General features: G+C 35.8%; 8 protein-coding genes, 1 long non-coding RNA gene and 1 other non-coding gene across 13 annotated transcripts; 3 read left to right on the forward strand and 7 right to left on the reverse strand.

The window, feature by feature from the left end:
- Positions 1–16091: 16091 nt before the first annotated feature.
- On the reverse strand, positions 16092–18969 carry LOC121414886 (pancreatic lipase-related protein 2-like; the record flags this gene model as incomplete). Its single annotated transcript, XM_041607935.1, has 4 exons — positions 16092–16523; positions 17027–17157; positions 17426–17675; positions 18682–18969. Coding segments are annotated over 4 exons (966 nt in total), but the record flags the coding sequence as incomplete, so codon positions are not given.
- Positions 18970–41638: 22669 nt separating this feature from the next.
- LOC121414887 (cholinesterase 1-like) lies at positions 41639–48536 on the reverse strand. Its single transcript, XM_041607937.1, has 8 exons — positions 48162–48536; positions 47312–47474; positions 46372–46449; positions 45269–45387; positions 44510–44671; positions 42779–43389; positions 42131–42300; positions 41639–41766 (listed from the first exon to the last, which is right to left on the reverse strand). The coding sequence occupies exons 1-8, from the start codon at positions 48534–48536 to the stop codon at positions 41639–41641; spliced, it is 1806 nt and encodes a 601-aa protein (XP_041463871.1).
- A 5730-nt stretch (positions 48537–54266) lies between these two features.
- LOC121415371 (degenerin deg-1-like) lies at positions 54267–68690 on the reverse strand. The gene is made up of 10 exons (XM_041608556.1): positions 68331–68690; positions 66818–67924; positions 65436–65545; positions 63791–63954; positions 61944–62142; positions 61426–61498; positions 59042–59099; positions 58139–58206; positions 55156–55231; positions 54267–54678 (listed from the first exon to the last, which is right to left on the reverse strand). Exons 1-10 carry the CDS (start codon positions 68336–68338, stop codon positions 54514–54516), a joined length of 2028 nt encoding a protein of 675 aa, XP_041464490.1. The 5' UTR covers positions 68339–68690; the 3' UTR covers positions 54267–54513.
- A 2321-nt stretch (positions 68691–71011) lies between these two features.
- On the reverse strand, positions 71012–102089 carry LOC121415369 (sodium channel protein 1 brain-like). Of its 4 annotated transcripts, none has more exons than XM_041608552.1 (29): positions 101766–102089; positions 100879–101435; positions 95742–95869; positions 94520–94606; positions 93367–93390; positions 92867–92995; positions 91725–92038; positions 91301–91358; positions 90794–90805; positions 90037–90181; positions 87800–87934; positions 87169–87438; positions 85525–85560; positions 83653–83839; positions 83134–83405; positions 82673–82843; positions 82175–82531; positions 81447–81803; positions 80813–80947; positions 79861–80385; positions 79309–79482; positions 78865–78987; positions 78173–78436; positions 77713–77775; positions 76978–77115; positions 76526–76639; positions 75766–75771; positions 74270–74540; positions 71012–73881 (listed from the first exon to the last, which is right to left on the reverse strand). In XM_041608552.1, the coding sequence occupies exons 2-29, from the start codon at positions 101194–101196 to the stop codon at positions 72605–72607; spliced, it is 6090 nt and encodes a 2029-aa protein (XP_041464486.1). In that variant the 5' UTR covers positions 101197–101435; positions 101766–102089; the 3' UTR covers positions 71012–72604. The 4 variants fall into 4 exon arrangements, with proteins under 4 accessions (XP_041464486.1, XP_041464487.1, XP_041464488.1 ...); XM_041608553.1 differs by having other exon boundaries at positions 80813–80946; positions 81449–81803; positions 100879–101615; positions 101766–102088; XM_041608554.1 differs by lacking the exon at positions 75766–75771 and having other exon boundaries at positions 100879–101615.
- A 14874-nt stretch (positions 102090–116963) lies between these two features.
- Positions 116964–121737, reverse strand: LOC121415372. The gene is made up of 3 exons (XM_041608557.1): positions 121192–121737; positions 119624–119903; positions 116964–119162 (listed from the first exon to the last, which is right to left on the reverse strand). The coding sequence occupies exons 2-3, from the start codon at positions 119726–119728 to the stop codon at positions 117765–117767; spliced, it is 1503 nt and encodes a 500-aa protein (XP_041464491.1). The 5' UTR covers positions 119729–119903; positions 121192–121737; the 3' UTR covers positions 116964–117764.
- A 770-nt stretch (positions 121738–122507) lies between these two features.
- Positions 122508–137301, forward strand: LOC121415373 (bifunctional peptidase and arginyl-hydroxylase JMJD5-like). Its single transcript, XM_041608559.1, has 9 exons — positions 122508–122556; positions 127628–127870; positions 128416–128568; positions 129348–129496; positions 129856–130028; positions 132812–132966; positions 134383–134550; positions 135138–135243; positions 137075–137301. Exons 2-9 carry the CDS (start codon positions 127671–127673, stop codon positions 137291–137293), a joined length of 1323 nt encoding a protein of 440 aa, XP_041464493.1. The 5' UTR covers positions 122508–122556; positions 127628–127670; the 3' UTR covers positions 137294–137301.
- Positions 131328–131426, forward strand: LOC121416396. The gene has a single exon (XR_005970165.1). It is a non-coding gene; the product is annotated as a Z30 small nucleolar RNA (small nucleolar RNA).
- An 11266-nt stretch (positions 137302–148567) lies between the features above and the next one.
- On the reverse strand, positions 148568–184084 carry LOC121415374 (mucosa-associated lymphoid tissue lymphoma translocation protein 1-like). Its single transcript, XM_041608560.1, has 16 exons — positions 183893–184084; positions 181421–181711; positions 180215–180387; positions 178068–178164; positions 175730–175944; positions 175181–175404; positions 174177–174438; positions 173179–173325; positions 171761–171964; positions 169628–169805; positions 167305–167379; positions 154837–154958; positions 153107–153256; positions 152135–152338; positions 150580–150657; positions 148568–148849 (listed from the first exon to the last, which is right to left on the reverse strand). The coding sequence occupies exons 2-14, from the start codon at positions 181567–181569 to the stop codon at positions 152199–152201; spliced, it is 2136 nt and encodes a 711-aa protein (XP_041464494.1). The 5' UTR covers positions 181570–181711; positions 183893–184084; the 3' UTR covers positions 148568–148849; positions 150580–150657; positions 152135–152198.
- A 17040-nt stretch (positions 184085–201124) lies between these two features.
- Positions 201125–212342, reverse strand: LOC121415375 (probable peptidyl-tRNA hydrolase 2). Its single transcript, XM_041608561.1, has 6 exons — positions 212292–212342; positions 206182–206319; positions 205332–205433; positions 204415–204578; positions 203223–203337; positions 201125–201573 (listed from the first exon to the last, which is right to left on the reverse strand). Exons 2-6 carry the CDS (start codon positions 206296–206298, stop codon positions 201487–201489), a joined length of 585 nt encoding a protein of 194 aa, XP_041464495.1. The 5' UTR covers positions 206299–206319; positions 212292–212342; the 3' UTR covers positions 201125–201486.
- A 251-nt stretch (positions 212343–212593) lies between these two features.
- Positions 212594–215821, forward strand: LOC121414770. The gene is made up of 3 exons (XR_005969910.1): positions 212594–212770; positions 213968–214183; positions 215206–215821. It is a non-coding gene; the product is annotated as an uncharacterized LOC121414770 (long non-coding RNA).
- The last annotated feature ends 4735 nt before the right edge of the window (positions 215822–220556 follow it).

The raw sequence follows: 220556 nt of genomic DNA on the forward strand, positions 1-220556 counted from the left end.
TTGTTGGTGTTTTAGCTTGCACTCCAGTTTATCATAGCCTAAGTTTCAAGGAAAGTAATTTATTTGTTTTGAGTATTATACCCTAAGTAATAAACGAAAGAATCCCCACTTTAAAACGAAGGTGAGAATGTCCTTCTCTGTTATCATTAGTAAACCAATCATTATCTGTCGAAGTGACAGCCGGTGTTCTTTTTTTTATTATTTTCTTTTCCATTGGGGGAAGAGTTTGATGGGGATGAAATTGCATTATTGTCAGACCGTCACATTAATGCGAATTTTCACTTAGGATTTGATCGATTTGTGCGCGTCTGGGTGTATGTAGCTCATAACAGGCATAATAGGAGCTGTGTAATTAATTTTGTTACACTGTTCCCGTAAATCAATATGAAAGCCTTTATTCTGGGTTGAAGGCATTATGGACCACCCTTTATGGAGATAACCAGGTGCTACATAAGTTTTGATAATTTAGATCGGCGTGTTTCGCTAGAGATGATTTGATATTTCGAGAATTGAATTAATTGATTGCTGTTAAGCGATTCAGATCAATGTTGTTGACGAACATGTCGAAAATAAGTATCTTTCATTATGGGCGTCATCGGCTTCTGAAAAGTGTGAAAGGGGGTAGCAGAATGGGTTCAGAAGGGGGTCGGAAGGGGTTGCCGTCTATCATGATAGGTCTTGTTTTATTTTGCCATCGAAAATAAGCCTGGTGCTTAAATGCACTGTGAAAAAAAATCAAGTCAAGTGTAATATGTTTTGAAAACTTATGTAGTTGATTTATTATGATAACGAAGAGCAAGGCTTCGATACCCTCAAAGAGTGTGTGTTTGTCGGGGGAGGGGGCAAATAATTTGATGTCCCCACTCTTAAAAGTGAAGGGATACCCCCACCCCATTATCATTATCCACTGCCTGACGATACCCTTGTTATTGATGAGCGCATGCATATCATCATCATTAGATGTTTTGTAAGCTCATGAAGTAGGCCTATACAGATGCGTCAAACTGAAATTGAAATGATGAGACATTGATTCAAATATTATTTTTGCTTAAAAACGCAGTTGAAATATTTCGTAACTTGGATAATTGATGAATATAATAATTAATGTTTATTCTATTTCTGTCAATATCTGTGTGATTGATATTATGGCTGTTTTAATAATAATATTAATATTAGCTTTATCATTATCATCACTAGCATCATCATCATCATCAACATCTTCGTTACTACAGTTATATAACGTAATCAGCAATCTACACTTTAGATCCTCAAATGCATCCAAACGTTTTTACCATGCGTTCCCTTTATATTTAAAAAAGGTACCTGAAACTCTGATACAAAAGGTCTTAATGGGTCTAATTGCCATTGGACAATAGTGTTTATCTAAGTGGTTACTTGTTTCATTGTCTGGGCGCATAGTTAAAAACGATGTTTAGGAAAGAAATAGTATACAGTAATAACTCAACAAACATCGCCGAAAGGAAAAGCTAACAAGAGGGTAGATAGAAACGAAAATAGATAGTACAAGTATTGGTTCAACAGTTATTCGAGGATAAGAGATCCCGACTTCAAAACAAAGTTCACTCCGCAACGTGTACTATTCAAAGAGGCGGAGTCTTTAGAGAGAGAGTAATGCTTTACTAAACAAGTTTTTAAAGAGCGGTAATGACAAGCACTAAGTTTCATCCTAAACAAATTTGTTTTAAGTGTGAATATCGCCTTTGGCGGCATAAGCGTATCAAAAGAGATGCGACCTTTGGCTGATCTTCTGTCTTCTGCTTTTAACCCTCCCCCTCAGCATTATAGGGAAGATGCTATGTTTGTGGAATTGATCAAGAAAAATGTTTTTCTCACACCGTCAGTATGTTTTGGTGGAAAGGCAGTAAGTCAGCAAATATCTAAGGGTTATTTACTAAGTCGACTGATTATTAGCGAAGGGAAGATGAAAAACACGACGTCTCCTTTTTTTTATTATCTCAAGATTTTACCTCGTTTTCGGCGAGGTTCCTAAAAGCATACAAATGACAGAAGGTGATTATTTACATTTGCAAAGGCTTTGTTACTCTTTATTTTTACATTTTATTTACTTTTTACAAGGAAATTACAAGTCTTTCTTTTTTTACATAAAACAATTAAAAATCTTATTTTAAAACGTGTGGCCATGGTCGGTTCAAACTTCATTTGGAATTGAAGCCCCCTTTTCCATATTATTTGCTAAGAAGAAGTGTTTTTGGGGGGGGGCGAAATTTCGCTTTACCCCCCTAATATAAAGAAGAGGATGGGATTATAACTTGTAGGGGAGGTTCCTGGTCTTATTTTGCAATTTTCTGTTTTGTTTTGTTCTACTTAGTAGAGGTGTATTTGGAATTGAGAAAACGGGGTTGTAAATGGGCTTGGAATTGGAAAGATATGTGTTCTTAAAAGGCCAATTTGTATAATTTGGGGGCAAAACAGAGATGAATATGACTGAAAATGAACTGGGAATATCGCTAATCCTGGGTAAATTTTCTGTTGCGGGAAATATCATGGAACAAAGTGACAACAACAAAGCTTGATGGTCCTCAACTGAGTCAATCATTGAAATGAGCAACAAGTGCACCAAAGTTCAATATTCTCCTAATTTCCAAAGTATTTGAAAAACAAAACATTTTTATTCACCCAAAAATGCATAAATACAGCACTCATTACTGATTGTGTAACCAAGAATCGGATGGAGAGTTGAATAACATATATATTATATTGCCAAAGTTTTGGTCGACAAATTTGTTTAGCACTTTGCCAACGAATTGCTAAGAAATAAATAAAGAAAGGAGAGTATAAAGAAGAGAGGGGAGAGAATGATGGAGAGTGAGAAAGAGAAAGGGAGAGGGGGAAGAGGAGGTGTAGTGAAAAATAATGGAGAAAATAATACAGGATGGCTTGAAAAACGACGCAGCAGAATATACACACAAGAGGAAATATTCTTCTCTTTTTACATCAAGCTGAAGGAAATAAGCAAAATCCATTTATTATTTCATTATTATTTCATAATTTTTTAATACAATTAAGATAATCATCGGGAGGGGTGACCCCGGGGTGACAGGGGATTGGATGTTGAGCCTTTGTTGAAGGAAGTTTTAAAAAATGAACCATAACAACGATTGTTTCTCAAGTCATGCAAGTGTTGAAGGAGGTCCAATTAGCAAACAATTAGGAGTTTTCTTGAGTGTAAAATAAATAGTCTGTCTAGTAGCCGCGGGTGAGAAAACTTAAAGATCCGGCTTTGTTTAGGGGGTCTTCCAAGCAAATGTTTTGGTAGAAATACTAGGGTCTTGAATCAACATAACATGATATATAAGGAAGCGAAGATCTGTTTTTTAATTGATTGGTGTTTGTTTTTCACACAGACAGGCACTTCTGGTTTCTATCGTTAAACTGAGCATTGATGACTAATTATTAGAGTAAATATTAAATAAGGAAATAATCATAATGATTAAAAATAAGTATAATGATTAAGAATAATAAGTGTAATGATTAAGAATAAGTATTTCGTGTTTTAATTTAAAAAAAGGAAACGAAAATATATCCGACGAACCTAAAGATGCATGGGCTGCTCTCGGTTACCCTACTATCGCGATGACGAATGAAATGAAACAAAAAAGTGTATAGATGAAAATGAAAAAAAAATTATATATATACTGAAAGTACTGAAATCATAATAATTTTTATCAAAAGCGTTTGTAACACTTATTCAGAGGAAAGGCTTTGATCCAATGAACATGACGAAGGGTTTTAAGTATTCTTTTTTGAAATCCAATCGTATTTAATCCAAAGGTCATTAGCGCCTTTTCCTTTTGGTTACAAAGCGCTGCGCGCACACTAACCCATGTTTAGGCCACTAAAACAATCATTTAACACTTTTATACCAGCCATAAACCAGCAATGAAAGGTAAAAAACAATAATAATTCATTGCATTTGTCATTCAGTCCCCTATCTCTTTCTCAGTCAAAGAAATAGTCTGGTAAGTGATTATGGTTATATATGCCCCGATCGGATATGCCCTCTCTACACTGTAAAAAATATTGGGTAAAATTTTAACCAGAACGAGGGCAATTATGTGCCCAACCAATTTGGGGCAGTATTTTACCCAATGCGGAAAGCATATTATCCAGTAAGGTTAAAGAATAAACAGCAGTTGCTTTAGAATGAGCAAAGTTTTCATCACACTGGATAAATAAAAATGCCCCAAAGAAATGTCAAATGTTGGTTGGATGCATAATTACCCCAATGGAGCATTTTTACCCAATATTTTTTAGAGTGTATATTAAAATGGATAAAACTACCTAAAATAAATTACAACTGAGATTAATATAATTTTCGAAATAATGGCCCAAACGACGAAGAAAATTGTTCCAAACCCTTTTCTAAACGGTTCGTCATCCTAGGGGGAGGGGGGGGGTCCCTAAAAAATGTGCTGCTCATGCCATGATTTTATGCACAAAGCTAATAAAAGGATTATTATTGTAAAAGTTTGATATTCTTTTTTTTTACATTATCTGTTTTTTTTTATATCTTTGTAATTTTCAAAATTTGATGAAAATTTGTCATGCTTTTTATGAAAGAATAATATTGATGAAAACTAATCTTGAAATTGAAAAAAAATGATGACTTATAAATTTTCTGAAAGTCGTTATATGACACAGTATTGTATAACTAAAACTATTAACCAATTATTACATACTGCTTCTATATATATCAATTAATAATTACATATACTTCCGTGATCGTGATATAAAATATATTTGAGTGCAATATAACCTTTATTTGCCACCAACGATGTATTTGTCTATGTTGCTTATCGTGTAAAAGTGTAACACGCATCACCCGGGCAATCAAAATACTACGTTTGATAATTCGAAACTGCTATCATGAAGAGATAACAGTTTAACACACATACGTGTGGTTGTTATTGCACTTTACCGGATTCTAAATTGAAATAAATCCATTCTAGTTTTTGCGCTTGTTGTGCGAGCTTAACTGTCAATTAATGGATGCTTCAAAAGAAATGTTTTTCTATCTCATAGGCGCTCGTTTACTGTGAAATACGACAGACCTTGTAAATCACCTAACATGTTTCTTGTGAAAGACATACTCAAATCCTCTCATCATGATAAATGATTGTTCTCTGCCTTTTGCATTTCTGCAGCTTCTGTTTTTGAGAGAACACCTTTGACAAAACAACCAATTAAGTAAACTGGATTCCTAAAACGCGCGGTTTCAAACCGAAGCCCCAGTGCTTCGAATTTGCCCATTGCAATTTTCCGCTTGGTTTTCCTTCATATAGAAAGTATTCTTCTTAAAGTTATCATCAAAATAATAATGAGGTGTTTTTTAGGTATTACACATCGATGATGAGGGGATTTGGCTTCTCTCTGTGAAAAGATAAAATGAATACAGTGAAAAATATATGCTCAAAGGTGTAAAACAAAATATTGACGTCATATGTTCTTTGTCCTGAGAAAGAAAATACAAATCAACAGAGGAAACCCAACATTTTGTTATTGTTATTAAGTTGAATCACAAAATGTCATTAAGTGTTTTGCATATTGCCAATACAAACTAAGTTTTGTTCTGCCCCTTCGTAAAATGATAGAATACAATATCACTATAAATCATTTGTTCATTGTACGTTGCTTTATTTCGTTTTTTATTGACTTTTCTATATTTTAATGTACTGTGTACGAAACTTGAAAAAGAAGATTGTTCTGCTATAGCAAGAAAACAGTTTGAGTTTCTTTTGACAAAAAGTGATACTTTGAAATAAATATTTGATTAAATTTCAGAAACATGTGAGAAGGAAAATTTAAGTAAATTGATCATTTAACAATTCAACAAACGTCATAAGCAAAATGCCTAATATCATAGCCCAAAGAAAAACACATGTGCGTTTACATAGATCATAGAAAAAAATTGATGTAATAGAAAATGATGATAAGCATGCAATGATTGTGGTTGTTGTTGTTGTGGTGGTGTGCTGGTGGTGGTGGTGGTGGTGGTGGTAGTGGTAGTGGTGGTGGTAATTTTGACAGTGATTACCAATATGAGGATTGATTTATTTTATTTCTGCATTCACATCGGAGATATACAATATAACATACACAGAGGTAATAAATATAACAAATCGACAATACTGTGTCTTAACATAAGCAATGAAAAACATATCATTCGTTTAACAAAATGATAAATAAGAGGGATGCAGGAGACCGCCATCGTAAGCGATTAAACTTGATAATAATGGCGGCCCCGTAATGATGACAATGGTGGTGGCGATGGTGATGATGATGATGATGATGGTGATGATGGTGATGATGGTGATGATGATGATGATGATGTTGATGATGGTGATGATGATGGTGATGATGGTGATGATGATAATGATGATGATGATGATTGTGATGATGATGATGATGATGATGGTGATGATGATGGTGATGATGGTGATGATGATGATGATTATCATGATATTGATGATGGTGCTGATGATGATGGGGATGATGGCGGTGATGATGATGATGATGGTGATGATGGTGATGATAATGATTATGATGATGATGATGATGATGGTGATGTTGATGATGGTGATTATGATGATGGGGATGATGGCGGTGATGATGATGATGATGATGATGGTGATGATGGTGATGATAATGATTATGATGATGGTGATGATGGTGATGATGATGATGGTGATGATGATGGGGATGATGATGATGATGATGATGATAATGATGATAATAATGATGTAAGTTATGATGATAGGAATGATGATGATATGGTCATCATCACCTCGCTATTATTATACTGTAAAGTAAGTTCCTATCGAAAAAAATGTAGTGTATAAGTAACATTTAATCCTATACATAAAATATCATTTTGTATTTGTTATACTTTACTATTTATCATGCTGAATTGTTAAGCGGCTTGAGCATGTTTTAATGAAATGTGAATATTAGAAATGTAGTTATGACATTCTAATGCAGTTATTATGGTATAAAAATAATCGATATACTAGCGTGCATGACATTTTCATCTTGTATATTTCAGTTAAATTTATAAAGTTAATATCTTGAGAAAACCTTTAATGTTGCAGAACGGTGATTAACATTCATTCTTTTATTTTTTATGATCCTACACACATATTTTCTGTTTAACAGATGGGAATTATACATACAAATTCTTCGCATGGTTTATTTCTCATTGCGTTACTGTTAGTCTTACAAAACCACGGCGGTTTTTTTTTGTATTCTGGTCGTTTTTTTTATAGATACTTAATATGTTTTCATGACAAAGATTAATCTCAAAATGAGGATAAATTGGTATCTGCAAGGGAGGTTAGTGCAAAAGGTATTTGCTCTCCTGTAAAAACACCAAACCCTTGGGGGTTAAGGTTAAATGGGGTATACAGTGAATGTAGGTATAACAACAAGTATAACAATGTTCGTCTTCCATGTTGTACTAATATTGAGGCTTACTTCATTCAGTTGAGATCGAGGTAAAATGAGTTTGGTAAGAACTAAAGAAGAAAGGACACGTTGTCACGATTAAAGATGAAGGTATTCCCATTTGACATCACTAAAATCGTTTTTCTTGACACCCCTATAAAAGAACAACTGACCTCGATGTGTGATGAGCCGAAATAAGTAGAAGCTTTATATCCTCCCTAGAGATTGCTATACTTTCATCTTTTCTTCTTTCTTCTTTTTCCCTTGTGAAAGGGTGCTCATTCTCTATTTTTTATAAACATATTTACAGAGCAACACATTAGCGAAAGTCTATCTGATACTGAATAAATGGATATAGGATACATTAGGAGAAACCATAAAACATGTATGAAGTCGATCGTTCGTAATCGTCGAAGAAATGCAATAAATAACAAAGCTTGAAAGTCCGTATAGAAATAATAATAAAAAAAAAGAATGCACGCGAAGCATTATCTCAATCATATAAATAAAATCAAGCGGGTATTGTCTCAGTGATAAATAAAATCAAGTGTGACTGTTTGAAATGATTTAGATAAAAAAAATGAGGGAGCTTTCTATAAAGGCACTTCTAGTCGACGGATACATAATCCTTGATGCATTCGTTTAAAAAAGACATACGTTATAATAAGTTAGAAAGCCTTGTCTTTCGTGCGAGTTAAGAGGGATAAAGAACTCGCGATTGAAAAGCTGAATTAATACGATGCGTTGTAATAGATTTCTTAAGATAGGCGGGAGAAGGACAGTTGATAATGTACTGAGCTACCTACATGAATATCAAGTGGCTGTAACTTTGGTATATATATAGAGTCGATCAATATTTTGGAAAGAGAGATTCATGTAGGTGGTAATAATCCATTTTCAAGTGGTGTCTCGTGCCTTTTTTTTCAAATCCCATGAATGCCCTCGTCGGCTCTGCCTTTGAGTAACAAAATGATTGTTGTTTTATCAATATACGTCATGTCTTCTTTAACTTTTATCTGTACCTTTGAGTCGTCTATCCTTGAGGGGTCAGATGCAATCGGCTTTTCTGATAATATGTGTTGTCCTTTTTCGCAAATTTATAAAGTTTTACTCATTGTACTATAATCTAAGAAGAACTTTCCCCGTTTCAACATTATGGATTGGAAAAGAATGGAATAGACCAAAAGCCATAGTAAAAAGACACTGTAAAAACATTGGTGTTAAAACTGACACCAATTGGTTTTAATAGAGGACCACACCCCGAGGTGTTAAAATAACACCCTAGAGATTGAACATAACACCAAAGAGTGTAAATGTAACAACCATAGGTGTTGTAATAACACCTAAAGGTGTAAAACTAGCACCACCAATTTAACACCGGTGTAAAATAACTGGTGTGGTCCTCTATGTACACCGGTTAACACCACAGATTTTGCTGTGTATCGTGTCCGAGAAGCGGTGGGGCAGAGTGCCCCTTACAGTATTTTTCTCTCACACTTTCTCTTTGTTTTCATTTTGCTTTTTAAAAATCATTTAATCCCAGATTAAAAAAATAAAGAAAAGTACTTCCGAAAATGACGTTGACATTTCTAAATTTTCAATTATTGTCAGAAATGTTAGCCTCTCCCGAAGAGGAATTCTAGACTCTTTACTGATACGGCCTATTATTGGGGGAACAAAATTTAAGTTTAGTCTAATCGTTGTTCGGGCTGGAAAAATACATGAATATTAAAATCACATATGATTTGAATTTGGTATGTGGAATATTATATGCCTATATTTTAAAGTGTTAATATCTCTAATCAGTAAGCATTTTTGATACATAGAAGTCTGCATTATCCCTGCATGGCTAAATGATATTGGAATATTTTACTTAAATACTTTAATCCATGGAAGGTTTTTATTATTATTCTTTTGTCAAACTCTTCCATTTCTGAAAAGAAAAATGCTATATAGCCCCTCACTAAAAAGATCATGGGACATAAATGGATGGTATACAGTCCCTCACTAAAAACATTATGATATATGTAATATAAATGGATGATATACATATCATGTTACCACGGGAGCCTGGCTTAAACAATTTTTCTGATGATTTTAAGAGCTAAACAACATTTCAAAAATTCTGAGAACATGGTATCTTATATCTTGTAGATTTGAGAACTGCTCGCATGTGACGTAATAAAATTATTTCTTTTTAATTAACCAAATTGACGTCCTGTTTAGCATCGATCCTCTTTAATTAAGAAAAATGAAACGAATACTTTGAAATCGCAAAATAACGATAATGTAAGATAGACCATACAAGATAGTAAAATGCCATCTTTCATAACCTGTTATTCAGAATCAAACGACACCGAAATACTTTTAACAAAAACAAAAGTAGATATTTTGAAATGGTAACGTCCTTTAACGTCCTTTTAAAATCGAGTCAACATTTATTTTCTCATCGATCCTGGGTGCGTAACTCGCGATCTTTTTAACTCCCATTTTCAGTGGACTGTCATAATGTTCCCCTCGTCACCGACTTCTTGGATACTATTTAATCGCATTGATTGAGTCACTGCCCAAATAGAGAGTCAGGTAAATCAATACAGGTGCGATGGAGGTGTTAAAAGTCTCGAACCTCTCTTGTTCGTCGCCGCTATTAGCGCTCCTGAAAGCGGACTGTTTTCTATCAATACTTTCTATTTCTCTTCGCACCTCTCTGTTGCGCGAATACGTCATCGGTAATACCAACTGTGTATTAATGGCGTTACTTCTTCGCCATTCGACGAGGCCCGTTTTGTTTGTGTAGTCATTTCCGTTCAAATCTTTCACTTTATTTGTACACATAGTCCTCCCATCCATCCTTTGCATTGTTCACATTTTAGACCCCTTTTCTTCTGTCTTTTAAGTCTTCAGAAGTGGTGAGTGGGGATTATGAATAAATAACTGTTTCATTAAGAGAGTGTTTATTTGTAGTGAACACAGTTAGAGTCGGCATTGTTGAAGGCGCAGAGGGAGCAATTGCTCAAGGGGGAAACAAAAGTGAGAGGTTATGAATTATTAGCGAGCAATGTTTGTGTGTGTTTGTGTTCACATTCATCTCGACCTATTTTGGGCTAGAACACATTTGGTTAAATGAAGTTATAATAGGCGAGGACATGCTTTGTTCTACGTAATTTAAGGAAATCAATATTTTAAAAGCATTTAGCATAACCAACTAAAGTGGATTAGGTTGGTCTGAGATTAGGGGGAAGCTTGTAGGTCCACTGAATAGCTAAATAGGGAGGTGAATGGAAGCTTAAAAGTGCCACCGAGATGTTGAGATAATTATCTCGGGAAGTCGACATCTTGATAGCAAAAGATAAGATGACGAGATCCCAGATCTCATCATGTCGACATCTTTTAGAAGAGATGATGAGATGACAAGATCCCGAATCTCATCATGTCAACATCTTTAAGAAGAGATGATGAGATGACAAGATCCTGGATCTCATCATGTCAACATCTTTAAGAAGAGATGATGAGATGACAAGATCCCGGATCTCACCATGTTGACATCTTGTAGAAGAGATGATGAGATGACAAGATCCCGGATCTCATCATGTTGACATCTTGTAGAAGAGATGATGAGATGACAAGATCCCGGATCTCATCATGTTGACATCTTTTCGAAGAGATGATGAGATGACAAGATCCCGGATCTCATCATGTCAACATCTTTTAGAAGAGATGATGAGATGACAAGATCCCGGAACTTATCATGTCACCATCTTTTAGAAGAGATGATGAGATGACAAGATCTCGGATCTCATCATGTTGACATCTTGTAGAAGAGATGATCAGATGTCATGATCATGGATCGAAGATCTTGTCATCTGACCATTTCTTCTAAAAGATGTCGACATGACGAGATCCGGGATCTTGTCATCTGATCATCTCTTCTAAAAGATGTCGACATGATGAGATCCTGGATCTTGTCATCTCATCATCTATTCTACAAGATGTTGACAAGATGAGATCCGGGATCTTGTCATCTCATCATCTCTTCTAAAAGATGACGACATGACGAGATCCGGGATCTTGTCATCTCATCATCTCTTCTAAAAGATGTCAACATGATGAGATCCGGGATCTTGTCATCTCATCATCTCTTCTAAAAGATGTTGACATGATGAGATCCGGGATCTTGTCATTTCAACATCTCTTCTAAAAGATGTCAACATGATGAGATCCGGGATCTTGTCATCTCATCATCTCTTCTAAAAGATGTTGACATGATGAGATCTGGGATCTCGTCATCTTATCTTATGCTATCAAGATGTCGACTTCCCGAGATAATTATCTCAACATCTCGGTGGCACTTTTAAGCTTCCATAGAGATGGGAGAGGAGAGATAGTGAAATATTGGAATGATGACATACTGGGAAAATGTGGTTTACGAGAATATAAGAATAACAGCGAAAAATGTATCATGGCACGACCATCCAGGTGATTGATGCACATGCGTGTAACTGTGATAATATACTGTTTCACGGATCCAGCTTTAGTTCATTACATCAAGGCATTTTATTTTCAAAATGACTCAGTTGGAAGAGTGCACTTTGCAAGTTAGTAGGTCCATGATTCGAGTTACTGTCAAGTGATTGTCCATGTCACCTCTGGTCTTTAAAGGACAAGTCCATCCCCCCGAAAAGTTGATTTGAATAATAAGAGAAAAATCCAACAAGCATAACACTGAACATTTCATCAAAATTGGATATTAATTAAGAAAGTAATGACATTTAAAAGTTTCGCTTAATTTCACAAAACATTTATATGCACATCCTGGCTGGTATGCAAATGAGACTATGACGTCATCAACTCACTATTTATTTTGCATTTCATAATATGAAATATTCTAATTTTCTCCTCATTGTCAGGTGATACAACGATTAATTCCTCCCTGAACATGTGGAATTAGCATTGTTTAATACTATATGGTTCAGTCAAGTTGATCCTTATTGTCAAATCTATAAAAAATGAAATATTGTATAATTCAAACAATAAAAAGCAAAAGAAATAGTGAGAGGTGGACATCATCGACTGACTCACCTATTTATGCATATCATTGTTTTGTGAAAAATAAGCGAAACTTTAAAATGTCATAACCTTCTTATTTTACATCCAATTTTGATGTAATTTTTAAGCACTATGCTACTTTTCACTTTTTATTAAAGTCAGCATTTTCTTGGGGTGGACTTGACCTTTAAAAAATTGCTGGAGATACCAAACCACCACTTCAATGAAGTCGACTCCACACGGACCAAATTTATAACTTCTTTTTTTTTCATTTCGGACGTTTAGGCCGTCTTTTTTCGGCGAGAATGTAGCCTCCTTGCACACTGCCGTGATGGCTGATAGTTGTTAGTTAAAATGTCCAAAAAAAAACACAACAAAAGAAACAAAACACGGCCTGGCGAGTGCATCAAGTATCAGAACTCAGGATATCGCTCGCTTCGCTCGGGATCGACAACCAATGGTCAGTTGCGAGGGCCTCGACAAGAGGTTATAATGTGACATGAAACATGAAGCTATATAACCCATCGTGCGTGTTTTTAGTCCGTACGTCGTTGGGTTTTTTTTTTTTTGGGGTGGCACGGGGCACCACGTTTTTCTGAAAATAGGTGTGGAGAGAGTGCCAAGAGTAGGGAGTAAGTACGTCAACGCACGTTACTCGCACCATGGACATGCCATGACCGTGAGCGGTTGTTTGCATCTCTCTCTCGTACACACACATCCATCCCCTTCTCTCATTCTTACTTATTCTCTTACACGTGATATATCCTCTTTTCCACTCCCCTCCTCTGGCCTATTATCTCCCCATCATCTCTCCCTCTCTCATCTCTCTCTCACACACACCCTCACACACACTCACCCACACAAACACATATTCACACCCCATCCCCTCTTATTCTCCCACATATCATATCACTTCTCCCACCCTCCCCTATCTGCCTTTCCTGCGCACTCTCTCTCACTTGCCCCCCCCCCGCCCCCATCATCAGCTCCCTCCTATCATAATCATGACGCAAATAGGGACCCGGACCCCCGAAACATAACTTTGATAGCGATTCATCATAAGGTTGATATCTATGATTGATTGCATTGATTACTGTTTATGATCAATCCTAAAAATCAGACCCAACGATTGGTCTCAAAGCTTTGTGTTACGGGGTCCTGGTGGGTGTTTCATAAAGCTGTTCGTAAGTTAAGAACGACTGGTGATCCTTTCTTCAGGTAAATGGTATATTCATTGGCGATGGTAAAGCGCGTATAAGAAAGGATCACCAGTCGTTCTTAAAGTTGTTCTTAACTTACGAACAGCTTTATGAAACGGCCCCCTGGTCATGATAAATTGCGGGTAAATCCTATCATATCGCACAATCAGTAATTAAATATTAATTATCGACTTCATATTAATTTTATCGCAAGACACCTGCCAGTCTCTCATTAAGTTGATAAACTTGGTTAAAATGAACAAGCTTGAATCAAACCTAAGAGCTTACATTGCAAAAATAGGAGAGTACCGTGAGCATGATGAGGTCAAAAGTTGATAGGCCTATTTTCTCAACCATTTAGCAAATTTATTTATTACTTTTCTAAATTCTGCAGACAGAAGATAGAATCTTCAGACTTAAATTTGACAGTGAAGCTCAAATACGAGGAGGAAGATAGAAAGGAAAAATAGCAGTGAAAATAATCAATAGTTCTACTATTATTACATGTGATAATAATTGTTTTGGTCGCTTGAGATTGTGATCCACGTATGTATGATTTTTGTCATACTAATAATCTGTTGGATGCAATGTTATTAATAAGTATCCATCCATTCGCGGTATAATTCTGAATGCAAGATAACATGTTACATAAGTTAGTGTGTTCCAGTGAATGTGTCTTTTAAGTGGGCTTCTGTCTTGGTCTTCGACGCTCCTTTAACTGCAGAAACAATATTGTTCGAACGTACGCCATGAGGCATTTCATCGCAATCAATTTGTATTGGATGGATTTAAAGTATTATCTCGGAGACTTTTCCCTTTTTTTGAGCCACTATCCTATAGATATGATTTATTATACCGTTAACTACAATCACTCTCTCTTGAAACTGTTACCTCTTTCATGTCTTATAGGTTCTCTCTTCATTCGTCCACTTCACTATAAAAAAGTATTGGGTAATTTTTTTTACCAGCACGAGGGTAATTATGTGTCCAACCAATTTACCCAACGCGGGAAGCAGTGAGATTAAATAATAAGTAGCAATATTGCTTAGAATGGGCAAAATTTCATCACACTGGATAAATAAAAGTGCCCAATGTTTTTTGGACACATAATTACCCTCATGGAGCACTTTAAACCCATATTTTTTAGAGTGTTCAGATACCTTATCTCAGCTTCAATAAGGGTATATTGATAATTCAGTTATTGTTCCATTATTTATCTATTTCTTGAACAATCTATTCAATGTTTGCTTTTCAGCATGCCACAACCGCCATGACCGATCGATGCTTCGTACTGAGGACGTCATTTTTAGACTAACTCTTTGCTTCATCATGTTCAAACAGTCGTATCTAAAAATTAAATCACATTGTATTCATTGTATTTCCAATATTGAAGTAAAAACTACTATGTAATGTACTCACTGTATTCGAACAATAAAGATATATAGGATCATAAAAAGATGAAAATTTGATCTGTATCGTTTATTATTAAGCAAAATATCGTGGTTGATTAGTTTCTGCTCATTACCATGAAGTCATGAAAATACTAAAATATTCAAGATCAAATTGAAAGTTAAATTGAATCGTACTGATATCCAAGAAAATATTCTATTACACTATAAACTACTAGTCCAATTGTTACTACAATGGCGAACCGAGGATTTTCACAGGGGGCAAATTCGTCCGCCCACAAAAATTGACAAGCAAAAAAAAAGGTCTACAACTACAAATAAAGGATTTCGTACCAGAAAAAAGGTCATCAAGCTCGTCAGGGGGAGGGGGGCAGGGAAACGTCCATTGCATGGATCGTGACTCGTCGGGGGGGGGCAGACTGCCCCTTGTCCCCCCGTAGGTACGCTATTGTTACTACCCGGTTACTCACCCCCTTCGCTTAATTTGTATTCACCTATCATTTACCCCCCCCCTCCTTCCTATTTGTCTCCTTAACCATTCGATATTTGTATTGGATGGCTCTGAATAGAATACCAGAGATATTTCTCGAGTTAGGGCCAGTATTGTACGAATCGAGTAATGCTATATGTCTGGTATTCCATGAAATAAAACTTTCTAATGTAATTCTTATTACCCCCTCCTCTAAAAAAAGAGAAAATAATGATATAAATAAACAAACATAATAATAATAATCAATATGATTACAATTATAATCATCATCATCATAATCATAATAATAACAATAATAATAGAGGTGATAATAATATCAATTAATATGATTACAATTATAATCATCATAATCATAATAATCATAATAATCGTAACCATAATGTAATTAAGCTGTTCATGTAATTTACCATAAGAATCAATATGATCCCACTTCATAAAATCATTTCTCTTTTTCCTTAGAAATAGGACTGACATGTATACAGATGGCAATCACTCATAATTTCCCTCATTTTAACCCTCTTGTACCACAATCTTAGCTCTCATCTATTCCCATCCAACCCTTACCCCTTTATACCACTCATCTACATTACATATTACCCCTTAGCCCTGGCAATAAGGACTGTAATTGTTGGTCTCAAGATAAAACGCCCCTTCGCCCTTGCTCGAGTCTGCTTTGTAGCCCATCGCGGGGCATGTAAAAGTCGTGCACTTCGTCGTACGTCCAGCTTCGATGTCCTCATACGTCGCTCCCTTTTTCGATGGGGAGAACGAGCACGTAGACGCGATGCTCTCAAGGAAGTATGCGGTGACACGGTTATGATCACACATCTTATTGCCTATCACTGGACAGCCGGGCATTTCACAACCTCCGTTCGGATAAAAATCTTGGTGGCCTAACTATATAGGGATTAAAAAAAATCAAATAAGTATCATAAAAGCTCGCCATGAACTGGCTTTTGGCGTGATCTAATGGCGAAACCTATTGCGAGTCGCTTTTCAGCAATAAAATACGTGATAGATAAGGATAATGAATTGGGCTGATCGTTATGATCTCGACACAGGTAGAAGTTCCTGAATTATTTTCTAAATGTTTCGATGATAATCCCAAATTTGTAATTATTGGTATAAAATGAAGGAACCAATCTTCTCTACAATTATACTTATCCCTATCCAACATGATCACTATAGACAAAAATAATGTTTCCATATAGTTGTATAAGAATTCGTTTTCTTAAATTATGATTGTTGTTTTACACCTCAATAGTTTTTATCACTGCAATATTCATGTTCATTCAATTAGAACGTAAAATTATCAATTCAGTTTTATGGGGAATTTTCTTTGTTTGAGTCCGTTTCGTTCCTATATCAAACTGAAATTTTAATACCCATTATTAATATACCTCATCTAAGAGTCCAGCGCCAGCGGGTTCTCCATCCGTATGAATGACGTCAACAAAAGCAGCATCTGACTTATCTAAGCGACAAGAGTTATCAAGATTGCCGCTAAACCCGGGTCCAGCGGGATCCAATCCTAAATGTAAAGAAAAACGACACTTAAAACAGTTTCTTTTATTGTAAAAAACAAAAACAGTGGAAGTCACATCGTTATTCATCCAATGAAAGTGTTCCACTTTTACAAAAGCACATAAATAATGAGTTCTGTATTCCTACTTTGTATGAAAAGGATATGACAACTGTTTTATCTAGCTTTCTGATTAAGAATAATTTTATACTTCAAAGGATTTTATCATATTTGTGTGTGATTTTAGGGAAGTCGGGATATGAAACATGTTGCCCACCTGTAATTCTGCCGACTGTCTCCCCTATGCTAATAGCAGGGTCTCTGCAAGCCTCTCCCGCGTACCCAGCGGTGTGAGCTCCAAGGCTGTGCCCGATGATGTGCATGGAGTTGGAGGTGGCGCCGACATCGCGGAAAGCCTCGATGAGTTTTGCGATCTCCCTACCAACCACGCGGGTATTGGCGCTACTCTTCAAATAGTTCTTTGAACCACCTGGGTACCAGTCTACAAACACCACGTTAACGTCGTACTGAAATCGAGCAGATCAAGGATTAAATACAATACGAAAGAGAAATATATTTCAGGGATGTCGATAGAACGACCGTGGAGTATGACACCTCCTTAAGAAACGAACGAGAAAAAAATGAATTAAAATATAGAAAGGAAAAGAATAAAATTTTAAGATGAGTCACAGAAGATGATTTCAGGAAATCACACATGTCCGATGATTAAGATGCATGATCAAATACTAATTTGGTACTTTGATGTCTTTTATGAATAAAATCACATTCCCACTTTCAATGAGAGAAAGCAGTGTCGCGTTCACCTTGCTCATAAATCATACCTAACAGCCTAAGGCAGGTTTCGGACAGTAAAGAGCGCGCGAAGCGCAATCTCTATATAGGATGGGTTCTGGGGTTCTCCATTTATCAGCTCCAATTTAATTGACTGCTGTGATTATGAAACTTGATTTCAAAAGTAGCAAGCGTTGTATGAAATTCTAAGGTAAAACAGCAGTCTTTAATTCAAAGTCAATGGCCCACTCTGTAAGGATCTGATAACATTGCAAAACAAACGAGAAGATGGATATGCGGGGGAAAGATATTTAACATTCTCGCGCCGTAGCGTTGAAGCCCCGCAGTTTCATGAAATATTAAGAAAATTATATGTTTCATCTCATTTTTAACCAAATGTAGATATCTCTATTAACATGGTTAACTTTACTTATTCAAGTGATTGTAATAGTTGATTACGAAGAAAATGGAGCGTAAAAAAAGAAAGACATGATGAAAGGAAAGAAATTTCCCCTTCTCACGCGAAGTGCGAAAACCTCTCGATATTTATCGAATTTAAGAAAAGGGAAGATACACAATTTCTTGGGCTCATAAGTATTAAGTGCTTCACTTTGTGTAATTAATGTAGATAGAATTTAAGCTTTCATATCAAGAAAAAAAATCAGGACAGGTGATAAATGATTAAATATATATATAGAATGAGGTTTCATCTAATTTAATAGAAGAAGATAAATAATTCACTGTATCAAGAAAGCGATCTCTGAAATTCTTCCAGCTGCCCCAATCCATGCTATCTTTCCATCCATGTACAAAGATCTTCGTATCCCTATTCGGGTTAAAGTGTGATTTTCGGATGCTATCCAAGTTCTTCCGGTCCAAGACGTCGCCTATTGCTCGATTATCTTGGGTGAATACAGTGAATTTGGTTCCAATTTCATCGGGGGTGTTTGGGGTCGTAGAGTGACAGTCGTGTGGGGAGTCGAAACAACCCAAGTCATCGTACTCGTTGCAATCGGTGCACCAACCTAACAAATAAAAAATATAATATAATCATGGACCACAAGAAGTGTGTAATTACTTATAGTAATACTCTGTATATTAGAAAAGAAAACCAGACAATCAGCAGTGATCAGTACTGCATGGTTAAAGATGCATTTTAAAATCTTAATTGCAAATCTTTAAGAAATAATTCGATTGGTCATTATCCTTAGACGATCAGGATTTATTTCGTATCCATGATCCTTGAAAATTAAGTGCATTTCCGTGTCAAAAGCTAAGGTTACACCAAAATCGAATTCTCCCTGCTAAATTCGCACCGTTACTGCCCGATACGGCCGGATTCAGATGGATTCGGAACCTATTCGTCTATGATTCGGGGAGACGAATGGGTCCTGATAGGTTCAGATTCAGTTAAGAATCGTCAAGAATTGACCCGAATCAATATTTATTGTGGCCATCCCAAATAAAGCAGAATACCACCCTGTCAAATCTTTCCTCGGGAAAATATGCCAACCTTTTGGAAAATCCTGGATCCGCCCCGGAGTTGACTTATGCCCATGGTTTTACTGAGCTCTGATACAAGCGCCCGTCAATCCCAGCTTTCTGCTTCAAATTATCTTCTTTGATAAAATATACCTGTAATTATAAGGTATATTACCTGTTCCAACAATACTCATGATGACGAATATTAGACTGAGTGTTGCCATGGTGATAGATCTTAATATTCCAGGATCTCTATAAGCACCAGTCTTCTTAGCAAATTTCAGATCAAATTGTTCAGATGTTTGTCAAACCATCTCTTATAATGAAAGAAGGATATTATTAGACATTATTTTGTTTGCACTATCATCAACGTTTTATCATATCTGTGTGACTGATAACAAGCTATGACGTGTATGGTGGGGGGATTCAGTGTCAAATCGTGCACAGCAAAAACTGTGGTGTTAACCGGCGTACATAGTGGACCACACCAGTTACTTTACACCGGTGTTAAATTGGTGGTGCTAGTTTTACACCTATAGGTGTTATTACAACACCTTTGGTTGTTACATTTACACTCTTTGGTGCTATGTTCAATCTCTAGGGTGTAATTTTAACACCTCAGGGTGTGGTCCTCTATTAACACCAATTGGTGTCAGTTTTAACGCCACAGTTTTTACAGTTTGCAGACCCTAACTCGAGTCAGGGAAATTTCACTGATTGTAAATCCTACTCAATTCATCCCAGTATCATTGGACATTCATTTTACACTCTTATGTGGTGTTTGGGAAGGGACAACGCTTTTTCTCTCTCTTTCTCCCTCTCTAGATCGCCCCTCTCCCCCCTCTCTCTCCCTCTCTCTGTCTTAATCTATTTTTTCACTATCTCTCTCCTCGTTTTTCTCTTTTTCCCTTTTGCATATACATGTGCCCCATTATTCACTGTATCTCACGGGGAAAAACTAATAGAAGCTCAACAAAATTATGTTAAAGGGGAATGAAACCTTTGAAACAAGTAGGCTTGCGTCAAAACAGAGAAATCAAAGAATAAGAACAAAGAAAGTTTGAGAAAAATCTGACTAATAATAAGAAAGTTATGAGCATTTGAATATTGCAATCACTAATATACCATGGAGATCCTCCTATTGGCAATGCAACAAGGATGTGTGATGTCACATGTGAACAATTTTCCCTTTGACAAGTCATGTTTGATGGACTATAAAATACCTCCAAAATGTCTCTTTTTGCTTTTTCTTATGGTGATACATCCATGATGTATTCTTTGAAAATCTTTATTACAGGCCCTCCTATAGAAAGAACACAATCTATTGATAGATGTGATGAAAGAGGCAGTTTAAGTGAAATATAATGTAATGGGGAGACTTGTTCATAATTATGTGACATCACACATCTTTGTCGCATTGCCTATGTGAGGATCTCCATAACATTAGTGATTACAATATTCAAATGCTCATAACTTTCTCATTATTTGTCAGATATTTCTCAAACTTTCGTTGATCTGTTTCTTATATTTTTATGATTTCACACAAGCTATCTTGTCCTAAAGGTTTCATTCTCCTTTAATGTTGAAAGGGGTTAGGGCAAAGTCATTTCAAAGTAATCCTAACATGCCTTTGTCTTCATGGTCTTGGAATTGGGATGATAGACATTAAAAATGCAGTACAGCTTGCAAAGTACTATGAGTTGTAGGTTTATGTTTAGAGTAATAACAAAATTTAATATTTTTTGTGACCACATGATCAAACTTTATTTTCTGTAAAATGACGAATCCAAACAAAATAATACATTTGGATATAACAGTCATAGGCATGCGACAACAAATAAGAATCATTTTTATTTCATCATAATTTAACAAAATTAAAATATATGTATTTTATTTCAATCAAATTCATCAATCGTAAATTTTCTTAGCTCAACAAACTGGTCTAAATGGACTTTTCATTGAAAACACTACATCGCTATTGCGCAAATACGGAATAAATGGACTAATAGGTCTTATAAAACTACCATTCCTTTCAGTTATCTCACAATTCCAAGAAATCAACGTGATTTGTTAAAGCATATACGATGATATGCATATAATCAAATTCTTTCTTCTGAAGCTGACACATTCAGATGTTCAGTAAAACCTAGAATAACATTGTACGTTACTGAAACTCGAATTGGTAATTCGTTCAATCTGATTTGAAGCGCGTTTTAATATGAATCTTTCGAAAACTCATTTTGTTTTTAATGTTTATCGATCAATTCGGAGCTTAATGTTTCCTTATTTCCGTTATTTTTTGGAAAAGGTACCTTCTCCCACTTTGGATCAGATGTGAGATTTTTTGCGATTGTTTATTCCGACATACATTTACATGTATTTAAGAAAGTGTAAAAAGAAAATTAACTTTGCGTCACACTAACCTCAATTTTCAGGTCAATGGGGAACTTTTTAAACTAATTTTTTTACAACCCGGTAGAGTAGCCTTGTAAGGACCATTCTTTAAAAAGGCATACCTCAGCATTACCTCAGAAAGCCACAATACATATACAATAGCTAAACACCCATTATTGTAACAATTTAGCCCTAAACAGTGGCTTTTGGGAGTTTTTTTTTCGAGTGACCGTCATTATATACCTCTCTTTGGTGTGGTTAGCGTTGTGACTCTAAGCTGCTGGAGAACGAATAAACGTTTTATAGGGTTCATTTGAATTGCAGGTGGTCTTTTGAAGAAAAGAGAAGGGCAATTGTTTGGTTAACTTCAGAAAAAAAAGTATAAAGGAATGTAACAAATCACCTAAGAGACGTGCTTAAAATTAAATGAAGGTATAGTATCTAGACCATGGGAAAGCTTCACAATGTAATGACAACCGAGTCGCTTGTCCATGATACGAAGATCAAGATTGAAAGAAAACCAGCAAGAAATTGTGTTTATTAAGGTGCACTCTTAAAGTGTATTAAAAGGGACTTTGTCAAATTAAACAATGTGTTTTGATGAATATCCGTTTCAGTGGCGTAATGATCCAAACTTTTGTGTGATTTTTTTATATACTATTCAGAAAATGATATCATATTTCACCCTTTTCCCTTTTTCCTCCCTTTTTCTTCTTTTATTCTTAGTCGTGAAACTTCTTGGGGTCCATGGCATTTAAGCCCTTATCTATACGCCATTGATCTGTTCGCCCCTACCCAAATCAGTAAAAAGAAAAAAAATATGCTATATGTGATATATTAATCTTTATATATGTATTATTATGATAAAGAATAAGTATAATGTATACAAGAAGATTCAGAAGGTTGTATTATTATTAAAAAGAAAATAGCATATACTTCCAATCTATATACTGGAGTAATGGCAGTCTTCATACATATAAAGATTCGGTGTTAAAATCATTCTTAGTTTTATGTGCTTACCAACAATTTGAGATATCGTTTCTAAAAATTGGTTGAAATTCGTAGATTCTCGATTCAGTAACTTTCCTTTTCAGACATAGAGAGGTCGATGATCTCATCTGTGTAATTACTTCCCTTTTTTAGGTTACTTTGGGTTGGTTATGTCGGATTTCCACAACATTGTGTCCTTCCAACTTTCGTATATCTTCGAAATAACTGTTTCCAGACTCCGAAAAAAATGTCATGTTATTGCCGTATCGTTTGTATCTCTACATTCATAAGATGATTTATATTCCTTCATGATTTCGTACTTAAAAGTAAATAAAAGATTCCGAAAATGGTCCATCTGAACATACCCCCCCCCCCTCATATTTTAAAAGTCAAAATAGATTGCGTAATTCGATAGAAGATCATTAATGACAAATAAATTTAATCGTTCCAATGCAATAAGATATTACCTTGAAGACACTACTATTACTTCTGATATATTGAATAAATAAGGATTCGACTGGACACAATAAACAAGTGAAATTACAATGATGAAAATCAATGCCTTCTCTTTTTTTCAACGAAAAAAATAACCTAGTACCCATCAAGGATCTGAAACTCCGAATTCATATACAACTTGATTTCATTATTCACACTGACGTACTTTTGAGAATCAGGAATCGTGATCATCAAATTATTGGTCTGCTAATTTTTAATGTCTTACAGAGATTCTTTAGGAAAATTGGTCATGCAGACTTATGTACTTCAATTGACATCGATGTACCGTGCAGCATCCTTAAAGGACAAGTCCACCCCAACAAAAAGATGATTTGAATAAACATTAAAAAAAATCCCACAAGCAAAACACTGAAAATTTCATCAAAATCGGATGTAAAATAAGAAAGTTATGACATTTTTAAGTTTCGCTTTATTTCACAAAACAGTTATATGCACATCCTGGTCGGTATGCAAATGAGGAGACTGGTGACATTATCCACTGCACTATTTCTTTTGTATTTTATTACATGAAATATGAAATATTCTAATTGTCTCCTCATTGTCAAGTGATTAATTCCTCCCTGAACATTTTGAATTGTTTAATACCATATGGTTCAGTCAAGTTTGTCATTATTGTCAAATCTATGAAAAAATGAAATATTGTACAATTCAAACAATAAAAAGCAAAAGAAATAGTAAGTAATGGACACCATCGACTGACTCACCTAACTGTGCATATCGCTGTTTTATGAAAAATAAGCGAAACATTAAAATGTCATAACTTTCTTATTTTACATCCGATTTTGATGAAATTTTCAGCACTATGAAAGTTTGATTTTTCTCTATTTATTCATGTCAGCATTTTCCTGGGGTGGACTTGACCTTTAATTCTACATTTTGTTTTGTAGAAGAACGGAATAATTAATATTTGCTTATCATGTATCCCATGATTACGCCTTTAACCAATTTCTATTATGTAACACAATGCTCAATCTTTACAAATTTGAGTTATTTGACCATAAAATACTAGTAACGATTCCTCATCATGACGTATTTTCCTTCAGCAAGAAATTTACCCACATTGTGCTGCACTCAACCCAGGTGAGGTAAATGGGTAGAGGCAGGAAGCAATTCCTCAAAAAGCTGTGAGCACCGGAATTGGCAGACTACTTAGCCGGGGAAATATAGGAGCGCCTTGATCACCCAGCAAGGTGGGATACGTGCGCTATACAAATCCAATATCATTTCATCTTCAAACTCACCCCCCCCCCTCCCAATTGACTTTTACATTTGAGGATTAGAGAGTCGGGCTTTCCTTAATGGCATGAAATAAGCTTAAACATGTAAAGCCAATCTGAACTGTATTTACGAAACGGCGTTACAGTTTTCAAAGTTCAAACAACAATTTACTCTTTTTTATTTAGCAGAAAGGAAGACACGACAAAGCTAGGATTAGTGATTGCTTTTTAGGGGGGCGGCGCAAACCTCACAAAGAGAAAGAAAAGAAGAAAAGGTTTTTTTGAGTACTAGGTTTACTGTTTAATGCGAGCATCTCGCAGCTCCATGACTAATGAAAGTGGTACAATGAGATACTTTCTTATACCCTTGTTTGTTGACACATGGAATGATAATTAGTTGGACGAACTGATGTTGACTTTTGGATGGGATACAGAATACAAAGAAGTTTTTTTCAAGCCACAAGAATCGTGAGAATGACTATCGGACCGGGTTTGTAAAATGGGGTAGGGCTGTATTTCTATCACCCTGAAGGGCTATTAGTCGGAGGTGGTGATTCGAATTCGGTTTTGAAACGAATTGTTGTTACTGCCGTTGGTTTGGTCATTCGATGTCTTTAACAACATGTTGACAAATCATTTATTTAAAAAATGACTGAGGGTTGACGATGCATTTTTCTTACGTTTTTTGGTTGTGGTTGATTTTTTTATTGGGAGTCGGGGGTGTGGAATAATCTAAGTTCAAGGCTGGTGCAAGTAACAAATGACAACCCCTTAATACTCTTTACATATTAAAACGCGTTGTCTTCCTGTGGGAAACAACAAAATATACAAATTATAGTTTCTGTTTCTGTTTGTGGTAACTCCCGTAGGAACTCGGCAGGACAGCATTTTTTGCTGGTAAAGCCAAGCTGGTATATAACCAATTACCTTGGAATCATTTTACGTCTAGGTTAATCAGTCATAGTGGAAAGAAGAAAACAAATAGTATCGTGATGCAAAAATGTCATGATTTTTTTTTTGGGGGGGTGGGGGGGGGTCTGTTTGTGAAAGCCCTTTCACTATAGCAGTACCATATAGCTTAAGTGTTATGTGATAAAATACTTACCCTTACTTACACCAGGGGCGGATCCAGCTTTCGCCAATGGGGGGGGGCGAAAAATATTTTCATCAACATTTTTCGCGATTGGCCGCTATAATCTGATTTTTTGTTGGTTTATCAGGGGGCAGTCTTAACAAAAGACAGAAGTTTTAAGTATATGTTAGTCTTTATTGTTATAAACAAGATAAGGTATCTCATGTGGTCTTAATATATAATGCGAGCGCGAAGCGCGAGCTAAAATTCTTTGATATTTTATGTTCTTAGAACTGAAGATTCCGAGCATTTTTATAATCGTGAACAAAGATAAGTATCCAACTAAACAATGCGAGCGCGAATCGTGAGCCGAAATTTTATTATAGTAACGTGAAAAGGGACTCAATTAGGACTGTGTTTTAGTGAGTAATAAAGAGGATACAAGTATCACCAATTAAATAATGAGAGCGCGAAGCGCGAACTCAAAATTTGTGATATTCCGACCTGAAAACTGGACAGTCTAAGCGCGTTTTTATTTAAATACAGAACAAGCTGTTTGTCTCAAACAATTAAATGCGAGCGCGAAGCACGAGCTTAATAGTTTGATATACTAACATGATAAAGAAGCATTTTGACAAATTTTGGAAAGAATTTCCAAAGAGAATAGGGATATCACGAATCAAACAATGCGTGCATTTGATATAACAATTTGTGTAAATAAAAAAATAATTGAAGCTTGATGTGCGAGCTAAAATATTGTGTGCAATTTGATTTCAGAACTGGATTCAATCTTCTTGAACAGGCAATGCGAGCGAAAATTTTTATATAAAGTCTATTTTCCAATTCTTCCCCTCACCTTAATTGTTTCCTTTTGGGTTCGGGCCGGCCGGTACGAGGATGTAAATTACACATCATGGGTATAATACCTCTTTCGTACTTTTCTTTCTGTTTTTCGGAGTTTCTGTCAAGTGAAAGAGTACACTTTTTTTGCAGGTTGTCAAAAAATGGGGGGGGGGCCGGCTCGGCCCCCTCCTGGATCCGCGCCTGTGCACTTAATTTTTTGCACTGTTTGTCCGTTTTTTTCGTCAAAGTTTGACATTGTCTGATTTCATTATTTCCTGTCCTTTTTTCTTCCAAAATATATATTTCCAGTTGCTTATTACTCATCCTTGAAGGATGATGGCCAATAAAAAAAAGATGGCGCTATTTCTAAAACTTCGACGAGAAGAAGTCGATCTGGTACACTTTCATTTCACAGCAGTGGCATAATGAGTCCCCCCAAAAAAATGTGAGGTGGCCAGATACGGCGTATCGAACTGAATTGATAAACGAGCAAGCGAAGCGAGCAAAATTTCGACATTTTTTATTTTAAAAAAAATCCAAACATTGCGATAGATTTTGATATAGTATTAAAAATATACTTACATTTAACCCTTCTTTAATTTTTTTTCTTGGTCGCGGAAAAAAATGGGGGGGGGGGTGCAAGCGACCCAATCAACCTCCATTTGTACTGCCACGTCTCTTTGACACAAAGAGACAAATTTTTACTTATTTTCAGTCTTTGTTCAGAGATTAACGAAAGAAATCAAACTACTAGGAACAGTACTTGACTCCCGACGAAACAACGTGAACTTTTAATCCCTTTGGAATGTTTTGGATGTGTTGATTCATATCATGATTGTGTTAATTATTCCATTTCCTGTTGAGGATTGTGTGTTACCCGGTATTCCTGGAAATAATGTAGGTCTACAATGATGCATAGGCCTTTACAATTAATTGGAAACTATTGAATTATCAGCAGTTTGAACAAGCGGAGTATAGAAGGAAGGAATGTGCATAATGACATTGCTTTATTGGGAAATGTGTTTCTTCAACGACTTAATTAAAGGTCAAGTCCATCACAGAAAAAAGTTGAGTTGGATAAACAGAGAAAAATCAAACATGAATAACGCTGAAAACTTTATAAAAATGGGATCGATGTACTGAATAAAAAAGTTATGACATAAATTTTCGCTTATTTTTCACAAAACAGTTTTATGCTCAACTCAGTAATATGCAGATGAGAAAGTCGATGATGTCACTCACTCACTATTTGTTTTGTTTTTTATTGTTTGAATTATACAATATTTCAATTTTTACAAATTTGACAATCATTAGGACCCCCTTGCCTGAAGCACAAAATGTTAGAATAATGAAATTACATGTGTTCGGGGAGAAATGAAACTTCATTTCACATGACAATGACAAGAAAATCAAAATATTTCATATAATAAAATACAAAAGAAATAGTGAGTGGGTGACGTTATCGGTTCCCTCATTTGCATACAGATGTGCATATAACTGTTTTGAAAAATTAAGCGAAACTTCAAAATATTATAACTTTCTTATTACATCCGATTTTGATGAAATTTTCATTGTTATGCTTGTTGGATTTTTCTCTTTCTATTTGAATCAGCGTTTTGTTGAGGTGGGCTTGTCCTTTAATGACTGGCATGTTCATTTGATGCAACTATACTGGTATAGACCCACTTTGAGTACGATTTCTGGTCAAGTTCAAGTTACCCCATAGAAAATAAAACTTTTACGCCTATTCAATCCTCTATCATGCAAAGAAATAGATTTTTTTAATGTCTTAAGTTCGGAATTGATGATACATTTAGGCAGAAAGCAATTTGTTTGATTGACAGGACTCACAGGAGTCAAATATTCAAATCGGACAGCTGTTTCTAATGTGCGTGTTTCTTTCATTTTGGAGAAAGCCATCTTTCACACAATGGAAAATTATCTTGGTGTTGTTTTATCTTGTTTACTTTTTTTTCATCTGATAAAAGGTACAAGATCTTAAAAATATTGGAGTTTAATGAAGAAGGAGTGACACGTACTGCACTAACTTCAGAAAAGGAAAAGGCATAACAAATCCGGGCCAAAAATGAACCGATTGGGCCTCACCAACAGTGCAGGCCACACATAATTTGTTTCGGCGCCACTAAAAAGTGGTGTTTCGGCGCCACGGACGTATACCGCTGATTACGTACCGAGATTACTACTACGGATATCATGTTCAATAATATGCGGTACCGGTACGGTATGCATACCTGTACTGTGTGACGTGCGTGATCAATGATGATGAAAGAAAATTTTCCATACACGATATGACACACCGTGCTGCTGATCCGAGCAAGATCTTCTACTCGATTATTTCTTTGATCAAAGTACATTAAGTGGTAAGTATGGTACTGTATTCTGAGTAGTACAATGATTTGGTGGCAGCTTCAATTAAAGCCAGTCATGACAGTGCAATGATTGAGAGAGGCTTCTTTGAAATGTGAATTTTACCCAGGGCTTCAATCGTGGCCATGTGTGTTTCTGTTAGTGTTGGTCATACCGGTAGCTAGGTTTGGTATTGTCCCATACACAGACATCGGTGTAAGCTAGTGCCAGTAGCACAATCCTCGCATTTAGCCTGTGTAACTAGTGACAAAGTTAGGCCAACGTTGGGGCAAAATATATACGTACGTAACGTTAGGCCTAGATCTACTATAACTAATAGGCCTAAGTGAAGTTGAACTATGATGATGAGCTGTTTAGGCCTAATATCGTGATCGTGAAATTTGTCACCTCTCTTTCTCTTGAACTCAGAACTGTGTTGTGCGCTCGTTGTGTACAAATTCAATGGGAGTGGAAAGAAGTCACCGCGGCTGACGAAATAAACGGCAGTGAATGACTGGTGACATAAATGATAAACCATGATAGCCATGAAAGCTGCTCTTTATTAAGAGGATTCAAGATTATTAATAGACATCAAAAATCCATCTGTTCATGCTGTTTGGTCTTTTGACTTTGTTATTTAGTAGTTAGTTATTTAATTTGTTATTTACTTTCTTAACTGGAGAACTTTTGAAACTTTTTATTCAAAGTTTTTTTATTTGGAGAACTTTTGAAACTTTTTACTTCCAAGTTCAATAAGCCTGTCTAAAAGGTGATTTCAGACCACACATATTGCGCTACTCTCTTCACTAAGTTAGCGTGGATGTGTCGCTCAATAACATTTTGCTGACTCAACTGTTCAGATTCACATAGTCGATCTACTTTTTTTTCTCTCCCGTAAGTTAATGTTAGGACTGTTTTTGTCTCACCTGCGAAGCAAAGTGAGACTATAGGCGCCGCTTTACCGACGGCGGCGGCGGCGTCAACATCAAATCTTAACCTGAGGTTAAGTTTTTGAAATGACGTCATAACTTAGAAAGTATATGGACCTAGTTAATAAAACTTGGCCATAAGGTTAATCAAGTATTACTGAACATCCTATTAGAGTTTCATGTCACATGACCAAGGTCAAAGGTCATTTAGGGTCAATGAACTTAGACCATGTTGGAGGAATCAACATCGAAATCTTAACCTGAGGTTAAGTTTTTGAAATGTCATCATAACTTAGAAAATATATGGACCTAATTCATGAAACTTGGACATTAGGTTAATCAAGTATCACTGAACATCCTACATGAGTTTCACGTCACATGACCAAGGTCAAAGGTCATTTAGGGTCAATGAACTTTGGCCGAATTGGGGATATCTGTTGAATTCCCATCATATTAAACTTTGAAAGTTTATGGATCTGATTCATGAAACTTGGACACAATAGTAATCAAGCATCACTGAAAATTTTGTGCAAGTTTCAGGTCTCATGATTAAGGTCAAAGGTCATTTAGGGTCAATGAACTTTTGCCGAATCGGGGGTATCTGTTGAATTACCATCATAACTTTGAAAGTTTATTGGTCTAGTTCATTAAACTTAGACATTAGAGTAATCAAGTATCACTGAACATCCTGTGCGCGTTTCAGGTCACATGACCAAGGTCAAAGGTCAATGAACTTTGGCCGAATTGGGTGTATCTGTTGAATTACCATCATAACTTTGAAAGTTTATGGATCTGATTCATGAAACTTGTACATAAGAGTAATCAGGTATCACTGAATATCCTGCATGAGTTTCAGGTCACATGATCAAGGTCAAAGGTCATGTAAGGTCAATGAACTTTGGCCATGTTGGGGTTTTTTGTTGAATAACCATCATATCTCTGTAAGTTTATTGGTCTAGTTCATAAAAAGTGGACATAGTATTCAAAGTCAGCACTGCTGCTATATTGAACCGCGTGATGCAGGTGAGACGGCCAGAGGCATTCCACTTGTTAACCTTATACGTCACTCACAAGGTCACTTGCTCACTGCAACGATCCTGCCAGAGCAGAATCTAACGTTACATGTACTAAATGTGTAGAATCTAGATCTACTAACTATGGTATGCCAATGCAGTACACAGCACACACAATAAAATATCACTTTTTGTGACCAAATACCTCAGGCGATGGGTCATGTAGGCTACGCTACAATTCAATACCGCTACATATACAGTGTACCCGAACCATCGGGCGATAAATACTTGCTCTCAAAAAAAAGTGACAAGCTGTCTTTTTTTGAAAAAGGGTAACACGTTAATGTTCTCGCCAGTGTAGAACACATGCGTTGCTTGCAACACACGTAAATTCCACAAGCTCTTGATGTGTCATGTGCAAAAAGCGAGCGACACAGGCAAAAAAAAATCATAAAATTTGGGAAAATCAGAAATAATTGTTGCATCATTCATCATCAATCCTTAATAGTATAGGATGTTTCAGAATCATTTCGGCATCAGACAAACTAAGATCTTATCATTTGATGACCGGATAATAATCCATGCATAGACACTGGTCCATTTCCACTTCCAGCCGGCTAGCTTTGCCAGTGCGCGGGCGCGGCTAGCTAGCACTAGCTGAGCTGGACATGCATGCTATTTTCCATGGTGCGATGTAGCCTTTCATTTTTACATGATACTGCATTCTGATAATTTTCAAGAAATTTTGATTTTAGAATGAATTGTTCCACATAATTTTCCTTGCTAAGTGATTAATATTCTTAACGTTCGTTCTCAATTTCTCATGTCATTCTGGTCTGCTGTCATGTCACAAGGAAATAAATGTTGGTTGTGACTAGTGTAAGTACTAGCAAAGATACTACAAGGGGAAGATCGGACAGTACATAGACCGCGTAATGAAACGCTTGGGAAGAGCGCCCCACAGCGTTTAGTAAGTAACAACCTTTTTTTACCTTTGCGTATCGCGAAATGGTTGTGTACAAAACATGAGAGAAATGGTGAAGGGTCGAAGGGATAGACTATTTTTACATTTCAAATGTTTTTTCTTCAATTTTTCCCCCCTTACATTTGAGTTGAATATATTTCAGATGTTTCTTGGTAATAAAAATGTGGATATATTTTCATTAGCCACCCTTGAGCCCTCTCCAAACTCCACTCTCTCATTTTCCCCATATGTTTTATACACAGTCGCATACCGATATGCGAAGGTTTACTTACTCAACGCTGTTGAGCGCCCTTCCCTACCAGCATTTATGGAGCGTTTCAAAAAATCGCTGAAGTGTCCGACCTTCCCCTTGTAGTATCTTTGGTACAAGGCTTGGGCGACGTGCGTATGGCAAGCCGTTTTAATATTTTCTGATATCAAGAATTTCCATTTATTAACCACATAAAATCATTTTTTGATATCAATCAAGAATTCAATTCTTGATATCAAGAATTGATTTCTTGATATCAAGAATTCATTTCTTGATATCATAAAACAATTTCTTGATATCAAGAAATGAATTCTTGCTACCACAAAACATTAATTTTTACAATGTATATCAAAAACTAATTTCTTGATATCAAGAATTTCCATTTATTAACCACATAAAAATCATTTTTTATATCAATCAAGAATTCAATTCTTGATATCAAGAATTCAATTCTTGATATCAAGAATTGATTTCTTGATATCAAGAATTAATTTCTTGAGATCATAAAACAATTTCTTGATATCAAGAAATGAATTCTCGCTACGAAAAAACATCAATTTTTTATATCAAAAACTAATTTCTTGATATCAAGAATTTCTCGCTTTTCTCCTTTCACAAAATCATGCACGCACGTATAGCAAACCGTTTTAACATTTATTCACATTTTCTGATATCAAGAATTAGATTTCTTGATATCAAGAATTCATTTCTGATTTCGAGCATCAATGTATTGCAAGAAATCATTCTGATTTTTAATCAGAAATTAATTTTTTATCAAGAAATGAATTCTCGATATATCAAGAATTCATTTTCATTTCTGATTTCGAGCATCAATCCATTGCAAGAAATCATTCTGATTTTTAATCAGAAATTCTTGATATCAAGAACGATTGATTGGGAATGTTTTAAAATTGTTTTGGGATCTTAACGAGTTAAGATATATTTTATATACTGGTACCTCTCGCTATGAACTCTAAGAAATAAAAATCACGTATTTATTCAACAGCGGAAATGAAAATAAAAAAACGGAAGTCACAAAAATATTGCATCACTTGGACTGAAACATCCCGGCTTGATAGGGAGGTTTAAACTGGGGTATAAACTAATGATAGTCTTAAAATTGTTGAAGATTCCTAATATATTTGTTAAGTGTTTTGATGTGATATCGACATGATTTATGATATAAAATCATTCTGCGAAAAGCAAAATGAAGCTCAAAGTTCAAAGTATGTGTGAGATTATAAAGCAGGGTACAATGACTCGACATGACGTCACCAGGAGTTGTGTATAATCTATATTATGATAGGCTATGATACGGAAGAGTTTAGGGTGTGTGCAGGAGTCCCTATTGCGGGTGTCCCACTGCAAGCGACGTGGCATGTCTGTTAAATGGGTATTTTTTCTTTTCCAATTCATTTCAGTTTTTCTGGTGAAAGAAAGTAAAAGCTGCCAGTATGAGGAGAGCCATCAGTCTTGTTTTAATTGTATTGTTATTTGGTAAGTTTTATGAAATGTGGAAATATGTTTTGGGGACAGTCCCTGTATTTGCTTTAAAGATTAATGGATTGGCTTATATTTTCATTTTTTAATTCAATCTTTAGCTTAAGCCAAAATGTTAATGTCAAACAAAAATGTGAAGATAAGAGTATTTGAATGAGAGTCAATACATACTTCTTGAGCAAAGGACCCCCCCCCCCCCATTATGACATGAGAAGAGAGTCCTGCGGGTCATAGATATTCAGATTGATTTTCACCTCCCAGGCACAGGTGATGCCAAACAAACAAATAATGATAATTGTACATCAGTGAAAGTTGTATCAGTATGACTTTCTAGTCTAAAGTGTAAATTACCTAATAGTACCAGATTAATGCTGTCCTGTGGATGCATTATGCCTTAGGGGGTGTTGCAAGAAAATATTTGCGCTCAATTACAAATATTCTGTTGCAATTTTACAACTGACAGATCAACGTTAGCTATAGCAAATCAGATAAAACTTGTGTCAAGGAGCAGATAACAATTAATCACTAATTTGCAATTAACTGCAAGACATATGATTAATTTAGGGACCAAAAATAGACTTGCAATTGATCGCAAGTTTCTTGCGATCTTGCGTGGAGGAGCCGTGGTGTAGTGGTTCTGACTCTCGCCTTGTAAACAGAGGGTCGTGTGTTCAAATCCCACCACGGACTGGCGTCCTTTGGGCGTTAATCCACACTTTGCCACTCTCGACCCAGGTGCTAAGTGGGTACCCAGTAGGATGTGAAAGTCATTGTAGCTTGTCCAGTACTGTGTGCGCCTCACCGGCGACTGACTGGAATACTCCCCAGGGAGTGGAGGATGTGCACACGTGTGCGGGAATGGCTGATTGAATCCAATGACCGGGGTAATAATATATCTGTTAAGCGCTTAGTCACGTCGTTCCGATGTATTAAGCGCGATATAAAAGCGGATTATTATTAATATTATTGCAACACCCCATTAGGCTCTTATGAAGGATGTTCTTTTTCAGTCAAAATCAGATTTAGCCAATGTATACAGAGATTTTATTGTTCCTTTTTTTTCTTTTTATTTATATACCTATAGCTGTGGAGATGATTGGAGCTGAAATGGTCACATGTTATCAATGTGAACAGGTTGATTCACCAGTGGGAACAGACTGTTGGAACGCATCAGAAACACTCCCTACAGTGGAATGTGAACATGCATGTTTTGTAAGTGCTACATTGTATAGGGTGTATACACATATAATGCTTTGATTATATCCTGCTCTTTAGTGTCAAATAGACATGTACAAAAAGTGTACTTTCAAACTTTTGCAAATTTTGTTATACCTTTTACATATTTACATGTAGTTCATTGGTCATGCAATGAATAAAAGTGACAGAAAATTCTCTGCATGCACTTTCTTCAAAATAATTTGATTTTTAAAGAAAATATAGGTAGGGCCCTAACATCCCATTTTCCTAGGGGACATTTGATGTTTTGTTTTACAATGCATTCAACTGATTGAAGAGATTCACAATTCTTCTCTTTTTATTAAGGTCATAGAATAAAAAATCAAACTAGCATAGTAATGAAAATTTCATAAAAATCAGATGTAAAATAAGAAAGTTATGACATTTTAAACTTTCGCTATTTTTTACAAAACTGATATGCACAACTAGGTGAGTCAGTCAATGATGTCCATCACTCACTATTTCTTTTGATTTTAATTGCTCGACTTATACAATATTTCTTTTTTTTTTATAGATTTGACAATAAACCAATTTGACTGAAACATAGTATTAACAATGCTAATGCCACATGTTCAGGGAGGAATTAATCTTTGTATCTCTTGACAATTAGGAGAAAATAAGGATATTTCATGTAATAAAATACAAAAGAAATAGTGAGTGGATGATGTCATAGTCTCCTCATTTGCATACCAGCCAGGATGTGCTCATAATTGTGAAATTAATCGAAACTTTAAAATGTCATAACTTTCTAATTTTACGTCCGATTTTGATGAAATTTTCAGTTTTATGCTAGTTGGAATTTTCTCTTTTTATTCAAATCAGCTTTTTGTTGGGGGTGGACTTGTCCTTTAATATCCTCAGAATCATAGCAATTTCACAGTCATAGCATTTCAGTATAGTGATCAATGGTATGTGTAAAAGAGATTTAAACATTCTTTCTTGGTTCTTCATTTTTTTCTCTCTTTTTCATCAGACATCCATGTTTCAATCCGGTGGAAACCATCTTGACAACTACTGGAACGTGAAACGAGGCTGTGTTGAAGCATGCGATGGCTCTAGTAACTGCCTCAGTCAGCATTACGGCGCTTGCAAGTACTGTTGTTCGAGCAATCTCTGCAATGATTACGTGAACTCGCCAGCCGTCAACGTGAGGATAAGTTTGCCCTTATTAGTCATTACTGCACTCGGTTGTTTAGCATGGCTCTGAAGGTAAACTAAAGTAGAACTATTGCATTGTTTGAAATTTAGAAAATGTTTGGTATGTAAGCATCTCTCATCATTTTTTAAAGAGAATTTGAAGATGTGTATCCTCTCAGGATTCAAAGCACACAAGTTTGCTTACATTCTAAATGGCAATAAGGGGATTTCATTTGTCTATGAGTAGTGAGTTCTTGCCTTCCTTTGACAGCGAGAACCCTATGGTACATGCATGGAATTCGTAGATAAAGTGTAGAATAAGTTGTCAATGGGTAAATCCATAAAGTATGAGTTAATTCTGCTGTATCTGATATTCTATCGTGTCATATCAAAAACCATAAATCAAAGCAATTTCTTTGTCACCAATTATTTGGCTTTGGTATTGTCGTGTGTTTAATAAACATTTTCCAGTTTAATCTCTTCCTTACATGTAGGTTCATGTGAATACTCATCTTTGCAAATGTATGGAATAAAAATGAAAATTATCAAGTTTTTTATATATCACTCAAAGCTGGTCTTTTATCCGTAATGTTTTTAGCAGTACTCTATAAACCAATGATGATTATTGTTTGTAAACTTTGTACTAAAAATTGCCTTGCCAGCTAGATATGAGAAAACATGTGATCAGTTCTTAAGACTTTCAAACTTTGTGACATCACACAAGCAAGTAGAGCAACCAACTTATTAGTCCCATCTCGCAGTGTTCTTGTCATAAGAATGGAAGGGTGTTTTTTTTTTGGATGTATTCAATTTCTTTTGTGAAAGTCATATTATTTGTAATTTTTAGTAGTTATTCACTTTTGACATTTTTCAATCTCTTGTACTATTCAAAAGTACAAGAGATGCACATTCACAAAAATATAAGTTTTGTTAGTACCCAACTTTTCTGTTGGGCAATACTACAGTAGCTTAGCCTGTGGGTAAATTTATATTTCTTATAAAAGGAGTGAACTTTGGTCAGGGGTAGATTTTTTTGTTAATGTTCGGAATTTTATTGTTTGGCAAGTCTTTTATAGTTTGATTTGCTTCTTCATGAGGTTTGCATGCCTGTATTTGGTACTATTGGTGCAAATCTGCAACATTTGCAAATTTTTTCCTAAATCACAGTCATTGTGATTTCTCTTCAAGTCTATTTAAGTGCAGTCAGACTCAATGGTAAGAATAATAGATTGGTGACATTTGTCCATATTCATCCCTACGTATGGTGTGGAGGAAAAACTAAATTTATTTTTACTTGCTTTTATATTCAGTTTCCAGTCAGGAGGGTGGGGGCATAAACTCGAGTTTGTGAATTCATAGTTAAATATTAAACTTTGCAGTAATCACCAATTGCTTTTTATCTCACTATTAGATCATTTATATCATTCATAAGCCTATCTTTACCATTTTTTTTTCCTTTTGGCAAATGCAAATGTTGTAATTAAAAAGATAAAAAGTATATGCTTCAACTATTAGTATTCTACTTATTTCCATGTACTAGATAATCAATTTCTTGATTAATGATTGACTTTAGTTTATACGTGCTTGTACATGTCTGTATCAGTGGCACTTTCCTTGAGATTTTTCATATCCAGATATCTTTTTATAGTAGTACCTGACCAATCATGTGTCTTCCTGTTTATGTACATATCTACCTCGTATTAAGCCGGGGATGGTAGGATGGAAATGAGCTTTTCAATTACATTGTAACTCTGAAATCGTAACCAGATAGATATATTCTGCTGTAAGCATTACAGGTATAAAAAAAATCACTGAAAATGCCAATTTTCTTCAAAATAAATTTGAAAAGGCATACAAAATGACTTTGATGTATGCCAATTTAGTAAAAAAAAAAAAATATGATATTGTCACCTTTTTAATCAGCCATTTTGGAAGGTTCTTTTGAATAGATTCTGTAGTGTATTCAATTTGTATATTCTAATGAGTACTTGAAAAGGATACTTTTAGCTAACATGAAAGATAATCAGGATGAATTAACATGTACAATTTTGAGTGATTGTGATTTCATGAAATCATTTTTTTCCCTTATTTTGTAATATTTGCATGTATCATGGTATATGCATATGTACTAAAACTACTAATCAACTATTTATTGTTTATGATTTGATTGTATTTCATCATATGTATTCGTATTTTGTGTCTGGCCTTCAAAATGCTTTGAAATATCTCCAAGCTTTTAGCTGTACACCTTGAAAAGTTGCAGTCATCCATATGTAAGATTTATGAATGTTAGCTCATGAAGCAAAATATAGAGAAGTAATTTTTATAGGCTGAAAAGTAGCACATGAGTTAGACATTTGTAGTGCAATCTTGATAAGTCATAAGGGTGGAGGGAATACGAAACCTCACCATGGTTTATCAATTGATGGCTATAAGAAGATTCATGATTTGCAGTACACAATTTATTTCATTATCATTTATTTATTTTGCATGTTTGCTTTCCGTAGTGGTGCTCTGCCGTGTTTTAACTATGTAAATTATATCAGACTTGCTAATATAAGACATAATTTTGTACGCAAAAATCTCATTTGTCTTCTGGCTAGTCCTAATGAATATGTTACAAATTTTGTGGAAAAAAGGGCTTGGATATTTGAAATGACCTACATAAATCTGTCACTGACTAACATATGTATTATTCTGTCTTGTAACATTCTGATTGAGAACACAAGATATATGGAACTCAATAGAACCACTCTGGAGGGCATTTCATGAAAGGACTTGTTGGACGTTTTATCCGACAAGTCCCATTTTATCCGAAAGTTAACCATAGGAACAGTGCCTCTCAGCCAATCAAAATCATGGAAAGATGTCAGATCTGACAACTTGTCAGATGAAAATATTGATGAAACGCTTCCCAGTTTTGTGGATAAATCTATAATGTATTTTATTTTTAAACATATGTTGTGATCATTGTTATTTTGCACTGGCTCTTAGTAATGTGTATTAATTTTTATGTTATTTTTGTTTACAATTAGATATAAGTTGAGACTACGCAAAAAGAAAAGAAAAATGAAAACAACCTCAACAGTTTGGTTCCAGGGACCATTTTCAGTCAATATTCTGAGTGAAGTGGAATCTGAGAGAAATATTTTGCATCTTATCCACATCTACTTTTTCATCATGGGTGATTTCTAAAACTAACATGAACAGCTGATGACTAGTTTTCCCTAATGGATTCCTTACACTGGTAATTGGGTTTTTGAATTAGATTTTTCGAAGGAACGGGTCTATGTATAAAACAATTATAAACCAGACAAAATGGGCAAAAAGTTATATTTTGCAAGTTTGTATTATATTACTGTACATTTTGTTAGTAGGGCCTATGTTTTGTGTTGACCATTGCATCGGAGTCCTACTTTCTGTTAGGTTTCTGGTCCAACAGTCATAAAGGATACTGCATTGTCTCGTAGAGGATATGGTCTGATTCACGTGTACTGTATGTCAATGCATGAGTGGAGACTGACAAACGAAAACCATTGAGTGATCACCAAGCCTACCTATTGTACACACTGAACATACCATGTCAGTGACGTACAATAACCATGCAGAATTTGGCTGATGATTCGGTAGATGATACTGTGGTGTACAAAGTCATTGGAACAGCATACCATGTGCAAAACCTTTCCACATTTCACTATTTTCCCCCTCCATATTTCACGAATCACAACTTCTATCCCTTTCTGTCTCCCCCACCCTCTATCTTTGTATTTTTCCATAAGAATTGTTCAACCCCCCTCTCATTTTCTTACGTTACACAATCATGTTCTATAATTGTGATGGAATGTTCCAAACTTGCATAAACAGATTTGTCAATATTCATTGTTAGTGGGACAGGCTTTGTAGTAGAGAAGTCATTTCCTCAATGCCATTTTATTTGATAGAATGGGCGCTCTGGGGCCCGTTGCAGAAAGAGTTGCAATCAATCGCAACTCTAAAAATCATACGCAACTTGATTTTCAACCAATCAACAGCGCGCATTTGGGACTTGCGATTGATTTTTTGGCTTGCGTTTAAATGCAACTCTTTCTGCAACGGGCCCCAGGTGCATAATGTGGACATGTATGCATGTTCACTATCGTTTGGAGAGGGTGAGAAAGATATGTAGCCCACCCTGGTTTATGTCTTTCACTATTGTGCTTTAATAATTTATTATTTCAAAAATTCTTTCATTGCTATTAGATATATAGTATGCGGTATGATGTGAAGCGACTTTTGTCTTCTGGTTTAAAGGAAAATGTGATTTCATTGTTGATAACCGTGAATACCAAAGGTGTCCATGAATTTGCCTCTCCTACTGCTATGTCTCTTCAGATTTTTTTTTTGTTATATGTCTCAGAAAATTACTATCATGTTTGGTAATGATAGTGTTACTAACAAATAATTTTTTTTCATGTAGTATGAAATATTTGTTTTTCAATAAAAACACGACAAAAATTAAATTATTGGTTATTTATTGATGGTCGAATTCAGTTGTAAGAAACATGCCGTTGGGGGTGTTGTAAGATTGGCACATGTGAAGGAAGGAGATGGGAGGTGGGTGATATCGGTGGGTCGGTGTGTGGGGGTGCGCAAGGGTGTGTGTGAAGAGAGCAGATGAAAGATGAAACTGGCGCATGTGAAGAGGAGATAAGAGGGGAGTTATATTGACGCATATGAAGAGAGGGGATTAAGATTGGCGCATGTGAAGGGAAGAGATGAGAAGGGAGTTAGGCGCATATGAAGAAAGGAGATGAGAGGTGGGTGATATTGGAGGGTCGGTATGTGTGTGTGTGAAGAGTGCAGATGAAATTGGCGCAAGTGAAGAGGGGAGTTTTATTGGCGCATATGAAGAGAGGGGATTAACATTGGCGCATGTGAGAAGAGGAGATGAGAGGGGAGTTAGATTGGCGCATATGAAGAGAGGGGAATAAGGTTGGCGCATATGAAGAGAGGGGAATGAGGTTGGCGCATATGAAGAGAGGGGAATAAGGTTGGCGCATGAGAAGAGATGAGAGGGGAGTCAGATTAGCGCATATGAAGAGAAGGGAATGAGGTTGGCGCATATGAAGAGAGGAGATGAGAGGGATTAGATTGGCGCATATGAACATGATGAAGAGAGTGGATTAAGGTTGGCGCATGTGAGAAGAGATTATACAAATTGTACAAATACAGTCCACAAAATGTATCATGTAAGAAGATGAAAAAAAATAAGACATCAAAAGAGATCATATGAATATAGAATAATACGTGAATGTAAAAATGACAGAAAAGAAATAAAGTAAATAAAGGGGAAACTGAGATAATTCTTTATTTTGCTTTTATATGACCGGCGGAAGTGCAAAAAAAATTGCCTATAGGTAGAAATAAAACCGAGATCCGACACAGAATTCTTTCTTCGACTCGAGACTGAATGACGGTTGTCATTATTGCCAAACCGATTCAAAGGAAGGTTAATTTGAGTGATAATTTCGCCCTTTCCAATGATAGAAAAATAGAACGAATGCAAAAATTGTTAAATTGAAACACGAGAAGCACGGTGGAGCATAATATGCTGGAATTTTAATGCTAAATAATCTAACTGAATAGTATCTTGTCGAAATTGGCCGGGAAAACCTCTAGTACAAAAAAATTGTCTACATTCCTTTAAGTGTGACAATAAAAAACAATAAAAGTGAAACATGACAGAAATAGAAATATCACGAGGTTGGCAGGATTTCAGTCAACGAATTCAGGTGGTGTCGTCTGGGCATCGATTTGTCTTGTAATCTTCAAATTCAGCAGTCCAATCCTTCATATCAATGTCGCGCCATCTTTCGTAATGATCTTGCCAGTCTCCATAAAGATCATCAGGAGAGGCTAAATAATAGAGGTAAAATGAAGAGAAGCCCTTTAGCCAATTGTTGTTTCTAAAATGCCGAATAATTTTTCCAACTACTTGGTCTAATGTATGGTGCTTATTGATCTATAAAGAATTCGGTCAATGTTGAAATTATAAAATAAAAGTGGAACTTGGCATAAAATGAAGTACAGATAGCATTGAATTAATTTTTTTTTTCGTGATTGGCGATTTCAAATATTGTACTTTTTGATAGAAAAAATGATCTGGATTGACATCAAAAGAATGCTTCTAAAGCGGAAATAAACATTCTCTCAAGACTCTCATAATGTGCATATTTAGGCCAAATCACTTTAAAAATGTGAATTGACATTGCCCTCTCACCTGCGAGGTAATGGAGATTCGTCCAATGGTTCAACCAGAAAGAACAGAACGACGCCCTCATCGCCCGTCCATTGGTCATGTTCAGTGACAACTGTTTGTATTCTTGGCCGGGCAAAGTGTATCTAGGCCACTCGGGATAACGTACACTCCCATTCGGTTCATTCGGATTACTATGAAAAAAATGAGAAAACCTCATGAAGTGATCGCTGCTTTTCTTTTATTATTACTTCATTCTGATTTCATTTTTACTCTTATTATTTTTTTTTATAATTATTATCATTGTTTATTTCTTGTTTTTTTTTCCTTACTTTTTTTAGAGGGAGGGGGATTCAATCAAGCGAAGGTGCCAAATCGCGTCTGTAAGAAATTATCCTTACTCTGTTGATGAATATACACCTTTACGATTTTTAAATTACCATGACGGAGCATCATTGCTATGTCCATTGAAGGTTAGAAAGTTTTAGTGTATTCTAAACTTTTTCGCGAAGAAAACTTGCAAAGAAATTATTACCAAATAGAAAATGCAAAGAATGATGGAAATTGATTGATTATCTTAAATATAGATTAAAAAACCTTAAGAGTCAAGAGAATCGATGTTCCAAACGAACAGATGATTGATGAAAATGTGGAACTGAATCAGATTCTTACCCAGATTTAACGAAGTTTGACCAATATCTCATGAACTCGACAGACATGAACTTCTCCTCGTTTGTCTGTCCTACGACACGTTCGTATGATGGGTTCAAATCCCACGCAAATAGATACTGGATATCTTCCCCATGAGCTGCCCCCATCCACTTCGGGATGCCCCCAAATAATGACCAGGATGGGTCGTGTGTCATTTCATATCGGTACAACTCAACATCCGCCCTCTCCAGTTCACGAACAAGGTACTCTGTCGGGCAGGTGAATGTCTGGTCGGTCCCGACACGGATCAAGACGTCGAACTGATCCGCGGATGCGTCGTCAGCTAAAGACCAATCAACATACAATTGCTCGACTGCGGCTATCTCTATCGGATCTTTCGCAAACCAGAGGTTCCGTGGCAAGATGCTTCGTAATTCGGATATATTCAGTGTCGGTCGCGAGAATAGAGAAGCAGGGAAGAACTGGTACATCGCATTATTAGAACCTTCATCTTCAGTTGTTCCTATTAAAGTCGGTAGCTTCTGAAACTGATGCCTCTTCACCATTTCGATTGGATTATCCGGCAGGAAATGGCCGTCGATGACCGGTTTCGCAAAATATCCGCTTCCATACTAGTGAACGACAAAACAAATAGATGAGTAGAAAGAGCTTGGCAGAAATATTAGGGGAAGGGGGACACTCGACTATATTGTACACACCCACACACACACACACACACACTAAAAAATCCCTAGTAAAAGGGGTGGCCTTTTGTTAATCAACCAAATGCACTTGGAACGTTTAGGGTCTCAAAACATTTTTTTTGATAGAACGGAGTGTAGTTTTTAAAGAAAATAGGCAAAACAAAAGATGATGGAGGAGTATGCTTCTATACCAGCTCACTCGCAACTATAAGGAGCTCATGTTTATTCCTTTCGGGCAATCTATAAAACTGATTGATTTGGGGCATGTTTTGTACTGCATGCTCAAAAATAATCAAAACTCGTTGTGAAACTGGATTATAAACTTGTGAGATAGGTCTATATGGATTAGTCCTATGTGCTCAAAACATGTGATTGGTTTAATGTATATTTTATGTATAACCAAGCCCGACACAAAGACGTTTCTGAAATGTTCCGATGTTGCAGATCGTCATTTTATTCGAAATCGGAAAATACACCTTGCTCTTAAACCACAAAAAACTCTGGGGGCCACTTCCATTGACGAGTGGATACCATGCGCGACCATGGCGTCTCGAAAATGCACCCCTTAACAAGTATGGCGTGTGAAACCCTACCCTTAACGAGTACTTTAAAAATAAAACGATACTATTAAGTATTTCTTTAATTTAACCCCTAAACAAGTACAGCGATATTTGTCACGGACGTCGGTCGTCGGTTTTACCTTTTTCCTACATCATTGGGTTTAGTATATAGCCCCACCTCCCACATCTCGCGCAAAACTCACTCTAAACACGTAGTCATGGTAGTGTTGACTCAAGTTGGGGCAAAAAGTACATCCTTTATAAAACATTTTAGTCTTATTTTTTATACCCTAGCAAGTTTGACCCTAAACACGTAGCTTTCCTAGCGAAAATATATACCCTTTTTCATTATTTTATTGTTTTTGACACCCTTATTACGCTACGTACGTAACGTGCCCTATCTTGAAACAGACATCCTTTTTACGTGCTTTTTGGTCGCGCATGGTATCCACTCGTCAATGTAAGTGGCCCCCGGGCAAAAAACACACCCTTTGTTCATGTAAAAGCACATGGGCGTCAATATCTTGTAGGCAATCTAACATTAGCTGGCTGTTTGATGTAGTGCAGTTTAGAGATGCTGCAAACTCGTGGGTATCAGCAATACAGGTGTCCAGATTAGCCCAGGCGAATGGACATATTGCGTTCCCACTCTGGAACAAAACAAAACAAATTAAATGAAATCTAATCAAATGAGAAAAGCAGTGATATAAAATGTGACCTATGATCAAAAGGTTTAGACTTTAGATAAATGAAAGTCTATTTGCTTGGCCCTATCTTATGTCAAACGATTGTCGATAGCGCCAATGTTATTGTGGTAGCTGTTCCAAATAAAGGGAATAGTGCAGTTAGAATAATCATTAAGCTCTTAATTCAATCTACAAAAACGTTTGGACTGTGTTTAAAGGACTAACATTTGAAAGGTGTTCCTACAACTTTAACTTATTTTAATGCATGAAACATCAGCAACTTACACTAATTTTTCATATGATTTTTCAGGAGGGATGCTCTTTCGTTCTCTAGCATGAATACAAAATATATTATGTGCTTTTCCTATCAGACCATGATCATCTTAGAAGCCCACGTCAACTCCTGAGTGGGAGAGTGGCATCCGACCTCGGCATACAACTCCCACCTCCTTGATGCTACCCTAATTCAACTGATGTGAATCGTGATTCAGTATACCTCATTGAATAATTAATCTCTTTCCTTTTTCATTGGAAAACATTTTTAGAGAGTATCACCTATACCTGCATGATGGTACGATGGAATAGACCTTCTGAAAGTGGAGATAGCATGTGAAGACTCACGCTAGCACCTCCTGCACTCTGCCCAGCAATCGTCACACTTTCTGGGTCACCACCAAAAGCTGCATGAAAGATCATTACAAATCGTAATAGTAAAGAAAGAAAATTTTCTACTTTATCGTACACTTCCCATCCGGTATCGCAATGAGCCATAACTTCCAACTGTTCAAGGGGAACAACATTGCGTATGTGACAAACTTCCTAAAAAGTAGTGAGCGAGAGAAAAAAAGTGGTGACCAATTTAAAATGAAAATTTCATATTGATTTAGATTGTGAAATAATATTCAGGAAAACGATATCACATTTCACCCTTCTCAATTCAATTGCTTTCCTTATCTCCTTTTTCTTCTTGGTTATGGAATTTGGGGGCAAGTGCTCACACGCTTGCTACGTGGTAACGCGTCGTGGTGCCAGATAGTACGGCGAAGATTATCACCGCAGTTTTTACCAGAAATGTTGAATATATTGAAAGATTGAATGTTTTTTCATAGCAACTCTTTTAAACTTACTTTAGACTATACTCAAATTCAAAAGTATTTGCACACATTGGAACGTTATCCACAATTTTGTTCGACAAGGGCCAGACAAGGGCCACATATGCTGCCCCTATGCGCAAATTGGTACATTATTCACATAGTGAGATTGTCAATTATTATTCATTAGACACCAAAACACGTGTGGTTATCTGACAACTGACTCAAAAGTGCGCAACATCCCCTCTGCTTAAAGCCTGGCTGAATTAATTCAGGACAATCAAACTTCTAGGGCCGGTTTCATCAAGATTTACAACAATATGATAATCTTCCTATTATGCCAAATACCATGGTAACAAGCGCTATTAGTCAATCACAATTAATGTTTTCATTCCACAATAAAAGGAAAGTTACCACAATTTTGTTTGACAAGGGCCACATATGCTGCCCCTATGCGCAAATTTGCCTAGGTTACGGCAATTACATGATTAGAGTATTTATGATAATTTTATTTCCGTATATGTGACTGATATTTTAATAACATTAGTGTTATTTTTTCTACATGGTATATACCTCTTATATTTTCTTGTATCCATTTGAGAGCTAATATCTGATCTTTCATACCCATGTTACCCGGTACCACATCGTCTCCTAAAAATGGAAATAAAAATGAAAGTTAAAAACACAAAACCATTACGTTGCCATGAATCTATTCAAGAATTTGATGGCTAGTCCATAATGCACAATACTTTTAACACCCAGAATTTTTCACTTTCCAATTCTAATTATTGTTTCGTGCGTTTCGCATTTTAAGAAATAAATTGAAATAAATAAAGATAATTACTTATCCCTCGAGACTCCGGGCTCTTGATTAAATAACCTCATTACAAAAAAATACCAGTGGTGGGGAGGGGAGGGGTCACCCCCCCAAAAAAAGAATCAATTATGGTAAGTTGTAGTGATTCTTTTTATACCTGATTGCTAAGAAAGCATGAATGCTGGTAAGCAAGCAACCAGAGGTATGACGGCTTAACTTTCTCTTCGAGGGACCTGGTGATGAGGATTTAAATGCCTTACCAAAGGGCACCAATAGGTAATCGAGCCCGGGTCATCGGAATACGTAACCCCCACTCTACCGACTGATCTCTCGCGCCTCTTTAAAAGATGCACAATAAAAAATTTTTAAAAGTACATAAATATTTTTTTAAATACATGAAGATTATTTTTTATAAAATGATGAAAACGAATAAATGAAGGAAATAGATGAAAATCATGTTAATGAATGATTGAAAGGAAAGGAATAATGAATAAATAAATACATAAATGTATAAATAAATACATTAATTAATCAAGTAATAAATCAGTGAATAAATAAATATATACATAAATGAATAAATAGATGAATAATTAAATAAATAAATGAATTATTGAAAAGCACGATATGCTAAGCAGACATATGATACTTGAATGAATTCATAAATACATTAATGGCTACATCGACAAAAACTGTTACCCGTAGTCAAGAAACCAAGGACACCGAGGCGGTAGTTGACTGCGACTACGATGATGTCAGACATGGCTACCATTGGAACACCATCATATGAACGAGCTGAGCCCGAACCTATCAAATATCCTCCACCATGAATCCAAACAAGAACTGGGGATGGGACGGCGGGCTGAAGGAAGAGATAAAATGGCGTTCTTTCTTGAGTATCAAGCCATGAACAGCAATGTTCCAACAAAAATGTATATTTTATTCTTTATAGTTAATGTTGTTGACGCTGTTGTGATTGCCTTCGATCGTTGTCTTAATAATCACTGTTTATTGTCTTGAGTATTTTTGCCCCTTTTGGTGATCCCATATAGTATAGGGTCCATGGTAGCTCTATATGATACGCGTTAAGAAATGATGAGAGACTTACTCTAGCATGTCTCGTATGACGGATAGATCTGGAGACAGAAATTCGAAAGTTTCTATAGATCTATGATTAAATATTGTCATTCATAAAAGGTTAATGTGATGTACATACAGATTCTTTTGACCAGGAATTCCGGGGTATAGCTGTAGGTTCTAAACCTTATGTAACATGGCTATCGCTTGTACGTTACCTCATCCTAACTTAAAATCATCCCCCAGTTAATATGATTAATAATAGACTTCGATCAACAGATTGCAGACTCATGACTTATCACCAGTCTACAACTTGTTAGTCTTTTTTCAGATAGAATTTTTCCATTAGTCTTTTCTTCACAGATTGATATCCTCGGGATTTTATTTATAATCTAATAAGATACATAGAGCCATTGTCTATTCCTCCAACATCAGTCAAAGTCCACAGCACTTCCAAATTGTATTGACTCACCTTTGGTGATGGGGTGTAGATACTAAGAAAGAGACAATCCTCCCCCATCTTCCGCCCTTCAATCGGTTGCCCTGGTAGGTCTGGAAGATAGTCAAGAACCATCATCTGTAGGCACATATCTTGGTCCTCCGTCGCGTTGTAGTTTCCTCTGTAGGCGTACGGCTTCGGATCTTGGAACCTAAGTGGTCCGACCGGTGGTTCGGCGTAGCGAACCCCCAGATAAGCGTCTACAGATTTGTTGACTCGAAGGAAGTCTGGTTCGTTGTATTGCACCGTGATACCGGTTAGGACTGTGCCTTCCCTATCGGGGAGGGTTACTTTGGGCCATCCGATTACTGGGACAGTAGCACTAGTCGTTGTCGAAATTATCGTCATTAAAGTAAATGTCAAGACGAGAAAGGCTTTGGATCTCACCATACCTATCCTTTAGTGACTCACAGTGAATTTAGATTGAGCTTATGAGGTAAACGAGCAAAAGAATGAACGTTTCGAAAATTGGAACAGATCACGTCCAGAGATCACGGAATCGAAGACGTCAAAAGTTATTCACCCAACTACGTGAATATCTCTGCATATGAATATTAAAAAAGTTGTGAAAAGAAAATCACTTCTGGTAAGATGTGCGATTAATTAAGAAGCAGCCTCTTGAAAAGGATTTGCCATCACTTTTCATCACAATATTTATGAATTAATATTTTGTTCAACCTTTATGCCGAATTTTTTGTTGATAGCAGGAACGAAGATAACATACCGATACTTTGAACCTATTTTATCTTTTATCTCATTATCTCTTGTATTATTGATGAGCGCTTTAAAGTAACAGTCAGATCTCACCATACCCCCTTCCATCGCAATTCATATTTAGAGTGAGATAGAGAGAGGGGAGAGTGGATGGGAGGAGAGAGAGAGTGAACAAGGTGACGAATGGTGGCGCCAGAAGACGAATTAAGGGTTAGGTCCGATCCCCCCCCCCCCCCCTCTTTCTCTGTGTGTGGAGGTGCATGTGTGTGTGTGTTTCCTACTCCTCTCTCTCTCTCTCTCTTTCGGTCTGCCCCCACCCCTCACAGGCCATATCTTTATCTCTCTCCCTCTACGTACCCCTTGTACAGTGGTGCTCAAAAATTAGTGAACCCTAGAGGCGTCGATCCTGGGGGAGGGGGGGGGGGGGGCAGGGGGGCGATCGCCCCACCAATGAAAATATTGGGGGGCAAACATATCGTTTTGCCCCCCTCCCAATAATTCCGCATGTGCAAAAAATAAAAGATGATTGTAATGTTACATAGAAATCAGCAAGCGAGATTGAGATACACAACTCGTTCTTTAATTAAAATCGTGCTCAAAATGTCCGCTTTTCAGATTGGAATATAAAAATTTTAAGCTCGCGCTCCGCGCTTGCATCATTTCTGTAGCGAAAACCCTTACTTTTCATGATTAAATAGGTGAATAGAATGTCCCGTTTTCAGTTTTAAACCTCAAAAGAACTCCCGCTTCGATTTGCAATAATCTTTTGTTGGATCTTATTTTATTTATCTTGTTCTTTATTAAAATCGTCCATTAAACTCAATTTTTATCAGATCGAAATATAAAAATTTTCAGCTCGCGCTTCGCGCTCAAATCTATTGTTTGTTTTTAGATACCCATCTTAATAATTGGTACCAAAAATGCTGAAAATATCAAACTTTCAGGTCTCAGCTCGCTCTCGGCACTTGCATAATCTGTGTAGTGAGATATGTATTCTCCCCATGAGTTACTACAAACAGTCCTAAACAAGCACCTTTTTCTGTTATCAGGTCAGTAAATTACAAAATTTCAGCTCGCGCTTCGCGCTTGCATTAATTTGTTGGTCAGATATGTGTCTCTAGCTCATGAGTCATATATATATATGTGTGTGTGTGAGGGAGGGTGTGTGTGTGTGTGTGAGTTTGTTTGTTTTGCTTTTGGAAAGTTGATTCATGATTTTTGCCCCCCCCCAATCTGAAAAATGGATCGACGCCTCTGGTGAACCCCCACAAAAAATGCCATGTTTTAGATCTACTTGTGACGCCAAGACAGTGATGGAATATTACAATATTTTTTTTTACATTAATAAAGTCTGTTTCTCTGGGCTTGCCGAACATTGCTGTGCTGCATTCAATCCATACATCCACCATCTCACCCACCCACCTTCCACTCCCACATTCATTCTATTTCATAGCTCTTTCACATAGACACACACTCGCACACACACACACACACACGCACACCATCACACACACCGCTTCGCACCCACCCACACTTTTACCTTATACCATTTTCAATGTTACCTATCATCATTAAATATAATTAAATGACAGGCATCATCAGGCGCGCCGGAACACTTTCAGTTTTGGGGGGGGCAAAATCCCGAAGGGGGCAAAATATTTTTGACAGCGTGAGATACCGAAGCGATCGAGCGGGAGAGGCTATGGGACCCCCCCCCCCCCACGGTAAGGATTTTGTGTAAAAATTTAGTATAAAAGTTGCGTTTCTAAGTGCATTCAAAAATGAATTTCTTGAGAATTAAACAGTCTTGGAGTTCTTTTTGCTCCTTCTGTTTCCTCCCTTCTGACCCAGCCTGGTGTTTCTTCATGACCAGGGTCGCAGTTCCAGCAAATTACGAGCCTTATTGCAAACGAAATTGTTTCAAACCAATGTTATATAGGCCTTTTAAAGACTTTAAGATGACAAACATGACCGTACGAGCCGGGGCCGCCGATCGAGAGGGCAAAATTCACAAAATTCACCAAAAGTGTGCACGAAATCCTTCAATTTTATTCTAGAAAATGCAAAAGCTCCCCCATCACAAATCCCCTCGCTCTTACGTTTCTTCGAAAATTTAGGTCTTGCAGCCCCACCCACTCCCGGTTTGTTTTTTTTTTATTTTTGCAAACGTCCATGAATAACAAAAGCTGGGATGAACCAGAGAACATAGCTGCCATCTCGATCTGATTAGTAACAGGTAATGGGAAGAAGTTTTGGAATCTAAAATACATATATAAGTGCTATATATGAGCTGAAATAGTATCAGACAAAACGCCTTCCAATCATGCCAATGAAAAAGGAATAGAGGAAAATACGGGGCTGTGAAAATATCTTAAGATTTTTTTTTTATATAGTAGAGCAGTACTGTAACGCTTTTTTTTGTTTTATATTCTTTACATTTTTATTCATATCTCGGATAATATGAGTCCGGTCAAGAAGACACTTTCACAGATGATTTTATTTTTTCATGTCTAAACATTATCTCTAAGTTGCTTTCGAGTGGGATTCATTATTTTTACAAATAATAAATTATAATCCTCTACACATGATTATTCTGAGTGTAATTTTCTGATAACATGTCTATATTGAGTTGGAATGACCTTGGTATTTTCTTTAGGGCGCTGAATTGTTATTATTATTTGTTTGGCGTCACCTGTGCCTGGGAGGCGAAAAGCGAACTGAATCACTATGATCCACAGGTCTCTTTTCCCGATATAACTGATTGGGGGGGGGGTGCAGGTGGACCTCGACACCGGGGTTTCCCCCTATACGAATAGTGCAGTGGGTTCTTAACGTGCAAGGGTGGTGACCCTCCTCTACACGGGGCCTCCATTTAACGTCCTATCCGAGGGACGGAGTGTTTTCCATTGTAACATAGCCTGCATCTATGAAACATGGGAGAGACGTTTACACACAACGCACTGACTTCAGTCATCCGCCCAGGGTGGACTCGAACCTACGATCTTTGGTTCGACTTCGACGGGCAGACGCGTTACCGACTGAGCCAACACCGCTCTCTTGTTATCACTGTATTAACTCAATTTATATTTAGTTGAAAATGAAATAATTGAAACAAGTTTCTCGAGATGTTATGGTTTCTGGGCTTGACAGCTATGACATAGATTCCATATCTTGCTCGAGTAACTAGTGTTCACGCGCGTTAGTGATATCGGGTCCGGTCTGAGTGTTTCTGGGCGACCGCGCGTTTGTTAGACGACACAGCCAGCATCATAGAATTATAAACCTAATCATTGATGGACCACTATCAATTTGCCATTCGCTTTTAGTCTGAAATGTATTCATTAAAAGGTTAAACGTTATCACACTGTAATAAGATGGAAAGGAGGCTTATCAAAGCTATGTTTCACAGAGGAACTGTTCGTCAAAAGACGCGAGGCTTACTATGATAATGTATTTGCCCCGTCAGGGGCAAAATTTTTTCATTTTTGACAATGGAAATGACAATTTTCAGGCAGAAAAGTGCCTTCATTTACTTTTGTCCTTAAATAATTTATCATTTTTCATCTTTCAGGGGGGCACATTGGGGGGCAAAATCTCGTTTTGCCCCCCAAAAATTTTATTTTGGGGGGCAAGTGCCCCCCCTGCCCCCCCCCCCCCCCCGCTTCCGGCGCCCTAGGGCATCGTCAAGAAACAGTGATCGTGTAACAGCAAAATTTAATGCAATACAGAAACGTTACATTCATTAGCCAAAATCCGTTCAAAATAAATATAATTAGATGTCATCGTAACAGTTTTATACACTCATATTATCTTTATTTACATTTATAACTTAGTCATTGCCTATTTGAAAGATATCGGGTAGTGAAATATCTTATGGAATCGCTGCATGAGTTTCTAAGGATGTGATTTGATTTTTTTTTAAATCTAAGATTGCATGCAGTCTAAATCGAGGTATAAAAGAATCGCGAAATGAATATGAAAATTACCCCATTCTTAATAAGCTGGTCTATTGATTGTCTCTAGTATACATGTGCTGTTACAGAATTATCATTAAAAGGTACATTTCTGAATAAAGTCACGCATTAAAATAAAGTAACCATCTCGACCATTACCACACACTCCATTTAAAAGAAAGTGAATTTAGAATTATGGAATTAGTCATTTTTATTTCATAATGATTAGTTTTATCGACAGTATAGTAAATAAAAGTACTCTATCTCTCGGTGTATCTCCAAGTGAATGCCTTTATATATCAAAAATACTTAATGTTCTAACCAATAAAGTAAGAGAAAAACAACCAGTACTATATATTAATTGTCCTTTAAACAGTGGTAGAGCGAATAACATGAATAAGAAATCAATACTGCATCGCAAAATTGATTTAGGAACAGCGTTTGCTTATTAAAAACACGTATTAAAGAGTTTTGCCTAATGAACAACTTTCTCATGGAAGAGAGAAAAGTAGCAACGTTTAATATCACTGATTGGTACAAACAACATTATGAAACAAACGTGCAATCTTATTGGTATTTTGAATATCTTACAGATTTATGATGTACTAACTTCTAACATTCGTACATTTATTTCTTTATTTTCATTGTATTCCATATTACCTCCAACCAATAAATACAATACCACTGAAATAACCTCTCAATAGTTCATTTTTTTAAAGAGATATAGTTTAATGACTTTCATGAGCGTTAAGCAACTGGTATATAGATGGGGGCTTGGGGGCACTGGAAAGTTCCACGAAGAATATTTTTTTTTAAAGATAATGAGAAAGAAGAGAAAAGGAAAAACGGTGAATTATTATATTTGTTCTTGAAAAATATATCACAATGAACCACAAAATTAGATTTTCACTTTGAAAAAGGACAACATTTTCGCTCACTCACGGCCTGTAAAAATATTTAGCCCATACATCTCGTTGGGCGACTCCAAAACTTTGACTCATTACGCGACTTGTTCAACTGCGAATAACAATTTCATCTTGCCCCCTCCCCAAATCTTCAAATATCTTGACCCATTTGTGTTTCAATGAGTGTATATGTCATTGTTATTACAATCCAATAAAAGCTTATCATCATTAAAACAGCTGTCCAACCATGATCCTCCTGAAACGAAATAAAATATCATTTCATATATCAGGTGGGAATGTAATCTTATATTTTTTCAATATTATATCATTTTGGCAATCAGTCAGACCAGGGGCGGCGATCCTGGAGGCGGGGGCACAGTGCTCCCACTTTTTGAAGCACTGAAAAAGAGCCCTTTTTACGAAAGAAAAATGCCATGTCCAGCCCTTTTCCCTGTGGCCCCCCTTTCAACTTCGCTCCGCCGCCCCCGAGTCAGACTTAAAGGTTTCTTGGTTGTATAAGAAAAACATTAACTTTAACGGGGTCAACGGCGACACAAAATATGATATCTTTTGACTTTTGGACAAGTCCTTTATCTTTTGATGATAAGCTGACATAGTTTTCGTAGAGAGTGCGTAGATGATCCAATTGATTCCAGATACAATGACCAATATATCCCTGACGATTTCCCTAACGATTATTTTCGTCTTGTTGTAAATTAATCAGTAATCTTGGTAATGGGATGAATTCTAGAATCAGGATTTAAAATCCACTGGAATGACTCTATCGTGACTGTATGCCTTCCGACAGAGATACTTTACGAGATCGACGACAAGGACTCCGACCTCGCAGATAGTGATGACAGAGAACCCAATGTAGAGTCCAAGAAGACCCCCAATACCTCCGAGCAAGCTCTCGATCTATGGTGGGAAAAGAAATTCAAATCACAATTCAAACTTAAGCCAAAACATAAAGAAAGAAAAAAGTAAAAGGAAGTCCTGGGACCCGTTTCATAAAGAGTTAAAACTATGGTAACCTTGCCATAATGGCAACTAAATTACAAACCCTATTTCTTAGTGTGTAGGATGATCAGCGATAGAGAAAAGTGTCACCACGGGGGGGGGGGGGTAGAAGGAGATAATACACTTTCAATTTTTAACCGATCCTTAAGCAAGATTGTTTGTATGTGAATTTGAATGAGGGCATAAGATACCAAGACATGTCCCTAAGTACGATTTATCTTTATGGAAACGGAGAGGCCCATAAAGAGTAGAGTGGGCTTATAAAAAGCAAAGGCAAATAATTAAAACTTTTTACAAATTCTCGCAAGGGTCACTCTACCCCTTTGCCCCCCCCCCCGTAAAAGTCTACGCTAAAGCGCTTTGAAATGAACATACCGTGTACTTCGGATTCTGAATCATCTGTTCATAGTTCAGTTCTTCAAAATAGATCCTCACTCGAGCTAGATTTTTCCTGTTTGAAAAAAAAAATGTGTATTGTATACAGCCCGTGTTTTCCCGAACATATGCCACTATAAGACTAAAGTATTTCATTCGAGAAATTCGAAGAGTCATAAACAAACCGATCTTATTTTTTTATCAAATCAACAGATAGCATATATAGTCAGGGTTTTTTTAATCATCCAGATCTTTATGATTTTTCTCAATCCGTCATTTGAAATATCTATCATCGAAGTTGGTGAAGTGTTTACCGAATCTCTCTTTCCTGAGAAATATGCTTCCACAATTTTATGTCCATAAATATTGGATTCCATTTGATCTGATTTTATTCATTGTTTCCATCTCAAAGTTGTATATAATAAACAGAGCATAACAAAGTAAATAATATTATAAGAAATAACATTATATACAACACAATTACAGATTTAAAGAGCATAATTAAAAAATAGAATTAGTTCAAATAGTTTTTTTGTACTTAAAAATAAAACGGATGAGTTTGCAGAAAAAAGGCAAAGCTTGTATGAAAGGCAAGTCCCTAAACTTAGTTACATATTCCACATCCCATAAAATTCACCGCAAATATTTCTAAAATATTGGAACGTTTTACAATTTCCATGAGATCTCGTTCATTTTCTAATGGGCTGTTATGTATATTTCAATTATAATGATAATTAATATCAATTGTATACCGTTCATCACAAAACATGTCTCTAACTGGCGCTTAAAAACAGAAAGAGAGAATCAATTTTAGAAAAGAAAACCTAAGTAATAGTATAGTTTACAGTAGACTGGAGGCAGTTGAGGGGCTTCACATGCGAAGGGAAAAGCTGTATAACAAAAAAGTAGGTTTTAACATTGATTTTAATTTCTCTGTTGAATCTGCTTGTTTTATACTTTGTGGTGTTGTTCCAGAGATGAGGGGATGGGGAATAAAAAAAAGAAAAAGATCGTGAACCATAAGACTGGGTAGTGGTGGCAGGAACTATTAAGAGTGATTTGTTTCTTCAGCGCAAGTTCCGGGAGGGTGAATATTCTGATATCAACTCTTGAAGATAGACTGGAGCTGATTTCTTCAAAACTTTGGAATGTCAGTAAGAGGATCTTAAAATCAATTCGTTCCCGGACCTCTAGCATGTGAAGCCCCCTCAGCAGTTTCCCTACCTTCAAATTACTATTCCGAAAAATAATATTTGAATGTCCTGTTAATTGTTGATTGCTTACCACTGGCGTAAATCCGTGTTGATGGGTGGGGGGATGACTGAAATATTTTGGCATTTTTTGCAATCATGTATTTAGATATGCAAGGAATTGTCATTGATATGTCCACAGTGGTGTACCGTGGGTCACGGCATTATGGGGGCACCAGCAAAATTTTTGAATCACTGAGTGAGCGCGCGAAGGGCGCTCATTTGACAGTTATACTGACCTAATTGAGAAATTTTAAGGACAATTTCATTAAACGGATATGTATCTCACTGATCAAATAATGCGAGCGCGAAGCGCGAGCTGAATTTTTTTATATTCACACCTAAAAAGGGACATTATAATCAAATTTGTGTAATCACGATAGGTACCTGTCTTGCTAAATAAAGCGAGCGCGAAGCGCGAGCTGAAATTTTCGCATATTTCGACCCCAAACAGCGAGATTTTAAGGAATATATTTTAGGAATCCATTAAGAGTATGCATATCTCACCATAGTCATCTAATGCGAGTGCCAAGCGCTTGCTGATTTTATTAGAATTACATCTGAACACATGAAACACTTTTGTAGTCATTGCAATCATGATTATCATACGCATCTCACTAATCAAATATTGCGAGCGCGAAGCGCGAGCTGAAAATTTAGACAATTTAGACTTGAAGTGGGGCATTCTAAGGTTTCTTTGTAGGAAGTAACTGGGACCATACGTATTTCATTAGTCAAATGATGCGAGCGCGAAGCGCGAGCTGAAAATTTTTGATATTCAGATCAGAAGGGACATTTTAAGGACTGATTTTAGGAATTCATGAAGAGCAGACATATCTCACCAATCCACTAATGCGAACGTAATCACGGACAGGAAATGTTTCATATATACGAAGACCTAAACATGGGGCAATCACTTGAGTCATATAAAAGAAGCATATGTCACTACATAAAACAATGATAACTCAAGTGCTAGGAAATATATTTGGTTTATATTGACTTGAAAACGGGATGTTTTAGTACTTCAGGATTATATATCTCGTTAAATAGACAATGCGAGCACCAGGAACAATGAAGACGTAGGCCCTGGGCAAATTATGTTTCATAAAGTTATGATAAAAATGTTTCTTATGTAATGTAACATAACATAATTATAATATAATATAACATAATAATGAATAATATTTTCTTCTTTCCCACTACGTTTCTCTTCCTTTCTCCCTCTTTTCTCCTTTTCCCCTTTTTTGGGGTCAGCCGATGGAGAGGGGGGGGGGGGGGTATGTGCCCCCCGTAGTTACGCCACTGTATGTCCATATGGCAAATACCCCTCCAATATTATTATTTTTCTTACCCCATGATGGTTCAATGGTTTTATTAGAGATTACATAAAAAAAATGACTTTCCATCTTAATCCCTTCCCAAAGACCCCAACATTGATGAATTGGAAGAAACGAGGGTTTCTCTTCAATGTTATAATAAGGACATAAGTATTTCGTTTGGAAATGGTGAACTGGCTCTTTATTTGCATTTTATGATTCAATAATATTGTTTTATTTGTTAAGCGGTATTTTAGGAAGAATTTTTACCAATAAAGCAACTATCTCTTGTGATTTTTTTTCATTTCTTTCGTAAAAAGTGGGGGATGTTTGTACAGGCCATCCCCCCCCCCTCCTCGAAAAGTGTGGGGGTATATCCCCCATCCCCCCCCCGGGATTTACGCCAGTGTTGCTTACCTTGTTTGTTCAACGTTCTCTAGAATACGTTTAGCTTTTTCATTGGTCAATCGAGTTTTCAAATGGCTCTGACGTGTTATCATGTGACCATCAAATCCAGCATTAGACAGAGAGAGGATAAAACGAAATCATTCAATTATTTTTTTTTTCTCTCTTTTCATTACATTGCATGAGTGATTGAGGTAAATTATTCCAATTTTAATGAACGATTATTGTAATAAAGTATACCTTTACAGACAAAAATGAATAATTTCTTAAGTAATTTCTTATTTCTCTCCAAAATTAAAATACAATAATACAATAAAAAAAATCATTTTTTTTTCAAATGAAAAGAAATACATCATTCATAATTGATTAAACATAATGAACATGCTACATATTTTAACTTAATTTAACGATAATGTATCGGTTACGCGATTTCTTTTCATCATAACGGGTGCCGTGGCCGAGTGGTCTAAGGCGCCTGGCTATACGTGGAAAGTCCGGGGCTCGATCCCCGGCTGCGGCACCTATGCCCGTGAGCAAGGCATTTAATCTACAATGCTCTTTTATCCTGATTTCAAATAAATGGAAATGCGATATGCATTACTGGTAACTAGGTGTGCACTTGTTCAAAAAAAAAAATAGCTATGACACTGGTATACACTCTAAGAACCAATATTGGGTAGAAATAGAACTTGCATGTTTGCTGGTTATTTTTTCACCGCATATTATTAGGCTATTTCAACGCAACATTACAAACATGCATGTTCTTATCTTACCCAATATTGGGTAAACATTTTTAGGGTGTAATTGAGATTTTAATATCGAGTACGCTATGTCCATTGCAGTAATCGTTATAAGAAAAACATAATTATCTTAATTCATGTAAAAATAGGAAATGATAATCAGTAATATGCCTACCTCATAACGTTCTGAAGGCCAGAGTGATGACGTCACGGCCGTCACAAAGAGCGTCTCCCTTTACATAAAGTGAAATATTTTTTTTTATTTTGTTAATATATCACTACTGTTCCTTTCTTGTAAAAAAAATATTAGGTTGGTTAGTTATTCAAACCATCAGCTGTTGGTTATAAAATACTTCACGGGAACGACCGGCTTTTTGCTTAAAGAGCACCCTATCAAAATATTGTTCCAATAAATTGAATAAAAACAAATATTTATTATTATTATCATTATCAATAGAAGTATTATTCTCATTATTATTAGTGGCGCAGTGAGCCAAAATAAAATTGTGTGGGCAGACAAAAAATGCTTAGTTCATACTTTCTAACAGACACCATGGAGCAAAAAAAATATGACGTTTTTTAACTAGTAACGTTTTTTAGGTTCTGATTAACAATCAAAAGGAAAGTGACATTTCAGCTGCTTTTCTTTTCATTTTTTTTCGATCCATACTCTAGATTCTATACTTATCACCATCATCTGTTTTCTCTACGCTTATCTATCTTAATTATCTATAAGGCAATGTTGATTCATTTTGCTCTCAACGAATATACTCGATGGTCACTATATTCAGTGACGAGCCAATAACTCATATTGACTTGTATTGACTCAATATCTACGCACGTTTGATTGTATCTCGAGTTATTGACAACGAGGAAGGATGGAGCAAATTTTATTACATGTTTTTCATGATTATATACATATCAAACAACGTGTTTTTATACTGTGTTTAATATGGCTTGAAAACACAAGTAAACAGCGACACATCAAACGATTACACATTTCACGTGTGACCGTCATGAAGTATATATATTCTTTTTAGGATATTAGTTTTGATCGAGCACATATTGGTGGGGAGAAAGACAGTAATGTATGTAGGTCCGTCACCAGCTTTTTTCTAGGGGGGGGGTGCTTTTTATGAAAAAAAAACACAAAAACACAAAAAACAACGTATTAACTCAATTTCATGCAGTTATATAGCCCGCCGGCCAGATCTTTTTCAAAAAAGCCCTCAAGTATCCCTACCCCCCCCCTCCGGTTTTTTTTTTTTTTTTTTTTTTTTGGTTCTGAAGGGGGTGCGTTCGCACCCTCCGCACCCCCCCTGGCGACGGCCCTGGTATGTAGGTCTCTCAGATACTAATCAAATGCAGTGTGTAATTAGAATTCGACCTGGAGAAATATAGGAGTTTTATTTTTATATAGTACAACAAGCCAATGAGCAGTGAGACAGAAGGAATATAAGTTTATATACAAAATACTTTAAGAAACAATATTTCTATAAAACATCTGATGTCGTGTACAGGATAAAGTTTTTGTTAATTTATAATTAATGATGACTCTCCTTGTTTCATTTTGTAAATCGATTTTATTTAGATTTGAATTTACCGATTGAGGGCGTATTGCCTTTTTGTCCAGTCACGGGAAGCGTGTCGCTTGCGTGTCGCTTGTCCGTAGTTGAAAATTTTCTTTAATTTCGTAAAACGAGCCCATTGAGGTAAGTATTATTTGTTTATTTTGAAGTTTATTAGTTATATGGCCAGATAAACCCGAGTGGCATGCTGAAATATTGTTCTTTTCTTAAGTGATGAAATTAATGTGTCCAAGTTATGTAGGCCGAGTGAGTTTGTTCTAATGAAAACGCCGTATATATACGTGTACATGCATGCATTACGTAATAGAAAGCGTACGTGGCGGTAGGCGGTAGTTGTGTATAAGCAATCAATTTGAATTTGGCGCCTTCGGGCACGTGATGTATGCATTGTCATAAGCCATGTAAACATAAAGAAGAAAAACAGAAACGCATTTAAAGTCGTAGTTAACTTTATTATGAAAACTATTTACAACAGGGTGGATTTTTAGGGTGCATTAATCAATACATGACATTTACAGTATGCTTGTACTTGATATGGTCTTGAAACATGTCAAGTTAGATGTTGAATATAGTAATGCAATGTTTTACTGCAAGTCAACGTTATTTGCCTGTTTGGAAATCTGTAGAAATTATTTATGTGTGTCATGACATGTTTTCAATTCAGCTTATACAAGTATTGATTATTCTGTTATTAAATTGCAGATTTAACCAGTCTCATGTCTAGACTCGGTCTGATTCTAGGGTTTGTTTAGTTTCGACGTATCACTCGCCACATCTATGTTAAATGATAAACGAACATTCATGTTATTTTTCAGCCCAGAATTCTCCAATAATACACAATTAGTGATGACGAAAAAAAAAGTGAAACACGCGGAGTTTTTTTTTTGTGTGTGTGTTTTTCTTTTGGAGGGTTGATGGGTTACAAGAAGTTTGATAAATAAAAAAGGAAAGTAACGAAATTTGAACTTACCTGCAAGCAACAGGGCAGTTACACGGTAGCTCACCCTCGTGAAAGAATTGTTCTATAGCCTGTCGACATACCTCTGAAACGAAACATCAAATTTCGTATCATTTCCAAAGTGTCCACATTGTTAAACGATGCAATAACGTTCAAAATGCGATAAAATATAACCTACCTGTTTAACTTTGCCTATTTTTAAAAAAAGATCGGAAAACATTTTCACACCTAAAAATTATACCCAATATTCATAACGCGCTTTTCCCAATCGGCCCAAAGTGCTTACAATTTTAACTTTATATAAAACACAAACAAACCAAACAAAACAAAATACTGAATGACATAAAGAAAATGAAGGCAGTTGCGTAGAACAAGAAAAATATATATATATATATAAACTTGTTGTATTTCATTGAGGGGTTTGGCGGTTGCTTGTCAGAAAATTTTTAAGAAGTTATGAGCACCTTGGGGCTAGCTCCCATATGAAATAGTGGATCCGCCACTAGTTGCAGAATATACTGGATACTTACGTTGAGATCTGTTTCTTGAGCTACAAAGTGTATCATTCATCAATATATCTGTAACACAGTCACACCTGCCTAATAGATGCTGCTGAATGCAAGACTTGATGCATGCTCTAGTTGTATAGGCATATTCCGTGGATGTAAAGTTAGTCTTGGTTCCATCCGTGCAGTTTCCATGGGGATCTGGAAGCCGCTGGAAGTAAGACTATATCAGATTATAAAAAAAGTGATCATTAATTTCGTCGATAAAAATAATAACCTTTATCGTTTTACATAGCGACTACAATATAAACAAAATATGGATTTCCTCCATTAGCCTTGTATGCAAATCAGGCTTGGAGCATAATAGTTACACTTTTCATACTTTCCCTTTTTCTTCATAATTTCTGTAAAAATATAGGCTAACAAAGTGATCATTTTCATGTCAATATGCCAAAAGCCTAATACACTGCCCGCCCATTCCTGACTGCTTTTGAATGTGACATGTTTATGTGCTGGTAAAGACTTTATCAAATGCATAATTTTAGAATTAACGTATACAGTACAGCCCAAATGTGCATGTGTCACTTATACCAAATTATCTACAATCACACTCAGATAAATAAAAAAAATGATCATGTTATGTGACTTTACGATGGTAATTCAGGAAGTTGTTTAAATACATTAAAATATATTTCACATCACGATCTGGTGGGTGTTTCATAAAGCTGTTCGTAAGTTAAGAGCGACTTTAAGAACGACTGGTGACCCTTTCTTGTTGAAAATGGCATATTTCATTGGCGATGGTCAAGCGCGTAAGAAAGGATCACCAGTCGCATCTAAAGTCGCTTGTAACTTACGAACAGCTTTATGAAACGACCTTCACGCATCCTGTCGAGATAATGGGTTTATTCTAATCATTTTCGTTGCTTTCTGATTTCGGCAGATTATTGATCCTTGCTTATAAGAGACTTGGATTTTGTCAATTTTTATGCTGTAAATAATTATATCACTTAAGATTAATTGAATTTTTCGCTTGTAAGCTCTGCAAAAGCTCTTTTCGTAATTGGTACATGACGAGTATTATTGATAATAAAGTCCCATCATTAGCGTAATTAACTAATTCATTATTAATGGGATGATATAGGCATAGTAATGACAAGGACTTTCAACATAATTAAAATGTGTACTCCAGTGGCGTATCTGGGATTTTCCAAAGGGGAGGCAAATTCGGCCGCCAAAAAAATTTGACAGGAAAAAATAAGGTCTTCAACCGCAAAGAAAGGATTTCGTACCAGAAAATAATTGACAAGGAAAAAAGAAAGAAAAAAAGGTCTTCAAGTTCAAAGGAGCCGGCCATGTGCGGCTCGTCAGGGATCACTGTCTTGTAACGTCAGGGGGGGGGGGGGGGCAGGGATACGTCCCTTGCATGGGCTGTGACTCATCGGGGGTGCAGTCTGCCCCCCCCGTAGGTACGATAATGGTGTACTCTATGGTTGAAGTGACCTTTCTTCCTTTTCTTCATAATTGTAGCTTAAAGGAAGTAAAACAAAATGATTCTGATACTAGAAAATGGTTAAACGTTGTTTGTTTGTTTGTTTTTCCTTGCATCTGTGCGTTTTTGTAGAAAAAACTTAATTGATTAGTTTTATAATCAAATTCTGGAATGGTGTACCGCAAAGTCAAGAAACCCTCACTTCTTTACATGTGTGTAATGCGTTCGCATTACACTTTGTCTTTACATTGTGTAACCATGGTAACTGGACAATACATACGGCAAGTGAGCCTTCATCATAGATCAACCTATATATGTCCTTGTTTTCCTATACATTTTGCATACTGTTCTGTTTGAAATAGGAAAATAAAACTGAAACCTGTCTCAAGCCGATATCTGTCACTTGTCCCGTGGACGCAACAACCCCATCATCCTCCGGGAAGGGGAATACATTTGACGGATGAACAGCGACTCGAACTCCGGCCTCTTGGGCGAAGAGCCCAACGTATTCCGGCTGCTCAGTAAAGAGGGTTAGGTGAAGTCCTGTATGGACAACAAATTGTACAATTTCTGATGTTATCTTTTGATATTGAATTTAACAAAATCTTGTATCATATAACTATTTTTACAAAATAATGACACCATATATAGAAATCACAATTATCCTCACTTCAACCTCACTTTCACTTATCGATATTTTCGTGAATATACAATATTATTGGCCTTATTTATTATCATTTTGTAATATCATTCTAGCCTTATCATCTCTTTTCTTTCGTCCTCTAAAGCAAATATCAATGTTGTTGACAAATATTGATACGTCATGTTTAACAGATCATAGAACACTGTGTGCATGTTATTTTGCTTTGGTTTTTATTAAATTCTTTTAGATGATCAAATCATGGTATTACTCTCAAAAATGAACTAAAGAAAAGTGAGAAAGAGAGAGAGAGAGGGGAGAGAGAGTGACCCATTCAGTGAAAAAGATGTAATAGGCAAATTTCGGATGTAAATCGATGAAAACTTGGTATGTCATTTGTGTAAGTCGGTTGTAAGTACGTACATGTACCCTACCCAAAATTATCTTGTCGTGACAATCATCAAATTTGTCCGGTGAATGATATACCACTAATATTGGTCAATTAATGCCTTAATTGGTTAATGGATACTGGGGGTTTTAGTCCTGAAGGCCATTGCCCAATAAGTGACCAAGAGAAATGGTAAAGGAAAACATCATTCACCTATACTCACTTTGGCAATTAAATCTTAATCAAAAACTTACCGCGAATCGTGAATATTGCACGGCTTTTAGGCCAAAAAGAGTATTCGTCTTTCTCTCAGATTTCCGAATTTTATATGCCATCCAGTGATCTACGTTATTTCACAAATATACCATGTAAAATAGGATAGGCCTTGGTAGGGAGTAAGCTATTCCCAAATAGTCAATAATAATTCAGAATGAAATCTGGAATCATTAGCTGATGATATTGGAATAACTACATTCGTTGACAACACCTATCGGGTCATCCGGGCGGGTCATACTAGTTTCGATTCATCGATATACTCTGAATGTATTCCTTTTTCTCTCCGCACTAAAGGAAATAAGTTTACCATGAAGATCAGCTAGTGAGAGATGGAAGAGCTATATACCCTCAGATCCCGAGGCCTAGATAATTTCATGACAGAAAGACACTTTGTTTGAAAATTAAAGTCTCTTTTTTCCCTTACTCCCTAAGAGTAACCTCGCTCCATCAATACCATGTACTTTAGAATAAGTATAAGTATATCGGCAACAAAGAAGTACGTTAATGTACGTGACCGGAAGATACTAAAATTACTCTAAGGAGTGGAGAGGAGAAATTGAAGTTAAGAGATTGAGAAAAATGGGTAGGCTCTAATCACTGATGACGATGATGATGATGATGATGATGACGACGAATATGATGATGATGATGATGACAATGAAAATGATAATGACGATTGGTGATGTTGTGTTTTCAGTTAAGAATAATATAATGTATTACCGTACTGTGCACCAGTCTTTCCAGTTGATCGTGCTCCCGAGCTGTTTCCAACAACTTGGTTAAAAGTAAAGCAGTTACCGTAGTATTTGTTTTGAAATTGGCGAAAATCCCTGCGAAAACATGTTTGAACCCATACATCATATTTAGTATAGGTTAAGGGTTACTGGAATCATCAAATATTTTCAGTTTAATCATCATCTGCAGAAGAATATCATTTCGCATTTCTTTCCTCTGCTATAACTAATAATCTTAATAGTGAAGAAAAAATGGAAAGCAGAGCATTAGAAATGAAAGAAGGACATTTCTTCGAGAAGAAACAAACACCTTTGGAATAAGTAGGCTTGTGTCGAAACAGAAAAATCAAAGAATAAGAACAAAGAAAGTTTTAGAAAAATCGGACAAATAATGAGCATTTGAATATTGCAATTACTAATGCTATGGAGATCCTCCCATTGGCAATGCGGCGACAAAGATGTGTGATGTCACATGTGAAAAACTTTCCGTTTGATGGACTATTAAACGGACTATCAAAACGGATCAAGTGGAGCGTTGTGGCCCAGTGGATTAGTCTTCGGACTTTGAAACAGAGGGTCGTGGGTTCGAATCCCAGCCATTGCATAATTTCCTTCAGCAAGAAATTTATCCACATTGTGCTGCACTCGACCCAGGTGAGGTGAATGGGTACCCGGTAGGATTTTTCCTTGAACGCTTTAGCGCCTATTAATATGGCGGCTCAGCTACAGCCGGGGTAATAATATGATACCAATTATCAAAGCGCAGTAGAGTATATGCACATAGTAACTGCGCTATATAAATGGACCTATTATTATTACTATAAAATACCCCAAAAATGTGTCTTTTTGCTTTTTCATGGGGATACAAACTCTTTATCCATGATGTATCTGTATTACATGCCCTAATATAGAAAGAATATATGCTCTACTTATAGATGTGAAAAGAGAGTAAGTGAAATACATATTAAAAGCAATTGGGAGAGTTGTTTACAAGTGACATCATACATCTTTGTCGCATTGCTAATGTGAGGATCTCCATTGCATTAGTCATGTTAGTGATCGCAATGTTCAAATGCTCATAACTTTCTCATTATTTGTCCGATTTTTCTCAAACTTTCGTTGATCTGTTTCTTTGATTTTTCTGTTTTCTTGTTCCAAAGATTTCATTCTCCTTTAAGTTCTTGGAAAATTTTTAATACTGGTGGAATATATAGAAATGTACAATATAGATTTTAGATATAATATAAACGTGTGTTCTATGTACAGACCTACTTAAATGGGATAGCACTCGGGCAAACAGATTGTTCTTTGAGATGAATAAAAAAAGAGGGTTTGGGGATTTAGATTAATTGCCGAATGGATACTTACGTGTAATTACATTGACGTCTATCAAAGGTACACTGAAGTATGAAGTCTTCCGCCTGGTGGCCCAACAGTTTCAGTTCTTCCTTCGATGGGTTGATGACTTCCAGAAGATCGCTGAAGTCATCTGCAGTTGATTGTCTGTAGAAACCCTCCCAGTCGTTGTCATTTGCAACATCTTTCCATTCGTATTCCTGGTAATCAAAATCTTCATCCTCCCAATCATCCTCCCACCAGTCATACCGCTCGTTAAAGTTTTCCATACTGGTGTCCTCAGTTTCTCGTTTTTGGCGGACGGTTGGTCTTTGAGACAGTTCACCTGTGACAGGGTCAGGTATAAGACGGAGAGAAGATCTCCGACGACGCTTCATCGGTTGTCCTTCAGGTTCGGTGCCTGAAGATTCTGGCTCGAAAAACGAAGGAATTTCGGTCTCCACAAAGGATGGTTCTAGAGTAGTCTCCTCATCCGTTAGATGATCTTGTGAAGGTTTGACAGTTTCGTGGCTCTCGTTGGGTATATAAGTTGTGTTGGTCAATTCAGCAATGTTGAAACTGTCTTCTAGCGTGACTGTTTCAGTAACAATGGCAGAACCCAATTCCCTCTCTTCTTCCCCATTCTCCAATTCCCCTTCTGCTTTCACCTCCCCTTCCTCTTGTCCTTGACTTTCCTCTTCCTCATATTTCCTATACCATTCCGATGACCATTCAAACCACCAGGAGTAGTCAGCATCCCCACCTGTTGCCCCTCCATCAGCTAGGATCAAGCTCTCGAAGCGGGTGTTGACCAGGGCAGAGCGTCTCATCTTGTTCATATTGCAGACAGTGACTGCAGGGAACTGTAGCTCTGTCCGGGTTACCACGTCAATCTGCGTCGTGTAAGGATGTCCTCTAAAGTCGTGGAGCAATAGACTTCCTTGCCACAAGAAAGCTGCCAGTGCCACAAGAGTTGCGAACGACCAAAAGAACCTCGATGTCATTGATTTCGAGGTGATGATTCGTGGGATGCCATGGGCAGTGGTCACATCACTGTAATTTAACAGGACTGCATTAACCGATTCGAGATCGGCAAGGTCTTTCGTGCCTCCCATCCGGAATGAAGAGTTCCTTTTTACCCTGTTTGAGAATTATGATAGTGATGAAAATAATACCAATGATGATGATGATGATGTACATGATACAAATACATGCAAAAATATATCAATGAAAGTTGAATGAATATAATTATACTCTTGGTACTTACGGAATATACTGCCTTTGTAATGATGGCAAGTGGCAAAATTGATATACAAACTAAGATGGAATATGAAACGACGAAGTAGATCTCATTCCTCATCAAATAAGTTGAGATGATATGTATGATCCGCAAAAACGTGATTTTATGCAGTTCGGTTCCTGACACTAAAATGCTGGCATGTCGCTAACAAAACATAAGAGGAAAGAAATGCATTCAAGGACAACACATGAAATTGAATCTGAAAAGTAATCATTTCGTTTGAATTCCCACTAGCTAGCTACTTACATTTTCATCGTAATGTCGTTCAATTCCTTCAAAAATACGTAGACCTTAAAGGCTTCAATATCTTTCTTAGAGTAAAAGATACATGCAATATCCTGACCACTCGAATATTGATTATGATAACAAGGCTGATCAAATGTCGGAGCTTGAGGTTGTTCAGCTCAAACATTTAGAGGGGATTCGACATCACCACACGGTCTATGTCAAACTTCGATTGCAATGAAGCATGTGAGATGTAACCACTATACGCTTGTCCACTTTTCCTTTTACTATCAGTGTGTACTATATCAATATTACGATCGGTCGCTTTCCTCTTCACACTGCCATGTAGCACACTACAAACGATCTTGAAGTTGTACAGTACACGGCCTCTTTCTGTTGGGTGTCAACAGTTTTCGGAGAAATATTTGTCTATTAAGATATAAACGGAGATATACCACTCTACACAGTTACCTTTTTTTCCAAAATTAGGATGATAATAAATTAGTGAATTAAAATGAAAAACATCCACACAACATGCTGCATATAGACATGTTTATTCATGCTGCAACCATGACTTAACTTATGGGCTTATGAGTTCAATAACTAATCAATCAACCGCATGATCAGGGTACATTATTGACTGTATGATTATGCAGAAGAATGGCGTGGTGGTGGGTTGGAGGATTACTGCTCTGCATGCAGCAGATCATTGATTCAAATCCCACTAAGCCAAAAGTTTTAAAAGGGATGCGTTTGTAAAATGGGCTCGATCGTCGGATGTTTTATCTGACCACTTCTCACCCGAAACAAATCAAGGAAATGGCAACTTGTCAAGAGAAAATCGTTGATAAAACCAGTTGGACCCTCCTAATGAAACGCTCTCCTGATCGGGCAGGCAACTATGAATGATTTAATCTCCACGGGAGCAGCGGAAAAAATGTCCCATGTCGGATATGCTTTCGAGATGTGAATATTGTGTCAATGTGAATATTCCCTTAATGGATGTAAATATGAGCGTTGACGTAGACCTTATACGATTTGATATTCCTGCATTGCTTAATTAGCGATTAAATTGAGGGGATGATATCACGATTCCTTTCGTCTACGTCTAAATATCTATTTTAGTGCATCACTAGTTAAATTTACTACATTTGAACAGCTATCGAGTTAATGTAACAAATCCTCATACTAATGTTACGGTGCAATACGATATAATCATAATATACGTCAGAGTTTTCAAAAAGGACAATCCTAGACTTTTTCAGTTTCGTTATTTTGAAGGTCCGTTAGTCCGGAAATGAAAAAAAAGTTCGTTAATACGAAGGTTCGTTAGTCCGAAGGTTTGTTAATTCGAAAACGAAATAAGGTTCGTTAGTCCAAAACTGAAAATTATGTGGCGAAGCCTGGCATGTGGGTTGGGGGTGCTGTTAATTTGTTATGAGGGTGGGAAGGAGCTGATCTATCTTTACCAGCGGCCTTTACTTACTCATAGAAAGACTTAAAGGGGAAGTTCACCCTGACAAAAAGTTTATTGTAAAAATAGCAGAAAAAATAATAAAAAATATTGCCGAAGGTTTGAGAAAAATTCATCAAATAATTAAAAAGTTATTAGAATTTCAATTATTTGATTTGTGACGTCATATGCGAGCAGCATTGACTACATAGCGAATGGTAAAAAATCAATTAAATGTCATTTTCTCAGAAAATTGAAAATGGTTTTCACTGTAACTTTTGTATATCAATAGACAAATCATTTCACACCCGATCATGAAAAAAAAACAAAATTAAGTCATCAGGAACCATACAAAATTTGAAATTCATACATTTTATATTACATAACACATGGGGCAGCTGCTCGTTTATGACGTCACAAATCCCAAATTTTGAACTCTAATAACTTTCTTACTCTTTAACAGATTTTCCTCAAACCTTCACCAATATTTTTTACTATTTTTCTGCTATTTTTACAACAAAGTTTTCTTCAGGGTGAACTTCCCCTTTAAAAGGGTTATTATAGGCTAATGGGGCAAGTTCGGTTTTATTCAAGAATCGTTATCATGTTCATCTCTCATTGCCAGACCTGTAAATTTCGATGTCGAAGTATTGGTGCCTTTTAAAATTGTTTTGTCCAAGTTCACATTTAACACACATTCTTTCTCCCTCTATTTCTCTTTCCCTTTGTTCTTTTATCATCAAATATTTTTTTCAAAATTTCCTCTCTTTCATTCTCTTTCCCTCTCCCTCTCTTTCCCTATTTATGTTTTTCTCTTTACTTCTCTCTCCCTTTCTCTTACATTTTCCTCCCCTTTTATCCGCCTGTCATCCTCTCTTTTCTCTGTCTCTCATTCCCTCTCCCTCTATTTTTGCTTTCGTGTTATTTTCCTTTTGTTTTCATAATTTTGTTTATCATTATCATCATCAATATCCTAATCTTAATCATCACTAACATCATCACTATCATCATCATCATCGTTATCGTCATCATCATCATCATCACCATCATCATCATCTTATTCATCACCATCATCTTCATCATACCATCATCATAGACATCATCATCAGCAGCAGCAGCAGCATCACCGTTAGCATAATTAAACCTTCCTATGGGAGAGCGAATGCATTTTCACGCAAATGTTTACAATTTTCGTACAAATAATCATGTACATTTATTAGCATCAATGCGGAATCATAATTATAAAAGCCCCTCCTTCTTGACGAAACACAACATACATCTCTTTTCCTACATGTGTTATTATACAACAACTCTATTTAAGATTTTTTTTGAAAATACAAAAGGCGGCGGTGGTAATCATCAACGTAGTCGTCGTCGACATCGTCAGCATTCGATTTTTTTAACAAAAAGACAAAATAAAATACCAATATCAGGGTACGGGTTTTTTTTGCGTGAGGGGTATATGAAAGTAACTTCACACACGCTGCAAATATGTACTTAAATCATACATTGAAACTTAAAGAACATGTTGCATAGACGAAAAGACTATGAGCCAAATACAAGACGACTTTTCGGATAATTGTGAAAAGCTAAGTCCTATAAAACTTATAATATATCTTTTTAAATATACACATTCTGGCAAAGAATTATGCACAAAAATAATTCAACATAACATTATCAAATAAAAAAGAAAACGCAAAAATAACTCATCTATTCACTTTCTACTGACTTTAAACCATTAATGTTACTCATGTTTAATCAGGGTAACAATGAAAAAAAGCTTCATCCATTTTTGACAAATCAATTTTTCAATACACACATTATTTTATTCAGTAGTGACAAGGTTGTAAAAGTAAAGTAAATTACAATACTATAAAAAGTGTAATTACACGCAAAATAAGGCACTGGTATATAACAATGAATTATTAACGAAATTGTATCTATCCTCATATAACGGCGTTCATGTTTCTTTCACAAGATTCGAAACAGTTTTCGTGTGATGACTTATTGCACAATATCCTAATTCATTTCTTGCATTCACAGTCGGTTTTATGAAAAATAATTCACATAGAATATGTCAATGTTATAGCTCGTCAATTTGGCTAGCAGGTATTCGTTGATGTAATAAATATGTACATTATTCAATGTCCATCGTTATTGTTGCGGTGGGGGGGTTCTCGAGGAGAAGTGAATTTATAATACCGAAAACGACTTTTAATTCAATGACTTACTGTTTCTGACTTCGTCAAGTCATTTTTCAATGGCATCACGATTTCAAATAATACAAATAAGGTTACATTCAGTATTTCTTCGAGAAATTCTCGTATATAGTAAGAAAATAAAAAAATCTCTCAAATTATTGTACTATATTCTGTCAATGATTAAATTTATGCCCTTGGGACTTTTTGGAATTTATTGTTCCGATGTCTTAAGTCCCCGGAACCACCAAGGATTAGGTCACCAATAGACCTATTTGAAAGAAAGATATTCCGAAAATACTTAGAAATTTATTACAAAAATATGTATATAGCTTAACATACAATTGGAGGCACTTTGATATAATATTAACTTTAGGAAAAGAATACCATGCATTTTTACCTCTATAATATGCATGTGCTTAGTTCAGAAGCAAACATCTATAAACTTTTTTTTTTTAGAAAAGAGACATTTAGATACCCTTTCCTGTATCTAAAAAAAGAGGAATCCGCTTCTGTATCCTTGATCACAGTAATATGGCATGACAATAATACAATATAAATAATTTAAGAAGGGGATTTCAGTTTTAAGAAGTCCTAACTTCTTTACTCGACAGCACCGTCAATGCTACAAACCTTGACAGGTGTCATACTTGTGTTGTAGTCTCATATTTTGTTCCCTGACTCCCCACTATATCCACGGACGCATCTATTGTCTGGATCTCACTCCCTTGATCATCCAACTGATATTTCTCTGCTTTATTATGAGAAGAAGGATTGTCTAGGGTTTCCTCTGGAATCATAGGAGTGGCACTTCTCGACAGACCCAGCTGTCCGGGAAGTTCCATAGCGGGTCCTAGCGAGCTTCCGTGGCTCACATCCAGGTTAAGTTTTCCTGCTTCTTGCGACACGGAGTTCTTCCGCGAGTTGCTGTTGCTGGCCTGAGAGGCTCGATTAGCAGAAGCTGCTTTGCTGATCTCTCGCCTCAACCTGAAGAACCTATAAGCCCGCTGAACGATCTTTGCTGCTTGGCTCATCTTATTAATTTTCATTGTCGTTGTTGTCGGTTGATTTTGCTCGCGGTCGGGGAAGCTCTCAGCGAACTTCTCCGCCATTTGTTTCTGGAGTTCATTGAAATCATCCGACTCCTCCACGTCTGCTAAAACTCGTTTCGTTAACGAAAACAGAACATCCAGGCAATGTAATCTAAATCCATCGTAGATCGGCATATCTAACGCTGCAATCTTTATTCGATTTGGTCTGGCGAGGCGTAACGGTGCCTCTAAAGCGTCACAAAATTCACTCAGTTGTTCATATTTAATAAACTGCGAAGCGGAAGGATCGTATTTCTCCCAAATTTGATAGAACATTCCAAAATCATCTTCAGTAATTCCCACTTCCTCTTGTGCGTGGGCTTGACTGAAATTTTCCAGAATCACTGCAATGTACGTGTTGATCACCACTAGGAATGTAATAACAAGGTATACTGTGGAGAAGAATATTGGTACATAGAATCCACCACAGTCTCCATTCGGGAGCCCTCCGTATGTACTGTTACAATTTGGCTCCTGAACCATCAGCGGGTCTAAGACGTCGTTCCACCCGGCAGAGGTGGACAGGCGGAATAACAACAGCGCACTGTTTACCCAAGTCTGGAAGTTCGTGGTTTTGTCCAGAGCTCCGTCGAGCTTGACATGCCCGAACTGTGACATGCCGATGATTGAGAAGACAAAGATGACGAGAATAAGAAGAATTCCGATGTTGAGAAGGGCTGGCAAAGAAATGACCAGCGCGAAGAGAAGCTTCCGAATGCCTTTGGCCTGCTTCACAAGGCGGAGTACGCGACCGATCCTAAATAACCTCAACACTCTCAGCAGTGTAGGGTTGATGAATACACTGGATAACACATCGTCTAACACGATACCTATTAATGATAGATTCAAAAGGAAATGGATATCAACTCACAGCAAGATTTTTATGGTACATATCAACACTTTCAATACAATTAAAATTACAACAGTTTAAACCCGTTGGAGAACTTCTGGGGAACTGATCCAGTTGAAATTCGATTATAAATCAAATTTAATGTGAATACTTGTTTTCAATATTGGGACCTATTATATGTTGTTATAAGAACTTGAAATTTGTATTGAACCCTAAGACCATGAATTTTTCTTTCCTACTTACCACCACCCCCCCCCCCCCCCTGTCACACGTAAATGCTTTCTCATGTGTGTCTCCAGGCTCCAACCCCCTTCTTTACAATCTAATTTCCACATACCACCAGAAGCCCCGCGTTTCCTGAAACTTACCAAGCACCGAGAAGACCACCACAATGAAGTCAAAGACATTCCAAGGAATCTTAAAGTAGTACCAGCTGTAGCCGATTAGTTTGAGGATTGCCTCGCAGACGAAGATCGCAGTGAACACGATGTTGAACTGTGCCAGAATATCGGTGAGTTCTTTAGACATCCCGTAATGGTCGATCATCATCGTGATCATGTTCAGAACGATGACGAAAACGATGACGAGCTCGAATTTGTTGCTCGTTGTCAAGCGGTAGAAGAAATTCTGGATCTTGTTCTGCAGGGAGATAATAAAGGACAAAGGAACTGAACAATCAAGGTCCGCTCACAGAAAATAAGAACAATCAAAGAACGGCTAAAAATGGTACTAAAGTGAATACCGAATAAAGCTTTCCAAGAAAGTGTTTCAACATATCAAAGATGCTATTGTTGTAAGCTGTTAGATGATTTGTCACCGATCAGTATTAAACATCCTTCAGCCGAAAATGAAAGCGGTCTCAATCTGGTCGACGACAGATTTCAAATGTTTGCTATTAGAAAACAAGTGCTAAAGTAAATGAAACTATTAATGATAATCTAACACTGCAAAGACCTTAGTGCGATTAAAAATGAATGAACATGGCCAATTGGCCGGAAATCACACAATTTTTGAAACCGAATAAAATTCGTATATAGCACAGGTGTACGACTTATATACATCGTCTAAAGTTGATAGAGTGAAATTGATTTAATGTATTAGCTCAATCAATTTTCGTTAGTGCTTTCAAGGAAGGAAATTTCCTCGCTATATTTTAGGACTTAAATTGCCACTGGTGACCGAGATTATCATAGATGGATATGCAAACATTTAAGAATAGTAATGGGGCAAATCATTCATCAATCGAAACAGAAATAGTTCATAAATATTTCTGTAAAAAATATTATTATGCTCATGCATTTATGTCAGGACTGAAGGAAAATCGACGGAAAACATCTAAGAAAACTATAAAGGAATTTATCTACTTCTATGTTTTTGGGATACCTTGCCATAAGGTTTGGAAAATGGTATTATTTTTTGTTATTCTATCTTTGCTATGTGCAAATAAACAAATACTATTCGACTGGTCAAAGTAGAATAGTTTGTCATCTAAATCGACTTTAAGTGCATAAGAAAAAGTGAATGATAGTTTCTTACGATAGAGTAAATTTTTATTTGGAGTGTGAGGAAATTTATTCGCCATGCTCATTTCCAATATTTAACTGATAGCATTCGATAAATAACGCGACTAAATTGTTCGTTCGCCTATGAATTTTGAAATACCAATTATGCTGCTGTACCATAAAGGGTACAACCCTAACCCTAACCTTAACACTCGAATCAAATATATAGATATGTTAGAAATATGAAACCGACTTAATCTTTTGATACCGATGAAAAAGTGCAAAGGATTTTTCACAAGACACAACATCCGTGACAAATATGCAAACACACATTGTAAAGAACGCATTGCAATTATACTTACTCCTGCCTGTGTAATGGAAATGCACAATCACAATGAAGCATAAAGTAAAAGCAAATATACCATGAATCATGATAAAAAAACACAGTAAAAGCACAGTAAATTAAAAGGAAAGTCCTATGCACCCCACAAAGCACTACATGGCTCACCAATCCTGTATCAAACATCTCCAACGAAATACAGAATACTTTAAAGTGACTCAAGGAGATAGATGCTCAGCTATGCTTGAAAAACAAAGTGATTAAATGAAGGGATAGAAAACATTTTACAACCTTCCCATTGAAAAAAAACTTGCATTCCCCCCCCCCTAAAAAAATAACAGATAAAATAAATGAATAAATAAATAGGGAAATAAATAAATAAATACCAATAAAAAGTAATAATAAAAATGATATACTTAAATGAATAAATCTATTGGATAAAAGTAAAAGTCGCTGTATAATAAGATCCTCTTTCACTTGTACACATCATTCAGTCATGCAAAAGATATTTGTTGTAGACCCGAAATTCTATCCAAAAGCTAATCATAAAATGACCCTTCGATTCTTGGACATAACCATACATTAACAAAAAAGAGTGATTCCTATTAACTTCTAAGACCAAATCCAAGTCACATCAAATCCCATCACACTGTGTAGGAAACATCAAAACCAAGTAAAGCCACTTCACCATCGACCATTCACTTCACCATTGAACTATAAACAACATGATGTCCTCAATGCCCCTTTTGACCTTTATACTTGACAAGAAGTATCAACCTTACCGTTGGTTGTTTAATCTGTTTGGTAGGTTTCTTGACTCCCATTCGTCTCATGGTCTGGTAGTACTGCTTCTGACTTGTGGTTAGGAACATATCCATTGAACTATCTCCTTCGTACTGTCAGAAAGGAATTTGTATAATCAAAAGATATTGTTTTGACTAAAAAGGTGATTTAACTTAGCCAAGTAAAAAGGACAGAAACTGAAATGCCAGGCCCATGACAGCTACCACCTCTCCTTCACTTGTGACGAAATATAATTTTCATAACAATAACCGATTTAGAAACCGATGTGATTTTATCGATGAATTTCAAAACAATCGGCGAATGAAATCATCTTAGATTTGGCTCAATGAACATTTATCGTCTATAATAACCCAAGTATTTGTTGCTTCAGCTTATACAATTCGATTAAATGTCCCGACTGATGCCTTTTATTTCTTTTCGATTGACATACCTTGCGTTTGAGGGTGTTGAAATTATCGATGATGACTCCGATGAACAGATTGAGAAGAAAGAATGATCCGAAGACAATGAGAATGACAAAGTAGATGTAGTAATAGAACCGGTTATCCTTCATTGGCTGAAGATCATCCTGAATGATGGAAATAATGGAAATGTTTGAAATTAAGAACATGGTCGAAGGTGGTGCTGGGAGATATTTCGATATCGGTATTGAACAAAAATATTGAATATTCGATAATGATTTTATGATTATTTGGTATATCACCGGCTTGTCTTTTTCGTACTTTTCTCTCGTTCCATTTTCCAGTGAGCCCCCCCCCCCCTCCATCTTCACCGACAGAGACACCTGCGGTACATGCCTATGATACGCAACTGCCTAGATGTTGTCCTGGGGTCCGTTGCAGAAAGAGTTGCGTGTAAACGCAAGTCAAAAAATCAATTGCAAGTCTCAAAACGGCGCTGTTCATTGGTTGAAAGTCTAGTTACGCGTGATTTTTAGAATTGCAATTGATTGCAATTCTTTCTGCAACGGGCCCCTGAAAGGTATGTTGACGAAGATGAACTGCGTTATTTCAGTACGAAAACAATAACCATCAAACGTAAACAATCTTAAGTGACAATGCCGAAGGGGTGCATGATAGCAGCTTGAGGAGTTTAAGAAATTAATGGTGAGAACACTTATCTGTATTCAATTTTGGAAATTCCATAATGGAACGGGATATATTACCTCACGTTTTCCCCTTGAATCTACAGCAGCAGACATAGCCTCCATCCAGCCTTCGAACGTTGTCTGGTTGAGAAAAAAAAATTATAGAGATAAAAAGACAGACAGAAACAGGAGGACAAAAGAGAGGAAAGATGAATCACAAAGAGAAGGAGAAATAAAAAAGTTATTCAAACGTTGAACATTTTTCGCGATACAAGTTAAATTTATTTCATCTAAAAACGCTATGAAATGGGATATTTTTTTCAATTTAATTCATTTTAAGTATCACTTTACTTTGCTCACAAATATTCCGGTAGTAGTGATGATTTTCTTTTTAGTGTGTATATTTTAATTTCCTAACCTTTTCTTGGTATCGATGTCTAAACAAACTCTTCCTTAGAAATGTATTGCAAAATATTGAGGAGGTTGGGGGCAACGCCCAATCTTTTATTTATCATCTTCTTTTCCTTCAAATACTCACCACTTGAAAGAGAGCCACGTAGCCTAACCCAACGTTATTGAAGTTGATAGGCGGTGTCTCCCACGAGTAATTCTTGGCCAGGCACTCTGATTTGTTGTTGACGATGGATTGGAGCAATCGCTCGCCATCCTCATCAACGCAACGATCAAAGAGCCCCTTGAAGAATAGGACACCCATGATGGAGAAGATGAGCCAAATCATGGCACACACGAGCAGGACGTTGGCTATCGACGGGATGGCATGGACTACAGCATTGACCACAATCTACAAAAAAGGTAATAGGGTTTAAGATTATTATCCAGTAATAATCATCGCAGTCGACAAACTCTATGTTGTTTTCATCTTCATAATCATCATCGCTCATTATAATACTTGTCGTTGTCGTCGTCACGTCTTCACAGAACTAATCGACATTTTATCATCTTTATGGTTATCCCAATGGTTTTAAATATTTAAAGATTTGAATTATTTTAGCAACGAGCCTGGTTAGGAAGATTAGAAGATTAGAAGATTTACGGACAATGTTTTTTTACAGGACAGAAACACTAGTCATCAAACGTAAATGAATATGAACTATTAAAAAAAAGTTTTTTTGCTGGGTTTTTTTTTTTTGGTAAATAGAGCCGAAACATGATAATATCAAGTAGTGTCTCTCAATAATTATTTTAAACAATAAAGCCATCTGTACGTACCTTCATGCCTTCCCATCGGGAGATGGCCCTTAGAGGCCTGAGCGCTCGAAGGGTCCTAAGAGCCCTAAATGCAGCAAAGTTTGTTAGCCCAATAACGTCACCCAAGATGCTAAGTAGACCGACCTTATGAAGGAGAAAAAAATGATGGATGTATTCCGTTTATCGACCTCACAAAATATTGATAAATCGAAAATAAATTGTGTCAAAAATGAAAAAAAAATCATAATTGTAGTTGTTTTATCGTCATATTCTACAGAAAACAGTTTGCAGATATCCTTTGGTGATATATTTTCAACATTAGCTGTGCTAATGATAATCTTATTACGTGTGACTTTATACGTCACCATTGTCAGACAACAGGACTCGATTCGCCACCCATCCTGCAGAACGAACCCCTGGAAACATCTGCGGAGAAAAAATTAAAATATCCTAATTCATACTTACAAGAACAATAGCAAAGTCTAGCCAGCACCAGAAACTTGTGAAGTATTTGACGAACCCGTAGCCACTCCATTTGATCAACATTTCAACAACAAATATGCCAAAGAAGACATAGTTGAGGACCTTAAGGATCTCCTGACGTCTTGGATGCTGATCTAGGTAGATGTCTTCAAAAATCTGACGTGAAAAAAAGGAAGAATTTCAAACCAATTTATGTGTGAGTTTTTGTGACATTCTGCATCAGCGTGTTCACTGTGTTGCGAGTAGTTTGATAAAATCGGGAAAAACATTCATCATCATCATGGTCATAATACATGTACTGAACAATTCGAGAAGTATTCTCACGGATCAGCAGATGGTAATTAAAATAAAACTCAATATGAATTTAACAGAAAAGATAATTGGGAAGATGTGACGATGAGGAATATGGGATAGAGAAAAATGGGGAAAACCATAGCACAGGATGATGTTATGAAGCAGATGATATATCGCTAGACTTGAAGTTGATTTGGAGGATAAGGAGAAAATAGGAATGATCAAAGGGAGAAACCTTACCAAGGTGAAACTGCTTCCAAAGATGACAATGATGATAAAAGTTTCAAAGACTTTGTGCTCGCAAACCGTGAACATAATTTCCCGATACCGTCTAAACCGGTATGCCCAGTCGTTCTCGTTAGGATCAAGACAACATGGGATGCACGAACATTTCTTGGCGTAGAATCTCGTGCACACCCCTGGCAGGCAGTCTTTGACGGGGTCCTCTAGGATAGGTTCCTCGATAGTGGCAGTTGTGTTGACAACCACCGCAGTATCTCTCCTGCTCGCGATGCTCGCGAGACTTGCATGACTGACAGATCGACCGGGAATTGGTGTTGGAGCCACTGAGCGTGGAGGTTCGATCTCTCCCGTCTCAGCGTTGGTACTGACAACGAGTGGGCAGTCGCCAGCGTCGTTCGACAAGGAGTCGTTCTCGTGAGCGTCCGGGGGGTCAAGGCGGAGAGAAGGAGGTACTCTTGGTGGAGGCAGGATGGCAGGGACAGGGGCGGGTGTGACAAATGCCACGTGTGGACGATTCGGAAGCTGGTGAAACAAATTACAAGAATAAACATTAATATATGAGCCAAAGTTATGATGAGGATGGAAATTATCATGACAAAGAAAGTGAGAACAAAATAAGCTTGAGAAAGAAATAATTCTTAACTCATCGAGCATGGTACCTAAATATGACGTCACATGAAACTGTAAGTGTGCCCCTAGAGGACAGAGAAGTTCCATTTATCCCAACGCAAATCAAAATGATACACTTCCTAATCAAACCAAAATGAAGCTATCTACAGTAGATATGAAAGTAGAATATATACAATATCTATTACTTCTGTGACCCTTTCTGTCAAATACAATTTTTCGCCTTTTTTCATTTCAAAAATTAGTCAGACCTCCACCTTCCTTGCCTTAAACATAAAAATACTACCTACGCCACTTGCCACTACATTTTTTGAGAACCTACCGATCTGAGACTGACTGCACTGCCGTGATGACTGCCTCCATTGGTATACATGTGGGGTAGGTTTCCATTCGATGCAGCTAAGGAAGGATGGAGGTGGAACCCGTTCGTTGTTAGTTGATTTCTGCGTCTGATAACTACATTTTGAAGGAAAAAAAGAGAGAAATAATTAGTAGATACATTTTTTTTTCAAACTGGATTAGTTTCTGAAAAAAGAATTGTGTGTGAATTGTGTGTGAGATATGTGAGTACGATGTTCGTACTATCCGAACTCTTCTATTCGGTTGATCAACACATTTGATGCATAGCCAAGCTCGAGAATGATATCAATCTAATCTATTTCTTAGCGTGGATCAAGTCCATCATCAAATTTTATCAAGATCCCTGTACACATGCACAAGCCATTCTTAAATGGTGATTAGTGATTGGTAAATACTTATTTGAATATCCCTGGAAAATAAGCTATTTCAACTTCTATCTTCTTTTTGTTTTCTTTCTGTAAGGATTAGATGTATACTGTAGATAATAGAAGAGGATTACTCTCAACAGATCCGTGATTCACGACTTCCCTAACAGATGAAACTGACATTTATCACAGCCTTTGCAGTGCTATCAATAACAATGATATCTTTAACCTACCTGTTTGCGAGCTGTTGTCTATGTCGATGGTTGAAATCTTATCTTCGTCTTTACCCACATCCTCGACCACGATGAACTCGTGGATTGTGGCCTTTCCACCATGGCCATTCTCGATCGGGAGAATTCCGTTCTTCGTCGTTCCATTAGCAAGGACCTTCAGGTTCTCCGTGCTGTCCCCGATCTTGTTTTTGTTTCTGTATTTCTTACAGCAAAGGCATGGCCGCACTAAGCACTTCAAGAAGCGGCCTATCTTTCGGAAGGCTATAATCAATTTGGATTCTTCGGCCTCTTTCTTGTTTTGAAGGGAGTCCGAGGCAAAAGAGTTGAGCAACAAGGCCAAGAAGAGATTCAACATCTGTAAGAGGAAATTCAAATTTGGATACGTCTTCATGATTGCTATTTTATTTAATCTCACTGGTTTACGATGTAAACTGATCTTGAATTACCAGAAAATCAGGTTATCGGAATTCTAAATACAGTCTTGACGATTCGCTTATTTAACTGGCCAAATACGACTATTTAAATGTATGATTTAAGAATCACCGTCGTCGTCGGTCTCTTTACAGTTTCAAGAATAATGTACCTTTAAAATAGTAGACAAAAAAGAAGGGGTTTTTACAAAAAGCTTAGGAAATCATTATTGGTAAATAATCAAAATTAATTTTATTTCGCTGTTGATATAACAACGGACATGAGTTATTTTAAAAGTGTGTATGGGATGATTACCATGATGTTCCCTACGATAAGGGTCCCGATAAACAGGATGATGCAAAAGGGTTTGTTGGCCACGTTCATGCAGTCATACAGGGGCTCGATCCACTCTCCACATAGGATTCTGAAGATCAGCATGATGGAATGATGGAAGTCCCGGAAGTGCCATGGAGGCACTTCCTCTAAGGTGGCCACATCGAAGTTCTCCGGCGTGTAGCTGCCACCAAGGATCTGCATTCCAATGACGGCGAAGATGAACATGACAATCAGAAGGACGATCATCACGTTACCGATGACAGAGATTGCCGACGCGATGATGGATAGGAGGGTCCGCATTGTTGTCCACGATTGAGCGAGCTTGAGAACTCGCAGCTGTATGAAAAAAACGGTAAAATTTTGGATTTTTGATAATTCCGGGACGTGACAATATTTAGACTGCAAAGACAACAACAAATTCGAACACCATTAACGATAGACTTATTTTATTTTCAGAAGATAATCAGTTAGACTTACCAATCGAAAACTCCTTAGAACGGAAAGACCTTCGACATTAGCCAGACCAAATTCAAGAAGACTCACACAGACGACAAATAGGTCAAAAACATTCCATGGATTCTTGAAGAACTTCTTATCCAGAGCTATCAGTTTCAGTGCGCACTCGATAGTGAATATGTAAGTGAAGACCTAAGGAGAATAGAAGGAATTATATGATTTTGTTTTCAATTACTGACATCCGCCCATGTTCAAATATATTATAAAATATTAATCAAATGTCAAGAGAATAGGATAATAAAATCAAATCAGTTAATTTTACTTTTGTTTTCGTCACGACTCTTTATCAACCACCATCCGGCACACATATACAGATTATTCCCTCTATAGCTCAACACTATCCAGCCCAACACAAAACCCAATCCCCGCACATGGTATTCCTTTACAAATCTCCACGAAGACCAAGATGACTGCCATCTTACCTTGTTACCCTCTTCTGAGATGTAAGCGAGGTTGTTATCGATCTCTTCATGGTCCATCATCAGGAAGGCGGTATTACCTAGGATGCAAAGGGTGATGAAGAGGTCCATCAGAGGATCGAGGACCACCCAACTGGCCACGTACTGCACCTTCCGCCAACGGCGATAGTGAGGAACGGTGCAGATGAAATTTCGCCGGCAACACCCGCAGCAGCATTTGTAATCACAGCATGGATGGTCCATTTGGTTATCGGGGTCATCTTCGTTGAATGGGACTAGAAATACGAAAAAAGAAAGAATTTTTTATTTTAGAACTCTCTTCATTTCATTTGGATACTCTGATTGTACAAATGATCTATTTTTCTTTTAATTTCCGAACAATTATTAAAAAACTGACAGCTTCATAAAAAAGGAAGCGTACGTAGGTGGTACTAGTTTGTGATGCTGGATATCAGGGATTAATGACGGGAATAAACATTGACTGAATTCTGCAGTGACAGTTGTTTCTTTTCAGATACTTACTTGGCGCTTCATCGTCTTCACCATCACCTTCAGCGGTTGATTGCTTGGCATGACTCTCAGAGTCCAGCTTGCTTCCTGCCCCTGACACACTGTCTATATTTTCCGTCACGGAATCGTTTATGTCTGTCATCCCATCGTACATTTCTGTCCCTTGGTCAGCATCGATAGCGCCCTCTCCGTTTGGTCTCTGTACAAAACAACCATAGAAATGAGTCAATGCTCAAAATAGGGAGCAGTTATTGTGAAGGAGGTGAATAATTGAATGAAGCCCCGCAATGGATGACAACACAAGTGCCATCCTCGACGTATGGCCCATTGTATAATATCATCGTTCCACTTTCTCTCTTTGGAAGAATCTCCCCCATGGAGTCGAAGTGACGGTATTGTTGCCTATTCTTCTATTGTTTGAATACAATAGGGTGACCATGCAGCATATCGATCTGGATGGTTGCTTCCCAGTGGAATGGCGCATGAGCAGCCAAGCTGCTATAATATGAAAAGTCTTTCATTTGTAATGTTGCTTTCCACTTACTTAAACATTTAAATAATGCCTGACTGAATGACCTTTATTCACATTTTTTACATTAATGTTATTGATATATAGAAATATATTATATTCACAATGATAAACCAACGACGACAATAAAGTGTGAGGAATCAAAGTTCCTAAATATGATCACAGTTGATATTCCAAATTATTAGAATTGCCCACTCCCAAAGGGTAAATCGTATTTAATTATATAATATGATACAATATATAAACTATTGGATTATTAACATTATTATTACATTTTTTTCATTTTAAGTCATCCATCGTTGTTCAAAGTGATTAGTGTTTGTTTTTCGAAATCAATGTTTCGTTTAACGGTATTTCTTTATTCAGAATGTACATATATTAGCCAGGTTGATAAAAAACTCTTTGAATAATTGCTGTACCTTTGATTTAAGCTGGTTAGCGAAATCAAAGTTAGCACATAATTTCACACAATGGAATCAGATTCATATTCAAGTTTTTACTACCAATCAATTCCAATAGATTTTGATGAATTTTAGGAAAATGTTATAAATCTCTTTGATGGATTTTGGATAGGAATTTTCTGTTTCACTGGGTTTTTTCGTGAAAGTATATGAAATCATGCTGTATTCTGTAAGTTTTTTACACGTAAAGGGATTTCATCATGACCTTAAAATCTTTTAGATCAGCGTTGTCACATTTGAGACATTGATTTCTTTGGGGGGTAGGGGCCCGGGATGGGGTAGTAGGGTAGGAGTAAGAAAACTGACAGTGATTTTTTTCTTTTCTCTCCTTCGTTCTTTATTCTTTCTACCTTTTATTTTCTTTCTTCCTTTATTTCCCTCTTTTGTCTTTTCTTTTCTGTTCTCATTTTCTGCTCCTTATGACTCTCTTTTTACTTGGTCCCCATGGAAGACCAGCCGCATATATAATTGGTGCAGCTGAATATGGGTTATCCAACCGTCTCTTGTCTTAAGTTTGATCTTTGAACTCTCTTAACATGTTTCAATCTATCATTTTTTTCTTTTCTTTTATAATCAATGTTTAGAATTTACTTCATTATGTATGTATATGTTACTCCTTATATCCATTATATATATGTATATATATATATATATATATATATATATATATATATATATATATATATATATATATTGTTATGTATTTTTATGACGGAAATAAAACAAAGAGTAATCGTTTTCAGATACCCATAGAATGATATTAGTTTCTCCATAATCTCAGCCAATATAATTTTTTTAGATGTTAAAGTTTGATTAGTTCGACCAAGACTACCCTCATGTGGAATGAATCATATAACACACAGTATGAAAACATCCCAAAAGAAAATCACTTACAGTGTATGTTGAAAGGAGAGCTTTTAAGGCAAATTTCTTCATGGGGAAAATCAAGAAATCACACACAAAATATATTTAAATTTTGTTACCTCAACTGCAATTCTTAATTTCATGGAAACGTATTCTATTTACGTCATTTTCGATTTGTCGTTACTGTATTGTAACAACAGAATGCATGGGAATGGCAGAATCCATCAGCACCTTTTCACGATTAAAGTGCATGGAAGGAAATCAATACGAATGTGAAAAAGATGTATGTTCAGCACATAGGGGATTCAGACAAAGGCTCACAAACCCTTGGGGAAGATACAGCCTTTGATTATCTTTATTGTGTCTTGAGATTCCACTCTGACAACATGTCATGTCAACTACCCAAAATGTTCAACCTACCTCCGGCTGGTTGCTTTTCCATTAACATTATAATGTCCTTCACAACAACCAATCCTACATTTCCCTGTTGAAATGATTATTTAACTTGATTTTTATCCGGGTAGTTGGGGGCAGAACTGGTGCTTCAGCTACCCCCATCCTCCCACCATCCACCCCTCCCCCTGTGAAGTCAAATGATTTGACTCTGCATTTCCCAGTGCTAGTGTCAATACCACTGACCACAATAGTCGGTCGAGACCTTAACACCACTTCACAGGTCAATAGGCCCACAAGTTCTTGTCTTGGTCCAGTCCCCAAGCACAAGGTCGTCATAAAAAGGCCATGATATCGATCAATGTTAAAATCAAAAGACCAATGACGTAATGTTGTTGTATCAATTGAAAGGGAATTAAAACTACAAGACTGATGACGTCCGAGTCAGCAGACCATGGAGAGTCCACGGACCGAAGCCTGTTTTTTATGTATTTTAGTTCTCACCGATGTGAAGCATTTATATATTTAATTTTCTGTTTACTTTCGTTACTCAGTATGTAATAAATTTAATTCAAACTAATCAATTTAAGCAAATCGACTAAATTAATCGAGTTTCGAGCTCTGGTGGGTGTTTCATACAGATGTTCGTAAGTTAAGAGCGACTTTAAGAACGACTGGTGATCCTTTCTTGTGGTAAATTATTTGCACCATTCAATGTTCATTGGTGATAGTTTAGCGCGTAAGAAAGGTTAACCAGTCGTTCTTAAAGTCGCTCTTAACGTACGAACAGCTTTATGAAACACCCTCCTGGGGGCGTTTCATGAAAGGACTTGTCGCACGTTTTATCCGACAATTACCATAGGAACATGGCCTCTCAGCCAATCAAAATCATGGAAAGATGTCAGATCTGACAACTTGTCGGATGAAAATATTGATGAAACGCTCACCAGGTCACATCTTTCGGATGATGAGGTTAAAGGTCGGCGCAAGACGTATATAATCCTTATCTAATTGATGCATGTCTGTTTAAAAACACACACACACACAAATAGATACTCACGCATCTCATGCACATCTCATGCACCCTCGTCCCCCCTCTCTCTCACATACACACACCATCGTGCGTCCAACTACTCTCATCCTGCCTCATGCATACACACACACACCCGTCATAGGCACCCAGATACAAAGTACCGTACACACACATCCATGCACCCTGATTAGCTAATACGCTACACACGCACACGCACACACCCGAGTCATGCCATTTCGATCACTTACTTCCGATGCCTTTGACCCGACGTCACTTATAGAATCATCTTGTAGTTTAGCGGTATCTGACTTTCCAGCCGTAGACCCTTCCCCTGTATACCCGGCGTTCTCTTGACCGTTGGTCAGCATTGGTACCTGACTTCCTTGCTGACTCTCCTGCCCGTCCAGTTCTGCTTGTTTCTTCTTTTTCTTTTTCTTCTTTGCGGCTAGCTTTTTCAGTTTTGCTGCGTCCAACTCCATCACTTTGTCTTTCTTCTCCTTCGCCTTTTTGGCCTTCTCCTGGAATATTTCAAAGAAGAGCCAATTACAGCTATGGTACACAACATGTGACTTTTGACAAATTAAAGTCAACTATACAGTAAAGGATTGTTCTCTTTAGTCATTGCGTTTAAAAATAATCGAAGATCAAAGTGATTTTCAAATTATTTAGGATTCTTCGAGTGTCCTATCTAAAATGCTGATCCATGAAATGTTTAATAAGAGAACAATTCTATGTCAAAATTTTTATGTGTGCGAGGCCGTATGTGTGAGTGCCAGTGCCACCTCGATCCATCTGACTTAGCCAGCTGGACCTTAGAATAAAGAATATGAATGTTAAATCATATTATACTGTGATTTTAGAAAGAGAATGTTAGCTTACCTTCCCTTGGTTCTCCATTTCCTCTGTATAAGCCATGGAGACGACGGCAAGCATGAGATTGATGAGATAAAACGCGCCAAACATGGTAGTTGTAAGGAAGAAGAAAACCGAGAACGGACCTTGCGCCTTTAAAATCTGAAGAGAAATACAGAAACGAATGATTGATTATATCATAGGTGTCAATTTCTTATGATTGTGGTGATTGGTGTCTGAGTCTCGGTGAGGGAGCGCAGCGACCGAGCGGGGAAGAATGGGAGGGGGTATCCCCCTCTCAAAGTAGGGGCTTTTTAAGAAATTCACATGCGAAAATCGCATTTTAGAGCACACTAAAATCACCTTTTAGGCCATGATAGTGTCGTTCACAAATATTGTAACACATAACAAGTTTCAAGTTTCCAAGAAGGCCTATTTACTTCAAGAAAAAGAACAACTCAAAACATTGACAGAAAAATGAAAGTAGGCCTACTTGGATACGGAATAGCGTAAGTATTGCCTAAGACAACCAATAAGAACAGATTTTTTTTACCATATTATAAGGTAAAAACATAAATATACAGTTCTGTATATTTTCAAATGACATTTCTATGAGATATCTACATGATTTCTTTTTAAATCTCGTGTCAGTTTCTGAGAAAATTGTTAGCATGGCCAAAAAAAAATAGTAGTACCATCAATGATTATTATTTTATCAATAACATCATAGTCTACAACAAAATATATTTTGTATAGTAACTTTTAATGTTACTTTTGTGTTACTGTAAAACACCACTAATAAATGCAAAAAAACACATCCTTATACTTTATAATCAATTAAACTTTTCTGTAATGTCAACTAATATCATACCACATTTAACATAAAAGTTTGCATGTACCTCTATGTGCACTAATATGTGTTTCTTCTTAACACTTTAAACTTCCATGCTTCCCTGTTCAGATAAAGGCACTAAAAGTTATATTTCAACCTGTCTATCACCCATTCATGACTCACAAAGAATTAAGAAATACATGTATACAAGGAGTGAAGATGATTGAGTTATCATTATGATGTTCCTCTGACAATTATTTGACAAAAAATTGTGACCTCCGACTGGTAGCTCAGCATGGGATCCTCCTCATATTAAGCTATTGATATTTTTTCTGCTGAGCTAAACCAGGGAAACTCACATCTCCATGATTGAAGCCAAACATACCCCAACTGATGACAGTCATGACAATGGACATGAATTAGATTAATTATTTTCTCTTTGAACCATACATGATAAAGTTTGGATTTCTACAATACCCGAGATGTCTTGTGATTTTGAATATGAATGAATTATTTTCGATGATTTATTTCTACCATTTCCTAAAATGGGAAAATGTTATTAAACGAAACTCGTGAATACATTAACAAATAACATGGTCAGTGGGTAAGGCCATGGCCTGCTGAAACATATATAAAAGTGGAATAGTCGTGTTTAAATCCCTCTGTTGTCTTGTATCAAACTGATGGTCAAATTATTTAGGACTCTTGAACAGATTTTTATCGATATCTAGTCACCGAAGAAATGAAAAACAACAACCAGAAAACGGGACATATATTGAAAAAACGTCAGCGCTACTTGAAATAGGAAATTTAGGTCAATTGTTCTTATTCTACAGAGGGGTCTGTTTGCGAACGACCCGAGTGGACAATGAGTAACAATAGCAAGAGCGCTCTACGCGCAGTAATGAAGCGGTACGCTCTGTAACTTTAATCTTTAGACAGTGCCCTATTTAATATAATTCTCCGTTATCCATCCGTAGTTCCCTCATTTTTTCATATTATTATACCTTCATGGCTTGAATTGTTATTGATTAGCAATTAAACATCAGAGATATGTCAAACAGTATACCGTTCGATTATATTTTGACCCGTTTTCAAGAAGTCGAGGTTGTATTCACAATATAAAAAATAATGTCATCCACTTAATGCACATGAATGGTAATCGAAATAACGTTAATTTTCAGCGCTCGCAGTTATAATCAGCTGAAACGGGAATGTTGGTCATTGTTCACAATGTTTTCGGCAAAAAGCCAAATAATTGATTATTTCCGTGTTCTGTTTATTAATATTTTTTCAAAATAAAATCAGTTAAAGTGTTTGACAAACAAAATAATATGGTACATTTTCTGGAATAAATCTCAATGCTGGGCTCATTTTCAGCATACGAAAAAACTTATTTTTTAAGAAAAACAGATAAAATTGAAGAACTTACATGATTATAGACGTTTTCCCAGAAGTCCAATGTGATTAGCTGGAAGCATGTTAACATGGAGTAACCAATGTTATCAAAATTGGTATACCCGTCGTTTGGATTGTCTCCAATTCCTTCTAAACATGTATAGTTTTCCGGACATAAACTGCGAATGATAAAAGGAGTATAAAGAAAGAGGTGTAAGAAAAAAAGGTAATTATCCCCCCCCCCATTCAGATGGCAAGATACTACTTATTTGTTACTTTCTATTATAAATCATTACGTTATTCATGTTGGAAGCCCCAAAGTTGTATGATTCTCCCTTTCTATTGTTACTACAATCCATTTTGGTCGAATGGTAAATATGTCTTTATCTCATATAAATTTAGCTAGGTTGATATCTTCATAAATTATTTAGACTTATTTTTCTCTCTACAGTAACAAGGGCTCTAAGAAAAACATGCATGCATTTAAGTAACTCAATGCCAGTCTTATTCCCTATATGGAGTAGCGTATATACAAACATGACAAAAGTCGCCTTCAGGTGACTGGGGATATATAATACATCATACCATTGTAATACAGATATTCACAAAGATCGCGGGATTACAAAATAAGACGTGATTGATAATCCGACGGGATATTGCGATCTACAGAGACTCATCGACATCGTCAATGAGTAGCAATCATTGATTCAAATAAAAGAAATAGAGATATTCAATTCACTGCATACAATATGTGTCTATCTTAAATGACGTTTAAATGTACTTATGCTTACCTCCAATCTCGTCTGCGTCACAGGTAACCGCAACAAGAGCGAGAGAGATGGGGTGGAAGAAACGAAATAAGAATAAATATCTTCAGATATCATCAAGAGAAATTTATGTTACAGAAAACATGTGGGATGAAAATGTCATACCTGCATATTAATGTCATAATGTAAACGATTACACAAGTCATTGATATGACCCACTAAATGATATTCATAGTTATATCCGATAACAGTGAACAGTGAGTTGACTTTATTGTATGTATATTATATCTATTAACATTTAAATGGATACTTTTATAGAGATGAAAAACATCAGAAAAGAAACGTCGGGATGAAACCAGATCAAGCTATGCCTCATGCATGAGATTGTTCAGATGGTGTAATCATGATTAAGTAAGTCATTTTTTAAAATAAATTATACATTTTCATTTATCGTTTTCTTCTATTTTCTAAGGATAGAGTTAACTTTTAAAAGGTAACTTTCGCAACATACTGATGATATATTACACTTACCCTCCTAGCGTCATATTAGAACAGATGACAGGGTCGCCGCCCCAAGTTAACCAATTTGCTGCAAAAAATTAAAAATAAACATGAAAAGGCAATGAAAGAAGAAGATACGATATATTAAAAAACACCTTATCCAAACTTTAAACAACGACATTGTTTTGTCATTTAAATGTTATGTTCTTTTCTTTATTTTCGTCTCTAAGTTGATATCGTGTCGTTCTTTTGGAAATATCATTTAGTATGTCCATGTGTTTTAATTGTATTAATCATAGCAGTAGGTTTATGTGTGAGTGGTGTGATTGTGTTTTCTTTTTAAGTTAAAAGAAAAATTATTTCAATCGTCGTCTGCTGCGCGCGCACATGTCGTTATTTTTACGATTGTAGGGCTAAAACAAACGCATATTTTAAGGTTTCTTAAGTATCATACCTGGATCTTGTGTGAAGTTGAAGAAATATTCATGGGAGATGTTGAAGTCCAATGGCGGGATATCAGCTACACATTTCCTTGTTAGTTTACCCATGAACAACTGAAGAGCAAGAAGGGAGATGATACAGAGAGCGAACACGGTGAGGAGCATCACCTCCCCTAACATCTTGGTCGATCGAATGAGAGCGTTGATGATGCTCTTCAGGCCAGGTACGACGGAGATCGTTTTCAAGGCTCGGAGAACCCTGAATGTCCGTAGGAAATTGAAGTTACCGATGTCAACGCCCGATTCGACTAACCCGAACGTTACATACCTATGAAAAGGGAGATGAAGGAAGAAAATCCCTTTTTTTAATTCATGTCTATAATTTCAGTTTCAACTGAACCAATTTATAAATCTAATCAACCCCGAAGAAAGAGAAGAGCAGTAAATTGATACTGGATTAGTATTGTGCGATTTGTCACACGCTTGGCAATATCTAATATACGAAGAAATGAATTCAGCATTTTCAACTGTTCAAGAAAGACTACATTGCCTTCCAATTCACTTTCTCCCTGACAAGAGACAAGTTTGTTGGGAATTGTACAAGAGTAATGTTCATTCAATTTTTCCTTGCAATGAAAAAAAAGTTTACCCAATATTGGATAAAATGGGAACATTAATGTTGGTTGGGTAAAAAGATTTTACGCAATATTGAGTTGAAATTTACCCTTAAAACATGCATTTTGCCCAATATGGGGTAAAAATACCCAGCACACAGGCATGTTCACTTTTTACCCAATGTTGGGTAAAATTTTACTAATTGTTTTCAGAGCGTACAAATTCAGAAGGGATTCATTTTATATTATAACGCTTCTTTATTTTACGATTAAATGTTCTGGACGATGAAAGATTTTATCCATATAGAGATAATATTATCTACTATAATGTTGCATTTTCATAGTCAAAATCCAGGAAATGATTTCTAAATAAAATCTATAACATGGATATTTTTCAAACAAGTTGTTTAACGTTTAGTCATGCTAGTTGTATAAACCACATTCAGTAGAAACACCAGGGATGAATAAAGTTGATGCAAATCTATATTAATGTTAACAGGTTTCGTTGATTAAAACCTTTAGAGATGGAGAAAAATACTTACGCTAATACAATGACGAAGAAATCTAACCAATTCCATGCATCTCTCATATACGTGTGCGGATGGAGGGCGAACCCTCTTGCCAAGATTTTAACAAACATTTCCGCAGAGTAGATTGCAGTGAAGATATACCTGATTAAACATAAAATGATAACATTCTTGAAGCTTGTTTTTAATTAAGTAGGGACTTATGAAGGAAGTAATTTGATATTTAGAAAGATTCTCATAAATTTGGAATTCTAAGACCTGTCTTTATCGGATATATTATGCATGCGAGTATATTAAATTCTAGTTAAGTATATTCATTTCTGGAAACTTTGTCTATATACATGCAAATAATAAAAAGTAAGTGTGAGAAAAAAACATCGCTCATAATAATTTTTCATCTCTCTCCATACAAATATCTCAATCGTCCTAAATTTGCCCCTGTTTTTCTCTCTGCCTCTCTGAAAATCCAATCTTTAAACATATGGTATTTTCTTATGAATCATGATAATACTTACTCAGCTATTCTGAGGTATGTTGGCCTGTGGATATTGAAGAGATGAAGAAGGGGGAAAGAAAAAAAAAACACAGATTGTCAATAAAATGCACTCTTGTTCTCTAAGCTAGTCAGATTATCACATGATCAGATGAAAAAGCTAAGCAATAATGACTGAATACCCGCATTTGTATTCATTTTAATTCCGGTTATAACGGTACCTTTTAATCCGATTTATAGACCAACGTGGTGCATCCTTAGTCCTTAGCACACAATAAAAACGTTGTTGATAAAATGACGATATCGGGAGTTTGCTTAATGATTTTTTCCATAAATATTTTTTCAATACAGTCTTATTTAACCTGCGTAAAGTAAAATCAATGTGAACTTTATCAATTCTAATGTTTGTATTTTCATTTATCTCTTTATGATTTAATTGATTCATCTCGTTTTGATTTAATTAATTCGGGAGATGGTAATATAGGGATTTGAATTGCCAATTAATACTCTTATATTTTTTTACAGGAATATTTAAGAAAATTCATAACTGTTATCATCTTTAGAAGTAGAACAATCATAATGATGAAGATTTTGATAAACTTTACAGTCATAATAATGATACCAGATTATTATTATTAATGTTATTTTCATTTCAGTGATTATCATACTATTATTATTCATTAGTGCTTCGGAACTATTTTATTATCATAATCATAATCACTATTATTATCATTATTACTATTACTACTACTACTACTATCACATTCGTTGCAAACAGCTCATATTTTATAATTTTTATTATCAACCTCTTCATACCAGCCTTACAACATCATTACTTCTACTACTATTACTACTTCTACTACTTCTTCTACTACTAATAATAATTATAATAATAATGATAATGATAAAACTAATGATGATAATAAAATAACAAAAAATAATAATAATGATAATTATAATAATAATAATACTTAGAGTGATTATAATCATAATAATAATACCATAATGATCCTATTACTCCTACTGCTGCTATATTTCATGTTGCTCCTACTGCTACTACGGATACGGATAAGTATAAAACCATACTACTGCTTTGTTCCAATACAATTGTGTTATTATTAAATCATATTTCCATGTAAGAACAAAAATGAAGATAAAATGGAATCACAGCTTACTCTGCAACTTCAGGTGGTCTGGGAGTATCCAGCATAAGAAAGACACAGTTGGCAATGATGGTTAGGATCACAAACAAATCGAAGAACGTACACGGTGGTTAAGGATTATTCAATCGTATGCATAGTCATGATAGTGTTACCATGGCAACGAGATATCAATATGAGAAGAAATTCATTTCTATGATAATAACAAGCCAATCCGATCCTAATTCTCAATGATGAGAAGGGCAGGACTCATAAAAAAGGGTAAGTGGAAAACGTGTTAATTTTTCCCAACTCTTGAAATATTTTCATATCCTTGTTTCCAATGGGAGGGATATTTTGTAACGAAGTTACAATCATTGAAGGAAAATTGATAAAAAAATATTGGCAATATGTTACCATGGCATATACTTTCACTAAATCGATCAACCATGGCGGTAAACTATATGAAGGAGATATAGTGTGTCATAATGCCAACACTCGGCCAAGTATATTCCAGCTTTTACAATCTTAAAAGGTCCATATTCCCTTTCAAAACTACATAATGGTTATTATATCAGTTTAGCATTCTATCATTTCCTTAAACAAATTAGAGCAAATACATTTTTAAAAATAATATTGATTTGTTTTACTAGTTTTAAACTAGTTTATACTTGAACTGTTTAAAACTATTTTCAGTATTAATGAATTTTGATAAAGAAACGTATACCTCAATCCACACAATTTTTTTGTGATACACAATTTATGTTCAACACTTAACTCAAATTGCCAAAGGTATAGTGGATCCAGGGTAAATTTGTGGAGAAGATAATATTCGTGTGTTCATTTCTTTCTACAAACATGGAAAAAATCATTGCTGTTATATCAAGGAAATATATAATTATATTTTATTGTTATATAATAATATGTAATTATATGTTTAACCATTTGTGTTTTATTAATTCATTTTTTAGCTAACAATACCTGACCACTGAATTCAAATTTATGCATGTTCTTTCGTATTGAATTATTTCTCATCTATTGCTTTTATAATGCAAATGTCACACTTCTATTTCGATTAATAATTATGTATTTTGCTTTTTTATCATTGTTGTGAACTTGTAACTAAATTATATCCTTCGTCAATGAATGCAGAAACATCAGAATTTTTATATTACTTTTTTCGGTGTTGCCTCAGAGTATTAAAACTTTCGGGGAAAATACACTTTTGCATTCTTTAAACTTGAAATGAAAAGGATATTCGTTGGTATATATCTTCATCATCAGTCGCCGTATGGGATTGAGCGGTGATAGACAAAACAATGCATCGTTCGTTGTGAACCTGAAGATCTGAGATGATTTGAATTTTCTGCCGACGACCACAAATGACTGTACAGGGGGAAAAAGGGAGAATGGATCATGATGAGATTATGAAGTACGTCAATCAGACTAAATTTTTAAATCTTACGGTTAGAACATTTGGTATATTACATGTATATTACGTGTGTATGACTAATAATTTTGTGCGTGTGTGTGCATGTTTGTGGGGATGAACGGTTGCGCGTGCGAGTATGTGGGAGAGGGTGGATGGTTGTGTGAGTGTGGGTGAGAAGAGCGTGTCTGCTGTCTGCGTGCCTGGCAGCCTGGGTATGAATCGGGCAGGGGAACGCAGTGGACGTGAGAGGGGTAGAGTATAGCGAAGGGGGGGGGGATCGTTCATTAGTGGAAGAAAGAAATGAATTAATTAGAATGGTATGAATTGTAAATTCATGAAAGAAATAAATCAGATAAACACAAAATGGAGAAGATATAAGGACGACAACATTTCATACCGCAATCCTTTCAGAGGTTTTGCTTTCGTCATGTAAGTCCTACGTCACTCGTGCAACTCATTGTGAATTGAGTAAACGGTACATCACTTATATAAGCAATATGACAAAAGAAGGGTAAACCTATTACATTTGCTACCACAGGGAGTTTCCAAAGAAAACCCTACTCAACTGAGTAACCTGCTTATTATTTACTCATCAAATATTGAATTTCACTTCATTGTCATATAAGTTTATTTCATTCCTCAGAGCCTCTACCGTACTCATCAAATTCTCAAAGATGCTATACGTCATGTTTTATTTTGTAAATTTTGTTATTGCTGCAATTTAAACTCACTTTAGATAAATAAGATAAATAAGATAAATTGTGTTAGAGCATTGATACACCAAAGTTTTGCAAGTTCGAGAATAGGCATACGAGAGATAATGAAATTTTCAATGAACCAACTTATTCCTTTGCTTCCAAGGTGACAATGAACTGGTATGATTCGAGCATTAGTTTTGCATAAGCAATTCATCACGACAGGACGTCTGTATTTGGTTGTCTGTCTGGTAAAGCTCTTTTCATTGTATTTAAACATGAGGTGAGTACAGGCATATGAGGTTTACATCCATTATATTCCATAATGAGAGTGTATAAAGATACAGATAGATAGATAGATAGATAAATAAATAAATAGATAGACGGATGGATGGATGGATAGATGGATAGATATACGGATGGATGGATGGGTGGGTGGATGGATAAATAGATAGATGATGGATGAAAAGATGGATGGATAGATAGATAGATAGACAGACAGACAGATAGATAGATACATACATACATACATACATACATACATTACTTTAGAGCACATCAACTGCATTGATTCTTCCTTATCATTAATGTGGTTCGTGATATTTGACAATAATATGATGAAAATCTGCATTTCTATTTGAGAACATTACTTAATATACTTCAGAAGTGACATATAACATAAAATCAATGCAAATGTATATATGCTTATCGTAGTGCTTATTATAGTTTTACTTTGAATGGATAGGAGAATCACAATAACTAAAGACATGAAATAGTGTTTGGTAGACTTCAAGTGAAAAGAATGATCATGTTTTCTTAATTGAGGAGATGGAGGAATCTTTCATGCGGATTTGATTGATATTAAAGTGTGATATGTAATCTACTTATACTTGCACGCGCATTTACAAGAGCTAAAATAAAGATATACTCGGTAATACAAGAATAGATAAACAGCAGCACTAATTTTGTTTTTTCAATCCATTATTTTTTTTCCTCTGAAGACAAGCTGAATCTTGTACAAGTTTATCAAATAGACACGCACATACAGAAATGACAACAGGTATTGAATGCGAATGATGGCGGGATCCCATCTCCCTTGTAAGCAGCGCCCGTTCTACCCAAACTAATCCTTAGTGTGTGCTTCTATGAAGATTAATCAATATCATGAATATTTGATGCCGTTGTGCAGGGAGGCTAGGGGAGATAACTATATTAATATTGTTAAACAATTATAACCATGATGACCATTGCAGAAAAACAGAATGTCACCTTCTTGTACCAAAATGGACATGAAAATTGTTGAAAGCTTGTTTTCGATTTTTTTTATAAAATAAACAAGGGGATCATAGAATTTATGTGACAGTATTTGTGCTGTGGTGGCGCGGGGCGGTAACAGGGGTTACAGTACGCACCCTTTCCTTTTCTTCTTTGCTGACGTCACGGGGATATGAAATCAATATTCCCAAATAGAACTTTCTTCTGCCTTTTATTTGTTTGTCTCGCTGCCTGGGATCCAGGCAATTCCTTATGCAGGGCCAGTTTCCCGAACAATAAACATTGGACTTTGGGTGGAAATGGGGAAAAGGGAGATGAAGTTGTACTTGTTTGTCGTAGGAACAAAATGGCGGCCGCCACGTTTGTGATGGCTGCCAAAGCTGTGTGCTATGTCATGAATTTATCTGTGAAATATTTTTTTTCAACATCAGTAGTATGAATTTAACCTACTAATTATAATTATTTATCTGTAGTGGTTTTCCCCATTTCGATAAAAATTTCATGGCGCTCCATGGCATCATAAAATAAAAAAGGCAAAGATAAAAATGAAAGAAGATTACACTATATTTGTGAAAAAAATGCACTTTTAAGGAGAACATGTAACATATTTCATTTCACTAGACTTTATTTTTTTCATCTTGAAGGATACTTCTTTAATGAGATTAACCAGATGAAGGAAAACATATCTGGTAAAAATGGCTCTCTATATTTGTAATAAACTCAAGGAAGACAACGTCATCTTCAATTACATTTTATCTCATGCCATTATTTGTATTGAGTTATTAAAAATGTCATGTCTTTCAATTAAGAAATAAGCGATATCGATACGATGATTCGTTCATTGTCGTATAATGAATTTCAGACTTGATTTAGATTACCAATTCGCCATCAATTCACCCAAACGTTTAGTAAAATTTTAAAAATTGATAAGCTAAACGTAAAATTCCACTGTTGAAAAAAATCAATGTGTGATTTACAATTACGCAAGTTATGATCATTGAGGTGGATAAAATAATATTTTATCCATCTCTATGGTTATGAAATACATTCGTTGATATCTTTACGTTGTATTCCTATTTTTCTCAGGTTTGTGCGCAAATTAATTTTGTCATTACTTTGATCTCTAATTATAATGTCAAGTGTTCCTAAGTGGAAAGTGACCTTATCAAAAAGTCAAACACATATTTTACTTTGTACATAATCGTGATCATTATCTTATTATGACGTAGGAAAACCTGAAACAAGGCCACGATTTCAATAAAATAAGAATTTTGACAATTTTGTTTAGGTAGTAACATAAGTGACACTTTTTTCTCACACTCTAATAATCGGTTCATATCAGGAGACTAGCTTTCATATTGGAAAGGGGGTTATTCACCAGCAGCTAAGACTAATCTTCTATGATATGAAATTGAATTTTAAGATTTTAAGATTGAATTTTAGTAGAAAATGAATTATATCGTCTACATCCGTCTGTCTGTGTATTAATAATGTTCACATATCTCTTTCATCGAGCTATTCTCTCGTTCATACTTAGGACAGTGTTCTGATATTGAATGTGGTTAGGGTGGTTTACAACTTGCTTTATTAACAGCTTTTTACAATGACCTCTTTTCCTGATGTTGGATTGATTTACCATGAAATTCATTGATAAAATGTTTAATCATGACAATGTCTTAGTCTACATAGTGGGATTTCCTTTCGCAATGCATGCAATGGACACTGTATGCATGGGTTCAAGTTTCTGTTAGATACATGTAGAAAATATTATGCGGATGTCACACACAGATATTCAGTTTATTATTAAACAGATGTTCTTGCAATTGAGAATTTTGCATATTTCAAGGGCAAGTCCATCCCGACCAAAAAGTTGTTTTGAATGAAAAAGATACAAACCAAACAAATATAACTCTGAAAATGTCATCAAACTCGGATGTGAAATAAAAAAAGTAACGACATTTCACGAAACGATCATAATCATGTTTTATCCCAATCAGTATGCAAATGGAAAAAACGATGGCGTCACCCACTCACTATTTGTTTGATATTTAATCATTTGTAAAAATCAAAGTTGTTTCCTCATTACAAAGTGAAACTTATTTCAATTTCTCCGTGAATATGCAGAATTTTCATTGTTGCCATCTTTAGTGACTCAATGAAGACATTTCTGTTTTATCAAATCTGCAAAAAATAAAATATCTATGAAGTATAAAAGAAAAATTGACTACATGTGTGTGATATCATCGAATCTCATTTGCATATCACCGGTGTTGTGCATATAACTGCTTTAAGAAAATAAATGAAATTTTAATATATAACTTTCACATTTCAATTCCAATACACACGTGATTTTTATGACATTTTCAGTGTTATACTTAATAATGATTTCTATATATTTTATCAAAATCCACTCTTAAAAGGTACAGTCAGCCAAGTTTGCAGCTGAAAGGGCGCAGTTTTGTATCCTTTAGGAATCTGTAAATTTGCACTTATTAACGCAAATCTATAAGAATCCTGAAATGCGCATGAACCCTTTTAACCTTTTTTCACTGAAGGTTTTAAATTTACACTACTAATGTATGTCACAAAATATTTATTTTATTGGCATGGATTTAGTTTATTTCAAAATTCGAAATTGCATATATCCAGTCGTGAATGAGATACTGCCAATCAACCCTTGGCAGTAACTATTCTAATTATTCACTTTCATATTTTTATTGATTTTGATACCATAACTTCTTCTTCTTCTGGAAACAGTACAGGCCACCGTCTGGTGTATTGTCTTACTGGTGAGGTGCTGCGTGCAAGTGTATGTACATTATCCGATAAAAAATTGCATACAGCGTGCAAGTAAAAAAACTAAAAACATAACACAAGCTCTATCAAACATTTATAGTCTTCCTGATCATGGTCAACAAATAATAATAATGATACTTCGATATGTATGTATATAATATATATATGACAAAAATAATAATGCAAAGATTTCTTACCATATCCTCTTGCCTGGCAGGATCTAATTCTTCAATAGGAGTACTCAAAAGTTTCTTAGGGAAGGGGCCGAGCTTGGCGGGAACTACGGCTCCGGAGGCGAAGTCGGAATCGTACTCGCCGCCGCTGGCCTTGTTTTCCTCCATCTCCTCCTCCTCTTCATCTTCGAGCTCCGGGTGCTTGCCCGATTTAATGAGTTTTTGGCGTTCCAGCTTGGCTTCATATCTCTCCTTTCCTTCGACGATCGCCTCCGCAGTCAACCGCCGATAGTTGACGTTGTTGATGTTTTCTTTCGTGATCACAGCCGCAAGGTCCCCCATTTTGGATGTCGGCGATGTCGGCGATGATGTCGAACCACAATAACCCTTCTATAATCACGTCCTTTTTTATTTCAATGTCACCTATGATATTGGATGTTTTCTATGAGCTTTCTTCCACACTAGCAAATACATTTCCTGGGTAGCCATTTTTAACTAACATGTTGAAAACATTCTAATTTTTTTGTTGTAAAGCATGCGGCTCGAATGTATTCCCGAAAAAAAGTCGCACCGTGGTAAGTCTGAAATGAAAAAAAAAAAGTTTGATGATATTCCCAAGAAAGATATCCAAATCCTTAAATGTCCGGTTCACGGTGAAATATCGGATAAATCCGGCTAACTGGTCACTATCATGAAAATAATGATGGAAAGCTGGTAGAAATTCTATTCCCATCCATTGGCTAGAAGTGATACAGTGTTACCTGCATTGTAAGACGAGAGAGATAGAGAGGGGGCAAGTTATTGATTGCAAGATGGAGGCCATTAGAATGGAGGATATGCCTACGACATCGTGTATAAGAAACAAGCAAATAACAAACATCAAACGAAAGAATAATCATAACTTTATTTACCTTAATTAAGAACTGTTCGTTGACATCGACGTCCAATAGTAATCCTTACGAAAAGACTTGTATATTTCCTTGCTTTAATATAGAAAACAGTTGCAAAGAAGGGGAAAGTGCAGTGTGTCCCCTCTCCGTATTGGGTATACAGAGATGCGCTTGAATCAACAAGGCTATCTTGAGTAATCCTCCGTTCTCTTTTGTTATCGCGGGAAGATATTGAAGTGTCCGTCCGAGGGGGTCATTTTGCAGCCCCCTCGTTGTTGCAGGTTGCCATGGCGTACCCTATTGTATGTGTAGAATGGTCCCCATTACACAACGTAGGCCTACAGCGGCGCTCTTCGTTCGGAAGGAAGAAAATAAGAATCTCGTGGCGTACAGGGGCGCTTCGTCGCTCGGTATCATTCTGCGCAGGACCTACTTCGCTCGCAGAGATGATTCTTAGATTTAGTACAGTGTGCGTCATAAAATATGCCCTGACCTATACTTACGTCGACATTTGTGGGAATTGTTTATCACCCCCCCCCCTACTCAGATATCATTTGTTGGTTGATATGTTCGATAGTCATGTGAGGTATTTAATGGATGCATGCATTTCTTTTGTTTTAAAATTGAGTTTTTTCCCCCTTAGATCAAAGTATTACTTATTTTTATAGTTTATTTGCAGAATATGTAGTGTTTCATCTTTATGACAAATACCAATATATGGAAATAAAAATAGCAAAATAGTACACTCTTTAAGGGTAGTACTCACTTCAAATATCGTTCGTTTTCAAGCACTTGCGTACAGATGGGGAACTTGGGAGCCCCCCCCCCCCGACCAAGAACAATGACAATGAAGAAATAAAGGAAATGAAAACTTGTTGAATGTAATATCATCTGTTTCATATTAGGTCAAAATATTTTACAAACTTAGATTTTGATTTTAAAATGGGAAAAAATTTTGCTCGATCGAAAACAAAATTTTGAAGATCAGTGATCTTTACCTACTCCAGCTTGGCCAATTCATGTACCAATACAATAATAATATGCTTCCTTTTATTTTTCATAACATGTTCTTAAAAAACAGCTCCTCACACAAGTCGCGACGACCTTCATTTGCCCATGCTCAGAACACTGTTCGCCCAAAATACATTTTTATACATAGGGCCCAAAATTTTGGAACTCTCTTCACCCTGATATCCAGTTTTCCCCCTTCTCTTAATTCATTTAAAAGAAAATTAAAATCTATTTTGTTGCAATCTTACAAAACCTTACATTGATTCGTTTTCCTCTATTCCTTTATTTGTTTATTTATTGTTTACAGGTTGCCCTCGGTGTTGGTGTCAGATTGACTACACTTCTCCCCCCCCCCCTCTCTCTCTCTCTCCCTCTACTTCTATCCTTGACTTTCTCTTTCTCCATTTATCCCTTCTTCGGTTTTCGCAGTTTGTGCAGCAATGTTTGTTTATTTTTACCCTTGTTTTGTGTGTTTTATTTTTGTTGTTCTTGTTTTTTTGTGTGTCTTTATGTCTTTTTTTTGTCTCTGCTCATCTTTTAATTTTAATTTCCTTTATTATAATCATTATTCATATCTTTATTTCATTATCTATTTTGTATTGCCGCTCGTTTTTGGCCCAAATAGATTTAAGTGTTATACTTTTTTTTTCTTGAGTGGTCCACACTCTACAAGCTTTGCTTTTCAGTGGGCCACTCCATTTTTCCAACATTTTTTATATATTATCTTCTGTATCAGGTGTATATTCTTTTTATTTGGTTTATTTGGATATTTATGTCATTTGTATTTTCTGATGTTATATTTTATTTATTGTAATTGTTGCTTATACATTTTGTTGGAAAAATTAAAAAAAAGAAAGAATGAATGACTTTCAGAAATTTTCTCTCATAGATCTACGCCATGTTGTGCCCGTTCAGAATGTTTTGCTCATTACGTCATTGGTTTAAAGCAAAGAAACAAAACAGAATGACTTTAACTAAAAAAAAAATAAACCCGATTGATCATCTGATTTGCCCCAATTCATATAATGACAAACGTTAGATATTCATTATCCTGTAATCATAACTGTATCGACGTGTGCTTTTTTTTATACACCTTGTAAACCAAAGGGGATTTTTCTTCAAAAGAGAAATCAGTCGAACTGGCTTATAACGGTCTATTCGTATGCTAATTATAATCCTTCTTAACGGGCCTTTCTCGAGGAGCTTTCGCACAAAACACGCCACGAAAACAGAATCTCCACGCAGCTAGCTGCAGGCAACCACACTTATTCTTCATACACCGGACTTTCCATTTCTTTAGTTGATGCACAAAGTAAACCAATAAAATAAGGAGGATCGAGGTGGTTTAAGTAGACACACTGTGGCCTCTTTATGAGATGTCATATTGGGGGTTGGGGCACTTAGTCCAAATTTGACAACAACTGATATATAAAGGGGAGAACTCAAGAAAGTGAAGGGATAAAAAGAGAAAGAAAAAAGAATAAAAGAAAGAAAGAAAGAAAGAAAGAAAGAGAGAGAAAGAAAAACAGAAAGAAAGAAAAAAATTAAAAAAAAGAAAAGAATAAAAGAAAGATAGAAAAAATAATAAAGAACATATCTTAAAAGAAGACAAAGAGTGGAACTATCTAAATAGATAAAATGGAGAAAAATAATTATGAAAATTCTAGTGAAGAAAAGGAACAAACGGAAATACGGAAGAGCAATTACATTTAATGAATAAGGGCATATCTACTATAAAATGGATAATACACGCCTTAACTGACAATGTATATAATATATAACCATTTATGATATAAGAAGAAAAATATGGTGTAATACAAAATAACGTGGTCCCGTCAAGAAATGCGAAGGCGTCTTGTTATAATCATATGCCATAATAATTATTTAAGGTTTATGATGACAACTTTCTTTTTCAGACTCTGAAGAAAAAAAAACATGGGCTCCTTTAAATTTTGGTTCATTCTGCGATTCTTTATTGTAGATAAGATTCGGTTTGCATAGCCACAGGTGGATGTATTGACATCACCAGGAGATGAAACACAAAAGAAAGAACGGCTAAATACAAACACGATGTTTATCTTTATCCAGAAAGCGTTGAAAATATGCGACACTGAAGCCACCGAAAGGCAATGATGACCTACAATTTTTTCAATCCGGATAATGTAACTGCTGAATCTCTTTTTTCAATTCATTCTTCCTCTGTTATTTTAATGATACGTTGTCATTTGCTTCCTTTAAACCGGTCCATCAATAATTGAGCTTGTTTTCACATAATAAAAAAGAGCTCGTTTATATTTTGATTCTTAGGATGCTTGTGTAGGACGAAGATTATATTTTTTTCTTTTGAAAATTAATTTTAAAATCAGTGAAACTGGGAAAGTGAAATATTTTTTTAAAAATATTATTTGTAAGCGAAGAAATAGACCACGAGGCTCTCATTTTAAACGAAGCCGTCTATAGGAAAGAATGAAAAATAACCCTTTTTTCAAAAGTGGTTAGGTCCATTTCAGTTTGGTTCCAAAAGGGGTTAGGTCCACACAGATTTTTTTTTGGGGGGAAAGAATATTTTTAAATATACGAAGACAGGTAGATTTCTTGTGTACCTAATTATTTTATGTTCTCATGGTAGGGTATCATGAAAATTCAGTTTCGCATAAGAATATTGCAAATGGGGAGAATTAAAAAAATGATTTTCTTGGAGTGACCTAGCCCCTTTTGCAACCAAACTCTTCTGAAGAACTCATTTGTCAAAAGGGGTTAGGTCCATTTTTCATAAATTTAATTGTTTTCTGTCTCTAAACCTCTAAATTTTTAGTCGCTCTGATGATACCAAAGAAAACTTGAAATTCAAGTGAAAACGTGAATGAAAGTGGCAAAAAAATCACCATTAAATCAAAAGAGAATGGATTCATTTCAGTGTATTTGCAAAAGGGATTAGGTCCACAATGATAATTTTTTTAAATATATAGAAAAAATTGAAGACAGGTAAATTTCTTTTATACCCAATTTTATGTTCACTTGATAGGGTAGTACATCGTGACAATTTAGTTTCTAATAAGAATATTGCAATAAGAGCGAATAAAAATCGTGTTTTTCTCGGAATGGTCCAAAGTGGACCTAACACCTTTTGCAACTAAACTCTTCAAGTAAATTCAAATACAGATGTTGCATAATCATAAAGGCCTAGTGTAGACTGTGAGAAGAAAATGGTGTTTTATTTTATAGATTACATGTATATTCATCACAGAAGACATATCGAAAAATCTAGATGAATTTAGACTTTTCACTGTTTTTATAAAATATCTCTGATGCTTTTGTCAAACTCGACGAAGATTTATATTTCAACAAGCTGTTTCTCCGAAGGCATGACGTAATTGTGAATCGGTCCATAACGTGAGACCCCTACAAAGATATGAATTCATTATATAATATATGTTATCGTATAACCCAGGAGCATAAGAACACAATTTAGATGAAAGGGACTGTGGCAGAAAAAAATATTTTCTAGCCTGCGTCCCCCGTTTTCCTAATACGCTATGAAAAATCAAAGAATATTAACCAAAAAAAAAAATGAAATTGTGTCTATAGATATTTTTACCGTAAGAGATTAAATGAAAATCATATGTTCTTTGGTCTATCTGCACCAGTGGCGTACCGTGGGTCACGGCATTGGGGGGGCACCAGCAAAAATTTTGGGTCACTGAGGAAGCGCGCGAAGCGCGCTCAGTTGTCAGGTATACTGACCTAATAGAGATATTTTAAGGACATGCAGTGCCATCAAACGAATATGTATCTCACTGATTAAATAATGCGAGCGCGAAGCGCGATCTGAAAATTTTTGATATTGAGGGCTAAAAATTGACATTATATGCAAATTGTTTTGTAATCATGATACTTAACTGTCTCGTTAAACCAACAATGCGAGCGCGAAGCGCGAGCTAAAATTTTTGTATAAATTGACCCTAAACAAGGAAATTTTATTTATTATATTTTAGAATTCATTAAGAGTATAAATATCTCACCATAGTCATCTAATGCTAGTGCCATCCTTTGCTGATTTTGTTAGAATTACATCTAAACACAGTCATGAAGCACCTTTTGTAGTCATGTAATCATGATTATCATACGTATCTTACTAATCAAATTCTGCAAGCGCAAAAGCGCGAGCTGAACATTTAGGAAATATAGACCTGAAGAGGGGCATTCTAAGGGTTGTTTGTATGAATTCTCTAAGACCCTACGTATTTCACTAACCAAATGATGCGAGCGCGAAGCGCGAGCTAAAATTTTTTGATATTCAGATCAGAAAAATTGACATTTTAAGGACTATAGTTACGAATCCATTAAGTCAGAGTATACATATCTCACCATAGTCATCTAATGCGAGTGCCAAGCGCTTGCTGATTTTGTTAGAATTACATCTAAAAAAAGGAGCACTTTTTGAAGTCATTGTAATCATGATTATCATACGCATCTCACTAATGAAATACTGCGAGCGCGAAGCGCGAGCTGAAAATCTAGGAAATTCAGACATGAAGAGGGCATTACAAGGCTTGTTTGTAGGAATTCACTGAGACCCCACGTATTTCACTAACCAAATGATGCGAGCGCGAAGCGCGAGCTATAATTTTTTGATATTCAGATCAGAAAAATTGACATTTTAAGGACTGATTTTAGGAGTTCATGAAGAGCAGAAATCTCACCAATCCACTAATGTGAATGTTAGCACGGACAGGAAATGTTTTATATTAAGACCTTAAAATACGGCAATAACTTTCAGTAGTCATGAAAAAGAAGAATATATCACTACTTAAAACAATAATAACTCTAATTGCGAGAAAATATATTATTTTGTTGTATATTGATTTGAAAACGGGAGGCTTTAATACAGCAGTTTTATATGTCTCGTTAAAAAGTCTATGCGAGCACCTGGAACAATGAAGACACAATTAAGCAAATAATGTTTCATTAAGTTGTGAAAAATGCTTCTTATGTTATATAACATAATATAACACTATGATAAACAACAATTTCTTCTTTCCCCCACTACGTTTCTCTTCCTTTTTCCCTCTTTTTCTCCTTTTCCCCGTTTTTTTTTTTTGGCCAGCCGATTGGGGGGGCACGTGCCCCCCCATGCCCCCCCGTAGTGACGCCACTGATCTGCACACCTATATTACGATCAAGCGCTGGCTATTTATAGGGCTATTCCTATTTAGCAATGTTATTTTTATCTCATAGTCTATGCAAATATTATTTTCCTTCCATTGTAATGATAGTGGTTATATGAACATTAATATGTACCGAACAAAGAATGGAATCGAGGTTGTTCGATTTCTACTGAATTGCATTGGTAAGGATTTGACTTGATTTACACGCAAACGTGAAAAAGTAGAAGTTTCCCTTCAAAATCTGTATTTGTATGCGAAATCGTAAAGAAAAATATTATTCATTGATCGGACCTTGCTTGGACCTGTTTTAAAGTAGTTTTCGACCAATAGATTTTGTCAGGCCAAGAAGTAACATTTTATATCATTATGTTATATTACTTTTAGCGTTTACTTTATACGTTTGTTAAAAATTTGAAATGAAATATTTTTTTAATCAATCAAGTAATAAATATAATAAACAAGATATTTCTTTTAATCCAACCTTCAGTTAGAAATTAAGCCTAAATAAAAAAAATATAAAAAAACTGCTCTTGAATCTTGATGAATACTTGTCCAAAATATGAACCCTATAGAGCACCTTTAAGTGACCTTACGTTAATTTATCTCCTTCCTGTCAACGAGGAGAGAAGCAAATTATCACCAAATTAATATTGCTGCTTTTTTTCTGGTCAGACAATTACCGACAGCGACAAAATATCAATACCGGAAAATGGCGTACTCACAGAGGCAGGTGATGTCACAAGAAGTGGCGCCATTATTGACACAAGGCTGACTATTCGAAGATGGTATGGGGTCTTCTTAAGAGGTGAATGCAGCATCATTTGAGTTCTTGTTTAAGAATGTTCTGGTGCAGGAGTGGTGCCGGGATGGGAACAGGGGTGATAGCCCGCCCCCCCCCCTGCGAATTTTTAAGTGGTAGAAAATGGGAGGGGAGAAGAGAAAGGGGGAAAAGATGAAGAAAAGAAAAAGAGGAATATAAAAGAGAAATGTCTGGGTGGTGTAACATTACAATACCCTGCACTTTTGAGGTAACCTTTAGGCCTTCTTGTCCCCCCCCCCCCCCAATATCCTGTAACGGCCCCTGACCTAATGTGTGATAAGTGACCGATTCAAGAGTGGTGGTGGGGAGATATAATTTATTTATAGTCTAATTCAGCTACTTTATTTATTCAATCATTCATTTGTATCTGTTAGTCATTTTAACTTTTCATCATCTGATAAATATATATTAATAAAACCCTTCTTTTATATATTCATTTATTCATGTATTTATTTATTTATGTGTCTATTCATTTTGTTTAATTATCTATCAATTCATTCCTTTGTTGATTAATATTCTCATTTTGGCATCTTTTTTCTTTCATTTATTTATTCATTTGCAGTTTCGTTTGTTTGTTTATTTCGCAGTCATTTAATTCTTATACTACATAAAAGTGTTTATCTACTTACTAAAAATTCGCATGGTATTGTAGGGGTGTAAATGAATAGAGATAATTACACAACATTACAGCTTCTTGACTGTTGCTAATGCATTCCACTTGTTTGTTTGTTGTTTTTTGCTTTTATTTACACCCAATTTCAAGTCTGGTTGAGCTTCACCTTTAATGTGTGCTTAATAAATGACTGAATATATCAATAACATTTCTACCCCAAAATTTGTCAATATTTTAGAAACGCTTTGGACCTATATATATATAGGTCCATGCTTTGATCCAGGTATTTCGCCCAATTTCTCTTCGTCAAATGCGTTATATGAAATTTCACGTCAGAAAAATTTACTTTGTTTCGTTAATTTTGATATAGATTAATTATGTTTGCATTCATTTTTGATATTGTGTTAATAATTGTTTACAGTAGTGTCCAAATTACATCGGTAAATTGGTATTTCGTCCTCCCACATAAGAATATGATAATGAAGTCTGCAAATTAAATTTGTAAAGTCGGTTAATCGGAAATATAATCTGTAATCTAATTCATTACAATCATACAGATGAGGCAATCTTGAAATGTAGGCTAATGAGATTCGAAGAATCACTATTTCAAGGCAATTTTCGAGAATTCTATCTGAAGAGACAGAATAAACCAATTAATGAGTAGACATGTTCTATCGACAAATGCGATGTAAGATAAATAGGATAAATATAGCTGTATAGATTATTTATTTTTTAAAATCAGGATAATGAATGCTTAAGCGTATACATTTTGCTTCATCGTTTTTCTTTTTCTTGTTGGCATTTTTTACATCTTTAATGTCATGTTACCATAAAAAGAAAATGTTATTTCAATCTCCAATTCCAACTCGATTATGATATAATCATGTATTTCATTGGTAAAACTTACAACTACTATTTTTATATTCATACATATATATATATAATTTTGGAGCGAGAGGATAATGCTCTCGTTTTGTATAAACTTTAGATGGTTATCAAAGTACAAGGTTGTATGCTGGCTGAATCACGCGATATTCTGACAATGAGTGGGCTTAATTAGTGTTAATTGTTAATATCTTTTACTTAACCATTTTTGTCTAAAAATATTCGCAATAGAGTGAAATGATTTTTGTCATTAATATACAGTGACATACCGGGAAATCTAAAATACTTTTCAAAAACTTGCTTAATTCTGAATTCTGGTTTGATTAAATTTGTGCGTTATGTGGATGAAAAAGAAAATATAATCAACATGACCATAAACATCATCATGGCAATCTTAATTTCTCTTCATTTTGTCCTCCTCATTTTTTTTTTTTTTTTATTCTCCTCCTCATTTTTCTTCTTTTTCTTTTTTTTTCTTCTTCACTTCTTCTTTTTCCTCCTCATTGTTCTTTTTCTCATCCTACACTTTAATTTTCTTCTTCTTGTATACTGCAAACTTGTGTTTATCTGCTTTTACGTCTGAATATAGAAAACAAATAGTTAAATGAAAGAATGAATACAATAATGCATAAATATATGAGTAGATGAATAAATAAATAAATCTGAATGAACTTTGTTGACAACTCTTCTGAATTCGTGCAAAAGTGCATGTAGTTTGGAGACCGGGTCTCCTCTCAAAAATCAACTGGAGAGGTGTGTCTATTTCCGACATAACGACGAGTGAAATTATCTTGTCCTTGCAGTATACCTGAAAAGGTCTCTATTAAATGTCTCGACCCAGATCACATCACGCAATGAGTATATACTTTTTACAAGACTTGATTGGATGTACCCGAGTCGACTGGTAAGAGATCAATCAATTATGCAAATTAGGAACTCCTTGTCAGTTTTTTTTTGCCTGACCAACCCACAGGCTTCCCATTACATTACTCATTATATCGTGTAGTACATGACTGTGGTTGACTTTCTGTTCATATCACAATATGGCAATTGCTTGAATTTTGCTTCATTGTCTATATCAGCGAAGAGAAAACTTGGGATTTTAGCCCGTGATGTATGAGCTTCGATATTCCCCACCTTCTCCCTCTCCATGCTCCCCCCCTCGACCACCCCCCCCCCCTCTCTCTCTCTCTCTTCATCTCTGTCCGCATGCCCCCCCCCCCCCCCCCTCTTCTCTCTCTCTTGCTTTCTCAGTGAATATCGCCCTTTCATTAATTTATTCTTCCCTTCTTTTTATTGTTTCCCTTTCCACTTCCTTAGTGGGAGAATGGAAAAGGGTTAGTAGCATCAATTTTGCTCCTTTTATTTTAAGTAAAAAAAAAAACCTGCGGATATTGGGGTTTGTTCACTATAAACATGACCTTGTTTTATCATTTATGATTTTAACTTAGAGTATCCTTTAGAATGACATTCTCATCTATATCTCATGAAAAATGTAGTTGAAATTTTTTTTTTACAAAACGGGCTATTTTTAATGGAAATCCGTGTTAACGGGCCTGTTTTGATCATTACAACAAAATACCCTTCAAAATGGTATATTTACATTTATTGGAAGGATTTGTCTCTAAGAAATTTCAATTTCATTGCATTAAATACATTCATACAGGTATACTTTTTCTTTATTTCGACCCATCAACTTCTCAAAAAATCTTCATTGAGAAGTATTTTATTCTTTACATTTCCCTCTCTTCCACTCACTCTCGTTTTTTGCTATACGCTTTCCCCGTTCAACTTCGATTGTCCAGCATTCATTGTGTCACATCTATACCACCCCCCCCCCCCCCCACGTCCCCAACCCCACTAAATTAGGTCCACCTCTCCCTCTTGTTCATTCTTGTTTGTTCTGTAATAGTTATATTGATCGCGTCACGTCAATTGACAAGAACTTCTTCTCCGGGCTTCTTCTACGGTCAGATAGTCAACAGATGTCGCTCTGACAAAATAATGTTGATGTTATTTTCACAAACTTGCGTAACAGTTGTACATACATGTATGTTACTTCAACATGTTCAAGGAGCTTAGAGCCTGTCAAAGAGTTGAAGTTTGGGAAATTCACTTTAAAAATAAGAATTATCAGTTGTAATAATGATAATAATAATAAAAATAATAATAATAACGACGTTTTTTTACCCAGGTTAGCCACTTCAGTTAGGAAACTGCTCTACCAGCGGGCCCTGCATAACATTATATGTTATTATAACCCTTCTCCAATCTAAATGCTGAGCGCCTAGCAAGAAGGCAGAAGGTATCATTTTTGTAAGTCTGTGGTATGACTCGGACGAGGATCGAACCCACGACCTCCCTTTCATGAGGCGGACGCTCTACCACTGATCCACCATTTTTCCTCGTTCAGCATTTGAAGATTGTCTGGTTAGATTATTATCACTCAGAGTAACCTTTTCCGTTGCCTAGCTTTCAACCATTTTGTTTTGATAGAAACTCTATTATCACCCCCCCCCCATCCTCCACACTGAACATGCTGAATGGAGCACCAAAGAGACGAAATCCTGATGTTTATTTTTATTTATTTTTTTTCAGTTCATTGATGAAAATCAAAATTTGTGGATGGTTTCTTGAAACAAAAAGTGAAAGTGAGAACATGTGAAGTCTCGGTAATAACATCAGAGGATCAAACAAAGAGCTTTGATTTCATCGAATCTGTCAAAATAAATTCATTGGTATCGAGACAAGATTCAGGCATCATTTATGTTCTTTGTTTCTGTTTGACAAATTCAGCATGATTATCTCAATGTTTTGACATGCATTATAACGCCCCTTCATTCTGACCAATACATGCCTTTGTTTAATTAGATATATTGAGTGATACAACTCATCATTCATTAAGGGCAAAGTCCACCCCCAACAAATTGAACTGAATTTTAAAAAAGAGCAAACAAAGCACACAAAAGCAAAACAATAAAAATCACTTACAGAAATTTATAGTTCGTTTAAATTCTTAAAAAATCAATTTCTTATCATAAGCGTTATGGAATTGGCAGCTCACCTTTTCATTTGTAGTTTCGCAAATAAAATTTGAAGTATTCAATTTTTTTCTCTTATAACATAAATCGTGATTGAATTTCTTCCTAAACATGTTTATGGCTATGATTGTAACGTTTTGTTTTCAAATTTACACAAAATGTAATATTTTATGTAATAATAATAACGCAGTTCTTGTATAGCGCATATCACATTATGTCATAACGTCCCTATGCGCTTCCAAATGACTTGGATATTATTACCCTGGCTTTAGCCCCGCAGCCTTTTACAGCGCGGTGGCATTTCAAGGAATAAAGTCATGCCAGGTACCCATTCACCTCATATCACCTGGGTAGAGTGCAGCACAATGTGGATGAATTTCTTGCTGAAGGAAATTACGCCATGGCTGGGATTTGAACCCACGACCCTCTTTTTAAAGTCAGACGACTAATCCACTGGGCCACAACGCTCTACATTATATTTCCTGTAATAAAGTACAAATACTGAATGTATGGCATCATCCTCAAAAGTAATGGTTTTGTAAAATTAAGTGATTCAGGGATTTGGTTGATATATAAGAAATTTATTGCACATTTTTTTCTGCACATTTTTACAAAAAAAATAATACATAAGTATATATTGCCCACCCTTCTCCCCAAGGCAAACACCCCCTGATAGTATGGCAATGGACATATTTGTTTTGACATACCCTTTTCCTTCTGCTTTTCTATTTTGTTTCAAAGTTTTGTTGTTGGTCTTACCATGCTTCCGATTATTCCAAACAACAATACCACTGAACTCAAATGGTAATCGTACTTTAGGAAGGCCAAACAGTCACAGGAGATGTGTTTTATTTGGGTTGTCAGGGATTGGGGAGGGCAAGAATTACCTTCGGAAATGGTGATACAAGGCGGCCGTTTAGGGAGTAGTTCATATGCTTTTTAACATTTCTATCCGAATCGCCACCCCTTCCCCCCTCTCTCTCCTCTTCCCCCCCCCCCCTCCCTCTCTTCCTCTGTGTCTCTCTTTTTCGAACATCTTTGGCTATGTTCAGTTGAACATCTACCATAATTATAGTATAATTATGTGCATATTTAATTTGTCTTATTGCATGAGATCAGAAGCATAACGTTAAAAAAAACAATATTGATTCTTACGATAATGTGCAATTTATCGATATATTTTATCACGTAATTATCAGACAATAGATATTCAGTCACAGTTGCCTGAATTAAAATTCTTATCACAAGAAAATTCTAGCTGTATATACGGCGTGAATAAGATGGATATAGTACACTGTTAGAAAAGCAGATTTTACAGAAGAAAAATTAAAAACAAATTTTACATAAAGAAGTAACCAAATCATTCTGTAAATTGTTAAAACGGGAAAGATTTTACAGAGCAGGGTTTTTTTTAAAGGGGGAAAACAGTTTTATTATAATAAATTTGTAAGGCTACATACACCAAATATCTATTTTCTGTAATTTTACACAAATGCATGCAATATTACATAGTGCAGTAAGATTACAGGTGTTCTCGAGACTCTGCTGCAGGTCCTTTTTTTAGAAGAAAATTTCTAACAGTGTACAGTAATCTATCCCCTCTGTGATGTCTGCTTTTTTATTTCCCTTTCACTTGGAAAAGACATAATGACCTCCGATGACACCTAGATGACGTTACACTTGATCTTTGACATTGGGGAAACCCGCCAGGACCATAAAACTGTTCAATCACATATTGGCGTATCAATTGAATACAAAAGGCAAAGTTATTGTGCATAATTATCCGATGACTATTTAAAATATGATAAGAACATGAAAAAATATGTACATGCACATGTAGACACACATAATCTTTATCTTTTATTATCTTTTTTTGACCGGTCAATATCCTTCATTGCAAAACTATATTAATCCACTATGGTGAACGCGAATCACAAAATATTGAATACATGATAAGTTTCATCCTATGAATGTACACTGTTAGAAAAAATAAAAGAAGTTCCTGCAGCAGAGTCTCGAGAACACCTGTAATCTTACCGAATTGCGTAATCTTACAGGAAATTGGTAAAAAACCCGTGATTTTACAGAAAATAAACAGAAGATTTTGTAGAAAGCAATAACAGAATCATTCTGTAAATTTATAAAACAAGAACTTTTTCTGCAATTTAACAGAACAGGTCTGTTTAAAAAGGGGAAAAGGGTGTTTTATTCAAGGAAATTTGTAAGATTCCATACATCAAATACCAATTTCCTGTAAGATTACGCAATTCGGTAAGATTACAGGTGTTCTCGAGACTCTGCTGCAGGAACTTCTTTTATTTTTTCTAACAGTGTAGATGTACTTTATACCGTATAAAATTAGCTTGGATGAACTCTTATGACAACTGAGGTATAATATGAAACTAATGGCTGAAAATAATAAAATTTTAACAGCAAAACACTGACAAAATTGATCAAAAAGCGGGTGATGGCATTTTGAAATTCTACATTATTCCAGTAAAACAGTTATATATGTTATCGTGAATATTCATTAGATGAGCTGATGACGTTACCCCCTTTTTCTTTGGAAGAAGTAGGATCTACTGTTAATTTAATGTGTAACTCTATCATTACCGAAGGCCAAACCAACATCGATACAGGCGAGATATTTAAGGTCTATGGAAAATTAGATAAGTAAGAATTTTTAGAAAATATTAAGCAAAATAAAGTGAGGATTTGACATCATCAGCTCAGTTGCTCTATGAAAATGAAGTTACACATACATTATAATTGTTTCACCGAAACCTCATAAATTCAATAACTATAATTTCACACGGTTTCCTTGGTTTTTATGTTCTATACAGTGCTTTTAAAAAAAAAGTTTACACTTAGAAAAAATCCTGTAAAATTATATATTTTGTAATATCCTGACGATTTTTCCACATTTTAGCATTGGTACAGATCCATTTAAGCAAATGACGAAATAACTGTTTCCGCTTGAGTGAGCACCACTTAGTTTTGAAAAGTTGGTGAAAAATGATTTTCGCAGACCTTTGAAATGGTTATGCGAATAAAAGTACACCTTAATCATAAAGAACACGTGGAAATTAGCAAGTAAAATTGATATGAAGATATCTTTTACCTTTTTAACTTTTTTCCTTGCCCAAAACACTTCGAAGAGTGCATTGCGCCCCATCCCACTCCCCCACACACCGAGTCCATCGTGACGATATTTGCTTTACACTGAGCTGTGATTTACATGAAATGGCTTAGGCTTGATTTTCATTTTGTTAATCATTGCCAAGCTTGGTAAAAGTGTGGAGAAACAAGTATTAACTGAAAATGAAATGTACACCAACTTTAAATGATAAAAACTTAGTGAAAAATGCTGGAGATGTCTGATAAAGACTTTTGTTCAGATTCAGTTATGTCCTCAGATCCAGCTGGCACAAAAAGGGTAAAGGTTGTGCTTACTTAGTGTTGAAATTTCAGATTACAGATTTCTGCGAGCTTTACAAAAATGGACAGTGCTCACTCAAGTGTAACATTCTGTCAAAACTTTAACCTTCATTGGATAGATGAGACCCAAACCCATAATTATATGTGAAAAAATTACGCACATGTTGTATATTTTTTAGCTCCAGGGCTTTTTCAAAGTGTAAACTTTTTTTTTTGATACGCACTGTATAATATTTTTCATCATAATCGTGCCAAGCCAAACTAATTACTGTTTACATGGTTTAGATTTATATCAGGAGACAATTTGTCATCTTTTCAGACCAATTGTTGTACGAGTATAATTATCGTATGAATTTAGTCATCATAATTATAGTAAACAAATAACAAGTACATAAACAAATAGACTTAGGTAGGCTTGCCAGGATATTAAGTAAACTTCTTTTTTTATCTCATGCCAATTTCAACTGTATATCTAAACGAACATGAATTTGAGAAACACATCGTTTGCAAATATCTAGTTATTGCTAATTGTTTTGCAAAATCATGCAAATTACGAAATTGGGGAAGACTGGAAAACGGGGTATTAAGAGATACATGGAAAACATAAGAAGATAAAGAAGAGTGCTGGTAAGTACAATTAAACATAGGCAAGATAATGAGAAAGGAAATATAGATCAATGAGGAAATTCAGGAATAGCAATAAGAAAGCGAGAGAGAGGGGGGGAGGGAGAAAGATGTTAAGAAAGGAAGATAACATAAAGGTAGTAAATAAGAGAGAAGAGTGAGCTATATGGGGAAATTAGACAATGGACACTGTAAAAAAACGCTGTTTAAAAAAAATAAGCACGTTGATTAAGCCTGTCACTTTAAAAACTTGTTTAAATTTTTAAACTATAGCTTATTGTTTTGATTTGTTGAAACTTAAAAAAAATGTTTATAACAAGAGTGGCGAGCTCAAACAGCATTCTTAAAATTTTAAACAGCGATTTTAAAGTAAAAATTAACAGTCATAGACCAAGAGGGTATATAAGAAATGATTTTTGATCATGTCATAATACTGTCATAAGAAGGAGGATCTTCGGCCTGTTGGTTCTGCGTTGCCTCAAAAGAGGGAGGAGGTCGATCTTCAACTGGTGACGAAACGTGTTCCACTTCGTTATACGTTGGTGGGAGATCATAATGTCTATTCACCTCGGCCATCGCCGACAGCACATCGTGATCGACCAAAGGCGACCTTGGTGACGTCGTCGTCCTGAACGCTCGTCGATTCGCAGCCAGTCTCGACATCGTCCCCGATGTAGAGGAGCTAGCGGATGATGATGATGATGACGTTGTTGATGCTGAATGACTGGCTGTTGGATGAGGACGACGCCGACGTTCAGCTCTTTCGATGTCGTCCATGACAGACATCTGGCACAGATACAGGATTCCGCCGCAGGCCCCAAGGAAAACCATTGCACCTGCTGGAATGCCAAGAAAAAAGGCAAAGTACATTCCGATTGACGGGATGCATTCTGTTCGAATCGTCATCGGCCATGCAGTCGCGTTTTGCTTCATCTCTATCATTATCGAATTGGCTTTATTCGGGACGGGAAGCAAGCAGTGCTCTGTATTTTTGCAGCTCGCGTATAAGGCAACTTCATCGAATACAAGCTCTTTCCTTCTAAAGGAAAACGTAGCAATGGTAGAAGTATTTGAGCTGCTAGGTGTTCCTGTATTTGCGATTGTAAAAACAAAGGCATAGGTATCCGGAGACGAGAAGACTGAAAAGTGATAACTAGAAGCCTTATGAAATAACGAACAAGGAGAAAAGGTGTGTATTAAGGATCCAGTGACTTGGCGGTTTTTAAGAATCTTATCCAAGTCGCCCTTGCCTTCCACAAGGTAAAGTTCTATGTCTAAGTCCGGACAAAGACTAATCGTCACCTCAGAGCCAGAGTCAAAATGTGAGGCCCAATAATTGAAATACTCATGGCTAGGAAATGCCATCGTTTCCTGAACGGTATAAGAACTCGTTTGGTAGCTACGGTAGGGTGTGTCTAGCAGCATATATGCGTCAAACAGGGGAATATTATTTTCAGTATAAGAGTGCAACATTGCTGGTTTCATTTGTTCTGAAGACCTCGACGATGATAGTGACGACGATGATGACGACGACGACGACAATGGAACTGGATTCTGCTGCATTGGAACATTGACCATGCTGTAACTGGAGCAGAGTAGCGGTGAGAAATTCATATCCTGACTGATGATTGGTCGCTGGTCTCCGATTCCGAGAATGATATCAATGCTACCGAGAGAGAATCGGACGACGAGAGCCGTGAGGATAACGGACAATGCGAGGATGAAGAAAACAATGACGGATTTCTTCTTTTTGCTCATTCCTTTGTTATTATAGTAGCAATTACGACAACATTCTGGTGCAGAGTCACAGTCAACTATCTGTATGTAAACGAAAATAGAAAAGGGGGGTTAGGGTTATCAATATCGTGTGCGCGAAAATGGGGGATCGAGCAACTAAGAATTTATTGTTCACTTCTTGCACCCAAGCCTCCCCCCCCCCACCATTGTAGCGCCACACACCTGCACCTGGATAAGTTCATTTATTGTAGTCCAAGTTCATGGAAATGTGCTTTCCTTAAGTTAAACGTACATGAAACACATATAAAGGATGCGAAAACATCGAAAATGGCGAACAATACATGGGACAAAATTCAATATGATTCCTTACTTGAAGTCACGGCATTCATGGATGGAACACTTGTGACTACGAAATGGATTACTCATGGCATCTAATGGAACGAAACCCTTGTTTCGAGGTTGGTAATAAAAAAAAGACCTATACTCATGGGCTAAATCAGAGAACTTCAGAAAGACGTGATCATTAGTTTATATTCTCTTACCTCGTCTAGTGGTATATTCCACTGGTATCCATTCCATTGCTCATCTATTCTCCTGCCACCAGCTACAGTTCTCCCTTCTCTACCACTGATAGATACCGGATCCATGTTCGTGGAGTCTCGCTCAGTGCCGCGCGAAGCTCAATAATTAGGTGTCGAGCTTATATCAAGGAGTTCTCCGGACGCCGTCTTACTTGTTCTGCTGCTCAGATTTTGGTGACTGCCGAATGTGTATCACGTGAACATTACCATCAATATTCCATTGGTTTATCCGATGAAGTGCCTAGTGATAAAAACATTTATAATATAACAATTATAGACCGGGGTGTGGTGTCGGAGGAGCTGAGTATCCAGGGAGGAAATTTGTGACGTCACCGATTTGGTACTCTATAATGTTTCAGTTAGGCGCAGAAAACGTTTACGTTAGGCATATAGTCGTATGGACATAAAAATTGTCTTAAATTCTATTTGGGTTGCATTGGAATTGTGCAACATTTTTCAGTTAGGTAAAAATCACAAGAAGAATCACAGGCACGTAGTTATATATTTGGACATACAATCGACTTATTTTCAATAGGTTGTCTTTCACACGAATGTCCATGAAAATAGTTTGTTTCTAAAGACTGTTTGCATGATTGAGTACCCATTTGAAAGTTGCATGGTTCCACTGTATGTGGAATTTTTGTTTTCTGCAGTGGATCTGTGTGTTAACATACATGCAAACAGGGTAAATTTGTACATTTATATTTACATGTATTTATTATTTTGATGCATTTATTAATTATTTGTGACTGATAAGTGAAATGTACTTTTTATTCTTATGCACTTTTCTGTTATTACGAGTCTTTTGTTTTTTTTTAATGACATGACAATGAAATATATTTGCATCGAATTGACTCAAAGATTTCTTTTTTTCAATTTCAGACACGAGAAAACAGCCTAAATGGGTATTTCACGCACATTATGTTGTGATTTTCGTCTACGGCTCACCGTGTGGGCCTATGACAGAATACCTGGGGCAGAATATCACAATATATTCACCATGCAGTTTTGTGAATATCATATATTTCAATCAACTATTATAACGTATCCATGCATGTAGTTGTTGAATACATCTGGATGTGTTATAGGATATTCACACAAAACGAGAGGATCGAGTCCCATAAGCGATCATCGATCGAGGATCTTATTTGATATACCTGTCTTTCTATGAATTATGGCCGTGCACAGCAAAAACTGTGGTGTTAACCGGTGTACATAGAGGACCACCACATCAGTTATTTTACACCGGTGTTAAATTGGTGGTGATAGTTTTACACATATATGTGGTATTACAACACCTTTGGTTGTTACATTTACACTCTTTGGTGTTATGTTCAATCTCTAGGGTGTAATTTTAACACCTCAGGGTGTGGTCCTCTATTAACACCAATTGATGTCAGTTTTAACACCACAGTTTTTAGAGTGTGGTAAATATGCATCATAAGAAGAACATAATTATACAGATCGATGAGAAGCTTGGATATAATACGATTTTTCAGTCCTTAATAATTATAGTCAATTATACTCACAATGTCACACCTTGTCCATATTTGCCACGTTGATTTCAGCTATGTGTCACTATTTGAAAGCCTACACAAACAAGTTGAATATCCCATTGACTGTTCAGGCCGCCTTTCTACCATCACTGGTATAGAATCTGCCCGGCTGATAATGAACTGCGCTGGAAAAAACCTACTGTTTATCTACATCACCTGCATTTATTGTAATCCGGGATTGTAATACTGTGCTGATTATGTGTAGAATATATACGTCATATATTCCTATGATCAAACTTATAGTATTGATCTTGTTTAATTTTATGGTACTCCGTACGTAGAAATGAACTTAGAGCTTAGTGACAGACAGTATCATGGGGTCCAAATTCGTCCAGGTAACTTGACAAAAATAGATTGTTTGATCAAAATGCGGACTTTGTACTCCGTTTTATTGGATGATTAGAGTCTATCCAATGCAGATCCATGGCGTACTTTATTGCTTTTTTGCAGACTGTCGATATACGAGTCAAACGAGTATTAAGGAATCTGTTTAGGATACGTTGCATTGATTTAAAAAAAATGAGTGGGCCAAAATAATGTGACATTTTTCAAAGAGTCTATATAACAAGGATTAGATTGATTAGTTTTTTCATAGATTAAACAGTGATATACTTTACTTGGATAATTATTGAAATTCGATGAGGATATGATGTTGAACATTGTAGTTACCAAGGCAAAATATTTCGCACTACTTCCCGAGTATTACCCCCCCCCCCCTAGGCCTATACGCCCTTGCCGTTTCCGTGTTCCTGCCGATTTCAGGTTCAAAACTTTAACAATGAATGGATAAATGGATATGCAGGTATTATTATTTGTGAAAGAAATACGTGTGGTGATCCTGAATTTCGTCATCTTTTTAATGCCCCTTTATCGCAGGTCAGTATATTAAATCTAAATTTCACGCTTTGCCCTTGCCTTTTTGGTTGAAATGTTACATTGCATTCAAAGTTACATTGTACGTGCTTACAATAACCCTTTGGAGGGCTGACCATGCTAAAATTCACAATCATATGGTCATTTTTACGTTTTTGTACACGGTTTTGGGAAAAAGTAGGAGGGCTGAAGCCCAGCCCCCCCCCCCCCTGATTTTTGCTCGCTCGCAACTTTTTGTTCAAAGATAAATTCTGCCTGATACGCAATATCTGGCCCTCTCAAAATAGTCGCCTTATTACACCATTACGCCTGTTCATACTATGATATGACCGGGAAATTTTGGCTCCTGCCCCCCCCCCCCCCCCTTACGCCAGCTGCAGCTGGTCGCTCGACGTCCGCCTGGTCGGTCAAGTGTATGTGTGTGCATGCAGATTCGGCGTCGCATCGAGACGTCCGCTTTTCGAGGTAAGACTATTTTGAAAATGTTATAGAATCACAGGAGAATGGTTTGTTGTAAGAGATAAATGAGAATGGATCTGAAATTATTATAATTGCGGGACGAAGCCTTTGCGATTGTGAGTCGGGGGTGGGTAGGTACATTGACTAAAGAAAAAAAATAACGTTATGATCGACGAGAATGAACGAGTGTGTGTCCCACACGTTTAAAAAATTGTACCGGTAAGGCCAGTGTCTTCCACTTGTTCACTGCTACCACCCACTCCTAGTACCAATGAGGTCCAAACATTACATGTATGGACCTCATAGGCGACATCAGTGCTAAAATTGGGTTAGAGATTTATGTGGATCTAAATTTATTGTAATTTCAACAAAAGTACTAGCTAAATTTGAGGCTTTTGTTGAAATTTTGCTTTAATGATACATTAATGCTTCAATAAGTAACAAAAAATTGAAAGAAATGAAGGGGAACTTACATTTTGACGACTTTTTCCTGATTTTCTTGGCAGTTGTCCTTCACTTCTGACTCTCGATCGGACCTGATATGCAGATCACGTATACGCGTTCTCGTCAGGTGATCGGTCGGTTATTCTTTTCGCCAGATGTTGATAATTATATATTTCATAACGCAGCGTTCATCGCAAATTTAGCTGAAAGAGATTGAAGTTGAACAGCGCAAGCTTTAATTTATTCAGAAATAACGTTTGACTGCACAAGTTTCGCCTCGGACATTTAGGATCATTTGGTCCCATATTGGCGTAACTACGGGGGGGGGGGGTGTCCCTACCACCGTCCACACCGGGCGTCCACAAGCCAGCAATTATCTTTTTTCTCTCTTTTTTTAACCAAAATGCTTCCCCCCAGAAAAAAAGAACCAGGGTTAAAGAGAAAGACAATTATGATAGAGGAACACAAAATACTTTATTTTTTCAGCTTTTAATGCATCGACTTATAATCAAATATTAAATGGGGCTTAGAACATTTTTTTAAAAAGTCAATTAATAAAAATATTCCGCTCTTCGGGATTTGAGCTTTCATGAAATATCCGATCTTTTTCATGATTACCGAAAATACTTCAAATGTCAAAAAAAAAATTATCGGTGTAGTAGCTGATACCTTGCGCCCGCCTTAATTATTTTAATGTTGAGATACTTTGCTTTAATTTAATGAATTCCTAAAAGCATTAATTCTCAGATCATTTGTCGCAATCGAATGATTCGATTGGTAAGCTAGTTGTATAATTATTATGATTCATGAATTGTTTAAAATGTGTCTCTCTATCAGTTTTGAATATTTAAAAAAATGTCAGCTCGTGCTTTTTGCTCGCAATATTTTGATTAGTAAGAAATTCTTGTGTATGCGAGTTTGATACATAAATAACTAGAGAGAGAGGGGGGGGGGTGTCCCTCAGCTACTTGTCCTTGCTTATTCCAATTTTTTTTATTATGCTCGTGTTGTGAGTATTTCAAAGTCTTTTCTTTTTCTCACCCTTTTTATTGTCTCGGAGCTTCCCTCTATTTCTTTGCTACGATGTATAGCCCATCTTACTTGTTTCATTTTTTTATGTTCTCATTTCATTGAAAACATAATTATTAAACTGACGTAGAAGACTTTACAACAAAATTTTGATATTGTTTTTTCTTGTTTGTTTGGCTTTCTTTTTTCTTCTCCTCAGTCCTTTTTCTAATTAGTTTCCCTTTCCTTATTTTATATTATTTCATTTCATGAGGCATCCGCCAACTTATATACAACAACAAACGTTAGAGGCGGATATCCAGTAAGGGGGCGTGGTGGTGTGCCCTCTAAAAAGAGGAAAATAGGAAGGAAAAAAAGCAGGATTTATCTTGGTGAAGATGATAGTGGTGGTGATGGTGGCGGTGATGATGATGATGATGATGATAATAATGATGGTGGTAGTGGTGATAAAGATGAGAATGAAGTTGGTGACGATGATATGATGATGATGTAATTTTGTCTTTAAAAAAATAATAGTGCAAAGGCGCAATCATTTAAAGTTTATTATGAAAATAGCAGAAAAAAATAATTTGAAAAATTGTACGTATGCGTATGGAAAATCTATCCCCCACCAAAAAAGAAAAAAAGTGAGATTTTGTTTTGTTATTTGTGACGGCGTAGGCCTATGCGAACAGCTGTGTGATATAATTATGGTAAAAAAAGTAAATGAAATGCCAAGAAATACATGATAATGACTTTTATTGTACATTCAGTATATCAGTAGATAAATTCATACTCGTTCCAAAAAAAGAAGAAAGTGGGTATATTATGGACCATTAAAAATGGGCAGTTGCTCTATATATTATATTACATAGAATATATAGAGCAACTGCTCGTGTGTAGCGGTAAGTTATTCACCTGATCTACATAATTCATGCGGCGCACGGCGCGTGCGCAATGTTTAATAATTATTGTTGTGAATACAATGAATGTCATCAAAAACATAATAACACAGATCAAATAGTGCCAGCTCGACGCGCAAAATGAGAAAAAAAATATATATTTTCTGCCCTGATAATTTGATAACCCTAACCTAACCCAATTTCTAAGTATTTTTATCATAAACAGGATAACTATATACAATGATTGAAATTAACTTTATATTCTTTTGCGAACAAAATGAATATGAAAGACAGCTTTTTGATAAAGAACACAGTTTTAGAGCGTTAGAGCGCGATTTATACCTACAACCGCTAACATAGGCGGATCCAGGGGGCCGAGGGGCCCGGGCCCCCCTATTGGCGGAGCAAAAAAAGAAAAAAAAAGAAAGGAAAAAAGAAAAGGAAGGGAAAAGAGAGGAAAAAAGAAGAAAGGCAAACATAAGAGGAGGAACATGATTAAATGAAATAACATTAGGGGAAGACTCTGAAAATAATTTTTTTTTAAATCTATTTGTTAGGATAAAAAATTTTCGCTCGCGCTTCGCGCCTTATTGTCTTTTAGGGTATTTGCATATCTTGCTCAATATGGAGCTTGAAAAATCAAACTTTGAAGTCATTATACAAAACATATTTCAGCTGGGAAATTGAAATTTCATTATTTTGTTTCATTTACAAATTGATTTTTAAAAAGTGCTCTGTAAAAATGTCTGTGATATCATCTGAACATTATCATTTTCTGCTTGCGCTGCGCGCTCGCAAAATTTGAATTTTCAGGTACGTATTATTTTCCTGTATTCCATAAAGTTCTCAAAAAGTTCCCTATTCAGGTCAGATTGTTAAAACGTATCAGCTAGCGCCGCACGCTATAGCATTTGGATTAGTCGGTTATGTATATCCCAATATTAATTCTAAATCAAACTAATTTGATGACAGTAATTTCAAAAACTTCGACTCGCGATTTCTGCTCGCATTGATAGATATATAATGCCTCTTATGCATAATTACAAAGTGCTTTAAATGTCCAGTTTTCAGGCCATAAAATTAACACATTTCGCGCTCCCATGCGAGAGAAATAGGAAGATGGTCATCAATTTCATATGATGACATAATGCCCTCATAGCATGTTCCGGTCCTATGTAAAAACTCAAAGTAATAAAAATAAAATACATCAGCTCTTTTTTAACTGTGATCCATCACAATTCACAATTTTCCCACAAAGTGTTTGCATTACAGAGCTTAAATTCACCCTTTGTTATATCATATATTTTTAGCTCGCGCTTTGCGCTCTCTTTATTGATTTTCATGATAAGAAAGTTACTTAGAATACCCAAATTCTAGGTCGAAATCTAAAACACACGTTAATTCAGATACGCAGATTGTTCTCTATTTAAATCATTATCCAGTTTCAGATCACAATATCAAAAAGTGTCTGCTCGCGGATAAATAACTTATCCTTTTCATGATAAAACATGAATAGTGCGTCCAGAATCTTTCCCCATAATTTTGTTTACCCATCACATTTCTCCTATTTTCTCCTCCCTTTTATTTTCCATTAATTTTTCTTTCGTTCACTTTTTTTCTGTCCTCTTTTCCCATAATTTATTTTACCCATCACATTTCTCCCTATTTACTCTTCCCTTTTATTTTCCATTAATTTTTCTTTCGTTCACTTTTTTTCTGTCGCCTTTTCCCTTCTAAGTTCTATTTTTTTTTCTCGTCTCACCGCTTTTCCTCATCCCCAGCCCTCGATCGACGCCCGTGCAGATTCGCAAACAATAACAAGAGTATATGTCTACTTGCAAGGGCGGAAATCTCTCCCCAAAGGTAGGGGGACCAGGGGCTGGAAAATTTGACAAGCAAAAAACAAACAAAAAAAGAAGGTTTATCACCCTCTAAAGAAGGTCATCTTGACCAAAAGAAATTTGACAAGCAAACAAGCAAAAAAAAGGGGGCATGCCAAAAGTAAGATCGTCTCTTCCAAAATACATTTCGAATTTGAACGACATGACCAAAAATAGTAGGGGGACATTTCATAATGTGCCCCCTACTATTTTGGGTGAGGGGACATGTCCCCCGGCCCTGGGGTTTGCGCCCATGTGGGTGGGGGTGTTGCGCCTCCCTATCGGGATCATATCACAGCGAGTATACACTCTTCCATATTGGAAGAGTGTTTACTCGCTGAGATTTCGATCTCACACATAATTTTATAAAAAAAATAGAACAGCTACGCCTTGAACACAGGCCAAAATGCCTAACGATTTCTCCGCGGCATTAACAACTCTCGTAAAGGGCGCTCCATTTATAAATAACGTTGCATGAACAGCTCTCTATGGCGACGAAATTTACCGCGGAATTGCAGCCAGCAGCGTGGGAAATTGGCAGAAAATTCAAGAAGAGAACCGGTGAGTACCGATTTAACAGTATTCATGTATTAATTAATATTTATTTAATCATAAGAATAATTTTTTTTTACGGAAAGAAAGCTTAGTTCTAAGCTAGGGCGGCCCAAATGCGCGTGAGTGGAGTCCCAGTTTCTTAACACGGGTAAGTATTGCGGTGTCGCCTAGAGTGCTACCACCCTGCCTGTGGGGAATCTACAGCTAGGACTATGGTATGCCAATGTTGTCCAGAGCATTGATGGATTGATATGTAGACCTTTGTTTTTTATCATTTGCTCCATGCAGGTTTATAATTCAATGGTATTGATCATCAATCTTTGCTTCAAAGATGACATCTGTTGGATTTGCTCCATGCACTCTAATTCACCAGATGGTTTTCCTGTTGATGATGTGTAACTCTCCTGGTATTGGGGCCTCTATACCCAGTCAACATGAGACAATACAAAGTACACCTCGTGTTGTTCCCGAAAGAAATAATGAACATGTTCCACATCTTCCAGGTCATTTGAAACCATTAGGGTCTCATAGGTGAGTGACACAGGGGCTCGTTTCTTATAACTTGTTTTGATAACAAATTTTTAGTAACAGTTTAAATATACTAAAATCGTTCAATCTAATTGTCTAATAGTAATCTTGTTATAGAAATTGTGCGTTTGTTATTATGACAAGCCTTTATGAAACGGAGCCATGGTTGGCATTAATGACAGTAATTACATGTATAATGCTAGCATTTTGGAATACTATTCATACTATTGACCAGGGATTGCCTTTCGCAGTTTGAAATAATGCAGACAGGACTCAAAATTTCCAAGTACTGTTTGTTCATCATTGAAAGATTGAATAACAGATCTCTAGAACTGAAGTCACAAGGAATGTGCCTAAAACACAGCCAGTAGGCATGTACTCATGGAAAATATATAAGCTAGTGTAAACTGATCGTACTGTCAGTAAATGCTTCGGTGACAAGTAGGCTAAGTCAATGTTTGATGAATATGATTTTCAGGTTGCATTTCTTAATGCTGTTCATAAGTTTCAAATATTGGTTTCTGTTAGTTTATGTCTTTGTTTATTAGGCCCCCAGAGGATCCTGGGATTGATGTCCTTCACAGAGTTCCAGATCCTTTAGACTTCTTCAATAATTACGTCAAGGATGGGAAGCCTGTGATCTTCAAAGGAGCAGCCCGGAATATGGATTCGTATAAGCTATGGACAGACAAATATCTCAGGTAAAGTAGTGATTGATTACATCACTACATGGTCTACCACCTTTTTTAATGTACATGTATATATAAGTATATACCTCACTGATATGCAGTAGTGCCCAATTGAAGAACCATCCCTTTAATATCCTGAACCCTTCTTCTAAGGACCCTTAATTAATGATCTAATCCCATCCAATAAAACCCTTATTGTTAAAGGTTAAGGAACCCCCAATTGGGGAACAAAGAACTGCCTTCCCCCTTCCCAGAAATTAAACCCCCTTTTGTCCTAATTCAAACAAAGCAATACGACCTTTTTTCCAAAGACCCTTCCATTGAAATTTGTGTGGAGTATATGCATGGAATGTGGTTGTATGAATTGGTGTGCACCCTATATCTAGGGAGAGAGAGGGTCAGGACATTGCAGTGTGAACATCTACATCTTGACTGTTCACTTCACATCGGTACAAATATGAATACAGACATTCAAACAGCTCTAGTACATGATGGTGACTTTTATAAAAGTTTGATGACAGATCCAAAAATATGGACTCTTACAAACCATGGACAGACAAATAGTGAGGTAAATGCCAAAATTTTATGGCCATTTTCTACAGTACATGTATGTTGAGATGTTAATTTGCAAGTATGGTTAATGTAACTGAAACCCGAGTTGTAAGTTGTTTGTTTATTTAATTAATATACATTGTATATTTTTTAAGGTAGAAATTGTCATGAGTTGAATACAGGTCATCCATTTATTTATTCAACCTCCAGCTGTTTTTTGGCTGATTTTTCTTTTCCAGTGAACACTATGGCCATCTGAATGTGGAGGTGGAGGAAGGAAAGAAGGAGAACAGGTCCAAGGAACTTTGGCATATGTCCCTGTCACAGTACATTCAGAGATACCAGGAGGAAGATGTCTATCTGGTCACTGATGTGCCTCCTGAGATGTTGGGTAAGTGTTGCTTCCTGCTCCTGTAGACAGTGTTGGAATATCAGTTTTCAAGAATTAGCCTTGGAAAATGGTCACTAATGTGCTTCCAGAGATGTCAGGTTAATCTTGCTTCCTGATTATGTTGACAGTGTGGGAATGTAAGTTTTCAAGAATAAGCCTGAATATGAGCCCAAGAAAAATGAGAAACCTGTGGACCATTAAACTTGAGTTTGTCATGGCCGCTTTGGATATGATTATTTTCTGGAATAAACATACATGTAGAATCCTGAAAACTAGAGAGATTTAAAAGCCCCTGATGCTATTTTACAGTTACTCCTTGTGCAAGAATGAAAATTCTTTGAAACTTTTGCTTCCTACAGATGAGTTTTGCCTGCTAAGGTGTCTTCTCTGCGGTGGATTCTCTACATCGTTAGTGGATACCATCATGTGGTACAGCAGTGGAGGTACCAAGTCTGTTCTTCACTTTGATAGTGTTGACAACATCAACTGCATCATGGACGGGAGCAAGGAATTCTTTTTAGTTGACAAGGTAAAACATTACTACGATGGGATAAGCGATACAAATATTTTGCTATGAATCTCCATTTTATTTATTCACTAGATAGACTTAACACATACAGTACCATAATCTCACAGCGCCCTCCCTCAGAGGATATAGGAGTATGCATGTAAAGTCATCAGAGATTTGCCAGCTGCCTATCACCAGTGCATGCAAAGCAATGGCTTCAGTCACTAAGATGGCGGCGCGATGTTACGAGGTCAATGCATACGGTCTGTTAGCATTTCTGACACATGTATACACCCCTTTCTACAATTTACATATGCAGAAGCATTTGCACATTCAATTTTACATACAGAATTTAAGCGGTCTAATATTTACAGCCCTCACAGTATAAAGCCATCTGGGCCCCGTTGCTTTAAAAGTTACAATTATGGTAACTTTGCCATCCAATGGTGACTTGTATGGGATCCTTGATTTTGATTGGTTGGTGATCAGCGTTATCATGGTAGTTACTAGTGAATGGTAAAGTTGCCATAGTAGTAACTTATATATCCTTCATTGATTAAATCCTCTATAGTGATTGGTTCAAATAGCATCATGTGACCAAATATATTTCAACTATGATATTGCCCGATGTCACACCTCATATGTTTTTCGCTATACCAATATTCTGACATCATTATTTCAGAATACTGGATATTTAGCTAAACTCTCGGGCGCGCAGGCCAGGGAGCTGTCTCTCCGTGGCAAGTCCTGTGATGCGTCTGCACAGGCACTAATCTGCGTTACGTTGAGCGCGGTGGCTTGGAGAAAAGTAGATCAACGCAAGTAACCAGACTTTGTAAGCTCAGCACATAGATTTTGATTCTAAATTATTAAAATTAGGAAACAAAACAAATATATCAGGCGTTTCTTTCGAAAGCATAGTGGGAATTATTAATCCTCGGTTGGACTGGCAAAACTGCTTTGCCCATCGGGGGAAAAATAGTAATTGCCAGACCAACCTCGGATAAATAATTCCCCTATACTTTCTCAAAGCCTGACATATTTGTTTATTATGCAATGGGGCCCAGGAGGGTAGGGCAGTTTTTTGAATGAAAAAAAATGCCTTAGTCCCATGACTAATGTTGATGATTGGGGAATTTTAGGACAGCAAAATGGTTGTGGTGGCCACTCAAGAAAGCACTAGCCTCATTGCCTTGGTTTAAAACAAGCCTTGTTACATTGTGTAGTAGGGATATTGGAGCATAGTGGTATATTATCTTGACTGTCTGAAGGTTGTGGGTTCAAGACCCAGCACATAACAATGAAATCATTTTTCATAGCAGCGATGATGATTGAAGTCAATGCCTGACCTGATATGGTTTGTGTCTGAACTAAACCTTGATCAGTAGATGACTCGTATTTAATCTTCTCTCTGAGCTGCAGAATAGGGAGAAATAGGCTTTTGATCTTTGAATCAAGTTTAATTGTCATCATGAGATTGAATCGTGAAAGACACTATCTCAAAATAATTGTGTGAATGTAAGTATGCACCAAAGATATTGATGTTTGGTTTAAGGTATTGTAATCATCTGATTCAAAGAACCATGTATTCTGCAGAGTCATGTGTGCTATACGGTACACAGAAATTTATGTATGGGACTTGACGTATTTGGTCCGCATATAGATTCAGCAGGGTTTTATTTTTTTTTCTCTTTTTTTTTGGAGGGGTCGTATTATGAATGTGTATCTATAAGAAAAACAACCCTTTAGAATGTGCCATTTTATCTATGATTTCCTCAAGAAATAAAAGAATCTGATTCATGACTTCATAGTTTTTAATTGACAAGCTCACTGTTTATGTAAATTAATTAACTAATCATTAAGCTCATTAGTTTTGTAACCTTTGTCATAAACAAGCATGAACTCGGCACCTTGGGACAAAACACTCTCATTGATTATTGCAGTCTATAAATATTCATGTACTACATGTAGCTAAATGACATGTAAGTGTAAATTGATCCATAAAATGTGCAAAAAACATGTTGAGGTTGTTTTTTTCAGACCCAAGATTCAAAATCACCATGAGAATTCAAGTCAAATTTCTAAAAGCCTTAAATTCTAAGATAAAACCTTCCCTTGATCAACTTAGTTTCAACGTAAGGTATAATCTCAAATCTATATTTTGAATAAAAAGCCTGTTACTTCTAGGATAAAACCTTCCCTTGATCAACTTAGTTTCAACGTAAGGTATAATCTCAAATCTGTATTTAAATAAAAAGCCTGTTACTTCTAGGATAAAACCTTCCCTTGATCAACTTAGTTTCAAAGTAAGGTATAATCTCAAATCTGTATTTTGAATAAAAAGCCTGTTCTAAGATAAATTACTCCCTTGATCAACTTAGTTTTAAAGTGAGGTATAATATCAAATCTGTATTTAAAATAAAAAGCCTGTTCTAAGATAAATTACTCCCTTAATCAACTTAGTTTCAAAGTAAGGTATAATCTCAAATCTGTATTTTGAATAAAAAGCCTGTTCTAAGATAAATTACTCCCTTAATCAACTTAGTTTCAAAGTAAGGTATATTCTCAAATCTGTATTTTGAATAAAAAGCCTGTTCTAAGATAAATTACTCCCTTCATCAACTTAGTTTCAAAGTAAGGTATAATCTCAAATTTGTATTTTAAATAAAAAGCCTGTTTCGTGTACTTATAAGATAAAACCTTCCCTTGATCAACTTAGTTTCAAAGTAAGGTATAATCTCAAATATCAAATATTAAGGTGACCTACATTATATTAGATTCTCTGTTTTTTTTTTTTTCTTCAGAAAGAAGAATCAAGTATCAAGATTGATCATCCAGACCAGTCATTTAGTGCTGTGGATGTAGACAAAGTGGATCTTACCAAGTACCCTGGACTGGGCCAGGTTCCTTGGTACAATGTCACTATGGAGAAAGGGGACTGTCTCTTCATACCATACAGGTCAGTGAAAAGAATCACAGACAGGACTAGATTTATTCAGTTGCCTATTGGTATCTGGAAACTGTTTTATAATAATAATAACAATAATCTGCTTTTTATATAGTGCTTAATACATCGAAACGACGTGTCTAAGTGCTTTACAGATATATTATTACCCCGGTCATCGGATTCAATCAGTCATTCCCGCACACAATGAGTGCACATCCTCCACTCCCTGGGGAGTATTCCAGTCAGTCGCCGATGAGGCGCACACGGTACTGGACAAGCTACAATGACTTTCACATCCTACCGGGTACCCATTTAGCACCTGGGTCAAGAGTGGCAAAGTGTAGATTAACGCCTTGCCAAAGGACGCCAGACCACAGTAGGATTCGAACACACAACCCTATGTTTACAAGGCAAGAGTCAGAACCACTACACCACGGCTCCTCCTTTATATATTGGTATTAATGTGACTTAAAATTGGATGATTGAATTCCCAGTGAGTTGAATTTGTTATGAAGCCTGTCTTCTCATTGGTCAGATCATGCACAGGGAAAATTCACTACTGCATGATCAGCAAAGTGATGAAGTGGTAAATAGCAGGGTGGTGCCCAAAGAGTCATATTTATCGCTTTGGAAAAAAATATATATGTATATAAAAATTCTTTCTATCAATTTAATGGGTTTTGGGGGTGGGTTGAGGTCCAATTGTTATTATTTCAGATTTAAAGGGATGGTCCAGGCTGGAAAGATTTATATATCAATAAATAAAGTAAAATTCACAGAGCAAAATGCTGAAAATTTGATAAAAAAAAATAACAAAGTTATTGAATTTAAAGATTTGCATTTTTCTGGTGAAACAGTTCTAGGCATGTCTTCATGAATAATCATTAGGTTGGCTGATGATGTCATATCCCCACTTGTTCTTTTGTATTTTGTTATATGAAATTAGGTTTATTCAAAAATTTACTACCAAGAACTAAAACGATTGGATTGACAACTGATTAAGTGCATTATTTATTGCCGCAACTTATTTCGTCATAATGGAGACACATCATTTTCACATGTATGAAAAAATGAAACTTATGATTTCATGTAATAACATAAGAAAAAGGAAAGTGGGGATATGACATCATCAGCCCACCTAATGAATACTCATGGCGATGGGCATAGAACTGATTTCACCAGAATAATGCAAATCTTTAAATTCAATAACTTTTTTATTTGTTATCCGATTTTGATGAAATTTTCAGCATTTTGCTCAGTGAATTTTAATCTATTTAGTTTAATTATGCACAGCCCAGATCATCCCTTTAAGTTGTGTGAGGCCAAAGTTTCTGCCACAGGTCATATTTTAGTTACCACTAATGTATAACTGGATTTTATGGTGCAAATATTTAATCAAATTTAAACCATCATTTGCTGTTTCTTTAGGTGGTTTCACGCTGTTCGGTCATGGGGAAGAAATCTTGCGGTAAATGTTTGGTTTGTCCATCAGTTGTGGTTCAATAGAACAGATTGTTCAGATGATCTCTCTACTTTACCAGAATATGTGGCTTTGAGCAGCTTCAAAACTAGAGCCAGCTCCTCTGAATTATTGAGGTATGTGTAGCTTGAATATTTCATATATACATGTATGTATCTGTTACTTTAAGGGGTCCAACCAAATAAAAATCTGTTTTAAAAGAATGTGAAAAATATGTGGATTGAAGTAGATAAATTTGAACGGAATTGGATAACTATTAGAGAGTTGTGAAGTTAAATAGAAATTGTAATCACTGTACCTATGAGTATCTGATTATTTCAAGTTGGATGTCACTCTATGCAATATATTGATTACCGGGGGGGTGTAGTTACGAAAAACCACAAAATTTTCTACAATTGTTACAAAATCTGTATTATTAGGCTCCAGACAGTATGGACACTTATTCGGTCGATGCTTGTAATGAAATTTCACAAGTCCATGGTTATTTAGATTTTTGCACATTGTGTACACATACTCAATTTGGTATACATGTAAAGGGGGAAGTAGGGATTAACCCCCCCCCCCCCCCTTGTCATAATACCCTGGGACCAGTCACCACCCCTGATAGGTAGTAATTTCCTATCAAGGTACATGTAGTGTGATAGTGACTTGGAAAATAAATCTTGAATATACACTTATCAAAATGTCTTGCTTGTTCTGACAGGTCTGAAATAGCCAATTTGATTACTGAAAACGGTGGATTGATTACAATAAAGGAGATGTATTCAATAGGTCTATTCCAGCAATCAACAGAACAGCAAATGTCACAGGTTAGTAATGCATCACTACCCCTTCAAGGGTAATGATAGCAATATCATTTGTTTAGACTCCAAGGCCTGTATTCTGAAGTCGGGTTTAACTTAAACTCCGGTTTAAAGTTGTGGTTTAAGTATGGGAAGCCAAAAGTATCAAAATTTTTTATGTTTCTTATGTTTGCTGTGCTCTTTCCTGATTCATCAATGGTGAAGGCAATCATTTATTTATACCTCCTAGACAATTATGAATGATTTGAGAGCCAAATGAGCTGCAGTATGATATCTCTACTGTTAGTGATTTATGTAACAATTGGCTTTCCATACTTAAACCACAACTTTAAACCTGAGTTTAAGTTAAACCCGACTTCAGAATTCCTGGCCAAGTAGTTTGCTTCTTCATTTCTTTCTTGGAGTGTCTCTTACTTCTAATCTATTAATTATAACTCAATGGTGGTTATTTCTAATCTATTAATTATAACTTAATGGTGGTTATTTTATTGGATTCTGTTTGAACACGTTTTTTTGAGCGAGTTGTAAACCACAGGTCGCATTAATGCTCAAGTATCAACTCAAGTGTCAACACCAATGCCAATATCCAAACCATGCACAAATTTACCATGGTTTCTTTCTTCCAAGTTTTGTTAACATCCATCCTTGAAACAATGCATTGGTCTTTAACCCTATATAGCCCCTCGACATTTTTTGGCGATAATTTCTAAATGCAAAAATTAATTTGCTGAAATTTCATGACTTTTTTCTTTCACATCTCCCGCACATTTTGAGACCCTGTTTGCGAAAATCGGGGGTACACTTGCGGAGATATAGCACATATTCATGACCAATGTCACCGAAAATGGCAATTTCCATTGACTTTTGTGTGTACAATGTATGGGTTTTACAAGAAGTGTTGTCAGATGAATGTTTTTTTTTGTTTTTCCTCACATAACTTTGTTTTGGGTTATCACCAACTATTCTAGATTAAAAAAAACAAAAAATAGAGATTTCAAAACAATAAAATACCTTATAAATTAAAAACAAAGAAATACATAAGAATTTGGAAACACGGAAGGAAACACGAATATTATCGAGAAAAATTAGCATATGCGCATAATTAATTACTATTATAATCTAATAATTATACAATTTCAATACAGTTGAGTGAGCTGTCTTTTAGATTACATGACGGGCTACTAACATGCTTGATTCCATTGCATTTTCTCAAAAAATGGGGGGAAAACTACAAAAAAATGAAAATTCCTTGAAAAAAATTTGAATATTTGAATAATTAATTAGATAAATAAAAAATGATGATAAATATCACAAATTTGACAACGCATTCTTGTAAAATACATAATGAGACACCCACACAATAAACGGCCGAGATCTGAGGGGGGCCTAATAGCCCCCCCCCCAGGCTATGCAATTTCAAAATAGCCCGGGCTGTATAGGGTTGAGCCCCTTTTTTTCGCTTTCAATTATATTCACATTCTAGAATTCTATGGCAAATGTGTTCCCAGCCAATGATATTCCATCTCATTAGGTGCCTATAACATTGCATATACATGTAGTACGAAAGTTGACATTAATGACAAACTTTATGAAAATCTGTGAAGGCGGTCAACCGGATACATACATTATCATATACATATATGCATGTATCTATCCACTTGTATAGTTTTAGTTGAAGCTTCCAAAAATGCTCAATGCCAGGGCAAAGCATTAGATAATAGCAGTTTCAACACCAAGGACACGAAACCGTCTGTAGCAACCTAAGTAAGGTATACACTGTATGTATATGTATTGAATATCCTAACAAAGTAATCCAATCTATACTTTTTTTTCACAGCTCTTTCATTCCCTAGATGAGAACAAAGATGAAAAGTTGTCATTAGAGGAAGCATACTCAGAGTCTTTCTTGGAAGCATGTAGGTCAGCGGATATAAGGTACGATGAGGAGGAGGATGAAGATCAATATGATGATGATGTAAAAGAAGAAGATGACGATGAAAGAGGGAATGAAATAGAGCAGTCAACTGTCGGAGAAGATGAGCATGAGGAGTTATGACATTCATGTCATTTATGTACAATGTCAGTTGCAATTTGAAATTTGTGATGAAACAAGACCTTGCCTTCGTAGCACAGAGGTAAACAGTCACTTAATGTTGAATACATATTTTGTTTAAACCATTGACCAAGAACCAAAAAGAAATTTTCTTTGATATTTGTATTGTTAGTCACTGCAAACTATTGTGTTGCAGTGCCCCGAATAGAAAATTTCATAAAGTATCTACCCGTCTGTGCACCTGATCCTCATTGTTCTCCATTTTCCACTTATCTCAGGATCTACGCAAGTTATTATAATTCAAGAACTCATATATATCTTCTCATATGAACTAGGAATATGAGATGTATCTTGATAAATCATGTCAGGAAGGTTGGTTGTCCAAACGTACATAATTTATAGAATTATTTTCTTTTGTACTCTGGAATGAAGATATCATCATTGTTCTATCCAGGTATTTTCCCTGTAATTCCTTGTTTATATGTTGAGGCATTGAAATTTTCAGATTGTCTAATGTGGGTAATAACCCTGAAACGTGTTTTACTTCAATCAAATAACCAAACTATGTTGTTATTGAGCAGGGGCCTGTTGCAAAAAGAGTTGCGTTTAAATGCAAGCCAAAAAATAAATCGCAAGTCCCAAATGCGCGCTGTTGATTGGTTGAAAATCAAGTTGTGCATGATTGTTAGAGTTGCGATTGATTGCAACTCTTTCTGCAACAGGCCGCTGGGGCCCAGTTATCACATGCAGGATTAATAGCGAGTATCAATTGGCTCCAAGAATATTGGAAGATTTCAATGTACATGTACATGGGTTTAAGAATTGTTTCAGCGACAGAAATTGAAATTCTCTCAACCAAATCTAGATGGGGGGGGGGTCAGATCCACCTCAACATTTCTTTTGTTTTGTTTTTTGCAATGAAATGTGTGACACAAAAACTTTTGCAGTGATATTCCATTGATTTCTTTTCTTACCCTCAATAATTTGGTTATTTTTTACGCTTAAAGAGTTGGGGGTGGGGGCTCATCCAGGGGCATTTTTGATACCACAAAGAATCCTCATATTCTAAAACCAAAGCAATATCTTGAGATAAAATTAAGCTGTTATGTATGCATGTGTATGTAATGCAGGTCAAGTAATCATAGTATCAAATACTTCATGAATTACTTGTCTGTAAATGAGATCACTTTCTAGTATTATTTTATGCACTCAAGTGGCCAAATGACATGCAAGTGAATCAAATTCACTATTGAAGAATTCAAATACTCATTCCTGCTCAAATTCCTTTCTTTATATGGTATTGACATTGTTTATATATTGTTATGTTTGTTAAAAAATGAAGTACCTTGATTTGTCTCTAAGAGTCTAGTATACATGTTAGTAGCTTGGAGAATATACTTTCATAATTTCCGAGGAAACTTAATTATGTTCATAACTGAAATCTCCGTGATGAATTGTGCATTTTTATTGAGTTGTAGGCTTGTACATGGTGGTTTTTATATTTTTATATATTTTATGATACATGGAGTAAATAATGAGAATGTTTGTATTATTTGTATATATGTGTTTCAAAGTAAAAATATTTTCAGTTTAAAATACAGGGTTAGGAGTTCTTGTGTATTTTATACATATCATTTTGTAAGGTCTTTATATATAAATATATTGCTCAATTTTCTTTAACTATGCAGTGTTGTTCATGTACTTGCAATGTGTATAATCAACATTGGTGTCAAGTGTAGGCCTACTGAATATTGCAATGTTAATTTTTTTTGAAGTAGGGAATATAATGAGACATTGTCAACTGTCAGAACCCAGAACTGTGTTTTTATCTGAATTCCTCTTATTCCAAGGTTTAAAAGTAATTCAATCTAAATAATTTGGATGCTGATACTTCATGAAACTATATCAGGTGGCATACAGATAGGGGGAGGGTGGGGGGCTTGAGGGGGTGCTTGCCCCACCCCCAAACCCCCCCTCCCCCAAAAAAAAACAACCAAAATCACAACCAAGATAAAGGAAAACGGTAAAATAGGAAAGACAGAAGCGTGAAATATGATTATTTTTCTGAGTATTATGTCAAAATCTATCAAAAAAATGATTTTTATTAATAAATATGTCAAAATTTGTGCTAACTCGCAACATTAGAACCTTAGAGACCTAACAAAGTTGATATATTCACTATATAAATACCCTATATTTGTGTTAGTATATTAATGCTCCTTTTGATAACATACAGTAAATGAACAGTGGTACAGTAAATTTTTGCAATATTTCTCTTTTCAAAATCTATTTTTTGCAAATTTACAGATACAAAGAGCCTATTATTCTAATGATGTGGTTACTAGGGATTATATTTGGCATGTGTAAAAGTAATAATGCAGCTTTAGTATTTCACTGATATGTTTAATGCATGTAATTGTGATGCAACTTGTTTTAATTTCACAATCATTTCCTTTATGACGTAGATGAAAAATGATTTCACTCTTCGCTTGACTACATGAATTGCAGCATTTTGGCATAGCTTTCTCAATAAGGTTATAAATATTCATTTCAGTTTGTGAAAAAGGAAATTTATATGAGGACTGGATTATTCTCCATGCATAGGCAAGCCTGTAGACACCCTTGCTTAAATAACATGCCAATGATGGGCTTCCGAATTTACATTATTTATCAATTTCTTATGCTTTTTTTCTCTTGTATTTCATTTGTATTGCTTTCCCTCTACAAGTAATCTATGCTTATATGCATTGGAAAAAGATACAAGAAGATGATAAATAGAATTTACAAGATTTTCATTAATTCTGTTTTTTTTTAATGAAAAATATATCATGTGTTTACATACATTGACTGTTATTAATTGTGGTGAAAATTGATTTATGCTGGTGGGTGAAATTTAACTCATTAATGTTAAAGGAAACCAAAACCTAAGAAGAGAAGTAATCTTATTGGAAAGAGTGAAATGAGAGGAACAATTTAAAAAACGTTTCATCAAAATCGGTTATGAAATAAGCAAGTTATGGGAGTTTGAAAACTCTTGTACTTTCTATGGGCATCCTCAAATTGGCAAACGTGCTTCAAAATGGCTGATTTTGTGAACAACTCTCCATTTGTTTTGTACACAAATTTTCAGATTTTCCTCATCTTTCAAATTGCATCTTGCCTCTTTCTGAGAACAACATATGTCATGGGAAAATATAATCCACACCATATATGTAAAGGTCAGGAGGAGATAATGTGAAATATGTAAAATAAAGGGGAAAATCTGAAAATTTGTGTACAAAACAAATGGAGAGTTGTCCACAAAATCAGCCATTTTGAAGCACGTTTGCCAATTTGAGGATCCACATAGTAAGTACAACAAGACTTTTTAATCGTCCATAACTTATTTCATAACCGATTTTGATGAAACTTTTTTAGAATTGTTCCTCTAATTTTACTCTTTCCAATATGATTGCTTCTCTTTTTGGGTTTTGGTTTCCTTTAAGTGTATCTGTCAAGTTGAATTATTGTTATCTACAGAGATATATTAGTATTACAATTTCATCTTCGTTGAAAGTTAGAAATACTTCAGAAGAGGGAAGACCAATTTGATCTTGTTGAAAGTGGATTTTTTATTATGAATTTTAACCAGAGATCCATCTTAAAAACAGTTGATCAATCTCAAATATGGAAAGCCAATGACATCATAATTTTCATCTAGGCGTAATGTACATTGTCCCTCCATAAAGAAAAAATAATCAAGTTTGTGATAGGTCATAACAGTTAATGGATGATTGTTTCACTGGCATTCCATAGTCAAGACTGATTTCACCAATTACAACTCTTTGTAACAGGGTAGCAAAATCTCCGTCTTTAAAGAAAAGAAAATGTTTCTTTGCTATGTTTTGACTTGTGGATAGTAAAGATCTTCAAATATAGTTCAAACCCTTTGGGAGTACATGAAAGTTGTATATTATCATAGAGCTATGATATTATATAAGATATGCATTACAAAAGAACTATTATTATTAATAAATTTTATAGTAAACTTCAACAAGTCTTGTAATAAGGTGCATGTACATGTACATACTGTTGTTTTGTGTCCGTGTTTAAGTATTTTAAAACATCAAGCACCGATTTCTACATACATGTACATGATGCAGAATCATATTAGAGCAACACATAATAATAATACACATTAATTTATATAGCGCAGCTTATATATGGATATATTCAGCTGCGCTTTTTCAGAGCTCTTTTTACTTATTTTGGTCTACATAGCATATTTTTTTAACTGAAGAGATATGTTTTTAATTTTGATTTGAAGAGAGCCAAGGATGAAGAGCTTCTTATATCAATTGGCAGGCTATTCCATAGTTTGGGGGCAGCAAGTGCAAATGCATGATCACCAAGTGTGACTTTTGTTTTGTGAAATGGGATCTGAAACAATAATTTATCTGTAGTACTTCGCAGGCTTCAACTGTGTGAATCCATCTTTATTATTATAATATTGACATTCTATTTTGAATGTAAATGTGTAACAAAAATTGTGCTGGTATGAAATAGAACTCAAACACAATAGAAACAATACACACGATTGATTAGAATTTCAATTAATCTATATATTTATCAACAAATTTTACAATTTCTTATATTTTTAAAAATTGGTCAAAAATAGCATCAAGCATATAGTTTAACTACATAGAGAAGTTTATAATCACACAATTCACATATAATGATGGAGATATACTGTTGGTCTAATGAACCGTCACCCTTACCTCTCGCCCTATGTTTATAAGGCTAGAATACAGTTCCAAGAATATGAATTCAACCTATTGGTATATACAAGCTTTGTTTAGACTTTTTCATTAACCTAAACTCCTTTCTGCAAAACGTGAAGGCAGAGTGTTTCATGCTATTTTGAAAGAGGGTCGTGGGTTCGAATCCTAACCATGGCGTGTTTTCCTTCAGCAAGAAATTTATCCACACTGCTGCACTCGACCCAGGTAAGGTGAATGGGTACCCAGCAGGATTAATTCCTTTCACTGAGCACCGGTGATGGTAGCTCGAGCTAAAGCCAAGGTAATAATAGCAGCGCTTTGTATCCTCGGGCAAAAAGCACTTTATCAATACAGCTATTATTATTAGTAGTAGTAGTACATGTAGTAATGATTAATTGCATGCTAAAATTTTATATCTGAAAACATGTTAGCGAACTCCTTGGCACAGGAGGATTGGACACGGCATATACTTCTTACCAAGCAGAGAATACGGATGAATCGTTCATTTATTGCTCATTCACTTGTTTTTCTGATTTTCTTTAAATGTTAAAATCAAGCATTCAATTTATTTCATGCAAACCTACATGTAATGATAATACTAGTCAATATCTAAACCTAGCAATTTAGCAAATGAACACGTTTTTCATTATTCAATGTGTATCAATGTGCATCTCTAGATATTCAAATCAACTATCTACAATGTAGATACATTTTCACCAAATAGTACCTTAACCAGTTGACTACTGAATCATGTTAAGTCCTATATACTTTGTACAGGGATCACCTTGTTTGCAGAAGGAAAAGGGTTAATAAGTTAAAGTCACTTTTGGTCATGTTTTTCTGCAGGAATCCTACCCAGCCCCCCCCCCTCTTGAATCTTATAAGAAAAGACTAAACAAGAGGGATCTGGAAAGTGGACAAAAAACCTAAATGTTTAAAAGACAGATAAAATGGTGGTCACAATAAAGGCTACCTAAATATCTCCTAAACTACAAACTATTACAAAGATAGTGTGTTCAGAAATCATAGGTGTATTTTGAGGTAGATTAAAAAGAGTTTGATTTATAAAGATTTATAATGTGAAGGGCAATGCTTTTACTGTTATGGTTATGACAATAGCAATATTTGTTTTTATATAGTGCTCACCACATCAGGTCAAGGTCAGTGAACACTTTGAAATAAGAAGTATTGATTCTCCCAGGGGGGGTTTCATCAATATTTTCATACGACAAGTTGTCAGATCTGACATCTTTCCTTGATTCTGATTGGCTGAGAGGCACTGTTCCTATGGTAACTGTCGGATAAACTGGTACTTGTCGGATAAAATGTCTGACAAGTCCTTTCATGAAATGCCCCCCTGAAGACATATTTTGGCTCAGCCGTGAAATCATAGGGGAAATCAAATATTGGAAAAAAATTAATGTGTGAAAGCAGGATATATTAAAACATCTTGAATGCTTCAAAGGGAGCAGACAATCGATAAAGAAGAAGCTATGAATGTTTGAAAAATAAGGTCACTAGGGCTATGTTCATCTCAAGTTTGGCAACTTGGTGAGTAAATTGTGACAAGCGGGTCAGAGAACATTCCCACTAAGAAGAAAGCAAAGTAAAACAGATGACATATTGTTATAAATCTTCAGAAAAGAAATATGATATTGAGAAAAAATATATAATTTAACAAGTGGAACGCCTCTGGCAATTTCGCCTGCATTATGCGATTTGATATAGCAGCAGTGCCGACTTTGAAAACAGCTATTGACTAATTATTCACAAAAGAAGACATTCATATGATAATAGAATACTATGTCCATTGTGCAAAACAATAATTCATACTTGATTACCCATCTATGTTTCATGAACTAGATCCATAATCTCTCTAATGCCAATTCAACAAATACCCCTAACATGGCAAAAGCACATTGACCTTAAATGACCTTTGACCTTGGCCATGTGACCTGAAACACACCAAGGATATTCGGGGATTCATGGTTGCTCTTATGTCCAAGTTTCATGAACTAGATCCATAAAATTTTTAAGTTATGATGATAGATCCACAAATACCCCCAATATTACTAAAGTTTGTTGACTCTAAATGACCTTTGACCTTGTTTATGTGACCTAAAACTTGCACAGGATTTTCAAGGATACATGATTGTGCTTATGTCCAAGTTTCACGAACTAGATCCATCAAATTTCAAAGTTATGATTTCAATGGCACAAATACCCCCAACATGGTCTAAGTTCATTGACCCTAAATGAACTTTGACCTTGGTCATGTGACCTGAAACTCAGGCAAGATGTTCAGTAATACTTGATTACCCTTACATGTATGTCCAAGTTTCATGAACTAGGTCCATATACTTTGTAAGTTGTGATAAAAAAACTAAACCTTGGTTAAGATTTCAATGTTGATGATGCCGCCGCCGTCGGAAAAGCGGCGCTTATAGTCTCACTCTGCTATGCAGGCGAGACAAAAATGACATTTCAAGACAATATGGATATTAGATCGAAGGGAGGATAAGTTCCCTCCGTACATCACGATGGCAACAGTATGGTCAATTTGAAACCCATATAGGTATGGTAATTTCCAACCTCTTATTTGTCAGATTTTGTTTCAACTTTCGCTTGATTAGCTGCTTATCTCATTTTTCTACAGTGTATGTGTTTATCAAATAGCTATTCACAGGGTTGAATTCCCCCTTAATTAAACAAAATAATTTCTTCTCTTTCAGAAGTTCTACGAAGGAGAAAGCAATAAGTTCTGTGTCCCATTACACAAAATCTTTTATTTGATCTTTGATTGATTGTACTACCAATTATCAATATTGATTGTACATTGTGGCCAATACAATCGATCATAAAAACTTGTTATATGATCAATCACTGAGCTTTAACAATAAGGCCCTGTTGAGATTCAAGGTTTAAATATACATGTAGTGACAGCACATTTATATTATTTCAATAATTAATTTAAATATTCATTAATTTAAAAATATTATTTCAAGTAAAGAATGCATAATTCATATTAAATTTATGATTTACATTTTTTTAAATACTTTGTTAGGCAAGCAGAAAATCAAGGGAAAATCAATTATAAAATTTTAATTGATTCTATATACAGGCCTATAGATATATAATAGCTCTCTATATTTTTATACACTATTAAAACCAATGTGAGAATTTTAATACTAGACTATATACATGTATATTCTACCTTGTGCAAGATGCTTATGAACAGTGAAGTGCATCATTTGAAAAGTATGAAAACTTGTTCCATTCATTGAAAAAAAATATAGAATGCATTCCCATCACAAAAAAAAATCAGTACATAGTTGATATCACAAAATACATAGCAAAAGTAGATCACTCTGATTTTCCTACATCAGGGATGTGAGAGGTCACAGAGGAAAGCCAAAAAAAAGCTGAAATTAAGCTGAAAATAAAAAAAAAAATCAGAAATCAGATAAAAATCTGAATTCTCACACCCCTGCTACATGTAGAATTGTTGCTTGGATATTAGATGAAGACTGCAGGGTGATCAGACATTAGCATAGACTTGCCCAATGCATCTTTGGAGAGATGGTGGAACAACATTACTGCATTACAGTTAATAATTCTATTTTATTTTAATTCATGATGAACATGCATATGTATTATGTAAAACTGCCAGAGAATTGTTTATGATTAAACATGATTCATAAGTCAAATGTAAACCCCAAAAAATGGAGGATTCTATTAAAGTATTCTATTATTATAATCTTGCAAGTAGAATAATTTTTCAGGCAGAATTTAGACATAAAGGAAATAATGATATAACAATGCTAGAAAGATTAACCATTGCAGGAATGTCCATCTCTCAAAATAATCATTACAAAATGAATAATTTGATATTTGTGATCTTCATTTGGTCTATAAAAATAATAAATGAATATACATGTAATTCATGACAGAATGAATTTTTACATGTTCTTGTTTATAACACTTGAAGAGGTACTTCACCTCTAGATCATATAATGATGTTCATTTGATTAAAAAAAATAAAAGTATAAACAGAAACATAAAGAAAAAAAATAAATAATGGGAATATAGATTTTTTTTAAAAGTTTGAAGCTTTTCTAAAAAACCTCAAACAAGGCTGTGTTCAAGTATGAGTGGGTGATAATGTCACAAATTCCCATATTTTCTTTTGTATTTCATAACATGAAATGAACAATATATAAATATTCTACTCGAGGAATGTAAAATGTGGTTTAACAAAACAGAATGCATAAATTCAACACAAAAAAATTATTCTGATACAAGGGAATGGTTCATTATGTAAAACTATTAAAAAATAAAATAGATCAGATTTCATTAACAAAATGCAAAAAAATAAAAATAAATAAAACATCATCAGTGCCCTGTAACACAAAGTTTCAAATATGTAAGAACAACTCTCATTGGTTCCTGGTCAGTATTTTGGATGAAATGCACATGAAACAAAACCCTAGATTGGCCATTGCCACGTAGCAATTGATTGCAATCATTTGTGATACAAAGCCCTGTCCACTCAGTTTTATGTTCACATATCATTATTTTACAAAATAGATCTACTGGATTCCAGGGTGATATATCCAATTAAATATTGGATTGAGTTGGTTCATGGGTACGAAGACAATGGCTAGATTGGAATGTGAGACATACCGTAGAACCACTGACACGGACACCCAAGAAAAACAGGAATTACGTGCACTGTAAAGATGCTCCAATGGAATATGATAACCATTCAATCACTTGAAAATATGGATTTTAAAGCATCTCATAGTAATAATGTGCTGCACTCAACCCAGGTGAGGTAAATGGGTACCTGGCAGGAGTTTATTCTTTGAAATGCAGCGTGCGTAACAGCTGCACTGCTAAAGCCAGGGTAATTATGCTGCATATACTGTAGAGCGCTTAGAGACTTCTGACAAAGTAAGTATGAAGCGCTATATAAGCAAGTATAATTATTACTATTATTAATAAAAACTGGTTTGAAATTATTTCTGTATTAAAAGAGTGTTTAACTAGAATAACTGGTCCTAAACCCAGGCAGCCTCATAATAAAACATGAGGTGTTAAATGGCCGATTATCTTCATCATCGAATTCCGACCCTGGAATCTGAAAAGTATTGGAAAATACTGCAATAAAATTTCCATCAATGGGGCACAGCTTTACTTGCTGTCTCATCGTAATAAATTCTGCAAACACAGCTGCGGTGAAAGCCAGAGAGAGTTTGAAAATGACTTTACAATATCATGCACTGGATGGAATATACAGATCATTACATAAGATTCAATCATTTAAAAAAAACAGGGTGACTTTACCATGGGTGATCGACAACACCAAGTAAACACTCAAATTGGGGCCCCTAACACAAAACTTAGCAATCATCGTAGTCGTAGAGTGTTTTTTTGCAATTGATTACACCAACTACAATGTAGTTATTCGTCAAAATCAAGCGTATGATTAATCACTAACCTTGTGTTACACAACCCTGTTGGCAAGTCTTTGATGTTAAGCCCAACGCACACTATGCGATCCGATACGACACAATTTTTTTAATAAATCACATTTTGCATTAAATATGAAGGTTTCAAGAAGTAAAATCATTAAATTTGAAGTTTAACACTGTGTTAAAGAATAATAAAATCATGAGGTGCTGTGGCTCAGTGGATAATTCTCCGGACTGTGAACCACAAGGTTCAGGGTTCAAATCCCACCACAGCAGTAGCATCCTTTGGCAAGGCGGTTATCTACATTTGCCACTCTCGACCCAGGTGTAGTAAATGGGTACCCGGTAGGAAGGAATTCCTTGAATGCTTGATGCGCCGTGCTAAAGCCGGGGTAATAGTATGCAGCGCTTAGAAACATTTGTATTAAGCGCTATATAAAAAACTGCATGTTATTATAATTATAATTTTGCTTTGCAGCAAGCCCCGTGGTCTGAGTAAAATCCGAATTGGCTTCAGCTGATGATGATGTCATTACGATTTGAAATTGAATTTTATTTTATTCCTACAGGGAGGCTCGGAATAGACTGGATTTTGATTTCAGGAGTCCTTACCACTATTCTGAACTCTGATTGCAAAGATTTTATCGGCTAGAATGTTTAACTCTTAAACACAATTTCTTTGATATTCGGTTCACAACAAATCGTACAGCATGCGCCTGGCTTGGAATGTTCACTAAGATATACCATGAAGAGCTTTATCAGTAACAGAGGCAGCTTAAACCTTGTTATTCAATCCGATGGAAGCCAATGAAGCCAACATGGAGCGTTGTGGGTCAGTGGATTGGTCTCTGGACTTTGAAACAGAGGGTCATGGGTTCGAATCCCAGCCATGGCGTAATTTCAGCAAGAAATTTATCAACATTGTGCTGCACTCGACCCAGGTGAGGTGAATAAGTACCCGGTAGGAAAAAATTCCTTGAATGCTCGAGCGCCCGATCAAGGTAGCCGTGCTAAAGCTGGGGTAATAATAGTAGTAGGGCCCGCTGGGAGAACAGTTTTCGGAACTGAAGTGGCTACCCTGGGTAATATGCCGTTATTATTATTAATGCAGTTCATGAGAGGAGCAGTGAAACTCCTCTTCACATTAGTGAGTTGGATGTTGTAGAGTCTGGATATTCAGCCTCTGTAAACGAGCTTTCTACGCCATCATCATCCATGAGCCACACCTGGGATATTAGAGGGCGCTCTATCTTGATGCCTACAGAGTCCTGAAAACGATTGCCTTGGAATTCATAGTTCACAATCAGGGTAAAGGTGAAGTCTTCCTGTAGGGGTATAAGAAATGATAGTGATTGCAAGGAATTTATTATTGGCATCAATGAGAGTTTTTTGTATTAAATATCATGGCCCGTATTCTGAAGTCAGGTTTGATTGAAACTCGGGTGGGTGTTTCATAAAGCTGTTCGTAAAGTTCCAAACGACTTTATGCACGACTGGAACATGTTCTCAGGTCATATCTCAATTACCTAGGGATATCACATAGCACAAGAAAGTATCACCAGTTGTGCGTGAAGTGACAAGTCATTTGTATCTTACGAACAGCTTTATAATACACCCACCTGGTCTGAGGTTGTGGTCTTACTATGGAAAGCCAGTTGTGACATATATCTCTAACAGTAGAGGTTCAATTTATCAGTTCATTTGACTCCAAAAACATTATTAACTGTCTAGGAATGGTGAATAAGATAGTTGTCTTCATCATTAAAGAATAAAGAAAGAGAACAGTAAACATGAGAAGCATTCCATGCAAACAAAATTTTGAAACCTTTGGCTTCCCATAATGTCAGCACAGAGTTAGACCACGGTCAAGTTAAACCTGATTTCAGAATATAGGCCAAAGTGCATGAACTATCATGGCATTCATACCAAAGAAGGTATTTCAAAGAACATAATAACATTCAATCTATTAGACACAACTACAGTAGAAAAATTTGGGCTGATGTTTTGGGGTTTTTTGTCCTCATCAGAGGTATTTATTACATTATTGTTGAAGAAATGATCATTAATTAGGGATAAAACTTTCAGACTATTTCAACATCACGGGTCGTGTGGTCCAGTGGTTAGAGCACTGGACTCATAATCGTAAGGTTGTGAGTTCGAATCCCAACTCTGCCATTGTCTCCACTTTGATAAAAAAGGCCCGAGAGTGATATCTGTCGTCTATAACGTCAGCCACTATGACTGATTAACCTAGACGTAAAATGTTTCATAGGTAATTGGTTATATACCAGCTTGGCGTTTACCAGCAAAATGCTGTCCTGCCGAGTTCCTACGGGAGTTACCACAAACAAACAGAACATACTTTCAGCCACAGAAAACACCCTTTTCATGCAGAAAAGGGGTTAATCTGAATGTTTTTTAGACTTCTTTATCAAGCTTAGGTGGCATCCATGAAATTAATCCACTTTATCTGTGGATGATCAAAAATGACAATGAACCTACCCCCACCCTCATACATGTTTTTAAAAATACAGGCTCAAAACAAATGTAGATTTCAAGCGGTGAAGACACGTACATTGAGTATTAAGATCTGTAGATCAAATGCTAAGAAAGTGGGTATAATCCCTCAAATGGCAATGGTAAGCTTAAACTACATATTATTACATTCATTGTCGGGAATTTATCTTTATTGTTTTTTCAAAAGACCTCAAATTGATAACCTTAAATTTTCAACATATTGAGAGGTACAGAATGATTTACTCTAATCAAGGTATCAAGTTAAAAACAACTGTGAATCAAGGTTTACACACATATATAACAGTCTTAGACATCACTTGGAAAAAATTATTATGAAAAGTAGCAAAAGGTGATGTTGCCAATTTGAATTTACAGAGGAAAAAATTATTATGAAAAAGTAGCAAAAGGTGATGTTGCCAATTTGAATTTACAGAGGAAAAAATCATTATGAAAAAGTAGCAAAAGGTGATGTTGCCAATTTGAATTAACAGATCATGTTCTGATACAGATAAACAAATAAGAAGTCTCATCCACTTACACGTCTCTCGATCCTTTGGATGTTTTCTATGGTAGCTTTGTAGAAGGGTAGCTGACATTGTCGTCCATTAGCATCAGGCTGGTTAATATGAAGGGAAAAAAAAGCAGAGATAGTACAAAAAGTTATTTGTGTTCAATGGCCTGTATTCAGAACTCGGGTATAAGGTAAACCCTGGTGGGTGTTTCATAAAGCTGTTCGTAAGTAAAGAGCAACTTTAAGAACGACTGGTGAACCTTTCTTACGAGCTAAGTAGTCACCAATGAACATATCATTAACTACAAGAAAGGATCCCCAGTCATTCTTAAAGTCGCTCTTAACTTACAAACAGCTCTATGAAACGGCCACCTGGTTTAAAGTTGTAATATAACTATGGAGAGCCAATTGGGGCACAAGTGTCTATTAACACATGTTCAATTTATTACCTCTTATGACACTCAAATCATTTATAATTGTCTCAGAATGATAACTCAAATTTTTTTTTTCATTATAAAAGCAAAGTGAAACAGAATAGTAAATATAAGTAATATAAAATATAAGCAGAATTTTTGAGTTTTTGGCTCCCCATAATTTTAAACCTGACTTCAGAATATGGGCCATAAATTAGGAACTATCCCATAGTTTTATTTTCAAATAAACATGGCATAGAAACCTACTGTCACCAAATCAGAATATCATAATTAATAGGCAAAGTTTATTCAGTCCCCCTCCCTTTCCCTTTCCCCTTTCATAATATAATTCGTAACAATCAGTCATGATCTTATTTGTTTTTACATTCCTTTTTCATTAAGCATGATCAAATGGCTTGTTCCTTCTCTCATTTTATGAAAGAGACTAGAAATTAATCTCTAATATCTGTAAAAGCACTTTGCACGAGATTACTTCATTTTTTGCAACTAATTATTTATCTTGAACAAGCTCAAATTGTACCATTCAAGTAAACGAAAACAATGGTCAAAATTACAAGAAATAAGGACTAACTATTAAATCAGTCTACATCGAGAATTCAAACATATATTGGAAAACTGAAGCTCCAAGCAAGAATAATATAACTCATTTTTTTTTTGGGGGGGGGCTGACACAGGATTTCATGCATGAAGGGCACAAAAAGTTGGAAAATTCATTCAAAATTTCCTGATGAGCAAAACAACATAAAATGAAAATAAAAAGGTTTTCCCACCAATAACAGCAACAAAAATCATTTTAAAGCAAGATGCAATTGATCAAGGAAAGTATTTGACGTGCAATATATAAAGAGAAAAGAAAGAAAAAGTTTATTACTTTAAAAAGCATAGGACCTTCCTATAAAAGAAAACAGAGTAAAACCAAATTGTGGCACATATATTCTTCTTTAACGAGAGCGTCAGTAAATACCAAAAAACAATAACTTTTGGCAAAATAGGGGACAAATACCCCATTAGCCCCTAGTCGCAAAAATTTGATCTTATACTTCTATCTACGGTTGTTTTATTCACCTTGCATTTTGTTTCAAACTACCACAACAGGCGCAAGACCTTTATTTTTATTCTAGCCATATATATGTATGTATATCACCTACCACTGGCATTTGTCCTTTCATGAGTTTGATATCAACTTGAGATGGAAATTCAGTCGGGAAGGCCTCACACCACGTGGTGACACCCCCTGGTGAGGATCGTTGTAGTAATCACCATCACATTGGAGAAACGAAGCCCGAACTCAACATGGGCTTCTATCCCACGAGGAGGTTCAACCAGTGGGATCCGGATATCATGGGGAAGCTCTGTGATAGAATCATACATGTAGATGAGATTTAAGTAGACAGTTGACAGCAGCCACAAAAAATTGTATATAATCCTACAATGGTTGCATTAAAATCCATTTTAAAACACCTTTTCAATAATTTACATTACAATTGTTTAATAAAAATTTTTTAGTATCAACTCTCGGAGATTTGCAAATATGTTTACTATCCCATATGGGACTATGACATCATTGGCACCTGGATTCATTTATTGCAGTCATACATTTAATACTTTGGCGCAAGTCAAAATCTACATCACTGCAAATAATACCTACTGATTATCCAAGCGTTAAGACATACCATATAAATATGGTATCAAATTATTTGGGAAAAGATACTCTTTCTAGTCATATATAATGATCATGCTTTCATGACACATCTTTTCCTTAAATTGGGATTTGTGAGGTGTCAAATTTGTTTTTTACTCAAACGGTAGCATATATGCATGGATAACAGAGATCTTATTATGATCATCATATTTTTCTAAATTTCTGTTTCATGAAAGGGTACATATATCAATACAATCCCAAGGTACACAAGCTTTTGGCAGGAGATTCACTTTGTGTGGAGTTCAAAACTCCATTAACATTATGATAAATACTACATCATGAGTTTTAAAAATGTTGGAGTCCATTCGCTTTTTGATCAACAAAGCAAACATCCCACAAGTTGAACTTAGTTCTCAAGAAATTCTTGGATTAGCTCCTGGATTCTTATCATTATGACTACCAACATATTTCTGATTACCGTGACTTCTCGTCCATGCCTCGTTACGGATGTTGTATTCAGAAGTGTGTCCCGTATACTGGATCGCATCCTGCAGGGACAGTTCCTTCGTCAAGTCACCCATTATGGCTGGGAACTGCTTGTTACCTGCATCATGGTCGCCACTCACATCTGAAATAATCACCAAAAAACTCTTGCTCAATGTAAACACAAACTGATATCAGTTTACTACATGTAGTTCATTTGATCAATTTACTAGTTATGTGCAGGGTACATGAATGTCTTCTGGCCAGGGTCTAAGGCACATTTCACAAAGACATCTTACATTGCAATTATGCCAACTACCATGGTAACTAGGTTCAGCAGCCAATCACAATCAAAGATTCCATGGTAGAAACAAATAATGGCAGAGTTACACTAGTTGTAAACGGGCCCCTGATCTGGCTTTGGTGGTTCATGTGGTCTTCCAATAATAGGTTGGGGGAGGGAGAGACAAAAGACAGCTACGAGATATATTTGATTAGCTTGTTGTACGCGAGCAAATGGGAGACTGAATGTCAAACATTCATACCGTTGCACACACGACGTACCATCCAAAATGTACTGTTACACAGCTTTAGGAAGTGATGTCACAATACGATTTAATTAATTGCACTCAGTAAAAATGAAGGTGCAATACGCGTATGCTGGCTAAATGCGCAATGCTGCCCAAGATCATGCGCGCTTGTGGGTTTTTTCTTTTCGCTTTCAATATTTTTGCTCCCTTTTCATAGATTACTGCAGGGGAAAACTCTTTGTTTTTTCTTATTTTTGCTAGATTTCAAGGCATTGTACAACACAAATAGCGAATATTCTTATTCGTGCAATGGTGCAAGATTTCGCATTCAGTGAAAGAGACGCTCTCTTCAACTCGGCTAACACCTTGTTGAATAGAGCATCTTTCTTTCACCTCATGCGAAATCTTGCACAATCGCACTCATGCCTATTCGCTATTTGTATACTGTACATTTAAGTATCCTGAATGTAGTTTGTTTTACAAAGGCTGAAGACTGTGTTAAAATAGACTGTAGTGAAAGATACTTAGTTCACACATCAAAAGGTTATACTATTATATAGATCCATGTTGTTAGAGCTAGAGTACACCATTTTTCAAAAGGTCTTTATTTCTTGATTACACTTATCTTTCTTTAAATTAAAATTCTTGCTTATACCACAACTACACAGACGAAAACAATGGTAATTGCATTATTTGACATGGTTAATATGCAAAGATGTTCTTAAGGTAATGACTGATGGGCCGGTAATTCATAAATCCCACTGTATTACGTTATGTTTGTTTCTCTTTTCTCCATCCATTCGAATCAGCCTGTGGGGACTTTTTGATTACGTTTCAAGTTTAGTTTAAAGTTTCGAACCAAGTCTCATACTTACATCATTGTTCAATGCTCCATTCAGCTTTGCAAAGCGCCTTCTGTATCTTTATACTTTATTTTCCCCCATTTAATCCAATTACCAGCAATCCCACACAATTGTGTATATTGATTAATCATATTTCATATATATATATTCTGAATTTTGTATATTTTGTATACTGTTCTGTCAAATTTATTTTATTTAAATATATTGAATCTTTTTACCGTGTGCAAAAACATTATAATTCAGCCATTGGGTGCAAAAAATAATTTGATGCTTAATAAAACCATTATTACTATTATTATTATTTTAAAACCTGGGAAGGATTTACTTCCTACCTTTCATGACATCTCTGATGATATCGTAAATACATTTGTCTTCTTTGATCCTCTTCTCAAGATATTTGGTAAAGATGGCATAGCCATGCTTGCTGACCTCAAATGCTTCTGAGTTGATCTGACTGCAACACATAAATAAATTACAAAAAATCATTAGAATGTTTGAAATAGCTGATTCAAGGAGGCGCTATAGCTCAGTCAGTAGAGCGGGGATTTGTATTCCGGTGGCCCAGGTTCGATTCCCACTTGGTGCGCTAGTGCCCTTTGGTAAGGTATTAATTCTCATTGCCAGGTCCCTCGGAGACGACCTTAAGCTGTCGGTCCTCTGGTAGCTTGCTTACAAGCATTCATGCTTTCTTAGCAATCAGGTAAAAAAAATCCCCACGACCAAAATGTGAATGAAGGGACTAACAATAACACATAACTTCTGATGGTCTCCATGGTGAAGTATAAATCAACCCCATGTATGCCTTAGGAGGAATGTGTTTGGTCCTTAAAAAGGACCACATAAACTTAAAGGTCAAGTCCACCTCAGAAAATGTTGATTTGAATCAATAGAGAAAAATCAGACAAGCACAATGCTGAAAATTTCATCAAAATCGGATGTAAAATAAGAAAGTTATGACATTTCAAAGTTTCGCTTATTTTCAACAAAATAGTTATATGAACGAGCTAGTTACATCCAAATGAGAGAGTCCATGATGTCACTCACTCACTATTTCTTTTGTTTTTTATTGTTTGAATTATACAATATTTCAATTTTTACAAATTTGACAATTAGGACCTCCTTGCCTGAAGCACAAAATGTTAAAATAATGCAATTCCACGTGTTTGGGGAGAAATGAAACTTCATTTTACATGACAATGACGAAAAAATAAAAATATTTCATATAATAAAATACAAAAGAAATAGTGAGTGAGTGATGTCATCAACTCTCTCATTTGGATGTAACTGGCTCGTTCATATAAATATTTTGTTGAAAATAAGCGAAACTTTAAAATGCCATAACTTTTTTATTTTACATCCGATTTTGATGAAATTTTCAGTGTTGTGCTTGTTGAATTTTTCTCTTTTTATTCAAATCAAGTTTTTGTTGGGGTGGACTTGTCCTTTAATGTTTCGACAAGTACGCTCTTGACATTATCTCCTGAACTTGTTATAACGTTGATGCCCCAAAAAAGAAAACATAGAAGTACCATGAAATCTCCATATTAAGGGACTTATCACTATTTGAGGTTAAGTCCAAGCTAACATCATATTAATGTGAAGAAACAGAGAAATATCAAACAAGCATCACACTGACAGTTTAAGTTGAAAACATATTTCATTTCATTTATTGGTTTCTGCAACACTTTTTCATAAACAAATGAGCAATGAAAATACAATAATAATATACGTATAACTGACAAGCAAAACATTGAACATAATTGCATTTTCTATTAATATATATCGATTGTTAGAAGGTTGCAGGGGTTACCACTATAAGCTAAGCTTGACTGCGTAGTAGCCCCAGAAAACAATAATTATTATTCGTCCAACATATCTTAACGTAAGGGTGCAGGTGCGAAATGATGGGGGGGGGGCGCTTGGTCCTCACAATGTGTTTTCTATTTTGATTCTTGGTTGTTTTTTCTTGTTTTGTAAATTATATGTTTCATTACATGAAGAGAAAGAGCAATTTTGAAATTAACTCTCTGAATACTTATTCAATAATAATGTTTTAATACCTTTTTTAAAGGGAGAAATGAATCTTAACTGTTTGAGCGAATCTGGCAATGCATTCCATATGTCAGGCCCACATAAAACAGTATATCGAGCCAGCGAACACAGTCAAACAATTAAGTTACACAAAGTTTGAAAAGATGCAATGAAACTAAAGCTCAATATTAATACCATGGTCACATTTGCTCTATTGGGTCGACGTACGGCGGATTCCTACTTTTTACAGGCCGTAGGGGTGACCGTAGAATTTTAACGCGGAGTTATAACACTTTTTCTTTTCTACGCTCGCCGTAGAAATTAGACTAGCCGTAGGCATGGCGTAGGACGCTCTACGGCGGCCGTACGTCGAGCGTACGGTGGCCGTGCGGCTGCCCTCTTGTTTTTCTTCCCTCCTTTCCCCTTCTCCTTTTGTGTTATCTGCTCAGGAGCCAACAGGCGCGTATTTAGAATTTTGCACCTCGGGGGCCCGACCTATAATTTTGGCCCATATGCATGTGTACTTTTCGAACAAAAAATGGCGACCCCTCCTCGTCAGGCAAACAGGTGCCTTAAATGCATGTTGAATTATCTTATTTCATAATCACATGAAAAAGGGCAACTGCAGACCACTTTTTTAAAAGCAAACTATCCATGAATATGATGTAATACCACTTTTCTTAAGAACAAATGTGACCAGGAAGCACAGATATTGCCTTTTCACCAGGGGCTAACTTGCGTAAAATATGACCTTATTATTATTATTATTATTGTTATTATTATCATCATTATCATCATGTGGAGTTAAATGCTGATTTTTGTTGTTTCCTATATAGGGTGTAGTTCTTACTTAAGACTAATGCGTTTATTAACATCTTAACTTTATTCCTACAAACAAGTTAACATGTTTAAGTCCAAATAAATAATGCGAACGCGATTTTTAGCTTGTGTATAGACCTGAAAATAGAATATTCTGATAAATTTTGTAAGCATGAGCAGGATGGGTATTTATCTATCTGTCAGGGCGAGCTGAAAATTGTTTATATTCCAAAATGACCCAAAGTTTGGAAATTCTAAGCATTATTGGTAATCATGAACAGGATGGGCACTTAAAAATTATTCGACGCGAGCGCCAAGAGCGAGCTGAACTTTTTTTTATATTCCGTTCCAAAACTGGACATTCTACGCAATTTAGGTATTCATTAACAGAATGTCCATCAAACTAATTATTCGATGCGAGCGCGACGTGCGAATCACCCCAAAGGTCGAATTGTCCCCCCCTTCCTAGGTCGAGCATTACTGATCGTATAATATTCAGATCAGTGTCAAACATTAATTTGGCGACCCCCCTCCTAGGTCGAACATTAATTTGGTGCCCCCGCACTTTTATTACTTCCCCCTTTCTCCTTTTCCCTTCTTCTTGTTTCCTTATCTCTTTCTTTTCTCCCTTTTCTGTTTCTCTTCTTTCTCCCTCCTTTTTTTTATCTCCATTTTCTTTCCCTTTCTTCCCTCCCTTTTTGGCGCCCCCTTTTTGCCTACTCAGGGGCCCGGACCCCGAAAACCCACCCCTCCCTCCCGCCCAGAATACGTGTATGGGCGTGGTGCGAAACTGTGAAAACTTTCTGAAATGAAATGTTTAATGTAAAATATCATGATGAGTGTGAAAAGCAATTCATGGTATACTCACTGTATAGTCCCCCTGCGGCCGCCGTGAGGGCGCCTTGCGGCCACCTCGCGTCTGCCGTAGAATTTGTCAAAAACCTACGGCCAGCGCAGGGTCGCCCTAGGGCGACTGTACGTCATGATTTCAAGGACTTACGTCAGCCGCAGATTTTTTTCTCCATAAATTAAAAAATACGCCGTGCGGCGACCGTAACATATGTGACCGCTAGAGTAAGTGGCCGTGGAAATTCTGAGGCGACCGTAGAATTACTACTTGCCGTAGAAATTTTAGAATCTACGGCGGCCGTAGCAAATGTGACCAAAGTATAACTACATGTTTCATTGAATTGTGAGACAATGTTGTTACTTGGCAGCTGCTCTATAGTGTACTCTGCAAGTTCCATACACCTGAATTCAGTTGATATGTAATTTAATTGATTTGTGGATTGTATTATAGACTATTGAGATTAGTTAAAATCAACATTCCATAAGGAAAAGAGTCAGGTAAGAGATCAGGCACGAAATAGTACAATTCAGAGGAAATCACTTGACCGTGTTAACATCCTCTCTATAGTGACAGTCACCATCGAGACTCATAACATACATTTAAGGACACAGTTCATCGGTCAATGATTAGATTTAACTTACACAATGACCAAAACATGAAAGATTGTTTCAGCGTTATATAAAAATGTATTGAATAACAGAATGCTTTAAATTTATGTTTACAGTATATAGTAAGAACAGCCGTATTATCATGCACACATAATAGAGCTCTCTTGAGAAAGGGTGTCTTATTCTCTTCAGAAAACGATTTATTTAAGATAGTGTTTACCTGGTTTTATACATGCTTTTGTGGAGAATGATATTTTAAGGTGCATAGTTTCACATTTATATATAAATAAATATATATATATATATATATATATATATATATATATATACATTGTGTAAAGAAATGGAGGAAGAGAACAATGGTAGGCGTAGCTTAAATCAAGGTTCCCCAGAGCTATCTACCCTTTGGAAAAATTGGTGATGCCGAACAAATGTCTCTGCCGGGAATCGAACCCGGGCCCCCAGCTTTGAACACCGGTGCCTTAACCACTAGACCACAGAGACGGGTTAGTGGCTAGGCGACCCTGATCCAATTGACCGTCAGATAGACAGATTTTCGACACCATACCAATCATAATTTCCTTTGTCGGGTGAAGTTGGGTTTTGAACAATGACAAGCCGCCATGCCTCAGCTGGATCAAAGCATTGCTTTGATACAAAGCTAGTGATTTGATACAGTACACGTATGGGAGAAAGTATACAAATGTGTGTGAAGCAATACATGTACAACAGCTTTGGCAACTCTTTTTATCTTAAATATTGTGTAAAGAAATGGAGGAAGAGAACAATGGTAGGCGTAGCTTAAATCAAGGTTCCCCAGAGCTATCTACCCTTTGGAAAAATTGGTGATGCCGAAAAAATGTCTCTGCCAGGAATCGAACCCGGGCCCCCAGCTTTGAACGCCGGTGCATTAACCACTAGACCGCAGAGACGGGTTAGTGGCTAGGCGACCCTGATCCAATTGACCATCAGATAGACAGATTTTCGACACCATACCAATTATAATTTCCTTTGTCAGGTGAAGTTGGGTTTTGAACAATGACAAGCCGCCATGCCTCAGCTGGATCAAAGCTATTGTATGGATACAAAGCTAGTGCTTTGATACAAAGCTAGTGATTTGATACAGTACACGTACGTGAGAAAGTATACAAATGTGTGTGAAGCTATACATGTACAACAGCTTTGGCAACTCTTTTTATTTTAAATATTGTGTAAAGAAATGGAGGAAGAGAACAATGGTAGGCGTAGCTTAAATCAAGGTTCCCCAGAGCTATCTACCCTTTGGAAAAATTGGTGATGCCGAAAAAATGTCTCTGCCAGGAATCGAACCCGGGCCCCCAGCTTTGAACGCCGGTGCCTTAACCACTAAACTGCAGAGACGGGTTAGTGGCTAGGCGACCCTGATCCAATTGACCGTCAGATAGACAGATTTTCGACACCATACCAATTATAATTTCCTTTGTCAGGTGAAGTTGGGTTTTGAACAATGACAAGCCGCCATGCCTCAGCTGGATCAAAGCTATTGCTTTGATACAAAGCTAGTGCATTGATACAGTACACGTACGTGAGAAAGTATACAAATGTGTGTGAAGCTATACATGTACAACAGCTTTGGCAACTCTTTTTATTTTAAATATTGTGTAAAGAAATGGAGGAAGAGAACAATGGTAGGCGTAGCTTAAATCAAGGTTCCCCAGAGCTATCTACCCTTTGGAAAAATTGGTGATGCCGAACAAATGTCTCTGCCGGGAATCGAACCCGGGCCTCCAGCTTTGAACGCCGGTGCCTTAACCACTAAACTGCAGAGACGGGTTAGTGGCTAGGCGACCCTGATCCAATTGACCGTCAGATAGACAGATTTTCGACACCATACCAATTATAATTTCCTTTGTCAGGTGAAGTTGGGTTTTGAACAATGACAAGCCGCCATGCCTCAGCTGGATCAAAGCATTGCTTTGATACAAAGCTAGTGATTTGATACAGTACACGTATGGGAGAAAGTATACAAATGTGTGTGAAGCTATACATGTACAACAGCTTTGGCAACTCTTTTTATTTTAAATATTGTGTAAAGAAATGGAGGAAGAGAACAATGGTAGGCGTAGCTTAAATCAAGGTTCCCCAGAGCTATCTACCCTTTGGAAAAATTGGTGATGCCGAAAAAATGTCTCTGCCGGGAATCGAACCCGGGCCCCCAGCTTTGAACGCCGGTGCCTTAACCACTAGACCGCAGAGACGGGTTAGTGGCTAGGCGACCCTGATCCAATTGACCGTCAGATAGACAGATTTTCGACACCATACCAATTATAATTTCATTTGTCGGGTGAAGTTGGGTTTTGAACAATGACAAGCCGCCATGCCTCAGCTGGATCAAAGCTATTGCTTTGATACAAAGCTATTGCTTTGATACAAAGCTATTGCTTTGATACAAAGCTAGTGCTTTGATACAGTACACGTATGGGAGAAAGTATACAAATGTGTGTGAAGCTATACATTTACAACAGCTTTGGCAACTCTTTTTATTTTAAATATTGTGTAAAGAAATGGAGGAAGAGAACAATGGTAGGCGTAGCTTAAATCAAGGTTCCCCAGAGCTATCTACCCTTTGGAAAAATTGGTGATGCCGAAAAAATGTCTCTGCCGGGAATCGAACCCGGGCCTCCAGCTTTGAACGCCGGTGCCTTAACCACTAAACTGCAGAGACGGGTTAGTGGCTAGGCGACCCTGATCCAATTGACCGTCAGATAGACAGATTTTCGACACCATACCAATTATAATTTCCTTTGTCAGGTGAAGTTGGGTTTTGAACAATGACAAGCCGCCATGCCTCAGCTGGATCAAAGCTATTGCTTTGATACAAAGCTAGTGCTTTGATACAGTACACGTATGGGAGAAAGTATACAAATGTGTGTGAAGCTATACATGTACAACAGCTTTGGCAACTCTTTTTATTTTAAATATTGTGTAAAGAAATGGAGGAAGAGAACAATGGTAGGCGTAGCTTAAATCAAGGTTCCCCAGAGCTATCTACCCTTTGGAAAAATTGGTGATGCCGAAAAAATGTCTCTGCCGGGAATCGAACCCGGCCTCCAGCTTTGAACGCCGGTGTCTTAACCACTAAACTGCAGAGACGGGTTAGTGGCTAGGCGACCCTGATCCAATTGACCGTCAGATAGACAGATTTTCGACACCATACCAATTATAATTTCCTTTGTCAGGTGAAGTTGGGTTTTGAACAATGACAAGCCGCCATGCCTCAGCTGGATCAAAGCTATTGCTTTGATACAAAGCTAGTGCTTTGATACAGTACACGTATGGGAGAAAGTATACAAATGTGTGTGAAGCTATACATGTACAACAGCTTTGGCAACTCTTTTTATTTTAAATATTGTGTAAAGAAATGGATGAAGAGAACAATGGTAGGTGTAGCTTAAATCAAGGTTCCCCAGAGCTATCTACCCTTTGGAAAAATTGGTGATTTCCTTTTCCATTGATTCTATTTTGCTCTTCATTTTATTTTGATTTTCCATCAGGTCATCCACACGCTTACGCTCAAACACAAACGATGCTTCCATCCTTACTTCCAATTGCTGTAATTTTCCAACGAAGCTGTCCACTGCATTTTTTATCATATGCTCAAATCTTGCCGTTGTTTTCGTAAAATATTCATCCAAAGTAGATGATAATCCGGTGTCAGCATTGGGAGAGTGCGATGTAGAAGGCTGTCCCAGAAATGTGATGACGTCATCGTCCTGTGATTCTCCGTCGCTGTTGTCGTGCGTTGAGGCTGCACTTCTCACCGGGCTTGTAGGCCGTGTATTTAAAATTGGCGGGCTGTTACGTGTAGAAACTGGGACTGATTGGCCCTTACGAGTAGATTGTACATACGTTTTTGGCTTTGAAGCAGCTTGTCTTTGAGGCCTTTTACCCTGCGGTGGATCCATATCTGATCTAAAAGTCACAAATGTCACAATGCTGATGAAATAACTTAAGCTTGATGGTTATGAAGTCCCAAAACAAGAAAAATTAATGGCGATTTGAGACCAACATTGAAATAGGTTGTTTCTATTCCATAGCGTCCTCTATGATATATAGATATGTATATTAACACAAGTTACAAATTAACTATTTCTTCTGAATTTTATGAAATGAAATATCAAAATGTGTGTATTTTATGAAATGAAATATCAAAGTTTATTGATAAAGCTCTTGATTGAATCAATTTATGCTACAACATAATAGAGACCACATACGTTCCAGGTAGAGTCAAGCAATATTTTATAGAAGAAAAAAAAGTGAAACATCAACATTTCATTTACATGTAATAGTATACAAGAGAAATTTACTGACTGTGAACACTGTGATGTCATTCATGTTTGTTTATGGCAATTTATAACTGTGGCAGTTATATCTTTTATGTCACATTTGATTTTGATGAATAAGCTTTAAGCTTGATTAATTTTTCTTTATCAATGCAAAACTACATAATGTTACCTTGAAATTAGGTTAGCCTGCTCAGAGAATGGTCTAAATTGACTTGGTCTCCAAACAGTTAGTCTAGATCAGATAGTATTATAACAATGTTCAAACCAATTCCATCTATAAAAATTATATATGTGTTTTTTTTACTACACTTGGGGGCCATTTCATAGAGCTGTTCGTAATTTAAGAGCAACTTTAAGAACGACTGATGATCCTTTCCTACGCGCTAAACCATCGCCAATGAATCTACCATTTACCACAAGAAAGGATCACCGGTCGTTCTTAAAATCGCTCTTAACTAACGAACAGCTTTATGAAACACCCACTTGGTCTAATACCCACAATGCAATTCCAATTGAATACTCCTTGGCTTGTATTCTGATAGCAGGTTTAACTTAAACTCAGGTTTAAAGTTGTGGTTTAAGTATGGATAGCCAATTGTTAAATAAATCACTAACAGAAGAGATATCATACTTCAGCTCATTTGGCTCTCAAATCATTCATAATTGTCTAAAAATTATGAATAGATGATTGTCTTCACCATCGATGAATCAGGAAAAAGCACAGTGAACATAAGAAACATACAGCTTAATACAAATTTTGATACTTCTGGCTTCCAGTACTGTACTTCAACCACAACTTTAAAACTGAGTTTAAGTTAAACCTGCCAACAGAATACGGGCCCTTAAGTTTATCTGGCAATATTAATGCATTCTATCTTCATATTATCAATAAAAAATTATTAAAAAGAAATAGTGGTTAGAGCATTGGACTCTCTTCTTGATCATGAGGTTGTTGAGTTTGAATTAACATGCTGCCGAATTCTCCACTTTATCCAAAACGCATAAGAATAATTTCTGTCTTCAATAAGGTCAGCCAGTGTGACTGAATTAACTTTGATGTAAAACGTCCCTATGTAATAAGTTATACAACTTGGCATGAACACAGTGGAAAGCTTTGCCGCCCAGTTGCTATGAGAGTTGTTAAACAGAAACATAAAAAGAATTGGGTCTGTTAACTGAACGTTACCTTCTATATACATCAGGAATGCGAAACAAATTCATGAGTAATGCAGTTTTTGCAATGCCAACAATTAAGTTCTTTTATAAAAGAACTTAATTGTTGGCATTGCAAAAACTGCATTACTCATGAATTTGTTTCGCATTCCTGAGGCAGTATTCTGAAAACGTTCTTATCTTCATTTTGTTCTTATCTACGTCACGTTCTCAAATTGGTATTCTGAAAACGTTCTTATCTTTTTCTTATCTTTTGTTCTTATCTTTGTTCTTATCTTGCTTTCCATCCAATGCTGAGCGCGTAAATTTATAATTCGCGCATATGATACAAAAGCGCGCTAAAAGATAAGAACAAAATGAAGATAAGTGGTATTCTGAAAACGTTATTATCTTTTTTCTTTCTTATCTCTTTACGATATTTAAGATAATATTTAAGATAGCTAGAGGGTAATCACATCTCACGATGTCCGCGTTCTTTCTTGCTAAAAATCGATGGCCACTGGGAGTAACAAGTATTCCTCCCACCCTTACTTTCATTCACCCTTTATTTTGCCTGTCTCTTTTTTCTATCCCTTTTTTTTCTTTCTTTCTTTCTTTATTTCATTTATTTATTTTCGCTTTTTCTTCCTTTCTTTCTGTTTGTCTTTTTTCCTTTCCTTTCATTCTTCATTTTGTTTTATTCTTTTGAATCTTTTAACTTCTTCCTTATTTTTCTTTTGCGTTATTTTATCTATTTTTCTTTTTCTTTTCTTTTTTATTGAATATATTTCCGTTAAAACAAATAACAATATTTTATTTTATTTTCCCTTTACGATTTTTTTCCTTTTTTGTTGACTAAGTTTTTATTTTCTTTCCCCTTTTTTCTCTTTCTTTCTGTTTTTCTTTTCCTTTCATCCTTCACTTTATGTATTTTTTAAAATCTTTTTATTTCTTCATTCTTTTTCTATCTTTCATTAATTCTTTCCTCTTTATATTTGTTTTTTATATTTATTCATTTTATTTGTTCATTTTTTCTTTCTTTCCTCCTTCCCTTAATTTTCATTTTTTCCCCCTCATTATTTTTTTTCTGTTTTCTTTCTCTTATAATTTCTTTCATTTTATCTTTGGTGTTCTTTTTTTTCTTTTTTTTGCGCTCGTTCATTTGTTCTTTCTTTCATTCCTTTTATTTCTGCTTTATGACACTAAATGAGTGCCTTCTTTCTGACTACTTTCTTCTTTATTCTAATTTATTTTTTTGCTCATTCTCATTTCGTTCGTTCTTTATTTACTCTTTCTTCTATTAATTTCTAAAAATCTTTTTCTTTATTCTTTCCATTAATCTTTCTTCGTTTCTTTTCATACATTCTTCATGCCTTTTTATTTTCCCCTTCTGTTTCTTTCCTTCTTTGAATTTACCTTTCTTTTTATCTTTATTTAGTTTTCAATTTTGCTTTAATTTTCCTTTCATCTTTAATCTTCTCTCTCTATCTCTTTCTCTATTTCTTTGTTTCATTTTCCCCTTTTCTCTCTTCCTTCACTTTTTACATACTTTTGTTCCTTCTTTTTTTTTTAACTTTCTTTCATTCGTTTTTTTATTTTTTTTTATTCTTTATTCCTTCATTTTATCCTATTTAATCTTTTTAATTTGTCCTTTTTCGTTTTTTTCCTTTTCCTTCTTTACTTTTCCTTCAATTTTTTTCCCTCTTTTTATCATTGATTATCATTCTATTCATTCCTCCTTTTTCTTTCTTGTATTCTTTCCTCTTTTTATTTCTTTTGATTTTTTTTATTTTCTTTTAAGTTCATTTTGCTTGCTTCCTTTCGTTTACCTTTTCTTTCTTTCATTTTTTTTTTGTTTTGATCCTTTTATTTTTTAAATTTCTGCTACCTACTTACTTTCTTTCTTCCTGTTTTATTCTTATTCGTAACTGCTTTCTTTACCTTGTTTCTTTATTTTCTTTCTTTATTTGTGCACGTGTCTCGAAATAATAACCAGTCATTGCGTATAAAATGCCTATTTCACGCAATGCGCCAGAAATAGTGTACGCACAGCGCCCATGATATTCTCTTCACAAATAAGGAACGCTTCTATTGGTTAAACTGCCAATATAAAGCGCATTTTGATTGGTAATATCTTAAAAATGGGCATGTTGAAGATAAGAAGGAGGCAGTCCTTACAGAGATAAGAACGCGTTAAAGGGGAAGTTCACCCTGAAGAAAACTTTGTTGTAAAAATAGCAGAAAAAATAGTAAAAAATATTGGTGAAGGTTTGAGGAAAATCCGTTAAAGAGTTAGAAAGTTATTACAGTTCAAAGTTATGGATTTGTGACGTCATAAACGAGCAGCTGCCCCATGTGTTATGTAATATAAAATGCATGAATTTCAAATTTTGTATGGTTCCTGATGACTTAATTTTGTTTTCTATTCATGATCGGGTGTGAAGTGATTTGTCTATTGATATACAAAAGGTACAGTGAAAACCATTTTCAATTTTCTGAGAAAATGACATTTCATTGATTTTTTACCATTCGCTATGTAGGAATGCTGCTCGCATATGACGTCACAAATCAAATAATTGAAATTCTAATAACTTTTTAATTATTTGATGAATTTTTCTCAAACCTTCGGCAATATTTTTTATTATTTTTTCTGCTATTTTTACAATAAAATTTTTGTCAGGGGGAACTTCCCCTTTAAGAAGATTTTCAGAATACCGATTTGCAATGATTTTAGCGTCTTCTTATCTCATTGAGATAAGAACAAAGATAAGAACGTTTTCAGAATACCACCCCTGATGTCTTAATATTGCCAATACGTGGAAAACCAAGATGCTTGTATAGATACATATATATATAATTTTCCTAACCTCTGTTCTACCTCTAATGCTCTGCTTCTATTAAAACATCAAGCACTTTTCCTGAACTTGATACATTTACTTTGTCTGTATATATTTATATTTGTATATATACTTTAAAACGTTAGATGTAAACAGATATGAAAGGCACCATACTCACGCTGCATATCCATACACTGTGTTTCCTGTCACCTTAGGTGTGAATACTTCAACTTCACCCTGAGCCATGTCATTACTAGAAAAGGAAAAACAAATGTACTGTAACAGAAGCTATTTCATATTTGAGACAAATCATTCCCTCTCAAAAATATATACATGTACAGACATCATCATCAACTATAAAGTTTGAACAACCATTAGTTATCAACTTCAGAAATAGAATATTATACTTCAGAATTATAATATTCCTTGCCACCATTTTGTCTGAAGCTTCATTGATAGTTACGTCAACTCAATTTGGAACCATGTCACAGGGCCTTCACTAGAGTGTCTTTAAACACTCCCATCTAAACTAAAAGATCCTGACAACAGATCCGGCGCACAGTATGCAATGCGATTTCACCAAGATCTGAATGCAAAAACTAGCACATCAATGATGTGGAGCTCATCCGGCATCTCGCAACACAATTTAACACAATTTTATTTTCAGCCCAGTTGACACTGTAGCGAATTATATTGGTGACATAAATTGAGAATATAGAATTGAAATTGATGAAGAAATGACATAGAAGCATTTTTTGTGATCTATGAATAGATTTCATTTGAAGTAAGTATTAATTATTATCTAGTCAAAGTTTCTTAACTCTGTGAAGAACCTTGGTGAACCTAATGTAGCTCTCAGATGGAACAAAAATAACCAAAGTCAATCAAGAAATAAGTAAGCAATTTTTGTGAGTTTTGAAAATATATGAATAAATAGCAGATTCAATGAGTTTCAAAATTCTATGTTTAAATTTTGTATCACCACCTCGAGATATCATATAAAGCAAACAAAACTGAAATTGATCAACAAATGAAGAAGAAAAAACATTTTTTGTGATTTATGAATAAATTTTTCATAAATTAGAATAAATAATTTTCCAGACAAAATTTCAAAATTTTGTGTACAAGTTTGTTGAACCTCATGCAGCTCTACCAGATGGAAGAAAAAAATCAAAATCTGTCAACAAATAAAGAAGAAGAGGCATTTTCTGTGATTTCTGAATAAATTTTGCATAAATTAGCATAAGTAATTTTCTACTGAAAATTTCAAAAATCTGTGTAGAAGTTTGGTGAACCTCAGAAAGTTCTACAAGATGGAAGAAGAAAATAAGTAAAAATCGGTCAACAATTGAAGAAGAAAAAGAATTTTATGCGAAATTTTAAAAATATGCATAAATTAACTTCGCATAAATTAGCATAAAAATTGTTCTGGTCAAAATTTCAAACTTCTGTGTACAAGATTGGTGAACCTCATGAAGCTCTACCAGATGGAAGCAAAAAATTCAAAATCGGTCAACAAATAAAGAAGAAGAAGCATTTTATGTGAATTTTTAAAAATATTCATAAATTAATTTCGCATAAATTGGCATAAAAATTGTTCTGGTCAAAATTTCAAAATTCTGTGTAGAAGTTTGGTGAACCTCATGAAGCTCTACCAGATGAAAGCAAAAAAATCAAAATCGGTCAACAAATAAAGAAGAAGTAGCATTTTCTGTGAATTTTGAAAAATGCGCATAAATTAGCATATTTAATGAATTTCAAAATTCTGTGTAGAATTTTTGCATGCCCCACCTAGTGCTATCATATAAAGCAAACAGAATTGAAATCGGACTTGAAATGGCGAAGTAGTAGCATTTTGAAATTGTGGACGGACGACAGACGACAGACGACGGATGAGCTAAAAATCACTGAGTATGTGCCAGCCTACAACGTGTTGCAACTGCAACCCACTTTGTTGCAGTACATGTAGGATCCCAAACCAAAATCTCAGAATTTGACATTTCAGATCTTTCTTCGAATTTTCAGCAAATTTGCTAATTTCAGGCAATCATATTTGTCCTACACGATGACGTCATGGCCAATTTGCTGCAGACAATATACACGCAGAAGAATAGGCGCCATGAGATACAGCACACTGTAGAGCTGTTGCAATTTGTGCGCTGACCTGCAATGCCATTGCACTGATATGCGAATGGCAACTTTGTTCCAATCAGGGGGCCGTTTCATAAAGCTGTTTGTAAGAGCGACTTTAAGAACGGCTGGTGAACCTTTCTTACGCGCTAAACCATCGCCAATACAATATACCATTTACCGCATGAACGGATCACCAGTCGTTCTTAAAGTCGCTCTTAACTTACGAACAGCTTTATGAAACACCCACCTGATCTTAGTCTGTGCTGGGCTGAACAGTGAAAAGTAGTAATAATCACAAAATGAGCTCTAACAGAATCCTACAACATACACAAACACCGAGGGGTTGTAAACAGATGCTTGAAACTCACATCTTGCGGCAGATGTCCAGTAGTATAACATTGAGGGCGGTATTTCTTCCCTGCATATTTTCCAGTACCTCCTGGGCGCACATGCACTCTTTGGGGTAGTAGCCAGTAGGGGCGTCAGCAGGAACCATGTAAGTCTGCCCATTTTTCTCAAACCCATGACCACTGAAGTAGAACAAACCTGTGAAAAGAGGAATACATAACATCACTCTGACTACTCTCTTACAATTGCTTATTGTAATGACAATAATATGCAAATAATAATAACAATATTAATAATACAAACAACAAAAATAATAATAATAATAATGCAAATAATAATAATATAAATATACAAATAACAAAAATGATAATATTAATAATACAAATCATAAAAATAATAATAATAATAATGCAAATAATAATAATAATATTAATAATACAAATAACAATAATAATAATAATAATAATAATGCAAATAATAATAATAATATAAATATACAAATAACAAAAATAATAATAATAATAATATTAATAATATTACAAATAATAAAAATAATAATATAAGATAAGATAAGCATTCTTTGTCTCCATAAAACAGTGAGAAGTTGATTTGACAAATTGTTTGTAAAAACATCATCAAAAACATTGTCTTATCAATACACAGTATAAAACAGACAAAAAAACAATGTCAGTTGAAGTTTAAAAAAATACATATACAGTGGAGGCAAAGCATGTGCAAAGATGTACCGGGTAACTAAAGAAGATAAAAGAGATACATGTAAGAGAGGAGAAATAGGTAGAGGGGTAACAGGTACATGTAAGATGGAATAGAATATTATAAAAAGGAAAGAGAACAGCATACGAAATCTACAGAAAGAAAATAGTGTACTGCATGCTCTTAAAAACACACAAATTTACATGAAAAGCAAAGACCATGATTAAATGCTTTAAAATAATAATAGAAGCAGTAGAAGTAGTACAATTATATGTTAAGAATATTACAAGTAACAACTTTTTATTATTATCATCATCATTTTCATCATCATCATCGACAACATCAACATCATCATCATTATCATCATCATCATCATCATTTTTATTTGTTTGGCGTCACCTGTGCCTGGGAGGCGAAAAGCGAACTGAATCACTATGACCCGTAGGTCTCTCCTATCAAGATATTTACTGATTGGGTATTATCAACAATTTCATTAGTGAAAACAATAACAATAATAACAATGCAAGTATAGATTATTGTGTAAAGTTTCCATTGTAAACTATTACTATAGAGCATCTACCAATCCATGCATACCAGAAACATTTAAACCTGTAGGCAATCATACATGCAAACTTGAGACCCGGCAAATCCACTCAAGCCCCTTGGTCCAAAATTTTCATTTTACAATACCAGCATAGAGAGTAAACAATAATTGAACATTGGTAGAGGTGCTGTGGCTCAGTGCATAAGTATTGGACTTTGAACCCAAAGGGCCGGGGTTCAAATCCCACTGCATTTCTTGCATCTTTAGGCAAGCCATTATCTACATTAGCCACTCTCCACGCAAGTGGTAGCAAAAGGAATTCCTTGAATGCTTTAAGGCCACCGCACATCTTACGACTGCTCGCGATTCGATTTTAGAACATATCACATTTTGCTAATTTTCTGATAATATGAATTGAACATATCATTTTATTACAGGTTGAAATTAATTGAAAGAATACTAATATAACCATTGTGAAAGATTGCAAGTGTTTATTTTGGAGTAGAGGCCCATTTAGTTTCAAATCGTAGCCCATCGTGCGACTGCTATGACGTCATTACGACTAGATATTAAATTTGCTTTTATTCTAAGAAGGATGATAGCATAGTCACAGATTTGAAAATATTTATTCGTAAAATGATTGCGAACATTACACAGTAAGATATTTCATGTCTCAGTATTAGCATCAAATTATACTATACGTTATTCCAAAATCGGGTCGCAGACCGATCATAAGGTGTGCGGTCGCCTTTAGAGCCTGTTCAGCGTAGCTGTGTTAAAGGCGGGGTAATAGTATGCATCATTCAGGAACATTGTTTTAAGCACTATACAAATGTCGCACATTATCATTACTATTGTAAAGGAACAAAAAACAGCATCTCTTTGGAGCGCTCACCATATACTCCATCATCAAGTAATGAACAGAAGATCTTCAGGGCTTTTTTCATCTCAGCCACAGTAAGATTGAGAAGAGAAACCACCTTGAATTGCATTTCATACAGGTTCCTTGCTAGTTTCTCCATGTCGTTACCGGGCGCGCTCAGTAAGTCACCTGACCTGTAAGCCTCGTTTCCAATAAGTAAGGCCACCTTGTCCGTTGCTATATCAACAAAACAATGAAACAAATAACAAAAGAAATTAATCTTCTTGACTTTGGAAGAACAAAACAAATGCGATTGTGGCCAATTTTACAATTAAGTCTTTACTAAGATTGTTGCTGTTGATGTAGAAAATTTTTGCCAGATGTATGAATTATAACAGTTGATTGCTTGTCAGTTATGATCTTATTTTCTCTCACTTCTATTTAAAATCAATATTACTTCTGAAACCCTTCAGATTGAGTTGAAATGTAATTTCTAGTTGTAATCCAATCATTTAATTTTTTGAAAGGAAGGATATGAAGGCATATCTTGTTCCTGGCTCGAATTTGTTTGTCAGCATGTATGATAAAATGGCTTTAAACAACTTCAAGTCACAACAAAAGAAATACTTCCTACCAAGAAAATTAAATGATTAGAACAAATTGCTGAACACTAGCAATTGCTTCTCAACTCACTAAGAAGGGCTAAAGAAATTCCCTTCAAATTCAGCAAGCATTGACCAGTTGCTAATAATCGTCAACCACAGTCTAATTTGCTACAAAGATAATTTTGTTGGATTCTGTAAGTATTCAATTTAGAATCATTATGAAAACCATACATGTTTCATTGTTACAGGTGTTTTACATTAGGTCTCACATTTCATTGAGATACCTACAATAATATATTTAACTTAGGGTATAATACAAAAGGAATTATGAAGTACATTTATTTAAGTCCATGAATATCAGGGATAATTCTCTCAACATTACTCATCTAGTTAAAGTACGTTTTGCATAAAAGTTACTATTTATAGAAACTTTGCAATCCAATTGTAGTTACCATGGTAACAATGCTAAACCACTACAATCAAAATCAAGGATTTGAGGGTAATTACCATTGCAAGGCAAAGCACCCATTTACAAAAAATTTGGTGATTGGTGAGGATTTTTTACCTGATTGCTAAGAAAGCATGAATGCTTGTAAGCAAGCAACCAGAGGACCAACGGCTTGAGGTCCTCTCCAAAGGACCTGGTAATGAGGATTAATGCCTTACCAAAGGGCACTAGCGCACCAAGTGGGAATCGAACCCGGGTCACCGGAATACGAATCCCCCGCTCTACCAACTGAGCTTTCGCGCCTCCATGGTGAAACAGGGCACAAGAGAACGCCACCTTGTAGATACCGATAGGTAACTATATCAACTACATTCCCTTATCATCATCATTGCACAAACCTGTAAATCTTTCTTTGGGGATGGGGAACTTCAGTTCTGCAACCTTAGAGTCTACAGACTGTCCATTATCTGCTGTCACTCGGCAGAAATACCTGCCAGCATCTGTCATTTTCATTTCTGGGAAGCACAGCTGGTGTGATGTTTCACCTGATTAAAAAGATACCAATTCTCTCTTAAATTCTCTCATCTTGGCATACTGCCTCAGTGGCATGTTATGTACTAAGTATTTGGAAAATTCAATATATCTATGGATGCATGTTGGTACATCTAACTCAAGAGCATCTAGATGTATCATTTGGCAGAAAGTTTCTGATAGTGTTAGATTCTCTATCCCGCCAAAATACAAGTAATTACACAGATCAAAAATAAAATCATAGTTGGATATAACAATTAGCAAGCTTTTTTGGTTTACAAATTAAAATAAGGCCAAAGTGCATCATGGATAAAATTACAATGGTGATAACAACAGTGCTTAATAATGTGAGACATATATTGCATAAAGTTTAAGACAACCTTTTTACAACTACCTTTAAGCATATTCTGATCTAATTTGACATGTTGTTCATTTAGAAATTCGCACATCTTGGTTGCATTGCATATTGGAGGATCTCCAAAGCATTAATGATCTCAAGAATGAAATGCTCATAACTTTCTTGAAATTCCTTAAAATATTTCTCAGAATTTCTTTGATTCTCTGTTTCATACATGAGTCAACTGTTTTCAAGGGTTTCATTCTCCTAGAGGTATATATATATATACCATCATTTAAAAGAGTTTAAAGACCACCTGAATGTTGTGTATAGTATAGGCTACATGTAGTACATGTTCATAAAAAACTGGCCTGATATGATTTGTTGGTGTTGATTCTGTGTTTGATAAGAATGGTCAAAGTGGAATAAGATCAAAGAAATTGTTAATAGTCCGGCTATTAGACAATGGCCAATTTGACAGTGGCCAATTCGAGGAATGAAAGCTTTGACCATATGAAAGTCAATTACCTTCCATTGGATGCTCATTCTTGTACCACTGATAGTGAAGCTTTGCTGTACTGCAGGACGCCAAGCACTCCAGCGTCTGAGGAGCTCCCGGTACACACTGAACGTCAATGGGATCCCTTAGGATCTCAATGTGGCACCGTCTCATCAGGTTCTGGGCCATGGTAGTCACTTTCACGTTGCTAGGGTTGCTCCATGCTTCACTAACAGAGTTGATGACGTGGCAGATGTACTGACCGCTGTCACCAAGAGTTGCTTGAGCAAACTACAGAGAAAGGAATGATAATAGACATACCACTGGAGGTGATTAGAACCCCCAATTTATCACGACGGCCTTGAATGTGAGGATCATATATTTTTGAATTATTTCGAATTCATTCATTTCCGTTTCACATTTTTACAAAATATATTGAATATAACATCACAAAGTCAAATAAATTCCAGGTAACAGACAATGTAATACACATGTACATAGCATTATTATAGATCTAAGGAACTTGATACAAACAATTACCTCTGTTGAGTATATAAAATTTATATGGAGGGGCTTGCCACAAAGAGCAAAGCTTGAATAAAAAGCAAGCCCCAAAGCTTAGTTTCATTACATAACCTTTGAAGAAAAAAAGATCACGATTAGAATACTTAGAAATTATAAATACAATCTGCAACCTTTCACAAGAAGTATGATTTTCAGGATCATTGCTATAATATATTGTTACCATGGTAAAGCATAGGATTAAATTCAGACAAAATTTAAGGTTAAATTAGTTTTGGAACATCACAGCATGCGCAAGTGCACTAGCGGTAGCATGCACCAAGCGAGGCTAGCTGCAGTGGCATCGTTGTGCGGTGGCTCCGAGTTAGGGCTGATCCAAGATCCGGAAATAAACTTTGCTATAAAGCCTTCCAGGTCCAGGTTCAAGCCAGGTTTTCCTTCCAAGTCACAACATTAACTACAGTAAAATATTTCACAAGGTAAGGTAAAGTATAAAACAAACAGCACAAACCTGTAGAACTTCCGAAGTATATCCTTTGACAGGCTTCCTCTCGACTGCCCCTGTCTTGGGGTTGTCCTCGTACTTGAACCACTGAAAGTCTGGCTTGGGACAACCGGTAGCCCTGCATGTCAATACCAACTCCTGCCCCTGGTTTACGTTCAGGTTTGCCTCTGGGTGGTGTCTGATCACCGGTGGGGCTAGGATTTGCCCACCTGGGCTAGTGCTAGGTGGACCTGTGATTTTCACGAGTAAGAATGGAAGTAAACAAATAAATCTAACTGTACATGTAAACAAAAAGAAATATTTGGTATCAGAGCAAATCAGGAAAATTGTAATTGTGTGCATTCAAGATAGCTACAGGTATAAGTTAAATTTTATCTCATAACTAGTTTCTGACCAATCGTACAGCAAGATGGGAAGTATGGTGAATATATATCTTTCAATTTCAAAGAAACATCTTCCTTCAATAAGTGGATCTTTCTGCTTCAAACCCTACTGACACTTCTTTCTCTTTGAATGCAGTGTGCTTTGGCAAAAATAAAATCTTCTAAAACCAACCTGAAGATCTCCTAAGTACAGTGAGGTAGGCCCAGTCTGTGAACTTTGAACACTCCTTGCCATTGGGTATATGGTAGACTTTACAGCAATAACCCCCAGAATGACTACAATCTGCAGCTTGGATTTCAAGGACCGAGTCGACCGCACCGCTGACTTCATCGTAGATGATTTCATCTCCTTCGCCATCCTTTGTATGCGCCCTGTACCACTGGTATCTTTGGGTCAAAAATTAATTATAAATGATTCTGAAAATATGAAATGGACTGGTGTATGATTCATTGATCATAGTTGCGTAGCACCAGCCACACTGGGTATTCATGTATACATGTACATTGCCATGATGATGAAAAAGTTTGGATATTTTCTATATATCTCTAACATTTGTGTTTCTGGTATTAAAGGGGACAAGTGTTGTAGGAGAAATGGGGCTCCTGGGGGAAAATTAGGATGATTCACTCTTGAAGTAACAAAAATGTTTTAATATAAAAAAAAATCAATAATCAGGAGAGAAAAACAAAAATGATGTGTGCCATAATTGGAAATTAGGACAGTCTCCCCCTTTGGCTTACACGCAATATACAGTGCGTCCCAGAAAAAACGAAACCGAGATTTAGCGATCATTTATCATTACTTAATCATAAATAAAATAGACAATTGACCTACCAATTTAAAGCTTAGAATCTCCTCTTTCATCTGATATTACTTAGATTATTTCTTATTCACGCATGAGTGAGCAAATGCAATTTGAAGAAAGGATATCAAAAACTCATTTGGCGGGGGGTATCTGGGTTTCAAATAGAAAACCACATTTTTGAAAAGTTCAATATCTCCTCTTTAATTTGATACCTAAATTACAGAAAATGGTAACGAAATAACAAAGTTCTGGTCATTTGAAATAAGGCTTGAATTTCAATAATTTCATAAAATGAAGAGGTTCTCCAGGATGGCTTTCAAACTCTCTCGACACTCTGTTTTGTTGACGATCAGCCATGCATTAAATCTTTTGTTCACCATGCGAAAGCTTCTGTGGGATACCGTGAAAACATGTTTATCTCATGAAATTATGGAAATACAAGCCTTATTTCAAATGAACAGAACTTTTTTATTTCTAGACCATTTTTTGTAATTTTGGTACCAAATCAAAGAGCAGATATTGAACTTTTCAGAAATGTGGTTTTCTTTTTGAAACCCAGATAACCCCCGCCAAATGAGTTTTTGGTATCCTTTCTTCAAATTGTTTTTGCTCACTCATGCGTGAATAAGAAATAACCTAAGTAATATCATATGAAAGAGGAGATTCTAAGCTTTAAATTGGTAGGTCATTTGTCTATTCTATTTATGATTAAGTTATGATAAATGATCGCTAAATCTCGGTTTCGTTTATTCTGGGACGCACTGTATAGAGGATTCATGCACAAAGACAGAAGTATGCCCTATGGAAAAAGCATCACTTTATAGACAATTTTATTATAAAACCAAAAATATTTTTCTAAAATATTTGATACAAAGTCTGTAAACCAAAACAACAAAAAGTGGTATGGATAATTACTCTCAACTCTGCATTCCTTATAGCAGCATTGATGTTTGAAACATTTAAGCAAACTGGATGTGTTAGTATATCAAGGGTACCCAATGATTCCTGCTATTAAATTCAATTGTACAACTGTACGGCTAAAGCTGACCATGGGCCCGTTTCATAAAGGACTTGCAACTGTTGTAACTTTGTTATAATGGCAACTACCATGGAAACAGGGCTCAGCAGCCAATCAGAATCAAGGTTTCCATGGTAATTGCCATAATGGCAAAGTTACAACAGTTGCAAGTTCTTAATGAAATGGGTTCCAGATCTGGCCAACTGATTAGTATCTCATATTAATGTACAGTCTCCACCAGTGATAGATGAATGCAGTTAGAATGCATCTGAAAGAAGTTTTGCTTCATACTGACACCAATAATCATATCAGGACAACTGAGCCTTGGATTAAAGAACAAACCATCCATCCTCCTGTCATCAAATCTACCTCTAGATATACATGTATATCCCCAACAATGAGGAACCCCACCCCCCCCTCCCCCACCCCCAACAGGAATACACAATTGCAGTTCATTTTGAGTACAATCATACTGATCATGCTAGGGCAAGTGAGCCCTCATTGAAAGAATGCACAATATGTTGTATAATCTACCTCTATACATGTACATACTGTATCAAACATTCAGCAGGACCTCTTATCATATGGACATCCATATTACTCTTCCATTCATATTTTTTTTTAGAGGTCACATGGGTTTTGAAGCAGTATTTTTTTTTTATCATCTGATGGTCCCATGAACTCACCTGGGATATGGAAAACCTTTTGCTTTGCACGCAAACTTGACCGTATCTCCTGTCATTATACTAGATGATAATGGACTATCAATAATTGAGAGTTGCTCTGTACAGGAAGAGAAAGAAAATTTCAGTTTAGCTATAAAGTCATGTATAGGCCTATAATGTTGATGTTTTAGAGGCAGGTTCATTTTTCAAAAGGGCACATGTTTTTTAGTGCGGTAAAAATCTGAATAATTACAAAAGGGCTTGCAAAATATCCACAACCAGTGAATGGAGGGACATTTAGGTCAATTAAGCCCTACAAGCATTCAACCTGGCTTAAAGGGATACCCGTAACTCCGGACTAAAAAAAATTACATCTGAATTATTAGAGTAAAATTTACAGAGCAAAATGGAGAAAATTTTATCAAAATCAGATAACAAATAACAAAGATATTGAATTTTGAAGTTTAGCAATATTTTGTATTTATATGCATGTTGTCATGAATATTCATTAGGTTGGCTGATGATGTCACATCCCCATTTTCCCTTTTCTTATGCTATTACATGAAATCATAATTGTTTAATTTTTTCATACATGTGTAAATGATGTCTCTCCATTTTAATGAAATAAGTTGCAGCAATAAATAATAATGCACTTTAATAATCAGTTGTCAAATCAATTGTTTTAGTTCTTGGTAGAAAAATTTTGAATAAACCTAATTTCATATTATAAAATTAAAAAGAGCAAGTGGGGATATGACATCATCAGTTTGCTCATTGAATATTCATGAAGACATACATGCCTATAACTGTGCACAACGGAATAATTCATTCTTTAAAATTCAATAACTTTGTTATTTGTTTTTCTATTTTGATCAAATTTTCAGCATTCTGCTCGTTGAATGTCACTCTGTTTATTGTGATATGAATACATTCAGCCTGGAGCATCCCTTTAAGGCTAAATTCTACATTTCAAGCACATTTCTGATGTTTTTTTTAATCTGTAATAACTTCATAGTACATTTTGTACCAGCAGAAAGACACATTTCTATCAAAAAGACCAAACACCAAGGATATAAACATTTCAGACAGATGGGCCCACCAATCAGGAGGCACATCCACGTGCAATCATTCTGGGTGACCGTAATTTGAGATATGTTCGTACCAGGATCTACATTGTCCAATGAAGGCTAGCAGCTGTAACTGAAATGCTGTGCAAGATTTGTTGAATTACTAAATACAAAACTTGTAGTTTATTATATACATTATCAAGATGTTACAGTAATGTGATGGATTTGGCATCATATAATTTCTTATTCCCACAATCAAGAAAACAAGGGATTACCTTGTGATATGTTCACCTATCATAAATTGCTGTCAGCTTATTAACTTCAGAAAATGATTGCTGAGACTCGCTTGAAATGATGTTGCTGCACAAACATATTTACAATACCGGTACATATTTCAACAATTTGTATTTCCATTCTCTCAAACTGTCAATCAGTTTACAAGTGCCACAGCTATATATCTCCAGGTAATCCAAGCACTTGCCAAATAAGGAAGTGTACAGCAATATGTAGTAAGGTAAATAACGTCACAAGGTAAATAATTTTCTGTATCAATTATTCCCAGGCAAATTTTATCTCTAAATGGCTCTGTTTGCAAATAGCCATATCTCATCTCACTCTATATAGACTAGAGCTATTTAAAAAAACAAGGCCTGTATAAACTGGATTTTGACTGAGTAATAGAGGTTCAAACTCAACATTGTGATCTTGTGAGGTCTAAAAATGCAAAATTATTTTTAGCAAGTATTTGTCGAGACCTTTCAGATAGGTGAAGATCAAAGCTCGATAGCAAAAATCAAGCATGTGAACCCATGTCAATTTTTGCACATTTAGAATATTTAGGTGCTTAAGTACTTGTGCAAGTGACATGGATTTGAAGTCATACGAAACTTATCAACATTATGCAATATCCCCAAGTGTTATCAAGTGGCATATGGTACATGTACTAGATACAAGCCGATTGATAAGTCTGGGATTCAAGCCCTGGGTTAGGTCTTTGACAGTTTTTCAGAAGGTGACATGAACGATTAGTCCCCAGATTAAGTAATCATTTCAAACACATGTTTACAAACTAAATTACATGTACATTACACACTTACATACCTGGTGGTTTGATGAGTAGAAGAGCTGCCTCATAATGAAGTTTATCTAGGTAAGAAGCTAATTGTTTGACAGTCTTGTTGTGTCTTTTGCCTAAGTCTAGCAATAAAGTGTATGCAGAGCTCTCTCCATTCAATCTCAAACCAGCCATACTAAATTTGTTGATTTGTATATCTCTGCAAAGAAAAAAAAGATGTCAAATATTAAAGGCATTTGGTAGCTTGAGAACAGCCAATTTAAAAAAATTATAAAAACAAGAGCAGGGTCTCCAATGTCACACATACAAAATTTCTTAGGTATTTTATTACACAAAATACAAACCATTTCATATTTATTCCTGCTACAATGTTAACAAGTGGAATGCATCTGGCCGTCTCACCTGTATCACGCAGTTCAATATAGCAGCAGTGCTGACTTTGAAAACTACTCTAACTCGCACAAGATGTTCAGTGATACATGGTTACTCTTATGTCCACTTTTTATGAACTAGACCAATAAACTTACAGAGATATGATGGTTATTCAACAAACAACCCCAACATGGCCAAAGTTCATTGACCTTACATGACCTTTGATCTTGATCATGTGACCTGAAACTCGCACAAGATGTTCAGTGATACTTGATTACTCTTATGTCCAAGTTTCATGAATCAGATCCATAAACTTTCAAAGTTATGATGGTAATTCAACAGATACACCCAATTCGGCCAAAGTTCATTGACCTTTGACCTTGGTTGACCTTGGTTGGACATGTGTTACTGTCATTACTGTAACTTATTATGATCAAGAGCTCTTTTATTAATATTAAATCTGCAAAAAGATCTTTGTAAAACTAAAAAATTAATTTAAGAGCAATTGGAATATTGAAGGCAATAGGTCTCTCATTTCTGCATTACTTTAGCCGAATAGAAGCATGAAGATGTTTCTTAAGCAGACAATTTTGCAGTGTGTGTGATTTGCCAAAAAAAAATACTTAAAAACCAGTAAAGTCAACCTACATTTAGATAAAAAACATCATGTCAAATTTTGTCTCTGATTCATTTCAATCACCAAGCTCCCCTCTATAATATGCCATTGTCATCTCAATAACAAATTCAACAATGGAAATCATATCAAATCCTCAATACATGGTGGATTTCCTATGCAACATGATATAAGATCTACATGAACATGTATAAGACAGAATGAAATTCACTGTGTAGGTACTCACGAGTACATTTTTCCCGGCAACACGGCTATGAGTTCCTTCCAATATGGCCTCCCCCTGCCATCAGGGATATCGAGTAGATCGGACAGCTCGAAGAGAGTTGGAAGAGGCAGTGCATCAATGACCATCTCAGGGTCAATTGATGGGTCCATCTTGTGCAGGTCAAAAATCAGTGGTCAGATGTGAACAGAGAATTTTGAAGGATGAAGTCCAGCAAAGAGTGCAGCAGACCTGTCAATGATCTTCTTAACCCACCTTCAGGTTTCCATTCCAAGAAATACTGGAGAGGGAGATCTAGATTCAACAGGATAATATATCGAGAATTAAATCAGACTCACAACAGGGCATTGGGGGACCAAAAACAGTTTTGTCACTTCAGTGTACCCAAAATTTGGAAGTCTTCCAATATCAGAAATGTATAAGGCTGCTGAATTTCTCAGTTCAGACATTTAAGATTCATAGTTTAAAATAAATGTTACATTTCTTAAAGTAAACGTATGAGAATAATAACAATAATATAATAGTAATAATTCAAATGATTTATAGCACTCTTTCCATCTTAATCAGATGCTCAATGTGCTTCAGATCATATAAGACAAGAAGATAATATATACATTACAGGTTCAAACCTTAACAATGAATACATAGAATGGTTGTCTGTCAAAAAGATCTGATATCATGTCTTCAGATTGCCCCTGAGAAGGTAGCTGATATCTGGGTTTCCAAACTCAGTGGAAAAGGATTCCACAGAGTTGGCCCCTACATTAGTAAAATGATTAGGGAATATATGTGAGGTTTGTACACTTACACCTATAAGGGCAACCTAAAACTGCATTTGTTCACCAGCAGGTGCTAGGTTTAAAGAGACATTTTTCCTCATTTGTAATTTATCCTTTCTTGTACTTCACTTTATTAGTTCTCTTTATTTTGTTTTGCTCTCTTCTATAAAGCGCCTTGAGCATTTAATCAAAATGGAAAAGACGCCACTTTTTATTTTGTATCACTTTTTTCAATATTCATAAAGGATCAGATGAAGAGATAAAACAATTACATTGTAGTTTACAAACACAATTAACAATGGAAGTAAAAGTAGCCCAGGTCCTGGCTTATTACTGCCGAGGCAGGGCATACAATATAGTATGAATGTGTGTTTGGAGGTGATTGTTCAAAGGCTGAAATAGTGCACAGCTCCAGTCGTTGTTTAACCGATCCTGCCTTTTCTCTGTTCTACCAGAGCAATGGATTATTTTGAATAATAAATTCCATTGTTCTGATGGAATAGTTTTCAGGTGAGTTCAATGATTCTCGACTGGAACTGTGCATTTGATTTGACTGCTCCCTCGTCCACAGACTCCTCCTAATTTTTGTCTACTTTAATCCTGTTACTCTTTCTTTTTAAATCAGGATGAATCTAGTAAGAAGATTCTACCAAGTAATGACAATGAGAGGCTGAGTGACAATTGATCACACAATTATAAACAAAGTCAACAGACGTGCGACAACACCCCAAATGCAAGCGAAACAAAGTTGTTGCAGCAATGTGACTTGAGAAAAAATCATTATTACAAAAATAAAAATCAAGGCTTTTCTTTTTAGTTACAAATTATTAATACGATTAAGTAACAAGGAGATACAGTGCTTTAAAATGTAACATAGTTTTTACTTAAATTTTACTAGAAACATACTGCAAATCTAAAAAATGGAGAATTATAAATCAAATTAAAGGATAAAATAAGAAAATTATTTATCATTGAAACCAATGAAAGTCACTTCATTGTTATTTTTAGGGTACTTTCTCTGAATGCTTCGAACATGCAGAATAACGTCCGCAAAATTGGACATTTTTTTATGTGCATGTCTGTAGTGTACGAGAGTCGAGAGAGATGTGATTGGCTCTCCCACGCCAAGCTCCACTTGCGTGCAAAACCTGTTTCCACCTAAGTTAACTGGCATTATCGTGATATTGGGAACCACCGTTCACTTCATACAGCAGCGCTTTTATTCAGTCACACGCACGGTTCCACCTCCATTCACTTTGTACACAAGTGCTCGTACACAAATCTACGAGTGGTTCCCAAAACCACGATTTGGCCAGTTAACTTATGTATTATTTTCGTTTTTTTTATAAAAAATAATCGCCACATCATTACCTTTCCACTGATATGTAATATGGCCATATGTTAAACAGCCATGGGCCAAGCGCCACTGCCACTAGGCATGCCATGGCCCATAATGCCATATTTATGCTTGTTGTTGTGTGCAGATCGAAGGAACGCAAAACAATTGCAATGTCTTGTCAATAGAGGCCAGTGAGTGAGTGACGTGAAGTAACTCAGCTCAGCTGGATTTATGCTTGCTAGTTGCTTGTTTCGTCGAATTTTAAAATGATTGTGGTATCAGCTGACAAGAAAATGTTTAACTAAACATCAATTATCCATAACCAAACATCAATCCTTTGATTAAGGTTTGTCTTACCTGTTTCTTTCAAGGGAGAATCTTTCGTACTTAATTCGCATTTCCAGAACTTCTGCAGGAGTGAGGTCGAGGAAGTGCAATAACCGGCTGCGCCACAATCACCCATCTGTACTGTTTCTCTTGATGCCCTAAATAATATAATATGTTTTCAAGTATGTCTTGTTGATTCTTATAGAATTATTATTTATTATTATTATACAAACAGTAAAGTTATAAGATCTAACATTACTGTTCCTTGCTACATTTTTATTTTGTGAGTAGGCAAATCGGCATTTTCAAGCTGTAAGGGGAGAAATGGGGAAATCCCCAAATTGTGACGTCATTCTGCGTTGGACGAGGATCATAGGATGAATGAATTAGTAAAAGTATTGGAAAAGATGAATAGAAGCACAGATTGCGACATGATTGTGGAAGTTTTATAAACTTGGCTTGTATGTATAGGCCTATAAACATAGGATTATTTCACCAGCAGGTACTCATCAGGCTCATCATCAAGAATGAAACATCAAGTAACATAATTCTTGACCTTCTTATTATTTGTACTCTGTAATTGTATTCCTGTTCTTATTGGGATATTTGATTGGGCATGAGTTCCAAAATTTAGGGACGGGCGAAAATTTAAATTACCACATTGGATTGGGAGAGTGAGTTAGGCCTACTTCTAATATTTTGACCAGGGACGTGAGTCTCCCTCTCATGTCCCTGTTTTGACGAACACAAATATTATTACACCGACCTAAAATATCGTAAGCTTGAGTATAATGAACAGAAAACGCATCTCACTGGAGAAATAATGCGAACAAAATACGCAAGCGCGAAGCTATTTTGGTATAAGCTTTAAATAAACATAGACTGATGTTATGTGATAATAATATACTATCTCACCAAAAGTGATAATGTGAGCATTTACTGACCTGAAACTTCAAGCAAACGGTATTTTTCAAATCATAAAAACACACATATTTAATTAAACAAAATAATCGCGAGCTATAATTGCGGGAGAAAACTTTTTTGTAACATCAACAATACAATAAACTATTTGAATCTACGAACAACCAACTCGCTGACGAAATAATGCGAGTTTAAAGCGAGAGTTCTCTCTTTTTTTCATATACAGTGACCAGTTGTATGTTATTGCAAAAATTAATAGAATCATGATCTTTACACGGTGGGAGCCCCCCCCCCCCCCACACACACAACACACAAATTTTGGGGTGGAGGACATCCTTTAAACTTTCCCTCCATGGGTTTTCTTGAAAGAAGAAAAAAATATATCCTCGCGCTTCGAGCTTTCTTCATTGTTTAATTGGATACTCACATTGCTCACTGGAATAAAATAAATAAATTCATCAGTGGCGTGACTATCGGGGCACAGAGGGCACGTCCCCCCCCAAAAAAAAAAAAAAAAAACGGGGGAAAGGAGAAAAAGAGGGAGAAATGTACAGTGGGGGGGAATATTGTAATTATTATATCATGTTCAGTGACGGATCAAGGCAAGGGGGTACATCCGACCGTGTGTACCAGTTTGTATAAAGTATTATTTGATTACAACCTTTCTTCTGTAATAGGCCCCCATTCCACAGAACGGAGACTATTGTAAGACCACTGAAAGACTTAAACTTGGTGAGGTCTTACAGTGGTCTTCAAGATCACTGAAATTTGTCATCTCTATGGAATGGCTCTGAAAGACTGATGGATATTTCTTTTCTTACTGGTCTTAGAGTAGTCCTTTAGAGATCTTTAATGCAACAAGTGATCTTTCAGAATTCTTTCCATGGACTTTGCCTGGTCTTCCAATGGTTTTTCAATGATCTTTCAATGATCTCTCATGAGTCTTGGAGTGATCTCCGCAAAAATCTTGAGAGACTGCCGAAAGATCATTGAAAGACTATGAAGACCTTTGAAAGTTCATCGAAAGACAGCTGAAGACTGCTGAAAGACCACTGAAAGACCATTTTCCTGTAAGACCGTTGTAAGACTGTTTTGAACCGTTTCAAAAAGTTTTGGAGCCCATGAAGACCACGAAGACCACTGAAAGATTGGTCAGGACTCGTATAAGACCTCCAAGACCATTATATATTGAGAGACCTCTGTAAGATCGACCAAAATTCATGGTCTTTCAAAGGTCTTTCAGCGGTCTTGCTCTCTGTGGAATGGAGGTTTAAGCATCACTTGCTCCCTAACTTTATCATATTCAACCAGGCCAGCCACGACATGGGGGGACACCAGCAAAAATTTTGAGTCAATTAGTGAGTGCACTTTCGCGCGCTCAGTTGCCAGGTATACTGACCTAAAAGAAACAGTTTAAGGACAATGATATTGAACGAATATGTATCTCACTGGTCGAATAATGCGAGCGTGAAGCGCGAGCTGAAATTTTTTTATATTTAGACCTATAAAGAGACATTATAATCAAATTTTATATGTCTCGCTAAACAATGCGAGCGCGAAGCGCGAACTGAAATTTTTGAATATATTGACCCCAAACAGGGATTTTAAGGACTATATTTTGGGAATCCATTAAGAGTATACATATCTCATCATAGTCATCTAATGCGAGTGTCAAGCGCTTGTTAATTTTGTTAGAATTACGTCTGAACACATGAAGCACTTTTTGTAGTCATTGTAATCATGATCATCATACGCATCTCACTAATCAAAAAGCTGAAAATTTAGATAATTCAGACCTTAAGTAGAGCATTCTAAGGCTTGTTTGAAGGAATTCACTGAAACCATACGTATTTCACTAACCAAAATGATACGAGCTCGAAGCGCGAGCTGAAAATTTTTGACATTCAGATCAGAAAAAGGGACATTTTAAGGACTGATTTTAGGAATTCATAGAGAGCAGATATATCTTACCAATCCACTAATGTGAACGTAATCACGGACAGGAAATAATTTATATTAAGACATTGACATGGGGCAATCACTTAAAGTGGTCATGAAAAAGAAGCATGTTTCACTACATAAAACAATAATAACTCGAAGTGCGAGGAAATATATTTGTTGTATATTGACTTGAAACGGGAGGTTTTAGTACAACAGGATTATATATCTCGTTAAACAGATAATGCGAGCACCAGGAATAATGAAAACATATAGCCCTGAGCAAATTATGCTTCATAAAGTTATGATAAAAACGTTTCTTATGTAATGTAACATAACACAATTATAATTTACATTATAATGAATAATAATTTATTCTTTCTCACTACGTTTCTCTTCCCTTTTCCCTATTTTTCTCATTTTCCCCGTTTTTTTTATTTTTGGTCAGCCGATTGGGGGGCACGTGCCCCCATCTCCCATTGTAAAAAATCAGACATATAATGCAGCAGTATTGAGGTAGATTTATTTCCTTGATTTCTTGTATCAATCTGCAGCCACATTAGACCTCGTCTGCTATTATACCAGGGCCGTCACCAGGGGGGGTGCGGAGGGTGCGAACGCACCCCCCCCCTTCAGAACCCCCCCCCCCAAAAAAAAAAAATAATAATAATAATAAAAAAAATAAATAAAAAAAAATAAAAAAAAATAAATAAAAAAAAAATAAACCGGAGGGGGGGTAGGGATACTTGAGGGCTCTTTTGAAAAAAAACGTTGTTTTTTGTGTTTTTGTGTTTTTTTTTCATAAAAAGCACCCCCCCCCCTAGAAAAAAGCTGGTGACGGCCCTGATTATACAGACTCCTTGGATCATCTGTGATACACACACACTGCAGATGTGCATGTGTCCACATTAATTTTGTAGACTACCGCAACCCCGCTTTGGCGGCGCAAAAACAAAGAGGGAGGGGAAGTGAAAAAATATGAAATCACGAAAGAGTAATGCAGTGGCGTAACTACGGGGGGGGGGCATGCAACGTGCCCCTAATCAGCTGGCCAAAAAGGGGGAGGAGAAAAAAGAGAAAAGAGGGAGAAAGAAAGAGATACGTAGTGGAGTAGAAGAAGTATATCATATTATATACATGTATTATATTATATTATATCATATTATATTATATTATATTATATTATATTATATTATATTATATTACATTATATTATATTATATTACTTATACATATTTTCATAACTTTCTGAAACATATTTTGCTTAGGGCCTGCGTGTTTACTACTGTTGCTCACATTGTCTGTTTAGCGAGATAAATAATCCTGTTCAAGGGGAATAAATGTTTTTTAAACATCCCGTTTTCAAGTCAATATACACCATGTAGTGACATATGCTTCTTTTCATGACTACTTAAAATGATTGACCCTTATTAGTGGATTGGTGACTGACTGTATTTCATGAATTCTTAAAATATTCCTTAATGGGGAGTGAACTGTGTGTGGTCTCTCACTGACTGTGTTATGAATACATAGTCTTACAATATACGTTTTCAGATATGTACTAATACCACAGAGAATAAAATTGAGATATATTTGTATTTGTATAGTGAAACTAAAATGTTTTGAGAGGGAAATTAATTGTTTTGCTACTTGGTAACATAATTATTGTGGTATAAATGTATTGAGTAGTTAATTAGCATGCTATCATTCAAGTGGGTCTATATTCCTAGACTACACTTTTTAGCATTATTTTAGCATTATGGGTCAGGAAACTGGCCAAGTCTGAGAAGTTGCGGACTCCCGATGGCGCTATTGGTTGTATCTACTTTAAAATGTCCCTTTTTTCTTGTCTGAATAGCAAACATTTTAAGATCACGCTTCGCGCTCGCATCATTTAGTAAAATATGTAAGGTCTTAATGAACTCCGGCTATAAACAAGCCTAAGAATGCTGGCCCTCTTTCTAGGTCTGATCATATAAAAAACTTTCAGCTCGCGCTTCGCGCTCGCAATATTTGATGAATGAGATACGTAATGTTCATGATTACAACGACTACAAAAAGTGCTGTGTTTAGGTGTAATTCTAAAAACACACACACACACATATTAGATGACTACGCTCTTTACGAATTTAGAAAATAACACTAGCCCTTAAAAATGTCCCTTGTTTGGGGTCAACATATACAAAACTTTCAGATCACGCTTCGCGCTCGCATTGTTTGCTTATACCTTGGTCACATTTGCTCTACAGCGGCCGTACGTCGAGTCGAAAACAGCCGTTTAATTAATTTTTATTTAAACCACCTATACATAGTTGGACTAAAAATGTTAAAACGGCTGTTTTCGATTTGCCGTTCGGCCGCCGTAGAGCAAATGTGACCATGGTATTAGTCATACAGGTACGTATCTGCATGATTACAAGTTTACAACATTTTTTTAAAGTTCTTTTTTCAGCTCGCGCTCTTTGATCAGTACGTGATTTTTTTCTTAATGGCACTTTCCTTAAAATATATTTATTAGGTCAGTATACCTGGCAATTGACGCGTTTCGCACGCTGGTGCCCCCCCCCCCCCCGCCAACGCTTCGTCGACCCACAGTACGCAACAGGGGTAACGGGAGGAAAGAAGAAGAACAACAACAAATGAAAAGAAAAAAAAATAATAAAAATATGGGGAGGGGAAATATAAAAATGAAATCTCTGATTGATGTTGAAATGTCACACTTTAATGTCTTAACTTTCCATAATCACGCTCGCGTGATAATTGATAAACAATCAATTTTTTGTATGATAAATAGCTACTTAATTTCGTTTTTGGTTCAGTATTTAAATTCAGCTCGTTCTTCATGTTCGCATTGTACATTTTGTGATAAATTATAAACACCTGTTTATAAAAAAAAAGTGTTTGAAATTTCCACCTTTGAGGTCGAAATATGAAACAAATAATAAATGAATAAAATCGTACCCTCTAACAACCCCTTTTCATTTCAGTAAGGGGGTCGTGGAACGGATTTGAAGGAGGGCTGACCATGCAAAAAATCACAAACAGATGGTAATTTTTGTGTTTTTGAACATGGTTTTAGAAATAAGTGGGGGCGCAGGCCCCGGCGCAGGTGAGGCCCTTCAAAATTTCAGCTCGCACTTCCATCCAACTTACATCATTTGATTAGTTAGGTACATATCAGGCACGTAGGCAGGGGCGGACGGGTAGAGTTGGTCGCCCCCTCCCCAAATCATCCCCCCCAATAAAAAATGAAAAAAGTGAGGGAAAAAAAAGAAAGGCGAAAGGATCGAGGAAAGGAAGAACGGTATATTATGTTTTTGTGTGTGTTTGTGTTTTTTTTTTATAATTTCTTGCTATAAAAAATAAAAACTTACGAAATGATATATTTTCTCTTTGTGAATTCCGAAAATTTCGCTTTCGACCCCGCAGTGCAGTGGTCGATGTCGATGACGTATACACTGTACTGCAAAACTGTGACCGCGCACCCTTGGGATGACCACTGATCAGTGGGGATGACGCGTTCAGGGGAATCCCCAAATTTTGATACCGGAACTAATAACTCCTGTATAATTTGCGTGGCAACTGGCAAGAGGGTCTCGCTCGGCTCGGCTAGCTCTGCATACTTTCATTGTGTTCCTTTAAATTTTCTTCTCTTTCCAAGAAGAGGACCAGTAGTAGGAAGCAGAAATATTGTGATGTGCAACCTACGAAAATTTTAGATTTTTCTTCGGACCTAAAATAATTTCAAGGTAGCCACGGCAAAGGCAAAGTCAGACAAACAAACTCCAGCTGCGATCTTCACGATTTACCCCACACAGGTGCAGGTGCAGACACCGTCGTGCCATGCCACTGAGTAAAAGGAAATTGTAGAGATTAGGTCTCAGTTCTTTGGTCTTCTTCAAATAGCCTGGGCCCTGATTTTTTTTTCTCATTCTGGCTTATCAATTTATCCAGCATCTTCAAACACTCTAAATTAGTTTCTGGTGTCAGTCAAGAACAGTCATTGTCGGAAGGCAATAGTGATAGTACTTCTAGTTTCTACGACTACGCTCAATTCGACAGAGGTTGCTGAACTTGCAATGACTACCATTCCAGGTTGGCCCCCAGAGTTTGTTCTCAACAGGCGTTATGGTGCTGAGTGCGACATCTGCAAGAATCAGTCCATCCCGATCGGCATCTACAAGGACTGCGAGCACAAGCACAATACCTGTGGCACCTGCCTTACGAAGCACAGCTGGGACAATGAGAAACAGATATACGAGTGCCCCCGCTGTGTCTATACCCGCATGGTCGAGGTGAAGAAGAATATTACAAAGTGGCTTGAGGAGAGGTCTTTTGTAAACGCTCCTGACATCCACCCTGGTGCGTACAGGTTCTCTGAAGAAGCCGCCAAACAGCGAGCCATCAGGGAGGGTAAGGACTGCACGGATATCATCAAAAGGAAAACCAGAACCACGGAGAGGCCGAGGACAGATATCGAGTCCGTTGACGATGCCGATCATGTAAGCTTGGTTTTGAGGAAGAGCATGCAGAAGAGGATACCGTCCGCTTCATCGACGTTGCGTTTTGAAGAGAAAGGCAAAGTGATAGAGTATGTTAGGGTAAAGCAAGGGGTTGATGATTGTGAGATCTGTAAATCATCATTGTGTATGGAATGTATATGGGAAGTTTCATCTTCAAAAAAATAATCGTTTATGTGACTGATCAATGGTCCTAAAAAAATATGTTGATATTTGTGTATAAAATGTCATGCGATTTGTGCTTCCTTTATAAGTTAGGAAATTTTAGAAAGTATCAATAATTGCTTGATTAAATTAATCACTTGAAACCTGACCTTGCTATGTGACTGAGGGGTTGAGATCCAGTGAAATTAGAATGACTGTATCACAGAATTTCATGCGATTTGTGCTTCCTTTATAAGTTAAGAAATTTTAGAAAGTATCAATAATTGCTTGATTAAATTAATCACTTGAAACCTGACCTTGCAATGTGACTGAGGGGTTGAGATCCAGTGAATTTAGAATGACTGTATCACAGAATAATATCGCATTTGGGTATGTGTGCATTCATTTGACCTCCTGTGTGTCAAATTAATAGAAAGAGAGCAATTCCCAGGGGTCAGTCCCGGGGGGGGGGCCACTTACATTGACGAGTGGATACCATGCGCGACCAAAAAAACACGTAAAAAGGATGTTGTTTTCACGATGGGGCACGTTACGCACGTACCGTGATAAGGGTGTCAAAAGCTAAAAAATAATGAAAAAAGGGTATCTATTTCGCTAGGAAAATTACGTGTTTAGGGTCGAATTTGCAGGGATGATAAAACAAAATTAAAATGTTTTATAAAGGATGTCCTTTTTGCCCCAACACTTCATGTTTAGAGTCCGATTTGCGCGAGGTGTAGAAGGTTGGGTCGTACTAAACCAAATAAGGTAAAGCCGACGGCCGAAGGACCCGTAACAATAAAACATTCCTGTTCTTGTTTAGGGGTTCATTTCAGGGAACATTTGCCAAGAGTATCATTTTGTTACCAATACTTGTTGGGGGTAGGGTTACACACGCCAATACTTGTTAAGGGGTGCATTTTCAGAATATGGAAATTATGTGTTTAAGGTGCTTTTCGAGACCCCATGATCGCGCATGGTATCCACTCGTGAATGGAAGTGGCCCCCCCCCCCCGGAGGGGGTCAGTCCACAACAATTCCTGCACTTTATTGGCCTACATCTAGATCCTGTGCAATGGGCTCGTATCACAGTACTTTATTAAAATTCCTTAATTTTATGATACGCAGGCATGCCAGAATCTGATGATCTGGTTAATGATAGGACTATATCTGTAAAGAGCTTAGAGATGTTGCTCCAATGTAAGCGCTATATATAAGCAGAATATCATGTTATTATTATTACTTGAAATGTGGAAGAAACAGTCGCAAAGTTAGGTTCGAATTCCAAGATTTGTTGAAGACTTATTTTCCATTTAACTTGGGACTTAAATTAATCCAAGACATTCAAAGGCTATAGCCATAGATTCCCTGTTGACTTGCCTTGTTGCCCCTCTCTTCGGCCTTGGAAGTTTTTTTGTACCCTTTACAGTTTTGCTCATAAGTGCTGTAGAAATGCAACCTCTGGAAAAGTGGCCTTGTCCAAAAAGTATGGAATGTTGAACATGCAATTTTTTTCTTGTACTTCCTTTGGGAAATCACTACCCAAAGTTTTCCTTATATTAGTAAAGGAGAGTCAGAAACATTTCAAGATATGGTATCATATTGTTAATGATCATCAGTGGCATTGTTGCAATTTGCATTTATTTTTTTGGGGGTGGGGTAAGGGGTCACAATGAACTTGTCGGTCTTCATGCAATCTCAAAACCAAATACCAAATTTTTTATCACCTTGTAACAACAATGTTATTACAGATGCTTTCTTAGTCTTTATTACAATTTTCTATGCCACAATATCACATAAATTTAACATCTATAGGATACCCGTCGGTTGATCATTGTATAAAAATTGCATATTTTTATCTATATGCTATTTGTTCTAATAAATCATGTGATGTAATTATCTATATGTTATTTGTTCTAATAAATCATGTGATGTAATTTGATCTTTTAGGAAAACTACTGAAATATCGAGTTGAAAGTTGTCTGGTTTAGTGGAACAAATGCATATTTAATTTCCATTTGTTGTATTGTACCAATGCATTGTGTGTACATGTTTGCATTTTAATTTACTTGTGCAAGTCATTTACTCATGTCTTTCTAAATTATAGAAAATGTAAAAATTAAAATGATCAATTCAGTGTTTTACTTTTTAATCAACTCAAAATTATGAATATGAAAATTTATTTCATTAAAATTGCAAGAATTGTACTGATCAAGGCATGTTTATATTTTGTACATTTTGCTAAATGGAAAGAAGAAAATCTCCAATTCTTTGAAAAAAGTAATTTGTACACTAGAACCAAGTTGGATGAGAAAGGGAATAATTTGAAATTGTAAACTCTTCTATTGATTTAAAAGGAAACCTACATTGTTCTGGTGATTTTTTTTTCATTAAACTGTCAAGAATGTCTCCCGTACAGAGTCAAATTGTATATTGATCAATGCATGTATATATTCATCTTAAAATGAAGCAGAAATGTATAATCATTATTTTGTAAATTCATTGAATTTTATGATTGTTCACTGTGACTAGTGTCAACCAAGTCAACCATAAGAAATAAATTAATGCAATCAGTGAATATTATTACTGGTGTGTTTGTTGTATGGAAATGATTTTTTTTTTGGGGGGGTATCAATAGGAACATTAATTTCTTAGAATCACATCTCTAAAATGCCATATTCACCAGTGTGATTCACCAGTTTTTTTTTTTGGGGGGGTATCAATAGGAACATTAATTTCTTAGAATCACATACTGTATAACTCTAAAATGCCATATTCACCAGTGTGATTCACCAGTGAATCTGATAAAGTACATGTTTATAGTTAAAAACTCAATGCCATTTTAGAGTTGTAAGAAACTGTCTCTTTGAGGTGGAATGTCTTAAAATACATGTAGGCTGGTTCTGTAAAATTCTAGTTGTGCATCAAATTTGGACTTCATCTCTCAATTGCCTGAATATAGTACCTTTATACTATTAAATGCATTTGTATGTAGAAGTACTTGGTGTTTGTGCTTCCTAAATTATTAATCTGAATTTTCAAAGAAATTTCACAGAAAAAGAGCACTGAAAAACCTAAAGCTCTATAATATATTTTGGACCACTTGTGTTCACTTGTACATGTACGTCTGCATTGAGGCAAACAAAGAAATACATGTATTCCCCAAGTTAAGGTCTGGACTACATACTCACCTAACATTATATGCACAGAATTCTGGCCAGTATTAAAGAGAAATTCCAGTAGTTGCAGTTAACACTGATTTCATGAGAAAGTCTGTAAACACGGCTCAATTGCCAGTATATCATCGAGGATCTAGATCTGGTACAGTTACATTAATTGGACTTTGTGAAATCTTGAAATCTACGCTGAAAAATGTTCACACCGAAAATCACTAACACAGATAAGCGCACGTGGGACAATGTATTATTATTGCTTAGGGCGTCGGGCCCGACGCCCTACCCGAATCCCTAGATTATTTGCTGATTTCTCAGCAATTACACAATTTCTTCCAGAATCCTTTGGCACATGCGTTTTATTTATACAAACAGACACTTTAGTGGTCATTTCATTGGATTCTGTACGAACTCATTTTGATATCGTTACCAAAACTAGCATTTACCTTTAAGTTCAATATAGCTCTTTCTGGTGCACATAGCTGGTAAGGGTACACATTTGATGAAGAGTAATTTATGAAATGAAGTAAGAATAGAGAAAACTGGGGGATGGACATGTAACTTGATTGATTTATTTAATGGAATATCTATTAAGTTTGCAGATGATTAATAACAATTTGACCTTAAACTTAAGCCCGTCTGAACCCTAAAACTCTCGGGGTATTTCAAAGTTTGTTTTCAGGGGGTGCCATAATGCCCCCCCCCCCTCTGAGATTTTGGCCATGGAATGCCTGATGGCCTCAAAATTTTGCTTTGAGTAAAAAATTATGAACCATAATCTACAAAGTTGGATAGCTAAATTTATGGAAGTCCTTTTATTTTCTAATTCATGCAAGAAATCATGGATTTTGGTATTTCTCACTAAATAAAGCCTCATGAATAGCATTTTTTGGAACAAGTCTTTCATAACTCCCTCATCAATTCATGAAAGAAAGAGATAGGTTGTGTTTCTTCTTATGTAAATAATTGTTTTTCAATTTTCTTAGATTTTTTGTCAAACATTTTCAGATGCATAGGTGTGGGTGTGTGTGAATTTGGGTGGGTGTGAGCATGTGTGTGTGGTAATTATTAACACTAATTTAAACAATAATGATACTATGACAAATATTCGACAGGGGGCCATAATGGCCCCCTCCCCCGGAGCATTATGGTTAACAGACCATGCCCTGGGTAGACAAAGGGAGGGGGAGGGAATTCCTAAATGAGATGATTGTTGTTGTTTTAGCTTATACGTACGGCACGTGTCATTCAGTAGTGAATACTTGCGCCAAAAAAGTTAGCCTCTGTACAAGCATTTGCTGAAATCATACCCTGATAAAGTTTCAATGGTAACAGATCCCCGCCCCCCTCACCACAAAAAAAGAGAGATGAGAGAAAGAAAAAGAAATAGGGAGAGAAGAGAAAGGGGTAGAAGAAATAAAAGGAGAGAGGAGAGAGAGAGTGGGGGGAAGAGAGGACAAGAATGGAAAGTTAAAGGAAGAAAGTAGAAAAGAAAGGAAGAAAAAAAGAGGAAAGGAGATAGATACAAAAATGAAGAAGAAATGAAAGGGGGGGGAGGAGACAGGAAACGGGAAAATTAATAAAAGAGAAAGGAGAGGGCAGAGCTAAAGAAATAAATGGGGTGGAAGGAGACAGGAAATAGGGGGAAAATTATATAAAGAGAAAGGAGAGGGCAGAGCTACCAACCTTAATTACGAAAAAATCCTATTTATTTCTTTTTCTTATTTTCAAGCCTAAAATAATATTTTTCTTTAAAATATCTAAAAAAACATTGTAACAAATCATAATTCTAACAAGTTTAACAAATCTCATTTCTAGGTGGAAAATCCTATTTAGTGTCATTTTCCCCCTATAAATCCTACTAAATAGAATAAAATCCTAGTAATTGGCAGCTCTGAGAAGGGTGAGAAAAGGAGAAGGGAAAGGGAGAAATCTTTTCGGACCCACTGCATCCTGACAGTGTCTTAACAGAAAGTGCATCAGGGCTAACGCTTTGATGGGAAAGAATTGTTTTTCTACCCCACTTTCACCCTCTTTGGAGCAGTCTGAACTTCAGAAAAATCCTTCCTGACTAATCACTCCCTTTGCCTTACTAAGAGCGTCTTGGGGGTGAATTTCGCATCCTGCCTTTGTCGGGGTATGGCAGTCAGAAAAGTGTCTGTTAAAGACGGCTTTGTATTTCATGCTGGATATTGCTTCATATTTTAGTCATATGAGTAAGATAGAGAGGAAGAATAATAGCAATGTAGGTAAATCATAATTCTTGGTTTCCATTTTTACACTTATAATAAATAGGATTGCACAGAATAAACATGCATTAAATTCATTTTAATTTCAGTGGCTAATACTGTACATACAAGTATAAAGAGAAACACATATGGCAAGATTACATAAGATTCCATGCATCTTGAAATTGTAGATTTCAAGATTTTTTTTTTATTATTGATACAGAATGTCACACCTCCAAAGATGACAACTTAAAATTTCCACAGTTTAAATTTTCAGCATTTCTAACAAAGGGAATCAAATGAGATATAGCAATATTCATTTTGACATTTTTGACAGTATCTGAACAATAGATGCAGAGCTGCCAACTTGAACAAGAACATTTCAGTATTTTTAAAGCTGAAAATCAGTATTTTGGCGAGGAAATCAGTATTTTCAAAGAAATACCATAGGACAACACATAGAACTGAAACTTGAGAAATCGGTATTTTGCATGAAACCATCAGTATCCTTCACATTTTTCAGTACTACTTGGCAGCTCTGTGATGCCATTGCCCTAATGGCCCAGTGGATTAGTGTCTGGACTTTGAAACAGAGGGTCGTGGGTTCAAATCCCAGCCATGGCATTTCCTTCAGCAAATGAATTTTACAGTGTGCTGCACTCGACCTAGGTGAGGTAAATGGGTACTGGCAGGAAGTATAATTCCTCAAAAAGCTGTGTGCACCTGAATAGGTACATGTAGCCTAACTTAGCCGGGTAATAATAATAGCAGGGCCTGCTGGGAAAACAGTTTTCGGGACTGAAGTGGCTGTCCTGGGTAAATATACCCTTATTATTATTATCATTAATCTGTTTCAACCAGAGAACAAAAGATTTGGTCCACTATTCTGCCCAACTTTGGCAAACAGAAGCAGGTGACACATCAGTCACATTTGAGTTATTATTGTTTCTTAAACACCCTTTGTATGTTGCACATTCAGGCAAAATTTGGGGAAGAAATGAGGTTCTATGGAAAGATATTGAGGAAAATATGCTGTTAAATTGCATTGACAACTATGTAAATGACGAACAGACGTTGCTCATTTACAACAAATAATACTTTTGTAAGTTGCTTCCTCTCGCCAGAGTACGGCAGTATTGTTCTCTGGCTGAACCAGGTAATAGTGAGACAAAGAATTGTGACTAGTAGTGTGTATGAGTTCTACATCAAATGTAAATTGACTTTTAATAATAAACAATTCATAATAGCATGCACACCAGCCAAAGATGCTCATGGTACTAACCCAGCAACAGTTCTCTTCTATACATGCTTGAACTAACAAAAAAGATATTATTGTTGACATCAAATTCTATAAAACCTGAGTAATAAATAAAACAAGTATGAATCAATAAATATGGATATGATACGATCAATAAAAAGTTTGCTCATTATATGTTTCAACTTACATAAAACATAAAACAATTGCATTTTTATTTCAACATAATAATATTCCTTCAAGGATTCTATTACACATGGTAAACTACAACAACAAGATATGATTTTATCAAAGAAGTTTTGAACAAATAAACAGTTTTATCTATTAAACTTTTTATAGTGCTCTTAGTTGTCAAATACATTGTAGAAGTTTTGAATGAATAAAACACAAGTGAACTGAAAATGTAATTTATGAACATTTAACCTTGATTGCATGGAAAGTTGGAGGAGTAGGGCTAGATTTTTTTTTTCAATATCAACACATAAAATGAAATTACAATTCTTGAGAAACTACATGTAGTTAATAGGAAATGCGAAAAGCAGATTGAAAATGTAATTTCCATATACTTCTGAAAGCTACAGGTAAGCAATGATTTTCTAAAATGAAAATGATTTTCAGAAAACCCTTACACACGTTTCTGTCAGACATAAATATAAGTGAAAATGTACATATACTATGCTTACATTTAACTGGGTAATTTACAGCACTATTGAGTGCTTCACATGCTAGTATTGGGCAAACACCAAAATAGCATCAAAATCAAGATAAGAGCCAATTACGATGTTATTCGAAGCAAGGTCCATCACCTTTAACCCCAACAAAGAAAACTGTACATCAACTGAAAATCTATAATTGCTTATGAGTGTTTCATTTTACATGCATGTAAGTTATGCCATTACTGCGACATTGTGCCGTTGCATTATAATCCTGTGAATTTGTGTACTCAATGTACTCAACAACATAATTTATTTTATCACTTTTTCTTTTTGAAAATGATTACAAACCTTGTTTATTTTTCCTGGGATTTCTTACATGTAGGTCCCTCATAATAATGAACATTGTTGGTGCATGCATTTACACGAAATGCACAAATTCATTTCACATGAAATATTAATAAGCATGACTAAATATAAGTATTTGATCTATTCTCCAATTGGCAGACAATAAATAGCACATCAATGATGTGGAGCTCATCTGGCATCTTGCAACAATATTTACAATGTAACACAATTTTTTTTTATTTCAGCCCTGTTGACACTATAGTGAATTATATTGGTGACATAAATTGAGGAAACAGAATTGAAACTGATGAAGAAATAACATAAAAGAAGCAGTTTTTTGTGATTTATGAATAAATTTCATATAAATTAGCACAATAATTTTCTAGTCAAAATTTTTAAATTCTGTGTAGAACCTTGGTGAACATCATGTAGCTCTCTGATGGAACAAAAAAATAAATAAAAATCAGTCAACAAACAAATATTTTTGTGAGTTTTTAAAAATATGCATAAATTAGCATATTAAATGAGTTTTGAAATTTTGTATCCCCGAAAGCTATCATATAAAGCAAACAAAATTGAAATTGATCAAAAACTAAGGAGAATAAGCATTTTCGTGATTTAAATAAATGTTGCATAAATTAGAATAAATAATTTTCTAGTCCAAAACTTTCAAAATTCTGTGTGGAACTTTGGTGAACCTCATGAAGTTCTACCAGATGGAAGAAAAAAATTAAAATCGGTCAACAAACAAAGAAGAAGCATTTCATGTGAATTTTTAAAAACACGCATAAATTAATTTCACATAAATTAGCATAAAAAAAACTCTAGTCAAATTTCAAAATTCTGTGTAGAAGTTTGGTGGACCTCATGTAGCTCTACCAGATGGAAGCAAAAAAATAAAAATCGGTCAACAAATAAAGAAGCAATTTTTTGTGTGAATTTTGAAAAATGTGCATAAATTAGCATATTTAATGAGCTTAACTATTCTGTATAGAAGTTTTGAATCCCCCACCTAGTGCTATCATAAAGCAAACAGAATTTAAATGACGAAGAAGAAGCATTTTGAAATTGTGGACGGACGACAGACGATGGATGCCAAGCCAAGGCATAAGCTCATCGGGCCGTATGAGCTAAAAATGATCAAAGACTTAAACCATAATAGAGAACATGTGCAGACAGTATTAAAAATGTGGATAAAAATTGGGGTGAGCCTTGAAAGATAACCTAATTCACAGCCCCATTTAAGTCTGCAGGTACAGACCTTCAAGATTTTTTTTCCATAGTGCATAATGCACTGTCTGGTTGTGGGAGTAGATTCAAATCATATATTGTGGCTGCTTTCACATACACGTAGAACAAGTTTGGTGAGTTTGGAGTCTAGTCTTCATTCTAAATATTTTTAAATTTCAGTCAGTGCCTGCAGACTAGCACCATTAATTGACTTCAGACATCAGTTGCCACTCATCTTGAAGTTTGACATCACATCACACACTTAAAGGTCATTCCATCCCAGAAAAATGTTGATTTGAATAAATAGAGAAAAATCAAACTAGCATAATGCTGAAAATTTCATCAAAATTGAATGTAAAATAAGAAAGTTATGGCATTTTAAAATTTCGCTTATTTTTCACAAAACAGTTACATGCACAATTTAGTGACATGAAAATGAGAGTTGATGTCACTCACTCACTATTTCTTTCGTTTTTATTGTCTGAATTATACAATTTTTCATTTTTCACAGATGTGACAAGGGCCAACTTGACTGACCCATATAGTATTAAAACAATGTTAATTCCACATGTTCAGGGAAAAAATAATCTTTGTTTCACTTGACAATGAGGTAAAAAAATTAGAATATGCAGTATTTCATAAAATAAAATACAAAAGAAATAGTGAGTGGATGATGTCATCAGTCTCCTCATTTGCATACTGACAAGGATGTGCATATAACTGTTTTGGGAAATTAATCAAAATTTTGAAATATCCTAACTTTCTTATTTTACATACGATTTTGATGAAATTTTCAGTGCTATGCTCGTTAGATTTCTCTCTTCTTATTCATATCGACTTTTTGTTAGGGTGGACTTGTCCTTTAAAGAATATACTAGTATAATATGAAACAAGAGTGCTCAGCAGCATCAGCATTCTAGAATTAGGACAAGTGGAATATATCAAGGTAAAACGTGTCCTCCACTGTGATTGTCCATGAAAGAGACAACATGCCAAATACAGTGTCTTTCAAAACAACACCATCACTGAGTTTATGTTGATTTGCAAAGTCCATAATAATCAGAAGCAGACAGCCAACATCATCACTGCTAGACCATATTCAAGCGTTGGCAAGCTGTAGACCTTTCTGCATATCGAACAAGCAGTACATTTAGCTGTGTGCCGTTTATTTTTGGCTTCAAATAAATATGTTTATCATCTAAAGCATATCGTCGTCATAGAAGCTTTAGTTGGCCAGTGACGAGATCCACCTTGCTGGCCAATCCAAATATTGATAAGACTGTACAGGAACCTGCTGGAATCTGTTATGAAAAAAACATAAGAAGTACATGTATGTTGATCACATTCTTGTACTTTCTATGGGGATCCTCAAATTGGCAAACGTGCTTCAAAATGGCTGATTTTGTGGACAACTCTCCATTTGTTTTGTACACAATTTTTCAGATTTTTTTCATTATCTTTCAAATTACATCTTGCCTCCTTCTGAGCACGACATATGTCATGGGAAAATATAATTCACACCACATATGTCAAGGTCAGGAGGAGATAATGTGAAATATGTAATATAAAGGGGAAAATCTGAAAATTTGTGTACAAAACAAATGGAGAGTTGTCCACAAAATCAGCCATTTTGAAGCACATTTGCCAATTTGAGGATCCCCATAGAAAGTACAACAAGACTTTTTAAATGTCTATAACTTGCTTATTTCATAACCGATTTTGATGAAACTTTTTTTAATTTGTTCCTCTTATTGTACTCTTTGCAATAAGATTGCTTCTCTTCTTGGGTTTTGGTTTCCTTTAATGCACTTGGTCAATGAAAAGTGTGATCTTGATTGGATTATTGTTTCGAAACCTATACCATTTTAAAGCATAGATATTCAGCTTTATCATGATCTAAAAATGATTTGGGCTCAAACAAAAATAACTTAAAGTGTAAAAATAACAACTTCTGTCAGGTGGATATAATCATTTTGTAGCATATTTCAGATCAAAAAGTTTCACCTACATTACAAAGCGTATTATGCACTGAAAACCAGATGTTGAGAGCGCATTGCATTGATGGACACATGAAGCATGGGTTTTCCCGAGCGCATCTATCGATCGGAGCTAGAACATGATCGTCTGGTAATTTCTCGGCGACAATCAGCCGGTTCACAGGAGCGTTGTTTAAACACGTGCCGCAGGCAAGGTCGTAAAAACAGCGTAAAGAGAAAGTTAACTGTGTGACAGCAATTTTGACAGCTGAAAACAGGTGGTGGCTATATAATATTCTCATTGAATGTCTAGTTGAAGTATGTCCATGATAAGACCAATGGTATCGAGGCCAGTCAAAAGGCCATCCACAGCTATGGCCTTGGATTAATTAAAGTCCTGGGCCCCGTCTTACAAAGAGTTACGATTGATCCAATCAATCGTAACTCCATGGAAATCCATCAGTGTCATAAATTTTTATACAGGAAATTTGCAAAATGTCCTTTGTAAACAAGGAGAAGCAAAGTGAATTTTAAGAAAACAATGAATGCATGAATATGCATCATAGTTGGAAAATATTTTGAACAAACATGCATAATAGATGTCGACATTGCTGGCCGTCCATAGTTGTGATTGATTGGATCAATTGCAACTCTTTGTAAGACGGGGCCCTGGTATGAGACCTAGGGTCCGTAACACAAAAGTTAGCCATTTATCGCTAAATACCAATGACCAATCAAGATCATTGTTGCATGCATGTTTTGCTCATTAGACTGACATGGAACCAATCACCATTGTCCTTTCAAATTAGCAATAAATCGCTATTAACCTCTGTGTTACGGAGCCAAAGTGTTGCGATGACCCAACAGGAATTAAACCAAACTGATATAAGACCAAACGGTTGTATAGCCCATGTGGTATTAGACTAAGTAAAGTAGACCAACCACTTGTAGTGAATATACATCAATAGCCTTACCTGCGTTCTGCCCGCATCTTGCACCAGATAGCTGGGAAGACCAAGAGAAACAGCCTGAGACTGAAGTTGTTCCAATCGCTCTTTTGACTCCCCATTCAAAACAATTTTCCCTTCTCTGTTGAAAGAACATGTACAGGTAGAAGATGAGAATTTAGGGGTAATAATGAAGGAAAAAAATCTAGAGCTATAGTTGATGCCTTAGTAATGGTGGCTGAAATCCCCCCCCCCCCCCCCGATCTTGGTCTTGGTTAGTTGGAATAAAACTTGCTGTGCATATTGCCTGTAATGTTATCTCAAAGATTGAATCATATTTTTTAATTAGTTGCAAACAGTGTCCTCCAGTCTTTTAATGGTCTGAATATACCAGAATTGTGGTTTTTGACTTAATTTTAATCATGTGTGCATTCGGTGGACACAGGTTGTCTTTGCACGAATGTCCATGAAATACATGTAGGTTCTAGTGCCTTTATGCATGCTTAGGTACCCATTGAAAGCTACATGGTTCCACTGCATGGGGCAATTTCAGTTTCATTCAGTGGAACTGTGTGTTCAGTGCTATGCTGTGGGTGCTCACGCATGCAAACAGGGTTGTAATTAGTATTTTGTGTAATTAATATTTACATGTATGTATTATTTTGATGTATTTATTATTTGTGACTTGTAAGTGACATATTCTTCTTTTCCTATGCACTTTTCTGTATTATTTAAAGAGTCTGATGACAATCTTTGTGTTTTTTACCAACATAATAATATAGGGTATTTATATTGCGCACATGTATATCCACCTTATTAGGTGCTCAAGGCGCTCCTATATTACCCGGCTAAGCTAGGCGTTCATAGCGCACGCTGCTTTTTAAGGAATTACTTCCTACCGGTACCCATTTACCTCACCTGGGTTGAGTGCAGCACATTGTGGATCGGTTTCTTGCTGAAGGAAATCACGCCATGGCTGGGATTCAAACCCACGACCCTCTGTTTCAAAGTCCGAAGACTAATCCACTGGGCCACAATGCTCCACCATGACATTAGACATGACATTAAATAATTGAATTTAATTTAATTTGTATATTTTTCCCAATATCATTCACTTTACTATTGGTATCTTACTCAATTGTCCTTGATGATTAAGATTCATAAAGCCAGTTATAAAGCACCTTTTTTTTTCCTAGAGTCCCCAACCCCCTTAACTTACCCAACTGCTTCCCATTGTAGTAGCTGCTCTGCATACTGCTCCTGCTCCCGCATAAGTATCCGATGGAGACCCAAGCATGCATGGCCTACTTGAGCAGCTACTTTACCGACTCCCATCTTCAAGGAGGTATTGACAGCAAACACCATCTTGACATTATCAAAGTCCTGGGTTACATAAGAAAGGGAGACTTGATTTCAGGAAAGGTCCATGCCATATTTTTTCCAAATATTATAAAATTGAAATTAAAATTCACTTTATTCACATCCATTAAACAGGTAAAAAACCACAAACAATAATTACATATTTGATAAAATCAATCACTACATAAAGAACCAATAATGACAAAAGGGATAAAACCAAATGCAGTGGATTATCTTAAAGGCCAACCGAGCAAGAAGTTAATTTGCATATATAGGGAAAACTCAAGCAAAGTAGCTAGAATTTCATCGAAATTGGCAAATGTTAGATTAGCAAGAAGTTGATTTGCATAGAGAAAACTCAAGCAAAATAACTATAATTTCATCGAAATTGGCGAATGTTATGTTTTAAAGATTTATTTATTTCCATAAATCAATATTGTGCACAAAGCAGGTGATTTGCAAATGAGAGAGGAAAAATGTAAAATATTTCTTATTACAATGTGAAACAAAGACATACATTTAGACAAGAACGAGCTAAATTTCATAAGCAATGAGATAGATGCTCACATGATCTATGTTGAAACTTTGAATCTTTTTTTTTGTTCATGCAGGTATTACAGTATATTGGTCAAGCACATTTTATGTCGATGCAGTCCCTTTTAACCAATGATGCATACTGCTCTGGAAACGTGGCACCTTTGTGCAGGATGAAGCTCCATGTATACATTTATCAATCCAATGAATTTAATTGTAATAGTGAAATATTGAATCACATACCATTGGATCATCTGCCAGGAGTCCACCTGCAGACATGTCGGCATTCTGAAAAACCCAAGCTACTGCAGCTTCTGCTGAAACATTATGAGTTGTTTGAACAGCCTACGTAGATAGAGATTAATAATAAGCAACTCATCAATGTTCAGATTGATGAATGGGAGGTTTGGAGGTTAAAAACTTAGAAGACAAGAAATAACAATCTCTGTAGGACAACTGTCTTTTTTTAATAACAAATTCAATAGTGTTTATGTTAATGGTCTCGGGATGACAAGAAAGAGAGAAGGAACAGGAAATCACCGAAGTACACTATCAAATTATAGCAATGAATATTTATCTTTATAATGTGTGGTTGAATTAGTTCATATACCAGTCGAACATTTGTTTTTCACTAATACACTGTATACAGATATGATTATCAAAAGATGTTAAGAAGATAAAATAGTTTAAAATTAATTTCACAACTTTCTAAATAATTTCATCTAAACTGAGAGATGATTTACATTCAATGTATACAAATAATTTGATTACATGTATTCTATCATGATATTTGGAATGGAAGTCATAAAAAGAATCACCCCCACACACACACACACACATACACAACAACAACAACATAACAAACAAAAGAAGAATCAAATACACATACACACAGAGACATAGAGGAAAATGTTTTGAATTATGATCAGGTTTATATGGACATGATTTCAACTACAAGTAGGGTAAACCCCTCAAGGCTCATTGTATTATGGTAAATTTACAATTTATTGGAAACAATGATAAACAGCCAATTCTGAGATTTTCCTTTTGTAACTACATGTATGATTAATTCATTTTCACACAAATGAATTACCTTTTCAGCCAGCTTCTTGTCGATGCCCATCATGGTTAACACCTCTACAAATGCCATGCATGGGACATTGGCTTCAGCTGAAAGCTCTGCTTGGTTGCCTTCAGACTGTCCGGCCATGACTAATTAACAGATGATACACTGCGTAAAATGAGAACAAGTTTCGATCAGATCATCACAACAAAAACTCTGAAATTCACTCCCATTTTTTTTATTCCATCTCTTAGACTGGCATTCCATCTTAAGGATTTAGTAAAGTGATGGTCTTAACCGTTGGCATTGCCAGAGCAGCCAGACTCTAGTTGACATATGCACAAAAAAGAACAAAATATGAATTGAGCAGATGATGATCTACCTTCTTTAGATAGCCAGAAAAATAAAAGGTTGCAAAAGTTTCATTAAAATTGCTTTTAAATAGGGTGCTCTTCTTTCTACTCCTTGAATACCAGTACAGAAGACTTTAAATTCAGTCAATGATTTATTAAACAAAAGGTTGTGAGACCTGGGAAGTGGGAACAAATACATTCCAACTTATTTTCCATTTTAATGTACATAAGGTCCTCTTTCATCTTAACAATCTAAAGTTTAATTCAGTTTTTGTTCTGTATATTACTTAGCAAGGATCATTTTCAACAAGCCATTTGGTTGCTATTTTGTATAGAATGCAAATTAAAATAATTTATAATGATTATTTATAATTACGTATTTTGAATTCTAGTATTTTTTAAATAATTTTTATCTATAAATTGTTCTTCAAAACGGCATTTTGTACCATCGCTAATCGAAGATACGTCATAACGAAGTGGTTCATCATCATCATGGAGTCCTCAAGGACTCCATGGAACCCTCGCCTGAGCGTCTGACTGAGGCAAGCTACACTAATAATAATAATACTCAATATTATGCACTTTTCCCAAATGGCCCAAAGCGCTCACAATTTCAATTAACATATTTATACAAACAAAAATTAGAATGATATATTATTCTAATGAAGGCAATTGCCTAGAACAAGAGAGTTTTAAGGACTTCTTAAAGGACTTGATTGTTGGGGATTGTCTTATTGTGAGAGGGAGCTTGTTCCATTCCATTGAGGACGCAACGGTGAATGTTCTATCTCCAGTCTGTTTTCTTTTAGTTGGATATGTTATTAAGTGGGTCTTCAGAGGATCTAGTTCTTCTACCTGGGACATAAATTTCTAAACAATCAGACAAGAATTTTGGGGCTTGGTTAAAGAGTGATTTGTATACAAGGAGTAGTAACTTAAAAATAATGTTGTCTAACTGGGAGCCAGTGTAAATTATATAACAGAGGTTCAGGAGGTGTGTCACGGCGGACTAGGAAATAATACAGGCAGCCCAATTCTGCAGGTGCTGGAGACGATTGATGTGAGCCAAGGGTATTGAAGAAAGAAGACTATTAGAGCATGATCGGTTAAGGGTTCGCATTGAGGTGAAAATTTTTTTTTAAGGTACTTTTATCAAATTTGCTTTTAAAATAATCTTTGATATCTCAGGTTTCAAAAAACTAAGTTTCATGAAGATTGATGATTCCGAAAGTACCGGAATAGTCCATTTTATTCATGGGGGTGCTGCTACCTCTCATCACGGACGGACATTTTTACTCAAATTAAATTCACTCTAGTTTTATTGTTTTTAAAGTTACTCTAATTTGGTTTGGATGTTCTTGCACTCTGAACATTTCTCTATTATCAGACATAATATAGTAGAAAAAAATATTGGGAACTAATTTTTTTTGGTAGGTGTTAACATTTCCAATCATGAAATTTCCGTCCGTGATGGAAAAAAAGATGAAAAGTTTTTTTATTCTTTATCAGAGTAGAAATAAAAAATAAAAAGGTTTAGAGGTATCTCTCTAAACACTGTACATTATTTTATTTGAACATGGCTAAAATCCATACATTTTATCCATATCATAAAGTCAGTCAAAAATGATCACGGACGGACATTAATTTGATCACGGACGGACAAAGTTAATTCACTCAAATTCATTTCACTCTAGTTTTATTGTTTTCAAAGTTACTCCAATTTTTTTAATGGTCTTGCACTCTGAACATTAATCTATCATCAAACATAAATTAGTAGGAAAAAAATATGGGAAGTAAACTTTCCTTGTAGATGTTAACATTTCCGTCCGTCCGTGATGAAATTAATGTCCGTCCGTGATCATTTTTATTAGGATAATGTCTATGGACTCAGCTTTTTATTCTTTATCAGAATAGAAACAGAAATAAAAGTGTGTAGAAGTATTTCACTGGACACTGTTCATCATTTTATTTGAACATAGCTAAAATCCATACATTTTATGCATTTAATAAATCAATGAAAAATGATCACGGACGGACATTAATTTCATCACGGACGGACGAGTGAAATACTTGTGGAAAGATTCATATATATGCAAATGAGAAACTTTGCTGAGCAGATTATGAGTTTAATTTTAGCTTCTAATTGCAGTGAAAAATGGCTCTGAGAATTATTCAGAACTCAAATGGAATAAGCCTACAACTCTTCACAATTTTTTGTGATATCTTTGTTTGGCCGTTATTGGGGCTATATTGTTGTCAGGAAAATTGTTAAGCATTACTGGAATGCAGATAGAGTTGAAAAGCTGCATGTACATGTATATGCCAAAAAAGCGGGAAACAAAGTATGGCAAGAACAAGTCCAAAGCTGTAGATTTCATCAATTCAAGCTTGCAGAAAGTGATGGAGAAGAAGTAGAATGCAATGCATAATCTGATAAGCAGAAAAATCAATTTTTCCATGTACAAACTTATGGATTCACAATGCTTCTAACAGAACATAGGTTTGTGAAAATTACATGAATACCTTTTTTCGAAGTCCATTTTGGAGCTAATTTTAAGCAAATCGCTTATCTGGTAAACTGTGAAAATGCATAAAGCTTGCAATGTAGTGTTTAGAAGTTAAGCTTTGGATTGGAATATCAATTTCAATTTTGGATTCGGTCAGGGCCTAAATACATGAGGGCTGTTGATGTTATGGGGTGTCTCCGCTTTGATATATGCAAAAGATGGATTTAAAGAGAGCCCCTGACAAGTGTTGATCCAACAAACAAGCATAAGGATCAGTGACCTGTTAATCTTTTAGATTTAGTTTTTGGACCTTAAAAAAAACATCTTTGCTCTTGGAAAATTAATGCCTAAAATCATCATGATCATAAAAATACTTGTATCAACATGATCAATAATCAACTAGCTGTTGATTTTGAACCTACTTGTATTCTACACTTTAAAAAGACAATAGGGGAAGGCGGGGTAAGTTGTGACACTTTTTGCATTTTGCACGTTAGAATTGATATGACTAGTAATATTGTAGAAATAAGTACCTTACCTTTAAATTTGATTCTTGGGAAATATTTTTCACCTATATATAACTTTCTACCCCCACGCTGAATGTCATTGTGACCTTTGAAAAAAAGGATGTCAAATTGCTCAACTTGCCCCATCTGTGGGGTAAGTTGTGCCATCGTCTGGGGTAAGTTGAGCCACAAAAACTATGTAAAAAATGTATGCGGGAAGAACCAGGATGTCAATTTTTCATTTAAAGTCTTTTCACTTGCTAATTCTCTATGAATACTAACATCTTCTGAAAGTAAAAGGACTGTCATGTGAATTTGCTCCTTTCTGCCTGCATATCAATGGCTTTTTACGTTTTTTATTTTTTTTTATTATACAGTTGTACATCACCTATTCTTTACGTTCGATTTTGACAAGAAATGTGTTAAGAGCAATCGTATGTCTAGATTATACTGTGCGTCTAGCATAGAAATCAAGTTGCTACATCTTAAATCAAGTTGCAGCAACTTGATTGTGCAACTAATACTGTTTAATATTATTAAAATATGTACAAATCATCAAAACAATTGCATTTGTTTACCAAAAAAGTACTAAGAACTTTTTACAGAGTACTTCCATTGTATTTTAATTGTGTCCGTCCGTGATGTCCGTCCATGATGTCCGTCCGTGATGGAAAATATTTGCAATTCTCTCGGAAGTTTGATATTGGTTAAGAATTCAATATGCTGAACATAGAAGCTAACATACCCGAGTGTTAGGTGCATTAACAATAATTGGTCCATGTAAAGCTGTTTAGATAGAAACAATAAAAATGTACAAAAATTCTAAAAACCACATTTCTATCTTGTCCGTCCGTGATATGGCACATTTAGTGGATACCTGTGTTTGTAGGTAACCATGGCAACAAACTTTTTTAATCATTCAGCATACTATGTCCTACCCTTCACTATAAAACACAAAGGAACCATGTTCATCTTATTCCTAATTTGTTACAAGCCTTCAAAACTTTCAAAATCTATCAAATGTCCGTCCGTGATGAACCGATCATGCTCATTACTGAAATCAAGACAAGAAAGGATAAGGGAGCGTATGGCATGGTTAGCAGTTGACTGATCAATAAACCTACGAATTCTAGTTATGTTCCTCAAATGATATGTGGAATACAACAAACAGTGAAAATATGATCATTCATAGTCATATGTTTATCAAAATATACTCCTAATTTCTTTATTCTTTCTGAAGGAGTAATGCGAAGATCGCCAATTTCAGGTTGAATATCAGGTAATTTCTTCAAATTGTGTGGGGGGGGTAGCTATGAAAAATTCAGTTTTTGTGTCGTTCAGCTTTAATTTGTTTACAGTCATCCACTGTTTGAGTCAAGTATGCATCTCTGCAGTATATCAAGGGCATTTTTGAGGTCTCCTGCAGTATTAGGGTCGAACGATATGTATAACTAAGTATCATCTGCGTAGAGATGATAATTAATGATGTCTTGCTATCAATGCTATGTCTCCCACCGGAACTGTATATACCAAATAACCTACAGGTCCAATAACCGAGCCTTGTGGTAGTCCAAAGTTAGACATGTGGGGTTCGGAAAATTCACTCGATATTCTAACTTGAGAGGACCAACCACTTAGATATGACTTCAACCAGGTCAAAGCAACGGATCTAGCTCCTATTCTACTGGACAAGCGTGATAAAAAAGTAGCGTGATCTATGGTATCAAAAGCAGCAGAAAGGTCCAAAAGGACCATCAATACAACTTTGATAGTTAATTAAGTGCAAACATAATATCATTCTTTACTTTAACAAGTGAGGATTTTACACTGTGTTTGGGCCTGTATGCTGACTGGAATGGATCAAGTAAACTGTTAGATTCCATATGCTGGATTATTTGATTACAAACAACCTTTTCAATGAGCTTACCAACAAAAGTTAAATTTGAAATTGGTCTATAGCTTTTTAGCTTTATCTAAAGTAGACATTTCCAGGGATGGTTTGATGATAGCTGTGTGAGCCCCTGTAAAAAAAACGCCAATAGCTAGTGAACTAGCTGTACGTAAGGGAAGCAGATTTTCAATGTTATCTTTCAGAGCCAAGTTGGGATTGGGTCAAAACGGCAAGTAGCACTTGAGCATCACTTTGATGGTGTGAGTAAAGTAAACAAATTAATTCCCTCAACTTCTATATCCTCAAACCTTGGATCAGGAATAGAATCCAGGGAGTCAATTTCTGTTCTAATCATTTTGATTTTTTCCACAAAGAAAGAGGAAAATTGGGAGCACAATAATTGTGCCGAATCATAAACTGGAAGATGAGCCACCTTCCTATAAAATTTATTAAAAAGAAAGTGAATGACTGTAAAAAGACTGAACTAGTGCTTAACTTGTCTTTAATTTAAGGTAGCCTTCTTTGCCTTTGGCAGACTGAACAACATCTGTTACATGATTATTTGCTTTGATGTAAAAAGTTTCCAATCAGACTCTTCCCTTGTTTTACGCCGCTTGCTTTCCAATCTTTGATGCTCTTGGCAAGCTAAAGCTTCAAAAATAGACTCATTGAACAAACTTTACAAAGTCCCCTGGAAAAAGGAAAACATGACAAAAAAGGAGACAGGTGGGACTGTACTTTTAATATTTATTTGGCAATACGATCACTGACTTTTATCTACCAATAAGTTACCAGTTTTCATGAATTTGGGATAAAGCAAGATCAATATCACACTCACACAGATGAAACATAATAGTTCACTACAATACATTCTGAAACTTACCCCGAATTAAGGGGGTCAAACTTGTAATTATCGAGCTTTTGCGCAGCTGCTCGCCTGTGATTTCTTTCTTTCTCTAGCTCTCTTTTTTAGCGAGCGGGCACGTGGGGGTCCGGACAGCCCGACCACTGGACAGCCCGACCCTGGACAGCCCGACCCGCTGCCCTGGACAACTCGTCCCGGTCGAGTTGTCCAGGGTTGGCTCTGAATCGGACAACTCGACCACTTGAATACTTCTTCAAAATTTCATTAAATAAAATTTCAAACTTTACTTCAAAAGTATTTTCCCGCATTATTCATGTTTCTTCAATACATTCTCGACAGAAAAATTGACATTTCAGAGCATTTTGAGCTATTTTGAAAGAAAATAAAGCGAGTTCCCTTGCAACGAGAATAATCCGATACCGCCGGCTAGCCGTGTTCATTCAACTTACAACTTGCAAATTTGAGTTGATTTTTCCGTCACTTTACATATTTTAATGGTGAGTGTGTGCTATTTTGTATTTTCATATTCCATTTTCACATTTCCTATACTTATTTAAAGTTATTGCATTTTACAAAACTGATACTTAATGCAAACTTTTTGAGATAGTTCACCTGGAAAGGACACCGATACGGTACGGTACGTACTTTGCTTCGCCTCGCCGGCCGGCCAGCTGGGCGACCGGCTGTGCTGTGATTGTGACTGAGTGAGGCAGTCAGCTCAACTAGCTGCCTATGCGAGGTCAACTTATTTTAGTGAATTTGACATTTGACTCTCCCATTTTCCAATGGCGAGAGTGTGCTATTTTTGTATTTTTACACTTCTACTTATTAAAAAGTTTTTTTAATGTCACTAATAATCATTAGGACAGTGACTGCGTGGCCGGGGGGGGGGGGGGGGGGGGGCACTCAGTATATAACGCATAGTGGGTATGTGCCGCGGAGGGGACCCCCATTTTTACACTCAAATTTCCGTTCCAAGGCATAGCATTTTTGCCTTGTTGAGAAAAAGAACAAAGAAAGCCGCTCCAAGGCATAGCATTTTCTTCTTATCGAGAAAAAAGAAGAGAGAAATCCGCTCCAAAGCTTCGCATATTTTTCGTTACGCCGCTCCGATCGCGTTGAATGAGCTGCAATTTTGGTGAAAAGCGGCCGCAGAGCTCCCCGGCGGAGGCCGCGCTAGCTGCATCATGCACGCATGACCGTTCCGTAGGGATGCATACGCGCTCACACGCTGGCGATCCGTTCCAAGGACCCCCGTTTTCACAAACATTTGTCGTTCCGAAGCCCGTTCCAAGGACCCTCCTTTTTACAATAAGCCCGCTCCAAGGCCCCCGTTTTTTGTCTCGCCCGCGGCACACCCCCACCACTTTTTTGGTCGAGTGCCCCCCCCCCTGCGTGGTTGGAATGCGCTTCCCAAATTTTAAAGTAACCATCCTTGACGCCCCTTTTTGGAGGCCTTCAGGCCGGGGGGGGGGGGGGGTGCTTCCAACCAACATCTAAACCAATTAAGGAAATAGATTTTAAAATGTCTCAGTTTGTAAGTTATGAAGTTTACAATATGGAATAGTTTATTGAGAAAAAATGTATTATACAATTTATACCGAAATTGAAAAACTTTGTTTTTATCAAAATCTAAATTTTAAAACTTGCTTTTCGTTATCGAAAAACATGTCTCTTATTTTTTTACCTGTCAGTATATGTCACAGCTTTTTTTAATGCACATTCCACTGGAAACAACGGGTCTTCTTGAGGATACAAGCACTTGGACTAGTCCCAACAACCTACACCCGGGATGAGGAGAAGAGGTTTCATACTCGACAAGCGATGGCCTTTCCATTTCTTTCACGAGCAGAAATAATACCGAGTTCCAATGACTTGGGCATCAGGGCAGCAGTCCCTTGATCGATGAGGTAAGTACAGCTTCTTAGATAATATCAAATTTGTGCACTTTATGCAGGCATATCAAATTTCAATTTTTATTTTTTGGTATTTTCAAATTCTTTAAATGAAAGAAGGAACAATTGAATTGAACATTTACTTATTATTTCTTTTATACATTGTTTGAATTGAACAAAAATTTAACTTTTTTTTATATACATTGTATTCATAAAAATTCAAAATTGCTTCTTCTTAAAAATGTGAGTAACTACTACATGTTTAGGTTAAGTAGAAGTTGTAACATTCTAAATTAATTTAGGGGTTATGCTTAATTCATGAGGAACATTTATGTCGTACACATCTAGATGATACCAAGTATCAAGTTCAAGTGAGCTTGAAGGGGAAGTTCACCCTGACAAATAGTTAATTGTAAAAACAGCAGAAAAAATAATAAAAAATATTGCCAAAGGTTTGAGGAAAATCTATCAAAGAATTGAAAAGTTATTACAATTTCAATTATTGGATAATTTGTGATGTCATGTGCGAGCAGCATTTCTGCATAATAAATGTAAAAAGTCAAGAAATTGTTATTTTCTAAGAAAATTGAAACTGGTTTTACTATGCCTTTTGTATATATTATAAAGACAAAACATTTCACACCCAAACCTGAAAAGAAAACAAAAATAAGTCATCAGGAACCATTGAAAAAAATTGAATTCATGAATTTTATATTACAAAACATATGGGGCAGCTGCTCGTTTATGACGCCACAAATCTAAAACTTAAAATTTGAATAACGTTTGGAAACTGTTCCTCATACATTCACCAATATTTTTTGGTATTACGTTTCTGCTATTTTTACGACCAAATTTTTTTCAGAGTGAACTTTCCCTTTATGATATTGAATTAGTTGCAATTAATTTAACTTTAATATATTTAAAAAATGTATTTGCTTCTAAACTGAAGGTTGAAATGGTTTGATTTGTTTCAGTAACAAAAGAGGTGCAGAGCTTCAAAAAGTTGAAATTACTTTATTTTATTTCTATCTTTCCAGCTCTTTGAGACCACCTGAATTGCAAGATCTGTATGGCCAGTTTTTGTGTGACAAATAAAAGATGAGGAAGGGTTGAAAATCCCTCCAGCTAAGTTAGGGATCATGTAATTGCCATGGAAACCAAATATAGTAATGTATAACAGGTTGTATATTCCTGAAAGTGCAATTGTTGGATAAATGTTTATTTATATTGGCACTAATGTAATTTTAAGGTTGTCCTTATTGTTAGCTTTACATAAACACCACAAGCAGAGGATATTGTTCCCAGTTGGAATTGTGTCATATTTATTATCATAATAGTATTATCATAATTGTGGTAATGTAATCCTATTTGAAATTTTGAACCAGTATTTATTTTATGTGGGATATAATATGTTTTATATACACTGTACACTGAAGTTCAATATGTGTTACTATGTAATAGATCTGATCAAGTTTACCTTAATGTTACTTAATAAAACCCACTTAACTCCAAAGAAGTATTTTGAATATTTTGTTCTTGCACTATTTTGTATCCCTTTTCTCGCTGAATATTTACCTTTTATTGAGAGCTGTGGTGACGGGTTCCATGACATTTGCTCTGGCAAAATATATCTTAATACACAGAGTAGAATTCACTGAGCAAAACGCTGAAAATTTCATCAAAATCGGATAACAAATAATAAAGTTATTGAAGTTTAAAGTTTAGCAATATTTTGTAAAAAGAGCCGTCATGAATATTCATTAGGCGAGCTGATGATGTCACATCTCCACTTTCTGTTTTCTTATATTACATAAAATCATATTTTTTTCATACTTGTGAGAATAATATGTCTCCCTTATGATGAAATAAGTTGCAGCAATAAATATCTAATGTACTAAATCAGTAACTGGTCAATCCAGTTTTTCTAGTTCTTGGAGGAAAAATTTGAATAAACCTAATTTCATATAATAAAATACAAAAGAACAAGTGGAGATGTGACATCATCAGCCCACCTAATGAATATTCATGACGACTATTTTTACAAAATATTGCTAAACTTTAAAATTCAATAACTTTGCTATCTGTTGTCCGATTTTGATGAAATTGACGGCATTTTGCTCAGTGAATTCTACTCTATTTATTAAGCTATAAATACTTTCAGCCTGGACCACCCCTTTAATCAAAAAGTGGCACGAATATTCATCTTTGGATAGAGACATGCAAGATTCATTTTCTAAATGTGTTGGAAACGGCATTACCATGGGAATAACAAGACAGGGTATTAATTTCCTTCAGTTCAGTGGTATCCCTTTTCTGCACTTTTATTCCTTTGCATTATTTTTTCCTTTTTTTCATTTCTTTATTTGCGCCCCCTAGATACGACCCTGACTGACCTGGGTACAATACTAGTTTTATCTACTTGATGGTAGCTCCCCAAAATCTATCAACTTTTGACATGGCTGCCGAATAAAAAATATATCACTTTGGGGGGGGGCCTACATATATGATAAAGCCAACTTTCAAATGACACCAAAATGTGTTGAGCGAGCACTTCCCACTTAAACAAAGGGTATATGAAAATTAGGCTGGGCAGGAAATAGCCTTCCAATTTCAGTCAGTTTTTGAAAGGCAAATCCGCTAGAACCTGCAAAGTTAAGGGCGTTGTGATAAATTAATGATCAATCGTGGCAAGTTTTGGTTGTTAAAGCAAATTTCATAAATTATTAAATTGAACTTTAATGCATGAGTGAAGTTCAACACACATTGCATTTTTGGGGGCAGCATTTTAACTTTATTATGTGGATCTCAGCAATGTGATCAAACATTCATTTTTTCAATAAATTATTTAATAAATCATCATCGGCCTAATCAGTCAGTCAATTTCTTGGTAATCATTTGGCACCCCCTAGATCAAACATCAATTTTGCACTCCTACATGGATAGAACATGGCAGCGGATAAGGTTTTAATATCAATGACACCCTTAAAAATGTTATGAGGGAATGTGGTGACCGGGGAGAAAATCTTTGAATAATTTGAATAGTAAAAACTTAATTGATTCTAGAGCAAATTGATGACATGAATGGAATAGTACATTAATACATAATATGGCCCATTATATAGCGATCATTTTTCTTTGTGGTCGAAAAATCTTGGTAGGGCTTGAGCGATTCTTTTTTTTTGGGGGGGGGGCTTTAATCCCCCCCCCAAAAAAAAACCTGAAGAAGAGAAAAAGGGAGGGAAAAAAGAAGAGAAAAAGTGGAAAGACATAGCGAATGAAACAGTGGAATGGGGGAGAAAGGAAAAAGAAGGGGAAAGAAAAAACAACAGAAAAGGCGAGAGAAGAGGGGAAGAGAGTGACGATCCTACTTAAGGCCTTTTGAAATATCCTAATCGTGTTTTTGAGAATGAAATTATGATTTTCTTAAACTTTGGTCTGCAGGACTATCCCCACAACATATTTATCTTGGTGCCCCCTACAAAAGTTCAAGGCCCCCAGTGCACCCAAAGCTGAATAAACCCAGCTACAATGTACTTCATGCACTGATGAGATCGAGTCAATGGATTGCATCATTTCCAAGAGGTTCTCAATAATATTCCTGAGATGATGAAAAGGATGTTGGTGGCGATGGTGATAATGATGAACATTGGTGATGACGGTGACGACAGGTGGTGATGATGATATTGGTGATCATGATGCTGATGATTATGATGGCGATTATACTGGTGATACGATGACAATAATGATGGATGATGTTGTGATGATGGTGGCTATGATGGTGATGTGATGAAGATTATGGTGATAATAATGATGGCGATGATTATGATGATGGATGAGAATGATGTTGGTGGTGATGATAGTGGTGATGGCGATGATTATGATGGATGAGAATGATGTTGGTGGTGATGATGATGTTGGTGTGATGATAATATGATGATGGTGATGATAAGTGATGATAATGATGGCGATGAATATAGCGATAACGATTGTGGTGATGATAATGATGGCGATGATAATAGCATAGTGATTTGGTGGTGATGATGATGATGGTGGTGGTGATGGCAATGATTGTGCCGATCGTGATGGTGGCGATGATAGAGATGATGTTGGTGGTGAACTGGTGATGATGTTCCATTCCTCCTCTACATCCCCTCATCTCCATCGCCTCCTCATCTCTGCTCCTCTCAGCTTCATCTCTCATCGTCATCCCCTCCATCCTTTTCTTCATAATTTCAATCCCTCCTCTCATCATCTATTCCTCTCACCTCCATCCTTCCTTTCATCTCCATGCCTCCTCTCATCATCTCTATCCCTCTCATCTCCATCCCTCCTCTCATCATCTCCATCCTTCTCATCTCCAACCCACTTTTCATTACCACCCTTTTCACATCACCGTCTCCATCCCTCCAATTTCAACTTCATCTCTCCCAAAATGTCCACCTGATCACCACAGCACTTAACAGTGAAATGTTCAGCAGAAAAAAATACATGGGAGTAATAGAACCCAATATTCACAATACTTTTTAGTAGACTCTTTATTTTCTATGTAACAATGTGATAAACTTGATCACAACTAAAATTACTAAGTAACACATAATTTTCTGTTATATCTTACATACAGTATAGCATAACAAAACATGGTCTTGTTATGCTGTTGAAAAAAAAACATACATAAAGAAAATCAAATAGAGCACCATTCCTGGTATATTTGTTTACTATTTATATATTCACAAATATTCATGTGTGCCCAGTCATACTTTTGCCTCTTAGTATAAAAAGCAATTGCCAGTCCAACTTCAGACAAATAATTCCTGCTATACTTCCTTAAAGCCTGCTATATTTGTATACTATTTGTACATAATCACATATTCAGGTGTGCCCATACTATATTTGTTGATTTGTAACTCTGATTGAGAACAATATCCTCTGCTTTGGGTGCAAATGTAACAATATAGACAATCTAAAAACTACAATAGTAACCATACAAATTAACATGTAATAATTAATTGCCCCTTTGGTTTAAGAATATACATTTCAAAATTTATTGCATATATATTTGATTACCATGACAACTAACTGAACCCTAACTTACGTAGAGGGCTCTTTCAAGGTTAATTAAGTCCACCCCAGAAAAATGCTAACTTGAATACATAGAGAAAATCAAACTACTATAGTGCTAAAAATGTCATCAAAATCGGATTTGAAATAAGAAAGTTATGACATTTTAAATTTTCGCTTATTTTTCACAAAACAGTGACATGCACAAATAGGTAAGTCGATGATGCCAATCACTCACTATTTCTTTTTTTTTATTGTTTGAATAATGAATATTTCATTTTTTAAATAGATTTGATTTGACAATAAGGACTAACTTGACTGAACCATATTAGCATTAAACAATGATAATTCCACATGTTCAGGGAGGAATTAATCGTTGTATCACTTGACAATGAGGAGAAAATTAGATAAAATACAAAAGAAATAGTGAGTGGATAACGTCATAGTCTCCTCATTTGCATACCAGCCAGGATGTGCATATGACTGATTTGTGAAATTACCAGTAAGCGAAACTTTAAAATGTCAAGACTTTCTAATTTTACATCCGACTTTGAAGAAATTTTCAGTGTTATGCTTGTTGGATTTCTCTCTTTTTATTCAAATCAACTTATTGTTAGAGTGGACTTGTTCTTTCAGCACTTCCTTACAATTTTGTTTTATAAATAAAAACAAGTGAAGTACGGTTTGCAATCCATGTTTTCTCAACTAAGTCAAACAGCTGGAAAGATGAAATGAAGTATGAAATGAATTAATGACAAAATTATTGTAATTTCAAATAGTCTGCACCTCTTGATAATAAAAGAAATGAGACCATTTTCAATCTTCACCTTGTCTTGAACAATTTAGAAGGAAATACAATTTTAATATATCAAAGTTAAGTTAATTTGCTAAACACACTAGAACCATACCTGGTATCTTCTGGAAGATTTACATAACATAAAGGATCCACATAAATTTCGCATTACCATACCCAAAAATTGATTTGAAATGTTACAACTTCTACGAAACCTATAAGTAAATTTTTTGTTCAATTCAAACAATGTATAAAGAAAAAAAAGGTAAATTCATTATTCAATTCAATTGTCCTTTCTTTCTTTTAAAGAATTTGAAAATACAAAAAAAAAAATCCACTTTGATATGCCTGCATGAAGTGCGCAAAAATTGATTTATTGTATCTATAAAGCTGTTATTTATCTCATCGATCAGGGGACTGCCGCTCTGATGCCCAAGTCATTGGAACTCGGTAATATTTCTGCTCGTGAAAGAAATGGAAAGGCCATCGCTTGTCGAGTATGAAACCTCTTCTCCTCATCCCTGGTACAGCCCAAGT

Source organism: Lytechinus variegatus, chromosome 5, assembly GCF_018143015.1.
Source record: "Lytechinus variegatus isolate NC3 chromosome 5, Lvar_3.0, whole genome shotgun sequence".
Taxonomy (NCBI): domain Eukaryota; kingdom Metazoa; phylum Echinodermata; class Echinoidea; order Temnopleuroida; family Toxopneustidae; genus Lytechinus; species Lytechinus variegatus.

Bases quoted from the DNA above. Each gene is read 5' to 3' on its own strand.
- LOC121414887 (XM_041607937.1), bottom strand. From the start codon at position 48,536: ATGACGATAATTTCGACAACGACTAGTGCTACTGTCCCAGTAATCGGA. The intron at 45,388-46,371 runs GTATATACCATG...TCTTTCATGCAG, and splicing joins GATACAAGAAAATATAAGAG to CTTTTGGTGGTGACCCAGAA. The intron at 42,301-42,778 runs GTAAGAATCTGA...TTTTTTTCATAG, and splicing joins TCAAACTTCGTTAAATCTGG to TAATCCGAATGAACCGAATG.
- LOC121415371 (XM_041608556.1), bottom strand. The intron at 61,499-61,943 runs GTAAGTATCCAG...GTTTCGTTTCAG, and splicing joins CTCAAGAAACAGATCTCAAC to AGGTATGTCGACAGGCTATA. The intron at 58,207-59,041 runs GTAGGCATATTA...ATAACACGTCAG, and splicing joins GGCCTTCAGAACGTTATGAG to AGCCATTTGAAAACTCGATT.
- LOC121415369 (XM_041608552.1), bottom strand. From the start codon at position 101,196: ATGGGGGACCTTGCGGCTGTGATCACGAAAGAAAACATCAACAACGTC. The intron at 87,935-90,036 runs GTAAGTTCTTCA...ATTTCTCTTCAG, and splicing joins GGGAAAACGTCTATAATCAT to ATTTTAAAGGCGCAAGGTCC. The intron at 79,483-79,860 runs GTAAGGTTTCTC...TTTTCACGTCAG, and splicing joins TTGGAAGCAGTTTCACCTTG to ATTTTTGAAGACATCTACCT.
- LOC121415372 (XM_041608557.1), bottom strand. From the start codon at position 119,728: ATGGATCCGGTATCTATCAGTGGTAGAGAAGGGAGAACTGTAGCTGGT. The intron at 119,163-119,623 runs GTAAGAGAATAT...GTTTACATACAG, and splicing joins GGAATATACCACTAGACGAG to ATAGTTGACTGTGACTCTGC.
- LOC121415373 (XM_041608559.1), top strand. From the start codon at position 127,671: ATGACATCTGTTGGATTTGCTCCATGCACTCTAATTCACCAGATGGTT. The intron at 129,497-129,855 runs TGGGTAAGTGTT...TTTTGCTTCCTA, and splicing joins TGATGTGCCTCCTGAGATGT to CAGATGAGTTTTGCCTGCTA. The intron at 132,967-134,382 runs GTCAGTGAAAAG...CTGTTTCTTTAG, and splicing joins TGTCTCTTCATACCATACAG to GTGGTTTCACGCTGTTCGGT.
- LOC121415374 (XM_041608560.1), bottom strand. From the start codon at position 181,569: ATGGACCCATCAATTGACCCTGAGATGGTCATTGATGCACTGCCTCTT. The intron at 167,380-169,627 runs GTGAGTTTCAAG...TTCCTTTTCTAG, and splicing joins CTGGACATCTGCCGCAAGAT to TAATGACATGGCTCAGGGTG. The intron at 152,339-153,106 runs GTAATCAGAAAT...ATTCTATCACAG, and splicing joins GGCATGGACGAGAAGTCACG to AGCTTCCCCATGATATCCGG.
- LOC121415375 (XM_041608561.1), bottom strand. From the start codon at position 206,298: ATGGCCGGACAGTCTGAAGGCAACCAAGCAGAGCTTTCAGCTGAAGCC. The intron at 205,434-206,181 runs GTAATTCATTTG...CTATCTACGTAG, and splicing joins ACAAGAAGCTGGCTGAAAAG to GCTGTTCAAACAACTCATAA. The intron at 204,579-205,331 runs GTATGTGATTCA...TATGTAACCCAG, and splicing joins TCCTGGCAGATGATCCAATG to GACTTTGATAATGTCAAGAT.